Source organism: Triturus cristatus, chromosome 9 (assembly GCF_964204655.1).
Source record: "Triturus cristatus chromosome 9, aTriCri1.1, whole genome shotgun sequence".
Taxonomy (NCBI): domain Eukaryota; kingdom Metazoa; phylum Chordata; class Amphibia; order Caudata; family Salamandridae; genus Triturus; species Triturus cristatus.
The window spans coordinates 407,501,097-407,789,454 of record NC_140592.1 but is presented as its reverse complement, the minus strand read 5'-3'; the positions used below and the strand labels follow the sequence as shown (position 1 = coordinate 407,789,454).

General features: G+C 43.5%; 1 protein-coding gene across 1 annotated transcript; it reads right to left on the bottom strand.

Annotated features, from left to right (window-relative positions):
- Nucleotides 1-75,420: 75,420 nt before the first annotated feature.
- B9D2 (B9 domain containing 2) lies at nucleotides 75,421-193,188 on the bottom strand. The gene is made up of 4 exons (XM_085625279.1): nucleotides 192,919-193,188; nucleotides 174,663-174,754; nucleotides 137,222-137,347; nucleotides 75,421-84,580 (listed from the first exon to the last, which is right to left on the bottom strand). Exons 2-4 carry the CDS (start codon nucleotides 174,748-174,750, stop codon nucleotides 84,267-84,269), a joined length of 528 nt encoding a protein of 175 aa, XP_085481405.1. The 5' UTR covers nucleotides 174,751-174,754; nucleotides 192,919-193,188; the 3' UTR covers nucleotides 75,421-84,266.
- Between the last annotated feature and the right edge of the window lie 95,170 nt (nucleotides 193,189-288,358).

The following is a 288,358-nucleotide window of genomic DNA, read 5'->3' as shown; positions in this document are numbered from 1 at the left end:
AAGAAACAAGAGACACTCTAGCAAAAGAGCACGTATCTTCTGCGACCGAGGCTGGACTTCAGATTCCGGTAGTCGGCTGGCTACCCCGAGTTGGTGATCTGGTCCGTGAAAAGGTGGAGAAGAAGAAGGAGTTTGGACCCTCTTATCGTGCACCAGTGCCGGTGCTTGGAGTTGAGGGTACCCGCACAATTGTTTTGCCTCCACTTCCTGGTCACAGAGACAACAGGTACATTTCGGTTGACAATGTCAAGCTACACAGGGTGGCCGATACTCCATAGTCTGACACCTTCAGTTTCTTGCCCTTCAATGATGCGCAGTGCTGTTGTGGTGCCACCATCTGACGTAGTACCTGAGGTTGCCATTGAAATGCAAGTACTTTCTGATTCTGCTGTTTCACCTGCGGATGGTGCTTTACCTGAAGATGCTGAATATTCATATCCTACTGATGTCCCATTGCCCCTTTTGCATTCAACTGACACTGTCCAGTCTAATTCTTCCTTTGGAACTGAATCATTGACTTCCACTGCCCCTTCCAAATTTTCTAAATTTTTTGCCTGGTTCAAGAGACAATTTTTGGTTCCCCCCTGGACTTACATTTGGCTGGTGCTCATTTGCATTTTTTTGTTCATGTCCATTGGTTTTGTGGTAGTGTTTTTTAGGTTGATAAATGGACACTACCTGAATGAACGTTCTACAATTAGATTAATTAATGGAACTTTGGCCCCACATTCATCGTCGCACATCATGATGAGGGACCAGACCTTTGTAAATATCACCGCCTGGCCTGTCCGTGATGGAATAGCATGGGATGCAGTTAAATTTCAAATTCATGGGCCCACGGAAGTGATTAATGTGCCATCTGTATATCGTGTTTCTATGGGTGATGTGGTGAAGCAAGACATTCGATCTGATGATTGGGATGTTAAAACTATAGAGACACTGTTTTCTGATTTAAAATACTATGCCGCATTTGATGCTGAGGATTTGTATTTGAATAATGAGAACTATGCAGAGCAGTTTTGTTATCAACATTATGGCACACATTTTCTACATAGGGCAAACACATTTCGTAGTTTAGTCAACTTTACACAGTGGGAACATTGCCCTGCCCCGAAGATTGGTAGTTCAAAAACATTGGTCGGAAAGTTTTCATATTTTTCAGATTTTAGTGTAACTAATAATGCTTCTTTTTATTTTAAGCTTAAAAACGAACCTGTTTCAAAGGTGCGTTTGACCCACACTAAATTGTTGTTTTCTAAGTCTTTCATGGACGATTTGGCAATTGGTGGGTATGACGTTTGGAAACATGCTATTGATCTCAAATCGGTTTGGGGTACTAAATCTTGGCAAGTACAAGGTACAGAAGCTTTACATCGTGCCTGCCTAATTCCAAACCACATGTTATTTTTAAATTCTACTGTTTTTCAGACAACCTGTTTTGGATTGGCTATCTCTAAAAAATTAAATTCCCCCTCGATCCCGGACCTGAGAGCTTATCCTGGTTGGGAAAATCACACAGATCTGTCCCTTACTATGTTGCAGTCTTTTATTTCCAATTCCACCTTCAATATTAGTGCATTAGACCCTATAGGTTGGTTGATATGGCAAAAAAGTTCGGATACCGGTCAACGTAGATTTTTGGGGTTGATTCCCGGGTACATACAGGATAGAGTAGACCCACGTTTTCTGTCCTCACATACTGTCACTACCTACTCGGTAGGTAAATTATGTCAGGCATGGTTGCAACATTCCACATTAGATTCTGTAAAACTTCACTTGTCACGTTTGCATGACAACATTGATTTGAATGATTTTGTTAAGGGTCCAGCGTTAGGAAGATCCAAAAGATGGGTATATGCTGTTTACAACGAGGTATGGAAGTTGTCACAGATTGAGGCTGCTTCCAGACTCCGTGCTATTGACCAAGCCAATATGGAAAAAGTGTTGGCAGTAATAGATAATAGTATTAATACCTTATCTTCAAGAATATATACATTGGATAACATTGTTTCATCTGTTGTAGATATTGTACAGGACGATGTGTCTGTGTTGTATCATGGTCAAAATCAATTACGTTCCATTATGCAATTTGCTTGGACTTTGCAGACGTTAAAGGCGGGGAAAGTACCGTGGGATTACATGAATATTTCTTCTCTTTTCCGCCCATTTAATTTGTCAGCAAAGCAACAATTCATGTCCATGAAAGATGCTACGTATTCACTACTGCATATAGAAAAATTAGAACCTTTGCCTTTTTCTGTCGCTGAGTCGGATTATGCAGTTTGGCTCGTTCATGGAATGGTAACTCTACCAATTTCTATGTATAGGTTTAGTTCGTGCATGAAACATTATGCCTTAGGCAGATTTGAAAAACTTGGTTCCGCATTTCTGCATGAAGTTTGGTCTCTCCCTTTTACATATCGATGTGAGAGAGACGGCAAAGAAGTTTATTTGAAGGGTGAGGAGTGTACGTCTGCTCCTGATCATTCTGTAGTATGTAGACATATCCAATTACATGGATCATGTAATATGGATGCTCCTAATTTGGCTTGCGTCTTGAAGGGCATTCCTGTGCCTGTTATAACGCCATCATTTACGCTGCTTGCCAATGGTAGTTATCTGCTTTTAAATAGTGAGGCTTGCTGTGGGATGTTAGCTGGAATTCCCTATATTGTTTCAGTTTCACGAAGAGTAATTTGCTGTAATAACGTGCTATTCCCACCCCCGCAAGGTCGACTGGATATATCCATCTGGCCGACGATTCCAACCTTGAAAGCAGAGTTCAATAGGATGAGCAGAATAAGGGCTCTTTTGTCTCAAAAGGAGGTTGCGCTGACTTCGTCACGAGAAACATTTCTCCTTCAAGTTGCGAACACTCGCACGGAAGTTCAAGCGCTTTTGAATACTGATCTCCCCCTACATTTTGGCACACTAATACACACTATCTTCAATGCTTCTTCTACGACTGGTCTGGTCCATTTTTTTAAAATTATAGGCTCTGGCCTTGTGACGTCTTTCCAGTCTATCTTTGGTATAATACCAGCTATTTTTCATTCTATTTTTTCTGGGGTTTTCGGAGGGTTTCCTCTGATACTCGCATTAATTGCTGGCATACTGCTGTTGGTCTGCGCCCTACGCTATGGCTGCACGACTTGCGCTACTCGACCACGGATTCAGCATGTTCCATCTGCGTAGCCGAATGTGGGAAGCTTATGTGACTTTGCCACTGGCTACCTTGAGCGTCGCTTATGGATTATCCTTCCGATTCCCGTTTTTCACTTGTGTACAGCCTGTCTTTCATTGTCTCGAATGTCCGTTCCAATGGGCTCTGGATATGTGTCTGTCAAACTTGGTGTCACCTGACCTGGATTTTGATCGACTGATGTATCCCTTAGTGGTTCATGAGTTTGACTGTTCTGGAGTCGGGTTTATGGCCTTGGGTGCGGCGCAAGGAGTCCTTGGATTATGGGATATAGAGAAAGCAGCAGTTGACTTCCTGACACGAAGTTACATCGAGATGCCTGCTTCTTGTCCACGTGGAGGCTTGATGCTCATTTCCCTGTGGAACACGTGTGTTCTTTTTCTTTGCTGGATTGGATGTCAGCCAATTTTGCGGATGACTCAAATGATTTTCTACTGGAAGCTGCAGCCGCATATGCTGCTTATACTTTCCAAAATTAACTGCCTGATGACGAGCTCAATGGAGTGAATTTTTTACCTTCTCACAAACGATCGTAATCCTCTATGAACGATGGATTGTGTTTTTATATTTTTTCTTTCCTCTCTTCTTCGAAGTTTTTTCTTCCTCTCATTTACTGAACTCACACTTCAAGCTCTTTAGTCTGCATCGTTGATCTTGAACTCTGCGTTCTGTAAAAATATTCGCCCCTGGTTATACCGTGGTTCGATCAAAGGGGGATGTCACGTGGTTTTAGGCCACTCCCTATTTACAGTGCTAAGTTAGCTTAATCATGTTAGCTGTTGGAAAACCATCCTGTTGCTTTTGCTGACTTTGCACCCGACACTGTTGTTACATGTTATTAATTTGAGAAATGCAGACTCGCTCTTGTCTCAAGGGAATGTTATTTATACATCCTTAACAGTTGCTAGTGCCCTTGGTCTGTACATCGAGTAAAGAACTGTTCTGGGACACTAGACGGTGCCGGCTGATTGTGTTCAGGGTGATCGTACCACTGTTTAGTCACAACATGCACGCAGCTGCAAATACCAGAAAGTCTTGTGCTTTAATATCACAGCGCAGCATATTGTTAGGGCATTCGATAGAAGAGCTGTTGCAGAGAACACTGAGCTGATCCTGTGATGTGAAACACTGAGCTGATCTATACGGTATGGGGTCCCCTATGCAAGCCTATGAGACCTTCTAATAGTCTAATAATATTTTATTAGTTGCTAAAGAAAGGAGGGTGGTTATTTTCCACTGTCATTATTAATATGATCGCTCCTTTTGTATTCTATGGTATTGTAACAATGTTAATGGTAATGATCTTAACCATTTGTCTACTTATGTTAGCCAAAGTACTTTATAACAGGACTCGAGGTTTATGAATAAATTCTTTAAACTTTACTGTGTCTTAGTTATTCTGTTGTGGACTGATATATATGTGCAAACGGGTATTTCGGGTTCCCACCATTCCTGAGAATAACTAAGTCGCATGTTCTGGGTTGTCTATACATTGGGACCGCCGAGCTAAAATCTCGGATAACGAATGTGACACTAAGCTAGTCGGATAAGGGGTTCTTAGTTCTGAGGGGAGTTTCTGGTACACCACAATTCTCTAAGGTTCTGGTTTCCTGCGCATAGTTCTGTACATACGCAGAATCCCTACAACAGTATCAAGGCGTCGAAGCACACCCGGGACACACTCGGTGTCACTGGGTGGGCCCGATGATGAAGCATGCCACCAACTAGGTTGGTGGGTGAGGGCTTCATGAACAAACAAAATGGTTTGTACCCTGCCTTACAGTCTTGAGTTTATGTAAATTCACAAATAGGCTAGTCCTTTTTGATCTCACATGGAGAGGATATATCCCATGAGTTCTCTTTGAAAGATGATATTCTGTCTGGGACAGCGGTAACTAATATAGCCTTAGAGCCCGATCTAGCGGGTTCTGCTGCCCATTAAAGGCCGCTACAGCGTTAAAGGCCCGAGCCAAAGACTATTAGAACATTCCACCCCTAGAGGGCAGAATGTTCTAATATTGGACATGATGGGAGCACAGGGCCGGCTTTAGGGCGGTGTGACCGGTGCGACCACATAGGGCGCTGACTTTAGGTGGGGGCGTCGTGTTTGCAAGTTAAAAATAGTTTTAAAAGCACCTTCTGCCAGCCTTCTGGCCTCCAGCAGTTTTCCGCCGTCAATAAAAATGTCAAGATAACTCCGTGATTAATTTTCTTTCCACAGAAAGATCGAAGGTTTGTCTAGTGGAAGCTTTGAGGGTAGTGCGGTTGGTTAATATGCCTACTGCAAAGAACCTGTAACAGCAGATCACAAAAGAACCTGTACCAGCAGATCACAAAGTGCATGTAATTTTAATAGATCATTTAAATAGATCAGTAGGTCATTGCTTTTGTCTGATAGATCGTTTTATTACTTGCAGTTAACATCCTAGCATAGACAGTGAGCTATTAAACCATACTGTCTACCAGTGTGGATGACATGACTCCTACACCTTATAGTCCTCTGTCTTATGTAACATTTCCTATACACTGATTTGCACACCTATGATTGATTGTCTCTGTGTTTTGTGCGCGTGATGTAAAGTGGTCTGACACCCTACACTGGTATAAGTGGCGCTATACAACTAATGTAATGCCTCTGAGCGATGGAGTGGTTATGGAGACTTGAGGGGAACTGTTAAAGGGTGGTAGTGAGGAAATGCATGGCAGAGGTGGTCAACAACCACTGTCGCACTGGGCGCCACCAGCGCTAAAGCCGGCCCTGTGGGAGCGTTATTGCCTGGTATAATTCTTTTACATGGTAAGGTGTATATAGCACATGTTACCATACAAACATGCATTTTGTATGAAACAAAATACCACAAATAATCAACAAAATGTACATTTAAGTAAAAAAGTAAGACAGGCTGGCTGTTTCACAACCTACTCCTTTCATTCTGCGGCATTCCCAAATCAAAGAGGCGATAGCCAGTGCGTAGCCAAGATCCATGAGCTATGGGTTTATTTTCTTCCATAAACGTGCTGGGGCATTATAAATACAGCAAAAATTGCTCTAATCACAGTGATGCCAACAATCTTCTCAGTATGGTGCAGCTGAGTTTGTCACACGATCACCAGTGAAATTGCTGTAACAAAGAGCAGGGAAGTGGGTAGTAATGGCTCTGCCGATAGGGGAACCTGTCTTCCAATTCTAAGTCCTATTGCTTTGACAAAGTGACACTTATTGTGTCAAAAAGAACTTTCTCTGCGTTTTGTTCATTTCGCTTTCTTTGAAACTCATTATGACTCATGCTGCAAGTGCTTATTTCGGCCGCCAGCACTCCTTGTTTTTATTTGTTGCTCTTTAAAAAATAAGACCGCTATGTTGGGTGCGCAGTTTTAGCCGTTTACTTTATAGCTTTGGTGGCTCTTTCCTGACAGTGGATCGTAATGTCATTTGCAGAACCAAGATTGTACGAGTTTACTGATAATGAGTTCATGTATCAAGATAGCTGTAGCTTTCAGAAAAGCACTTTAAAAGCAAAAGGCCACGCACCTCGAGCAGGTTATGTTTGAATAAACGTTGTGCAGGCAGTGCGATTTTGCACTGACATTGCACCAGATGACTAGAACAAAAAAAGTTAAGGGGCAGATTTACAAGCCCCTTGCGCTGCCAGTGCATCACTTTTTGTGACGCACCGGCCACGCATTTCTCTGCCCCATATTAACGTGGACAGGAAAAGCCACCCTGCCTGGCTTTCCTGTCCTTGTAAATACGGTCCCTTTCACGCAGCACTTTGCGTGAAAGGAGCGTTCCATGGGTGTTGCAGTGGGTATTCTCACGCCACACCCATGGAAGAAGACATATTTCCAGATTCACAAGAAATTGTAAATCTGGAAATGCGTCTGAATGCTACGCCTCCCCAGGGGAGGCGCAGGGAGGCGCAACTAGGAGAAATATATTAATTTCTCCTCGTTTTATTTCCTCTTTCTATGCGTGCTGCATTCTGCAGCACACATAGAAGGAGGAAATGACCTCTAATGATTGTGTATGTACAGGAAGGTGTCCCTTCCTGTACATACACAATCTTTTAAATCAATGGCGTTTTACAAGTTCTATGTGTGCTAATGCAGCACACAGAGAAGTTGTAAAACGCCATTTCTGATTGTTTTTGTGCAGGAAGGGAATCCTTCCTGCACATAAAAAATCATTCCCGTGACGTAGGAATCCTGGCACCATAATGCAAGGGTGCCTGCGTCGGCACATGGCAGCAGTTTGACCACCAGCGCAGGGGGATGCAAAGAGCTGAGACATATTTTTGTAAATATGTCGGATCCATGTGCTTCAAACTAATGCAGCGCGGCTAAGAGAAATGACTTGCTGCACCGCGCTGCGTTAGTTTATTGTAAATCTGCCCCTATGTTTCTGCACTAGAGGGCAAGTCAAACGCATGGACGTCTATTTCATCTTGGCATCACACACCCTTCGCCAAGAAAGTGACATAATATGATGCTTGACCCTGAATGTCCCCATTAAGTGATGTCACATCTCCTTAAGCCTGAAGGCATTCCAATATTCAGATAACTGAAGTTCCATAATAGCTGCATGATTGTTATTGAACAGCACAGACAAACCCATCTTTAACCTCTTCAGTGCCCCGCCCTTTCCCCGCCCTGTGCCGGGCGTTGAATTAGCGGGTGGGGTTCATGACGAGATAGTCTCGTCATGGGCACAGCGCAACCGTGCTCCATGACGAGACTATCTCGTCATGGGCACTGAAGGGGTTAAAGCGGTGGGGCCCAATACTTTATCTGAAATGTAGCAGGCAAGTGAAGTGAGAGAGCCAAGCATCTTCTAGGTAGGTTAGGGTGAGGTGTAGGGGGGGTGTAATCCCCCCCCCCCCATTGTTTTTAAATGGAGTCAAAAAGTGAATTCGAAAGCGCAATTTTTAAATAAATATGCTGGTGTGCCAAACTAATGAAACCTGATGTTCCCGAAGGAGTTGACCCTATTGATTTTAAATGTGCTATAGGTGCCTCCACATGTCAACAAATACCTCCATTATTCCACTGCCAGCTGTTTGTCATGGGTGCCCTCTTATACCAATAATAACAATGCAGCATGGCACGGTAAGAAATGTATCATTAATATCATCCATATACAGATGGTGACTTTTGAGAAAAAATTATCTCTAGCATGTCACGCCCAGTATTTTATCATGGGTGCCCCTGTCCCATATACCATGCTTTTCCTACCTTATGCCAAGAATTACCTCCACTGAGCTAGCGCAAACATTTTGCCATGGGGCCCCATGCCAAGAATATCCTTAAGTGTTCCAGTGTAACATGTTTCCAAGGATACCCTTGATGCAAAATGTAGCTGCTGTATGCCTGTATTTTGTCACAAACGCCTGTCATGCGAATAATTGCCTCCAGTATGACAAGGCCAACAGCAGACTCGCAAACATGATACAACATACTCACTCTCACACTTACAGTCTCTCACTCATACTCCTGCTCATTCTCACTGACTCACACTTGCACTCATTGTTAACCTCACTAGCTGTTTCTTACTCCGACTCATATTTACATTTACTCGTACTCACTCTTACTATCACTCACTCTTATCCTCACATGCTCTTGCTCATTCTCACTCATTCATACAAACTCAGGGGCATATGTACAATGAACTGGCGGAGCACGGGTTCGCTCCAAAATTGCTAACGCTGCGCTCCGTTACGCAGGGATGCCCCTTATTTACAATGATAGGGCGCACACCTGCGTTTCTCCTAGCGCTGGCGATAAATTAAGCTGCCTATCGCCAACGCAGGCAGCCTTGTACCACATTGCAAGGGTGCCTGTGCTGGGGGTAATGATTGTTTATGTGAAGGAAAGTATCCCTTCCTGCACATAAAGAATCCAGAATTGCAATTTGTAACTCCTATGTGTGTTGCATTGTGTAGCACACATAGAAGTTGCAAATCGTCATTTTTTTAGGTCTCCCCTGACCCAGCGCATGCGCTGGTCTGGCGAGACTTATTGAGAGGGCTCCAAAAAGTGCTACCAGGCCAGCCTAGAGCAATAGTGCATGTTTGATCGTGATCCAATCGCGATCATTTTCACTTTCGCTGACGCTTTGCATTGCCAATAGGTCTCGCTTTTGGGACCTTATAAGTATTTAGTTATGCAACTGTTGCATGGCTAAACACTTATAAGGTCCCAAAGGCGAGACCTATTGGCTATGCCAATGCTTGTTTTAATGATTGTTTATGTGCAGGAAGGCACACCTTCCAGCACATAAACAATTATTCATGGCTATTTACTGTTTCTATGTGTGCTGCACAATGCAGTACACATAGAAACAGCAAAAACGAGGAGAAATTAATAATTTCTCCTCGTTTCGCCATGTTAAGAACAGGTTTTTATTGGTCCTAATTTTGGCGCTGCCCCATATTTACGCCAATCTTGTGAATAGGAGGCAGTGTCAAAATCAACGGGTGTTGCAGCGGAACGCCCACCGCAACACCCTTTGCCCGTTCCTTTCACGCTAAATGTAGCGTGAAAGGGAGCTTTATTTACAAGGCGGCGTTAATCCACTTTTAGTGTTTATAAGGCAATGGACTTAATGCCACTAGAACATCTTAAAAAGTGACATTATGGTGGCGTGAAGTCCTTGTACATATGCCCCTCAGTGTCTCATACTTTCTCACTTACACATGCACTCATTCCTAGTCTCTCTCACTCTGATAAACTCATTCCCACACACTGTTTCACACACTTGCACCATTACTATTACAATGATTCTCTCTAACACTCTTAAGGTCTCTCACACTCATTCCTATTAATTCGCTCACCCACTCTCACTCACTTGCAGTCACTCGGCATCACTGACCCACTCATACTCACTGACACTCAATCTCACTCGTTACCTTTCTCTGACACTCTCTCTTGCTTTCACACACACGCATGCTCTTGCTCACACCAAAGGCCCCTGGTGCCCCATTTTTTTAATTACACTGAAAGTGAGTAATAGATATTTTTCACCATTAGTATAATAAATTGTTTTGCAGAAAACAAGGAGGATGGATCCCCGATTTCTATAAAGAGAGCTGCTCCTGTATTCTTGGCTCGGATTTTGCTAACTCTAAAGCCAAGGTTCCCATGTGGCAAGCCAGGGATAGCAGCTGCGACCCCTAAATGACATCCTTGTGCAAAAGTCAATTTTGCACTAGTCCATCATTCATGTAACTTGTCCAGATTCTCACCAAAAGCTGTACACTGGCAATCACGTTACAATTGCTGGGGACACTAAAGAACCCATCATGACTCCTAAACGCCAGGTACTCTATTAGTAAGATGTATTCCTTCTAAACACTATGGAAGTCTGTCATTGGGCTTGGGGACATAAACATATAGAAATATAATGTCTCTTGTTAATAGTTATTTCAGTGAGTAGCTTATTTGAGTTTATTTTATCCCATCCCAGTGTGAAACCATTCTTCCTTTGGAGGGTTGGCGTAGGGACAAGTTTGTTTCTCGTTCGTTTTTGCTCATCCCATGGGAGGTTATATAAAATTGGGGCATGATTTCTAAAGCCCTTTATCTTAACCTGTTGTGTTTTTTGGATGTCCCTCGTGGAACTCTGATGAGATTATAAAATAAATTTCTGAACAGGATTCAGCTCGATAAAAGGTAGGCACTGGTTCTCCTGTACTTGGATCTATCTAATTTCTAATTTCTAGTAACCTGGAAACCAGTAAGTTATTTAAAGCATCACCATAACCTACATGGTTAAAATGATTGATTGGGTCCCTATTATGACCCGCAACCTCGCATCAACGTGGGTCCCCTTTGCAACATCTAGTCATGTTTAAATACCCCACCCCGTTGATTTGTGGAGGTTTTGGATAATGATAGAGCAGGCCATCTATGGGGCATATTATCAAGAAACGGCATTAAAATTATTGCCGCTAGCAATAATGGGCTTGATAATATGCCCTAGAGAATTCCCATAGCAGCCCATGTTCTGGTGTCAACGTGGACTTCTATTGGAATTCTCTGTGGCATATTATCAAGCCAATTATCACCGCTTTAGAGGTTTTCTGCCGCTAAAGCTTCAATAATTGTAACGCCGTTTCTTGATAATATGCCCCTATGTTGTTTCCGAGCTCCTGTAAATGTGTATGTACTTATATAGCGCCAAATCACCCCTAGGGGTATCTCAGCACTGTACTCATACTGCTGAAGGAACCCTTCCTGGCTTTCCGTGTGAAGTGTCCACTCCTGGGCACCCCCATGGTGAAGCCAGGCATCCCAGCGCCGTTGGGGCCGTTGTGGAGATTAAGCAAGCTATTGCCCAGAGTTGCCGCGTGGGACCCATGATGAGAATAGGCACTGAGGCGAGAATATCCGGTCCGAGGAATTTATAGCCCGAGACCCTGCCGCGGCGGGAATCAAACCCAGGTCCCGGACCAGTGCTCTGCATCGAGATCTGCCGCTCTAACCATTGAGCCACACTTCTCCACTAATGTTGAGTTCGTGAAGTTATTATTTTAATAAATTATTATTCATAGGTCACTACTTTTTTTCCCTTTTACAATTAACATATGGTAATAGGTGGAACTGTTCCAAAACGTCGCTATTTTGAGCGTAGTTGTATTTACTATTAAAGTTACCATACCGCCTCTTGCCCTGCCCCTAGAAGATGGTAGCACTGGGGTTTGAAATGTTCGATAACCATATATATCTATGGGATCTATCTCACATGTTTCTTGAAGGCAGCTAATATGTGAAATTTCCAGTTCCTTGTGCCATTCCATAATATCTTTTTTTGCTGTTATACCCAGCTATATTCCAAGTAAGGAGTACTGGGTTGTTTTCACTTCTTCTAAGCATGCTTTCCTGCATGTTAATAATGCCTATCACGCCTATTTGCGTGTCTTGCCTTTCTTTTTCTACCTCTGTCATGTTGAATACTAAGGGCTGCTTTGATATGTAGTTCCCTGTATCACTCACCCTCTCATTTGTGGGTTGAGCCACCTGCGTTGGAGCTGTGAGTCAACTATCTAGATTATCCATTGCAGCATATCTATTTCTAGTAGGTATATCTAAGGTACCCATCTGTAGGGGCCAAGTTGGACGGCCAATTTACTCCTGTAATGTTTGCTCAATTGCAGCTAAACGCTGATTAATAGGTAGTAACAACTGGGCGAAGTTGCAACATATTTTTTCAGATATTTCTGCCCAGGCCATAGTAGGGAATGGTATATCATTGGGTTGATCTTGCGATTTGGGAATGGGATGTATCAATAAGGACTTTCTCGCTCTTTTTGATGAAGTAGGTGGGAGGTCTTTAGTAGCACCCCTTTTCCGTTTGGTGATAACGCCATTTACCCCATTTATAACAGGGATAGTGATGCTCGCATTTGTCTGACTAGGAAGGAGTGGATCAGAGATACTTTATTTTAACACCCCCTCCGAAAACTTGACTATTTAAGAACCAGGGTAAGGGATCATAATATGTTCATTTTCACCGGGCCCACCCCCCAACAAGAGTCTTTTGTCACTCAGGGCAATCACTTTTGCTATAGCTGTAGTGGCTTTTACCAGGAAAGAGTCTTGCGACGTCATAGTTACCCCCTCTGTTGGTGGATTTGTCATCTTTTTTCCCATCCTTCAAACTAAAGTCTGATTGTGGCTGTTAGACCTGGTGTTGAGGGTGGGCCCAACTCAGCTTATTCCTAGCTCTGACGGGCGTGGACAGCCCCGCCTTTGCGTGCGAAGTCAGGAACAGGGGCTGGTGGGAGGTGTAGTTCCTCTCCAGCAGTGCAAGGCAGCAGTGCATGGCTCTCACCCCCGGTGTTGGCTCCCAGCGTTATAACACTCTAAGGGATAGTAATGACTCAGTCAGACCAAGATATGGGTTTGCTCTTTATCTTAGTTCTATTTCAGTTTTTTTCTTCTTTTTATAGCTATTCTTTTGTTGGTAGGGATAATACTTCTGATCCTGATTCCAGTCTTTTGGTTTCCTTATTTTCTTTTATTCTGGGGTTTACTGCGTCCACTCTTTGGTGTTTCTTTCAAACAAAGGAGAAGAGGAACAGTAAGTAATAGGCTCCCTTTTGGGGAAAAAAGACTGTGAAGTGAAGGATCAGTAAACAAAAGAAACTCATATCCCGCTCCGAGTGATTCGAAATGTTTGAGGGAGGGAGGGGGCGGTTTGCCTGAGGGTATAGTTAAGGCTTCTCACTTCCCACGAATTCCTTCCTTTTTTCCAGCCAGACCCGTCCTCAGAGCCATGCACTTACCTGTGCAAGCCACGTAGGGCGAGATGCAAAGTCATTGGCCTCTGGCGTGTCGGGAGGGCGTACGGTCTCAGCTTCTTGATGCGGCTCCTCCTCTCTGGTCTCCGTTTTTAGGTCGAGCCTAGGGCAGAGCGCATGCGCTGCACTAGGAAAACGACCTCTTGGAATCACTCTGGACTTTTCACACGTTCGTGCGTGTGTTTGTTTTCCTGCATAATTTCAATAGGTCTTTTTGTGTGTTTTTCTAAAAAGACAGCATGCAATTGGGCAAAGGCGGCTGCATGTCCCACCTTTCCCAGTAAATGTATTAGCCTACGGCTTGTGGTTACGAGCAGGGGCGCCATCTGTTCGGGGTCATGTCACCATCTGTTTTTAATTAACGTGTTCACCGCGCTACCGTGCTCACTCGTCCCCGCTTCTCTCTCGCGCCATTCTTTTTAACCAACCCTCCCTTCACATGCCACACGCACAGCCCTGCCAATGTGCTGTTTGCAATGAGAAACTTGTGCATTCGCTGTCATGCTAGGCCCATTGCTGTTGACTTGTAGAAGGAGGAAGGCAGCAGAATTGAGTTTTGACAGTGGCAGAAGAGGTAGTGAGGCCTCTGCTAACACACACGGCTCCTGATTTTCTCTACTGTGCTCGCTTTCTGATTTGGTACTGGCATTATATAATGAAATCTTTACTTTAAGGCGAGCACCCTATTAATCTTATGTTTGACCTCCCAGCCGCAAGTTCGAGCCCCAGCTCGTCTGCTCAGCTTTTCATCCTACTAGAGGCCGACGGACTAAATAACATTCATTTGGTTGGCAATAAACATCTTGTAGGAAAGTAGGATCTGCACTTATGTTACCCCCACTTTTTTTCTGATGTTAACACTGGTTTCTGGCTATAGTCTGGCTGGGTCCCTGCTAATCAGGGCCCCAGACTCTCTGTTCTCTCTAAACGACTTGGAGTGCATATTAGATGCACTAGTGATTGGTTACTGTGGTGCCTTATGAGCCCCTAGTATATGGGACCTTAGGTATCAAGGGCATAGGTACTTTACAGGCCTACCAGGGCTGAAGCATGTATTATGCCACTCCTGGGAAGCAGACTGAATCTGACACCTCAGGCCTGCTACTGCAGCCTGGGTGAGGTAGTGTTAGCACTCCTCACAGAGGTATAGGTTCCTATATCTCACCATACACACACACATATATATAAACCTATCAGTCACCCCTAAAGTAGGCCCTACCAATCCTGAGGGCGGGGTGCTTGGTTTACAATGCGAGGGGGTGCCTCTGCCTGAGCAGGACCCCTCTGCAGCTGGCAGGGTCTATTCCCTGTGGTTGGTTGTGGATGCGGTTAAACCATATACTCTTAAGTGCATTATAACCTCCAGGTAAATGCTAACTTTGGAATGACTGCATCAAAACATGTCGTGTTTGGTGTAAAACAACTTGGAATCATACCGCCACACAAGTAACTGGTGTGGGAGTATGGTCCCACCCTTCTAGAGGGGACGACATGTACCCACTGTGGAAACACAGTAGAAGTCTGAAAGAGCCCTGGCATCACAAAATGGATGCCACCAGCACAGACACTGGGATGCCCTCCAGCTGCTGACCAAAACTCGCAGTGGAGGAGGCCCAACAATAGGCATCCTGTCACAGGGAGGTGTCACCACCTTCCAGACAGGATTTAGTGTATTGGAGCTGGGTGGGTGCACTCTTAGAGTGCTTTGAAATCCTGCACTGGGGGAGCAGTAGGCTCCTCTGTGCATATGCCAGCTCAAATCGGTACAGGGGCTACCAGCCCCTGCTCTGGCACGAAACTGGACAAAGGGAAGTGGGTGTAACCACCCACCCCCTGACTGGTCATAGAGCTAGTCCCTCCCTTGCTTTCACTATAAGATAGGTACACCTTGCGATTGGAAATTAGATAACCCTGGACGACGCTTTACAAGAAGAATCCTGGTCCTTTGACGTTCCACTACCTTTGGAAGACGGAAGAATCTCCCTTGGAGTCAAGGAGTGACTCCCCTGCTTGGCAGGCACCAAAAGCTTGAATCAATGGTCGCAAACTTTCCCGCTCCCGCCAGAGTCTGAAGTCCCTGTAGCCCCAGAAGTGGATTTCCTGACTCCTCAACAGCCATTGTGATTCCCCTGCATAGCTGAAGCGAGTGGACCCCACGAGTAACGAGGAACTGCAATACCCAGGTACCGTGCACTATTGTCAAGTGCAATCCCTTCACGACGTTCTATGAACTTGTGCTTTGGATCATTTGTGACCCAAGCCTCCAGCAGGTTGTGCACCGAAAATCAGAGGCCTACCCCATCCCAAGTGACCGTGGGCTCCTGTAAAGCATTTCCTCCAAAGGCGTCTTCGCGATCCCTTGCCCGTTGGCTTGTGGGTCCCCTGAAGACTTTCTTATCAATCCAAAGGGCTCCCCTGATTGCGCCAGGCCCGCCCTCACTCACCTTCACTGGGTGAGTTCCTCAGACCTTGCTGGTTTGCACCATTGACTTTATTCACTTTTCACAAGACTTACTGTTGCCAAGGCTTGTTGGCTCCAATCCGGTTGCTGACACCTCAGTCAGCTGCAGACGTCATGGGACACTCCGAATCCAGCTGCTGGTCATCGTCAATCCCTCCTGGACCTTGTGAGCGAAGAGTCAAAACACCCTCAAGCACCTGAAATCCCCCAACATCCGTGGGCCTCCATCTTCCTGGCCCCGGGTCACTGGCAAGTGACTGTGAACACTGTCCCTTCTGCTTTCAGGTCTTCTTCATCTTGAATCCAGCCTTGGATTCCACCAGACACTTCTTCAGTCTTCGCAAGCAGCAAATCTTCTTTGACTTCCATAGAAAGCAGCGACTCGACCCGACCCCAAAAGACACCTATGCACCCGGCTTCCCTGGGTGAGGTAAGTCGTGCACTCCAGTGCCCTAGTGTGTGTTGGGCCTCAAATTACTTACCTTGTAAGTGGCTTGCTCGTAGACTTCCTCGAAGTACCCTAAAACTTTAAAAATCCACCCGCGACTTGCTCCATTGTAATCAATAGGGAACCCGCGGCTGTGTTCTCACACTGCACGCGTGTCTTTTACTTACCTGCCTTGGGTGACTTAGTGAAGCCCCAGCGATTCTACAGGCCCTAGGCCTTGTCCCCTTGCAAGTCGAGCTTCCTAAACCTCTTTTTTAGTATATGGTCTGGTACGCCCCTAGGGCCCCAGCCATTTTTGTGCTTAACTTATTGTGAAACATTGATATTTGAATGTGTCCCTGGCTTCTAATCTCATAAAGAGATTAGTAGAGTGTGTCTAGAAATAAATACATATATATTTGATATATATACCTGTGTGGTGTCCTTTCATTTGGTAATTCAAGAGATTATAAGGTAAAACCAGCTGCTTTACATTCCACTGAGATTTAGCCTGAAGGCTGCTCTCCACAGCTACCACTAGGATAGCTTTCTTTAAAAGGTTGTCTTAAACCTATCTACCATAAGAGTCGAATTGGACTGGTGCAAGGTGGCCACTATAACTAGTGACCAGCATATGCCTGGCCAACTTCTCACATATCTGTTACTCTGCACCAAGATGGAGCATACTCCAGCCCCGCCTTCACTTGCACACTGGGATAACTCACTTTTGCCTCCTTTCAACTCGGCTCCTGATTTTCTCTACTGTGCTCGCTTTCTGATTTGGTACTGGCATTATCTAATGCAATCGTAACTTTATGGCAAGCACCCTAATAATCTTATGTTTGACCTCACAACCGCAGGTTTGAACCCCAGCGCGTCTGCTCAGCCTTTCATCTTACTAGAGGTCGACGGACCAATTAACATTCATTTGATTGGCAATAAACATCTGTAACTCGGCACCAAGATGCAGCATACTCCAGCCCCGCCTTAACTTGCACACTGGGATAACTCACTTTTGCCTCCTTTCAATTTGGCTCCTGATTTTCTATACTGTGCTCGCTTTCTGATTTGGTACGGATTTGGTACTGGCATTATATAATAGGAGCCACCAGCGGCGGCGCACAGGCTGCATTCTGTGTTGGTTCATGACATTTGAAGGAATCCATCATACGGACCGCGTAGAGCCCTGTTAAGGGACGTTTTGGATCCAAGTTCTATCTTAACCACGCTGGAAAAGTTTTCCTGAACTATTCTAAGGGATACTCTATATCGGAGGTTCCTTCAATTCCTCGTGGGAAGTGTATCAGTAGCCTTAAAGATATCTGCTAGGACAACATTCTATTATTTTCTAAAAACATTGAAAACCTTGATCAAGGAAGCGCACCAACAGAATCTGGCTGCACTAAAGGCCTATTGGTAACAGACTCTGACGAGCACAATATTCAAAAGTTCACCGATGAAATATGAGCCATATGGCACAAGTTTTTATGCAAATGTAAAAGAATTCCTTAAAGAAAACGGAATCGTTAAGAATAAAATTGGGATCAAGCAATATATCCTGAGGAAGGTGTTGGCCTTACCTGTGGCCTACCGAAACGCGTCGATGCTTTAACAAAAAAAAGAAAAATCGGATAAAATCTATGAGAATATGGGTTGTGGCGTATATGCAACATAATTATATCTGTATTGGGATCACAACCGATGATTTTCTGATTTAATGATTTTCTTTGTTGAGTTGGAACAATTCTTCTTTCTCTGTTTTTCTCTTTCCCAATTTTCTTGTTCTCTGTGTTTTATGAATTATTTATCATGTACTGAGAGTGATTTCCATTGCTGGTACGTCATATTAGTGTGTACCATTCTTGATATTTTTTTATATATTTTTTTATATTTTATTTGATCAACCTTATTGATTTCAATTGTATGTTTATGGGTGAAACCATTTTTTATCTGTTTTTTAATTGATATGTACAACTGCTCGCCAGGCGGAATACCTTTGTGAATTATTTTAATAAATGAATTTTTTATAATTTGTTCGTTTCATTGATTCTGATTCTTGCCCTGCAATTTGTCTACAAGAAGTCTTTTGAGTGTGTATGATTGCTGGTTCTCTGAGATCCAAGGGAGATCTCCTTTTTTTGACTAACTGCATTCTGTGTTGGGTCAGGTTTCATTTCCAGACCTTGCCGCTTTCATTTGAAGGCGCGTCCCCTCCACCCCACCTCCACAAGAGTGCGTTATCATTTTCTCTAAAACACAAAGGAACAGAAACTAAATCAATTACGGTGACATCTTACTTTTCAGCGTAATCGTCAGTACCGTCTAATGGCTCTCAAGGCTTGTCATTGACTACGATTACTGAGAGTGGTGCAACAGTGTCTGCTTTATTGCAATATCTGTTATGGTAATGCAAACACCTAGGGCAACTCAAATATATTCAAAAGGACAATATGACTTAGCTAAATATAGAAGAGCATGGACACCATAGTATCAACAAGTACAAACTTGATGTTATTCAAGTGTTATAATAAATATAAAAAGTTCACATACATACTTTAATCATACTTGCATTAACTCAAGTTAAACAGTGAACACAAAATACAAATACATGACAATAGCAAGGACAATAAAATGATAATATCTCTGAATTTCTGATACTAATATATATTCCATCAAGAACTTTAATATGACTACATATCCGATAATATAGTCAGGTAACAATCAGTGGCTTTCATGGATTGTGGCTTTAGCCGCTCAAGAACACAAATGCTCTTTGTCTTAACTTCAAGACAGTTTGGGCGTGGTGATCATGCATCTCCTGGGAAGGCAGCTGGATCAGCTTTTACAGTGCTTAATTTGTAAAACAAATTAAGTTTCAGGGCCCAAAGTATAACTCATTGGTCCACTGCAGGTGGCACCACCCACCTCACATTTTGACTGCAGGTTTAAGTTCAAGTTGCATCTTTAAAAAAAAAAGTTATATTACATAGTTTAATGCTGCACTAATGAACGCTGCTCACACACGCAGCACCACCATGTGGTGGTTTCTCATAAATATGTAACAGTGTTTACAAATAAGTGTTGGTGCTGAGCACTAGAAAACACCAGCACAAATGAAGATCTGATCTTGTGCAAGTATACCCAGGGCTGAGGGGCCTGCTAGGCAGGAGCAAGTCCAGCTACTTGTTGGCAGGCAAGTCTTTGGTCTCTCCACAGGTAAATGCCACAAGGCAATTTAGCAGAGTTCCCCAACTTAGGACCAGTCAGTTGGGAGGTGTGGAGGCACACTGGAGTGCATGCATCATTAGTGTCAGGATGACGAAGATTAAACAAGTATTGATGAAGGGGTGCAGTACTTATGTCCCTCTGTAGGGGAACGTGGGCTACACAACTAATCATTTGATCTGCAACATTATCCCAATGTCTTTCAATCACACACATGCTACTCTCACTCACGTACTCCAACTCTCACCCTGTTATGGAGACAGAATTGACCTTTTCTGGAGTAAGGCAGTAGCAAGGTTGCCCACAGCAGTACAGCTTAAGAGGCACATGCTACTAAACCTTAATCACATTGCCACGTCTACGAATCACAGCCCACCCTGGTTGAGAAGGCTGTAGCCACCCTCACTCACAAAAGGGTGCTCTTTAGATAACCCCCTGGCAGGAAAGCACAGCTCTGTTAAAAACGTAATTGTCAAGAAACTTTCTGTAGGGGGAAAACGCACACAAGGGCTGGCCAGAAATTTTAATGGAAAGGAGTTCAGCTTTCTAAAGATGTAGAGTAGATTTCAGTTTCAAACTTCAACATTTCATTTGACGATATATCTGTAGCGTTAGCTTTTTTTTCCCTTAGTGCTACTATTTGTAAGCTATAGGAGTATTTTACGAAAAGAAAATGTTACTTATATCATTAACAATATTTCTGATGGATTCATAATAGTCTGTCAAATTCTTCAACTTATGAAATGTTCATCCAGGCTTCAGACTGGTTAGGAAAACTTTTCCCTAGCAATATCTCTCCAGTACCACCGTACTGCTTCAGCTGCGATGCCACCTCCTGAGAAGAAGACACCAGAGTATATTACGTGCCAACCAGCATGCCAATGCCAGTTTTTAAAACTTTTTCTGTTACTTGAGGTGTGTAGAGAGCAACCAAAAGAGTATCGTATCATCAACAACAACAAACAGTACCTAATAACTTTCTATCCCTGGGGTCTTAATATTCACAGTGCTAACTCACAGGGAAGGAGAGTGGGTGGGGAGGACCTTGTTACTGAGGATAGGCTATCTTTTCTTCTGATGGATACATATTCCCACAGATTCCTCAGCTTATAAATGAGTCCCAAAGGAATTCGATTCAGGAGGTGGGATTGTGTGGTGCCAATTACCCAAGGAAATCATGCAACACAACTCAGGCAAAGTACCCATCGCTGCATGCTTGAGCTGCTTAGTAAAACCATGCAAAGGTGAACAAAAGGCCGCTGGTAGATGTCAGCCTTGAGTGAGATCCATAGAAGGAGCTATAGCCGTGGTTGAATGTACATGAATACCCATCAGGGGATCTTTCTAGGCTAAGGCAAAGCAGATCTTAATACAGAGGATAACCCAAATGGTGCATTTGGTCACCAAATTGAGACTCAGAGGATCAATACAATCCACATTTAAGGACCCCCCCATTACTCAACTTGAACTGAAAAGAATCACCCGTTAGCCCAATGAGGCTAGTATTTTAGCAAGTATTGGTAGAACCTATCTAACAGCGCTTGAACCATTGGCAACCCCTAGGATTCATTCAATGGACTTTAGAGAGAGACAGAGTCAGATTAAAATAGACCATATTATCATTGGCCACCGAGATACAGAGTACCCAGATCACAGCCAGCTAGAAATAGGTTGAATCCTTCCTATCCAAGAATCCATCCTACCTCGCCAGATTCAGCAAAGTACCCAAACATTGGTCTTAGTTAGAAACTGATGGCACATACATAAATACATATCTAAGTGTTTGCCAATATTCTTTGCAAAAAAACTGAAGTCAGGCTGATGTTCCTAGGGTTAATACTTCATATAAATATTTCACTTCTTTTTCCTCCTCCATTGTTCTCAACAATTGTCTTCGAAATACACGTTGACAAACTGGTGTGGCCGGGCACTGGTCGAACATTAGTAACCGGAGTAATGATCCAAATATTCCAGGAGCTAGAAGCAAAAGCACAATGGGAATCCTCTTCCCAAGCAGTCTCAATTACTGTGACTCCCAATACACAACCACCACTGAAAGGTAAAGCCAAGGAATATCCAACACTATAACTCAACTGCTCATTTGTCTGAATAAGAAATTGGAAGCCTAGCCCGCCCACTCTAAAAGTCTTCCATTAGTTACTGATAAAGTACCAAAATGATCATCTGTGCTGCAAGAAATGTCTATTTTGTCATAACACAGAATATCTCAATAGCTCACAGGTGACAATAATATCTATCACAAAAGCAGATGAAAGCCCTTTCTTCAGCCACTAAAGCCAGTCATATTGTAAGAGGTTTATTGGAAAAGAGGGCAACCCAATAACCCCTTGTGAGCTTGAGTATGAACCAAAGTAGGAGAAATTGGCAAACAAGGGAGTCATCATTTAGAAATATAATTATTTGAATTTAAAGTGGATTATCTGTGCAGTTGGTGACAGAATAAAACATATGGCAGAAGTCTACAATGAATTATCATATGGATTAATCCAAAGGAAACAGGTGTACACAGTAATAGAGTTATCAAAAGATCTTTATTTTCTTTACATACGATAAAGGGTGCCTAACAGAAAAAAAATCCCAATGTACATTGACCATGTGCATCTGGATGCAATCAAGAGGTGACCGCTCAGCCCACCACAGGGCTTGGTCGCCCCACTCACTGCTGCCGCTCCTGCCTGCCTTTGCCGCCTCCTGCCTGCAGATTCCTTCGCTCGCTGCCCGCTGCTCCTGGGAATTTCCCGCTGCTCCTGGGAATTTCCCGCTGCCCTCTGCTTCTTGGAATTTCCCGCCGCTGCCTCCCTGCGGCCCGCCCCCCTGTAATTCCATTCGCCGCCCCGCTCCCGCCACCCAGCTGCTCCTCCCTCCCGGCTCCTTACTTATGACGCCCCAGAGCGACCGCGCAGCGGACGCGCGCAGCGGGAGCGCCGAAGGTGCGCCAAAGGTAAGCCTGTCCGCGCCTGGACCGCGCCCAGCGCCAGACCCCCTGGTCCTCTCCCTCGCCAGCACACCCTGCACATCTATGACGCCAAAACCCTCCACGCACTCAACGCCGGCCGAAACACCGCCTGCTACCGAGCCACCCCGAGACGCACCCACGGACCCTTCACCTGCCTGACCTGCCACTTCACCGGCCTCCGACCCAACACCGCACCTGCTAAACCGAGCCCCATCAACAAACACCTGATGTGCATCCTGCTCAACACCCGCTCCGTTCACAGGCATGCCGTCGAACTCAGGAACCTCCTCAACTCGACAGCACCAGACATCGCCTTCCTGATGGAAACCTGGATGAACGCCTCCTCAGCGCCCGACATCGCCATCGCCGTCCCAGAAGGCTACAAAATCACCAGGAAGGACCGCGTCAACCAGACAGGAGGAGGCATCGCCATCATCCACAAGAACACCATCCGCATCACGACTAACTCCGATGACACCTTCACCTCCCCCGAACACCTCCACTTCCAGATACACACCGACCCCAAGACCACGCTCAGAGGCACCCTCGTCTACAGACCACCGGGACCACACACACAGTTCAGCAAAGACATCACAGACTTTGTCAGCCCGCACGCCATCAATTCCACCGACTACATCCTCCTGGGGGACCTCAACTTCCACCTGGAGGACAACAAGGACCGCAACACCACTGCTCTGCTGGCCAACCTGGCCAACCTCGGACTCAAGCAACTGGTAACCACCCCCACCCACTACGTCGGCCACACGCTTGAACCAGTCTTCTCATCCAGCAAATACGTCACCTTCAGCCACTCCACCAATCTCCAGTGGACTGACCACAGCTGCGTCCACTTCAGCTTCAGTAAAACGACGACCCACCACCACCCTCAATAAGCCCCCCGCAGGAGCTGGAACAAGATCACCGGCGACCAGCTCACCACCTTCCTCAGCCAGAACCCCCCCACCAGCTCAACGGACCCCAACGAAGCCGCCAACAACCTCACACAGTGGATCACCAACTGCGCAGACGCCCTCGCACCACTGAAGAAGAACCCCCCCAGCAGACGCGGCAGCAAGAAAGCCTCCTGGTTCACCGACGAACTCATCACCTCCAAGAAGAACTGCCGCTCCCTGGAGAACACCTGGCGCACCAACCAGACCACAGACAACATGACGGCCCTCAAACACGCCACCCGCAAACATCACCAACTGATCCGCGCCACAAAGAAGACAGCCTTCAAGGAACGACTGGACAACAACACCCACAACAGCAAGGAACTCTTCAGCATCGTCAAAGAGCTCTCCAACCCCGACGCCGGAAACAATGACATCACTCCCTCGCAAGACCTCTGCGACTCCCTCACAGCCTTCTTCCACGACAAGATCGCCAACATTCACAACAGCTTCGGCCCACCAACCACGAACCACACCACCGAACCGATGCCCACCCACCGCCACCCTCCGCACCTGGACCCCAGTCAGCACCGAAGACACAACACGCACAATGAACACCATCCACTCCGGATCCCCTACGGACCCCTGCCCACACCACATCTTCAACGCGGCCGACCACATCATCGCACCCCACCTCCGCGGCATCATCAATGCCTTCTTCAACACCGCCACCTTCCCGGAGTGCTGGAAACACGCCGAGATCAGTGCCCTGCTGAAGAAACCAACTGCAGACCCCTCCGACCTCAAGAACTACCGCCCCATCTCGCTCCCCCCGTTTCCTGCCAAAGTCATCGAGAAGACCGTCAACAGACAGCTAGCCGCCTTCCTCGAGACCAACGGATCCCTCGACCACTCGCAATCCGGCTTCCGAGCCAACCACAGCACGGAGACCGCCCTCATCGCAGCCACAGACGACATCAGATCCCTAATGGACAACGGGGAAACTGCGGCCCTCATCCTCCTGGACCTCTCCGCAGCGTTCGACACTGTCTGCCACCGCACCCTGGTACAGCACCTGAACAACACCGGCATCCAGGAGAATGCCCTGGAGTGGATCACCTCATTCCTCGCCGGAAGAACCCAGAGAGTCCGCCTCCCCCCGTTCCAGTCAGCGGCCACCGAAGTCATCTGCGGCGTTCCACAAGGGTCATCGCTCAGCCCCACCCTCTTCAACGTCTACATGAGCCCCCTCGCAACCATCGCACGTCAACACAACCTCAAGATCATCACCTACGCCGACGACACCCAGCTGATCCTCTCCCTCACCAGCGACCCGGACGCCGCCAGAGCCAGCCTACACGAAGGGATGAAAGACGTAGCTGAATGGATGAAGAACAGCCGCCTGAAACTGAACTCAGACAAGACGGAGGTCCTCATCCTGGGATCATCACGCTTCGCCTGGGAAGACTCCTGGTGGCCCCCCGCCCTGGGAGCCACCCCCAAGCCAACGGACCACGCACGCAACCTAGGCTTCATCCTGGACTCCTCCCTCTCGATGACCAGACAAGTCAACGCTGTCTCGTCTTCATGCTTCAACACCCTGCGCATGCTTCGAAAGATCTTCCGGTGGATCCCCACCGAGACCAGGAAGTCGGTCACCCAGGCCCTCGTCACCAGTAGGCTGGACTACGGGAACGGATCCAGAACGCCTCAGCACGACTCATCCTGGACATCCCCCGACACAGCCACATCTCCGGACACCTGAGAGACCTGCACTGGCTCCCCGTCAACAAAAGAATCACGTTCCGACTCCTCACCCACGCACACAAAGCCCTCCATGACCTGGGCCCCAAGTTCCTCAACAGCCGCCTGACCTTCCACAAGCCCACCCGCCAGCTCCGCTCCGCCAGCCTCGCTCTCGCCACCGTCCCCCGCATCCGCAGAGCCACCGCCGGAGGAAGATCCTTCTCTTACCTGGCAGCCAAGACATGGAACTCCCTCCCCATCCACCTCCGGACAACGCAAGACCATCTCGCCTTCAGGAAGCAATTCAAGACCTGGCTGTTCGAGCAGTAGCGTCCCCCCCCCCCCCCCCCCCCCAGCGCCTTGAGACCCTCCGGGTGAGCAGTGCGCTATACAAATGCCTATGATTGATTGATATTGCAAACTAATAGGTCAATGTATGTTCACTCCACTCTTTGCTTGATTAGTATCAGTCCAGTATATAGAATAGTTGATTCATGGATAAAGAGCAGCGATTTGTATGAAAGAAGTGGATTTACGTAGATGTTTCAGTCTCCAAGGTCAGAAGCATGTGAGACCATCCTCAGGACCGTGACGGCTAAAGAAATCAAAAGATGAATCTACCAAAAAGAAAAAGAAAAAAAATCAGAATGTCAATGATAACCTTGTTTGTTTATATTGAAATATAATGGCTAAATTATTAATTAATCAGGGGTTACACCCGAGAAATCACATGTAGCTGATTTATGGGGCAAGTCTTACAAGAAGCTCCAATGATTCAATCACCAGGAAGCTACTGGCCTCTCATTGTGATTTTGCTGAAATTGGGGCAAACGGGAGTAACTGCTTTGGTCAGAATATGGAGGAAGGCCCATATAACACAATGAAGTAACAATATAATAATGAATTAATCCAGAAGACCTAAGATTGAACAGCACCATATACAGTCTCATGATGCAGTAAGTTATGGTGCAGAGGTACAGACTAGTTCTGGATCAAGCTACAACACCAACTGAACTCTTCATACACAAGCATAGAAGGGGAATGACATACACAGCTTTTTGCTTTTGACTTAAGGCAAGCCAGGAAATAGAAAAATCAATGCGTGCATTATATCCCAAAACCTGTGGGCAGTGACAGAAGTCCAGCCTTAAAACATAGAACAGTAAGCCACATGAATAGAATACTCAAAAGTAGTATACACTAAATATTCTTTCAATGAAAGAACACAACAAAATAGGATTCACTTAAGGAGTTTTTAAGGTGTGCCATTCATTAAGACCCAGTTTGTGAGGAGAGTGCCCAAATCTCTTAAAGACAATAAAGATTAAGAAAAATAAATTGGCCTGCTTGATGTCCCCTTCCAATTATCAATCAGCTTCTGAATGAATATATTATCCATGTTCAGTCCCAATCCAATTTGTTGCACTGACAATCCAGTCCATCATCTCTCATGGTGGGATAGTAAAGTGGTGGGAAGACCAGTCTACCCATCTTCCATACTAGCACTTGGGATCCTGTCTAAATGAGACGTAAAAACATAGAATCCCAAAATGAAAGTATAATCAAGGTCAGAAGAGTTTCTGAATTTAGATGTCCACGTCCAAGAGATTGCTACTTTCTGATGAATAGCTCCAATGCTAATCTAAACCTTCTTACTTCAATTAATCTAGACAGCAGAGTTGAGGAAGACAACTGAATCTGGTGAAGAAGCATAGTCAGAACTATATTTGCAACTTTTAAAATGAGGCAAGTCATGACAGTAAGGAAAAAAACATCATTGCATGGAATAATAAATATTTCTTCACAATAATGGATATTAAAAATATACATACAAATAAAAGCATAAAAGTCAATATAAAATGCAACTCATTCTTGATACGACAAGTAGTATTGATCCAGTGGCGCACCAATAACATATACTCCAATACCACATATTCACCTGGGCCCATCAATGACTCATACACTCAAATTCTCCTGGTTAACCGCTGGGTTTTGTTACTGATCACTTGATCAATAAATTCTTTCCATTTGGTCGATGAACCAAATTAGTTGGAATTAGTGGATAGTGATGATGCAGATAAACTTTCTCACAAATAATTTATCTACAATAATGATCACAGACTTGGGAAGTTTTCAAAACCTTTATCTAAAGTTTAAATTGTGAGTGAACCATTCAAATACACCATGGACATCGTCAATCAATAGGAAGGAAGAATCAGTCCATTCAAATTTTCTTGCAATTTAACTAGATTGACGTTGCTCAGAAAGGAGAGGATAGGGACATCAGTGCAACAAGACATATACAAATCTATAATTACCACAGATGGTGTGAAGACCAACCCTCTGGCCAAAGGCCTGGTAGGGGTCCCCTGGGAAAGATCAGGCAATAAAGACTTCAGGACAAGTATTAGGACAGGATAGTGGACCTCTCTAGAACAGACGACTCGTGGCACCCCTTTCTGACACTCTCTTCCTCCTCAAGATACTTCCGCGATCTTCTTCTAATTATTTGCTTTAGATAAGTAGTTCTCTATTCGAATCTTCTTCAGCATTTCACAGCACCAGCATCATCAATGACTCAACAGCATCTCCCCTCTCAGCATTCTCTCTGGATCACGAACACTCAACTAACTAAACTACCTTAGTTATACCTTTTAGGATTCATATACCACCCCCTAAAGTTGCAATAATGCAAACATTTTGACTTCTGGTTGGACAGGCGAGGGGCGTTTGGTCATCAAACCATGATGGCATAGCATTTTCTTTGTTTCCAAACCAACCCCTTTATTAATAGTCATTTTATTTTATTCCCACCCGAGTTCATTCAAATTGCAAAAATTTGTAATAATAATGTCCATATGATCCCTTTCTCAACACATCAGTCATCCGCGTTTCCCAGGATCTAGCAGTAGATGGCCTTGGATGCGGTCCAATCAGGGGATCATCCTTCCAGGGGAAGTAGAGGTTACACATGCGTGGATGGTGTTCACTCAATCACTCGGGTTGTGGTAAGAAGACCCAAAATACGAACTAATAAAAGGTCAAAATAGAAAATATTAATTCAAGAAATAAATGATTTTACTGTAAACCACCTACATCTACTCTATTCCCCTTTATTCATTAGTATTTTCCTTGCATTAGCTCTTTAGTAATAAAGCATTTTCTAAATAGCAAATCAGGTGCCATGCATGTGGGTCTTGAAGATGCCATATTAGTGCATTCTGCTCATGCGCGGAAAGTTCCCTCCAAAGCTATTACACGTCACATTACGTATCTGCAATTGACGCATGCGCAGTAACGTTTTCCCTGTTAGAGCCGTGCTTTTAGTCCGCTATCCGTATTAATGGTGAGTAAACACATAGGCAAGCTTCACTATCTTACTGTATTGTGCAAAGATTAATCACAAAACAGAATTATTAACTTGATGTTAATAAATGAATAAGTTAAACAAGTGAATGAAATCCGAGCAAGTATCGCAAAAACGAGTCCTTGCTCCATCAATCCCCTCTCTGATGGCATTTCATGCCATCATAAACTACCCAGCTGTTAGTAGCAGAAAGGACCACTCGGACAAAAACGCGGTTTTGTTTTAATGCTCTGGGGTACTTTATTGTGGTTTCAAGAAGTCAGATGGGGAATTTAGCACTTTCAATGAGGTAGTCCAAAGTCGTCTTCTTCAGGGGATTTAGCGTCTCCTCCTTGGCGCTCGCACTCCTCTGGGTTTTCCTCTCAGGACCATTAAACAAAAGAAAGGAACCAATGTTAGTGCTCGGTATGGACCAGCTATGGGAACGGGAGTGAAGGACTCGCACCAGAGTACAACGTAATGTGTGGGAAGGGGGGGGGGGGGGGAGAATCGACACCAGGAAAGGGAGGGGAGGGGAGAGAGTCAGGGTGCAGGGCCTCACAGAACAGCTCAGCCTACCCTCGCACGACTCCCAACTTCACTGGTAGAGCCAAGCTTTCCCTCCTGTTGTAGTCACGTCCCTCGAGGGCCGTGGCAGGGTGGAGCGTCCTCCGGTCATTCTGCTGTGGTTCTAGGCTCCTTGCTCCCAGCTCCTCTCGCGTCTTCGGTCGTCCGGGCTCCCTCAGCTTCCTCCTACTGTTCGATGACACACCCTTTGCTGGCCTCTTCCGTCTTATGCTGCTAGCGGCTGCAGTCGTCCGTCCTCGTGGGGGCGTGGTCTTCTTCCTCTACGGAAAAGTTAAAGGGCCAGTCCGGGGAGGTCTAATGACAAACTTGGTCTTCCAGATTGAAGTCCGCATCCGGTAACTGGAGGAGAGAGAGAGAGAGATGGTTTGTTGCAGGGGCGAGGCAGGACTCGTATCGGGGCCCGAGGTTAGTGGGTTCCGACACCACCCTAAAACAGATACCAACTTTCAGCATCTCTCAGGCTCCATTTCCACTTTTACTTTCCCTTCCATTTCATTGTTCTCAAAATATTTCATGTCCTTATAAAGCTTGCCTCTCATTTCTTCCATTTCTATCTCGTGATCTTCCCTCTTTCTTTTCTTTCCCCTTTTATTTATTTCATATTTCCTTGTTCTCCTACAACACTTGCACCAAATCATTATAGTTAATACTATTAATGTCACATCTAATAGGGGTAAAACTATTTGGCCTAAAAGACTTTTCCCAATATTAGTAAACCAAGTCCCAATTCATGTTATACCCTTTGTTAGTTTTTCCCACATGCTGTCAACCTCCAGTGGTTTCAGAATTTCATGAAATTTCGTAATATTCTTCATGTACCCTTTAATTTCTTTACTTTTGTCAGGAATGTAAGTGCAACAATGTTGAACTTTCAACATTCCACAGACTCTGCCCTCCTTTGCTAATAGGATATCAAGTGCAAAACGATTTTGCAAAACCATTGATCTGATTGCAACCATTTTTGTATTGATCATTAAGAATCCCCCAGCAGTATCAGTTGATAGACGATCAACTACTGTTGATAACTGACAAATTTTGCGTGAATTTTGTATGACTCCCACTGAAGGTATTATTGCACTAAATATATCACCTACAATTTCTGAAAAACTAGCCCTTTTTGTTCGTGTTAGTACATTAGAATTTTCATTGTTTCCAGTGATTCTTTTTATATGGTAGATTTTCGGAAATACAATCCCCAAGTAACAGCTTCCATACCATTGTGCGGGTAGCATAAAATAAGCATTATTACCACACACATAATAAATCCCAGGACATACTGTGTCAGTTCCTCCTTTTAGTGCCCAACCTCCCAAAATTAGGAAGTTATGTTCACAATCACAGGAACCAATAAATACGTTATTGTAATCAGTCTTTAATCTATGAATGCAGATTTTCTCTTTCTTTACAAAGTCTAGGGACATCGCAGCATGACCCTTGCCAGTGGTATACATTCCCTCCCTTTCAGCCCATGTTGGAACATGGGTTTTCTGTTCAACAGCTTTCTTTTGGAAGTCCTGCCTTCTTTCTTCAACTAGATTCAAGAAGACCTTTTCCTCTTCGCGTATGTGACATTTTAAAATTGTTTTCGCGTGCTTTAACAAAATCTATAGACTTCATAGTCAGAAAAAATTCACCCATGAATTGTGCATTCTGAGCACTATGTACTGGATTCATGTTCCCTCGAATAGGAAGTTCTGAAAATACTGAATCTAAGTTAGAATAATAATACTGTAATTTCCCAGTTGCAAGAAAACAGGCTTGTTTGATTAGGGCTCCCGGTTTTTTGGTGTTTATTTTTTTGCCATTTCCGTCTGTATTTATCCATATTTATTTTTTGGGCATTTTTGCTGTATTTATCCATATTTATTTTTGCCACAAGCAAAAGACGACGCTACAGCTAGTATTTTTCCACATTTGATGAGTGCAGTGCTTGAAAATGAGCAGACTGCTCTCCCAAGCGTGTGCGCCTCTCTCCTCGCCCACACGTCCCGGCCACTCACTCACTCGCTCCGCCTTCTCCGTCTTCTTTTTGATCGTGCTTCTTGTCTTTCCCTCTCTCAGTTCAGTCTTTCTTCCCCTGCTATCTTCTTACTTTCTTTTTCATGTTGAAATGTTCGTCTCTTTTTGAGTCCGCGCCCTTTTCTCTTTTTCTCGTTGTGCTCTACTTTCTCTTTAAAATTCGCCCCTCTGTTTATTTTTCTTCGTGCCTCTACTCTACTCCGGGAAGCAAAGCAAGTTCCAGGGGTCCCAACAGGCCAGCCATGGGTGTCAGAGCAGAGGTTGCTGCTGCCACCCCTCACCGATTTCGATGGTATATTGGTTTAACTGTCCCACCTTCTTTTGCCTGCGCCACCCTTCAGAACTAAATCTACAGCGGCTGGCAGACAGTTTCTTTGTGAGTTACCTCCCCACTGAAATAGAAGTCAAAATAGACCAGCGGAGACTTCTAAAGCTGAAAGAACACCCTAATTTAAATCACTTAGCCTTCAACTTCCGCTCAGGGCTTTGCCACAGCATAGGCAGATTAAGTAAGGGGAAACATCAATGAATATCGGCGTACATTATTTTAACAGTATTTGTAAAATGTAAATAAAATACAGAGCTGGTGATGAATCTTACCTGCACCGATTTCCAGACCTGATAGTCTGCGGCCATCAGCTAAAGGAAACGCTCTGAGCTCTGAATAACGTTTAAATTACACATTAAGTGCATTCTTCAAATAAAATTTTACCATGAAATGCAGACGTTCTTCGTGTCTGTCCATTATTGCTCAGGTTTCCAGAAGGAATGCCACTCGGGAGCAGGAAAAAATCCAAATGCTTAGAGCAGTGAGTCCGTTTCCCACTGCAGACGGCAAAGCTCACATCAGGTCATTAATAAGATGTCAAACACTCAAGCCATGGGCTTTATTGACAACCATTCCTGCAGCGGCCGCGTGAGAGCTAAGGATCTGTTCGGTCCATCGCCCTCCCACTACAGCCACTAAATAGAGCTAGAGGGCTTCTACCCTTGAGACTCTTGAAACTTAGGGCACTGTTTACCTTACCCCTATGCGCCTTTGTGAACTGGCATCACTCTGTATTTCTCGCCTGGCTCCCAAGACAGTTCAGTTTGTACTCGGTATACACACCATTTGATTTATTTGATAGTTAATCCTCTGGAAACTGTTCGTAGTACATATAAAGCTTTTTAAATAAACCACAATAAGGGAGGCTACGGCATGGGGTGAAAGAACAATAAAGCCTCTTTAACAAGTAAATGGTCTTCAAAAGATCTGTGAAGTACTCGGGCTGTGTGTGTGCCCGGGAAGGAATTTCCAGCAGCAGGAAGGGGGCGTGGCGAGATAACTCTGGATTCAAGCATGGCAGCGTGGCAAACATTTTCTAGTATTTTGCCGTTTTTACACATAAATACAAAGGAAAAATTGTTTTCCGTCTGTATTTATATGTAAAAATCAGTTTAAACGGAAAACCGGGAGCCCTATACATGATATACCATATGTCAAAGGTATGTGATGGTATGTGACCCCTTCTAATACTGACACTGGTAATTTCATGCAAACATAACAATCACTAACTTCCATTGTGTCAACATATTCTATTAATTATTTTCTGAAGACATTTAATGATGTGTCATTATCTGTCACTGTGTGATGGAAATCTGTCTCATCTACTGCTTGTAATTCTACCTTATCCCTTTTGTATGTAGCTGTACTCTCCTTAGTACTTGTATCCTTCTTATTGTTTATTGTTATAAGTAATGGAACCGCTACTGTAAAACCTAATCATATTAGTATCACTATTATAATACTACATATGAATACTTTACAACACCTTTGTACACAATTTTGTTTTGGTTGCTCAGTAACTCTGTTCCTTGCCATTTCAATCCGAAAAGGTAATTTCTTCTCCTACTTTAGCACTCCGAATTTTCAGAATGTAATTTAATAAAATCTCACTTTTTTTTTTCCCGTGTCGGATTCTGACTTACGATTCCTCTCTTATGTCCAGATTCTCAAATTCTTCTAATATAATATAGGTCCATTAAGGGCCTTGATATTTATTGTTCAGAGTTTTCAAACTTGGACTTCTTCGTAAAGTTTTCTCTTTCCTTTGTCTTGTCCGGGTCGGACTTGAAATTTCATTCACCTGCTCTGGTTTTTCAATTATTCTTTTTAGAACATACTTCAGTCTTTTCACTCCTTCTGACCAATTGTCACCTTTTCTGGCTCTTTTTATTTGTACTGCACTTTCTCCTTCCTGGTCCTTATTCAGTGTTCTTTTATTATTACAAATGTTTGGCACCACTTGTTCTGTTTTGGTTGATTCACTGTCTGACTGTTTCTGTTCAGGTCTTTTGTTAATTATCTCATCTGCCTGAACATGTTCTTCCTTTTCTAGCTGGTTCCGTTTAGAACTAATTTCAGCTTGTTCTTCTTCCTCCCAAACTTGTTGTTCTTTATCTAACTAGTTCTGATCAGGTCTTATTGCAATTTGCTTGGCGTCTGCCAAATCGTGTTCTTTTCTATCTGTCCCTCCTCAGGATTAGGAATAATTTCAGTTTCATTTACCTCAGTATGTTCTTCTTGCCCTAACTGTTCCTGCTCAGGTTCTGGATCTGCTGTGTTCTTTTCTTCCTTAGCATGTTCTTCTTCACCTATCTGGTCCTTACTATCGTCCTGTCTGTCTAATCGAGTTCTGCTTCTTGTTTGAACTATTATTTCAGGTATGTCCATTTCTGGTATCCATTCCTCCTGACTTGTGCTTGGTTGTTCCAAGTCTACTATTTCAGAATCCAATTCCCTTGATTCTTCGACTTCACAACCTTCAGCCACCTCAACTGTTTCAGTCAGTTGTTCGGTTTCAGGAGGAGCTGGCACCCTTTTGGTATGACTCGCATGAATCCAGTTGGGTAACCCAGGATACTTTACTGCAGTGGTAGTGACCAGTATGACTTGACGAGGATCGTCCCACCTTGGTGCTAAACTCGTTTTCCTGGCATGTTTCTTCACTACCACCTAGTCGCCAGGATTCAGATCATGTGCTTGCGTTGGCTGCCTGGCAAATGAGTCTTCTGCAACCTGGTGAGAGACAGAACGCACTAGGTCCGCCAATCCTTTGCAATAGTCCAATATAAAATCATCTTTTATACTCATTAATTTATTTCCAGGAACAAATGCTTGTCTCATTGCCCTTCCCATGATGATTTCATGGGGACTTAGTCCGGTTTTCCTATCAGGAATACTTCAGAGCCCCATCAACACAAGAGGCAATGCATCTGGCCATGACAATGATGTGGATGCACATACTTTAGCCAGTCTCGATTTGATTGTGCCATTCATTTGTTCTATCACTCTAGAAGCTTCTGGGCGGTAAGCACAGTGCAGTTTCTGATCAATTTTGAATGCTTCGCAGATTAATCGAATTACCTCATTATTAAAATGAGGTCCTCTATCTGATTCCAAAGTGACTGGGAAACTGAAATGTGGGATAAGTTCTTTCAACAGGAGCTTAGCAACTGTGAGACCATCATTTCTTCTAGTGGGATATGCTTCCACCAATTGGGAAAACAAACACACTATAACAAGGACATATTTCTATCCTCTGTAGGGAGGCAACTCGATGAAGTCTAATTGTAATCTCACAAATGGACCTTCAGCCTTTCCAATTTTTCCCCAACTGACTACTGTTTTCCTATCTGGGTTTTGCTGTTGACAAATTAAGCATCTCTGGTAGAGGCTCTCAGCGACTACCCTGAACCTTGGATTATACCAATTTTGTCTGAAAAGTCTAATCATAGCATCCCTGCCTACATGTGTGTCACCGTGATACAGTCGGGCCATCGGTAAAAGTAAGCAGTCGGACATAACTGGTCTAACATCAGGATATACCCACACTTCATCTCCTGCTCTTCGGGTGCACCCTGCCCTCAACCAGATTTCCTTTTCATTCACCTCAACCTCATCTTGTAACTGTCTTATTTCTTCCCATGTTTCTGGAGCTGAGAAAAACATAAGTTGGCATCGGTTTTCACAGGTTTCAATTTTTCCCTTATCACTCTCTGCATTTAATTTCAACTCTTGCTGTTCCGCTAATTTTACTTGTGCACACATCATCTTCTCCTTCAACTTTTTGTGTCTAGCCTCAATGTCATTGCCACAATATTTGGCATACTTCAAAATATCATCAATGCTTTTGCTCTGCCAGCAAAGCATATGCTGTTGAATCATCGGACTAATTTCTGGTTTCAGGCCATGCACAAACCGATACACAAAATGTCCCATATCCTTGTCACCAATATTTTCAAAACCACTATACTGCTTGAATACCTGTAGCAGCTTTTTGTAGTAGACATGTACAAACTCATTGAATTCTTGAGTTGTCCTGTCTATCATTACCCAGTCTGTCTCTTTTGCGGGAATTTTCCCTTTCAAGAAAGTAATCACTTGGGGATACTTTTTCATCACATCCTCTGAGGGTGCTCCTGTTTTAGCATCTCGTGGAAATTCCTCACTTGGCCAATCAATTGTAATTTTACATTCTGTCCGCAAATCTGCAGGTACCACAATGTCAAATAAACCATCCAGATCTTTTAACAAAAACTTCAACACCTTCACAAATCTCTCAACCTGTTTGTACCACTCCACTGGTTTTTCTCTCAATTCCAGAAAATCATTTGTAAATGATCCTGTCTACTCCATGTGACATGAACATATCCACCACCAGGTACTTCTCTCATGACACAATCTTTCTACTTTATCTGTGTCTTTCAATAACAAAGCAGATGTTGATGCTTCCCTTGCCTTTGCTTCCTCTTTCTTCTACGTCCACCTAATCTTCCATTTATCTAGGTCTCCCCATTTCTGCAAAATAGTCTTTAGTTCCTTTACTTGCAGTTTTCTACCACACACATTCATGTTTTCCAAGTCCTTGTCTGTGAATTCCACTCGATAAGGTTTCTGAAACGCTTTAGATTTCCCTATGTCTATTCCAATCTCCGCAACCAATTCCACCAATTTCTCATGATACACCTTTGCATTTCGCCTAATACTCCTACATACAAACAACAATTCTTACTCATTGTAATCATTCAATCTTCCTAATCCCACATTTCTAGCAATCATTTCCTCTAACTCCACTTTTAGTTTATAAATATCTAGAATCTTCAGAACTGACCTTCGTATTTCAATTCCCTGTGACCACCGTTCCAAGTCTTCTGGGGTAACTGCTGTTGTTCTTTTAGTTATTGGAGGTGCCACTGTTCCCCTCTCTTTCCCATGATCAGCTGAACTTTTTGGAGTTTCAATTACTGTCTCTCCTATAGGGAGATCCCTTAATGAAATGACTGAACTACACTCACTAGCTTGATCTTCTGTAATTATTATTTCCTTTCTGGAATTACTCATTGGGGCAGGCAGAGTTTGAGAAGGTTTTACATTCACTTTGTTCCCAAATAATGGTATAACCGGACCTATATTTAGTGGTACGGACAAAGCTTCTGCAGGCAAATTTAACTGGTTTATTTTCTGTATAAATTCTTCTCTATTATTGTTCAAAGCCTCAATTTCCTTTTCTCGGAGTACTCTATTTGTTGAGTTATCATGTAAAATTTGTGGAACTAAAGGGGTTCCTAATACTGGGGCACTTGGGGTGACTACTCTATTTAGCCCTTCTTGATATGGCGGAGGATTTTTAGTCAAAATATCTTCTAAACGTTCATCTTTCGACTCACCACACCCTGTTACAACCATGTGCTTCGTTTTCTCTCTACACTCATTTCCTGTCTGCTCTTCCGCTGTCAATACTGGATATAACCCTTCTGATACCATTGCTTTTCTCCATTGTTTCATTTGATCTTCTCAAGATCTATTCATATATATATATATATATATATATATATATATATATATATATATATATATATAGGGAAAAATCCCTTCATTCTTCCTTTTCTCATACCACTCAGTCTCCCATTCCTCTAAAGCTTCGTACTGAGGTCGAGGTTCTAAACTATTCATTCTCATCCTCAAATTTTGAAGAACCCTCCCATTAAATGTACCATATTCTGGGAAAGCCAAGACCTCATCACTTTTGGTGTAATCTACCCAATTTTCCAGCCATTCATAGGTATGATAACCTCTCTCCATCATCATGAATGAGCAGGTGTTTTTGGTGGAGGAATAAGAATTCCCTCCCGAGCTGATACAGGCTTGTCTTTCTTGAAAAAGTTTTAAATTCTTTTTATCAACAACATTTTCCTCTCTTCCCCATACATTTTGGGTAAATATCGATGTATAAGGTTGTATTCTAATCCTAAGAATCTCCTGTCAGGGTGATTACCTACAATAACCTTTTCCCAATTTCACATATCATTTTTCCTCGTCCAAGCTTAAAGAAGCTTTTATTTCCTTTAACCAATCAAATTCAGGCTCACACTAGTGGTTTGACCAATTCCAGCACGGTCTTTTGTGACGTCAGTTTTACTCCTTACTACTGACCTCTCCTTTACAATCTGCGTTTGTCGCATACGCCCGCTGTTTCCACCAATCCCAGCGCGGCACACTGACGTCAGTCAAACTCCAGCGACTGACCCTCCCTTCACAAGGTAATATGATGACTTTTCTCAATACTTTTCATTAAATTCTTCGTTAGTAACAACATAGAAACATTCCCTACTCTGCCAGTTCCACTAAATAAAGATAGATTTCTTTTCACTGCGCGTAACACATTTCGCTTACTCTTAACAAAGTAAGAACTTCTGTTTACTCTTCAGTTACTGCGAGTAAAAACCTTCCGCTCACTCTTCATTGAGTAAAGTTTTCCATTTTACTCTTCATTCAAGCTCAAAAGAACCTGCTACTCCTTTGGTCTTACCCTTTTCAGGTTATGCAAGAGCAAAGTTTCATCAGCGAACTCTTTTGCTGTCACTCTAGCTCAGAAGAACCTGCTACTCTTCCAGTGTCACCCTTTCTAGGTGATATAACGACTGGAGTTTCACCAGCAAAGTCTTTGTTTTCAATCACTCTCTCTTTTATATGAAATAGTCCCTGCTTTAACACTGCCAGCCCAACATAGCTTCTCAGTGCTTTTCCAACAGACGAGTAACCTCAAAGCAGTGTGGCTACTTCCACCACCTGCTATTGCTTCCCGGGAGTTCCAGTAATCACTATACCCGTATTCCAGACCGCATACCCACAAGGTTTAGTTTTTTGATGTTGAACACTGAGCGTTCCATGCGGCTTCAAATTTAAATACTGGAATATGAAAAAGACAAAAGCAGGCTCAAGAAAGGGGGACAAATGGTTCTGCTTGCCTTTCTAATAAGAATCTATTATATATATATGTCATCTGCTTATAATCCTATAAAATCAGAAGATTCTTTAAATTGCTGTTGGTCCTCAAAATGTTAATGATTAGTTTGTTTTGCTGTTAAGGTATGCTCAGTGAGTGATGGTAGATTGTTTTCTTTAATAACTGAATCAACCATTGTGAGACTAAATCTGTTTGGAGATTCACTGGAGTTAGATAGGTATTTGAATGACTGCCCTTTATAGGAGTTTTCCTTTGCAAGGAACAATCGCAAACCACGTTTATCAAGGTGCCCGCATGAAGAATAGATTGTGAAGGTAACGAAAGCTCAAGGCATGGTTTACTGTGAGGTGTGGATGACTGAAGTTTGACTAAGGATATAATCTCCTTAGAATAAATGGTATTTAAGGCAATGATTGCTTTATGGTTGAGGATAACAGAGGCATATAATACTGTTGGAAATAATTAGACGTTCAGATTTTTTAGAAACTGATAAATGGCTCAGCCTCCTTAGATTTTAGAAAATCTTTTTATAGAATTAACACCTACATTTGCCTGTTTTTTCTTATTTGAGATATGCTCTACCCAAGCCATTTTGTGATCCACCATTAGACCAAGGTAGTCACATTTGCTTAGTTGTTCGATGGTGTAGTCGTTGATTTTCCAAACATATGGTTACTTGGTCTTCTCGAAGGACATCATTTTGGTTTTGCCAGGGTGGCTTTCAGATCATTAATGTTGTTAATTTGTTTATGTTTTTGTAGTTGAAATTGAAGACCAGATTAGATTAATGAAAAGATGACAATGCAATCCACGTAAGCGAAGTATCAGATGGCCTTATTCCAGAGTATAGGTGACAGCCCCTCTGCATTGTCGAGGTGTAAGGACAAGTTATATATATATATATATATATATATATTCACTGAAAAAACCAGAGCTTTCAGGCACGTTAGGAATTAGCATTTAAAAAACCTTAGAAATTCACTGAAAAAACCATAGGTTTTAGGGGCGTTATAGTTAGCTGGACATTTCACTTGTACAAAGCCATAGAAATCCCTCCGTTATAGTTAGTTCAGCTAACTATAACTCGCGCGCCCGCAATGCACTGCTGATGACATCACATATTACATCACTCATGACATGGCCAGTGACATCACTGATGACATCTCAATTGACATCACTGATGACATCATCCTTGTGATAGAGTGGCAGACCTCCTCTCACCCTAATATAACCTTTGATACACGCATTCAAAAATAGAAACTAAAGGTTTAAAAAAAATGGGCATACCAATACTAATTCCTTACGATAACGTGCCTGAAACCTGTGGTTTTTTCAGGGAATTTCAAAGGTTTTTTAAATGCTAATTTCCAACTTTAACGTAACTGAAAACTATGGTTTTTTAAATGAATTTGAAAGCTTTTTTAAATGCTAGTTTCTAACTATGCCTACAGAGGTAGGATATGTGAAGAAAGAAGAAAAAACACACAGAAAGAAGAAAAAGAAATGCAGAAAGAAGCAACAGAAGTCCTCCAAGACGAAGAAAAGTGCAGGAAGAAGGAAGACGTGCAGAAAGAACAAACACAGGAACAGAAAGAGGCCTTTGTTGCTAAATCATCCTGTACACTCAACTTTTTCAAATGGGTACTGGTGGTAACTGACTCTGACTAACCAGTCCTAGAGCCAGTGCTAAGCTAAAAGACACTTAGAATACAGTTAAAATACCTACTTACACTAGGGAACACTATGCGTTGGGGTACCCCTGTTATTAGCATGACCTCTGTAAGCCCCTAGTATATAATAGGGCAGGGGGTTTAACACTACCTCTTAAAACGCGCCGCAGGGCGCGTTTGCACACTGGTGAAGGGAGGGGGGAGCTGAGCTGACGTGTGCAAACATGCCCTGTGGCCGTTTTCATTTGGAGGATAAAGTCGCCTTGAATTCTGAGTGTCCCTTGGGTACAACTAGCCCATCAGGTATCTCTAGTTAGCACCACAGAGCTGCGTTGCAGAAAAAATGGGCCTGGACCATCTCTCTGCAATGCCGCGCAGTAGCGCTTACTGGAAGCACCTGGTGGACTAGTTGGCCCCCATGGGCCCTCAGTATTGAATGGAAATTATTTCCCCAACTTAAAACGCGCCATAGGGCGTGTTTACACACGTCACCTCAGGCCCTGTCCCCTCCCTTCCCCACTGTGTAAACACGCCCTATGGCCGTTTTAAATTGGGAGATTAACTCCCCTTGAATCCTGAGGGTCCCTCGGGGCAAATTAGCCCACTAGGTACGTCCAGTAAGCACCATTGCAGAGAGGTGTAAAAAGGTACCTCCAGTAAGCGCCACAGAGCTGTGTCATCAGTGATGTCATTTGAGATGTCATCAGTGATGTCATGAGTGATGTCACTGACCATGTCATGAGTGATGTAATATGTGGCGTCATCAGCAGTGGATTGCGGGCGCGCAAGTTATAGTTAGCTGAACTAACTATAACGCGGGAATTTCATTGTTTTTTTATGAGCAAAATGTCCAGCTAACTATAACATGTGTGAAACCTATGTTTTTTTCAGTGAATTTGCAAGGTTTTTTAAATGCTAATTCCTAACTACAACGTGTATGAAACCTATGGTTTTTTAAGTGAATTTCAAAGGTTTCTTAAATGCTAATTCCTAATTATAACGTGTGTGAAACCTATGGTTTTTTCTGTTAATATGCAAGGTTTTTTAAATGCTAATTTTTGAATTTTTTTTAATTTATTTTTTTATTTGTTTTTTTAACAATATGCTAACTATGTATATAATTATAGATGTACTGTATCCTGCAATATGGAATGGCTCACCTTTTTTAAAAAAATGTTTAGATATAGTTGAACAGCATAGTCAATATCTTCTACAAACCTCTAAACATTGTTTTTTTTTTTTTTTAATGGATTTTTACCGTGCGCGCATCGTAAGCTTACGGTGCACGCACGGTACGGTACAAGTACGGTGCACGCACGTACTTTGCATGCGTACGTGCTCCATGTGCGCATGCGTATGCGATTTACGTATGCATGCGTACTTCGTGTGCAATGCGTATACACGGGCTCTGTACGGATGTGCGCATACTCCTTGCGCGGGACCGCCATACGCGCACGCGCGCATGCCCTAATGCGCATGTGCGCGTGCGTCGTATGCGCGTGCTCCTTATGCGCATGTCTTACGTTCGCATATGCGTACTTGTACCGTGCGTGCACCGTACGCTTACGGTGCGCGCACGGTAAGTCATGTGATCAAGAAACAACACTTTTCATTGGTTTAAAGTAGTTTCATTTCCAGAAACTTCCAACACCCACCCATTCCCCTAATTATTTCTTCTTATTCCCTGGGAGAAGGAGCTGAACCGTTTTTGGGATACAATGGCAGAGCAGCAATCATCTTCTGGGAGTGAGCAGGAGAGCCTTATCAGACAGAGACAGAGGAAACAGAAAGATTCTTTTGTCTGGCAATATTTTACATTTCCAGAGGGGCAGAAGAAAGTCAATGCTCCATTAGTCACCTGCAAACTTTGTGGGCGTGTCTTAACTAGAGGAGATCCTAAGAAGAAGTACTCTTTTAGTATCTTCACTATGTTCAGGCACATTAGGTCATCCTAAGACTTTTGCTCGAGCTTCTACAGCAACACCTCCAGCAGCTCAGCCGAGTACATCCGCAGAAGCTCAGCCGAGTACATCATCGGCAGCTCAGCCGAGTACTTCCTCTGCGGTGGGAGCGTCACCCTCTTCTGCTCCTCTGGACATTTACCCTCGGTTTCAGAGTGTACATATAAGGTGCAATACTTGCTATGCTCCTATTGGTTTTGGGGAGTCCAGTATTCCCCTAATAGATAATAAGATACAGCAGCACAAGTGCGGCACCTTATAATTTTGCCATTCTTTCCTTCCTCTGTCCCTGTATTAACACAACGGCTCTTTTTAGAGCCACCTTACCTCTTAAATTTTTTTTATTTTTTGAATCATTTTTATTTATTTTTTTCCCCGCCATGCGCGCACGGTGCGCGCACCCCTTGTGGTTTTTTAAAAAATAAAATGTTTTTTTCACCCTTCATGGTCCTTGAGGGACCACAAGGGGAATGAGAAAAGCAGAGTGAGGAAAAGTGAAAAAAAGGGAGCATGAAAGTAAAGGGGTGAGAAATACAGATATTTCAAACTTACCTGACCAACAAAATAAATTAACTATAAATAAATGTTTTTTTTTATTGCTAGAAAAAAGGATTAATTTTCCTAAATTTTCTTTCTCGATTTGAAAAAAAAGAAAAAAGTATTAATATATAATAATACATTTTAGAATACAGTACACATATTTTCATATTTAACAAAGTAATTTTTTCCCTTTTCAGAATATATTGAATTTCACTGCAAATTGTGAAACCAATTGCATTCATCACTTAACAGCGGGCAAAAAAATTAACAATCTGGAAGATTGTTTAAAAAAAGCCCAGAATCTCTTCTCAGTAAAACATACCTTTATAGAAATGTAACATATTTAATAAAAATATCATGCAAGAACAATAACTTTTTGCAATAAATATCGTCTGTAAATCTTGTTGCTTAAGCACATACACCAAAATAATATCTGTCAAAGAAGTCCACAAGAGAAATTTTCACCTTTCCATGAGGCCAAATGGTAATTTTTAAATTCTTTTTTGGTGAAATATCCAATGGTAATCCAATAAAATCGCAATAATGGTTTGTTCAGATGGTGCAATTTGTATCTAAAATTTTGGTTTTAGAAAAATTAAGTAACAATTTCGTAAATCATAAGGCAAACGTTGCTTGAAAATCAATTGAGAATCATTACATAGTGTCCATCCTTTTTCACATTTAAGATAAACTGTGTAATGACCAGAAGTTATAGAAGGTCCATCATGAAAAATAATTGCAACTGCAACAAAAGTTTTTCCAGATATTGATAATTGATGTCCTGTAAACTTCTTTATTAAAGTGTCCAATTTTATACCATCAGCTCTACAACGTTGCATCATTAAAATTACATACTGTCCATATGTATTTAAAAATAACGTTGAAAACATGTCTGATTTGCATTGAGAACATTCCATGTTGTGATTGGCATCTTTAACTAATTTACTAAAAGTCACTGATTTACTCTCTGGTAATGTTAAATACAAGAACCTTTTGGAATCAACATTAGAGCTGCATGTGTTCAAACAGTTTTCACAACTATGTTCCCATTTATAAGAGAGACCAAACATATTTTCTATTTCTACCCCTTCATCTTCCAGTACCATAAGCATATACATCAAGAATTCCTGTGCATCTTGCTGGACATTTTGAGTAAACTGTGTACATCCTGAACATACATCTAAAAGATTTGTAACATCAGAAGCACTTTCTAGTTTAGTTTTATCATTACTCAGCTTCTCATAAAGGAGACTCAGCAGAGAACAGAATCTTTTTTCATGATTTACTATTATCTGCTCTTGCAAAATTTGAAGATAAAATACAACATTGAGCACTACATTTGCGTAGCAGTTGACACCAGAGCTATTTTCAAAATGACAACCAACAACCTCTTCAACACTGTCCTTTTTCTTTTTGCTTGCAGTCACATCACTCTCTTTTTGTTTTCTCTTCTGTACATCCTCATTACAGATATTCTCAAATCTCCTTTTCCAACAAACATGTTTTTCAAACACAGGATACTGACCTAAATGAGGAGCATAGCTTCTTCTTCTATTATACTCCTTTACACAGTTTGCATCAGCACTTACTTTTGAGTCATCAAAGTCTATCATGAATAAACCAGATATTTTTTTCACGCGTGAGAAAGCAACATATGCCATACCTTCTTTAAACACAGTAGATCCAATGTTTACAAATGCACTATCTACAGTTAATCCTTGAGATTTGTGAATAGTTACTGCATATGCTAGAGAAAACGGGAAACTGCTTCCTACGTACATACAAGTCTTTCACAAGCAAGAAACGAACTGAACAACGACAAATGTCTTTAACCTCTTCAATCTGATCAAATTTTATTTTTAAAAATTCAATTCCAACTTTTTTCTGGTAATTAACAAAACCCACAACTTTACCCATAGCTCCGTTCACTAAACCTTTCTCTACATCCAAATTACGTCTTAAAATTACTCGACAGTTCATACATACATAAAGATTCTTTACTAAACCGGCTGTTTGAGATGTTTTTCTCTAGAGAATCCAATTTACTTGTCAATTTGTTTGTCAATATAATAGTTATTCCTTCATGTTGTATTTTATCCACAGCATCCAGTTTGACAATCTCTTCATTTTCCAATTTCAAAAGTTCTTGATTGAATATAGAGCATTCATGTAGTGTTGGCATTAAGCAGATTACAGTATTTTTTCCAGCAATTTTCTTGTATATTTTCTCTGGAACTATTTGTTGTTCCATATTTGGTAAGTTTATTAAATCTTCCTGACCTTGATTCATAGCTGTTTCGACTTCAGTCATGGCTATTGCAGCTTCATTTTCTACGATTGGTTGTCCTAGAGGATCTTGACTGAACGTCCCAGAACTTTGACTGTCTTGAGAACTGTCTCTAGCTACTTCAGCTGCAATTGTTGCTTCTTTTTTAATTTCATCATTTAACATTTGAACATAAGTTGAGAAAGTACTTCATTCTATGCTATCTTTGCAAGCATTAAAGGAATCTTCATAGCTCTGAAAATCTCCAAGCAGTTTGTCCACTGAACACCATGGTTTAAACAGCTGTAAAAGTGCCAAGTAGAAAAATTCCTTTCTGTCAGTAGTGTCACAGCTCAGCTTCCGGTGAATAATCAAACTTCCTTTTGTTTGTTTTACCAAACATCCTTCCTCACCAGTGACTTTATATTTTCCATTGTTGATGTCTTCTGTGGTATTCCGTTTATAAATGTAGTTCTGCAGCACTTCATATAGACACATGTTCTCAAGATGATGACTTCTTTGTGGGTAATATGTGTCCAACATGTTTGTTCTTAAAATGTCTGTACTTTCAGGTTTGTTCTCTGCTAAATATTCAATTTCTCGAACAGATTTCAGTACCCGATTTCTCATTCCTGCAAGGCCTAAACTTACCCAAATTATTCTTCTGGATTTTGAGTACAGACTTGCAGATGATAATCTATCTGAGCATTCGTAGGATCCAATTTCTCGATGCGATAACATCTTTAAACTGAAACTGTATAGCTTTTTACTGACAGTCTTCTCGTGAGAAATCTCTTCCCACATTTCTTTCAATTCCGTTTCCTCAGATTTAGTGATGTAATATGTGACATACCGAGCAACAGCAATAGAATGGTCAGCAACATACTGTATATCCATGTTAGAATTCCACATGGATAAAATGACTGGGTTGTAGTCATTTATATATTTTGACTCTTCTTTTCTTCTTAGGTTGTAGGTATTCTTAGGCGATTTTCTTGTAATAGTATGTCGCACAGCTGACATAAACCTGTTGACTCTTCCTTTTGAAAGAACAGGTCGTGGAAATCCAAATCGACATTTTGTGTAGAATTTATCTTTACTCTTGTACTTTCGTCGACAGTATTTTCCACACCGATGTCTTTGGAAACGTAAAACTTGCTCTTTTAAGTTTTTTTCTTCTGTGCTTTTAGGTATAGCCCATGTTGCATATTCTTCAATGAATGATAAAACTGCATCATCAGAATCTGTTCCAAATTTTGGGGCATCCTTGATCCACAACAGCATATGAATATGAGGAGCACCTCTTGCTTGGTACTCTTTTCTCCAAAAGAAATCCACAACTTCTCCAAGAGGTGGATTTTTTTTATTGCAGATGAAGGACATCATAGCCTCAAATCTATGATTGAAATATCTGCAAACATTAACCGGATCCAATGAGCACAATTCTCCTGCTGTCTTGTATTGGATGTTTTCAATATTTGAATTTGCCTCTCGAAGAAAATCCAGTAAATCATCCCAAGCGTACTCAGCAAAGCTTAGGGTAAGGAACCATGTAGGAGTTCCTAAATTTCGTAACATACATTTCAATTTCCATGGCGTCGGTACCAATATTCATTAGTTCCTCACTGACAAGACATCAAATTTATCAATTGAGATTCCAAATGATCATCTCGCTGTTGCACTTTGTTCATAAAATCCTTTGCAGACACATTATGTAGATGTACTCCAGTTTTTAAAATGTGATTTACTGCATAAGATAGTGCAGACAAGTCACTTTCAAATAAAAGATGGAACAAATAAGGAATACTTTGACAAAATCTTGGATCTTCTGCATATAATCTTGTAGTCCGATACTCAGAAGCAGGAATCTGTACTGGACGTTCATCATATCGTCCACCTTTTCCTGTAGGAAACAGCTGGGGAAAACAACGAGCTTCCAAGCTCTCCTACCATACACTCATGGGAGCTCCTTGTGCTTTTTTCATCTGAAACAGATCAATAGTGTTTCCCATAACTTCTTTAGAATGAAGAGGATGTATGCTGAAAGGTTTATAAATTTCTTCTTCTTTTGTCTTATCCACTTTTTCAATTTGCCCAGCTGGTATTCCTGAGTCTGCTAGTAAAACTTCTTCATCTTCATCCATATAAATTGTTTCATACCATTTATTATTTCTTTTCAAATATAAATTTGCTCTTTGTACTTTTCGTACATCTACCAGCTCCTGCCAAATTTTCTTATTCTTTGTTGCTACTCCATTAACCAGAATAACTAATGGTTCAGTTTCCAATCTATCTGCATCAATTGTTTCCATATTTGTTTTCAAATCCAATAGCAAATAGACAACTCTTCCTTTTAAACCGCTTTGTAAATCCGAAGGAGGTAACTTACCTGTTTTGGGCTCCATACGAACTATAGTCTGAAAAGGATGGACACATTGAATGAGTATAGACTCATATGTATTTAAATCACTAAGTTCTGCAGGAATTTCAACCAATTCTAAATTATTATGTACAGCTCTTGCTGGCATTTTATTTTCTTCTAACTTGTTATAACAGTATTTACAAATACGCTGCTCTTCACCCAAATCAAAACAATTTTCCAGAAATAAATATGTAGCAAAATCCATCCACTTAGTATTATTTTCTTTTTCACTTTTTTTTTATAGAGATCAACATACCTTGTTTGATTTTTATAATGGCTTCTCCGGCAACAAATACAAGTAATATTTGATCTTTCATTAGAGATGGTAGTAAATTTTGTCATTTGATCTTCTAATGTTTTACTAACAGTGGGTTCTACATTCTCTTCCACTTTTTCCTCAATAACTGTGTCATTTCCAGCACTTTCTTGCTCTGGACCAAAGTAACAAAACTGAATATCATCAGTAACCTTCACTACATCTGATACAGATCCACGGAACAGAGCACTATTCAACTCATTTAACTTTAGTGCTGGACTTTTAGCAAAATACAATGTACTCACAAACTTTCTCATTTCAGTATGATGAACAGCCAGCATCCTAAAATGGTGAAAACCACTTTGGCAAACTTTCCTAGATAGACAAGCAAGAGAATGTCATTGCAAACCAGTTTTCTCTCTCACTCTGCATGGGTCTAGTCTTTGAAGCACCTTAATCTTCTGTTTAACACACTTTTTACTATATTTTCTTAGGAAGTCACGTAATTTATCAATAGATTCCTGACGCACAGTACAAATACTACTACAATTCCAAGTGTACACTGGGGCTTTAGGACGTCTCCCCATAACCTCATCAGCTAACACTTCTTCCTCATTTCTTGGAACCATTTTCTCCTTTTCCATTACACAACCATCTTTAACTTCATAAGCTCGACCATTTGTGTAAACTGCAAGCAACACACTATTACTTTGAAGATAACTCTCTTCATTAAAAAATGGCTCAGTACTTGAACTATGCTTCCATTCTCCTAAGAACACTTTACAAAAGTTATTTTTTTCACTACTCTTTTCCTTTTGCTTTGTGACTTCATTGCTTTTACTAATTTTTCTAATCTACGCATCCTGTTCAAAATTGAAATGAATAGTTCATTTTATTTCCAATGCCTTAGAAACAATTTTTTCAATATATTTCTTTTTTTTATAAAATTTGGTTTTCTTCTTATATTTTTTCACATCCTTTAGCAAATTTAACATCACTCTTCTTCTGATTCAACATTGGCTTTTCGTATTTTTTGTCGACTCTGTTGTTGTTTTGTACTTGAAACACTATTTGCAGTGCATATTTTCTTAACATTTTTTCTTTGTTTGAAGATACTTTTAAAAAAATCCTTAGTCTGCTTACCAGAAGTCTTTTTCTTTTTTCCAACATGGGGTTCTTCAACTATTTTTTTTGGTCCAGTTTTCTTCAAATATAGATGTTGTTGCTGTTCTTTTCTCTTTCTTGACTTTATAGGCATCTTTAATTAATTTCACTGTTGTTCAGCAATACCTGAAAGAAACTAAAACAAAAATACCTTTATGTAATTTTAATACATTACCATTTTTTTCAGAGCTTTTCTAATCCTATCACTGCAAGTCTGACAGAACAAGAGCAACACGTATTAAATCTGTAACATCAATTCCTGAGTGCACACATACTCCTGGTGTGATTCTAGGCAAAAAACGATTTTAGTTTGGCAATTTCAAAGCACATTTACTACTGTGGAAGAGTAAGTCATAATTACTATGGCAGCCTGACACATTTTCCTTATATTTTAAAGACGCAGAAAAGAGTACACGTCCTAACAGCTACTTGAGACCATCAGCATGTGTTACAGGGTGAGTGATTAGAGTAGAGCAAAGGAAATGAGCCTTGGTGACGTTGAATGTGTTAGCATTACACACTGCTATCTAAAATACCACACAGAGCTGAGTAGTAAGCATGAGAGTGCAGGAGAAGCACCTGTCTGTGTGCTAAGGGCGTGCTTCTGGAGACCATGTATTGTCAGGTGCAACACAGATCTGCATGGACGCTTGCACAACTGCATGAAGACTGCAGAGACTTATGTAAGAGTACATGTGTGGTAAAGGTTAATTGGAGTTTTGAACATGTAGGATCTACCTCACCCATTGCGGGAATGGAAGGAAAATTTACCATGCTAATTTCAAATGTGTTAGCATTTGCCTCTCATTTGTGAGATAGTGATTTCTGCTGAATGCTAACCATCACAGTTCAAGAAAACAAGCTGCCCCTTTCCTGCGAGTGCAAGTCTAACAGAGCAAGAGCAACACGAATGAAATCTCTGTGAAAAATTCCTGTGTACAGACAGACTCATGGTGTGATTCTACGCACAAAACAGTATTTCTGGGTGATACCAGTACACCTTAACTTATGGTGAAGACATACTCCATAATATCGGACATGTTCAAGGCAGTTAAATATCTTCCTTAACATAAAATGTAAAACACAACTTTTAAAGTGGTAGGAAAATGTACCATGCTATTTTCAAATGTGTTTGCATTTGCCTCTCATTTGTGAAAAAGTGATTTCTGCTCAATGCTAACCATCACAGTTCTTGAAAACAAGCTGCCCCTTTCCTGCTAGTGCAAGTCAAACAGAGCAACAGCAACACAAATTAAATCTCTGTGAAAAATTCCTGTGTAAAGACAGACTCATGGTGTGAGTCTAGGCACAAAACAGTTTTCTTGGTTGATACCAGTACACCTTAACTTATGGTTAAGACATACTCCATAATATCGGACATGTTCAAGGCAGTTAAATATATTTCTTAACATAAAATGTAAAACACAACTTTAAAAGAAGAAACACATTTCTATTATTTATATCCAACTACACCACATACATCCCCTGTCAAATTCATAACTCACCTTTAAAAGTAGTTAGTTGAGAAAGAAATGTGCCACTCACAGCAGATTATCAGAGCCAGAATCTCTGAACTGTACACCTCTCAGCAGAACCAGTAAATGGCAATGTTTCCCTCTCTTTTTTCACACATATACATGTTAACTTCAAATCACAGTGTTTCCCACATTTTTTCAAATGGAATCACACATTCCTATTGGTTGCAAATTTCAACCCTTTTCCAAATGATCCCTTCCCCCAACATGACTTCTGCCTGCTAGCATAGCAACAGCTCATGGAACACTGGTGTGAGCAGAGAGGTCAGAAGTTCAGCACACAATGTTTCAAATCCAAAGAGCAAGAGTGCTTGACTTTTCAAACCTAACAGCAAATCCAAACTAATGTTCTGTGGGAACACATTTTTCTGAACCAATACAAAACATGTTTTTAAAAATTTAAACATACAGCCTAGTTTTTAGTGTTGTATGGTCTGAAACAGCCAATGATTTCTTTTTATTTTGAAAAAAGTATGTAAGCCTCCATTTTACAACTATCTTTCTTTTCATATTGCCATTCTACTGAAAGACACCTTCTCAGTGCATCCAGATCTCCTTGGAAGATGTTCACAGTGTGGATTATAGGTCACAGCTATGTCTTCTGGAGTGAAAAGTTTGCAGAAAAAAGAGGTATTGTAAAAGTTCTTGCTTTGCCAAATGTAGACATTAAATGGATTGGTCTGAGAGGGTTAAAGTGGCACCAATTAATGCCTTTGGTGAAAACCTTTCTACATCTCCCACAGCCTAACCTTATTATTGTGCACTGTGGTGGAAATGACCTAGGCACTTTAACTAGGTTAGGTCTGGAAATGCTTATTAAGGACACCTTTGTGCAATTGATGTCACTTTTTCCACAAGCTGCCTTTGTATATTCTAATATATGCCAAAGGCAAAAGTGGAACTGGTCCTACCAACATTGTCCGCAGATTGACAAAGCAAGAAAGCATGTCAATAAGTCTGTTTCTGCTTTCCTCAGAGACTATGGTATGGGTTCTATACACCACAACAACTTGCATTACAACATGCAAGGCATTTATAGAGGAGACGGTGTACATTTCAATGATAAAGAGAACAGAGTCTTCCTCTTGAACTTTAGACTCTGCATCGGTACTTACTTGTAGGTACCAAAAAACACTCAAACACAACGGCTCTTTTTAGAGCCAACCAACATCCAAACACCTTGCGAATTTTTTAAAAAAATTAAAAACTTTTTTTTTGCCCTTCGGGGTCCCACTGTGACCCCCTGACAAATGCTAGGGGGTCAGGAACTCCCTACCCTGCCCCCTTTTCACGTTCTCCACCTTTCCTTTTCAGTGTGACAGACAAAATGGCGGGCGACACTTCCTGATTTTGACCGATTCGAATGTTTACAGACATATAACAACCAATCAGAATTACGCTCGCGCACGTTAGGGTGCGTGCACCGTACGCTTACGGTGCGCGCTTATAGATATGTATATGCTTTTAAATGCTATTTTCTGAGGAACTAATGAACAGATTGACACCAGACCTGCAAAAGGCACTTCCCTGATCTGAGGACTACTTCTCTGCCAAATTTCAAGTAATTCTGTTCAGCCGTTCGGGCTGTACCTTCGACTAAAGGTCCTATGGGAAAATGCATGGGGAAAATGCGTTTTGGGACCCCCCTTTTTTCTCAGCCCTCGCTTGACGAATCACCCCGAGACTTTCAGGGTAGGAGCTGAGCGGAGCGCCCCATTAGTTTTGAAATTTTCGCGAGGATTCGTCAACCGGCGCCAAAGTTATTCAAAATTGAATTTTCAGATTTCCTATGGAAGCACGGTCCTAACTATAACTATCTACTGGCGACCGCCAGTAGACATATATATAAATATATATATATATATATATATATATATGTTTTTTTAAATGTTCAATATTTCGTGGGATCCGCGCACCCACCGCGTCATACACGCATGTGACGCATCGTGGAAGCACGTAAGCGTCGCGTCACGTAATCGTACGTGTCGCGTATAGGCTTGGAGTCACGTACCGGTCACATTGGAATCGCACATCAAACACATACCCAACGCATACCGTGCGCGGATGCTTTCGCGTAGGGATCGAGAACAGTGCGCATGAGGTGCGAGGATCCCAAAAAAATGGGGGAAAAAAATAAAAAATAAAGTTTTGAAAATATAGCTTGAAAAATATTTTTAAAAATATAAAAAAATATTTTTAAAAACCCCAATAAAAACAAATATTATTTTGTAATTTTTAAAAGAATTAATTGAAAAAATAAGTTTAAAAAATGGTGATAAAGTAATTTAAAAAAAGATATTTCATGAAATAGACACACTGAAATTGACAAATATAGAAATCCAATGAAAATCATTAAACGTGATATCTTTAGAGATATGTTATAGATAGGAATTAGCATTTACAAAACCTTTGAAATTCACTGAAAAAACTATAGGTTTCATGCACGTTATAGTTAGGAATTGGCATTTAAAAAACCTGTGAAATTCACTGAAAAAACCATAGGTTTCAGGGGCATTATAGTTAGGAATTGGCATTTAAAAAACCTTAGAAATTTCACTGAAAAAAACCATAGGTTTCAGGGGCGTTCTAGTTAGCTGGACATTTCCCTCGTACAAAACCCTAGAAATTCCCCCGTTATAGTTAGTTCAGCTAACTATAACTCGCGCCCCTGCAATGCACTGCTGATGACGTCACATATTACATCACTCATGACATGGTCAGTGACATCACTCATGACATCACTGATGACATCTCAAATGACATCACTGATGACGTCATCCAGTGAGTCTGTGTTTCTGTAAAGTTTTAATATGTTTAATATATATAGGGAAAGGCCTGTTGAAGAATGACTGGGTGTACAAGTGTGTGAATGGATGATTTTCTAGGTGCGTAACTGACTCTATAAGTGAGTCATTAAATGTATTTTACTGCAGACTAGTGACTAAACTGTGTGAATGTCTGTATGTGTCTGTGTGTTGGTGTATAAGTGGCTGCATGGTTTTGTGAATAGCTATATGAGTGTCTATATGGGTTATTGCTTGGTTGTCTGAGTATCTGTATGGGTGCCTGAGTGTTTGTGTGGGTAGGGTGTGTGTGACTGTGCATAGATGTGTGAGTGGGTGATTCTATGGGTGCATGGTTTTAAGAGTGCAACTGTGATGGACTGTATGGTTGGGTGAGTGTATGTATGGGTGTGTTAGTGATTGAATGTATATCTCAGTTGTACATGTGTCAGTAACTACATATGTGAAACGCAGTGTATACGTGTGTAAGAGTTTATAACTGTCTATATGTGAGAGTGTGTGATTGCGAGAGTAGCTGTATGGATGAGTGTGTGCTTGTATCAGTAATTGTATAAGAGCGTCAGAATGTGGTAGTATTTTTATGAGTAAGTGAACTTGAGTGTGTTTAACTGTATAGGTGAGTAAATTGGACTGTGATTAATAATCTGCATGACTGACTAGGTGTGTCAGTACCTCAGTGGATGATTGGCAGTGTGTGATTGTCTATATAGGTGTATAAATGCATAGGATAGTCCTGTACTGAGTGACTAAGTATGAGTGACTCTACAGGTGATTGAGTGGAGGTGTATGTAGACCTAAGAGTCAATGAGAGGGTATGTAGTTATTGGTATTGGAGTATCTATGGTTTTCAAAATGGCCGTCTGAAATGTTGAGTCGGTGTATCAAAGGTTATATTAGGGTGTGAGAAGATGCACTAATTTATCACATGGATGACGTCATCAGTGATGTCATCAGTGATGTCATTTGAGATGTCATGAGTGATGTCACTGACCATGTCATGAGTGATGTAATATGTGACGTCATCAGCAGTGCATTGCGGGGGCGCGAGTTATAGTTAGCTGAACTAACTATAACGGGGAAATTTCTAGGGTTTTGTATGAGGAAAATGTCCAGCTAACTATAACGCCCCTGAAACTTATGTTTTTTTCAGTGTATATATATATATATATATATATATATATACACACATATATATATTATCTACTGGCGGTCGCCAGTAGATAGTTATAGTTAGGACCACGTTTCCATAGGAAATCCGCAACATTCTATTTTGAATAACTTTGGCGCCGGTTGACGAATCCTCACGAATTTTTCAAAATAGGTGGGGCGCTACGCTCCGCTCCTACCCTACCCTGAAAGTCTCGGGGGGATTCGTCAAGCGGGGGCTGAGATAAAAGGGGGGTCCCAAAACGCGTTTTTCCCATGCATTTTTCCATAGGACCTTTAGACACAGCTACAGCCCGAACGGCTGAACAGAATTACTTGAAATTTGGCAGAGAGGTAGTCCTCAGGTCAAGGAAGTGCCTTTTGTAGGTTTGGTGTAAATCTGTTCAGTAGATTCTGAGAAAATAGCCTTTAAATCAATATATATATCTGAGCCAGCTTACGGTGCGCTTACGGTGCGCTTACCGTACGCATACGGTGACGTGCGCGAGCGCGATTCTGATTGGCCCTTAGATCTTAGTAAACATTCGAATCGGTCAAAACCAGGAAGCGGCGGCCGCCATTTTCTCTCTCGCACTGACAGGGAGTTGAAAAACAAAGCCCCAAAACATGTAAAGGGGCTGTTTAGACAGCTCCCAAGCACATAGCCATGTCCAGGGTGTCCCCAACGATCCCCCAAGGGAAAAAAGGCAATTATAATTTTTTCGAAAATTTCGCCGATTACGCTTACCGTACGCGTACGGTAATTATTTAAAAAAAAAAAATATCCACATTCTCTCCACCCCGTGTGCAAGAGGTGCCCGAAGGGCACCTTATAATGCATGGCTTATTAGATTTAAAACTAACACATATTTTACCTATCACAGCGATGCTCATCATATTTCCTCCATGTGCGCGAAGCGCATCGTGCGTTCATGGCCCATGTAACGTAACGTGGGCACGCGGTGCGCGAAGCGCACCGTGTGCTCACTGTGCGCGCACGGTGCGCGAAGCGCACCGTGCGCGCACGGAACGAACTGCGTTAAGTGGGCGCGCACGCCACAAATGGCGTAAAGTAACTTAGCATTTAAAAAAACGTACAAATTCACTGAAAAAACCATAGGTTTCACACACGTTATAGTTAGGAATTAGCATTTAAAAAACCTTGCAAATTCACTGAAAAAACCATAGGTTTCACACATGTTATAGTTAGCTGGACATTTTACTGATAAAAAACCAATGAAATTCCCCCGTTATAGTTACTGTAGGCAACTATAACTCACGCGACCGTAATCCTCTGCTGATGACATATGTGTCTTTATGAAAAAAAAATATTTGTAATATATGTATAGCTAAAATTTAATGGAAGAAGACATGGGCAAATAAGTGTCTAAATGCAGTATTAGCATCAGCAGAGGATTACGGTCGCGTGAGTTATAGTTGCCTACAGTAACTATAACGGGGGAATTTCATTGGTTTTTTATCAGTAAAATGTCCAGCTAACTATAACATGTGTGAAACCTATGGTTTTTTCAGTGAATATATATATACATACATACCCACAGACACACACACACACACCACATCTGTTTGTGGCATGCAGTGCTGTAGATTCACATGCTTATTATAAGTCTGCCATCTAGTGTTGGAATCTGAAGTGTCCAAGTTGTTTTTCTTTAAAGAAGTCTTTCAAGTCACAAGGTATAGTGCCTCCTCCTCTTGCTTACAGTGCGCATGGTCCTAGACTCCATTGTTCGATTGTTTTCCACTTCGTGGGTGAAAATGGAGTAAAGGATGATGTATCCTAGTGAGATGATCATAAAAGTATAGTATAGTGTATTTAAATGCAACCCTCACAGACTTACGGGCAGGAGGGTGAGTGCATGTGAATCCACAGCACTACATGCCACAAACAAAGGCTTACTGGGTAGGTAACATTTACCATTTGATGGCATGTGTGGCTGTAGATACACATGCTTATCATACACTGTAAAGCAGTGTTCCTCCCAAAGCGGTGGCTAATCGGTGAGGGGTGCATTTGCTAGAAATAATGTGCGTAAAACTACTTGGCCCACATTGGTTTGTTGATGGGCAATTACATCTACACAGTAAGGTTTACTAAATGTGTGTGGTGTAGCCCATATATCTGCTTTACATATGTCAGCAATGGATGTTAACCCCCAAAAAACATAGTAGCTCCTTTTGTGTGAGTAGAATGAGCTTTTGGAGGAATAGCGAGATTTCTTTTAGCTTTTGAATAACATGTCTGGGTGCATTTTACAATCCATCATGAGATGCCCAATTTAGAAATTGCTCTCCCTTTGTGTGGTTTGTTGAATGCTAAAAAAAGTTTTCTGAATGGCTAAGTTTTTATAATATAGTACATTAGTACCCTTTTTACATCTAGCGTGCGTACCGCTCTTTCCGTAACTGAATCTGGTTGAGGGAGGAATACTGGCAACTTAATAGATTGGTTTAGGTGAAACTGGGAAATCACCTTTGGAATGAATGTTGGGTTGGTATGCAGTACATCTTTATCCTTATGAAGCTAAAACAATGATTCTTCTAGAGTTAATGCCTGAAGCTCACTAACACGTCTTAATGAAGTGAGTGCAATGAGGAATGAAACCTTCCATGAGAGGTATTAGAGGGGGAATTTATGTACAGGTTCGAAAGGGGGACCCATTAACCCAGTTAAAACAATGTTGAGATTCCAAGCTGGAGTCAATACGACTCTAGGTGGAATAACTCTCTTGAGACCCTGGAGAAGAGCTTGGATTACAAGAATCCTGAATATAGAAGTGAGCTCTCTATTTTGTAGATAAGCAGCAACTGCTGTGAGCTGTATTCTTATGAAGTGAAAGCTAACCCTGATGTTTGTAAATGTAACAGGTAAAAAATATCTTGAGGTTGTACTGTTAATGGGTCAATATTCTTTGAATGGCAATAGTGGACAAAACATTTCCACTTTGCCGCGTAGCAGCCTCTAGTTGTAAGTCTTCTGGAGTCTTTTAGAATATCCATACATGGTTGAGGTAAGTTTAAGTATCCAAATTCTAAGACCTCAGGAGCTAGATTGCAAGATTGAGCGAACTGGGATTTGAATGTCCTACCACTCCCTAGTTTTGTGTTAGAAGGTCCTGCCAGTTGGGAAGTACCTGGTGCTGGACTATTGATTAGTAGTGTGGCTAGTGTGGTGAGCCATGGATGTCTGGCTAATGTGAGAGCAACCAGGATGAGATTTAGAGATGTCAGTCGAAGTTTGTGAACCACAAATGGAAACAGTAGAAATGGAAAATCATATGCAAATATCCCTGTCCAACTCATCCATAGTGCATTGCCCTTGGATTGAAGGTGTTCAAACCTGGAGGCAAAGTTTAAGCATTTTGTGTTTTCTGCAGTTGCAAACAGGTCTATGTGTGGATGACCCCATTGTTGGAAGAAAGGGAAAAGTACACATGGGTTGATCTCCCACTCGTTAACTTGTTGCGGTCTACTACTGATTTCTGTAACTTGGTTGCCAACTCACAGATGTGCTTTACAAAAAGGTGAATGCTGTGCCAGAGGGCTTATGTCCAAATGTTTTGGACTAGATGAGATAGTTGAAAGGATTTTATGCCCCCCTGTTTTTGCAGATAATACATGCTAGTCCCTTTTTCTGTTTTGATTAGAACCACCTTGCCAATGAGGTGAGAAGAAAAACACTTTCAGCATTAGATGAACAGATAGCAGCTCTAGATGATTGATGTGGAGAACAGTTTGATTGGGTGCCCAGTATCCATGAACAGTAAATTCCTGTGAATGTGCACCACATCCAGCAAGTGAAGTGCCATTGTTATGGTCCTCTGTGGAACTGTGTCTAGAAACGGACGTCCCTTTTATGAGATTGTGGGAATTCTACCACTGCAGAGAATGGCAAGCTTGATGGCTGATCAACACTAGATCCTCTAGCTGACCCTCCGCTTGAGACCTTATTAGCTAGACATCGTTGTAATGGTTACATATTGAGTATGGCATGTGGTAGTATTGCTATGCATGATTCCATAGTTCCTAGCAGAGCCATAACAGTTCTGATTGCCAGCTGTTTGTTTGGTTGAAATAGCACAATGAGTGTTGTGAAGGATTGAACCCTTGCTGCATTTCGGTAAGCTATTCCAATTTGTGAATTGTGGATATGAAGGAAGTGACGCGATTAGGGCCACCCGGGTCACCACTGACCACCTCTCAGCCTTCCATGCCAAATGAAGAGCCAGAGAAACAGTGGAGAATATACACCAATAATCATTTATTGTACATGCTCAGAGCGGGGCCCCGTCTGCACAGTCTTGAGAGAGGGTTACAGAGGGAACTGAGAAACTGTAAGCATAAAGATACATTATATGCATTGCATGGACAACTAATAACCCGCCCACAGTGGAATTTTCTCAACAGATGTGGCTGGACAGCGTTAAGACAAAAAAAAACTTCTACTTTCATCTCTTACACAACTCAGAACACTTTGAAGGCTGTTCCACCCTGGGCTGCGATCAAACTGCCAGACAAGTGGGAGAGGGCCTTTGCCGAGAGGGATAGCTATGCACTGGCAACAGTTCTTTGTTGCAGAAACTAAACTTAGCAAGGAACATTTCTCTGAATCAAATAGGATTAGTTTCAAACAGAAAGAGAAAATGGTGTAGCGAATGCTAACTTATAAATGGTATTAAAGAGCATCCGCGAGCATAAGCTAACAAACCCTACTTTTAGCATGAGCTAAAGATATTTTCTATTTAGAAAGGAGGTAAGACTGGCACATATGCAGGTGGTAACCGTGACATTATCATTATTTGTTACAGCATCATAAGTAGACATGTGATCAAGGTGGAGTTATGGGCACTATTTACTGTTGACATCAGATAGTGGGACAGCAAAGAGGGATGTGTCTTCAAATATCCTTTCATCTATATTCATAAGATCATCGATATCATTCTGTAACATCATAGCGGCATTCGTAACAGAGGCAGATATTTTCTGTTTGGGTGTTAAAGCAGTGGCATAATAGGAACAACAGAGCGGGGAAATAATTACCTAGGAAAGACCAACTCCAATTTCCACTTTCCATGCCTTTGATATAATCAATGATACCCTTAATGTGTTGTGGTATGTTCTTTTCAAGTTTTCTATACCCATAACACATTGGTCGCCAATTATTGCACAAACACCACCTCTCTTGGCCAACATAAAATCCACTGCATATCTAGTGTGTTCCGAATACACCCGCATACTTTCTAATTGAGTAGTAATATCTATCAAGGTTGCCACCGTAGAGTTGGATAGAATCTCTAATTTACATCCAAAATACTCTCTAGCTTCCTCACCCCTGGCCATAGCAGTGCTACCCAAGGTAAATATGGAGGCCAGGATGTATCCAAATATTATACCGTTGCTATAGCTATTCACTTACAATTCTGTTACCCCTTCACAAACTTATTTTGTCTGTGTTCTTTTCACCCATCTTGTTTTATGTCGGACATTTTTACATGGTATTCCTAAAGGCAGTACCATTCCGAAAGCCACATCATCAGTACCATTGTAGACATTTGAATAAATCGCATTAGACAGAAAGAAAACCCCTAGGTGGGCATATATCGGCCCCTTATAATTCACTGAATTATATCTGGAATTCATCCCAGAAGTACTTGATTTATTTACTAAGGAAAGGGTGTTTTTAAACAGTATTGTCCCTGAACAATTATTGTACACAAACGTATCTGTAAAATTCACCATGGGGCAACAGGCAGCATAATAAACAGCCTCCCGAGGTACTATTAATTCTTCATAATGCCAACCCACGAGAGTTACATTCTGTTCTTCCATATAAAAGTTATCACTAAATGTGTTATCATAGCCAGGGTAAATCTCACCCTTTGGCGGTACAGACATGGTCCTGGGCAACCAAATCCGAACATTTGTTTTACCTCCACAAACTGTGGTGGCAGAGTGTATGTGTAGTTAATAAGTGACAATGGGTATACAGTCCAAATGCTAGTGACAGATCGGAGAGGATAACAGAGGCTCCCCTTCCTAAAGAATCTCCAATGAGTATTCCAAAACACATTATTCGTGGCAGCCCTCCTGTTGCGCCTCATGGGGTGTTGTTCTATTATGTTGAGTGTACGTACACTATGTGTATCTTCGAGGAACCATGATACCCCACATACTATTATTACCACAGTTACCAGAACAGTGACACACACACACAATCTTACTTTGCATAGACCAAATCACACTGCGTTGTCTAGGGGCGATTGGCTGATCCGCCTCATTAATTTGCCTACCAAAAGGATGCATAATGGAACAAAAGAAAAAGCGCAAAAATAATAAGAAATGTAAGTGTTCCAAGTGTCCGTCACAGCCTCACTGGTACAGGCTCCTATCGTCCAACGGTTGGCACTCTTGAGCACCGACGGTGGAGCTTGCTCCGTCCTAAACTCTTTTCTACTCTATCCAACATCGATGAAGGTGGTATACTTTTCAAAGTATACTTTCCTAACTAATGTTCAAACAACTAGAGCAAAACAGAGGCAACTCTTTCATTTATCCAATCCCCGGTTGGTACTGCTACTCAGCACTTTCCTACCTTGTGCAGTCCATCCCTAGTCTTTCTTTTGCTTTGAATCGGTGGTCCCCAGCTGAGAATGTAAGTTGTGCCTGGCAGCTCCATGCACTGTATGATCACTGAACAGAGGCTCCGGGATAGCTCGTATTTCTGGTGGGATAGCCTCATTCAAAACATAGTCGTTCTTGTCTGTTTGGGTCCAACCCAACTTTGCATCGCTGAAAGGCACGAATCTGGGCATTTTCTCACATTCAACATCTTCTATTCCCTCCTTGACCCACTGGTCATAAGGCAACGGCTAAGGTACTCTTTTGCAGTGGGTCGCGCGGACCCCTTTCTTTCGACCAGCAATCTTTACAGCCGTCTGTGTAGCCAGAAGGACTTGCTCAGGACCTATCCGTCTGGGCTCCAAATTTTTCTTCCTCTGAAAATTTCGAATAAGAACGAAGTCCCAGGGCTGGATACTGTGGCTGTGACCCTCTGGCTTAGGAGGTAAGGAGTCTTGCACCTGTTGGTGAATAGAACACAAACTTTCCGTCAATTGCCCAAGGTAATCAAGCAATACAAGATATTCAATATCAGAGAATTTTCTCATCCTAGGGACCCCCCCCCCAGACATTTGCTGGGCGGCCGAAAACGATCTCGTAAGGAGATAAGCCTATTTTAGAAAGTGCTGTAGTCCTAGTGGACAATAGGGCCAAAGGAAGATAATCTGGCCATTGCAACCCTGTCTCCTCCTGAATTTTTGCCAATTCCATATGTGCCATTATACTTTTCAACTAGGCCCGCTGACTGCGGGTGATTGACGGCATGGAATTTTTGCTTAATATGCAAGCCTTCACATATTCGCTTAATCACTTTCCCATTAAAATGAGAGCAGTTGTCACTCCAAATAATTCCAAATCGAGGGAAAAACTCTTTAATAAGCACCTTTGCTGTTTTGATAGCCATATTATCTTTAGTAGGGTAAGCCTCCACCCATTTACTGAATGCACATGACCACTAGAACATACTTGATTGTTATAAAAGTTCTAGTTCAATGAAATCCATTTGAAGGACTTCAAAGGGGAATGTAGGTGATGCAAAGTTACCGGATGGTGTGGGGGTACCTTTCACGGGAATGTGCATCAAACAAATTATACAATTTTTCACTAAGTGTGCAGCTGTTTTAGAAATATTATCATTACACCAAACTGGGGCCAGTAGTTTACAAATACCTTTTACACTGATGAGCTGGACCATGAGCCAAAGTAACCACAGGGAGTATTTATGCATCAGGTAACATCCATTTCTGCTTTCCTGATAAATCAATCCAACATCCTTCTTCATCTTAACGTACTGTAATCTCTTGCCACACAGCTAATTCTTCTATCTTTTCCACTCTCAACTGTGTTTTCAAACATAGTGTTCTCGGGAACCCATCTAGCTGGACATGCAACGAACATTCTCTTCATCTTACTCTGATCCATCCCATCAGTGAACGCATTACTTCTGCCTACATCATCTGTCACTTTCTTGTGGGCACTACACTTCACAATAGCCCTTTTCTCAGAAGTGCTAGTGCAGATAGTATGCATGATATCAATTTTCCATGTTGTATCTTAGTACCATGCAAAGTAAGAAACCCTCGCTCTGCCCACAGTCGCCCAAAATTGTGCGCGACCCCAAATGCATACCGGCTATCCATGTAAATAAACTAATCCTTCGCTCAATTCACAAGCTCGTATAAGGGCAACAAGTTCTGCTGCCTGGGCAGATTGATAGGAGACTCATGATATCTGTACGACTGTGCGCAATGTAGTGATAGTAGAAGCTGCAGTGGTGGTGCCATCCGATAGCTTAAAACAAGAGCCATGGACATATAGTTCTCCTTGGGGATCAGGTAAGGGAACCTCAGTCGGGTCTACCCACCTTTCGTCTCCTCCTCTGTTTGGAAAATACAATCATGTTTGTCAACTGCATCATTCTCGGAAGGGAGGGATTGTTATGTTGCTGGATTCATAGTGGCACATCTTTTGATCCTAATATGTTTGGCAAACAATGTCAATTTATAGCCAGTAAGACGTGCACTGGTGAGGTGCTGTGTCCTTGTCTTATTCAAAAGTGTGTCTACAGCATGGAGTTCCATAACTGTAAGGTCAGTATTGAGTACAAGTCCAGCAGATTGTCTGATGGAAGTGGTCACGGCCACTCGCAGACAACTCGGGAGGGCCCTTGCGACAGGATCAAGCAAAGCAGAGAAATAAGCGCAAGGTCACCAAATATCGCCAAATTTTTGAGTCAAGACCGAGAGAGAACAACCAGCCATCTCATGGACATATATCACAAAATATTTGTTATAATCAGGCGTGCCTGGTAGTGGAGCAGAGCAAAGCGCAGTTTTAAGCTCCTCAAAAGATTGCTGACAATCTGGCGTCCAAGGTAAAGGCTCCTGGACGTCTTTTGTTGTTAATGTAAGAAGTGATTTGATCAGTAAGGAATAATTAGGGATCCACTGTCGACAGTCGGAAGTTATGCCTATAAAAGCACGCACGTCCTTTTGAGTTTGCGGACAGGGCATTTTATTAATAGTACTGATGCGTTCTGGCGTTAACCGTCTATCCTCCTTCGACAGAAGGTGACCTAAATAGGTGACCTCCTGTCAACAATACTGAAACTTCGAAAGAGAAACTTTGTCACCGTGGTGTGCCAAGTGCAACAATAACTTCACTGTACTATCTTTGCAACCTTGTTTAGAACCAGAAGCAATTAACAAATCGTCGACAAACTGTACCAATGCATTGCCTGGAGAAAGTGAGAGTGAATAAAACTGACCTTGCAATGCTGGACTATAAATGCTAGGACTTTCAGAATAGCCTTGAGGAGCTCTACAGATTCGGAAACCTTTGCGAGCCAGTGAAAATCAGAACAAATACCTGCTGTGTCTGGGTGTATGAGAATGCTAACGAATGCATGTTTTTTTTTTTAATCAAGGACAGCGAAAAACTTAGCGGTAGATTGAATCATTGTTAAACGTGTGGTGATATCAGGAACCACTGGGAATTGCGGGACCACTATTTTATGGACCTCTCACAAATCAATCACAAAACGATATACATCATCAGCACTGTTGGGAGAATCTAGAGGCGCCCTTTTTAGGACTGGAAGAATAGGACTAATGCATATGTTACCTGTCATATCTTCGACAACTCCCTTATTCATGAGGTCCTGAACAATATTAAGCAGAGCTTGTTCTCCTGTCTTTGGTATTTTATACTGGGGAAGGCATGGTAATGTGGCCTCGAGCTCCTTCTTAAAAACCTTAGAAGAAGCCATTCTGCCTAGAGCTTTGCATTATGCTAATTATCTACTTCTCGGGGACCTCAATATACATTTGGATTGTGCGGGGGCGGCTGATACAAGAAAACTGACTGATTCTTTAGATCTTGCCCACCTGACGCAATGGGTTAATTCCCCTTCGTATTGCGGGGGCATACTCTAGATGTGATCTGTTCCAATTTTCCCATAGTTGTTCAGGATCCTCTCCCGGTTGCCTGGTCCGACTATTTTTTTATTCAATTTTCCTGGTCCATTAAAACCTCTGACCCGCCTTTGCAGTCATCCGAAGGCAGACTTCCCCCACGCATGGAGCCTGCCCTTCTTGGCAGAGTTCTGACTGATACACGCCCTGTTGCTACTGGGGTACTATTGGATGCAGTAGGGGGTTTCAATAACTGGATTTCGAGAGCAGTGGAACAGTTTTCCATACCACTGCTCCACAAGAGAGCAAGAATTACCCCGTCTAAACCCTGGTTCTCCAATGAACTTAAAGAACATAAAAAAGCATGTACAAAGATTGAACGTAGCTGGCGGCAAGCTTATTGTCTTTCTCTTCATCATCCCTATGCTCATAATATTGGGCCATATTTAGAATCACAGAGGGAGAAGATGTGGACCAGGTGCTTTCAGATGCTTGAAGTCTAGACATTATTTCAGGAAGGACGTTAGTGACAAACCTATCAACAAATAAACTGTCTACCCCCTCTGTAGACATATCCTGCCAACTATAATCCAAGAACGCCTCTTCAAACCTGGTGAAGAAATCAGAAACAATCTCATCTTTCTTTTGCTGGTAAGCAGTCGATCCCAACTAACTTTCTTGGGAGGAATGAGTGTTTGCATGTATGTTATTATGCGACCGGATAAGGCAAACAACTCAGCACCTGGTTTGTCTCCTGGTTTTTTATGTCCGTCCCAACCCCTGATCGCATCCCACATTCCGCCCAACTCAGCAATATGGTCTTGAGTATGGACCTGTCGCCAAATATCAACTGGGACTAGTGGGTCAAGAAACATTTCAATATCAGCAAGAGTCATCACAATAGAAGAGGCAGCTCGTGTCAATTCTTTATAGTAAACAGTAGGATTTTCCCTAAGATCGGGCAATGTAGCCTTCAGGGTCAGAACATCACTTCTTTTCCATGGTGTATAAACCCATTGTTCCTGAAAGCGGGCTGCTACAGCCAGTCTGGTAATCACCCCATGTTGAACCGTCACTGCAGGTATTTCAGGGTAGTAAATGGGGTGAACTTCTCGCATTGGGAACTGAGTTACGTGAGTGGGACTCTTATCATGTAGTCTGCCTCTATAAGTAATTAGCGTGGAAATATTCCTGAACACTTAGGCCGGCCCCATGTTAATTAAATGAGCGCCTTCATTAATTTCAAATAGTATTTAGGGTGCTTCCATTTCGATGTGTGCGCACCAGAGGTCAATTAGTGTGGCGGACATATTTTTAAGGGCATGTTGCTGTATAAAAGGCTTAAAGTCTCGCATTAATTACCATATGTCCTAAGACTGTAAATTGGGTTGCGAGCCCACCGTATTGCCTGTTCCGCTATTACTTTTTTTCTCTTCATTACCCAAACCAGATTGCATTAAAGGACCTAACCGTTGCCTGAATCCAGTTAAATCTCTATCTTCCGGACCGCGCACAGGTGTGTCAGTAACTAATGTTAATGAAGGGAGTAACTGTAACAGGAGTAACGGGAATTGCTGCAGTCATAGGTTGATATAGAAGGGACGGAGTAGAGCAGGGGTCTCCAACCTTTTGTGTAGTGAGAGCTACTTCTGGTCAGTGAAAATCGTCGTGAGCTACTAAATCCCAAGCAACTCGCGCATTTTTCTGAGAGACCTCCCCCGCCCAGTTTCATTGACGTTAAGCCTATTTCTTCAGAGCCCATACTGTGGTTTGAACACAATAACACTGAAAGAAAAGATTGTGCATGTGTGCTGTTGGCAAACCGCTAGTTTACGACCTTTCAATTAATAGCTTCAAAATCAGGGCCTATCAATAGCTGTCACTGAAATAATCATTGTAATGCAGCCCAAAAACCAACTAATGAAATGTACTGATCTGTCAGACAAGCCTTTGGTAGGGCCTGGTTCACCTGTAGGCTATTCCCGCCCCACTAGCCTCTCGAGTGCAGTCCTAATATGGCGTCACTCCCACCATATACATATGTTTTTAATAATAGTCAACTCTACCGGGGACAAACCTGACAGGCCAGGCTATGAGAAAACAAAAAGCCTTTATGTTAGGGGTCTGCCGCTTAAAATTCCAGTGATAATGGTGGTGTCTCTGTTAATCAGTATTCTGGGGCGATAAAACAGTGCACTTTCCAAACTTTGTAATTAAAGTAATGTTGGCCTCAGTCATCTGGGGTTATCCCTTCCTTCTCAATAAGGTATTAAGAGAGAGATTGGCCACAACAGATACGATCTCCACTCCTGTTCTATTGTAAAATGTAGCAGTGTATCTGGTTTCAGTGCCCTATTGGAGCTCATCCTCTTAATTGTCATGAGCTTTTCATCAACCTTAATTGGCCATTCCATCTTGTGTCGCTACTCAGGATTTAATAATGAAACTGCGATCCATTGCAAGTAATAGTGCACCCCTGCTAGCTCGTATATCAGCCCCCTATCACTTATAAAATTATCAAAAGATAAAGACTCTTAGCTTCCCGACTTCATCACAAAGTACCATTTCATCTCTCATTCTTTCATCTGTGAATTCTCTCTTAGCCATGTGTGTTCTGAGTCTGTTGGGAAGTTGCTTTCATATTCCATGTGTTATGTAAAAGGTTTTTCCAATGCAAGCAAATAAATATTTGCTCCACTGTAAGCATTTTGGAAGATGGAGAGTTAAGCCTTAATTCTGTTATTCTGGTTTAAACATTTAAGCATGCTTCGTTGCTTTTGTTCAGTTAACAACGCTACGAATTCTCTTCTTAAATTGGTATCCATGACTGATCCACGGTAACACCTCCGACAGGCCTCCTATTATCAGGCTCCCATGACAACCGCTTCAAGGGGGTCCCAATTGGTGGCACCTTTGCAATGGATGTCTAAGTAGAAGAGTAGAAAATAATGGCCTGTCTAATTTTGACTTTATGGACTGGCTATCGCCGTTTACATTGGCAGTTTGCTCCATCTGAGGTCCCATAGGAGTAGGAGCCTAACTGCATGGCCCGTAAAGGGGATAATTAATACCATGTGTGCTCCACCCCTACTCCCTACAGTACTTTTGTGTGATAAAGAAACAAATAATGGAGATGCTTCAGCCAAAAAATTAAAAATAAACAATCCCTGTCCTCTTTATGTAAAGTTCTCCAAACATATTCTTGTCCCATCTCTGTTTTTTGCTCGAAGATGTTTACTCACTGGCTAGGAGTGGTGATGTATGATAACCTTTTTGGCAACCTCAGCTTGTTGTCTCGTTATAAAATACTGTAAAAGGTTCTTGGCCGCTATTGGGGCACAGGCTCACATCTGAGATTAAAAAAAACCTTTCCCTGTGTATCCATACTCGGAACTTCATACTAGGAACACTGGCCACGGCTCACAATACGAAGCATACGCACTTATACCCATTATTACCATATTGCTCGCAATACATGGCTTTTAATTGAATTGTTCACCGGACAAAGCCTTACGAAAGTCTCATGGCTCATGTTGATGGTATGCAGCACTATGCAGGGTCATTCACTCTTTACTTTTACAGGGAGCCCAGGGTGTGCTCACACGGCTTACCTGCTGCGCTGGTGAGATACAAGGTGGCAGGCTGTACTGTAGAAAAGGGCAGATGGCGTGGGTACCAGCAGTTGTGTACTGCTTGCAAGACCTGCAAACCAGCTGCTCCGCCCTGACATGCCTGCTGCAGCTCCCCACTGGCACCCGTCGCACTCGCGCAATGAACAGTGCGGTGCCAGTGAGGAAAAGGCAGGGGGCACAGAAACAGTCACGAGATCCACAAAGGAAGGAGAGGAACGTCATCCTCTTCGGCTGCCCCAGCTAAGCTCAAGCCAATCTGAGCAGCTGGTTTGGGTAAGGGCGGCAACGGAGCCTGAAAAAAGTCTGCCCGGCCTAAATCGCCCACCAAACAACACTAAAGGGCCGTTACTTCCCTACCTACACCTACTGTACTTTGTGTGATTAAAAAAAAAAAATAATGGACATGCTTAAAAAACTACACAATCTTTGTTCTCTTTATGTTAAGTTAATTTTCTTGGCTCATCGACAGCTGTTCGAAGATGTTGACTGGCTACCCTCCCGCTATATGAGTGGTAATAAATGAAACCTTTTCGCAATCCTAAGCTTGTTGTTTCCGAAAAAATACCGCAAAGGGATCTTGGCCGCTATTGGGGCACAGGCTCATCCGAGATTTAACCTTTCCTTTCCTGTATTATCCATTCTAGGAACACGGCTTACTTACACCAATAAGCAGACGCACTTTTACCCATTATGATTACCATATTGATCGCACTACATTACAAGGCATTTGACTATTGTTGGCCGGACACAGTTATGAAAGTCTCGTGGCTCATGATGATGGTATGCAGCACTATGCATGGTCATTCAATTTTTACTTTTACAGGGGATCTTGGCCACTATTGAGGCACAGGCTGAGATTTAACCTTTCCTTTCCTGTATTATCCATTCAGGAACATGGCTCACAACAATAAGCAGACGCACTTTTACCCATTACGATTACCATATCGACAGCAGTACAAGGCATTTGACTAAACAGGCTCATCTGAGAATTAACCTTTCCTTTCTTATCTATTCTAGGAACACGGCTCACAACAATAAGCAGACACACTTTTACCCATTACGATTACCATATCGATTGCAATACATGGCTTTTAACTGAATTGTTGACCAGACAAAGCCTGACGAAAGTCGGTATGCAGCACTATGCAGGGTCATTCACTCTTTACTTTTATAGGGGGCCAGGGTGTGCTCACACGGCTTACCTGCTGCGCTGGTGAGATATGAGGTGGAAAGCTGTTCTGCAGAAAAGGGCAGATGGCGCGGGTCCCTGCTTGCAAGACCTGCAAACCAGCTGCTCCGCCCTGACACGCCTGCTGCAGCTCCCCAATGGCACCTGTCGCACTCGCACAATGAACAGTGCGGTGCCAGTGAGAAAAGGGCAGGGGGCGCAGAAACAGTCACAAGATCCACAAAGAAAGGAGAGGAACGTCGTCATCCTCTTCAGCCCGCCCCAGCTAAGCTCTTCTAAGCCAATCAGAGCAGCTGCTTTGGGTGAGGGCGGCAACGGAGCATGAAAAAAGCCTAAATAGCCCAAATAACCCTAAAGGGCTACTAAATTGAGCAGCAATCGTCGCGAGCTACTGACAGGGTCTCGGCGAGCTACCGGTAGCTCGCGATCGACCGGTTGGAGACACCTGGAGTAGAGGGTACCTCAACTGTGGTGGTAGGTGTAGCCGCTTCAGAGACTGATGCACCTGGTGTGTGTTGTTGTTGCTGATGGGGAACAACAGGATATACCCATTCAGGGGCATATGGCAGCTGGGGTCAGGTATCTAACAAGGTCTCCATAAAAGTATCACTATCTTCCTTAGCCATATAGGACTTGTCACGGGGACATTGTCGACATCACTAAGTTAGCATGAGCCCTGCAGCCATGATGCAGCTTTTGCGCACGTTACTACATGGCTTTATTTTTGCAAGACACTGTTTATGCCTTTCACATGAGAACTGTCTGCTGTGTTCGTTCTTGGCCTGTTCCTGGAATTTAGTCTAAACATTGTGAGCAAGGTCGATAAACAATGCCTCTTGTTATTCTGTTCTGGTCAGGCCTAGCACCTAGACAAAACATACTCCTGCAGCTGGAGGCTCGTACTTTGACATTATGGTGATACATGTTTAGGTGACACACACTTGGAGAGGGACCTTTCCAGGGAGAAGAGCAACACACACCTACGATGTAGAAATACCATCTATAGTCCAAGGTATGGGGTCAGCTGACAAAGCCCAGAGATCTTCTATTATATAATAATCCTTCTTCTTACCAAGGGAAGGGAGATTAGACGTTATAGTCCTCGCTCCATTGTCTTTATACGATGACATCTCCCTTTATGATGTATGGACTAGCTACAATGCAAACCATATTCGTGTTATGCATTTTTCTGCCTGTTGTGGCACATATACTGCATGTTAAGCATATTAGTTAAAATAAACATTTTAAACTATATTCATGTCTCGGTCAGATCTTATTGTGGACAGGTACAAGAGTGTGAGCGAAAAAGTGTGTCTTGTTACCGCGATTCCCGAGAGATCCGGGAGTGTTGTGTTCTGGGGTGCTAATCATTTGCTTCTCCATGAGTGTGTAGGAGAGCGAGTGAGACCCTATAGCTAGTTGGTCCTGGACTCGTGGGCACTAAGGTGGTAGGAAGGCACAGTCCCTGTACACAGAGGTCCCATAATCCTGCGCATAGTTCTGTGTATGTGCAGAATCCCTGCAACAGACTTATCAATGTGCAACCAAAATCTTCAGTCTTCGCGTTCTATTCCGGTCTCCTGCTTGTTTTTATCGTGAGCTATAGCCTTTTGTGTAAGGGTCTGCATATTTCTTTTTCTGGTATCTTTCACCATTGTTAATCACCTCTGTTTGGCCTCCTTCTGCCAAGTACGAAGGGAGTCAAACAGACTGTCTACTAAGTCTTTTAAACAACTGTTCCTGAAAAAATCCTATCTTCTGTTCGTCAAACGAGCCTGTTAAAGGCCACTGTAACTCTGCATTGTCCCTCGCATATATGTGCCATAACGAGCTAAACATTATAGGGCCAAGGCCATGTTTTACATACATATCAAAATTAGGACTAGCTTCAGGAGGTGCAGGCTGGGATTCTTCCAACTATGCATCTTTAGAACAACAAAAACAGCACAAACTCCGAATCTTACTGAAACCAGGCATTGCAAAGAAAAGAGAAACAAAATTCTTATTTTACCCAACATAGTATTTGCAAACACTTTTCACCAAAACCGTCCTTGTGCTGAAACAAAACCCATTTATGGTGGTACCACAAACTGAAACAGACTCACCTGGTATCAGGCGTACCAATGGACCTATTCTCCACTCTTTGGACCAAACAGTCAAATCACAGGTTTTCCGTTCAGGACTCCAGTCGGGATGACCATTGGCGAGGCACCCTCCTGTATGGCAGAGGCTGCAGCTGCGAGAAACGTATCTCTTCGTGCAGGGATCCCTGAGCCGTCAGTCTAACCTGATGCTGCCCTCGTCCCCCCCTCAGTCAGTAGAAAATGGATGGATCATGCCCCAAAGGCATTCTTGTTCGGGCACCAACTAAAGGAGATGACCCGATTATGGCCACCCGGGTCACCACTGACCACCTCTCAGCCTTCCATGCCAAATGAAGAGCCAGTGAAACAGTGGAGAATATACACCAATAATCATTTATTGTACATGCTCAGAGCGGGGCCCCGTCTGCACAGTCTCGAGAGAGTGTTGCAGAGGGAACTGAGAAACTGTAAGCATAAAGATACATTATTTGCATTGCATGGTCAACTAATAACACGCCCACAGTGGAATTTTCCCAACAGATGTGGATGAACAGCGTAAAGACAAAAAAAAGCTTCTACTCTCATCTCTTACACAACTCAGAACACTTTCAGGGCTAATCCACCCTGGGCTGCGATCAAACTGCGAGACAAGTGGGAGAGGGCCTTTACCGAAAGGGAAAGCTATGCACTGGCACTAACAGTTGTTTGCTGCAGAAACGAAACTTAGCAAGGAGCATTTCTCGGAATCAAACAGATTCGTTTCGAGCAGTAGAGAAAATGGCGTTTAAAAGACAAAATGGCATAGCAAATGCAAACTTATACAGAGCATTAAAGAGCATCAGCGAGCAGAATCTAACAGATAGCTCCTAAGTAAGACTGTATTTGTAAGGGTGACTGAAATCTACTTTGTGAAGGTTTATTATTGTTTGAGTATGTTGAAAACATCTGTGATAGTCTTTGCTTTTTATCAGCCATTTGTCTAAATATTGGAAAACATGTATGTTTTGCCTTATTAAGTGAGCTGCTACTACTGCTAGAGATTTTGTGAATACTTTTGGAGCTGTAATTACCCTGAATGGAAGCACTTTGAATTGAAAGTGTTTACCCAGAAATGCAAGCCTGAGGTACTTGCGATGTGCTGGATGACTTGGTATGAGAAAATAGGCGCCCTTGAGGTCTAGGGCTGCCATAAAGTCACCTTGTTGAAACAGTGGGATGGCATCTTGCAGAGTGACCATATGAAAATTGTCGGACAAGATGTACCTGTTTAGGGGTTTTAAGTCCAGGATTGGCCTTAGAGACTTGTCCTTTTTGGGTATTAGGAAATATAGTGAGTAAACACCTGTGCCTTGATGTTGTAAAGGTACAGGTACCATTGCTCCCCTTTGTAAGAGACTCTATTTCCAGAAGACGTTGATGATCTGAGGCAGTTTGTGATTGCGAGGTGGAATGTTTGGAAGTGTCAGCGTGAGCTCTAGGCAATAACCATGTTGGATAATCTCCAATGCCCATTGGTCGGAAATGATGGTCTGCCAGGTGGGAAATAAATGTTGAAGTCCTCCCCGACAGGTGTTGTGGGATAGGAGGAAATGGTGTGCAGGTCATGGCTTAGTGGTGGTGGCAGGGGAGGCTTAGGGAAGCCACCTCTTCATCTAACTATGAAGTTATTCCCTCTAGAGTGTCCCCTATAAAATCCGGTAGGTGATGTTTGGGATTGTGGGCATTGAAAAGATGTAGAGGTGTCTGTGGAGGAGGGTTTTGCTGCTACATGGTATGGTGAGTGACAGAAAGTACTTCTTTGTGTTGAGGTTTGTAACACTCAGGTCTTTAACTGTTTCATTGTCTTTTTTGGTCTTTTCAAGTAGGGATTGTACTTGTGGACAAAAAAGGTACTCCTTCAAATGAGAGTGCAAGTATGTTTTGTTGCACCTCCAGCTTAAAGCCTGATACCTTAAGCTAAGCATGGTATCTGATTAGCACACTAGTGTTAATTCCCCTGGCAGCGGTGTCAGCTGCATTCAGGGTGCATCTGATTGATGTGTTGCCAATTAATTTGCCTTCTGAGGAAATTTCAAAGGCCCCCTTTTTATATCGTTTCGTGAGGTGTTGGAGGAGCCTCTACAGCACATCCCAATATGGGGCTATTGCAGGCAGAGAGGAGCCCGAAGGAGTTACCAATTCTGCACTAGTTTGCAGATTGTGCCGCTACCCTTTTCCTGCTGTGTTTATTGTCATGCTTTCTTTGTCTGGGGAGGGTGCCTACCAAGATTTTTGGGAACTTGCAATCTTTCTTGCAGTGGCAGCTACCAAGGAGTCTGGTGGTAAGTATTCTGTTATGTATGTAGAGTCTGTAGGAGAAGCTTTGTACTTCTTGTCAACCCTTGGTATTAGTACCCTTGCCTTGATTGGGTCTGTAAAAAGAAATTGGGGGTATGTCTAAGGATGCCCTCTAGCATGAGTAAGTATTGGGCTGATCTTTGTGAGGATGATAACGTTTCAAAGAAGAAGTGGTCTTCCAAAGGTTCAATATGTATTGGAAACTTGTGGAAGTTAGCGGCCCTTGTGATGCATAGTAGTATCATGAGAAGATTTTGCTGGGAATAGATCAGGGTCAGAGTCTGTAGGACGATCTGTATCATAGGAATCCCATAGATCATCTTGGGGTGGAATGGAATACTGATTCCCATCATCCCCGTTATCATCATGATCATCCACGCTACCATCATGATCATCTCCGTGCCCAGGGAAGGAATGTATGGACCCCTATGGCGAGTAGTGTGTGTGTCTGCAGGAGGTAAATGTGGTGGTGAAAATGGTTGTGGAACTACCGTAGTGGTATTGATGGAGTAGCAGGTGGTGGGCTAGTGGCCTTGTCCATCTTTTGGTGTGCGTTGGGGGCATGGTGGTTGTCTTGCCTCCTCTAAGCTTAAATGTCTTTTGACAGGCTTGTCTTTAGTTTCAGGGGGCGTTGTTAAAATGCAACCAGTGTTTGGATGGATGAGGAGTCGTTTTTGCCTCAAATCCAAATGGTCCTGTAATTGTTGTAGTACAAGTTCCACAGTTTCAGTGTTGTCTTTGTGTTTTACGATGCAATGTTTTTTTGGTTCCACAATACTTTCGATGCGGAAGGATTCAGTGTGGATATTTTCGGTGCTGAAGTGCTCGATTTGGAAACTGTATATATGTGGTGCTTTGGTGCCAGAATTTCCAACTTAAAAGTCTTGGCTCGAGGAATTGTGAACGGAAGCCTTTCTCTAGTCTTTAGACGCTGAGCTGGGCGTGTCTGCTGTAGCAGTTGGGTGCTGCCCGTGTGCCGTGGTGGCCCGTGGAAAGACTTTATTCGATCTGAAAGTTGACCTTTTTGAATGTTTATTGGAGAGTGTGGCTGAGTGCGGGTGAGGACTGGGGGTGCAGTCCTCACAGATTGTCCTGCAGGTAAGTCTTGGATCTCACGCTAGGGTCCTGAGTGGTCTTCCTGAGAGAAGGTCCCTTCATCCACTGCCAACACATGGACTTGGGCGTGCTGTTGATAGTCTTCGGCCCCAAAGATGTTGTGAATCCATCCGATGTTGCAACGGGACCTCTCTGCTTTTCATATGCGCCAATCTCCCAGCTTCTTTTTGGATCAAAATGATTGGCATGCCTCACAAGTATCTACATGATGGTCCAATGAAAGGCACAAGACAGCAGATGTTGGTCAGTGAGTGGGAACTTGGCTTGGCAGCGTAGGCAGAATCAAAATGGCGTCTGTTCCATTATCGTCTGCACATGGCATGGACGGGACGTTGAAAAGAAGACTTTTGCCCAGAAGGGGCAAAGGCCCTCAGAGCCTCGCTCTGCTGGAACAAGTCGGTGTCTATGAGCGACCAATTAAGATGTTAAAGTGAGATTGATGCACTACCAACGTTAAGGCCTACTAAGTAGAGAAAACGGTACTGAGACGGAGCAGGGGAACACACGTCCGACCCAGACGGCAGAAAAAAACAATCGAACAATGGAGTTGTGGACCATGTGCACTGTAAGCAAGAAATTGAGTCACTATACCTTGTGACTCGAAAGACTTCCGATCCCAACACTAGATTGCAGCCTTATTCTAAGAGTGTGTATCTACAGCCACACGTTATCAAACACATACATATAATCCATAGTTGCCAATTGTACTGATAAACTGTGCAAGGCTCTTCAAGTGTTTAAAAGGGAATTTTGTAGAAGGAAAGTCATACGATTTTCATTATAAAATGTATTTATTAAAATAGTAAAAAATATATACACAGAATCAATACACAAAAAATATGTACAATGGGAAACATTTGCAACCTAGTAGTATGATTATAACATAATCACAGCAGAGCTAAGAGAGAAGAGCAAAATTGCAATCACTCTAGTTTAGAATAGAAACAAGTACAATCATAACACAGCAAAGCCAATTTTCCTCTTCAGAATGCGCACTGCATACCATTCCCACTTTTAATTCTAAAACGATGAACATGGCTAACATTTAATAGAGAGACTACTAATGTTGTGGTGGAATGGAAGTCAGGGTTCCTAGGGCACAGCATTTCAAGGCAGACACTGATCCTCTCACACTATATGGTCATACAGAGCTGAGTCTTGAATGATGCCAAGTGTGCACATACAAGATATGTTCTTTTTTAGGAGGCTTACATGTGCAAAGAAGAACAGGCAAACGAGGTCTGAGGAAAGAGCAGCGCACAGCACCTTAAATATCATCCAAGGTATATAGGAGACAGGATTTCAGTCTACGCAGGTGTCATAATTCAGATGGTCACCTTTCCTCAGGTTAACAGAAAAGTTAAGTACGACAAAGTTACCTTTATGGGGCCTATGCTATTTTTAGTTCATATGATGGCTCCCATTACCAACTTTATTGGCACAGATTTACCAAATGCTGTGACTTGAACATGTGTCAAAAAATTTTAAAATAAGGGCCCGATTCACAAAGGTAACTTACATGTAGTGCAAAGTCTTCACCATTCAGGTTGCAAGGTAGTATTTATTGCCCTTTTGGTCTCTTTAGTGAATCAAACCACTGCATTGTTTTGTTTTTTACTAATCCTCACTCACTTCTTTTCCAGATAGTTCCCTTAACATTTATGTCCTGATAAGAAATGGTTATTCCTTGCCAGGTCAAAACATCGTCGAAAAATATAACAAACATACCAACGTGATACAGTGATAATGCATATGGAATATTTCTGAGAACTCTGTTATGAGAATCACAAGAATGTGTTTAATATATTATTTTCTTCTTGTATTGTTCTGTGGTCAGTAGCGACACTATGCACTTGATTTGATTTGATTTAGTGTTTGTAAAATGTTTTTATATCTTACTTCCTATGTTTGTGTACGATAGAATTATTCTAATCATTTTTTTGGGTGAGATTAGGAGCATTAATTGTGGTTGGCTATTTGCCCATCTAAATGATTTTCAATAGTTTAAGAGATACCTACGCGGACCATTGTTTCAATTTGGCATTAACACCCAGGCCTCATAGGTTTATGGGTAGCTCTTGGAGATACCCTTCTAGGAGAGCAGGTCACTTCGGGATTTCAAGAGGCAGACAAAGGGGGGTCTATTGACTGGTGACCAGAGGTCTCAAAGATGACATGGAGGACTTCCTATTGGGTGTCACCCTTCTATGAAGTGGGGATTCCGGCTTGGGTGTTAACAATCGCAGTGTGGAAAAACACCCATGGCCACAGATTCACCGCCAGTCAGTACAGATGCAGGGAGTTTAGGACTTGTTTTTCACAAGAGTAAGAGAACCATGGTGTAATCTGTGAAAGTCCTCACAACTCTGGATATCACCACCTGTAGCAACGCACAGACTCTTCATCTTTAGAATATCCCCAAATATGTGCCTGGATAAAGAGAATTTCAACAGCAGTGCTCCCGCACACCTGTGGGTGGTTTGGCTGCACATTCATTCATTACAGCCACAGAAGTGCAGCTTGTAAGCACCACACCTGTGCACAGATATTCGCGTCTTGTCTCTTTTCCTTTCTACATCATCTGACGTGGAACTAATGCTGGTAAAAGAGTGGCAGTCTCTAGCTTGGGACCTATTTAAATGTCAAAGACAGCACTCCAAAGAACTGGGAGGTTGGAGGCAGTGAACAATCTTCAGTTAGAGTAGCCATCAGAAATAAAGATACAAAAGGTAAGTAACTTGTTCTTCTGATGGCTACTTCTAACCACATATTCCTCACCATAAGAATAGATACCAAAACCGGACTTTCCAAAGGTGGATCAAAACGTCCTGCAGGTCTGAAGGAGCATACAGGCTTCTTTCCGGACCTGGCTGACAAGGTAGTACTGCTTTGTGAGCATATGTATCGACGCCAATAATTTAGCTTGGCAATGTCAAGAACAGGCACCACTCATGACATTACTGTTGTAATGCTTGCTGGGTTGGACTGACAAACCCTTGTGGTACTGTTTTTTAGCCAGTGCATAGCATATGTTGATACAAAGGACTAGTCAACTCAACAGGGTCCTCTGCCCGCCAGCATTCCTTACTTCGCATTGAAAATCATCCACTAAATGGGCCTGAGGTCCAACCAGTGGAGCCTCTCTTTCAAGGGGTGATGTGCAGCAAAGGATGCTTTTAGAGTAACTGACTGCCCATTGTGGAAGGAAGTTATAACCATAGGTAAAAAGGCTGGCAGAGCCCTCAGCACTACTTGGTCTGGGAAGAAGATGGTGGCAGCACTGAAAGGGCCTGCAGTTTGCTTGCACGAAGGCTGCCATAATTGCAAGGGGAAAAAACTGTTCTAGAGAAGCAACTATGTAAAGGTTTTAAAGAAGTACACATAAGATCAAGATCACGTTACGGTTCCACTTGGACACTGCAAACCGTTTAGGAGGCATATTTGTGTCAAACCATTAATGAACAGTATCACAACTGGTGAATACAGCAAGGAAAATTGGTCTGGCAAACATAGAAAAGCCAAGAGGGCCAACAAATAGCTTTTTACAGAGTCCACTGTAAGGCCTCTCTGTGCTAAAGACAGATCAAACAAGAGAACACCTGACAGTTTGATTTAAGGGGCCAATGTCCCAGGCACTACATCAGGTGGTGAACTTATCCTAGCACCCAGCATACACAGTTTTCGTGGAATGGTACCTGACAGCAAGGAGGACATCCACAACCTCAGACGGCAACTCAAACAGTCAACTGTTGCCACTCATCTTCCAGGTATGGACATGTAAGTTGTGGAGATCTGAATGACGGACCTTGGCCTATTGCTGAAGCAGCAGGGAAAAGCGGAGTGATAGCTTGATCGGAGACCAGAAGCTCATGCTCAGGAGTTCCAGATACCATACTCTCCAGGCCCAATCTAGGACAATTAGGATAATTATGGCACCGTCATTCCTGAACTTCTAAAGAGCTCTGGACAGGAGAAAGTGGCAAGAAGGCGTACAGGAGTCTTTTTCCATTTCCTCTGTGATGTAAACAGATGTGACTTCTGTTCATCCATGGTGAAACCTAATGATGGAGTTCTGTCGTTGTCCGGAGGTGGTCTACGACTGACTGTGGCAAGTCCGTTGCCAGCAGCCAGTCGTCAAAGTATAAGAATAAGGAAACTTCCAACCTCCACCTGAACACCTGAGGTGAGGCCAAAGAGGAACACAGCATATTTCCCTGGCCCACATTGAACCACAAGTAATGCCTGTGGAACTGCAGGACAGATATAAGAAAATACATATCCTGGAAGTCGAAGTACAGCATTAAGAGCAGACCGGATCTAAGCCAAGGTGTGCACTATGAATTTGTTCTTCTGCAGGAAGGAGTTCAGGCATTTGTTGTCCATGATGGACTTGAGGACCCCGACTTTTTCAGGACAAGGAAGCAGCATGAATAACAATCCTTGCATCTCTCAGTCTGATACCCTTTCAATGGCATCCTTGGGGGTAAGCGGTATACCTCCTGCAGCTGGACAGATATGCTCATCCGAAACTCATTCTAATGCAGGAGGAATGTGCAAGTGGAGAGGAAATGAAAGGCAGGGTGTAGCCCTTTAGGACAATCTGTAAGACCAATGTCAGACGTGGGGGATCACCAACCAGAGAAGAAAAACTGATCACTGCCACCCATTGGTTGGGTGTGAACCGCAGAGGGCAAACTAAAGTGTCCTAGTGACTGCTGTAGCAGGGGAAGAGGAGTTGGAGGACTGGGCCTCTGCTGGCCTTTGCAATGTCTGCTGGTGATGCATCTTTGAACTGGGATGTCTGTGGCATCACTGACTGGAAGGTTGCCATTGCCTCTAAGCTAACTACTAGAGTAGCTCCTAAATTTACAGAACTGATGGACAAATGGTTTTGCAGGAGTCAAATGCCTCAAGAATGCACTTTGGCTCTGTCTTTAAACCGTGCAGCCATGGAGTTGCATTCTCGCTGAAGAGTCTGCACCCTTTCAAAGGACATGTCCATCAGCAATCCCGCCACACCATCAGAAAGTCCGGTCAACTTTATTCAGGAATGCCTGCAGAGCACAATGCTAGTACCATCTGCTCTACCAATGTAATGCATGATGCCTAAGCCTGCTCGGATGACGTATTTGGCACATCCTGCCCATCATGTATCGTCTGAGCCACGTAGCCCCTAAAATCTTCTAGGACATCTGGCAAAATCTTGCTGGCCACTTCCCATAAGGCATGTGAATAGTATCCCTAACAGCTGGACAAGAACATGTTTGACCACATAGCTATCAAGGCATCCATGCAGGAGGTCAATGAATGGGAGCAAAGACTGCGATGTCGCCAGACCAGGTTGGTGAATCTCCTGAAGAGCAACTGCAATTCTAGTACTTCAGCTGTTCTTTGAACTACCCCTGCAAACAGGACACTTTCCTCCGCTTGTGGTCCAGGTGGCAAGTCAAGCTGTTTCAAGGGACGTGTCAACCCCACTGGAGTTTTTTAAGTCAAGGTAGAAGGCATCATCTGTATACTGAGAGGGACACAAAACCTCCTCCTACTGCTCCTCCTCCTCATCATCAGTAGCTTGGGGTGCTCTCTGCTCTGATATAGGATAAGAGTCAAAAAGGGAGTGGAGTGTTTGTTGATAATGATGTTGCAGTAGAGGCATCAGGTTAGAATCAGGAAGCATGATAAATAGTTGAGCTTTATTTTGTATTTTAACATCAGTTGACCTCAGACCGATGTCGATTCAAGGTCTGACATGGGTGTTGGCACCAGTTCAACTGGAACCGGTTGAGACGGCAAAGGCTTCTGGGCAGAAGGGACCAGTGTGGAAGCCAGGGCAGAGTGGAGGCGTAGGCAAGGGCCTGATGCCAGGAAATCCCAGAAGGAGGACCTACCAGCAGTAGCCTGACTGGAGTCCCCTGTGGCTCTGTAGGGCCCAAAGGGCGCAAGAAATACACTAACGATTTGCAGCATAACCTCCTTGAATGCCTCAACTTGCTGTGGGGTCTACAACAGCTTGGGAAACTAGGTTGCATCCGGACCAACTGAGGTTATCAACTCCATGGCTGGTGTCCTAATTGGACTGTGACCTAAATCTTGATGTCCTTGCACCTTCTCTTTGAAACCAGGGTGTGGGAATGGGGGCAATTTTCAATTTGCCTTTTTGTGCTTGCGTTTGTACTTGGACTTCAACTTACTCTAAGATTATGAACAGGAAGTGGAGCGGTCATGAAAACTGTCTCATTAACTGGACCTGGCCCAGACTTGGGAGCAGGATTTGTATGAAGACCACAATGTCTTTTCATGTTTTGAGATGTACATTTTTGCCTCCCAGTTTCGAATTGCCTTTGGTTGCATTGGTCATATGACTCACAATACGCCCAGAGCCCAGGCACACCTCGGGGTGATCCATGACAGAAATACGCTTCCAGTAGTCCTGGCCTGCCTTAAAGACTGTAGTTTTCAGTTAAGAAATTTTTCCATAGCACATCCAGTAAGAAAAGAACTGACATTAGTAGGCAACGGTGGCTTATATATGTTGCATGCTAACTGGCATAAATACTGCTGTAGAAATTCTCTGGATACAGTCTGATGCCTGGGGTTTCTCTAAAGGTGAAGAATCTGCAGTTGGAGGTATCCATCAGAAGCCCGTTTTACTACAAGCCTTTGGAACCAGATTTAGATCTGAGAAATAAGTAGACCACGGTCTAGCTGATGCCTTAACTGGGAGGACAGAAAGCCTTGGCCGCGGTTATACTTTTCTACTGGGAAGTTCACAGAGGTTAGCAATACCTGCACCAGGGTAGGTGAAAGCTATACCAGTGTTGGTGGGAGGTGCATTACCACAGAAGGCGAGAAGAGAATGCAATGACATTTTCATTATTCACATTCAAGAAAAATGAAGGAGTACAAGTTTAGCCTGGAGGGCAGCAAACAGGTAGGGTCTGCAGTTGAGTCTAATGGGATACTTGCGAGGGACAGATGCCATACCCTGCTGCTCCCAGTCTTAAGTGTGAAATTAGTAACTTGTCCACCATGAGATGCACCTTCCTAAGTGGTGGGAGAGTGAAAGGTGATAGGGCAGACAACTAAAGAAGAATCCTCAAAAGAGTCGGTCTGGAGGAAATTGACCACTAGTACCAGAGACCGAGAGCCCAGGTCCTATGATTGTTCCAGAGAGGCAAATTGCAAGCTATGCTTTTCCAAAACTTGGATCAGCATATACAGTACCATTATTATGTGCTATTGGGTCTGATGTACCAATAGTGTTGAGGATACGGCTCAACAAGTCTGCTGTTTTGGCTGACTGAACGGAGAGTTTCTCACAGAGCATAGTGCCTCTGCTTCTTTTTGTAACTATGTTTGGGGAGGTCAGGAGGCAAGGGGCATGCAGAGCGCAGGAGCTGGACTAAACCATATAAAAGAAGAGGAATCAGGTGATGAACCTCTTTGATTGTGTCAGAACTAAAACAATGACTGCAGAAATTTGCACCAGGGAAAGAAGTGAAACTTGGTATGCCGGCAGGCATCCAGGCAGGAATATATGCTGATATGTTGGTGCAATAAGCACAAAGTACCTCACTCTGAGAAAAAGGTTAAATCCTGTAGTACAAAAAAGCTTGGGACCTCCAAGCTCAGACCAGAAGTTGGGTTCCACCTGACCATGCAGAGGAATCTCCAGGGCATAAAAGGGTTTGGTCTTTGGAGGGCTGTTGGCTCCTGGGCCTTAACTAGATCTAGCCGAAACAGACATACTGCCACCTTAGGATAAAAGACTTTCCTCTTATTCAGTGCTTCCATCTTGGCAGTGGGAGAAGGAGAATGTCCAGGGCAGACTGACTTGCTAATCACTGGTAAGAAGGGTGAGTGAAACTATATCTAGAGGCCAAGGCACTATGATCAATCCACACATACGTTGCACAAAAGTCAAGGTATTCTGGAAGGACCTCATACTGGTTGTAGCACACACAATGCAGGCGTTGCAAAGTCTTCAAACAAGAGATGCAGCTCTTGCGACAGATTAATGGTATGCATGGCTTAAAGCTGTGGTGTTACGGAATGAAAGATCCAAAACTGTATGGGAAAGGGGCCCAATAAGGGGGGAGGAAGGGATGGCTGAAAAAAGAAAAAAAAAAACACTGAGCATAAAAGAATTCTGAACTTCAGCGGAAAAACAACCTGGCAAAAGCTGGCATATGCCCAAGAAAAGGGATGTACAGCATATGGTACATCTGTGTGTTATGGAACGAAAAATTGTTTAACAGCTTATGAAACAGTTAACAGACCCACCACTAGTTGAAGAGTACTCAAAACGTTGAGAATGAGAATGTGAAACAAGCAGGCTATAACAGTAAGACTATTTTTTCAAACTGAATTCTATAGTCTCAAAAGCATGATCAATAACCTATTTTCACATTCTTAATTCTGCGCTCATCACACCCCAGCCTCTAGAATCAGATGGATTGCCAAGAATATTCTTGATCTCGTGTGCATTTTGTTTGGTTTAGAAAAATAAATCTATCAGTTTGTAACGTCAAGTTTCACTATTTTTAGTAGTGCTTACACTGAATGTGTAGGAAGTTGTTACGCAGTAGGCAAAGTTACTTTCTGAATTTCTTTTAGAAGTGCAATCAAGTAGTGAACCATGTTGTTCGACCAATCTACAGTTTTATTATGCCAACTTAGTGGTCGAAAAATTGGAAAAAGGAGGGTGGTCACCATTGTTTCCATCCAACACCGTACTTCGTTTTCTTTGCAGATGGGTGCTGAGTCAATCAACTAAAGTATGCACTTTAGCTGCTAAATTAATTAAGACTCAGTTTTATAGATGTCTTTATGAAGCAAAGCTGTGGAAGTACGTACAGGTACACACATACACACACACACACACACTTTAATCAACTCACTATGTATATAGCTTGAAAAATGTTAAGTTCAGGGCTCCTCGATAACTTAAGCTGATTGTCAAAACCGTTCTCACTCATATTTATAAATATATAGTTGTAAAATAGGGAATTCACCAGAAATGGGACAAGCAGAACTTTTCAATAATCTTCTGTAAAAGTCGATAGACAACTTAGGAATCTGGGAGGCAGCAGAACCAGTCAGGCTGCAACTCTTTTTGTTTGAACAGCTAATGGAGAGGCTTAATTATAGCAGAAATCTAGGAGCAGGGTATATTGCAAGGCTGAATTATGGAAAAAGTCCACTGTAAAACATTCAGTCATACAGGTTAGCTTGGCAACAGATCTACAAGATCAACTTTCAGTGTCAGGGGAGGCTGAACATGTTAGATACTTGGCTTGTGAATGAGCACACACTAGAGAGAACTTGGTTGTGGTGTTTCCCCCTCCCCGTTATGGCTTTCTGAGACAGATGCCTTTTAAAGTTCACAAACATGATGTGCCCCCTTATTGAGTAAGTTGTGTGATGATAAAAACTGCAGCAGTAGCCGATATCAGAGACAACAAACCTAAAAGTATGCAGAAGCTGCACTTCCTCTCATGCCCACTGCATATGCTCCTGATTGACAGGAATTGTGTGTTAGAGAATTAATTGGCCTTTTGATAAGAGCCAAATTGGCATATTGTTGAGCCTTCACAGGCTGCGCATGATATCTTGTCTTTAGAATTCCACTCCATATCGATCAAAATTGCGCAGAATTACGCCTAGCTGGAGGTGCACCTTGCCCATAGCAGTGGTTTGCAGCCGGAAACGGTCAGCTCCACTGTAGATCAGGTCACTTGTTTTGAGTTGTGGTCCACCTCCCACAAAGAGCTGAGAGATCTGTTCCTGCCAGGAGCCCAGCGGACGCCAGGTCACACACTCCACATCATGGCAGCCGGGGCTGGAGGGCACATGGCAGAAGCCATAGCCGTACAGTTCATTTCTGCCAAAAGAATCCTGGTGCCACACCTGCAGATGGAGCTTTGGCCACCCTGGAAGATAAAAAGGACCGTTTTTTAAATAAGAACATATTCTTGAATGCAGACAACTACTAAGAATGTATTCCTTAACAAATAGTCATTTGGAGCACTGCCACCTACTGGTAACAAACAACAAAGTGCAGCTCCTTTGAATAGTTTTATAGTTTATTTTATTCAAAATATCAGACTTTATATGTCCACACCTGCAAATTACAAATCTGACAACAAGTTTTACAACTTATTCAATAAATTGGTGCTTCTTCAGGGTAAACTGGCTGCACTACAAGGGTTGGCTCAAAGTCCTAATTCCACTTCTTTTTTGTATATAGTAGAAATGCCCATCCAACTATATAGTCATATCATATTGTGGCTGACTGAAATAAGCTCGAGCACACAAAGGGTCCTAAGATATTCGTGCTTCTGGTAGACCACCATTTTGAAATTGTCCTTTTTAGATGAAGTTTTTGATTCATACAGTTAGAATTGTTAATAAAACTCCAGCTGCAGGTGGGTATGGTGGCCCAATACAAAAGAACCTGGTCAGGCAGACAGTAGACCACTGGTATTGGAGTTGGCAATGATTTGGCAGTTGTGTGTGAAAAAATATACATAATTGATTCTGCTATACTGAAGAAAAGGAAACTATAAAACTATAATTAAAAGGTGCTTTAATTAGTCCGTTGATGCATATTTTAGAAAGCCTCCTTAGCACTGAAGGCTTTCCCAACCAACAACCTAAAAAGCAAAGAATGGGCATCTAAAATATAAACTATATGGAATTATTATTATATTACTTACTTGGCTGCAGTTTGTTCACATTCCTATGAAACCACATTTCGTAGGCATGATGTCATACCTGTGAATTACTTTCCATAATTCGGAACAATGATGTAAGCCTGGTGTTAGAACTGGGGATTTCTGGTTGGCTAGGGCTTGCGCCAAAGCCAGGCAGAAACCACCACTCTAGTCAGGGCAAGGAAGTTACACGCCAAAGATAACCCCTGCTCACCCCCTTGGAAGCTTGGCCCGAGCAGTCAGGCTTATCTCTGAGGCAATGTGTAAAGCGTTTGCGCGCGCACCCAGCAACAACACCCAAGGCCCACCACAAAGGAAACTCCACACAAGGTATTCTATAAAAATAACCTTTGTATTATACACAACACATTAGATAAGAACACACACTTTACAATGTGCCAACAGGCACGGGCAGAATTTACAAGGGATTATAGATACAGGGGACAGGGCCACATGGACCACTGTCAAGAATTAGCACTTTTAGATATTTAGCACTTGGCACCAAATATAAAATTACTGTAGCACAAAAATAACATATATATCACACAACCAGTACTTACTGGTAACAAGAACATACCACCTACGCAACCCTAACCACTTTAGGAGACTATCACGCAGGGACTCAGAACCTCCCTAGTACCACCGGTACCAGGGGAACACAACCACCTAAGTATCACAATACCTGGATGGGAAAACACATATTACACATGATGCATAAAACATTCAGAGGTGCAGAACATGGTGAACACATGATGCATGAAACATTCAGCGGTGCTCTGAAAGAAAACACATGAGGCAGAAACTACATTCAGCGGTGTCATAAAAGAAAACACATGATGCATCAAAAATACATTCAGAGGTGCAGGTAGGAACATTAGCGTGAAACTCACATGAGCCACCACCTGTGGCAGTCCCTAGGCCAACTGGCCTTGTCAGGGCTAAGACACCCTGTGTTCAGTCAAGGTGGGGCAAGGTGGGAGTGGCCCGCTGCCATCTGGGGCCACTCGGACACTTAAGCAATGCCCCGGTAATGTTGGAGCCCCACTGGGCTCGCGAAACAATGTGCCAACTTTTGGAGCCTCACTGGGCTCTCTCGAAGTGCCCCCTGTCGTTGGAGCGCCTCGCGCTCTGGACACTCAAGCCCCCAGTACGTCAGAGTCCCACACGGGGGACTCTCTCACCCCGCTGCCCCACACGTACGGAGTCCCCCAGCCCTTCACCACTTACCGGGCTGCTCTCGGGGGACTCCTGCGGTCGACGGGCTCTTCTCCTTTGCTGGGGAGGTTCCGGCGTCGGGACGGCTCTCTCTCGCGGCGGGGCAGGCACCGACAATGTGCCTCGGGGCCCCGCCGCCTCAGCAGTCCTTCTCTCTCGGGCAGAGTGCCCCAGGGCGCAGGGTAGGCTCCTGCCTGCTCCGGGGGTTAAGCAGCCGCGACGCTTCAGTAGGAGGCGGGGTAGGCTCCCGCCCTCCTCTTCTCAGTTCCGGTTATCCCGGAGGCCCGCCCCCAGTCCTGTCGGACTTCCGGTTACGAACCGGGCCGCAGCGGTGATTCTCCTTCACAGCGGCAATGAGGGGTAGGCTCCCTCGTAACGAACACAACGGCGGGGTGGGCACCCGCCGACCTGGTCCAGATAATGGCAAAATCGCGGGGTGGGCACCCGCCAGCGAAATCAAAGCGCACACAGCGCTACAAGGCCACACAGCGCTACAAAGTCAGACAGCGCCCACAGCGCTATTAAGCCCATAAAAGCGCTCCCAGGCGCTTAGAAATAGCAAGTCCAGAAAAAAAGTCCTTCCAGAGCAGAGGGGCAAAGGCTGGGCCCAGAGCCAGCACACAGGGCCCTCCAGCAGGGAGGCAGTCCCTAGTGGCGGTCTCTCCTGGCGCCCAGCAGCAGCAGGCCCCCCCTCAGATGATCCTGCAAGAGAACACACAATGTAAGGGGACACAGCCCCTTTTTATACAGTACAAGTCTTTGTCTAAGGTGCAGGGAAGGGGCGAATCAGATACATCTGGTTCCTGAGCACTTTGTTTTGCTCAGCCCCTCTCCCTATTCACTGGCAGGGCAGGGTCATCAGACGCACCACAGGGGCCGGAGCCAGCAGTGTGTGGGGAAAGCCCTGTCCTATTCAGGACCCAGGTATACTCCTCCCCAGCCATCAATATGCTAACTCCCTATTCACCACTGGGTGACTCCTCCGGACCCTGGGGATTTCCCTAGTCCGTCACATGACCTCACCAGCCAATCGCCAGACAAGCCACACATTTCATACTGCACACTGAAGTGCCCACTTCTAGAAGTGGCACTTCCACACTAGGTACATGCACGCCGCACACATCAACGCGCAGAATTCACTCACACGAGTCCGCACATACCAAACACGGGCCTGCACACCCCACGCATCAGGAACTGCCAGGACACATACACTCCCCCATGCATTCCTATGGGAGGGCAGGCCAACCTCACAACACGCACGCACTTTACCCTGGGACACAGCGGTAAAGTGCGCAGAAACCCAAAAATCACCAAACCAAGTCATCAATAAAAAGCGAAAAGTCTCGGGGGTGAACCTGCCAGAAGGGCCGGGTCCAACACAACCCCCTTCCAGCCAAAACGCAGGGTAGACCAATCACCACCGTGAAGGTCTTCCCTGCTTTGGGCGACAAAACACGGACGCAGGCCCGCAACAGCAGGGACAATCTCCGGTTTTACGCCACTCTAAACCCCTGGAGTTCCTTCTAAAAGAACTCGGCGGACCAACTGGGCTACCCCACTGGTACTCCTCAGTTGTCCGCGGCCAGGACCAGGCCCTAGGCCATCTAGGCGCCACTGGTCCTTGCCTAACCACAGAGTGGGGGGTAGTAACCCCTGGCACATAGTGACCATTTTCCACTCTTCCCCTCATCAGGGCTATTCTAAACATCCACTGATCTTCCAGCCCAGGGTCTGAACCCTCAAGCTGACCAACAGTCACGGGTGAGGCTCTCCTCCCCCTACCTCTTCTTCTAGGGTTCCGTCCTCTCCTCCTCTGAGAGGCACCCTCAGAAATCAACTTTCCCACCAACTCAGGACCTCTCCCTGAGAACTGGTCTCCCAACCTAGAGTTTAACCCCTCAGGTTGTACCGGGGTCAGAGGTGGGCTCTCCCACCCTCTGCACCCCCTTCCAGAGTCCTGCTCCCCACCAACTGGGGCGGTACCTCTGGAAGAAGAACCGGTCAGGACACTGGTTACAGTCGTCCTACCCTGCAGGTCAGGCTGATCCTGAACCTGGCCTCCCAACCTCTGGTCTAGAACCTTCGGCGGAATACTTGCCTGGCACTCCAGGACTTCTGGGGACTCACACAGTATCCCCCCCAAGAGTAACATATGCCTCATATGTTGCATGACAGTCTGCCTGGCGCAGATCTCCCGCCCCCTGTCCACCTGACAGTGCGCGAAGATCCCCCAGGACAGACATGTAGTCGCCATGGTCACCTCTAGGAGACTCAGCCCTACCGGCGGATCCCTGACCCACTGGCTCCTCCACCGGGGAACACAGCCCCACGCCACTCCTCTCGCCGGACTTCTGTACCCTCCCTACCGGAGCGGTACTGCCTGACACCAGAACCACTGGAGCTCCATTTACAGAGACTCCAGGTTCTCCATACCCTAGGCGAGCTTCCTCAAGTGACCTAACAGGACAGCCTAGGCCCCCAACCTGGTGTTCCCTTAAGAAACCATCCAGGTTCTGAGACTGGGTTTCGGGCCTCTGGGGACTCAAAGTCACCCACTCACTCCTACTCCACTGAGATAGGCCGTGAGCCCCTACACCCCTCTCACTACTCTGGGACCTAGCTGGGCTATTCTGAGCCTCCACCCCCATCCAAGATGGGAAGATCCCTGAGCCACTGCTATTGGAAGTACTCTCCCATACCTCATCAGAACCTTCGGCACCCTCCCAACGGTCTGCTTCCTCTGCCAGCTCCCATGGGCAAAAAGAGCCATACCTCAACAGGTGTTGGCGCAGCCCGGGACAACAACTACCAAGCAGCTGCTCCTTGACAACCAGAGCATACAGTCCGTCAAAAGCCCGTTCCGTGTGTACCCTTAACCAATCATCCAGTGCATCCTCACATTCACCCACAAACGTGCCCCATGACTGGTGAGGCAGTTTCTTACTGCCCCTGAACTTCAACCTACATTCCTCCTCTAGGAAAACAGGTACCAGACTCTGGGAATGGGGAATGGGACTCTCTGCACTGGGCTCTCTATCGCTGCCACCACTGGACTCAACCCTCCCTGGGGAATCCAAAAAACCACAACTGCGCTCTGGAGACAATCTACCCTCCAGAGCTAACATCTCTCGGGCGAAGGCCCTCTCCGCCTCCGCCATCCTCTCCTCCACCCCCAGCTGCGCCATCTCCTTGGCATGCTCTAACCTGAGCTTCTCCATGGCCAGCTGATGCTCCCTCTCCTCCCTCCTATCTATCCACTCCTCTGGGGACAGGTAAAGGGATGGGGTGCTGCTCCTGACACTGGACCCAGCAAGGGACTCCCTATCTATGGGGTCTTCACTTCCTACTGGCGTCCCTGTCAGGTAACCTTCCTCCTCTTCTGAATCTTCAGGGCTCCCCACAGACCCACCACCCTCTCGGCGTGCGGCCCGGGCCCTATCTTCCTCGCTGCGCTCTCGCTCCCACTCAACCTTTTGCCAAGTGATCAGGTTGTCCCTCAGTTTGGACTGGGTATCTAACTCACCCACCTCTATGTCCCTCTCCTCACAGAACCTTACCAGCTCCAACCTACTGTACCTAAACAGACTACAGAAGTTAAAAGCAGGCTCCATTTTGGCGGACGTTCCTGAGAAGAGTTTAACACAAGGAACCTGAGTGTCTGAGCTAACACAGGAGTACATGATTCACAAAGGACACCTTTTGGAGAGGAAATAATGGAACTCAAAAAGAAAAACAATAATCCCTAAAATGTGATTTATCTAATGCAGAGTTTTGTAGTGCAGCCAGTCGCTGCTGCGGTACAGCGCAAACGCACGTCCAAATCCCACCGCTGCCACCAATGTTAGAACTGGGGATTTCTGGTTGGCTAGGGCTTGCGCCAAAGCCAGGCAGAAACCACCACTCTAGTCAGGGCAAGGAAATTACATGCCAAAGATAACCCCTGCTCACCCCCTTGGTAGCTTGGCCCGAGCAGTCAGGCTTATCTCTGAGGCAATGTGTAAAGCGTTTCTGCGCGCACCCAGCAACAACACCCAAGGCCCACCACAAAGGAAACTCCACACAAGGTATTCTATAAAAATAACCTTTGTATTATACACAACACATTAGATAAGAACACACACTTTACAATGTGCCAACAGGCACGGGCAGAATTTACAAGGGATTATATATACAGGGGACAGGGCCACATGGACCACTGTCAAGAATTAGCACTTTTAAATATTTAGCACTTGGCACCAAATATAAAATTACTGTAGCACAAAAATAACATATATATCACACAACCAGTACTTACTGGTAACAAAACCATACCACCTACGCAACCCTAACCACTTTAGGAGACTATCACGCAGGGACTCAGAACCTCCCTAGTACCACCGGTACCAGGGGAACACAACCACCTAAGTATCACAATACCTGGATGGGAAAACACATATTACACATGATGCATAAAACATTCAGAGGTGCAGAACATGGTGAACACATGATGCATGAAACATTCAGCGGTGCTCTGAAAGAAAACACATGATGCAGAAACTACATTCAGCGGTGTCATAAAAGAAAACACATGATGCATCAAAAATACATTCAGAGGTGCAGGTAGGAACATTAGCGTGAAACTCACATGAGCCACCACCTGTGGCAGTCCCTAGGCCAACTGGCCTTGTCAGGGCTAAGACACCCTGTGTTCAGTCAAGCTGCGCCAGCTGCGCAGAGCAAAACGTACTTATCCCCAACCTAAACGTTGCAGCTGCCCACTAAGTGCTGGGCAGCTGGGGAAAAGGTTACTGGGGCAACGTAGGAGCCATGTGGGCTCAAGTCCACAAGATATGCCCCCTAGAGCCTCTCCGGGCTCTAACTAATGTGGGGCAAGGTGGGAGTGGCCCGCTGCCATCTGGGGCCACTCGGACACTTAAGCAATGCCCCGGTAACGTTGGAGCCCCACTGGGCTCGCGAAACAATGTGCCAACTTTTGGAGCCTCACTGGGCTCTCTCGAAGTGCCCCCGGTCGTTGGAGCGCCTCGCGCTCTGGACACTCAAGCCCCCAGTACGTCAGAGTCCCACACGGGGGACTCTCTCACCCCGCTGCCCCACATGTACGGAGTCCCCCAGCCCTTCACCACAGTCGCGACGCTTCGGTAGGAGGCGGGGTAGGCTCCCGCCCTCCTCTTCTCAGTTCCGGTTGTCCCGGAGGCCCGCCCCCAGTCCTGCCTGACTTCCGGTTACGAACCGGGCCACAGCGGTGATTCTCCTTCACAGCGGCAATGAGGGGTAGGCTCCCTCGTAACGAACACAACGGCGGGGTGGGCACCCGCCGACCTGGTCCAGATAACGGCAAAATCGCGGGGTGGGCACCCGCCAGCGAAATCAAAGCGCACACAGCGCTACAAGGCCACACAGCACTACAAAGTCAGACAGCGCTCACAGCGCTATTAAGCCCATAAAAGCGCTCCCAGGCGCTTAGAAATAGCAAGTCCAGAAATAAAGTCCTTCCAGAGCAGAGGGGCAAAGGCTGGGCCCAGAGCCAGCAGACAGGGCCCTCCAGCAGGGAGGCAGTCCCTAGTGGCGGTCTCTCCTGGCGCCCAGCAGCAGCAGGCCCCCCCTCAGATGATCCTGCAAGAGAACACACAATGTAAGGGGACACAGCCCCTTTTTATACAGTACAAGTCTTTGTCTAAGGTGCAGGGAAGGGGCGAACCAGTTACATCTGGTTCCTGAGCACTTTGTTTTGCTCAGCCCCTCTCCCTATTCACTGGCAGGGCAGGGTCATCAGACGCACCACAGGGGCCGGAGCCAGCAGTGTGTGGGGAAAGCCCTGTCCTATTCAGGACCCAGGTATACTCCTCCCCAGCCATCAATATGCTAACTCCCTATTCACCACTGGGTGACTCCTCCTGACCCTGGGGATTTCCCTAGTCCGTCACATGACCTCACCAGCCAATCGCCAGACAAGCCACACATTTCATACTGCACACTGAAGTGCCCACTTCTAGAAGTGGCACTTCCACACTAGGTACATTCACGCGGCACACATCAACGCGCAGCATTCACTCACACGAGTCCGCACATACCAAACACGGGCCTGCACACCCCACGCATCAGGAACTGCCAGGACACATACACTCCCCCGTGCATTCCTATGGGAGGGCAGGCCAACCTCACAACACGCACGCACTTTACCCTGGGACACAGCGGTAAAGTGCGCAGAAACCCAAAAATCACCAAACCAAGTCATCAATAAAAAGCGAAAAGTCTCGGGGGTGAACCTGCCAGTGCTTCTGGTAGACCACCATTTTGAAATTATCCTTTTTAGATGAAGTTTTTGATTCATACAGTTAGAATTGTTAATAAAACTCCAGCTGCAGGTGGGTATGGTGGCCCAATACAAAAGAACCTGGTCAGGCAGACAGTAGACCACTGGTATTGGAGTTGGCAATGATTTGGCAGTTGTGTGTGAAAAAATATAGATAATTGATTCTGCTATACTGAAGAAAAGGAAACTATAAACTATAATTAAAGGTGCTTTAATTAGTCCGTTGATGCATATTTTAGAAAGCCTCCTTAGCACTGAAGGCTTTCCCAACCAACAACCTAAAAAGCAAAGAATGGGCATCTAAAATATAAACTATATGGAATTATTATTATATTACTTACTTGGCTGCAGTTTGTTCACATTCCTATGAAACCACATTTCGTAGGCATGATGTCATACCTGTGAATTACTTTCCATAATTCGGAACAATGATGTAAGCCTGGTCAATTACAGATTCCATTCAATAGGAGCCTTACTGTGCCACATTTTATTCTCTCCAGATATTAGGTCTCTAAACATGCATAAAACGGAGAGCCTCAAGCCGAACCGAGCTTAACTACTACCCTTTCTTTAAGCAGCACCCTCTTCATGACCGATAAACAAAATCTGAAAATCCTAATTGCAAGCAGGATTTGCTGACAGATACATCTTGAAGACAGCAGTTTAATCTTCTCAGTTACAGAGATAGAATGAGCTCATTAGCAAAGAACATGTCTGTATTAAAACTATCTTTTCACCACAAAAACAAATTCTTCTCTCTTTAATGCATACAAAGGTATTTACCAAATTGCTTTAAAAAATAGTTTCGTATTTGATAAATAAAAGCATAATTTTCAAAAAACGGCAAAACAACTACTGGACATCAAAGCATGCAAATGAAATTGGCAAAACTACATTAGAGTCTCCCTGTGATGCATCCACTAGGCTGCTGGGAAATAGAGTAAAAGAGCAAATTTGCTCTCAGGAAACTGAGCTATAACAACCTATGACTTTCTCAAGTGTGGGACTGACCCGAAACAGCGCAGCAGTCAACGGGTGTTCTAAGAACTGGTCTAATAGGTCACTGCAGTGAAGGCTTAATACCAGACGAAGAGAACTAAAAAGTGCTGTAACGATTCGGTTCAAATACAAAATACAGGCTTCAGTGCCTTACCAAGACAAGTTGCTACAGACGTAGTGGAGGTGATGGCAGTGTTGGTGGGGGAATGAGGGCAGTTGAGATAAGAGAGAAGTAGTGTTGGTTGCAAACAGCCACAATGCCTACGAAGCAGAGTTTAAAAAATGCAGTAGTGACAAACGCTTCAAAGTCCGCCATTGTGTGGGGATCAAGAGGCCAGAAACCTGAATATGAGCCACTAGATAAAGGGGGAGGGGCAGTGTATAACAAAATGAAGGAGACACTGTTGATATTGCAACACACAATTTTATTGATTTGTTGTCAAACAATGAAAGTTTTGGAAGGGATCAAAACTAAAATTAAAAACATGTATGCAGTCACAATAGCACCAAAACTATATGTGATTCCAACTCTAGATCCAGATGTTCGACTATACCGAAGTGTTTATACTTATTGAGAACATGAACAATCTAGGCTGCATAACTCACATTTAGGCTCGGCCTACAATTCATCCCCAAAGTGGTTTAAACTGTATGATTCAGAACTCCCCTAAAGAGGGTAAGAGTCTGCATGTCGACAGCTGTTCTTAAACCTTTCCAAAACACCTGCAGCCTTAGGCTTGTGGCAGGGCAGTTTTAGCAGTCTCTGCCATGCACATACAGCAAATAAACACTCTGCCAATCCATACAATGGCAGGGGTGTGGAATTTAATGAAATATCTACTTGTCCACGGGACAGGTTGCTTCATAGATCTACTCGTCCGGTAACAAAATCCACTTTTCCCTTTGGTGCCATGTAGTGCGGTGACAAATTATGGCAGAAATCTCATTCTACAAGAGCTCTGATACAGCCTCTCTGATTATGCCAGGGCTCATACCATAGTAGTGTTTGAATACTTGCAATCACCTTATGTTGCCACGTTACCGCAGATCTACATACTGGGGGCTGAAGGTAGTGGTAAGCAATAGTTCCAGGGATAGAATGCCCTTTTGAGTCTGTTGCAACCTACTAACTTGCATGTTTTAAGGGTTTTCAACAACTCTTCTCTAATCTTTCCCATACTGAGAAATGTTGGAAATTTACTCCTGACAATTACAGACGTAAACCTTCATCCAGAGTTGGTAAAAAGGTGGTTGGAAGGAAAGAGAACTTGCAAAAATTCAGATTTTCACATGAGCAAATCTACACATGCAAAGTTGCTCATGCTAAAATGCAGTTCACAAATATTTAATAGGAGTACTATTTCGTGTCCTACTTCTGTAAATTCTTGGGAATTCACGAAAGCCGTATAGCTGCACTTAATGCATGGACATATACCATGGGTGCACTTTTGAGACTTTCTTTAATAATTGGGCTGCAAATTTGGTCTGGCATTGACCATGACTTTTTGAGTTTCTTAAAACTCTGTCTCTCTCCCTCTGTATCGGCTGGCTTCACTGTGAGTGACAGCATTCTGCTCTTTCACAAGGAGCATATCGGCACACAAAGTAGTTTTGTTCAGTGCCAGTAACTACTGTGGTAGTGTGTGCTTTTTGAGACCAAAAACTATTTTTGCTTTTGCCAGTGTTTGTTAAAATGGTGAGAGCCCGCAGCTCCCACACCAATAAGGTTTAACAAAAACCCTGCCAAAACAATTCACACACTTACAAAACTAAAAAGCTGACCACCAATTTTGGACCTACTGATATTGCCAATGCTTGTCCCCCCCCCCCCCCCCCAATAATCTTATTGAAACTGGTTACATTGATTTTCCATTATGAATAGGTTAGGGAAATACTAGCACGCATCAACACATGTTACTGAAATTTTACAGTAGTTTAGCAAAATCTTTTTTTTCCTGCTTCACTTTTTTATGAACATTTTATTTTGAAAGCAAAGAATCATCAATCTTGCTTTCAAGCTTCTGCAAATATTTGCATCAAATCAGAGAGCATTCTGGGAGCATGATACTTAGCCTCATATTGTTAAACTTCGAAAACCGTGTGTACGCATTTTTATACTGGAACCACTGTCAGTAGTGCAGTCAGAGCTTACAACATTTACTAGAGCGCACACCCTAATTATAAATACTTTCAGTTAATGAGCCATAAATACAAATTTGGTACAGCATGAATATATGGACAAAAATACTACCTTAACTGCAGACAGTGCCCTTCACTGATCAATAATGTGGTACTGCAAACCGGCAGCCAAAGGGTTTTTGCTGCAGGGGGTTGGGCCTACTTGTCCGAAGGACATAATACATATGAAAACGTGTTGCCCTTGACAAACAATATGGGAATTCCACATCCCTGCAATGGCTCTTAAATGTAAGCTTCCTATCCCTCACTACTTTTTGCTTCAACTGCAATCCTAGGGGCAGAGACAAAACACATATTTCTGAGGCTTACGCACAACATCAAAACATTACCTATGTAGCCAATGACAGACACAGATTCCTCGTACAATAGTACTTCCAGAAAGCAGTACACTACCTATCCATAAATGTGCATGGGTGCCTTGTCAGAGGTGTGAAGTTATATAAATGCACCAACAGTCTACCACACAATGATTATCCACTCTCCTCCTCTCTCTCTAGATCCACCACAAAATATGAGGTAGAAACACTAACATAATATTTCTACAGCGGTCTCAACAACCTAAGACGTTACTAGCCGCTAAAGTGATAACTAAGCCTCTGAATGGAAAGCAGAGAAACAAGTATTCAATTTAGGTTACATACAATCAAGATTAGATATATTTTGTAATTCTCTTCACTGCACATTGTAGATCCTAATACTTCAAGACATCTTTCCCTGATGGAGCAAAGATTAAATAAATAGAGCCAACAGAGTTGAACACTGGGCGCTTCAACTCTCCCCCACATGAGATTTCTAAATGGATGACAGCTCCTGGGGCATCTTGACGTCATTGCCCATTTACACAAATTCAATAAAAATAATTTTAAAGTGAAACCAGACTTCTACTGGCCAAGGCAGGGAATGATAGTCTTCCGTAAGAACGTTGGACTTTCTCAGGTCAACCAATCAGTTGTTCAGTTGTCCATATTTTGTGCTTGTTGAAGATGGGCAATGCATTTCTTACATATCCCCAAACAGAGTATTATTATAGTGGAGCTGGGCACTGATAGTCTCCCGACTAGACTGGCTTTCAGGGTTTATATGGTCAGAAGAATCACTCATCTCAGGAAATCTATTTAGAAGACCAGTCTCCGTAAATAAGTCTACCTATGCACACATACAGTTTGTGCTGATCAAAACAAAACCGACATTTAGTTTTTGTCGCCAAAGTGCCATTAAAGAAAAATTACAGTTCCACAAATCGGAGAGGATTTCAGAAGGGAGGGCAGAATAATTCTGTTATTTAATAAAAATAAAGGCTGTAAGCAATATGGTCATAGTTACAGCTACTTCTGATAAACACCAACAGTAAATTTTTCGCTAAAGTGATCACCACAAGGATTCCTTTATTAGTTTATCACTCTGATATAAGCAGGATTATTAATTTATCACTCTGATATAAGTTGGATGAGGCCATCAGACATACCAATAAAGCAAGCAGTAGTAAAGTAATTCCATCCTGATCAAGTGGGTATAGCTCACAGACCTACTAGTGACACCTAAAATCGATTTTTCCCCATAAAGAACGTTAAAATACTAGGAAAGAGTACCCTCAATTATGCTTATAATTTGCATGGGCTACAAAGCCATTGGCTACAATAATAACAACATTAAACAGTACACAATCTATGATATGCCATCCCTTTATGCAGCTGAATTGTTTCTCCACATGAACAAACAGAAACTTACATTTCCCCATTGCTTAAATATTGAAAAACAATTGTAGCTTGGTGGTGGGGTATGGAAATTACATAAATCAGATAAACCAGAAGTTGAATACACAGATGACCATACAGCTTCAGTTTCAAGAGAGATCCTCATAACTACCAAGCATTTTGGATTTAACGTAAATAAAACCAAAAATGGTTAAGACAGCATAGAAAATTACAAACATCCTCAACCAATGTTAAAACACGATGCAGCAATGGATCCAACAACCAGTGTTCCAGGCACACCATAGTGCATTTATTAAAATACTTACAATATCTACAAACATGTGAATGTTGTTCTACAAATTTTCCCTTTAGACTGGCATCTAGTGTCTTCAACAAGTGCAGAGCCATTGTCTTTTGACTAGTTTGTCCAGGTACACCTGTATGAATAATACACAACACATCATCCAGGCCTAAAACATTTCGCAGTGACCACAAAATCCCAGCATGTTGTGCGTTACCTGTACACAGATGACCCTAACCTTCACATTTGCATAAAGAAATGTCAGCAAACACTAGTTGAAATGAGCAGCCAGTTGTTTCTGTGCACATATGGAGCTTCAACGTACATCCCACTGTTCTGTAGATGAGAAACTGGAATGATATGCTTAAAATGCTGACTATGCATCACTAATAACGTCCAGATAGAGCTATCTTGCCCTCTACTCCTAACCAATTGCACATAAATACAGAAAACCATAGGGGGCTTATTTCTAAAATTGAGATGTTTAACTACAGGTCATGTGAAGAGTAAGGGAGCGTTTTACCAGGGTTGTTGTTGAACTTTGCTTTGTCGCTAATATTAGATCACAGTTGTACATACCTGCTTTCAGATGTTTTTAAAGCGCAAAATCTGTGGTTATCAGAATTTACTTTTTCATTTGCTGCATACAAAATAGATGGTGTTTTTCCAACGATTATAAGGACATTTTATGTATTTTCATTTATTTCCTTCCATCGATTTTTTTTAATCTTCAATTGTTTAGTTTTTACCTTCTTTCTTCATTTGTATTGTCAATATTCCTGCCTACTTTTTTGATCCCAGTTCCTTTCTTTGTACCCTTACTTGAATTTGTTCCTTCAAATGGATGGCGATTCTTTAGATTGGATGAAAGTAGATTTTCTATATGAAGCATGAGATATATATATTGAATAGCATTGTTTGGTGCTCTGTTATTGCAAGTGTGAAAAAATGCCCCATTTGTGTGGTCACTCCTATATTCTTGCTAAATTGTTTTGCTGGATTTTAGACTTTTCACAACCGGGCAATGCTGTCCAGTTCCCAGTGTATGTGCTCTGACCGCTAACACATTTGGCTAATCCCGGACTGGCATATTTAACTTTCCTATAAGGCCACACCATATGGTGTAGAAACTGAACCAGTGGCATGGAAGGTTAAGTCACTTGTGGACTGCAGCATTTACTGTGCCTTTCACTTCAATGACAAACATGGCTTCAGGCCTAACATTGTAGTCTTACTGCGGTCATCTAAAGCTGCAATGCAACCTGTTAAAATAAACCTTTCTGACAGACAAAAACTTCCCTTTAAATATTAGTAAGTCACCCCTATCAAGGGTTGGAAGCCCACAAGGTAGGGCTCATGGTATTTAAAGGTTGGACATGTAGAAAATATATGTTAACATGTCCATGCAGTGCCAAGGTCCTAAAAGCGATAATCACTGTCTGGCCCAGCTCTTCTACGTAGAAAACCAGAGTGCAAGTTGAAATACTAATACTGCTCACTTGGAAAAGGGACAAGTTACCAAAGTAATGACACAACTATTATTAATAGTTATTAAAAATCCAATTCAATAGTGAAGTCAGATTTTAAAAACATATTACAAAAAAGTAACGTTCAGAAAGTTACACTTTACCTGCCTGTGCTTTCAGGAGTCTAATTTGCATTAGCTCTTCAGCTGCTCCGAGCCAGTGATAAGCCTTGAATGGTGTGTGAAATTCCTCCCATGAGCACACAATATGCTGACCTGAACGGACAGAGATGACTCGCCTGAGCACAACAGAATATGCAGGTTGGGGATTGTTCCCCCTCCTGTTGACAGGCCATTGTCAAATCCACCATTCCAGGTCTGTCCAAAGAGCATGCAAACGGTTTGAACTCTTCAGAGTGAGCAAGCAGCATGCTAGGACAATTCTTGTGTATCCCCTGTCTTGTTGATTAAGGACCCTGTTGTCGTCCTAAAAGACTTATGTCTCTGGATTTTTTGTGGGTACAGTGCTGGATTTAAACTGGAATTTTAGTGTTAGATGTGAAAGAACACTAGGATTACCAAAGTACACCTCCAACATCTTGAAAAGGCCAGAACAAATGGCATTTTGGGCCTGTGAGCAGTAAACCTAACAGGAACTACTGCATAAGTAGGTAGGTTAGAGTCGGAGAACATTTACTTAATTGGCCAGAAAAGGAACTTTAAGGTAACCATCCCCACAGGCCAGTGAACTCTACAAAGCTGGACCCACCCATAGACTTCTCCAGAACACTGTGGAATTGCCAAGTGCAGCAGGATCAGTCTGCCAGGTGTCCTTTTGCATCTGTGAGCTTTAAGAAGGACCCAAGGAGGTTGGACCCCTTTCCACTTGAAATCCAAGGACAGAAAAGTCTCCAAGGCTGATTCCCCTGGGTGGCTCCAGGACATAAAGCTAAAGAGGACATTACGGTGAAGAATTCCAGCTGACCAGTGGCAAATGGAACTGGACTTAACTTTTTTGTTGCCCTCTGCCTCACACCATGAGAGTCTCCAAGTGCTCCCCCGGTGGTTCCTGGGGCCTTGGAAGTGTACTCCTGTGGTTGTTTGAGCACCAAAAGAAGTTTGTGGACTTTATCAAAACTTTTTCTCCAGCGCTTAAAGGGAATCAACCCCAAAAAGTAGCCCACTCTGAGCCCAGATCCACAACGTCAAATTTAATATCAGGTTTGACCTGTATGGTGAGGCGTTTTCCCTCACAAAAAACACCAAAGTCCCTTTTCAGACTGGTGCTTCAAACCTTTTCCAAACTTCACTACTTCCAGGCCCTATTGGGGGCCAATCTACATTGGCGTATCTGACCTGCGCTCCACCTTGCTAGGTCTCAAAGGCTGCCTAAGTTTTGATCTACAGTGACCATTGACTACCACTGTAGCTTTGACCTTTTTGGCCCTATTTACTTGTAAAATCTCCAAATATAATAATTTCTCCATTTAAAAAAAATTGGTATGGATTTTCAATTTCAATTCATTCTGTTGGGTTAGATAGTCTAACTGTTTTGGTATTACTAAATGGTTTACACAATTTAAGCCTGTCTGCTTTCTTGCCATAGCTACCAGGGGTTGAGCTAAGGTTTAAATTACTGAAACCTTTGACTAGGCCTAACAAGATAGTCCACCACAAATATTAGTCACTAACCCCTACAACAACAAGTAATTCACTTTCTCATAGAAAGCCAGTATCACACTGCTCTGTTCTTTGTCTTCCGATACAGAGAAAGACCTGTGTTAATAAATATATTATTACCGTTTGATCTGGGTATTTCCTGTTCTTTCTGATCACAGTGGAGAAGCCTGCTAAGCATTTAATATGCATACCGTTAGCTACTGGGACATGTATGACAGCAAACTGTGCTGCTGTATGAAGAAGCAGTTGAGGTAGTAAAGAAAACAATATAACTACAGGATGCCTTTGGTCATTTGATGAAGTTTATTTTATATTGTTGGGCTGTGTCTATGGGATAATGTGTTTATTTGAAGCCACCACGAAGATATCTTGATTTATGGCAATCATGTGGGCCTTTGTTTATCTAGAAGAAATGTGGAATTATGTTTCTGCCGGGCATGCGTGAGAATAGCACAAAGGACTTTAACTTTTGTGCTATGTGTGTATTCTGTAGGCATCTAGGTGGACAGTGATCTTTGCTATCACAATCCTGATACAAGAGCTTTTAGAAAGCAAAATTCTATTACAGCCTCAGTGAAGGAGGATGAGGTCATGGAGCTGCTTCTTATGCCGGACAGAGACACTGCTCTGAGTTCAGCTGCAAACCTGCTAGCCATGACACAGCAACATGTAGTGTGAACAGGGAGCAGAAGCTACATGAAGTGAACCAGCCTCCGAAAATGGAAGTGAAGTATGTCAAGCGACCTCAGTCACCTGGGCAAATTAAGTGGCATACCATGGGCAGAGTGGGTCACAGCGGGAGCATCTATCAGAGAAAAGAAAGATCAGAGAACCCAGAGGATGCCAAAGACGTGCGGCAAACGCTAGTGCTTTCAGATTTCTACGGAAAATCAAATATTTGCCGCCACGTCCGGCATGTCAGGGGCTTCTCCTACTATCACGGTTTACCACTCAGCCAACTCATGTGATCATGCACTTCCAGATTCTTTTGCCATTATACTGTTGTCTGTAGGCTTATCAAAGAAGTTCATGTTTACACTCAACGCTGGTATATATTAAATTGAAGGAATTAGGAAATGTTAGCACTTTCTTGTTGTCATTTTAAAGCCAACATTTAACCCAGTCAACAAATTGCTAAACTTACTATGCTTGTGTGTCTCGCTTCCATCAAAAGGGTCTGTGGTGTTAGACAGCATGATCTCTGACAGATAATCTTCGCCAAAACGAAGGTCAAGTTTGCTTGTTTTGCAGTTTTATCCATATTTCTCAACCTGTCCCAACCACCAGAAAACAACTTGTACTCCAATACCCAAATCTCCCTCCAAGCTCCTTACATAATTCAGAAATCACCACAAAACCGCCTCTTCCCTCAACTCCATCCTGATGGTTGGGTTTTTTCATGGAGAAGGCAGACATGGATATCTCCGGGTCTGGGGTGCATACTCAAAGGTGTGCAAGGCACTCAAAGCCTGTGGTAAAGCAGACATTTTAAAGGCAGTAAACGTATTAAATGCCCATCTTTTTATTTCGAGGCAATAAGGCATTTAGTTAGCCTGGTTCTGTAGAGACGATGAATGTGCATAAAATATATATCTTATTGACATTCTATACAATAAAAATAGAGAGAAATCTAGATTTTATTAAGGAGAAGGCATCAGATATTCTATCACATGTGCCTATCCCTCCTTGTTGTTCTGAAAGGCATCTGGTTCTGCCTTTCGTTCCTTTGACTTTCATATCAATTCTTTCCATGCTGGTTCGGATTGTACTTGAACATACCTTTATTCTTTTCAGTATCTTCAAGAACTATGGCCTCTTCTTTTACCAGATTTATGTGTCTTGGTATTAAGTCGGACTGTTTTTCATTTAATCTTCTTTCCCATCTGGTCTGCCCTAGTGTCATCATGCCGAGACCCGTCCTCTCTCTACGTGCTGACATTCCTACTGACAAAGTTGAGGTTGCATCCACTTGTTTTGTGCTGGTTTCCACGTTTCAATTGCTAATGTATCTGTTGTTGATTTGATAGGCATACACCATGACATAATCCTCGTGTGTGTGTCAAATACTTTATTGTATTTCAAAACTAACTAAAAGAGGTAGAAGTCATGCATACATGGTTCTTTGCAATTTTGAGATTAGTTGGTGCAGGGAAGTAGAATTAAGAGTAAAGGGTATTTCAAACCTCAGCTCCTCATCTTTAATAGAATCTCCTAATATTGGCTCTGGAAGACTCTCTCTGTGCAGGTCTAGATATGTTTTGCTTGCTTCATGGGGAATGAAGTCTGAGTGAAACACAAGGAGGGCAGTGGCAATCTCCAGAGCTGTGACAAATACCACCTGAAAAACCCAGCTAGGATACGATAGAATTTATGGAGTGCACTAAAACCCAAAGGTGTCAAGGCGCTATTGCGGAACAAAGGAGCCAGCAAAAGCAAAGTGGAGAGAAAAGGGGGGTGCTAAGGTGCAAAATCCAGGTTTTCAGATGTTTTGTAAAGGACATAAAAGAGTCTGCACCTGAAATATAAGTAGGCAGGTCATTCCATAGTTTGGCGGCTGCTACCGAGAAGAAGCGCCCACCCCACCTACTATTCCGAAATCTGGGGATCCTAAGTAACTCTGGGCAAAGCACTACGGTAAGCTTGCGTAGTTTGGGCTACTTCGCACTACACTAATTGCACGTAGCACAGTGCAAACACGCGTAGCATAGTGCAGCGGTCATTTTTTGCTTGCTCGTGGTCCTCAACGTCAAGTTGGCGACCGCGAGCAAGCAAAATGACATCCCGGCGAGACGTTTTCCTCGTTCGCGATCAGCAACATCAAGTTTCCGATCGCGAGCGTGGAAAATAAACCTCCCGGCGAGATTCTCAACGCGGGGAGTTCAGGTCTCTCATTGCGAGTGGTCGCGTATGCTCGCGATGAGAAACTACCAGTCCGAGTTGAGAAAGCTGCAGCGCGAGTAAAAATATACTCACGCGGCAGAAAACTACAGCTCGCACTGTGCAAGATGCCGTTTTCAATGACTGCACAGTGCCGGATGCTTGATCAATCATTCAAAACGATATCTTGCACAGTGCGAACACAGTTCGCGAAGTGCTTCGCGTAGCTCGCGTAGTGCGAAGTGCACTTTGCGTAGCTACGCGTAGCGCTACTTCGCGAACTACGCCCAGGATTACTCCGAAGTCTTTTGCAAGAAGAGGATCTCTGTATCCTCCCCGGGATGTGCCATTGAAAATGCACATTCAAATGAGAGGGGCCTTATGATGTTGGGCCTTAAAAACTAGGCACAAAGCCGAAAAAGCAATGCATTTTATGACAGGAAGCCAATGAAGGGAACGGATCCCCTACCTAGTGGAATGCCGCTTGGGAGTGTTCAAAATTAGATGAGCTGCAGCATTTTGTACAACCTGAAGTTATTCAGGGACGAACTATTAATATTCAGATACAAAGTGTTGCAGTAGTCCAACCGTGAGGTAACCAGGGCAATGATGACTGACTTGTGCAATTGCGATGGGATGTAGGGGATGAACTTTTATCAGGGTCCTAATGATGTAGAAGCAAGTGCGGACGATGAGACTGACCTGAGCATCAAAGTACAGAGTCATACAGGAAGAGGAAGTTGGAATCAAAGTACAGAGTCATCAAAGATGACGCCAAGGTTTTTGGCTGCCCAGACAGGGGAGGGGAGAGGTCCGCAGACATCTGGCCACCAAGTGCTTGACCAAATGGAGTTTTGAGAACCAAACAAAAGCACATCAGTCTTGTCCGCATTAATCTTCAGGGACTTGTCCTTCTTACAGTAGATGATGCTGAACATGCACTGGTTGAACTTCCCCGCCACCAACTACAGGTCCTTAGAAATGGAGATGATGATTTGCGTGTTGTCAGCATACGACAGCACCTGAAAACCAAATGAACGCACCAGGTCAGCCAAAGGATTGAAAACAGTAGGACTCAAAGATTAACCCTGTGGTACCCCACAAGGGAGACTGAAAACCTTAACCCTGTAGCCTCCACAGCTGACAGTTTGAGCCCTGTTGAGTAAAAATGAGTGGAGAAGCTGCAAGGCTGTCCCACTGACCCCCACTTGTTGCAGACACTGAACCATCCGTGCCAGTGAGACGGTATCGAATGCTACCGAGAGGTCAAGCATTATCAGGATAGCTGCCCCACCATGATCGACGTAGGCATGGATGCTGTCGGGAGGGCAAAATGAGGGCAGTTTCTGTGCTGTGACCAGCGCAAAACCCATTTTGAGAGAAATCAAAAATCTCCTGGATATAAATAAATTTCATCAGCTCCTGACTGATAAATGTTCCCAAGAATTTAGCAGGAGCTGGTAATAAGGAAATAGGGTAGAGATTTTCCATGTTATGGAGATCAAGGTTGGCTTTTTTAAAGAGCGGCATGATATTCCTTCCAGATGCCAGGGTAAATTCCAGATTGGAGCGTACAGTTGAACACCTTGCATAGAAACTTAGCAATGGGTTACAGAGCAAGTTGAAGTATGGAATGCCTGCACGGGTCCAAGAGCTCCCGTTTTAAACTCCGCAACAGGTCCTTAGTTTGCTGAGCAGAAATCTGGGGGAAGGCAACAAGAAGATTCCCAGTAGGACAGCGATCAGGTTTATCAAACGAGATTTCCTCCACCACAGGCGGGTCAAGATCTTAATTGATATTGAGAACCTTTTCTACATTTGGTCTTCGAGGCAATCAACCCAATAATAAGTCTGAAAATGGATATTCACATTTTTCTTTCCCTATCACACTTTGGTGATGCAATAACTACCCACACAGGGTTTCTCTGACTCAGAACCAGTAGATACTGGCACCAGTATGTACTGGGACGACTATCTAGTGCAGTTCACATACAAACATCAGGCTTTGAACAGCTTATCAACGTGGCACCAATTAAATGAATATTCATGCAACTTCTCAAGTAGGATTTTGGAACGTAAAATGCATATTGTTCTGAGGGTAAAATGAATAAGGGTATTCCAAAAATGCACCTCTTCTTCACGGTTCAGTCAGGAATTTTTGGGAAGCATGATCAATTCGCCAAAGAACATGTGCCAACTAGTCTGCATATTCAAAGTTTCATAACACATGCTGAATCCCTTCCAGGCAAAGCAAAGGCCATGCCACACTGCTGCCACTAGTTTGGGGAAAAGGATGTAGGTGAATTTTGTTGTCTGCATGCATACAAGTGAATGGTAAAGATGAACTTGGGACCCTCCCCCTTAGTACAAAGTTCAATAAATCCACCACAAATGCTGTTGAATTGCATTTTAATTCTCCAAACCTCTCTACAAAGGAGACAGAAATGCAGTGTTCTCTACTGCAATTCAGATCTAGTGTCTAAAACGTAATCGTTCCTTTCCCAGGCCAACAAATAACCCCCAACCACTTTGAACCACCAACCATATTAAATCCATATATTTTTTCTTGCTGTACACAAAAGAGGAATGATCTAAATGACGAGATGCCACAGTTTGGAGGGATTAGTTAGACCATGACGATCACTGCAAGTCTCCAAGTTGGTGTCACAAAGTGATGGCTCTATACTGATCTGCTAACATTTGTGTGTGCTACAATTCAATCCTGCATAATATGTTAATGTTGCTCTTTCTACCTTTCTCTACGTGTACATATAAGCATACATGTGTGAATGCACACAGAGTATGAAATCAGGAAATAGTAACACGATAGGAATCAACTTAACATTGCTACTCTGAAGGAAATGGAATTTTGGATTTCTAGTCTGCTTAAAAGTTCAAGGTGAAATTTACAAGACACTTTGGGCAGCTATTGCTTGGTTTCAATTTTTGGGCAAGGTGGTTGGAGGAGAGATAAGAAAAATGTAATCTGGTGCAAGACCAATGTACCATTTCCAACTGCAGGTCCCACAAATGTGTTCGCTGCCACAGTCAAAACTGTAAATCCGAACTCCGTAAATATATTTTATTCCCTCATTCCTGACAACAATCTGAGCTCATGCACACATACTTTAAATTGATTACATGGGCCTACCACTATATCTATCTCTTGCAAGTGTGAATTGATGTGTTGAGCTTCCCACCCTAAAGACTGCGGTGCAGTTTTCTTTCCTGTATGAGTTTTGTTTTCACGTTTTCAGTTTGAGATGCACACGGACTCATCTTGCTTGAGCTAACACGGCGGCATGCAAGTACAAGAAAAGTACAGTTTAACATACTTGGTAAATAAATTGTGACCTTTTATTTTACAATATCTGTATTTTTTTTTATTTAATTTGGTAAATAAATTGTGACCTTTTATTTTACAATATCTGTATTTTTTTTTTTATTTAATTTTGTGATTTCAAGTATGGGAACACTTTTACACCCTCGAAAAAGCCCCAGGCCTGCGCGACTCAAGGAGGGAAAAAAATGTGTTGTCTGTCACTCTCTTGCGTAAGGAAACAATATTGAAAAAAAAATCTATATTTCTACAGTCACAAGTATTGGTGGTCACTCGTGACTCTGCAGGCTATTTTAGGGGGGGGGGGGGAGAAAAAAAAATAAAAAAAAGATTGAGCAGTTTCACCACAATGGTGGTGAAGGTTATGTGTTGATGAATATCTTTTTTTATTTCACAGGATTAAAAAAAAATTACAAAAAATGAAAAACTAAAACTTTAAAATAAAAGCTGAAATATGCCTAGTTTACCACCGGAACTGGATTCATAAGGCATCCCCAATTAAAACAAGGAAATTAATCTAGGATTTGTGGTGGGCTATAGAGGTGATGATAATGCTAAGTGGTTTATTGAAGTAGTTTATATATCGACTATAATGTCACAAATACTTTTTTCACAGTATACACCAACATACTGATACAATATATAGAACACTATATTGTTTTAATGGCGAACTGAACAATAAGACTTTAATAATGAAAAAATATACCATCTTCTTACATGGAAAGGTTATTTCTTGTTCCAAGCCCTTCTGTAATGCTTAACGCTTGTACTTGGTTCTTCATCTCATCCCTGAAAAGAACACATTTAAACATATTTCTTTCCCTCAAGCTGCAGACAAGAATTGCTTCCACTCCGTTTGATATGGTCAGTCTCTGAAACCACAAGGGCCACGCACCAGCCAAATGCCAATCATGAATCTCAACTACGCTCCTGATCAGAAGAAAAAAATTATACACATTTTCCCGCTCATCTACAAAGGCCTCCATCCACTCTCCTAACTCGCATAATGAACGTAAAGGAGCAGGAACTGGCAGACTTACCCAAGATCCTCCGCTCAGTAATTATTTAACTTATCTCCTTCAAATTCAGGCTTCTCCTTTAGAGAAGTACATATACACTATCCACAAAGGACAGAAGCTGCTACTTTAAAAGTCTTCTAACACATACAAAACAGACTCTCAAACACGCCTTTCCATAATATGCAAAACAGGCAAATAATTGGGGGAGAATGATCTATCTTCGGTCACCTCCAATTACTAGACCCTGTGGTAACGAGGTAATATTTTTGCTCGGGAACCACAAGACCAACGAAGGATGCCCTGTTAACTAGTAGCCTGAACCTCGGCACTAGGCATTTGTGTCCCTTTCTCATATAATGGGATATAAATGGGTAGCTGTGGAGTTGTTTTCCACCGGGGGAATCCACGTTACTGTGCTGACAATTGTGTGAATCTCAAATTATTTACTCTAAACTTGATGAATTTAAAGGTGACTGTGCTTACAGGTGCCCTCTGTTCAGTGACCTACAGCTATGCTTTTCAACGTAATTCAGCACCATTTGGTCAATCACACATTGGTAGTCCTTGGACTTACTACAGCAAAAATAAAGAAAACTCAGTAAACTCTTTGGTGCTTAATGGTTTAAATCTTGCCAAATGTCGCTCGGAGATAGTCTGTTAGGAACGCCTTTACTCCGGGTGACTTGGCTACATGAGAACTCATATTACAAAAAGCATTGGCATAGACCGCTTACGGCCTGCCAGGCCATTTCATGTGGCCTGCCTGAAAAGAAGCTGATCATGGTTTGAGGATAAACATAGCCAATAGGTCTCGTCTTTGGGACCTTATAAGTGTTTAGCAATGTAACAGATGCATAACTAAATACTTATAAGGTCCCAAAAGCGAGACCTATTGGCTATGCCAAGCGACCGTGCGGCCGTGAAAGTGATCGCGATCAAACATCAAAGCGGCTGTACGGCCGCAAAAGTAAAAGTAATCGCAGTAAAGCGCGGCGCGCATGCCCGCACACATGCACTGTAGCTCTAGGCTGGCCTGGTAGCACTTTTTGGAGCCCTCTCAATAAGTCTCGCCAGACCAGCGCATGCGCTGGGTCAGGCGAGAACTAAAAAGGAATAAGATTTGACATAAAATGGGGGGGGGGGGGGGGGTACGGAGGGGAGTCAGGGAGGTTGATTCTAGATTCATGGTCACATTTATCAAAATATCTTTACAAGCTCCCCAATTCATTTTTAGGCACACATGCCCCAATAAAAGCCCTGCTCTGGTTAGGCTCCATTTTGAGACAAAACTAAGCAACAGTCCCTTTTCTGAGATACAGGAACAAGATGCCCCACGGTGCAGCTGGTATTTTCCAGGATATCCTTGGGAAAGGAATATATGTATCTGCATAATTTAAATCTTATAAGTCACAAGTTCAGTTATGGGAAAAACAGACCCTAAAAGAGGTCTGTAGAATATCCCAGATTTTGGTTCTCACAGAGTGCTCAAAGTTGCAGGACTTAGAGATTAAAATGGAACCAAAGCGAGGTCAAATGGACTCCATCTACTCAATAGATCGCTGGTACTCGAAATGTACAGCCCGCAGACCGCTTACGGCCTGCCAGGCCATTTCATGTGGCCTGCCTGGAAAGCAGCTGATCACGGTTGGAGGATTAACATGCACTGCTGTTTGCCCAAGGGCCATGTTCGCATTGGAGCTACAGCGAATAGGGGAGGACCAGATGGCGATGCGTAATGTGGTTAGTGTTGTAAAAACTCCCTGCTACTGCCCACTCTCACAGTGCCTTCCCTTCAGTGAGAAGGTAGGAAACTGCCTTTAAAAGCCAGCTGCTGTACTGTGACATCTTAATTTCAACGGTGCAGCAGATCCTGAGCTCATCTTGCCCCTGCTGTGCTTCGTCCAAGGCAGCTTTAATTTCACAAATGGAATTGGAGAAGTCTGCAGGCAAGAAGGCAAGGGTGCCCAATTTCCCCTTTTGAAGGGTCCTGTATTTGTTTTACATTTTAAAACTTCTGTTTTGTATTGCTGTAACTGTTCAGTTTTTAGGTCGCAGCCTACCATACAGCGCAGCTGTGTGGTATGCGAAAGACATCTTGGGGAGTTTCAGAAAGTTGACCTGGGAATGCATTCTGCCCGTTGCTTGCCATTGTCTTTGTAACTCACATTTTCCTTCTTTCCATTTGCTGACTTAGGGTCTCCAGGTTCACTTTTTCCCTTCGGATGCCAAAATCTTATTTATCAGTATCCCTTCGAGAGCTCACTTTCTCTAAGTAGGCCTGTAAATCTTGTTCTTATCACGTCACATTTCTGTGGATTCAAAGACAGAGGTAAAGTGTCAAGCTGTGTCTTCGAGGGAGCCTGGTGGTTACTTTGCTTTCGGCTGACTACAAAGTGAGAGCGCTTATAGGAAAGAGGAATACATATTCTGTTTCCTATAAAAGAGGAATTCTATTTCAAGACAGTCACACATCGGTTTAATTGATTTTATGGGAGAACTAGTTATTTATGACTTTACCATGTATTTAGTAATTATAACAAAAATAAAAAAACAACAATATTGCTTAAAGGCATGTCTATTCGCATTGTTAAATTAACAAGAACGAATACGGTCTTATACAACATTTTAGCACTCTTGAAAGTTGCTTTGATCAAGTCTGTAGCAATGTGGAACACCGTGATCTTTCGCTGATGAGCAAAGCATATATTTTAAAAAAAATAACCTACCCTCACCCCGTAACTCATCATTTACTATCTGTGTGAAGAGAGCGGGTGAGTTCAGGTCCCTGGCAAAACAAATAAATCACATTTGTCAATCCTGATAGCAGTGTCAACAGAGGGAACAATGACTGAACTTCCCAATCTCTTCAATACTTTACACTCAATACACACCTAAACACTACAGGGGCCCAGGTTTGATTTTTTTGCAGTTGTATATAGTGCAAAATCGCCCCGAAAGTACAAGAGCCCTTTAAATAAGCACCAATTACATTACACAAAGTCACGTTATGTTTTTTTTTTGGGGCACTGAAAGATTAAGTGGTTTACTCAGAATCACAGGACATTGAGCCGGCAGCAAGACTTGCACCCGTTCCCCTGTTCCAATGTTGGCAGCTCTGGCCACAACACCAGATCCTCTTCACCACACTGCAGTTTACATACACTCGCCCAACCCGACCCTCATTCAATCACCCCTAGTTCGTTGTTCATTCAACGTACCTCTTGAGAATGTCAACTTTCTTCAACTATATTAACATTCTCAGCAGTTGCAGTTTTAAGCCAGAAATCTAATATTAATAAACATATTTAAAAAACAAGCATTGTCAAAGCCAATAGGTCTTGCCTATGCAAGATCTACTGGCTTTGTCAATTTTCTTAAGCCATATTGTACAGCAGCGCAGGCTTCAGTGCAGCATGGCTGAAAGTTAATAATGATAATAAAAATGATATGATGCAGTGAACACTGGCTGTGCCATACAGCTTTTTTGCTTTACTTTCAGCCATGTTGCAACATGGCTAAGGAATATTGGCAAACCCAATAGATCTAACATAGGCAAGACCTATTGGCTTTGCTAATGCTTGTTACTTAAGTGTCCAAGCCACATGGTTTTTCTGTGATTCTCAGCAACTTACTTATTTCCCCCACATAACCGGACAAATTGGCAGACATATTCAGCTGCTCTGTTGATGCTCAGCGTGGTCACACAGTCCACAGCTCTTCAGGTTTTAACAATTTCGCTGCTCTGACTTTCTTCGCACTAGAAATATGTGCCATGTGTTCAAAGAAATCAACAGTAGTGGAAATTGTTGTCACTGTCAGTTGTTTAGCATAATTTGGAAGCATCCCACTTTTTTCCACCAGTAAAGTGAAGTAACAAATTGAAATTGGTTCTGCTTTACAGATCAAGTTTCAGCGAACTGAATATGTGTGCCCCTAAATCATGACCTTTGAATTGTAAAGCAGCAACCTCTAGTTGTCCCATGACAGAAGAGAGTCCAGCCTTTACCTGGTGCTTTTAGTTTTGCTTTTCCTGTTGTAGATGCACAATTACAAGTACCATAATGCAATAGTTAAAGATTAGCTAGACTCACAAAACAATGCAAGGTATATCTAAAGGTGTAAAAAATGATTTTATAGTACACATAAGCAGCACGTGAACCTTCTTCAATGCATCCATTAGGTATATTTCTCTTTTCATATTGGTAGCTCTCCAAAAACATTAATATACAGAACTATTTGTTACTTGTGGTTCTAAAATAGGGTTTCCCCTTAAGTATGATGATGCTGCCAGTGACATCAAAGTATGCAGAGCGCCTAGGGTCTCAGGGGGATTGGTTGTAACATGCACACGTTTTAATCAAGCAATGATTGTGCTAGATTACGGTCAATGAATTACTGAGAGCAGATGAATAGTGATCTAGTCAAAGGCAACAATGTAGGCAAATTATGTTGCGGGGGATTTCCATTGCTGTTAGAGCAATTACCCTACTAGACATCAATGATTATACCACCTGAAAGAAATCCTGCTGTTGGTGAATGAAATTTCTCTGCTTTGATTGGTTAAAAATCTTGTGATAAACTGTCGCATACAAGACCTGGAAATGCCACACAGTTTTGTGACGCAAACACGGAAATGTCACACCTATGCAGACTAGAAGGACTACATTACCATCTTTATTAGAAAAACACTAGCCATTTGTTCATATTATATGATGGTGGGAGGGCCTTGCAATACAAGGAGACAACCTGGGAGGAAAGGTGGTAGATGACCTGGGAATCGAGAAAGCCTGTTCAGATTTTTTTCAGTCTTTATATGATGAAGACCTAGTGGCATCTAGCAATTTAGTCAATTCCTATCTGAGAAAGTCAGCGGCCCCAAGGTTAGAAGCAGAAGATAGACATTTTTAATTCAGAAATAACCATAGAGGAAGTAGCAGACGCGTTAAAAAGACTGAAGAGAGGGAAGGCAGCAGGTCCAGGCACACTACCCAACGAGCTGTACATGGTTTTAAAAGAAACGTTGGCCCCCAGATTATTGGACTTACTAAACACGGTTTTTAATAAAGGGCTGGCTCTTCCACAATTCTGGAATGATGCCACCGTTAGCTTAATCTGAAAACCAGGGAAAGACCCCTTGAAATGGGAAACATACACACCTATCTTAAACAAGGACTATAAAATGTATACGCAGATCTTAGCAACAAGATTAGGCTGCATTACAAGTCATCTAATTCATGAAGATCAAAAAGTTTTATTAAGGGGAGACAAATGCATGATCTCACTCATCAACTGATTGAAGCTATTGAGATAGCCACCCAATAAAACACCCCACTCGCAGTCCTTACATTCGACGCTGCGAAGAAATTTGATAGAGTAAATTGGATGTTCTTACGCAAAGTAATATCCCAATATGGATTAGGTGATAAGTTTTTAAAGGCAGTAAAAAAACATATACGCAGCCCAGATGGCAAAAATACTCATAAATGGTAGCCTCACTAAAGAAATCCAAATTAAAAGAGGCACGCAACAAGGTTGCCCACTCTCCCCTTACTTATTTAACCTATACATAGAGCCACTAGCCAACTCTATAAAATCACAAGGTGTCATCCCATTTAATTTTAAAGGATGGGTTAAAAAAGTGGCTTTATATGCAGACGATCTGATGGTATTTGCAAGCAATTTGAAAGCATCTCTTTCTTACATCACTAATTTGCTAAATGAGTTTGGAGAGGTTTCGGGATATCAGGTTAATCACCAAAAAACTGAGATAATGGAATGGAGCTCCCCACTATCAATAGCAATAGTAAGAAGAAGAATTAAGTACTTGGGGATCGAGATATTAATAAACACCGATGATATTGCTCAAGTAAACTTCGACATAAAAGTGAAAAAGACAAGAAAACTGCTAAGATCCTGGAGCAGCTTACCACTTTCATTCATGGGGAGATCCAACATTATAAAAATGGCCATTCTACCTAAATTCTCCTATATCTTTAATGCTATTACACTAGAATTCAAAAACCAGTGGATTAAGAAGATACAAGGTGAGATTAATGGGTTTATATGGGCCTCGAAAGGAGTAAGGATCACGTAGAAAAAACAACGCAGGAGGGAAGACCAAGGTGGTATCGCAAGCCCGGACCTTCGATATTATTATAGAGACTTCCAATTTAAGAACATCAGGATTTTTTTTCTAAATACACTCTTTTTACAGTCCTTACTTCAAAGTAGCAACAGAGGAGGACTTTTGTATATACAAATTTGGCCACCCAAAGTACTTTAAGAAAATAAAATTAAAGGTCCTAGGCTCAGCTTGCAAACTTTGGTATCAAATAAGGAAAACACTAAATATTCCATACTACAGTAACCTAGCACCCATCTGGGAATCACCAGGAACTCCTGAATGTTTGAAAGATACCCTGGCAGCCCCTTTAACCCCTTGAGTGGCCATGACGAGCTGGACTCGTCATGGGCCGCGGTTGCGCTGTGCCCATGACGAGTCCAGCTCGTCATAGACCCCGCCCGCTAATGCAACGGCCGGCACAGGGCGGGGAAAGGGGCGGGCACTCAAGGGGTTAAAGAAGGCAAGTATTATAAAGTGGGAACTCTGACAAGCTGGGATTCTCTATTAATAAGTACAGATGGGAAACTGTCCAGATTCAAATATTACCAACTCACAAGCTGGGCAAGAGGCCTAGAGAAGTTTCAAAAAGACAACATGGAGATGGAAGAAGAGCTACAAAGTGATCCAGCAAGAAAAGAAATATCCAATGGTACTGGCTCATGATCCAAGCGGGAGAAGAAGACTTTGTTCTACCACTGGATTTATGGAAGAAAGACCTGCCAGCACAAGACTTGCAACATTTATGGCAAGTATCCTTTTCTTTATTATGACTTGTAATAGTATTGGCACCTCAGGAAGAACCATCTCTTTACTCTACACAGAGCATACTGGACCCCAGAAAGATTAACTAAATGATCAAGCCAGTGGTGAGAACTTGCCCCAAATATCGCGAAGCAAAGGCGGACGACATCTACATGTTTTGTCAAAGGCCTCAACACGGTTTATTCTGGGCCAATGTGGGTAAGATTATAAATCAAGCTCTAGGACAGGACATTGAGGTAAGCACAATTATTACAATTTTTGGCACGGTGGAAAATAATGGTTGCCCTCCTTTCCTAAACAATAATCAAAAACATTTACTGTTTGTACTAATCTTGCTAGCTAGATGAGAGATATGTATAAAATGGATACTTGCCTGCCCTCCAAAATTAAAAGAGTGGCGAATTTCTGTAGACAAACTTAGAAAGCTGGATCAATCCAGAGGGAAAAGTAACCGGACAAAATTCTGGGAAGTATGGGACAGCAATATACTCCAAGACGAAGAGTAGTGGTAGGGTAGGAAGGGATGTCCGATGATTACATACAATGCAACAAAACACATTTTGGAACAGTCACCATGGCGGCAACATGAGCGACTATCTTGGTGAATTTAGAGATCTTAAGACATACTCTTACCCTAAAACGAGAAGGCACTCCCTTCTACCAGACGTGGTGAGAAAAATCCCTAGCTAGTAAGAACCCAAGAGGGATTACTGTCTTTCTATATCTCAATTTTTGCACAAATGAGGACAACATTTAAAAAAAAAAAAAATTAAAAAAAAAAAATTAAATAATAATAAAAAATAAATAAATAAGGATTGTGGGAGGGCCTGAATCCAGTAACTTCAGCACGTGTAACATCCTCTGTTCTCTAACTTGACAATTTTGATTATATTTGCTTTAAAAATTATTTAAGAGTAGCTTAGAATACTTTAAAGTATCTTCAAAGTTATTTTTCTTCTTGTACGTGATGTTTACATTTACAAAGTGAAAACAATTCTAGCTTTTACTGATATTCCCAATCTCATTTCAGTTGTGCCAGTACAATACTAGCCACGGGGTGGCGTGTCCAAGATGGCAACGGAATAGGATGCAGTGATCTGAGCTCCACCGGACGCCTATGCCACGCACTCCTATAACTGCAGAGGAGGTGATTTCTGATAGCAAACACCTCCATCCAGGGCTTTAAGTGGGCCGGGACTCACCGGTGCTGAGCAATAGCAGTTTTTTAAAGGAGGCCTCGAAATGGGTCTCTATCGGGCTCTGTTTTGTGCCCTGGCACAGGCGGTTCAATTTTTTTCAGACTGCAGTGACAGCAGGCACATGGTTGTGCCGTGCTCACACTGCTCACTTCTCACTAGTGGAGAAGTTACGGCATGACATTCTAGGGGAAGGGAAATCCTTTATAGAGAGTCATTTTCTCTCTGGATTTCCCTTCTCTTTTTGGAACTCTGGAGCAGCAACATTGTCGTGGTGTCACCAGGGCTTTAAGTCAAAGCTTTTTCAATATTATATACAAGCCATAGTTGCTGCTTATTTATCTTATGCAACTAACAACCACTGACAAAGCCAATAGTCCTGACTTCTTGTATGTATGATGTTACTTGTTGTATCATATATCTGGATGCAATGACAGAAACAGCAAAATACCAGTCGGGTGGCACACTATGCTAAGCACATATTTTTAGCTTACGTGTTTAAGCCACACCCTTAATTACATTGACCACACCCCTTTGAGACACACCCCAGTTTTTTCATCCCACTTAAAGCCCTGCCTCCATCACCGTTCAGGGGACAAGTGGCGACCAGGCTGCGGCACCCCAGTGACAGACAGAACACACACAAACTACGTTCACAGCACTGAGGTGCAGTGGCACGGAGAGACCGGCGTGGAGGAACAGACGAGAGCGAACGGAGATTGTGGACTGTCCCCTGCCCTTCGGTCTCATGCAGCGCACCTAGGAGTGGATGGTGGCCCACACTGGGGGGGCGGACGGTGAGCCACCATGCACCTGACTGTTCCCGGAGGGACTGCAGGCCGGTCTGCCTGGAGGCACCCCGCGGAGTGTTGGGCGCTGAGTCAATGTTGCGGTCACCCCTGGCCCAACATTGAAGAAGGGTGTGCAGCACTTGGAGCCCCGCTCGGTGGGCACCCTCCAGTGGATGGATAGTAATGCAGAGGGCCACGGCTGAACAACGAGGGGCCAGTGGGGCAGTTGCCATGCCCGGGTCTGCAGGGTTCTCCTCTATTCCTGGCTGGTGTGTGAGGATTCGGGACGAGGATCGGCAAATGTGATCTTCTGCAGCCCGCTCTAAATAGGCCGGCCCGTACCGGTGCCCTCCCCACCCTCTACCTTCAACACAATTTGAAGTCTCGCACCACAGTCAGTTGACCACACAGGCACAGCCGATAACAGACACCTGATTGCACCATTGCTCCAACTGGGCAGGACTCTCGGGAGGGCAATAGGACAGCCCATTTTTGGAAGACATATATTGGGGCCTTTGAGTGGTGACTGTACAAGGGCCCTGGAGGGAAGCTTGGGAGGCCAGCAGTAAGCAGGGGGGAAAAAGGCCTGGGCTTGATAGACCCCTGCTCCCATCTCCGTTTAGGGGCAACTACGAGATGAGGGCTAGCAACTGAGACCTTCTGCGGCCCACTGGTGGTGGTCCGGCACATCTTGGTGGGGTTCCCGCCCTCTTTCTTCCATCAACAAGGACCTGACGGTGGAGGCAACACCCCTGGGTGACACAGGCATAGGCCCTCTGGGTGCAGATCCCATGCAAAACGAACAGTGATAGTCTGGTGAGGAGTCCCGTTGGCCGGGGCACCCATCCGTACCCCAAAGAGGACTTGCGGGGCAGAGTGGGACCTAGAGGCTGCACGCTCTGGACGGACTGTACCTAGCCCCATTTATATATTTCAGCAACCTGGGAGTAGCACTACCAGTCTGTGCGTACAGCGCCTAGCCGCGCCGAAATACTTTATTATCACAGAGGTACATGGTGGTACGCTGTATCTGGCGCCTACAGGACCCCGGTGGACGCAGCCATGTCCTCACATCGGGCAACGAAGAAAGACCTATCTGTGAAGGACATGTTCACCAAAACCAGAACGAAGAAGGTGGACGCCCCATCAGTGGTAGGGGGACCTGAAACGCCCACGGATAACAACTGAGATGGAGACACCATCAGAGACGAATCTCCTATCACCAAGGCATTCCTGGAACATCCATTGGAGTCCCTTCGCAACGATTTTGTGGGACTTAAGCGTGACATAACCACAGACAAAGGGATCCGTCAGGATGACGGAGCGATGGACCAAAGCATGACATCTCTGCAACAGAATCAAGACGCCAAGGAGGAGCAACTGGAGGGTCACAGTCAGAAACTACTAGCACTACGTGGCCAGAACTCAGATAGAAAACCTGGAGAATAGGTCGAGACACTCAAATATTCAAATCTAAGGCGTTCCAATGCAGGCCATCACCGGCAGCCCGTAGGACTTTGTTATCCGACTCGTCAAACACGTGGCACCCTCTTTGTGCGACCAGATCATTCTCGACCGCACACATCAAGCGGGGAACCAGCCACAACACCAGACCAGCCTCAAGATATTCTTACCTGCCTACTCTATTATTAGCAGAAAGAGATTATTATGACAGTAGCACAGGAGTTGTAAGGTGTCTAATTCAAGGGCATCAGTTACGGCTATACCAGGATCTCTATGAATACGCTGCAGCACCGTAGTTTTCTCAAACCACTAACAGACTTTCTGCAAACCCTAAAGTCCGATATAAATGGGGACACTCCTTCCGTTTCCAGTTCGTGTGGCGGGAGGCGGTTCAGATGGTATGCATCCTAGAAGAAGCCCAGGAACTGCCAGACATTCCAGACCTTCAACATGCGGTGCGTTCAGGGTCGCCGACCCGAGAGCATGTGCTGCTCTTCTAGGTGAAAGAAGAAAGCATTGAGCAAACCCACCAAGGGGAACAGCCGTGAAGAAAGATAGCGCCTGCTTCAACAATTGCAACAGGAGGGCGATCAAACGGATACAACTGGTGACCACTGATGAACGAAGGAGCAGATATTGACGCTCACTGGCCATCTAGCACCTCCAGATTGACAAGATGGAGGTGGATATGGGCAGCTTGACCACACATCTCCTCAGCCCCAAGAAGGTGGCGATTCTGGCAAAGCTCCATTTAGATGGTGTTGACCTACAGTGGTACTCGCTGGTGACATGGACCCCTCTTCTTGTTTTTTGAGTTTTCCCCTGAAGGGAACGTTTTTTGATGTATTACGCTTCTTTTATACCATCACTTTTTTTCCTCCCTATTTCTTCTTTCACCTACTACTTGTTCATCCCAACTCCACCTCCCCCTCCCGGACGAATGTGTGGGCTTGTGTCGCAGCTGGTGGGACAGATGTTAACCCATATGGGTACCAATGGTAGTGTCCTTGATTAACCTCAATGTCTGAGGTCTTAACGCTCCTGCTAAGTGACTGGCAGTTCTTTCATTTCTGAAAAATTCAGTGTGATGCTTCAAGGTGACTGGCAGAGACTCCACTCCTGCTGGTTTGATCGCCAATATTTCTCCTCTGGGGCTACTAAAAAAGGTGGAGTGGTGGTTTTGTTAGCTACGCACTTAGCTGGTAAGGTGGAGCGGGTGTTTGTGGAGAACCCAGGCAGATTATTACCATTGAAGATTTCAATACAGGGAACCAGGTACACAATAGCCACAGTATATGCCCCGTATGAGAGACCGGAAGCATTTCTCAAAGACACTCTGGGATGGCTGCTAACCTCGCCAGACAATGAAATGGTAGTGGGGGGGGGGGGGGGGGGGGGGAGACTTCAACATCGCAATGGATGCGGGGAGGGACAGATCAGCCTTGAGGGCGGGACAGGATGGGGGACTCACACCAGGCACCAGACAATGGATAAGTGAGGGGGGATTGACAGACACAGAGGCATACACACCCCAGAGAGGTGGATTACACATTCTTTTCGGCTGCTCATCAGACGTACGCACGCATTGACTATTTTCTTACAACCACAAGGGTCACTCAAGATGTACTCTCAGTAGAAATTGGAGGGGGGTGGCGGCTTATTCAGACCACTCCCCCCCCCCCCCCCTTATCTTACGATGAAATCCAGGCGGGCAATCACCAGCCTCCCTCCACTGGCGACTCAATACCAAACTTCTCACATAGGATAAAGTGCGATTAGACACCCAGACGGCATTGCACATTTTCCTGGAACATAACGACACCCCTGACACTACCATCAATACATTGTGGGAGACATTAGATGTAGTCCTCAGAGGACACTTTATAGGTATAACCATGGGCTACAACAGGGAAAGGCGAGAGAAACGCAGTCTGTTGGAAACTCAGATCAAAGACTTAGACTGCCCATGCCCGGCGGGGTTCAGTAGCGACAGTTCCACGGAAGCAACTGCCAGCAATAGATATGGGAAGGGCGAAGAAAGTCAGAAGTAGTACGCGGGCGCTAACAAAGCAGGTCGCATGCTTGTGCACCGCCTTCGGGATATAGCAAACAACTTTGGAGACTTTTATAAGACCCTCTACACGGCTGAGCCGCTTCAGGACTGCGAGGTGAAGGCATATTTAGCGCAGGTGATCCCCTCCGATGTTAGTGTGACCACATTTAGGGCCCTAGATGTGGATATTAGGCCGCAGGAGGTCCTCATGGCTATACATACAGTGCAGCCCAATAAGGCACTGGGCCCAGACAGCTATGGTGCAGAATTCTATAAAGTCTTTGGCCCCCAACTAACCCCGATTCTGGCACAGTTATTTAACACACTGGGTATGGAGGGCAAGCTAAGAGAATCGTTGTGTCTCGCCACCATTACAGTGATCCCCAAACCAGGCAAGGACTACAAGAGCTGCACCTCCTACCGCCTGATCTCCCTCTTAAATGTGGATGCAAAAATATTTACACACATCCTGGCTCACAGGCTAGCCCGTTATGTCCAGGGCTTGATCGACCCTGACCAGGTCGGGTTAATTAAGGAAAGACGGTGTAGCGATAACACGAAATGACTCTGCCACCTCCTGGACAAAGTACAATGTTCATGAGTACCAGCCCTTTTGCTACTGACTGATGCCGAAAAAGCATTTGACGGGGAATAATCCCTATTTACATCGTGTGATGCAAAAGGTGGGTCTTGGACCCAGATTCCATGGCAGAGTACAATCCTGTTATATAGCTCCCCAAGCAAATATCTGGGTGAACGGAAAGAATTAGTCCGCCTTTCCCATATGGCGTGGGAGCAGGCAGAGTTGCTCCCTGTCCCCTCTACTTTTTGCACTCTATATGGAGCCTTTTGCAGAACGAATAAGGACCAATGCACACGTGACAGGCATCTCGATGGGAGGGAGGGAACACAAGATCATGCTATACGCTATGTTCTTTTGACTCTCACAGACCCAGATACCTCCCTAGCGGCCGTTACAATGGAGCTGAATATGTTTGGAGAAGCATCAGGCTTCAAAACCAACCCCCAAAGTCTTTGGTCCCGAATTAGAGTGTGCCCGGCTCCGTACTCAATTTCCTTTTCAATGTGCAGAGGGTGGAATTCCATATCTGGTGATACATATACACTCTATACTTACAGCCACTGCTGCATACAACTATGGGAACCTCCTAGCGACCACAAGGAGCGAGCGATCTTACCAAGTGGAAGTCCTACGGATATTCATAGCTGGGGCGAATAGCAGCCGTCAACGCCCCACCACGGGTACTGGACATAATACAATCACTAATATGGGACTTCATTTGGGAGGGCAGAAGAATACGGATGGCCAAAGCACGTGCGTTTCTTCCAAAGTCGGCGGGTGGCCTGGGAATTCCGAACCTACACTGCTACTACGAAGCAGTGCAGTTACGCTACATTGTGGAATGGTCCCGCGCCCTCACAGAAAAACATTGGTGCTTTATAGATCAGGCAATAGCAGCGACGCGTATCTGAAAAATACACTGGTTGCCTAAACCGCATAGGACAGCCGGAGTCTACATCTCCCCAGTTGTGAGAGCTACGATTGGAGTTTGGGATAGAGTACAATTGAGGCACGGCCTTTCAACACCTATCTCCCCACAAAGGCCGCTGATAGGTAACCCAGACTTCCCACCGGCAACCACGGTGGTTGGCATTTAAGGTATGGCAGGAAGCTAACTGTAAATGAGTGGAGGATCTATTTGCTACAGAGGGGCTTATGGACTTCCCAACACAACAGACATGTTATGACCTTCCAGGTAAAGCACATTGGCAACACCCGACAGTAGCACAGTGCGTCCCAGCCATGGATCTGTTCGCAAGTTGGTAGGGTACTGAGAGCATTTGAGAAGTGGAATCTCACATGATACACCAATAAGAAACTACTTTCTGATCTTTACACCTTTTTGATAGTACCCCTGAGCCCCCAAGCCTCGCCAGTCCAAGTTAGATGGGAAGGAGAGTGTGAGCGCACCTTCACAGACAAAGAATGGATCGACATCCTATACCGAACATGCACCTCACCCTCAACACCACTAGCAAAGATATGCTCCCGAAGATGGCACACTACTGGTATCTCACACCTGCTAGGATAGCTAACTGGGATCCCACAGGAGACCGGCAATGTTGGCGACACTGTGGACACAAGGGCACACTCACACATATCCTCTGGCACTGCCCTAAAGTTAAATCTCTCTGGGTCGGGGTATTGGATGCAGTAAACACTAGGTTTCAAAGAGATATACTCAAATTTCCGAGTTATATACTTTAGGGTCTTCCCAGCCCGCTCACCTACCCACTGCGATCGCACAGAGGTAGAGTGATTACCTTAGCATTGGAGCAGCAGAACAGATTCTCCTTGCCAGCTTGGGAACAGAAATAGTGCCCACTCACAGAGATTGGCTTCACAAAATTTAGGACATACTGGGGATGGAGAAACTAACTGCAGTTGCTACACAACAACAACCCCGCTCTGACAAGATGTGGCAACCTTGAATACATTACCTGTCTGATGAATTTCGTGAGCTAACATGAACTACGGATTCTGAGTTGGACATCCACTACGCAAGTTGCAGAGCACTAGAGCAGCGGTATCCTATCTGAATATTGGGCACCAGACACACCCCTCCCCACACATCCTCCCCACTGATCCTGAACTCTTTATACTACCTTATTCTTATTCTTCTATTTCCTCTATCATTATACGATGCATACGAACCATTTAACATTGAAACACCACCAGCCGTTGGATGTAGGTGGGCTGTTGTGTATCATGCCTCTACTAAATCAATAAAAAAAGATTTAAATCCTAAAATACTAGCAATGTGGCAACCCTAGGTAAGGTGTCTTGCTAACTTTTAGGTCCCTCCTTATATCTCATACCTAACCTTTAAGAGTGCCCAAAACCTTCTGCTATCTGCACTACCTAAGGATAGTAAAATATAATCAAACTACTTCACTGACCTACTGAAAGTATTTTGATAACGAGCAAGAACTTCCCAGTGGACATTTACAGTAGCCTCATTGTCTGGTGAGAATAAATAATAATAAATAATAATTTGTATTTGTAAAGCGCAAACGTATCACCCCTTCAAGGGTTTTACGGTGCTAGGGGCTGTTGGGGAGGTTAAGTGAGCTATTGCCCAGAGTCACATGATGCTGAGATGCAGCCAGCGATCGAACCGAAGGGCCAGCACTCCAGAGTCAGCCGCTCTGGCTGCTGGGTCACACCTTTCCTTAAGAAGATGTAGGAAGTAAAGAGATGAGGGGAGAGAAAGATGATCTTTCAAGGAGGCCTTTGTCAAGTAAGTATACAATCTTGGGATTTATTTTGCTTCCTGGTATTTACAGGTTTGCATAAAAAATGGGAAAGAATATAACTACAAGTCCAACAGTGAACTTGAACTGGATAATCTGCTGACACAGGCACACACACAGTTGCAGAAACTGAGCTACCAGCTCTGTAGAGAGATACCTCAAATGCATGCTGTCAAATGGCATCCATTACACCTGACACTAATGCAAACATTAAGTTCACCACCTTAGTTATTTGCCACACTTGCGTTCTTAAACTGCACTGTAACATTTTACAAATTAACAAAGCCTATCCACCTTGGATCCCTGGACCTTCGATCAATGTGATGGGCTATTTGTAATTCAAAATGCACTATGTTACACAAATTAATTAGAAAATGTTATCGTGGACAACCTGATCTCCCCCCACATGTAGCTGTATTTCAAGTGTATTCACATATTTCTTTTTTTTCAAAATGCCGCATTTTATAGTCCATTTCAAAAAATAATCTTGAAGGAGACATGCACTCATAACTCCTAATTTTTATACTTTGAAGCCAGTCTTCGTGTGTTTCTTGGATTATATTCCTCTCTTTTGGCAAATTGCCCTAAAGCTCCCAGCCCGACCATCAATTGGGTCCTACTCCTTCCTCATACCCCAGACTGTTCTTTGGCCCCCGAGCAAATGTTTGCGAGTTCCCATGTAATACATCCTACAGCACGTTGGAACACAGCGAGCTGATCTGCAGCTACAAGCCACAGTCCTAATTAAAGTATTCTGAAACGCAGCGGGCAAAATCAGATCACCCGAAAATTATAAATTAAATCAACAATGAGACGTTATCACAAGAAACCTATACATATGTAAATGTATGTGCAAGCTCCCGTTACAAATGTAGTAGGACTCCATAGCATGTTCTGATTCAGGGATATTCATTTCTGCCAATTTGAGCATGTTAGAGGTGTGAAGTAGACAATTATGCATATTTCGAAATTCGATTAACCGAATTACAAAAAAAACAACAACAAAAAAACACTTGGTAGTGCAAAGTTTACAAGTCCTCAAAAACGCTAATTACGCTTCCAGGTAACGGAAGACAAGAAGCCAGCACCCGCTAAAAGTACCTTTGAAAAGGCTCCCATTCATGTTGCAAAAAGGGAATGCTGGAAATCGGGTTTGAAATAGGTTAAAAAAATGTTTTTACTCTCAGCATCCACTGAGGTGTGTACACTTTTTAGGGCTAAACCAAAGTTGCTAACCGTCCACTCCATTCACTTGGTTGGGTCCTACCGAACAGAAATGTTAGAACAGATAGTGGAGCCCAAATAAATACCCTCAATCACATGGACACGCTTTTTCTTTCGCTCACTCTCTCAGGTACAGAAAAGTGCACTGATGCATAGTAGTAAGAACCTTTGGCCAGAATAGAACTCTTGTACAAAACAGAGCCATTTGGTACAAACCTCTGCAAACACAGAACTAACTACACAAAACGTTTTTCGCATACTTTCAACCCTTGATCCCCGAAAACATGTATATGGCATTGTTAAACTAGAGCAAGCAGCTGGAAATTCCACGGATCTCTTTTTGGTGCTGCTAGCACGAGGCCAGGAACCCAACCGTAGTAATTAAGGGCAAGATACTCTGACCCAGGACTCGTATCATTAAACTCAAACAAGTTTCTCACTGACCCATTTTCATTTTTGGGAATTTTATACACAACAGTTAAATTAGATTACAAATACACAGCTTCTAAGGGGTTGTTAGGGGGAGTCAAAAGTTGTATTACCATATTCTTAGACTTACAATCACATTTTATCGAATACTACACTCTTTACCCTGTTTTGCCCTAAAGATCAGGCTTTAAAATGTCTGCTCCATTTGCAGTAAGTCATTGTATTTGCATTCAGAGGGGTATGTATTGGATGACAAACTATAGTCTCAAAGGTAAGTGTGAACCGATGTGTGACTCTGGACATTTATCGCAATGTGTGAAATCTTATATGGTTAGTTACTGATATTTTCAAATAAACGAAACCAATTGGGGAGGTAACCGCATTTTTGGACCAGGCCCCAAAAAAGAGATCAGATTTGAGTTACTCTTGCATGTATTAGGCTAACCAAGCCTTGGTGCAGTTATAACTAATTGCCCTTTGACAGAACAGTTTTAGTAAATAATTGTTTGATTATAGCACAGTAGAAGTGTATCGACACCATTTTCAAATCGTATTTTGTCTGCCATGACTGTGGTTGTTCTGAGTGTGGTGAGATAGAAGCATCCTGCCAAAGGGCAAGCTCGGACCAGAATTTACACTAGGTTTTATTAGATTTCCCCACGCTAGACTAAGCACAAGATTGTTAGGCTTCCATCCCTATTCACTAATATGTGCAGTTTTTGCAGATGTACTAACTTGCAAACATTAGAACGTACAGCGAAGGGTAAGCAATAGCGAACCTTGCTGGTAATCCCCCGTTTAAGTTACTCTTTTATGTTCAAGAACATTTACCTTTCTGTGAGAATGGCATTTGTAGAAAGGAGGGTTAATGCTGCTCACAAAGGGCAACCTCATCCCGTACCTATACTTCCTGATCTTCTGTTATCTTTGCCTATCTGGGGCAATACAGATGGTTTTCTGCCAGGGAAGCTTCATGCAAGTTTAACCAAGCCCCTGCGTAGAAGCATGCTGCCGGCTTACTCCAGGCTATGGATGAGCATTAAGGCCTTGCTGAAGCTCAGCTTGCCTGCTCTTCTACCCTTGACCAATGTGGAAGCCCAAGGGGTCCCGCACCACTGGTTGCGAGTGACTTGCTGAAAAGAATGCCGAGCCCCAGCTTTAGCCGTTGTGTTGTGGTATGTGAGAGTAAGTGTCATACAAAGTATGAAGCTGTTGTTGTAGTAGACCTCGGAGATTAATTCAGGTCTCAGCAATAAAGGATGCCTTGTTCCAGATAGATCTGGAATCCAAGGAAAGAGATAAATGGTCAGGATTCAGGACAGTATTTAATCTAGGATGGACAGTGTTAAAGGTATAACCAAAGCCTTAGTGTAACTATAATTGGTGCTGCCATGTGTTTTTTGCTCAAGTAAAGTGTGCTTAACTACTTAACCGCGGCGCAAATTCCGCCGCGGTGCGGGAGTTCTTATGCGTGGGCGGGGCCGTGTCGGCCAACGGAAGTGCGCAGCACTAGCGAGGTAGTGCTCGCGACGGCCGCTGGCCGACGTGCACACGGAACAGGTTGAGGGATGTGCCAGTCTATGATGCTTCACAAATTGGCTCTCGAGACAAAGAAAAATGTTACTTACCCTGTAAATTCCTGTTCATGACATATAGCGCTGTAGATCCACATGCTGTGCATATGTCTGCCACCTAGTGTTGTGCCCGGATATTGTGGGCCAGTTTGCCTTTGAAGAAGTCTTCTTGAGTCATGAAGTAGTGTTACTCCACCTCCTCTTGATAACGCGCATGGTTATTTGCTCCAAAGTTCGATCGTTTTCAGCATGGTGGGTGAGGATTGAGCTGAAGCAAAGCAATACGGGGGAGCAGAAGAGAGAGAGAGAGAGAAAGAAAGAAATATATATAGTATAGTATAGTATAGTAGTAAGGAGGAAAGAAAACTACAACAGCCTGAGGCTTATTGGGAGGAGGGTGGACGTGCGTGAATCGACAACACTACATGCCACAAACAGATGCCTACAAGTTAAGTAATACTTTCCGTTCGAGGCATATGTGGCTGTAGACACATATGCTGTACAGAGACTGTAAAGCAATACTCCAATAAGCAGTGACTAGCCTGTGAGTATTGTAGAAGCCTAGAAAAGGGTAGGAGTACAGCCTGAACAAAATTGGCTTGTTGGCGTGCTAGTACATCCACTCAATAACGCTTCATGAAAGTTTGTGGTGTAGACCAAGTAGCTGCTTTGCAAATGTCAGCCATGGGATGTTCACTAGGAAAGCCACAGTGGCCCTTTTTTCCTAGTAGAGTGGGCTTTCAGAGGAACAGTCAAAATCTTCTCAGCTTTTGCATAACATGTTTGGATACAACTATCTACCTGGCTATGCCTGACTTTCATATAGCTTTCCCTTTATTCAGTTTGGGAAAGCAACAAAGAGTTGCAAAGTTGTTCGAAAACTTTTGCCCTTTCCACAAATACATTAGGGCTCACACAACATCTAAGGTATGAAGGGCCAGTTCTGCAACTGAGTCCAGTGGTGAAAAAAACCCAGCAGTTCTATAAAGTGATTAAGGTGGAATGAAGAGACTACCGTAGGAACAAATTTAGTGCTAGTGCGAAGGACAAGCTTCTCTTTACTAACTTGGGGGGTTCTTCTAAGGTTAAAGCTTGGAGCTCACACGTCTGAAAGAGGTGAGAGCCACAAGATACGCCACCTTCCAAGAAAGGAATTGGATGGGGCATGAATGGAGAGGTTCAAATGGAGAACCCATGAGTGCCCAATGACAATATTGAGATTCAACACTGGGGCTAGGGATCCATGTAGGAATTACCCTCTTGAGGCCCTACATAAAAGCTTTGATGACTAGAATACTGCAGTGGGAAACCTGTTGGCTATTTTGGAGATAAGCAGCCACAGCAGCTAAGTAGAGCCAGATGGAGGTGAATGTTAGTCCACAGATTTGCAGGTGGAGTAGCTAGCACACAATATCCTGGATGCTAGAAGCTAAGAGGTTAATGTGTTCTGAAAGGCAGAAACAGGCAAAGGTTTTCCATTTGGCAGCGTAGCAGGTCTGCGTGCCTCCTTCAGGATGTCTATGCATTCAGGAGGTAGGTTGAGGTAACCAAACTAAGATTTTAGGAACCAGATCGCAAGGTCGATGCCCTGGGGTCAGGTGCCCGATTTCTCCATGATTCTGCTTGAGAAGGTCCAGCCTGTTGGGGAGTCTCTCGTGTGGAACCACTGAGAGCTTGATAAGAGTGGTAAACCCGGGCTGTCTGGCCCAGATGAAAGCCACTAGGATGAGGATGAGCAAGGTTTGCCAAAGTCTCCAAACCACAAACAGAAAAGGGGGCGAGGCAGAAAAGCGTAGGCAAATATCCCTGACCAGTTCATCCATAGTGCATTGCTCATGGACTCTGAGTGTGGAAATCTGGAGGTGAAGTTTGGGCATTTTGTGTTTTCGGCATGGCCAAGAGGTCCACGTCATGAAAACTCCATCGCTGGAAGTACGGAAGGAAGACTCGCAGGTGCAGTATACCTAAGTTGACTTATTGCTGCATCCTGCTGAGCAGGTCGGCAAAATCACTGACAGGCCTGGGAAGACACTGTACCAGCAGATGGATCCTCTGGTGAATAGCCCATCAGCAGATGGTCTGGTCAAGCTGGTGGGAGCAAGTGCCCCCTCCTCGGAAGTAGCATTTGTAAAGGGTTGCTGAGCCTGCTGATGTAGGAATGAAGTGGAGACGTCTGGGCAGGTGGCCTTGGAGCCACCTTGGTAGGCTAACCTTCGAAAGGACCCACGAGGGGTACACATCTCATGAGCACCTATAGCTTTCGTGGTCCCCATGTCCTTTTTTTCATCTTTTCCAACATCTCATCAAACTGTGATGAGAATTGATGCTTCCTATAGAAGGACAGGTTGAAGAGATGCTGCTGGACTTTCGGCTTGAAGCCAGAGACACTGAACCAAGCGTGTCTTCGTAGGAGCAAGCTGGAATTGATGCGTTGAGTGACAGCGTCAGGAGCATCAACGGGCACATCTGATGCTAGTGTTAGAAATTAGCTTGTCTTCCAAGACTAGCTCAAGTTCTCTCTTGCAGTACTCCACTGGGAGATGTTGGAGGAGCTCCTGCATCATGTCCCAGTGGGCCCAGAACAGGAAAGAAGGCAGATGGAGTTGGCGATGCGCCATTGGTTGGTTGATTGCGCTGCGACACCCTTACCAGATGCATTGGTGCACTTGCTTTTCTTGTCTGGCAGTGGCATCTCACCAGTCCCTTGTGCACTGGCTCATTTGAGAGCCGTATGTACCAGCAAGGAGTCGGGAGGGAGTTGATCCTGAATGTAGAGTGGGTCTGAAAGGGCGACAGTGTATTTTTTGTCTATCCTAAGGGTGACTACACAAGTCTTAACCAGATGTCCAAGGCTGGTTTAAACATGCTTTCAGCATTGGAAGGTACTGCATGGAACATTGGGAGGACAACAGAATTTCCAGCAGAGAATCTTCCTCTGCGGCTTCCCTATGCATGTCAAACTTATGGAATGAGGTCGCCCTATAGAGGGTCTCATGGTAGGATGTAGTGTCATCTGGTGGGGAGGGACAGGCTGTGCAGAGATCACGGTCAGTGTCGCCTGGTGGGTCCACGTCCTACGAATCCCAGGAGTCATCCTGTGGGGGCATGTCATGAGTATCCTCTGTGTGTCGATCCCCAAAATCACAGTGTGGTGACACCTGTGGTGAGTAAAGAAGGTGGTCAGCAGATGGGGGAAGGTGGGGTTGGAGGCCAGGGAGGAGATAGGGATGGGACAGGAGGCTGAGGAAGAGTGCTGGTAGCCTTGCCATGCTGATTCCTTGCCTTGGGTGGTGGTGAAGATCCTACAACCTCCTCAAAGCTGAGCTGTCTCATGGGTGTCTGAGGAAGGCGCCGGTGGCTGGATGAACTTCCGTCCCATATGGGGGTGGATCATGATGTGCCGCTGGTACCCTGAGTTTGTCCTGCAGCTTCTGGATGACAGACGGGTCAGACTAGGATGTTGGCTTGGCAAGGATTGCTTTGGTGCTAGTGTATGGACTGTTGGCGCCAAGTGGGTTTTCGCTGCCGACTGCTTCAACACCGAAGGGCGTTTCAGTGCAGAGGTGTAGGTGGCTGGCACCAGTGCTTCGGCTTCATGATTATATTCGTCACCGAGCCATGGTTGGCCATGGGATTTGAAGCGTAAGTTCGGTGCCAACCATGGCCTAAAGGCATTGGCAGCATGGAAGCCTGTCACTGAGCCTTGAGCGGGGACTGCTCGGTGTGCGAGCGGTATCAAGGGGGTAGGGGAGAAGGGAATCATACTCACTAACAATTGAGCGGATGAGAGGTCTTCACTCTCCAGGTCGAAGTCAGAACTTGCTTTGGGCGAGAAGGCCTCCTTCTCAGCTTCAGATGGCTCAGGCTGATGTTCCCCCTCGATGTAGTCAGTGCAGAAGAGGTCCGGGGAGTTGTCTTCACTTCAGCATGACACTACCAAGCGACGAGCCAGACGACCCCAAAGAGTCTTCTTCACCCAGGAGGAGCCGTAGGAGGACTTGTCGAACTCGGGCAAAAGACAGAGGTTGCAGGCATGATGAAGATCGGCCTAGGGGTATTTCACTCAATACCGAGGACAGTAGAGGAAGGGTGTTTTTATCACAGACGAGGCTTGGCAATGAAGGAGCAAACAGATGGGGGAGGCTCTGAAGGAAAAGACCACCCTCCAGGGGTCAACGTCCGCCCAATCACCGTACAAACGAAGCTGCACGCGTCAAGATGAAGCGAGAAAGGGAGTTTGCGATAGCAAACAATAACAACAAAAGAGAGAGGAACCAAGGCGAGCCGAAGAGAATACCGCAACAGCGTAGATCTGGAGCTTGAGAGCACAGTGCCGAGCCCAACGGCAGAAAGTAATAACCCAACAGTGGCACTGATGACCATGTTGGTAGAGTCACACTGCCTTGTGACGCGAGAAGACTACTTTAAAAGAAAAACAACTTGCACGCATACGGGTCCAACACTAGATGGCAAAAGTATGCACTGCATGTGTATCTACAGCCACACGGGCCTCAAACAGTATTTTTTAGCTTGCTCAGCCGAAAAGGTTTACATTCTCATTACAATTTAAGTTAGTCTTTTTTCTTTCTCATGATCTCAGTATCCAGTACCTGTGCATTTCCTTTGTTTCATTAAACCACGTGATTAGGTAGAGTACAGTGAGGCTTCCTTCAAGTGTGCTCATGTGGTTTACGTGTAGGTATAGATATTGAAAATAAAAGAATCAGTCGTTTAAATGACAAAATCAATCGGGTGTTGTATCTGGGAGAAGCCAGGCCTCCATACATATGTTGAGAGAGCTTGAAGAGCCATCCAGATCAAGGGATAAAACGAAGATGTCGAATTAAGCACTTATTTCCTCTGTTTGTTAGACAGTGATCCCGAGGTGGGAGCTTTGGTGGAGTTTCTCGAGCAAGTATGTGTTAAGCATGTTTAAAAATAAGAGCGTCTGAGCAAATCCCATAAAATCAAGTTAATGGTACCAAAAAAGGGATTTTCTCCATTTGCTGAAACTAAACGTCTTGAGTGTTTTGCCTATTATGTAGATTTCCCAGCTACTCTTATTTCAGTTATATTATTAATGAAACCATCTAGGCTAGTTCGTTTTAGTAAAGGTATTTTGCCTTTCCTACAACTGCAATGTTATTTTTTTTTATTTTTAAAGCAATGGTCTTTATTGTATTTGCTCATGTGATAGCAACTCAACATTACATAATGAGAACATACCACATAAGCAAACTGGCCTGTTTGATCCATGCAGGAAAGAAATACAGGTGGGCCTGTGGAAACAGCAAAATACTATGGGTATTATTTATAGTTTGACATGAGATGCTCAACCAAAACTTGACAAATATCCCATCCGCTGTATTACAAGAGCCGTAGGCTTGTATGCATTAGTAATGCAGTGGGTGGGACATTCGCCATGTTTGTCAGAGTTTCCAGTCCTCCAAACTTTAAATAAAGCCCTAACTTTATTAACAATATCCAACCTGTAAGACCGCTAGTAAAAATGCTAGTATTAAAAATAAATTACCAAGAGAGCCTCATTAGAACACAAATTCAATGTACATTTTAAATATCTTGCATAAATGTTGGCGTACCATTTAGGTTTGCTTTCCCTTATCAAGCTTGGTCATAACACCTGTTGATCATCATTGGAGTGAAAGTCAACTTCTGCCTTTCGTACACGATCCAAACAAAACCTCAAAATAAAGTGTCTCTCCTGTTTGCTTATGAAACAATCTAAAACAATGAAAGCAGTCTGCAATCTGATGGATTACTGAATATTTAGCAAGTGAGGGAAGACACCTTCAGGCTAGTTTATGAACGAAGAATTAAAATGTACAAACGGCGTTATGAAAACATTTCATATTTAAAAGGATAGCTCACAAGTTTGTCAATGAAAAAAGGAGATGTTTTTCCAATCAGAAACTTAGCAAATCCTTCGTTGTAAAGTATTTAATCAGGAGGGTACATTTTAAATCATATATTTCATCTGCGACGGAAATCTAGAAGTGTAAAAGAGAATCTGCAATATGTACCAGATGGTGGCAGCAAAGAACGCCATTTCAAAAAGTCTATATACCATAAAAGAAATGAGAATGAAAAGATGGACACAGCAGGGCCCTTAGGTGCCACAGCAAGTGGGAAAATTGGGTCACTTAGGGCCTGCTGGTCGTGTGCCACTGGTTCCTACGAATTGTGAAATCATTAGAAGCGTTTGGTCTCCAGATGATCGGCAGTGGTATGTAAACAATATATAACGAGCAAATCATTTTGATTCAACATGTATACAGTGCACCAATACAAAGAGGTGTTAGGGTGCTTGACAAAAAGCAAGAGATCAACAGGGCTACATCAAGACTGAAACATACCCAAAGCAACATGAAAAACAAGCATGGAGAGTCTCAAGGCAACTCCAAGATTAAGTGGCACTGAATTATACACTGAATGACCATTAATCAACATTCTGGTCTAAGTGGCACTGAATCAATCCTGGCTAATCTATCAGAGGGGAAATACGGATTTCCGGTTCTTGTCCATGGAAAGGAGATCTTGTAATCCTTGACCACTGAGCAACCTATGACACCATTGACTGTAACAAAATATGGAGGACACTTAATAAATGGGTTGGGGTCAATTGATCGGACATGAAGTGAATCAGATGATTCCTCTCTGACTGCACTCAGCAAGTGCAGGAATTACCTTTGGAATGATCATTATGCCTTCAGACATGGAGTGTCACAGGGGTCCTGCCTCTCCATTCTGTTGTTCAACTTCTATGTGAGCCCTTTAGCATAGGTCTTAGAACTATACAAGAGAAACCAAAACATTAATGCAGACCAGACCTAAGGCCACATTCGCTTAGAAAACAGAAAATAAAAACAGGTCAACATCACCAAATGCCTGGATCATAGGTTTCATTGAATGAAAGAGAAAACAAACTAGCTGTGATCTTTCTCTAAAACAGCACAGAAAAATGGCAGTGCATGAATAGAGCCAAAACAGATCCGGTCGATTGGAGCAGAAAAACTTGTCCTTGACTGTCTTTCCAAGATGGGTGTGGGGTCAGACACCTTAACTGAAAGCAAGCCTTACTAGATCTGCAACTATACCACTTCTATTAAAACCTCTCTCAAAACAAACAGACAACTAGGTAGAGCTGGTAAGAATTCTGGGGATAGGATAAATTAACTGTTGTAACATTGGCACACGACATATAAGTAACTCCTCACGAGACTGCAAAGGCTCCAGATCAGATCAGAATGTGAATTGATGTACAGAAAACATGAACACATAGACGGAGCACTAAAGGTCCTCTGGTTTCTTCTCGTGGACACAGGTATGAAGTTCAAAGTTATCTGTGATACATATTAAGGGCTACTGGGGCAAAGTGCAACACCATCTAAAGAAACTAACAGCCCATTCTGGACCACAATGCAAGCTGTGCTCCACAAAAGCACATCTGACTAGTCAATGAGCATTTGAGAGAAAGGAGCAAGGCAGTATGGCCCAGGAAGTCTAGGGCTCCAACCTGTGGTATGCACTGAACCAAAATGTAAAGGCAGAGCTAAATTACTGGGTGCTTCAGAAAAAGCCTTAAACACTGAAGAGTTCTGGCTTACCCACAACTGAACTGCACAAAATGGGAGTGGCTTCTGGAGAATAGGAGATGAGGACAGTCATATACCCCTGTGGCACTGAAAATTAAATAAAATATGGAGAAAACAGATTTTGCCAAAACAGTGCTCTGAGGGTGGCCTATAGGTCTCAGACAGCTCTTTATAAAACTACCAAGGGAATATAAATAAAACTTTTACAGTGTCTTTCAGCACTACACTGCAGCAATAAAATACAGGTCTGAATTACAAAGAACACACAATACCTCGTTCATTCAGAGGATCATAGCGATATTCTGTATGTATGCCGTCGTGTGCTGCTCCCAAATGGCAAACTATGGTGAGAAGTATGAAACATGAACGACCGATGAATAAATACCACTAGAAGATATTGAATAAGATTTGGATGGAGGGCTTGAGTATAAGCAGGAGTGGCCCGGCAGGTAAGAGCGGTGAGGGGGAAGGGGGGGGGGGGGAATTAACCGGCTGCTCATGAGTATACGAGCAGGCGGGGGAAGGGAGAGAGTGGAGATTTGCCTAAAATGTGAGGCAGGTACAGCACACAGGTTACTGAGCAGAGTGTTGAAGACGAAACACCAGTAACAATCAATGTGGGGTTGGGTGGTTCAAACTTCAGCTGAATGCTTGACAGCACATTTGTGTATTTTCCAAGTCTCCTGCCTCGTATAAAAAACAACTGGTTATAAGGTCACCTCCAAAGAGAAGGCAGACTTGACAATTGGAGAGAGCAGAGGAGAGCACCATGGAAACACAACAGGTCTTCAGTGAGAGCCTGCGTAAATAGGATTTGTAGACAAGACCGTGTAAATTTAATTTGCCTAGAGTGGCACAATGCTTGTTCTGGCTCTAAACTTATCACATGGTTTAGCCATGCTAAAATTACATAAAGAGCCACGATGCACCGAAGTAGCGGAACCACAAAATAAGCAATTGTGAGTTTTGGGATGTTTTAGTATATTGCAGGGAGAATGAAAAATGGAACATGGCCACTACTTTTACCGAAATAACTGTCTCTTCAGCGCTGAGTTTTTGATGTTTTAGTATATTGCAGTGAGAATGAAAAATGGAACATGGCCACTACTTTTACCGAAAGAACTGTCTCTTCAGCGCAAATGTTCTCAATACTATGGTTCAGATTACAAGTATATCAGCAGGCAAGATAGGTAGGTAATTACCCGATTTGACAAATGCCTCCTATTCCATGTCGAATTACTGTTTTATGGACTGAATTTCAAATGTTAGTTGTATACAGCGCCTACTTCACTAACCCAATATGCAAGTGTAATAATACAAAGGCACAATCTCTATATTTCTCCAATACACTCGTAATTTCATTGAAGGGTGTTATGAAGAATGAATGGGCGCAGGCATAGGTCTTGTATAGATGATTGATGCTTTATTCTTTAGATCCAAATCATAAGTTACAGGTTAACAGGAGATGTTCTGTTCCTTCTTAATGCCCCACCAGGAGCAGCGTCCTCCCTGCTCAGCCCCTTCTCACCAACTGATCCCACTAGAATCCCAACCACCCTTAACATTCTAACATACCTCATCAAAGACTGAGCAGGCAGGCAGAGAGCCAGAGTAGGGAGAGTGTACAGATAATAAGCACATCACAACACAGGATGTTTGTAATACCCACCCGGTTGCATTTTCACGATTAGCCAGAAAACCACATCAAGTCCAAAATCCGAAGGGAAATCAAATTTCAACTACGATTTGTTTCGGCATATTTAAATCTTGATGTTGGGGCTGGAAAACAAGCCATGCAATCCCTGTGCACCCGTTCAGTACGCTAGTGTCCATTATACCGCTTTTTATTAATGGAAATAGGGAGACTAGGAAGTTGGGACACTTTTTCAAAATAAAAACCCCTCTGTGGACTATATCACATCACACAATGGCGTCAAGACGGATATAGCCAAAAACGTGCCAGAGTTTTCTCTTTTAAAATAAATCTCTTACAATCGACGGCAGAATGAGCTATTGCAACAGCGTGCAGGTCCCAAAGCACCATGCGCATAAATCTCATTCACACGCGCCGGTGTAGAGAGAAGAAATGGCTTGTTTGGTTTCGTTACGTTTGCAGAAACAAATGGCACCTTCCGCCTCCCGAGACATGTTCCTAAGCAGTGCTGACAGGCCCACTCCTTCACTTCTTACCCTGGAGGCCTTTGGTTGCGTAGTGAATATCGATGGGATGCGACCAGAACGCCATCTCCTGGTTCTGGGGGTTATCCACCTGGGTCTGCCCTTCCCCCATGCCGGATAACAGCTTCCAAGCGCCACCTGAGGAGAGAGCAGGAAACATCACCAGCGCGCCAAAGGCAAACATACATCATACATGCCAACAGACCCAATTCAACGCCACCTGAGGAAAGCGCACGAAATATCACCAGTTCGCCAGGCGCAAACATACATCATACATGCCAACAGACCCGATTTAGACAGAAGACTCACGATTTGTTAAGAAAAAAGTGGCTTTATTTTAGCGCTCTCCTACCTAAAATTGCACCCGATTCAATATGCCATGGGGAAATTACATTTCCCCCAAATTGTATTTAAAAAAGTCCTACGTTCCAGTCTTAAAATGTTGGCATGCATAATACAATGACAACAATTTAAGCCTATATTTTGTTTGGCACATACAGAGGTAAACCATCCATACATTTAGATCGCACATACGCTCAAGAGGGCATGCAGGCTCTAACCTCAACAACTCTGAAAAACAAGCCTGAAACATATCAGAACATACAGCACTTGCACACACACACCACACCCCCCCCTCCCCTCTCAAGTCCTAAAAAAGGAAGTGGGGGGGGGGGGGGACTAACCTAGTTAGGCAGTATGCAAGTGACATCATAGTGCGCAACATCACATATGGCATCACAAGCCACGACTTTACAGGAAGTAGCATCACAAGAAGTGACATCAGATCTAAAGCCCTCAAATATATGTTTAGCAAGTCTATCGTGTACGCTTGAGTGCATTGCGAGGATAATAGCACAGTGAGCTATGGAAGATGATATGTGACTTCTACACCTTGCAATCCCCCAGTTTTATGTAACAAATCCTGTACATCCATTTACAAACTTCTATAATGTAATGTACATGTAATATGCGCGTGTTTATGTAAAGCGCTATGACACCCTGCATTGGAATGAGTAGGACTATACAAGAAAAAATAGTGGTACTTAAATTATTTCAACAACTCCTCAAGGGAAGTAAGCTCTATATAAACGCAATTTGCTTTTTTTAAAAAAAATACTGGGAAAGACAAAGACATCCGATATTGTTACAGTGCATGCATTTCTCCTTAACAGGGACTGAAGAAAGTGAAAAGCTGCCTCTCATGTGTGCGGTGTTAACAAGGTGTGAGCCATTGTTTCCTCTCCGTGTCATTTGCATCAGGTGTGAGGCTCCTGACTGCTCCCAGCCAAAAGCAGGCCGGATGACCCCTCAAATTTGGCTTTTGTTATGGGCCCAGCAGGAGTCTTAACCCCTTCGATGCTGCGCAGATTCCGCCGCTGTGCTGACGGAATCTTGCGCGGGCGTGGTCATGACGGAATGGTTCCGTCATGAGCACAGCTCAACCGTGGGTCATGACGGAACCATTCCGTCATGAGCACCGAAGGGGTTAAATAAGAAAGCCCCGTCCCCGCCTGCACGTTGTTGCTTGTTGCAGAAGGAAAGCAGACAACGTGCGGACGCTGCTTGAAAGTGTCCCGTGTTTGGAAATTGCACCAAGACGAGGTCAGCACATTATTCAGTGGGGCAAAAATTCTTAGCAGGGTGGACGGTGTTCACCCTGTGACAGAAGTAGGCGGACGCCTTCCCCATGCGTGAACCCACTACTCGTGCCCTGCTCATGGGCACAGCTCAACATCCAAACTGGAATCTTTTGCAAAAATGAACAGACATTCAAATCTGCACAGAGGCAAACAGACATACATGCATTGATGGCTGGATGACAAAGGAATGAATGACCTAACAGATAGATGATGGACAAGTGGACGAATGCATACATTGTGCCGGAGATGCAAAATTAGGGCCTTTGCAGTATTGCGGATGTGAGACATAGATAGGGCACAAGTTGCCTTTTAATTCCGATGGGGGTGGTAAATGCAATTACCAACTCCAATGCAATTATGAGATCCCTGGAAACGCCACAGATCTCTGAACTTTCACGCCGAGATTTTGGCAGCTAAAAGCAGCTGAAATGTCCAGGCGAAAGTCCTGGCCAAAATGAGGAATTACCGAGGGAATCAGACCTGGTATTACCAACTTAAGAGTACATTTACATTTCTTATTGGACACTCAGAGTCAACTTGTGTTGGGTCGATTTACCTCACCCGCGTAGTTACCAGTAACCCGGTTATCGACAACTCCAGGGGTGGCAACATTTATCGAGCCACTCATAAGAAGGGCTGAAGTACAAAATATCCAGTCCGTTATATTACAGGTGCATTGATAATGGCACTCTATGGCATCACTTTTTGGAACCTGTCCTGCTCCAGCAAATTCTAAATAGGAGCCTTAATCTTTAGCACATACAGTAAATGGATTAAAAAAAAATTGAGATGGAAAGGAAAAGAATTTCATCGTACATTCAATCGTTGGCCTCATCCTAGAGAAAATACTTCTACTGGGTGCAAAAACATATATGTACTAATATACACAGCCTAAAAGATATGTAACCACATACGCATGAAGACCAACAAACCTATATGCATAAACACAGCCACATCAACAAGCTCATTTTTTCATACAGAGAAACACTGAGGAATGGTGAACAAGTGGACTGATGGAAGGAGAATATTGACAACACTTCAATAAACACCTACGTACAAAGAGAAACTAAGGGCCTAAATACGATGTCGGGTTGACTTAAGTCCTGGGACCGACTACATCTGGTCGCCGGTCCCGACCGCCTAATTAGGATGCGACCGAACACCGGTGGGTCCCATTCCTACATTTCCCTAGGAGAGCATGCATTATGGCCGTAAACCGGCCGTGATACATGCCGCCGTTGGGAAATGGGAGGTGCTGTTCATCCCTGCACCCCATGGCAGGCCCCTTAAGGTACCTGCCACGGAGAACAGGGATTAAAAGGGGGTCATCTATTGGACGCTGCACACACAAGGGGGCCCTGCTGGGGGCCCCCAAACATGCTTTCTGACTTGGTTGCCTTGTCAGATAGGTCGGCATGGTAAACCAAGCCGGAAACCGTGCATCGTAATCCCAAGGGCTCCTTGACCCTGTTGGAAGCCATCCGGTTTAGTTTCCAACCACCATCATTGTAATGCGGCAGTCAGAAAGTAAACCGAGGGGTCAATTACAATGAGGCCCGGAATGCTCTGACGGTCAGTAGAAGCCTTTCCGGACAGCATCGTAATGGGCCCTAAGAGTCACCCATTTTATGGCTCCATGAAGGCAAGATGGTCTCTGAGGAGGATCCCCTGTATGGAGCTTTTAGTCCTGGGATGGGAAATTGATGAAAATGCTGTCAAATACCTCTTCAACACCCTATGTCTACGACTGTCAAAAAAACTAAGCTTTTGCCTTAACTTTAAGAACTGGTTACAAACCAGCAGGAGGTTTGGGCACATCAATAGAACGCGTGACCTCCGACATCTATCAGGGGAATAAGATCAGTTTCTAATCCAGGTAAGAGGGAGCCAACTGCAAACCAGTGCCAACTAACGTGTATTTCGACCTCTAGCCGGTCTAACCACATGACAGAACAAGCATTGGCATAGCCAATAGGTCTTGCCTTTTGGACCTTATAAGAGATTAGGCATGCAGCACATTAGCCTGATATATGATACAAGTAAAATCATACCTACAACAAATCAGGACAATTGGCTTTGTCAATGGTTATTAGTTGCATAAAATTAATAAGCAGCAACTATGGCTTGTATATAATATTGAAAACACTTCCACTTAAAGCCCTGGTGACACCACGACAATGTTGCTGCTCCTGAGTTTGAAAAAGAGAAGGGAAATCCAGAGAGAAAATGACTCTCTTTAAAGGATTTCCCTTCCCCTACAACGCTCACCTGGCATGAAGTTATGCTGCAACTTCTCCATCATTGAGAAGTGAGCAGTGTGAGCAGGCTTGTCTGCTGTCACTCCTGCTCTACAGGATGGTTTGTGTTGTTCTACAAAGGGCAGTGCTAAGTGGTGTGTCTTATAATGAGCGAGACGTGGTAGAACGAACTGATCTGATTGAAACACAGATCAATAGAGTGGCAAAGTGGTTCACAATAGAGCCCATCAGCTTCGACCATAGGGTCTCTCGCAGCTGTACCCTCCCATGCCCCATAGTTTTTTTAATCAGCCTGTGATTGAGTGATTTTCTATTCAGATATCACTCGCCGTGGGAGCCATTGATTGCAACTGCATGTTACAAAAATATCCCTACTTAGCATAATGAAAAAAAACTGAATGAGTCAGTGAATTAATAAATTATCTATATTGCACGTCTCTTTAAACTAAACCATATCAAGGCACTTCCTGGTTAGGAGAGGCGGGTTCACAGAGACTAGAACGGTTTGAATTTTAAAGTGCTGTAAAGAATCCAAGTGGTTGCTGTGGAACTCAACAGCATGCGTTTTGTCGACCTTGAAAGGATGAGACGCCAAGCGTGTCCTGCCTGGGCTCCAAGCATTGCTTGCCTGTGGGTGGCACTCAGATTCTTGCAGTAAATGTATTGACGGATTGAGCTGTCTCGATGGCACCACCAGTGCTGCTGACACGACGCATTGTAATCACTCCAATTACTTCATTAGAGAACTTGGCGTCTTTGTCTTTTTTACGATTGATTAAAATTCAAATCACATACGTATATGTTGCATAACTAACCCTCTCCCATGGGACTGTGCAAGAGGGAGGTCACGTGAGAAAGAGGTTGGCAGGGCTTGGTGGAGGGTTCCGCCAGGCCCCTGTCTGGTGGTGCTACTCAACACATGCTACAGATTTCTCATGCAGTCACATTAAGTGTTAGCTGCCTTCACGTTCAATAGAGCATATCACAGCCCCACGCGCTTTTACTGCTTGTTATCACTCCAGAACGTCCGAGCGCCGCTAAGCCACAATAGTGGAAGTTTAGCACTACACATATATACTAGAAGCGATATAATTAAATTACAGACCAACATACAACACCGTCCGTCACCTGCCAAACATGTACGTCCGCTTGCAATCGCTCCGGGAAGTCTAAGCGCTACGATGTCACACTAGTGAAATATAAGCGCTACATACATGCTAGCAACTATAGCATTAAGTTACAGACCTATATGCTGGGGTTAAGGCATGGGCAATGCCCCTATCTGCTTCATGACACAATTACACTAAACTCGTATGATAGCTTTCTGTCACTAGATCGGCTCAAGTCAACGTCCTCTGGTTGAAACCGTCTCGCGCTCTACCAGAGGTAATTAACAATAAATCAATGCGCAGACATTCCTATATTCATGGCATGGGCGCAGTGCCAACAGTTCAGTGCAAGAAGCATGAGGCTGGAGGTGGCTCGATGCCCATAGATCAGAGGAGCTTTGCCAGCTGGGCGGGTAAGACATACCACGCTCACACAACACGCTGCCCCCCTGATCAATGAACTAGGGTCGCCATTAACATTTAGAGGGGATTTAGTAGCGTATTAGAGCGAGGCTTCCCTGCGAGCAGCTATTATTATATCAGAGAGAGTCGCTGTGCGAGCAGCCTGACCGGGCTGCTGCAGGCTGTAAGGCCAGGCTGTAAGGATGCCTTCACAGTAATAACCCGCGGCTGGCACCTTAGGACGGGAGCAAAGCGCTGCCTGCAGCATGGAACCACTGTGTTTACCCCACGAAGCCAAGTAAGCCAGTACAAAGAACAAGCAGGAAGTGGGATAAGGGAGGGGGTGGCAAATGATGAGCACTTTCGCGGCCGCTTTGATGTTCTCCGTGGCCATGCGGCTCACTGAGAACATCAAAGCGGCTGCGAAAGTAATCAGGCAGGCTGACAAATGGTGCGCGCGCCCGGCGCACATGCACTGTATTTGGAGGCCTGAAAAGCCACTAGTCTACACTTCCAAATCCCGCTTACTATAGCTATCCTAAAAGCGCTGGCTCAGGCGAGACCTAAAAATTACTGGGAACAAGGCTTCTTTCCAACCTGGTACTGGTGTTTCAGCCTGGATCTCGGTTTACTCTTTTTATAGCTCAAACCAAACGGTGGGTAACTGTTCCAGTGTGGGCACAATAGTTGTCCACAGAGAAAGAGAAATAGAAAAAGAAAAAAAGGAACAGAAATGACTAGGTCTAAACCCCACAGAATAGAGGCAAGCCCAAGTCTTGTCTCTTGTTGCCCTCACACATCCCAAGGGATGTCTAAGTGGACAACTATTGTGCCCACACTGGAACAGTTACCCACCGTTTGGCTTGAAATTACTATATGGAGCCCGGGTACTGGACCATAACTAGCTCCTAGTCCCCCCCCCCTTCTTTTTGATACACACTTTTTATAGCCGTCTTGGTCATTCCAAACAATTACTTGCGAGCTAAGAGTTCAATGAGCTGGAAACAAGTGTTGAGTGTGCCTCAGATTGAGGTTCGTTTGTCTATAATAGAATTTAGAGGAGCTATGGTGCTTCACCTGGTCCATGCTAGTCAGTTTCTTCATAAATCGGTGTAGACACCCAAACTGAACTACTCATTGCATGGAAAAGTTGACCAGAACATGCCAGAGACCTCAATACCCTGTTCATTGGCATGAAGGAAGCAAATCGTTCTATTGTGTGGAACAGCTTCCTTTATCTAAGACACAAATGCCCTAATAACCACCATAGAGGTTAAGCAGTGTTTTTCGCTCCCGATGCAAGCTTGGCATATCTCAGTAATCAGAAAACACATTGGACGATTCCCCCAGCCCACTGGTCCTTAGTATACCTCACCAAAGATCTTCCCAGATTCCTCCACAGAAGGCTGCTGAAAATTTGCATAGATCATTGCTCCTTGGAAGGCCCCCCCCCCCCCTTGTCTACCATGGAAAGATACCTTGCCTCGATTCCTGGGAAGCGCAACTGGATCTGATGTGCTGTTTTCTTCCCTGAATCTTCAAATGGAAAAAGAGTTGGTTCTCTTTTTCTCAGCAGTCCTGAACACTAGTGCCCACTGTCCCAGATCAGTGGGACAGCTAGGTCTGGAAAGCCACCTTTCTGAAAAGCTGGACCCCAAAAGGGTGAGCAGTTTCTCTCTGCTCATCAACCCCATCCCCAATCCCAGATATAAAAAGACCCTTCCATTCTGAATGGGCAACCAGCTTCTCTTTTTTCCCTGTTGTGGATGGCAAAAGTGTTTCAGCCTGGTGCAAGAGTTATTCTACAGTGATGCTTTCTATTTAACAATACCTTCTCGTCACCTGTTTTCACCTCACTGCCCTCAAAGGTCGCTTTACTTTGGTCACTCCAACATCCCAGGGTTCACATTGGAGTCTTTTTTGTTTTGGAATTCGCCTCCTTTCTGACTTTAGTGCTGCTATTTTGTTATTAGGAAGGTGCCATTTTATTTTTCCCGACTCCCAAATACTAAACAAAAAGGCCAAACTTTGATTAATACACAGAGATAGGTACATTCCTTAAAGTACTCTAGTCTACCCGATTACTGATCTATAGAACATATTTTCCCATAACTTGTTACTGTTGCGTATGCCTTGCTTCTCTTTGTTCTCGTAAACAAGAGTTTCTACTCTTTCAACATCTCTCACAATGCTTTCAACACCCATTATGTCTCCTGTGCAAAAATATCAGCTGTCTTTATCAAACAAAGAATTGCAGAGCTCCTATTAACTTAAAGCATGGATAATATCAAGAGTTCCACTCAGGTGCACTTTAAAATTTCCATCATCTCAGGTACTCCACATTCCAGAACAAGAATATGCCACAACATCCTCATTGAGATTCCCAGTATTTTGCCCACCACGGCTAAGACTGTTCATTTCTTTGGCAACTGTCTTCAGCAAAAATGCAGATCAGAGATCAAGCACTAGCTTGGAATTACAGACAAAATTCTAATCATGACATAAAGCCAGAGAATCTTGCATGTCTGACTCCTCACAACCAGCTTTGGAAAAAGCATACAACTCTTGAAGATACAATAATTTGCCTGGATCATAAGCGCACAGATGGGGGGAGGGGGGGGGGGGTGGCGATTATTTAGAGACTTTATTTAATGTGCATCCATAAATAACAAATAATTCTCCCCTTTACAAATTCTATAGTTGAAGTGAAACTAGTCATGAAATCTACCACATTCCAATTCTTATGTCACACCTGAGGTGGTTACATTTCATTCATGAAACAATTTAAAGAACTTCCAGCAGAACAATAAAATTCATACTAAAATATTGGGGCATTTCAATCTTCAGTGGGGAGACTCACATAACGGTATCACAACGGTTACTCTTTTTGCTCCTCAAGGACCACAACCAACTCTGCTTAACTCCATCCTATGTAAATGGCTCATCCTTGACCTTATAATAAGAAAGCATTGGCAGAGATTGCCTCCCCAATACAGATGACTAGTCATGTTTTTTCCTAGTATCCCTCGCCCCAAAACCATGGCCAGGGATGAAGTCAGAAAACAAACAAGGTGTGAGGCTATAAGGACATCAACATATCTACCCTCACAATGATCTCACCTACCTTATAAATCATCCATGGAGATTTATTTGATCACAAGATACAATCGAGACATGATGAAGTAAGACAGGACAGACCCTCTAAAACTTAAAAAGAGAATACTAATAACTCGGCCTACTGTGCTCAAAACTATTTAATGAAGAGAGGACATTTGTTATACCTATAGAATGCTTATGGCACCAAATTCCTGTCCATGATAAAGCTTGGAAATTATGTAAGGAAAGCAAAAAAACACAACAGAACACATTCCTTTGGCCAAGTTTAGATTCTTCAGAACTTTGATCAATGCTAAAAAAACAATTGCTGCATAAGCTTTTTGAACAGAGCAAATTCTTAGGCACCTCAACATGTCAACAGTAGCAAAGAACACAGAACAATTTCCTCATTTCTATAATTACAGGGTTGAAAAAAAACTCACACCAGTCCAGAATGGCCTAACAATCAATGCCCATTGCGGGAAAATGTCAGGTCTGTACAGTTTTTGACGAGATCAATCAAACTGATCTGATAAACACCATTGCGAATCTCAAAACTGCCACTCATTTAGCTGAGCTGGTAGCCCGGCTGTATAAAAATAGGACAAGTTGCCATTGTTAAAGTAATATGGTGATGACCAAGACGACAAAATGTCTGGCTTGTGTCTAATCTTCCTCTCTTAGCTAAAGCCCTCATGAGATACATGTAGATGCAAATTAAACAATTAATTGCTGAAAACAACTGTTTCGATGACTGCCAACCGGGCTTTAGGTCTTTCTGTACTAATGAGACTGCTGTGTCAATTATACTTTCACATATTACATGAACGAGAATATCACCATCTCGTTCTTCTGAACCCTTCCACTGCTTTTAACAAGGGTCCAGTATACCTTCATCCTAAAAGCTTACATGGAACAAATGGGGATAAAATGTAGCATTGGGAGAGGTTTCTCCTCCCACATGGAGAATCGCTTTCAACAAATAAAACACCAACATTTCTTTTCAACCTCACCACTTTTCATCAGGGAGTGCCCCAGTGCGTCTTCTACTGTCATCTTTTTTCAGTCCTTGAATGGAACGCATTGCCTCACTCTTGATATACTTGAACATCTATAATTATGAAAGTCTACCTGAAAGACATTCTCCTCAAGAGTGAGCAATTATGCTGTTCTTTGGATGGAGATGGAAATACAGATTTAGATATATATATTACCTACTGGCGGTCGCCAGTAGGTAGTTATAGTAAGGACTTTGTTTCTATTCAAAAAGCGTTTTTTCTTCTGCCAATATCTTTGGCACCGTTTGACGAATCTTCGCAGAATTTTCAAAACTAATGTCCCGCTCCAGTCAGCTCCAGTCTCGAAAGTTACAATGTGATTAGTCAAGCAGGGGCAAAGAAAAAAGGGGGGTCCCAAAACGCGTTTTCCCCAAGTTAATTTCCATAGGAAAAATTGGAACAGGCTACAGCCCAAACTGCTGAACGAAATTACACCAAATTTGGCTAAAAGTTAGGTCTTGGTTCAGAAAGCGTGTTTTTTTTAAAATGGTTTAAATCCGTTCAGTAGTTGCTGAGAAATGACAAAAATAAAAATATCGATATCTGAGCACTGAGGAGTCATGAACCCTCCAGGGCACGAGCTTCACTCTGATTGGCTGTCAATACTCCAAACCAGGAAGTGTTGGCTGCCATCTTGTGACTCGGTAAAGCCGAATCACAAAAAAAAAAAAAGGGTGAAAAAATGATAAAAAATAAAAATAAAAAAAATAAAAACAGAATTTGCGCTGGGTGTGCGAATCCTGCTAAGAAAAAATGAAGCGCAGTCTCCCGCCCCTGGTTGAGCCAGGTCCCGGGGGCAATGACCAGTTAATTAACGGGGGCCCACGGGGGGACCCGCAGCCCCAGGGAGCGCCACCTCCCCGGGGCTCGAAATAAATTAAAGTGGGAGGGGGCTCCTGGCCCTCCCCACACTGCCCTGGGGACCATCACCTCCCACAAGGGCGGGGGGCCTCGCAGGCCTCCCAAGCCCCCGGGGACCGCCACCTCCCCGGGGCTTCAATAATTACAATTTGTGTGTTGGGGGGGGGGGGGGGGGTCTCCTGCCCCTCCCCACACTGCCCCCGGGGACCACCACCTCCCCGGGGCTATCTCAATGTTGGGAGTGAGGCCGCACGGCCCCCCTCCTGGAGCCCTCAATTGCCCTGGGACCGCCACCAACCAGGGCCAGCTCCTGCAATGTCCCGGGGTGCCCACCCACAGGACATTGCCGTTTGCTATGGAAAGGCGAGAGCACGGCTCCCGCCCTGTCATAGCAAAGTTCTGCTTTGATTCTTGGAAGTGAGAGCAGGAAACCTGATCTCGCTTCCAAGAAGCAAAGCAGAATTGCTTTTGTGCAAGGGGAGCTGCATCTCAGCAGCTCCCCTTGCCCAATAGCAAATTCAGCTCCCCCAGGATGCAGGGAGCCAGCTGGGACCGTGGGGGCATTGGGCGCCCCCCCCATGGTCCCCAACGCTGAGGGCTGGCCCTGGGGGATTGGGTCCCGGGGCCAGAAGTGGCCCGGGTGGGGGGGGGGGTGTTACAATATATAAATATATATTTTCAAATGGAAGGCCGGCCACGGGGATGTGGTCCCCGGGGCCACAATTGGCCTGAGGAGGGGGGGGCCACTCGGCCGGACTTCCGTTTAAAAAAACAATATATAGTTTGATAAAAAGGGAGGGGTCCCTCCCCAAAAATGTTTTAAAAAACAATAAGGCTGCCAGGCCCTAGGGGATGGGGTCCCCGGAGCCAAAAGTGGCCCAGGGAAGGAGGGCCATGACGCCCCCTCCCAGAAAATAAAAAAAAATTGAAAAAAGAAACCTACAACTCGCCGGAGGCCCCGTCCCCTTCCTGCATGACTCTGCAAACGCGCCCCCTGGAGTGTTCTAAGTTGGGGAATTAAGGCCCCTTGAATACAGAGGGTCCCTGGGGGCCAACTAGCCCATCAGGTACCTCCAGAAAGCACCACACAGCTGTATTGCAGAGAGGTGGTCCAAGGCCATGCCCCTTTTTACACCACTCTGTAAACACACCGCTTGGCACACTGCTGGTGGGGCGATGAGGTCCTCTTGTGTCCAGAGGACCTCAGGACACACATGGACTTCATCCCCCGAGCAGCAGTGCGCTAGGAGCCATGTTTGCAGAGTGGTGTAAAAGGGGGTGTGACCTCGGACCACTCTTAGCAATCTAGGTGTGTGGCACTTACTGGAGGTACCTGGTGGGCTAGTTGGCCCCCAGGGACCCTCAGGAATGAAGGAGGCTTAATACCCTAACTTAGAATGTGCCAGGATGCGCGTTTGCCGAGAGGTGGAGAAAGGGGGCGCGGCCTGTGTCCACCTCTCAGTAATCCCACTGTGTGGGGCTTACTGGAGGTAAGAGGTAGGCTAGTTGGCCCCTAAAGACCCCCAGCAGTGCAGGGGACTTCAATCCCCATCCAAGAGCGCGTAAGTGAGCGCATTTGCAGAGCGGTGGGCAAAGGGGGCGTGGCCTGCTATGAGAATTTAGCAATCCTGCTGTGTGGGACTTACTGGAGGTAATAGGAGGGGTAGTTGGCCCAAAGGTTGCCCTTGGGGGCCAACTACCCCTCCTGTTACCTCCAGTAAGTCCCACACAGTAGGACTGCTAAGAAGTCTTTGGAGGCCACGGCCCCATTTCTCAACCACTCTGCTAATGCGTCTCCTAGCAGACTACAGGATGGGGGATGAAGTCCACTTTACTCCTGAGGGACTTTGGGGGCCAAGAAGCCCTCCTGGTACCTCCTGTAAGTCCTAGGCAGCAGAATTCCTGAGCGCTGGTCGGAGGCCCAGCACCCTTTCTCCACCACTCTGCAAACGCTTCTACTAGTTAAAGAAGTGTTTGCAATGCAAAAGGTTTCGCATTTGCGAAAATTAGAGCTATTGGCGTTGTAAATGTGAAAGTTTTTTACTAAAGGTTTTTGGAGTGGAGTGGATGTACGTTGTGTGTAGTGGAATTATGTGGTAAATTGTGCAGTGAAGGTATGTGGATAGAAAGTTTGTGGTATTTTGTGTGTAGGAATTATGTAGAGTGGGATTATGTGTTATGGAGAGTAATTATGTGGCATGGTAGTCTTTGTTGTGGAGTGGTAACCACAGGTTTAGTCTTCCTCGTTTCCATAGAAGCTCAACTATGAACTCAGGGAGACAAAAAATAAAAAAGGAATAACTGAGGAGCACTTGTGGACCTAGACAGAGGTATGAGCAGGGCCACTGGAATTATACCACTGATTGGCTGCACCGACTTTTGCACAATTGTACATTTTCCGCATTAGCCACAAAATCCATCATCTGCTCCCTAACCTGCAGATTTGAACAAAAAAATCCTTGTTTATAGCTCAAACATTACCAAAAATGCAGCGACAAGTGTTACAGCATGGTGGAAGACCCTTTGCAAACCTAGAAAGGTCACCTGTTACTTATTGCTGGATGTGGGTGTTAAATTGGCACTAATGGTGTGCAAACCACTCTTGCTTCCTTCTGCAAATCTCTTCTACTTTCTGCACCACTCTGGACTTTTTTGCACCTCTGCTGCCTCCTTCTCCACCCCACTAGCTTCATTCTGTACCCCTCTTGCCTCTTTCTGCACCCTTCTCGTCTCTCTCAGCACCTCTGTTGCTTCTTTCTACTCTTGCCTCTTTTCTTTCTGCACCTCTCTTGCCTCTTTCTGCACCTCTTGCCTCTTTCTGCACCCCTCTTGCCTTTTTCTGCACCCCTCTTGCCTCTTTCTGCACCCCTCTTGCCTCTTTCTGCACCCCTCTTGCCTCTTCCTGCACCTGTTGCTTCTTTCAGCAATTCTCTTGCCTCTTTCTGCACCTCTTGTGTCTTTCTGCACCTCAAGTGCCTCTTTCTGCACTTCTCTTGCCTCTTTCTATACCTCTTGCCTCTTTCTGTACCCCACTTGCCACTTTCTGCTCTTCTCTTGCCTTTCTGAATCTCACTCTTCTTTCTGTACCTCTTGTCTTTCTGCACCTCTCTTGCCTCGTTCTGCACCTCTCTTGCCTCGTTCTGCACCTCTCTTGCCTCGTTCTGCACCTCTCTTGCCTCGTTCTGCACCTCTCTTGCCTCTTTCTGTACCCCTCTTGGCTCTTTGTGCACCTCTCCTACCTCTTTCTGTATCCCTTGTGCCTCTTTCTGCACCCCTGTTCCCTCTTTCTGCACCTTTCCAGCCTGTTTCTGCACCTCTGTTGCCACTTTCGGTACCTCACTTGCTTGTTTCTGCACCCCTCTTGCCTCTTTTTGCACCTTTCCTGCCTGTTTCTGCACCTTTCCTGCCTGTTTCTGCAGCTCTGTTGCTCCTTTCTGCACTTCTCTTGCTTCTTTCTACATCCCTCTTGCCTCTTTCTGTACCCCTTTTGCCTCTTTGTGCACCTCCCTTGCCTTGTTCTCCAGTTCTCTTGCCTCTTTCTGCACCTCTTTTGCCTTTCTACACATTTCTTGCCTCTTTCTGTACCCCTCTTGCCTCTTTCGGCACCTCTGTTGGTTCTTTCTGCACTTTCTTCTTTTTGCACCTCTGTTGCAAATTTCTGCATTTCTCTTGCCTCTTTCTGTACTCCTCTTCCCTCTTTCTGCACCTCTCTTGCCTCGGTCTGCACACCAGTTCCCTCTTTCTGAAGCCATTTTGCCTGTTTCTGCAGTTCTCTTGCCTCCTCCTGTACCTCTGTTGCTTCTTTCTGCACTTTTATTGCCTCTTTCTGCACCTCTTGCTTCTTTCTGCACCTCACTTGCCCCATTCTTCACTTTTATTTTTTTCACACCTCTGTTGCTTTTTATGCACTTCTCTTCCTTCTTTCTGCACCCCTCCTGCCTCTTTCTGTACCCCTCTTACCTCTTTGTACACCTCTCCTACCTTTTTCTGCACACCTCTTGCTTCTTTTTGTACCTCTGTTGGTTTTTTTTGCACTGCTGTTGCTTTTTTCTGCACCTCACTTGCCTCTTTCTGCACCTCACTTGCCTCTTTCTGTACCTCTGTTGCTTCATTTTGCACCTCTGTTGCTTCATTCTGCACCTCTCTTGCGCCTTCCTGCACCTCTCTTGCGCCTTCCTGCACCTTTCTTGCGCCTTCCTGCACCTCTCTTGCGCCTTCCTGCACCTCTCTTGCACCTTCCTGCACCTCTCTGGTCTCTTTCTGCACCTCTGGTCGCTTTCTGCACCTCTCTGGTCGCTTTCTGCACCTCTCTGGTCGCTTTCTGCACCTCTCTGGTCGCTTTCTGCACCTCTAACGTAGAGATAGTTTTAATCCCTCTGCCCTATTATGTACTAGGGCCTTACAGGGGAGGTCATGGCAATCACAGGGGCACCCCAACCCATAGTGTACCCTAGTGAATGTAGGTGTTTTCACTGTATTCTAAGTGTCTTTCAGCATAGCACTGGTGCCGGGCCTGGTTAGTCAGAGTCAGTTATCACTAGTACCAGTCAGCAAAAAGTTGGGTGCACAGGATGACTTTGCAACAAGGCTTCTTTCTGCACCTCTGTTGGTTCTTTCTGCATATCTCTTGCGTCTTTTTGCACCTTTCTGTGTCTTTCTGGACTTCTGTTGCCTCTTTCTGCATTTCTCTTGCATCTTTCTACACCGTTCTTCCTCCTTCTGCACATGCCCTACCTATGTAGGCATAGTTAGAAATTAGCATTTAAAAAACCTTTGAAATGCACTGAAAAAAACCCTAGGTTTCAGGGACGTTAGAAATTAGCACTTAATAAACCATAGAAATTCACTGAAAAAAACAACAGATTTCAGGGACGTTATAGTTAGTTGACAGTTTACTCATACAAAACCATTCGGAGAAATTCAGCCTTTAGTTGAGCTAACTATAACTCGCGCCCCCACAATGCACTGCTGAGGACATCACATATTACATTATTCATAACATGGTCAGTGACATCACGGATGACATTATCCACGTGATAATCTGATGCACCTCCTTACACCCTATTATAACCTTTGATACACCCACTCTAAAATACAGACTACCATTTTCGAAACCATAGACACACCAATACCAGTTATTACATACCCACTCACTGATTCCTAGGTCTACACACACATCTACTCATTCACCCATACAGTCACTCATACATGCAGTCACTCATCAATACAGCACTATCCTATGCACTCATACACATATAAAGACACTCACACACCACCACTCATCCATAGAGTTACTCACACACCCAGTCAGTCATGCAAATAATCAATCACACTCCCATTTACTCACCGGTACAGTTATACACACACCACCTCACTTATTCATACAGATACTAACACATACTTACTCTCTTATACAATCACTGATACAGGCACACACTCATCCGTACAGCCACTCTCACAATCACTCATTCACAGATATAGTGATTATATATATATATATATTATATATATATACACACACTCCAACACTCACATATATTGCCTTTCACATATGTAGTTACTCACACATGTACCCCTGAGACATACATTCACTCACTGAGACATCCATTCACTCACCAACACTCCCACACACACTCACCCACCCATACAGCCCTTCACAGATGCACTCTTGAACCCATACACCCACTGAATCACCCCTTCACAAATTTTTGCACAGAGACACCCACCCCCCCCAGACATTCAGGCAACCATAGAGATACCCAGACAACCAATCCATAACCCATATAGACACTCATGGAGCTACTCACCAAGCCATGCAGCCGATTACACACCAACCGACAGACTGATACAGACATTTACACTGTTTACTCACTAACCTATGCATTCAGTAAGACACGTTTAATCACTCATTTATACAGTCAGTAACGCACCTACTAAATCATCTATTCAGACACTTATACACCCACTCATTCTTCAATACATCTTGGCATATCTTAATATATAAACATATTTAAACTTTACAGAAACACACCGTCACTGGATGATGTCATCCGTGAGGTCACTGACCATGTCATGAATGATGTCATATGTGGCCGCCATGGAGGAGCTCGACTGAGGAGCTCCGGGACTTGGGATTCACCTTTTGGTGGATATCCCCGTGTGTCCCTGTTGGTTGCCCTACATCCACCCCTCTTCGGAACACCCTACGGTCGGGCGGCTGGTCGCCATTGCAGCGACCCGTTTCTCACCTTTTGCTCAGCCCTCCAGTGTGATCCGTCCTGGAGGCTTGGACCCGAGGCCCCCGGCGCTGCGTGGGTCACATGGGGTAACGTGGTCTTGTCGGTGCCATCTCCACGATGGGACGGCTGCCTGGTTGTGGATTGCTGTGACCGGATGGTTGAAGCCTTTTGCTGGTTTCTCGTGGCTGTGTTGCGGTGGACCCCCGGATCGCTGGTGGCACCGATCCACTTCGGCACTGGGAGGTGTTAGTGCTTGCCTCTCGCTCTTGCCACTGCTCTGTGCTGCCTCTCACTGCGGGAGCCCCGTCATGCCCGTGTGCTGCGACGTCGTGCACAGGTGGGATGTTCCTTGTTTTCCTTGTCTCCCAATCTTCTCGAGTCCCTCCCCTCCGCCTTGCAGCCTCCCACATTGCGGGAGATGGATGGGGATCTGAGTTTGACTGCGGATGTCGCTCCACATGTATGGGGTGGGAGCCTGGAGTCTCTGAGCGCTGAAGGCGGGGCGCGCTATGTTTATTGGTTTAATTGCACTGTTGGCTCGTAGGCACTGCTTGAATTCTGCACTGGAGCAACAGTTTCCTTTTGCCCCCATGACTTCCTGACGCATTCTTTGCCACTTTGTGTTTTGAATTGGGTACTGATTGCTCTTGTTTGTCGCGACCATCTTGTTTCTGGGATGGTAGCTGGCTACCCCTCCTCCCCGGTCCCTTTGTTCAGATGATCATGGAAAAAGAAAGGAGCCGGCTCAACCGTCACCAGCTTAGTTTGGTGGCCATCTTGGAGTGGGCAGTTGAGTTGAATTAATAGCCATACATATTGACTGTGCATATTAAGTGAAAAATTAGTTCTTCACCCCCTTATGTTGGATTGCTTCCGGGAGTGGTCCTGCTGTCGTTGCCAACACACACTGCTTTTTGGTTGGTGTCTTCCCACTCTATGGTGCCAGCTTTCCTCACACTAACACCATCCTCCCCCCACCATCAATTCATATCCATGGGTCAATAGTCACCTTTCTCATAATGGTTCTGATTCCGGATCCCTCTGGTTCCAACGCTTCCATCATCAACTACCCACTCAACCTATCGAAAAATGCGGCCAAGAAATATAAGCATCACTTTCTCAGGGCCTGGCCCGAAACTTTAATCTCTGATGTCTATTTTTCCACTATCAATGGTATCAAAGTCAATGACCTTATTTTCTACACCAGGAAAAGAGCTTGCTGGCGAAAAGTCTTCTACTCTATGCTCCGAATAACAAGTTCTAAGAAAACACCTCATGGTATCAAGCTCACAACAGCCCCTTCGTCCTCACTCAACGCTAATACCACCATCACCCTCTATAACAATGGTATCATCCTAATTCAAGCGTCTAATGTCAATCTACTTAAGATAACAACATCTTCCCGTTACTCAAAAACGCGGCTTCCTCGAAACCCAATGTCACCCAGACTCACCCCAACATCTCTCTGGATCCGGCGAGTCCACTCCCTGCTTCGTTAGGAAGCCCATTTCCACATCTCCATCTAAATCACGCCTCACCACCTGTTCACCACAGAGGGGTCCCATCCCAGGTTGCTGCACCCCAACTATCGAGTCCCGACGCACATCTAGCCAGTCCGAGCCTATCTGTCCCCCGATTAGAGAGTACCCATGATATGCATCTTGCCTTGCCTCCAATTTTTCAGTCATCTTCCCCCAGCCCTCCCCCGGTGTCTCTTAAGAGGCTAGAATCCAAGCAAATACCCTCCACCGAACATGATCGGTCAACGTCAAGTAATCTGTTGAGTCCTTGTCCTAACCCTCAGCCTAACGATCACTCCCCCCTCACTAAGACACCTACCTCATTTTCAAAAGCTCCTGAATCTCAGTCAGACTCATATGACCACCTTCCACCACAGGATCTCCCGCCCACCACCTCGGACCTTGTAGGTAGCCACCGAGACCTCCCCTTACTGATAGACTCCCTTTCACACTCGCCTCCTCTCGCTCAACACACAGACTTGGCGGAGCACCTAGATGAGATTCATCTTCAGTTGCACCTTCTAACATCTGAGCTACATGGCTTGAAAGCCCTCTCAAATGACCTTTTCCCCATGCTAAGATCTTTCCTCACCACTGCCAACCTGTCTAATGCTCCATCTTGCGATAGATACTCATTGGTCAAGTCTTTATCTGCCTCCATCATGAAATCCATTCCCCTACCTAATGACACCTACCTTCCTCCATCATGAAATCCATTCCCCTACCTAATGACACCTCCCGCCCTAGAAGATATGTGACCTACCTTGCATCCTCAGAGCTACAGGACCTGCTCAACTCTTACCCTACTTGGTCCACCCAACAGAAGCCCGCCAAGACAAATACAGTCCATCCTTTCTAACCCAAACCGAGGACTGCCTATCAATCCCAGAGGCAGCAATAAGATCAACCTCACTCACGTGAATTTCACCCAGACTCCTCCCTCCTCAAAGCCACTACAAATTAAATGTGTACTTCTAAATTGCAGATCAGCCAGTAAACACGCCACTAATATCTTCGATCTAATACAACACTTGGACATAGATATTATCATCCTCACTGAAACTTGGTTAAATCCCGCTTCCACTCTAATTCTCGACATCCTAGTACCTCCCACTCATGATATTAGGTTAGACAGACGTGGGAAATTGGGCGGGGGTTTAGCCTGTATTCATAGAAACACACTTTTGATCTCTCCCGTTGAGTGCTCTGCGCCCTCCTCCTGTGAATATCTCTGTCTCAACATCTCAAGTAAGAACCTACCGGTCTGCAAACTTCACACTTTCTACCACCCCCCCAGGAGACAAACTCCCCTTCATTGAGGAAATATTTGAAATCATTTCTAGCAATGTTGACTCAGCCGTGTCCCAAATCTTCATTGGTGACTTCAATCTGCACTGGGCTAACTCCATAGACCCTGCAGTTTCAAGTCTTAAAGCATTTCTAATTAATCAGGATCTGACCCAGCATTGTGACCAACCAACCCATAATAAAGGAAAAATTCTTGACCTCATTATTTCGAACGGGCAGACCGTCACCTTGGATTCTATTACCCGATGTGACTGGTCAGACCACCACTGCATCCTTTTTAATCAACAAGGAGGTACAGTTGTGGAAGGCCCAACCAACGAAATCAAAGATATGGAAAAGGGACCTCAGACTAGTAAACCCGGTTGAGCTAGCCGCCCTCTGTAAAGCGACCCTCTCCTCTCAAGCGGACCTGACAGAGGTGCAGTTACTCACTGACTCCTACAATGTGACCATCTCCAACATCATGAATGACATTGCTCCACTCAAACATAAAAATGCCTCAACTAAAATATCCAAACCGTGGTATAATGAAAACCTAAACACGGAACGTCGCAACCTTAGGGCAGTTGAATGCTCCTGGAGATTGAATCCCTCCTCGCACCAACTCAAACTCCTAAGAGACGCAAGGGGCCTTTACTACAAACAAATCAGGAACGCCAAGTCCAACTATTTCAGACACCAATTAGATCAAGCGGCAAACCGCCCCAAGAACTTTTCGAATTGGTCAAACAGCAATCAATTGTAGGTCCAAACCTATCGGAACCTGGAAGCAGTCCACCCTCATGTGACAATCTTGCTTCTTTCTGCATTGAGAAATCTAAACTCAGATCATCTGACCTCGCTGCTAAGAACGTTGGACTCCTTTCCTCCAGGGCAGCCTCTCCACCTGTCCTCTTTGAAAAGCTCAACTCTACCCCCCTGATCCCTAAGAACAATGCGGCCTGGGACACCTTTACCCCGCTCAGTGAACAAGACATCAAAAAGATTCTCCTGAATATCAACCCTTCTAACCACTTCAGTGACCCGTTACCCCCATCCATTTTCAAGGAAATCATGAATGCACTCATCCCTACCTGGACAAGGATTGTAAATGTGTCTGTCACAAGGCACAATCCCCGATTGCTTAAAAGCAGCCCAAGTATCCCCTATACTAAAAAAAACGAACGCTGATATGTCGGAAATTATTGAGGTCTGACCTATCTCCAACATACCCACCCTTGCGAAACTCCTTGAAAAATGCGTTCAGTCCCAACTCTGTGCTCAGTTTGAGAACTACCAGCTCTTGGACCAACATCAATCCGGATTTCGGACGGGGCATAGCACTGAATCGTCCCTCATTCATGTTATGGATGACATTCTAAAGATTCTCGATCAAAACGAATCCTGCCTCCTGATCCTCCTTGACCTTTCCTCTGCTTTTGACACGGTCAATCATGACAACCTCTTAGCCATCCTGCAAAACAGGATGGGTTTTGGTGATCAGGCGCTACAGTGGTTCTCTTCCTTCCTCCATCACAGATCGCAAAGAGTCAAGGCAAATCACTCTCTCTCCATGCCTTCGCCAGTTCTCATGGGGGTCCCCCAAGGATCTGCGTTATCTCCTATCCTCTTCAACCTTTTCTTGGAACCATTAGCTAACGCACTTAACTCCATGGATATTCATTTCCACATGTATGCCGACGACACGCACCTCTACTTGAAAATCTCATCCCCGGAAAACCTCATATTACTCAACACCATCCTAATGTATATTCAAAACTGGTTAACTGAGAACCATCTCCTGCTCAACACCTCAAAAACTGAATTCTTGTTCGCCCCCCCTCAGAATCACACCCCCAATCTTGACCTCTGCCTGAGCCACCTCACTGCTTTCAACTGCACTCCGCTCATCGTAAACTCAGCCAAATCTCGAGGAGTCACCATGGACAAGAACCTGAATATGAAAAATCATATCAGCAATACATGTAAAGGAGCAAACCACTTGATAAGGACACTCAGAAGCATCAAACCTTTCCTTCCACTTAAGGATTTCAAGCAGGTGGTTCAAGCGCTTGTCCTACCGAGGCTAGATTATGGCAGTGCTACCCTCTGTGGCCTGCCCAAATACACCCTGGCTCCGCTAAGGGCTTCACTGAATGCTGCTGCTAGACTGGTTACAGGCACCAAACGCAATGAGCGCATATCGCCAGTCCTAAAAACTCTAAATTGGCTCCCCTATGAAGCACGAATCCAGCTAAAAATTGCCACGATGACGCACAAAGCTATCCACTTCAAGACGCCCAGGTATCTGGCGCTAAAACTTGAACTATCTTGTGGTGTAAGAGCCTCTAGAACCGCTACTACCTTACTCTTGAAACCACCTATCCTTAACAAAAAGAGAACCTCTAACAGAGACTTCTCCGGCGCGGCTCCAAAGATATGGAGCTCTCTTCCTCCAGAAATTGATAGAATCACCAGAACAACGGTGTTCAAACTGGAAGTCAAAAGATTCCTGATGAATAAACTCCTTCAGTAATTGGGCTAACCCCTTGGCCCGTTTACATTGTTCCTACTTCCATTGTTTCAACATTTACTACTATACTTTTTTTTTACATACTGTGTCCCTCTGTCGTTACACTGTACCTTGTTTAACTTAACTTCTATGTGAATTTTCATGCACTTTATGATTCATTTGTGTTTTTAACTTGTGGTTGTTACTTTATTAGCCTTCCAGTTCTAGTTTGATTGTAAAGCGCTCTGATATCCCTTGGGATCCTGTTCGCGCTATATAAAACTTTATAAATAAATAAATCAGCAGTGCATTGTGGGGGCGCGAGTTATAGTTATCTCAACTAGCTATAATGGCCGGATTTCTCTGGTTTTTTACGAGTGAAATGTCCAACTAACTTTAACGTCCCTGAAACCTGTGGTTATTTCAGTGAAAATTATATATATATATATATATATATATATATATATATATACACACACATACATATACACACACACGCACACACACAATTCATTGCATCATCATAACAGTTTACTTTGTGTGTGCCAAGTTGTTTGTAAAAAATAAAGACTAAAAACTATTGCACTTCTTGAATCGGATATTAATATTCACAAGGCCTCTTTATACTGTACAAGTTGCAACATATGACATCTTGGTTTGATTCACTTTTCCATTGAGCCATATATAGTGGAAAGAAGAAAAGAATGTACCTCAGTTTCCCTTTGTGAACCACATCTCAAGCAACAGTCAGGGAGCCAAGGCGGGATGGAAGCTGACCACTCACTTGTAAAACCTCTTAAAAGGTAAGATGCCATAGCTGAATCTCATATATAGATGTTTGGTCAAAAAAGGGGCAATTTTACCTTAAAAAAAGGCTCAAACTTTGGAAAGCGCTTAATGCCCAAGAAATGGTCAGTAATACTTCCTGCTCTCAATGTTTGACACCAGGACTCCTTGACATGCACAATAAAAGGGATTTTAAAAGACTGAGAACCTCTGGTGATCGAGGTGGATTGGTCTGACAATTCTTGAAGTCCCAGGGTCATCAGCCAAGATCTTAAATAATTGAGCCACGGTGTATTAGAGTGATGATCATTAGTTATAAGCTCTTGTCAACAGTCTATGTACGGGGCGATTTCCTTTTTGTGCCAAATTCTGCACCAGTATAAGAGTGCTCTGAGCTGAATTATGTCTGAAACACCTTCAAAAATCATGTCTAAATGAAGCAGTAATGTTGGGATACTATAAGGTAGGTTTAACAAAGCTTTTTTGGATTTATTATCGGCACGAGCAAGACCAAAAACATTACAGAAGCCCCATAAATCTGCACCATAGATTGCTGCCCTATGGGCTTGGTCTTATAGATCTCCAATCCTGGTGACACCAGTCTATTAGATGTTGATTTGAAATACTTTAATACAGTTGTAGTAGAATATTGGAGTGCTATCTGGCTCTTAGAAATTTGTAGTGACCATGACAGAGTTGAGATTTTCAGCCCAAAATCATCAAAACAGGGTACATTTTCTATTACAGACTTGCCTATAGTCAATAAATGGTTGTATGATGGAACGACGAATCCCTAAACCACGCAAGCGTTAACAATGCGGTCTTAACAAGGACTGCATCTTCACCACGCATGCCTTTACAACAAATTTGTGTGGTAAAGATCACACCCCAGCTCTCCTGCCCAAGCCCGAAAACTCGGCCCCCAGCCCTGCAATTTACCTGCTCCGGATCTAAAAATTACCCCGACCCTCCTACACGGAGCTTTAAAACCCGGCCCCGGCCCCAGCCCAAAAAACTATACATCCCCAACTCACGCCCTGAGCCCCAAAACTTACCCCAGCCCATTTGAAACTTCATTTACGTATGGGCCTCATATCTTAGTCTCGGAGCAGTAAAGATCCCGAGGGATGTTATCAAGGTCTAGGGCTTTACCACACTTAACCGAGCCTACTACCATCAGGTTATCTTGCAAGATGAACTCAAGCCCTTCAACTGTAGTGGTAGTCTCAAATGGATTTACTACAGGGGCTGTGTTTTAGTTTTGCTTCAAGGACTATAAATTTCCAAAGTGTTTCATCCATGGCCGAGGTTGGATGCGATAATATAAGACAGCTTGTGTTTGATTACTTCCTTTGCCAACAATATGCCAAAATGATCTATTGTCCTTAGATTTTAGGGCTTTCATAAAGTTTAACCAATTATTTTTTCCCCCGTCTCTTCTAGATTGGCCCAGTGTTCCTGTAACATATCATTGCCTCTTTTATTACCTCAATCTTGCCTTTTTTAATTGTGTCTATAAAGGACACTTCTTGCCTTTCTAAAAATATTTGAGAGCCAGGAGTTTTCTTATCAGTCAGCCCACCTTGTTTGTTTTCCTTAAAAAAAGTATACCCGTAGTGAAGCAAACAGCTTATTATCAAGGAAGATTACTTTGGACACAGAAGTCTTTGTGGCACTGTACTTGAAAATTTACCACAGTATCTGCAACCTCCCCATAAATGGTAGTTAAGGTGCCCTGGTGTGTGGCGAAGTATTTCCAGGATATGAACTTCTTATTACTTTTCACAGTTATCCTGCTAGTTGGCTAGGAGATCCCTTGATAAAATTAAGTAAACCTTTTAGAGAAAGACGTAGAGTTTAGTGTTCAATATCTTTGACTTCAATAATTTGGATATTTACCACAGCCTGCTATAAATTGGTAGAAAACAAGATGTAATCTATTCTGGACCGACAGCCAGTTCGGTTGAAAGTGGAGGCTTCCACGCTGTCAGAGCTACCCCGCCCATTACATGCCTTAGCCAATGTGTCAGTATTATTGCTAATAGTTGCAAATCGGTTGTATGTCCAAGGCCACACTTCTTGCGTTCCCCATCTGTTAAAGGGAGAGTGAGATCTTGTGGTTCGAATGACTAATTAAATTCGCCCTCTAAAATTAGAGGGCGGATTTTATTGTTTGCCTCTAAAATAATCTCCGGTTTTTGCAGGGTCTATGACGTAGAGCGTTTCGGAGTGGGGAGATTGTAGATGTTAAAAAATTTGATTTCTACCCTTCCATCAGTAAATAAAGATAAACCCAGAAAATCTCAAGTCAATGCAGAGCAAATGTAAAATTCTGGCATTTTGTCGAAGGAAATCAACACCGTACACAATATATGCAACTTAATTATATTTTTTTTAAAAGCTGTAACTAAAAAAATATTTTAAAATTAGATAATGCACCAATTTATATGAATTTTCATAAAAAATAGAATGTTACTTACCCCATAAGCATCGGTTTGTGGCAAGTAACGGTGTAGAATAACATGCTGTGCTTATTCCTGCCACCTAGTGTTGGGCTCATACGTGTGCAAGCTGTTTTTCTTTAAGGAAGTCTCTTGAGTCACGAGGTATAGTGACCACTCCTTTTATCAGTGATGCATAAGGGCATCGACTCCATTGTTAGATTGTTTTTACAACATGGCGGGTGAAGCTAAAAATAGAGCATTGACCAGCAAAAGATGATGACAATGCAAGAGAAAACAAGAAAGAGATGCATCTGTGACAAACTGTGGCTTCTGGAGAGAAGCGTGGGCGCATTTGAATCTACAGCACACCATGGTTCGAACAGATACTTACAGGGTAACATTTTCTAGCCATGGCGTGGATAGCTGTATATACACATGCTGTGCATAGACCATGATGCTGTTCTCCTATTAGCAGTGGCTAGTTGGAAGTTCTGAGGACTGGAATAGGTACATAATACAGCTTGTCCAACATTAGCTTGTTGGTGCGCTAGGACATTCACACAATAGTGCTTAGTACATGTGTGTGGAGTGGACCAAGTAGCTGCTTTACATATGTCAGCTATGGGAACGTTACCAAGGAAAACTGGAGGATCCTTTAGTTATGGGTAGAGTGGAGCAGGTGATTGCATCTTGGCTTTAGCATAACACTTTTGGATGCATTTGACTAGCTACCAGACTATGTCTGCTTTGGAAAGAATATTGCCTTTGTGAGGCTTAAATGAGACAAAAGAGCTGCTATGTTTTGAGAAAGGGTTTTGTCCCGTCAACGTAGTACATGAGGGCCCTTTTGAAGTCTAGTGTGCGACGGGCCCCTCCGGACCAGGAGTCAGGTTGCGGGAAGAACACCAGGATTTCAATGGCTTGATTAAAGGTAGAAAGAAGATCATACCGTTGATAGAAAATGTAGATTTGTCCTAAGGATGAAGCTAATATTATGTACCTAAAAGAAAGGTTCCTGGAACGTAAGAGCCTGAAGCTCACTTGTATGCCCGAGTGAAGTTATGGCGACTAAGAAAGCCATCTACCAGTAGAGAAACTACAGGAAGCACAATAAAAGTTTCAAAAGGAGGTCCCATGATTTGTGCAAGAACAATTTTAAGTTTACAAACAGGGACAGGGGGCACCCTGGGTGGCATGACTCTTTCAAGTACTTCCATCAAGCCTTGAGAACGGAATCATTGTCCAGGCCCAGTAGTACTCCTCCAGTAAAAGGACTCAGATAGAGTGTCCACCGCAAAACGCCCTGTGCTAGCGTTGACAACGTTTGTGACTGTGTGTCGCTCTGTTCCTGGAGGAAATACATGGCGGTGATGTGGTCTGTGTGGACGAGGACCAACTTGTGTAGAATGTGATAGAGAAAGGCTTTGAGAGATAACTGTATGGCCAGAAGCCCCAGGGAAATGATGGGGAACCCTAGCTGTTGGGGTGTTCACATACTCTGTATGGTCAAGAGCTATAGCTGCGCCCTCCATCCAGTGAGAGAAGCATCCACGGTGATGGTCACTTGCGGCACTGGGTGCAAAAAATGCTGGCCCTGCAACAAATTGTTGCCGTTCCACTACCACAGGGAGCAACGGGTGCTGTCCAAACTCAAAATTAGAACTTCCCAGTGACCCTCTGCTTGTGACCATTGTGTAGCTTTGCACTCTTGCAGTGGACGCATGTGTGGTCTTGCATAGGGTACTTTGGCTATACAGGTGGCCATCATGCCAAGAAGGCGCATGACCGTCATGACCATCCTATGCCGGTCTGGATGTAAAAGGGACAATAATAATTGGAGGACTTGGATTTGTGCTTGTCTGGGTATGCTTTCAAGGTGACTGGGTTGAGAATTGCTCCCTGGAAGGGAAGGACCAGTCGGGGCTGCAGATGGGACTTCAGTGTGTCGATTGTGAACCCTAGACTGTGCAAAAGGTCTATGGTGGTCGGGGTCTGTGCCAAGCACAGTCATTTGTTTGTTTATGCTCTTGATCAGCCAGCCATCCCAGTAAGGAAACACATGGATGCTGGTCCTCCTGAGATGACAGTCAACCACGGCAAGACACTTTGTGAAAAACCAGGAGGCCAAAGTGACTCAGAAGGGCAGCACTTTGAACTGAAAAGCTGGCCACTTACAACAAACCGGAGGTACTGGCGGTGTGCAGGGTGGATCAAGATTTGAAAGTAAGCATCCTTCAGGTTGTGGGAAGTCATGAAATTGTGATGCTGAAGATGAGGGGTAACATCCTAGTACATGACCATGTGGAAGTGCTGTGACAAGAAGTATTTATTGAAGAGCCGGAGGTCCAGTGTAGGTCTGAGTGTCCCATCCTTTTTAGGTAATAAGGAAGTACAGGGAGTACAACCCTTTGCAGCGCTAGTGTGGTGCTACAAGCTCTATTGCTCCTTTGCGAAGGAGTGCCTTGTCTTCTTCCTGAAGGAGCCGCTGATGTTCTTGGGGAGACAGGGAAGGTTTGCGGGGTGGGATGTTTGGTGTTGCAGTGAGTTCTAAGGAGTAACCCTGCCCAAAAATCGAGAATACCCACAGACCAGAGGTTATTTCCTTCCAACATGAGTAAAACCCCTGCAGTCTTCCCCTGACAGGTGGAGGGAGTGGGAGACCAAGTCAGTGTTTATCAGGGTTGGCTCTTTTAGTCACATCACTCTTTCCTCTGCCCATCACCCTGTAGCCTCCTCTGATTTAACCCCGGGGACTGTTGTTGCTGTGACCCAGTAGATGCCTTGGGTGAGGTGACCCTGGAATCCCCTCTAGACTGGGATATGCATCTGGGTGATGGTGTTTGAAGAGCTCCTATTGGCTTCGCAGTTTGTGTCCTTAATCTTTGAGCATCTGATCCACCTGTAGTCCGAAGAGGATGCTCCCCAGCGAAGGCAAGGCTGGTCAGATGCTGCAGTACCGCTGGCTTAAAGCAAGGCACAGTGCTAGATAAGGACGCTGGAGTTTGTACCCTGTGCTGCAGTGTCTGCAGAATCAAGGGCACACCTAATAGTGGTGTTGGAGATAATCTTCCCTTCAGATACGAACTCACGGCTGCGTTTCCTCTATTGTTACTGGCGATTTTGGTGGAGTGCCTCCATCTCATCTCAGGGGGCTCGATCGCTCTGGGAGAGCACTACAATTGAGTTGGCAATGCGCCACTGAGTCGCTGATTGGGCACCAACTTGCTTACCAGCCAAATCGACTGTCTCGCCCTCTATTTCTGGGAGAGGAGAGTCACCAGTGCTTTCTAGGAAGTCTGGTGGGAGTTGGCACCAGATGTATGGCGATTCTAAAGGGAAGGCTTTGCATTTTGTGACCACCTGGGAGGGAGCCGATATGATTAATCGGACCTTAACTGACTCCTTTATTGTGTCAGGAGCAGCTTTCAAAATACCTGTCCCCAAACCACCTGGAATGATGAATGTGGGGAACCTTTTGGCGAATGATGCAGAGGGGATTCCTGTGGATTAGGTGAAACAGAAGAGGTGGGTAGGGAAGGGGGGGGGGGAAAGGGAGAGGAGGAGGATGAGGTCTAGAAAGAAGTGGGCAGGTGCCCCTGTCCTGATGCTTCTTGGTCTTGGCCAGTGCTTCCTCAAAAATCAACTTCCTCTTGAGAGTCCTGAACCCTTGGAGGGGAGAATCTTGCATCAAGCTCCTCCTGCAGACACTGCAGGATGGGTTGCTCCTGTTTTTCATGTGCGGTAGAGGATGGAGGTTTAACGCTGAGCATTTAGGGACCAATGGGGTTTTCTGCCCTGTTTGTGCAGAGAGATTTTGGTATTGATGGAGTCTTTGGCACAGACGTGGTTTTTGTGGGTGCTTTAGATGCCAGCACTGAAGGTGTTGTGCCAACCATGGCCTTCAGCTAGTGGCAGCCCAGAAGCATAACACTGCACTTCAGGACCCGCCCCCTCGAGGGCAGTGCTCGTCTTCAGTTCGGTGACAGTTAGGTGGTGGAGGGAGGAATGGTGAACTCATGGTCGATGTCTTACATGTTTGGGACTCTTGGAGTTCCTCTGCATTGAAATCAGAGTGGCAACTTAGCTGGGGTGGCAGTGTAGAGCCTGCCAGCCCAAGCTCTGGTTCCTACTCAACATTGAGGTCGCAGAGTAGGTCTGAAGTGTAGTTTTCTGGGCTCTGTATCACGGTTCATCGAGCAAGACGCTGGTCCCGCTGGCAACACAAGGTCTTTTATGAGCGAAAGGCGAAACAGGTGAAGCACATAGTCTTCTTGTGCTAGGGAGACAGACATAGGTTGCAAACTGGATGAAGGTTAGTCCAGGGATATTTTGAATGGCACTGCAATACTACTGGAAATGGCCTCTTTCCATCACAGTTTCAGCATTCTCGGAGAAGGAAGAGGACGGAAAAAGGTCCAAAGGGGGGCACGGGCCCCGAAGAGGGGTGTCGAAGAAAACCTAGGCGCTGAGCCCAACAAGAGTAGTGACGACTACGAAAGTGCGGCAAACTAGGATTGTCTTAGCCAACGGGAATGGAAGAATGTCCTAAAAACAACAGGTGATTAAAACTACAAAGCATTAACCGGGAGCTCTATAGACACACGGCTGAACCAGACAGCAGTAAACAAGAGAATCTAATACTGGATCCAACTCCCATGGGCATTACCAATAATAGGAGGAGTCACCATACCGTGTGACTCAAGAGGCATCTTCGAGAAAAAAAAAAACTTGCACACGTCCGAGCCCAACACTTGATGGCAAGAGCATGAACAGCATGTGTATCTACTGCAGGGGTCTCCAACGAGTAGATCGGGAGCTACTGGTAGCTCGCCAGTACCTTCAAAGTAGCGCTCAGTGGTGAAGTCAAGCCCAGTATAAAATTCAGAGAGTAGGTGCCTATTAAAGAAGGCAGCACTGCTCATCTCAAGACCCTTAGAGTGACAGCCACCAAAACCTATGGCAGTAACTCATACTAACACTCAAACACACACTGTCTCTGCGTATAGGGCCTGCCACTTGACACTCTGTATCCAATCTCAATATAACTAAGCCACAAGGAGATTGACAATGTTCTAGTCCCTGCTTTAGAAATCACAACATGTGTGTGACCAGTGGACCATGAAAGAAGTAGGCAGACTGCTCTGGAATGGATCATCTCATTCCTCTCCGGCAGAACACAGAGAGTACGCCTCCCTCCGTTCCGCTCTGAGGCCACCGAAGTCATCTGCGGCGTCCCGCAAGGATCGTCGCTCAGCCCCACTCTCTTCAACATCTACATGAAACCCCTCGCTGCCATCGCACGCCAACACAACCTCAACATCATCTCCTACGCCGATGACACCCAGCTGATTCTCTCCCTCACCAGAGACCCCGACACCGCCAAAGCCGACCTACACGAAGGGATGAAAGATGTCGCCGTATGGATGAACATCAGCCGCCTGAAGTTGAACACGGACAAGACAGAAGTCCTCATCCTGGGACCGTCGCCCTCCGCATGGGACGACTCCTGGTGGCCCCCGGCCCTGGGCACCGCACCCAAGCCAACGGACCACGCACGCAACCTGGGCGTCATCCTGGACTCCTCCCTATCGATGACCAGCCAAGTCAACGCTGTCTCCTCATCTTGCTTCCACAACCTCCGCATGCTCCGCAAGATCTTCAGATGGATCCCGACCGAGACCAGGAAGACTGTCACCCAGGCCCTCGTCACCAGCAGACTAGACTACGGAAACACCCTCTACGCCGGCACAACAGCCAAGCTTCTGAAAAGACTTCAGCGTATCCAGAACGCCTCCGCCCGTCTCATCCTGGACGCCCCCCGACGCAGCCACATCTCGAGCCACCTGAGGGACCTGCACTGGCTCCCTGTCAACAAGAGGATCACGTTCAGACTCCTCACCCACGCACACAAATCCCTCCACGACCTGGGCCCAAGGTACCTCAACGACCGCCTGACTTTCTACACGCCCACCCGACAGCTACGATCCGCAAACCTCGCCGTCGCCCCTCACATCCAGAGAGCCACCGCCGGAGGAAGATCCTTCTCCTACCTAGCGGCCAAGACATGGAACTCCCTGCCCGTCCACCTGCGGCTGACCCAGGACCACTTCGCCTTCAGGAAACAGCTCAAGACCTGGCTGTTCGAGCAGTAGCAGACCCCCTCCCCCAAGCGCCTTGAGACCCTTCCGGGTGAGTAGTGCGCGATATAAATTCCAGGATTGATTGATTGATTGATGCAAAGTAATCAGTGCTGACCCACCAAAGTGTGGGACTGCAGGAGTCAGAGTGAAAATGTGACAGTTGGGTGCATGATCAGCTCAAGACCTGAGGAGAACAGGGCATGATCCAGACCAGAGCAAATGAAGAGACTCATCAGCATTTATGTGCGTTCATAATAAACACTATTGTTTCCTGAAAGCTACGCCTGGTGTCAAGCCCCAGCAAATGTGTACGCTAGCCCCCATTATAAGGGTGTTATCTCTGATATAATTGTGTCCGTTCCTGGCATAATAGTGCCTATGGCATAATACTGGTCATCCTGTACTATTTTGGGTATTTTTGGTCAAGTTGTGGTATACCGGCAGCCATCATTTATATACTAGGAGCATGACTGGCCTGCATTTACCTATTCCTGGAACATTAATGGTCATGACTGATATATGGTTTCTGGCTTTTCTTCTGGAAAATTGAGTTTGTTTGCCCAAAGTGGAAAGTGTTATTTGATAGAAAAATGTGCATTTTCAGAAACTAAACCGATGAATTATAATTCAAGTTAAGCTGGGGAGACCTACTGTTGTACTTTGTGCCGTAGGGCATGTCAAGATTTGAATGTTACTTCATAAGTCAGGTGGAGGCATTTTATATTGATGAATGTTTTCCTGGCATTTCTGATGGTAACCGCACCTGGAATACTTGGGTGATAACTACTGATAATCCTGCTTAGGGTGGTCATAGTGCTGTCACTGTTTTACAGTTATAAAATTGGCTAGTAGCTCAGGAAGACTTTCTTTGAGCAGAAGTAGCTCTCTGTAGGACCTGGGGTCTCCAGGCCCTATGGGGCGGTAACGTGGCATGAGCCGGTCGGGCAACCAGTGGACTGTGTGTTAAGCAACCATACAACACGCACTCCACACGCGACGAGGAACACACACAATAAGTGACGCCACACCGTAAAAGTTATGTAATTGCTCAAGTTTATCCCAGTAGGTCAAGTTAGATGCAATTCACGAGGCAACAGTACATTTTCATAAGTGGATACCACAACTCTTGGCAAGGTGCATGTCATACAGAGACCATCAAAGAGGGCTATTCCCTAGCTGCCACTCAAGGGTGATATCCGTACTGCCTGCAATGAACGGGGCCACCTACACTTCGGGACGGAGCATAAATAACTGGGTGATACTCGTAACCATGGGCATTTAGCACGTTAACCGTAAACATGAATAGCAGAGCGCTACTCGTAATTAATGACATTCAGTGCATCAACATGAAATATGCATAACAGTGCGCTACTCGTAATTACTGGCATTCAGTGCATCAACATGAGATATGCATAACAGTGCGCTACTCGTAATTAATGGTATTCAGTGCATCAACATGAGATATGCATAACATAGCGCTACTCGTAATTATTGGCATTCCGTGCATCAATCTGAAATATGCCGGACAGAGCGCTACTCGTAACTATTGATATTGCGCACATCCATGTACAACCTGAATCCCAGAGCGCTACTCGCAAGTAATCGTAGGGAGCACTTCAAGGCAGTCCCGGTGTACACGGAGCAGTTAGTCGGACACTCGCAGAGCGCGTCTCGCGGGCCCCGGTGCAGTTCGTAGGGCACCACGCTTCAGTGCAGTTCTGGGGGGCACCAAGAAGGGATCCCTCGGCGGGGTCTCTACGGCGCGATGACACGGGGAGCTCCCACGGAGAGGGGGACCCGGGCTGAGGGTGCGGTGTGGCTCCCAACCAGTAGGGGGCGCACCGGGACAATCCCAGCCTCCGGGCTTACCTCGATCTCGGCGTCCGATCCAGCGACGATGGGGAACTCCGCCTCGCGACTCTCCTCACACAGCTGCGACGGCAGCGACGGGGCCCCGGGCTTCTCCGCGGGCCTCGCGACTCTGCAGGGCACTTCCTCCGGCCTCCAGGCCGCGGCGGTGAGCGCGCTGGCGTCGACGTCACAGGGGGGTGCTCAAATTAAGGATGGGGGTATGTGCTCAGCAGAGCACGCTGCCGGGGGTCCCAGACCAGGTCAGGGAGCGCAGGGGTCACAGCGCTAATACCTGGTCGATCCCCGGTGGTTCGGTAATCTGCTTTGCATAGAGTTTTAAGGGTCCGTCTGGACACGCAGTCTCAGCTCTTGCAAACAAGTTTCTTGTTCTCAGATATTAGATGAAGTCTTGTTGGCGCAGATGTATCTGGCGCCCTTAAAGAGGGTTCTGTTACAGGGGGTAGGGATGGAGAGGGCGACTAGATCCTTCCTAGTCAGGCTGGGCAGAGAGTCTCTGGGTCCTCCTACTGCTGGGCAAGATCAGTGGGTTTCACAGGGTCCCTCACTCACTTAAGAGGCAGCACCTAAATCCTGTCACTCTCAGAGGCATAAGTCCCTGGCTAGGCAATACCGCTTACACTCCTGGTGGATTATTCCAGCTCTGCTTCACCCCAATGGCCAACTCACCACAAAATTTTCCCTCCCTCACTTAAGTAGCCCTAGGTCAGGTGACCTCTAGCCAAGGCGGCAAAAGAAAAACCACACCTCCCTTCTAGAAGGTTCCAGCACATTCCAGGAGCTTCCCCACTCTACCTATGGGACAAAAAGGCGGGCTGGTGTCGCAACATTGTTGTGGGGTTCCAGCCAGCTCCTGGCAGCTAGGGTGCTACTATGAAAGACCACTCTGCAGTAGCAGGGGCCTGTGGCAGCCATCTTGGGTGAAGGGAGCACCTGCACCTTAACACTACAAAAACGAAAAAATTCAGGGAAAAAGGGCCAAGTCCAACACTCTCACTACAGAAAAGGTTGGAGACCCCTGATCTACTGCTACACATGCCATGAACATATTTTTATGGGCCTCGGCACGGTTTCTCAACAATCTAGTATGCCAAGCTGCTAAGAAGTGCAGTTCACTGTGTGGTAATCTGCCCAGGAGACTGGTAATCTGCCCAGGAGACTATTGGTTAGGGACTGGGCACTAGAGAGTGAAATGCCTTGATGAAGCAGACTACAAATAAGGCCAAAACAGCAGCCAAGGAAATCCCTAGATTCTTATCTCGATCTAGAAATATAGTCCAGTAGATAAATTCTAGCTGTCAGGCCAAGTTGGTGAGAGTCATCTGTTTGGGGCTGAAATCTTATCCTAGGACACCTCAACAGGAAATCTTGTCTAACTTTAAAGTCTCTTCTTAAAGGGCAAATATAACATACAAAACTGTACAGCAATAGCCAACTTGGAAACAGGTATGGACTACCAAAAACTGGAGTCACAAATAAATCAAGCATCAGTGACCTTGCGCAGCAAAGAACAAGATCAGGTTTATCTCTAATCTAATCTCAGTGACAGACACTGGAAATAAAGGCAAAATCCAGTCGGCAACAAACCGCATTTATCAGATTTGTCCAAAACCCCATTTCCGTGAAGCATTATTGATTTCAATAATCTGGAATACCATCAGGGAAAGTGAAGATAAAAATGGCTGAAGAAAACCATAAAGACAATGACCAAGGAAGACGTGATAAGCGGCATCATAAACTTATGGCATGACCTGTCATGGTCTAGGTCTATTTGAGGTAGGCAATGAATCACTGCCCTACATCGTGGAGTTGCTGAAAACAGACAATTGCAGGTATCTTAAGATCGGCTCAGTTAGCTACCTCACAGTGAGAGGCAACAACATTTAGTATACTCAAGCTGCAAATATACCAACGCTTGAGTTAATAATGTCCAAGTTAAAAAGACATTTGCAATACTTTATGACTAGCTTGTCTTTTACATACAGTGAAAAAGGGCACATTCTGGGTAAATCTCTACAGACTGATCAGAACAAAGTCAAAGAGTCTTGGTTTTAACAAACGAAGATTCCTAAGGGAAGCCTGAAAGGAAGGGACAAAATATAGACGCCCTCACACCACAAATGGCCATGGGATTAACAATACAAATTAAAGCTCTACTCAGACAGATGGCTACTGTATGTACTGAGATTCAGACAAATTGCCACAGGCAATCCTTGCATCAAGACATCACCGAAAAAAATATAAATATAAAAACTGGAAAATCTTGCTCCCCTGCCCGTTTTTCCAGTCCTCAGGTAGCCACTGCCAAGCACCAGTCTGGATTCATTCTGTGTTGCCACTGTCAGATGCCTATATTTTACAATCCACAGATTACCAATCCACCCCCTTCTACCCCAAGTTCACTCCTCTCCATCTCCTTCCTGTTAGAAAAAACAGGGTACTCCTTATTTATTTTTATGGATCTTGTACGAAAGGAAAGCTGGCAAAAGCATTTCAAATAAAGGAAAAGAACAGCAGAGCAAATTTATATACAATGTCCTCTTTTCTTAATTAACATCTAAAATGATGCCACTGAACTATAATGATATGCCTTTTAGACTGGACAATCCATAGCAAGAAAATGTTAGTAACTTTGGCAAGATACAGGTCGGTATTCTGAGGTTTATTTGGTAGCAGTTTAAGAAACTGGGTCAACTCTTAATGTTAGAAATCGGGTGTCTAGTTGGCAGAGGTATGCACCCTGTCCAAGTAGGGACCACAAACCTAGTCAGGGTATGCTAGACAGCACACTAAAAGATTACTCTGTGCCAAGCTAACAGAGGGTTGTCAGACTTATCTGAAGAGGCAATGTGCAAAATATTTGTGCAACACATACACTCAGTAGCACAATTAAAACACCACAAACTTACTTCACATAGGCAATCTCTGTGGCACAGCAGTCTTTACTTCTAGCAGAGATCATCACAGATACAGAAGGGTAATGTCTTGGTAATGTCTTGGTAGGGTCAGAGCCCCAGTACTTATACCCAGTTTTGCCTTTGAAGCGGGGGTGACTTCAAAGCAGGCCCTTTAAGTGCACAGGCCCTCTTTCAGCACATTCATGTCTGCTAGGCTATCTGTAGGGGGTAATCAGACCTTTGTGTGGTCAACAGGACACAGCCTATTCAGGTGTGTCCGCTCCCTCTAACTGCCCAGGAAGAGCTATCAGAATGTAGAGGAGTTGTGTCACACCCACCCTTCCTGCGTTTGTGGCAGTCTAGAGAGAATGCACAAAGTGTAGCCGTCACCCATTCTAGACGGGTACTGGAGACAGGCTGCAAGGCACACAGACCATTCCAAAGATATGAAACATGATGTAGCCACTCCTTTTTAATCGGGAATTACAGCTTTAAAGTGTATTAAGGAATTCCCAATGTTAGTTACGAAGTGAGTAGGCTTCACAGTACTGAAAAATGAATGTAGCTATTTGTCACTAACAGGACATGTAAAACATACAAGTACATAACCTGCCTTTTACTTGCACGGCAAGCTGCCCTTAGTGCTACCTAGGGCCTACCTTAGGGGTGACCTGTGTGTAGTAAAAGCTAAGTTTAAGGCTTGGAAAGTGGATTTAGATGCCAAATCCAAGCAGCAGTAAACTGCACACACAGGCCTTGCAATTGCAGGCCTGAGACAGGTTTGAAAGGATAATTGTGTGGGTGGCACAACCAGTGCTGCAGACGCACTAGATTTAAAAGAGGCTGATTGTTATGGTCTCATGCCTTTTATCTTATGTTAACGTTCTACTCTGGAACTTTTGTGCTTTATGATGTATGCGGCTGCATTAAAAGTAATATGCATAATGTTAGCCTCCGTGTCTTTAATGAAATCCAGATTCTCTAGTCATGTTAATAGGAGAATCACAATTACACGCCCTGGGTATATGGTATACCACTTAACAAGGGACTGCCAATCATGTATACACCAATGTCACCATGTTTAGGGGAGAAGCAATTGCACTTTAGCACTGGTCATCAGTAGTAAAGTGCTCAGAGTCCTAAGGCCAACAAAAAGTTACAGGAAAAAAAAGAGGAGGTGAGCAGGCAAAAGGTTGGGGGGGGGGGGGGGGGAGGAGGAGACCATCCAAAGGATGACAGGTCTAACAACTTTTTCAAATAAACCAGCAAATATATTTAAAATAGAACACTCAAGATGCTTTAAATATTTGAGAAAACAAAACAAACTGGACTGACCTGTGTGAATGCCCCATTTACAGAACAAGCTGTGCTGGGGGAAACCACTGGCTCCAACTATCTGCCCAATGATGTGAACTTCTGCCATTTTTCTGAAAGAGATTTAGGAGAGAAAATGACATTACTACCGATGCTCACAGCATTAACAAACTTCCTTGCAGATGTGTTTGCTTTAACTAGTCCATGGAATTTAAATAATTTTCAGGAACAGTAAAAAGATCCAAGCAATATCTCATCAGACTGGTGCAGGTAGTCAGATTGCTAGTCTGTCCTGTTTTCAGTGTTTACTTTTATGGATTTTATGGTGTTTTTTCAGTGTTTTCTTAAAATCAATGCTTCAATGTTTATCCAGCTGCAAACTGTGTTTTTCCACTGTTTACAAAACATGTTTTTTGCAGTGAATGCTGAAAAAAAGCACCCATTTAATGGAAAGGAGTAATGCAGGGTATGTAGAGTCTTCCCACTGGACTTTTGTTAGATTATTTTAAGCATAGAAGGTATGTGTATTGCACTCTCATCATATTACCTCTCACACTCACTCTGTCCGGAGTCTGTCGGATTTACGTTACTATTATGGACTTAAAAAGAGTGCTATACTGGTTTGAAATACAAATCCCTGGACAATGTTGGGAGAGGGGGGGAAATCATTCATCTACTCATAACTCAATATTATTACTATGTACGGGTGGTCAACTTCTGCCAAAAGCATAATACCTTGTGAAACCTTTACAATTCTGAATTACACCACATTCATCTGTAGCCCTGCATTCTAAAGCACCCTAAGCTTGAAGCTTTCAGCATGCTTGCCACTGCTTTTCTGCAACACATTAAGGTGAGGCTGCTGTTGAGTGGACATTCATAGCTGCCAAGTGTCCCCATGGCAAATGTCTCCCTTTGAGTATGTCCTGACCTTTTAACAGACATCACATTATATTGTAGGACTTGAAATGTTGCTGTTAACATAGTAACTTAGTAACTATAGACTCAAAAAGCCCAGCGGTAAAGTGAATTAGGATAAAAAGCCAGGATTAGCTGAAGGTATTACACATAACAGTGAGGCCCTTGAAGCTATGAAGGATCTTGGTATATGGAACGTTTTGTGTCATGTTTTCATCGCTGGGGTACTGGTCACTATACCTTGCATTCAATGTATACATCCTGGGGTGTTTGCAAGTTGATCTAATATCAATACTGGCTTTTACAAATGGAGACTAATGTATCAAAGGGTCATACCCATTCTCTGTCTGTTGATAAACATGAGATAAGTACATACTGGCCAAGACTCTTGTGAGCCAGCCATTTCACCAACCAGTGAAGGGATTAAACACTGTCAAAAAAGAATTAGGATTTAAGTTTTCCCAGATTCTCTACAGTGTATAAAATAATTAGATGAGACCTAAAACAGGCTTCTAAACCCTGCACTTTTAATCCAAGAACACACAATTGGAGAATGTAATGGAAGAAACAACAATATTCTAGTGGCGTCCCTAAACAAAACTCAGGCACAAAATTATAACAGTCTTTTCTGCTGCTATCTTGTATAAACAACTTACATTGTATTGGGCACTTCAGGAATAAATAGAAATGGCTCATTCTTTCTCACTTTACTTTCTTTGAAGGCCATTTTAATTTGTGGTTGTTTGTGTCTTTATCAGGATTTATATTTTTAAACTGATGAGGGTCATTTGATTCCGATGTGGTTTTATCTGTTATAGCCTAGCTATGGGTGATGGAAGTCTTGAGGAGTGCTGTGTCTGAGCATACACAAGACCCACACAATCTAACGATAAAAGTAAATCAATTTCTGATAATAATCAGAGGTGCACCCTTAATGGTGTGGCTCAAACAGCAAGACCTTCCTCAGAGTAGTAAGTGTAAAATAATTACCTTCAATAAATTAAGAATTTAAAAGGCCCAAGCCAATCAACAAGAAAATAAAAAATAAAGACAGATAATAGGCACAAAGATAGAAACAAATTAATGTTTTGCTAAAAGAGATTACAACAAGTTGGATCCTTAACAAGTATTAGGCTTTCAGAGACCTTAAACTGTTTCCCTAAAAAGACACTGGTGATCATACCCTAGGTCACCAATAAAACTTCATGTCCGGACCATTATAGGCACCAGGATTATTACAAACACTAATTCCGTTGTGGGATTAGGGATCCTTGATGTTTGGGTGGTGAGTTTTTAGGAAATTAGACCTCGTGTAGCACAACTTATTTATTTTGGGAACAGGAAGTATAGGAGTTCACTCTTCAGCCTACTGAGTTTGCAAGTGTGGTACCGAAGGTTGAACCAGAACCAGACGAGAACAGAGTCCCAGCATCTGTATTCCTTTAACAAACCCAGACCCCGTGTAGGAGAGTTCAAAGTAATTCTGAAGAACCACTAATTAGCCAAAAGGCAGCCTAATAGCAGAACACGGATCCAGAGTTCAAAAATTTAGAAAATCTTGCACCCAAGCTGTATAGTAACATTTGGGGTCATCTTTGGGTCCCAATAGGTGCCAGATTCGAACATGCATTCTTTTGGCATACATCAAATGGAGCACATATTTATAGTTAAAATGGAAATAGTAAAAATGGGTTGCCAAATAACAAAGACAACAAAGAGATCTTAAAATCTGGACAGTGGCATTTTAGCTTCACTCTGCGTAGTTCGGTCAGTAAGGTAGGCACTCAGTTTTAAACATCAACGATGACGGGATGCACTCCCTTTTTTCACTGTTCATCTCTACTTTTCCAAAGCCATCACAGAGTGCGTGCATGCTGGGCTTGTGCCTTGCCCCGGTGGCACATAGACAATATCACCATGCTGTGTAGGGCAACGTTTCACCCTACCCCAGCCGCAAAAACAGGGAGTGCATCCAGTCATCGTCTGATGTTTTGAATGAATCATTGCCCTCTAGATGGCTTGCACCCAACGGAATAATAAGGACTATTTGAACAGTTTGTGAATTCCACATGCACGGTGAAAACACCGTTCCAGCGAGCAGTTACGCATAACGAGATTGAGAATCACCAAAGCATTTTTTGTGGAAGTCTCAGTAACCGTGTTGGTCCACATATGTTACCAAATCTACATGGAGTTAGTTACAGGAATCGTTTTTTTGTTGTTTGTATTCATTTAGTTATCACGTTAGAAATAGGAATTAAGTGGCTTATGGGAAAAGCAGTTTTTGGTGACTTTGATTGTAGCAAAGGAGGCAGCAGTTGAATTAGTGTGTACCAATGAGGGAGGGTTTGAGAAGTGGTTTTCGGTTTAAAAATACATGGTTAACTGGGGGAAGGAAGTCTGTTAAAGAAAAGGATGTCGAGATGGCAGTGAAGCAGCTTTAGCAGGTATGTGAAGATTTGTGACTAAGACAGTTGCAGCGTGTTAGGAATGAGTTAGTGAAGTTTTTGTGTGAGAGTAGCGTGAATAGTTGTAGCATGATGGGGCCTTGTTGAATGAGGATGCCCCGATTACTTACTGGTAATCTTCATTACTCTGAGTATACTCCGAATATAGTCTGAAGCTCACTACGTTACTCATGTGGCGAGGAAGACTTACGAGGAGGTAATGAGTGTAAGGAAGAGGAGTGAGATTTGAAAGTATGTAGCTGCAGAGAACGGGTGAATATAGCGTGAATATGTAAAGTAGGTTTGGGGTTAGGGAAACAGAGAGGGCACAAAGGGTTTTTGAAAGTTTGCAGGAAAGTGGGCGGATATCTGGGATTTTTATTTGGGGAGTTTCAACGGGGTCGAGAAGGTTGTTAATCAAATCAATTGGATATTTGGGAATGCGCTTTGTGACGGAGTCAAGATATTATTTTAATGACAATTGGCATTACAAAAGGTTTTATTTCATTGTGTATTACAGCATGAGAACTGTGGCTAACTGATGTAATATGAACAGTATGAATTGTTTGTTACGCATGTTAAATGCAGATCAATTCAGTAATGGAGACTTTAACACTTGCAGTTACCCCTGAAGAAGAGCTTGCAAATCTCAAAATGCATTGGGGGTTTTTAATAAAGGATCACTGCTATGGATGAATCGTGCGTTTCCATCGTGTTTTCGATAGAGGTCTGGATGGGCACATTGTGAGCATTTGAAGCTGGGAAAGAGCATGACACCTTACATGTGGATGTAATCATAAAAAAGATGGTAAAAGTAAATCGGAAAAAATTTGAGTAAAAAGGATTAAGCGTTGTGAATATTGAAGTAATTCTACAAAGCCGCTGTGGTAGGGTGAAACGTTGCCCTACACAGCAAGGCACTCCATTTACCCACTACAACATAAAAAAAATGAGGGCCAAAATAGGCATCTCTGATAACTTTATGTATTTTGACACAAAATAGCTTATTAGCAGTATTAGGTTGCATTATGCTGATGCGGTGTTACAAGACGTGGGAACAGGAAGTGAGGAGTCACACCTCATCACCAGATCCTTCAGTCACCACTACCTGCACCACTGCGGAAGAATCATGCTATAGTGGACACTGGTTTGGCTAAGGCAGAGTGAATCCATTAATGGGGAGGCAGGCTTCGTAGTTCTACTCCTGGTTGCTCTCAATGAATGCCCAAAAATCCAGTAACCTGCATTGGTCCATTTGTTTTTATGCATTCAACTGTGGCACAGCAGTGTGGCGCGAGAGGTGTATCAGGTGGAGACAAAATGTGGTGTGGAGAGATTAATCGCTGGAAGAAACATAATGCATGGCTATCTCACTAGAAAAATAGTTCAAGCTTTTGAAATACGGTAAGTCTCTTTTTCACCAAACTGTTTGTTTACCCCGAGATGCCATTTCCCTGTAAACAGTGAAAATGGTAACTCTCTGGATGGAAATACTAAAAGGGCTGATGCAAATTAGGGAAAGAACAAGGGCATCTTGGATCCAAAAGAAAGAAATGGGCGCGCATGAAGGGTAAGGATAAAAAAAAGTAACTATGGGCGGGCTCTTTCAGTCTTCATTGGGGCAGTAACCTACCACGTGCTTTGTGTCTCAACATGTGCAGGGTGCGAGTTTCACTAGAGTTGGAGTCACAACCAAACTAAGGCACACCTGACTGGGGCTTGTCTCCCTCTTAGGAGCGAGCATGAGTGGGGCTTGGGGTGTAAACCCCTTCATTAAAATGTGTCGTGTTTCAGTATGTGACAAGCAATTTAAGTGTGGGCCTTTAATAAATGTGTTGTTTCTGCTCCGGTTGCCAGCCCGGATTGTTCTTCCACCACTTTTCTCTCTCAAGTGTATTTTGTAAAACAGTCAGCACTTTCTCATTCTTAAATGCTGTGTGGCTACTGCTCTTATCACCATCTTCCTTTTCCACACCAACACTTACTTAATCGATTTAATTATTAAATTCATATGAGAGTATTCCTGCTTGCACATGGTGTCTTTATGTTTAATCTGCCTTCTGTGGTCACCACCATTTTTAGTGTAAACACACAGAGCAACCTGCTGCTTTTTCGACTAGGGTGGTATGATATAGCTGCCTATATGTTTTCGCCCCTTTCCCACGTCAAACTAGAGAACTTACATCCTGGTTCCGTAACAGTGCCCTAGTAGTTATTTGCTTTCGGGTGGACCATGTACAGGGTATATAACATTGTTGTTTCAAAATTGCCCCAAGGAGTTTAATCAATCAATGTAAGCTGCGAGTGCATACTCATGTCATACTCATTACCACCACTACACCATTCAGCTCTGCAACCAAGATAAGACACAGACTATTTACTCACAGAACCAAAATGTTTCCCACATATGCTCACAACAATTAACACTTTTTCTACAACACACTGCACACAGTGTTCTACTTATGTGGACAGGAGCTTTAGCGCCACACATAGATATGGCAAGAGCCAAATAAATGCTGCTATACAGTACATTAGAGTGGCTATACCTTCAATGGGTTTATTTGAAAGGTTTCCCTCCCCCACCCATCGCACTCCCCATCACAAAGGTTGAGTGTGGAGCTACAAACGTTCTCCAAATTGTAAGAAATGCTGCTTTAGAGTTGTCCTTTGCAGGTTGCCTGTCAACTATCTAAAACATTGATGTTGCATTGCTGAAAAGCCCCAATAAGTAGCCAGTGTATTCTTACTTCTTACTGCAGGAGGGCATGGCCATAGAGAGTGCGGACACAGTTCTGTAAACTACCAAGGGTTGCAAGAAATGGAAAAATAGTCATAGTGTAACTAAAACTAAATTTAAGGCTAACAAATAGGTAGGTTTGTGGCCAGTCCATATCATTTTGTGTGTATTGTTTGTTTTTACCTTATTTGGGTACAGAGACAGTTTAGTGGCCACCCGTTGATTATGTTATCCCAGGTACCACACAGAGAAATATGGTAGGATGTCACACATCATCTTCTTACCAGCCACATAAATAGCATTTTCGCATACAAGACACAGCACACCATACAGCCATGTGAGCAGCAGTAACCAGAAATAAAGGTTTCTTCAATAATAGCGCAATATGCTTTCCAAGGACATTAAAGTTTAAATATTCCCTTACAAGACAGATTTTTGTAAGCACTGCCAAATGAGGTTTGCTGCTGTCTGATTGACAGCAAAGCATGTAGTGTAAATGGTGTGTGTGGTCAGTGGTTTAATAGTCCCACGTAACGTCATGGAGATTCAGAGACATTGGGTTTTATCTCACCTTATGTGCCATCTTGTGGATACAATCAATTGAATTACTCTTAAACTGAGTGTGTCCGATATACAGTACCAATGATCAAAGTGAGAAGATGGAGCTGTGCCATTAAGTACTGCATTAAGTAGCCGCATGCAATTTATTTGTGCACCTTATGAGTAGGTCTATTGTGATATTGGCGTTTTCACCTAGAGACTGCAATCTTTTGTCGCCTTTAGTAACAGCGTTTTGTCAGTCATCACGATCCTATTGTTACCCTGCATACTGTTGAGATGGTTTTGTCATAAAACAGAGCACAGCAGATAAAGTTAGATGAAGATTGATTGAAGAGAGGAAACCTGGCATCCGACACCCTCGAGGGTCCAGCAGCAACTGTCACCAATCCAGTGTCGTCCACCTTACATTCTAAAGAATACAGGACTAGGAGAATTCCAATGTGAGGTAAGACAAGAATGTTGGAAGAACCAAAGGTAAGTAAAATACATTTTAATAAACTTTACATCATAACACATCGTTCTTTAAAAAGAAACAGAAAGAAAGGAAAACCGAGAAAAGGAAAAAAAGAAAAAAAGACAAAAAGAACAAAAGTACCTAAATTACATTTGGGTAGAGACAGTGACATGAAAGACCTAGTGATCATTCCGTAACGTAATCTTTCAAGTATGAAGGAGGTTTGCGAACTCTAGGGACAAGTCTGTCATGAGCTTCCAAACTTCCAGCATTATCACGAATAGTATTGTGTTCAACAACCGGCTCCTGAGAGACATTACGTTGTTCAACAACGACATGACCCATCTTTTCCGTTTCCGAATTAAGATGACAATCCGGCATAACCATAGCACCAGAACACCCTTCATTATCACCAGACTGCTTAGCTACAGAACTCCTCCTTTGATAGAGAGCATCTCTACGTAAATTCCATTTCTGTCCCCCTTCAATAACAACACAATGCTTGGCAACACTAAAGGGACCTGAAAAGTTGCTAAGACCACATTTTACTCTTCCACTCTTCAATTTTACCCAATCACTGACCCTATATTTGGAATCAGAAAAATCTTCAGGAGACCCTCCATCAGATGACACCCAATCCTTAAGCCATGCTGGAACTAATCTGGAACCAGGAAAGCGCCCTCTCATACTTTCAAAGGGAGACAAATGAGTAACACAATGTTCTATAGAACGATAAACCCAAAGCATTTCTTTAATTAAACGTCTTGGAGATTGTCCATATGCCAACGCTAACTGTAAAGTGCCCTTCACAAGTCTATTAGCTCTCTCCACTATACCATTTCCCATGGGATTATAGAGAGATATACAAGAATGTTTAGTACCACATTTTTTCAAGACACAGCGCATTTCACCTGAGGTCAACTGTGTGCCATTATCTGTCAATAAAATATGTGGAACACCTTCAAGAAACAATTTTTCTAACACGTCAATGGTAGATCTAGTGGTAATTTCCTTAACAAATTTGACAACTAACCACCTCGAATGAACATCAACAATGACAACCGCAAGTCGCATATCTAAAGAAAGTTCCGAAAGCGGACCAATAAAATCTAAGCAAATAGTATGCCAAGCCTTACCAGGATCAGTGATATGTCCTATGCGCTTCTGATTTCCTACTTTAAGTCTTTTTTCACTTTCTTTACACAGAACAATTATCAACCCGTTCACGAATCTGATTATCCATACCTGGCCACCAAAATTCATGTTTGATTCTTTTAATAGTCATTCCTTGGCCTAAATGACCTTCATGAGCAAGCTTGAAAATATGTAGACGAAGGCCATTTGGAGGTACAAACCTGTCACCTCTCATAATGACACGAGAACCACACACAGACAATTCGTCCAAGAGTTTCCAATAAGGTGTAATTGCAATGGGTACCATATTTTCACGCTGTGCCCCATTCTTGATCAATGACATGAGTTCTTTCAATGATGAGTCCGATTGCATTTCATGTACCCACTGTGCCTTTGGAAACGCACCCAAACTACAATCAGAAACTTCACATATTGAAGCCACTGCTTCTTCAGATTCCAATTTTTTTACAATGTCTCTATTAACAACTTCCCAATCTAATGACATCCGGGACAGGCAAGTTCCTCCATCCCTGAATAAATTCAAGATCATATGAATATTCCTGCAATCTAGCAGCAAATCTAGCTAAACGAGCAGACCCCTTACCAGCGCCTTCCGCAGACAAAATTTTGATAAGAGGTTTGTGGTCTGTCTTCAAAGTAAATCTAGAACCCCAAAGATACACTCTGAAGTGCTCAATACCCCATGCTGCAGCTAACGCCCCTTTCTCAATTACTGAATAATTTCTCTCTGCCTGTGTTAGAGTTCTAGATGCAAATGCAATTGTATTAATTACACCCCGTTGAATCTGGGAAAGCACCACACCAATTCCAGTGAGACTAGCATCTACAGTGAGAATAGATTTGCATTCAGAGACAAAAGGAGCTAAGATACCAGCATTACAAATCTGGTTCTTAATGTTCACAAACGCTTCCTCTTGTTCTTTGCTCCACACAAGCTTTGTCCCCTTACGCAAAAGACTCCTCAAGGGCTCTGAAATATCAGCAAATGCTCTGACAAATTTAGAATAGTATTCAACTAACCATAAAAAGGATCTAAGTTGGTCTTTGGGATGAGGTGCCTCTTTTATAGCCTCTGACAAGTTGTGTTTAGGAGTTAGACCTCCACTGGATATAGTGTATCCCAAATATTCAACCTGTTCAGTTAGAAACTTGCATTTGTCCCTATTGACTGTCCTACCTACATGTTCAGGTTTCCAGAGAACTTGTCTGAGCGTGGTATTGTGCTCTCCAATGGTCTTTCCAGAGACTAAAATGTCATCTTGGAAATAAACCACTCCCATCAGGCCTTGAAACAAATTGCTCATCATTCTTTGGAAGACACTCGCAGCCGACGCAAGGCCGAATGGCATGCGCGTGAACTGAAAAGTGCCCTCGATGGTAATAAAAGCTGTAAGAGGTCTAGACTCTGGGTGGAGTTTAATTTGGTGATAAGCACTCCTCAAATCGATTTTTGAGAAGTACCTACCACCACCTACAGACTGTAATAACTCATTAACATTGGGCAACGGGAACGTATCCATAACAATATCACGGTTAAGTGATCTCAAATCGATGCGAAACCTCAGACGGCCATCGGATTTAAGAGACAAAACCACTGGCGAAACCCATGGTGACGCTTCCACTGGTTCTAGAACTCCTGAGCTTAACAACTCCTGAAGAAGGTCTTTAAGTCCTTTCCTGACTGACAATGGTACTTTTCTTAACTTGTGTTGGACTGGACAAGCATTGGGTATAAGAACTATTTTATGTAGATAACCGTTCACACAACCCAATCTGTCCTCAAAACCTTTGTGAGCACCTTGCAAGATATGATCAATTTGGATATCCTCTTCAACAACCATTATCTGATTAGGAGACCTTGGATTTATTATGATGTGAAGATCATACGGATGCATCCAACCAATAATTGGTGGACCATCTTTAGCAATGTAAACTACCCCATCAGTAGATCTCGACCTAAATTTTATTGTTCCATGCATAAATCCAAGAATATCAATTGGTTCACCTTGGTAACTAACAGGATTTATATCTTTGTTCAAAAGAGGAACACCCTCCCATAGTGTGTTAAAAAGAGATTCTGGTATTATAGTAAACATCAATCCCGAATCAACCACGAGAGTGACATTCTTACCACAGACATTAAATTCAGCAGTAGGTCTCGTAATCCTCCGTATGTCTTGAATGTTATCCCCCACCATACTAGTGTCAAGAGTTTTCTCCCAAAACCAACACTCGATTGGGTGTTTGTTTGAAAACAAAATCAGGTTGAACAACATTGACTTTAGATTCAGACTTATCAATGCCCTCAGACGACCTACACATACATGCATAATGACCTTAACGGCCACATTTTCTACAAATTTGGTCTAAAGCAAAGCATTTCTTATAGTCAGCCAAGTGATACTGGCTACCACACCTCAAACATTCTCTACTCTTTATCTTGGAAACATTGCCAAAACTATTCACATTCTTACTACTTTTTTTAGTGACTGCATTTACATCAGGTTAATCTTCCTTGCCAGTTTCAATGTTTCCTACTCATTGGAAGGTTTATCTCTCTTAATTCCTTTATACACTTTTGTGACTCCTCAATTACCTTTGCTAAGTCAATAGCCTCTTCGAGTGAAGGATTCTTGGCTGCCCAGAGTCTCTCTTGTCTCGACATTGTACAATAAGTTGCTCACAAATTAATTCTTCAGACATTGTCCCAAATCGACACTTCACTGAGAATTCTCGTAACCTAGCTACAAAATCCTCGATAGTTTCATCCTCGGACTGCGGTGGAGTATAAAATTTGTACCTAGCCATAACTAATTTCACTTCTTTTGCAAACCTAGTTTCCAAATGCTTAATGGCTTCTTTGTATTCATCATCCATTGGTTGTCCGTTTGGGCCCATAGCAACAGGAAGATATTTAAACACACGTTGACCCTCACTTCCAAGAGCACTTAGTAGTAGCGCCTTCTTTCTTGCAGGAGAAAATTTGCACCATCAAGAGCAACAATATAATTCTCTAGCATTGCAAACCAATCCTCCCATATGATAGCGGGAGTACCTGGTGAAGGCAAGAACAGAGGTGGCATAATGACATTAGAATGAGGGTCACACATGGCTGAATGACTTCTATAAAGCTGAAACAAGAAATGTTATGAATTACTCTGGTAAAATAAAAATTACAATAACCAATGCTAACAAAAAAAAACGATGTAAATATTCACAACTTTGTGGACATTGTTTAGTAATAACACCAAGAATGTCTGATGAGAACAAGAAGAACAAGCTTCGCCAATTGAATGTCACGGAGTCTGAAAAGAGGTGAAGAATTTTAGGTGTGCAGGTCCCCGAAGGACACAAACAGCGACTGCACAGAACAGTACCACATTCCAATGTGAGGTAAGACAAGAATGTTGGAAGAACCAAAGATAAGTAAAATACATTTTAATAAACTTTACATCATAACACCTACAAATGAGTTCCTTTACAGATTTGTTTCCGATTTAAAAGCAATAGTAATCTCTAATAATATACGGTTTTAAATCAGTCACCATTTTGCATTATTTTGTAAACTATGCACAAAAATTTGAATAAGTAAGCTCTGTGGTGTGAACTATTTGGGATAGTGCTATCCCAGATTATGGCAGAGCAATGCCGCTACTAATAATGTAGTCAGTTTTTTGGAATACAGTCAGTAAGGGGTTAATCGCTAGTAAAAAAAAAAAACACCTTGGTAGTACGAAGTTAAAAGTAATGGCTAAATCTGGGTCTCCTGTTACTAGGTTGACTGAATGCAAACACAACAGTTGATGGACAGAATGCAGACCAAGGTCATACATTCACCCCAGTACAGAGATCTGGGCCTAAATCCATCGTTTTTTTGCTCACCATGCCATTCCAGTTCGAACCCAGCCATATGCAAATCAGTCTTGACCCTGTGCCTCATGAGAACAGTCCAGCCCGAACTGCCAAGCCAGGGTCTCCCTGGACTGGAAACAAGCATCCTAGGACCGGTTTTGGGGTTTCACTCCTCTTCAGCCAGGATAGCTTGATTCCAGTGGCATGGAAACCGGTCCCAGGATGCTTGTTTCCGGTCCAGGGAGGACCTGGCTTGGCAGTTCGGGCTGGACTGTTCCCACAAAGAACAGGGTCAAGACTGATTTGCATATGACTGCATCCAAACTGGGGTGTTGTGGTGAGCAAAAGAATGATGGATTTAACCCAGATCCTTGTGACTGGGGGTGAAGGTCTGATCGTCCAGCATTCCGTCCATCAATTGTTTATTTTGCATATGTCAAATTAAGTGGGAAGGGTATGCCCAGACGTGGGTCAAGTGCTCACTACACCACTGGAATCAAGCTAGCCTGGCTGATGAAGGGTGATGCCCTGAAACCGGTCCCAGATGTTTGTTTCCGGTCCAGGGAGGACCTGGCTTTGCAGTTCGGGCTGGACTGTTCCCACAAGGAACAGGGTCAAGACTGATTTGCATATGGCTGCGTCCAAAACCGGGGTGTTGCGGTGAGCAAAAGAATGATTGATTTAACCCAGATCCTTGTGACTGGGGGTGAATGTTTGCATAGTCCAGAATTCCATCCATCAATTGTTTCTTTTGCTTCTGGTACTGACAGCAGGAAGCACTGGCATGTGCTTAGGGTATTGAAACGTTTAAGACCTAGGTGTGGGGCAGACATTTCATTTTGTGCACATATCAAACATTTGACTTGTTAAGTGGCAAGGGAATGCCTGGGGCATCATCCAGGCTTATTTGTATTCTATCAATATTGAGAGAGTATAATTTTGAAGTGCATTATATTGCTGAATAAGCAAACTGTTGTGCAGGTTAGTTTTCTCAGCTTCCAGTAGATAGTGAAACAGACGATTCAGTGTTTTTCAATGATACGTGTGCGGAAGCTGGCATTGATGCTGTAAACAATGTCAGGGTACTGTTGATGAGGCAGAATGGTTTAAAGCATGTGAAGAGGATGTTGTTCTTAGAAAACAGTGTGAGTATACTGAGATGGGTTGGCCACATGTCACACATGTGCAGAGTGAGCCAAGAGGTTTTTTTCAGGTTGCTGATGAACTTCTGGTTGAAAACAATATTTTGCTGAGAATAGAAATTGGTTCCAGAATAATTTTGTTGGCCCCTACTGGTCATTTAGGTTCCACCTCCACTAAAAAAGTCCTTGGACGTTCATTTTGGTGGTCTGAAAAGGATGGTGAGGTAGATGCTGTGGATAGCAGGTGTGATAAGCGTCTCTGATCTAACAAGATTTGGAAGCTTCGGGACACATCATTGATACATGTGCCATTACCGCTTGCACCAAGGGACAGGTTGGATTTGGACTTTGCAGGGACTTTATCTCATTTACCATATTATCATCAGTACATAATTGTGCAAGTTGATTATTTTTCCAAATGGGTATATTACATGTTTCTCTAAATTATTACTACTCAAATAGCTGTGGATTTTTTAGCGGATGTGTTTTACTATAGAAGGTTCGCCATTACAACTGATAATCAATAATGGTGTGCAGTTGGTGTCTGACAAGATGGAGTAGTTCCTAAAAGACACAGGTATCAAACACTATACTGTTATGTTGTATAGCCCCCAATCACTTGATTGTTGAAAAAACTGTGCAGATATGATTGAGTTTGTCAGAGAAAATGTGGGTGTATTACAATACTCGACATTCTGTTATGGGAGAATCTCCTCTCATGTTAAGAGGGAGGTATCCTCGAACAAATCTTGTTGCGAGTTGGTTGGAAAACAAAAAACATGTGCATGAGTCGCATGGGAGAGGGTTGTATGGATTTTTCCTTATGTCCACTCTCGGGTGAAAACAGCTCAGGAGAACATAAAAATCTGTCATGATGATAAAAGGACGTTTTTTGCTGACCAACTGAATGTTGGTACATGGCTAATGTTGAGGAACATAGGAAGTAAAGGTTGTAAAACAGACTTTCATATTATTGGACTGTTACACAATGGCCCTCTTTGAAGGGTCACGCCAAACCTTTTGCCTTCCTCCTCCTATTTTTCTGAACTTCTTTTTGTAGACTTTAGCACTCTGAGTACTTCACCACAGCACACCAGTGGTAAAGTGCATGTGCTTCTCCCTTAAACGATAACATTGGTGTATACACAACTGACATTTAGTTCACTTGTAAGTCCCTTGTAAAGTGGTATACCATATGCCCAAGGCCTGTAGTCTAAATGCTACGAGTTGGCTTGCAACACTGATTGGACCACCCACACAAGAAGCCTTTCAAACCGGTCTCAGGCCTGCCATAACAGTGCCTGTGTGTGCAGTTTACAGTCCCTTCGACTTGGATTTTAAAACTACTTGCCAAACCTTAAACTCCCCTTTTATTACACATACGTCACCCCTAAGGTAGGCCCCAGGTAGCCCTAAGGACAGAGTGCAGTGTAAGTAAAAAGTAAGACATGTGCTGTTAAGTTTTAAATGTATTGGTAGTGAAACATCTACATTATTTTTTCATGACTGTGAGGCCTACTCCTTACATAGGCTAGCATTGGGTAATCCTTAAAACACAAGCTGTAATTCCCGATAAGAAAAGGGTGGCTGCATCATGTTTCACATCTTTGGAAACCTCTTTACTGCTCAAGTTGGATTTAACATTACGGTTTTAGAAATGTCACTTTTAGAAAGTGGACATTTCTCTGCTCTTACTGCTCTGTGTGCTTTGCAGCCCGTCTCCAATATACGTCTGGGATGGGTGACAGCTAGACTTGGTGTATTCCCTTTAGACAGCCATAAACACAGGAAGGGTGGGTGTGACAGAACTAATCTGTATTCATCTACATTCTAATAGCTCTTCCTGTGCGGGAAGAGGGAGCGGACGCTTATACACCTGGATAGGCAGGTCCTGTATCCCACACAAAGGGCTGATTACCCCCTAGAGATAGCCTAGCAGAAAGGGTTATGATGAAAATTGGACCAGTGCACTTCCAGGGTCGGGTTTGAAGTCACCCCCCCTTCAAAGGCACATTTGTGTATAAATACTGGGACTCTGACCCTACCAAGACAGTACACTACTAGACCTGTGCAGAAATCTGCCAGGAGTAAAGATTGCTGTGCCACAAGGATTGCCACTTTGCCTGACTGATGCTTTGAAGGAACTGCTTTCAGCTTTGCTGAGCTGCCCTGTTGAGCACGAGGACTAAACCCATCTCACTTGAACCCATGAACCCTGAGTGACTCCAAAGGCATGTCCCCTGTACTGAAGTCTCAGGGCCATCAAAGACAACGACAAACAGCAAGGCTCAACAGTGACACAGTGCCTGTATTGCCAAGGGGGTTCTTCATCACCTGCGAAGATCGGCACAACACATCGAGAATTCAACGCTTTGCTCCATCCAAGGTACTCTCTCAGCAGGACCTGCGTGAGTTCTGTAGCCGGCCAGGCCTCCATCGCGGTCAGCCTGCGCTTTAGATTTGCACCGGTCCAGCGCAACTTCATGTAACCCCATAGTGCTATTGACTTCTAAGCACTACTTTCTGTTTAATCTTAAAAAATTTAGTGTATCCAGCTTACCTTGACTAGGATTGTGGTCCCTACTTGGGCAGGGTGCATACCTCTGCCAACTCGAGACCCAATTTCTAACATGGACCATATAGAATTATTCAAGTTGGGAAGACTTCTGTAAAACTTGCGGATGATTTATGGTGAGCTTTGAGGAATTTGATTCCATTGGAGGAGTTTAAAGAAAAAATTAGAGAAAGAAAATTGTATGTTCCCAGAAATGTGTATTTTGATTCCACTTTCACGAAGGTAAAGGGAAACAAAATGAAGTAAAATTGAGTTTATTTCAATGACTCTCAGAGGGATCATGAGACTTCTTTGTTTGTTCAAGAGAATGATTGGCTCAAATTTTCTTGCTAATTCCAATGATTCTCATTCGAATCAGAATACCAATTATTTTCATAAGGATCAAAATGTTGCTTCAACTTCGAGTGATTCTCATGTGAATAGAATGTGGATTCTCCTGTGGAATGTGTAAAGGATTTGAAAAAATTTTGGTTGACACTGATGTGTCAACTAGAACTAGACGCAGGTCTAAGAAACCTAGGTACCTGCGGGACTTTCTTACATAAATGCTGACTTATTTGAATGGCTGTACAGGGTTGGATATATTGTAATATTACTGTTATTCTTTCTTAGCCATGTATTATGTATTATTTATTATTGGTTATGTATATATATTTTCCTTTATTCAGGTATGTCTTTTCCTTTAACTTGTTCGGTTGGTGCCTCATGAGCTCCACTTGTTGTATGTTCCAGTTCCACATTGTGGCAGTTGGCAGCTACTAATCTGGACTGGGAAGACTCTGAATGTGTGTAGATGGGCTCCACTATCTTGCTTCTCAATTCCTCAATACAACTAACAGAAAATTTGCGCTTTCATCATTTACTCCCATAATACTAATGTATTCAGGGTGGTGTAGTCTTTTTTTGCTTTTACTAAACGAATTTGACTAGCATCTGAAATCAATTATTTCTAGCTAAAAAGTTCAGGATTACAGACAGTATCAGTAATGAACTACAATGAGGAGGGCACATTATCATGAAGTGTACTGCTCCTCCTGAATTGAAATGAATGAGGATATGGACTCTGAGTATCATGTAAGAAGTCGATTGGAAGAATAACAGTAGAGTTCACCTTCTGTGGCAGCGAGAGCTTCCGTTGTGCACGGCTGAGAAGTGGCCAAATGTCGAGCTCTTACATTTCGAGGTACAACCGTGAGCAATTCATTCAGTCCTGGGCTTTTATTTGGATTTTGGGTCTTGTAGTCCTAATTTTGTATTGGAATCACAGGTCTACTAAACAAGACTGTAAAGAAAAAATGTGGACTCAGCTCGCACAGGGAACTGCGCAATCCTCTGAGCAATGTCGTGTAGAGGGCTTTAACCCCTTCGATGCTGCGCAGATTCCGCCGCTGTGCTGGCGGAATCTTGCGCGGGCGTGGTCATGACGGAATGGTTCCGTCATGAGCACAGCTCAACCGTGGGTCATGACGGAACCATTCCGTCATGAGCACCGAAGGGGTTAAGTGGGCCAGGTCTCGCCGGTGCGGAGCACCGGCAGTTTTTTTAAAGGGGACCAAGAAACAGGTCTATCGGCCTCTGTTTTGTGCCCTAGCACAGGCGGTCTGTTTTTTTCCGGACTGCAGTGACAGCAGGCCCATCGATGTGCGAGTGCTCACACTGCTCACTTCTCACTAGAGGAGAGGTTACGGCCTGAGGTCATGCCAGGCGAGCGTTGTAGGGGAAGGGAAATCCGTTAAAGAGTAATTTTCTCTCTGGATTTCCCTTCTCTTTTTGAAACTCAAGAGCAGCAACATTGTCATGGTGTCACCAGGGGATTAAGTGGAAGCTTTTTCAATATTATATACAAGCTATAGTTGCTGCTTATTTATCTTATGCAACTAACAACCATTGACAAAGCCAATAGTCCTGCCATGTAGGTATGATGTTACTTGTATCATATATCTGGATGCAATGACGAAACAGCAAAATACAAGTCGGGCGGCACACTATCATAAGCACGAATTTTTAGTTTATGGTTTTTTTAAGCCACAGCCTTAACTACATTAGCCACGCCCCTTTGAGAGACCCCCCCCCCCCCCCCCCCCCCCCCCCAGTTTTTCATACCACTTAAAGCCTGGTCGTGTATAACACCTTGAAGCAACTCCAAGCTTTATGATTAGGAAAACTTTGCACTCTGGTACTTGTAGTTTCACAAGCAACTTTCTACATCTCTTTCAAAAATTACAACAAAGTGCGGTTGGTCAAAAAGGCATGACTGATAGAAGATATATCACACGTAAACTGGTGGTCCCAACCAAGTAAGCAATCTCAATGCCACAGAACAGTAACCACAGTGCCCCTCCCATGGACCCTATTAATCACTTGAGTGTAGTGGCATCTTCCAGTGACCCCTAGATATCCCTCCCCACCACATTTCCAGCCTTTAGAAACTCTTACCAACGTATTTCCCCCAGGCCACCCGCAGTTTCTCTTCTCTTTGCTGTCTCTCATATGACTTCTCTGAGAACGTCTCCGCAGCTTTTCAAATACACCCCACCATAGATCCTCAGCCGTCCTCCTCCTTTGTTACGCTCCCGTTCTACTAAGCGATCTCCAGCCGAACAACAGTTTTGGTGAGGGTGGACACAACGCAGGCCGAAGCCTCGCACTAGTCTGACTTCTCACCCCGCTGCGAGCGACTCCAACCCGGGTCTCTGGTTCCACCCCTTTTCGAGTGGGCTAGGCTTTATGACTACAATAATCGGGTGCCCGGCAACGCGAAGCGTTCTACGTCATAGCGTTTTCTATTGGTTAAGGCGGCACACAGAGAACTAAAGATGCAAGACTAGAGTGACGTTCATTTAAGCATTATGTGGGACAGCTATGGAGCCATGTTGGTGGAAGAGGAGCCGTACAATGCGTTTTCTGCGAAATATGGGGGGATTTCATTGTTACTGCAGTGTTATTGCCATCCATGCCAATACACCCGATTTCGGCAGAACACTCACGATTGTTGATCATCCCAAAGAGGATTTAATTTGGCCGTTATCCACCTGAAATTGCCTCAGCTTCAATAGAAGTTAACGGGGGACCGGGGGAATACTTTTTTACCGATTATATTTTTTTAAAAGCTCCCACTTTCCCCTTCATAGCTGCCAAGGTTTCAGATTGTTTGTGTGACATTTTCATAATTTCAGTGTAATTATGAGTGCCATTCAATGACTATGAACGAGCAACACTTTCTCACAAGCAAGGAAGAGCAGGAAACATATAAATATCAGAAATTACACCCATTTGAGCAACTAGAAACTCTGAGAAGATCTTCAAACTTCTGCAAAGCACCAGAAATGGAAGGGCACTAGGAAGTGAGAGACATGGGCCAACATTTTAGAAGAGGCAAATGGGAGATTAAAAAAAATAATCAGGAGAATATTTTTCTTCCATTGACCTGAATCGAGTCTAATGTCATGTATGGGACTTGGAAGTGTGATGCTGTAGGATTAGATATCCGAATTGCAAATTTACAGTTTTTTTCCCCCTTAACTGTCAGGAGCACGGAGCTATAAGAAAGGCAGAGAAAGCATGACAAAATGTTGTGCACTCGCCTGTAGGAGCAGGATTCTGGCACAGTGCATACACAAGATGCATTCTGTCGGCAGAAGTCAGCTGAGGAATCAGGTTTTTTCATGTAAGAATCGGGAGGCTGGAGACTAGTGCTCCAGCGGAAAAGGGCACATTTACATATCCTCACTGCGTCACAGACCCGTCATCGCACTAACTCATTCATACCCGCATTCATTGATGGGGCCCATAACACCAACACTCATATGTCTCACTCTGAGTCTGCACACAGGAGGAAAGAAGCGCTGGACATGTGGGGGGGTACCTTATTACCTATAGGAGGAAAATACTTTACATTATATACATTAGTACCTATAGAATCCTAACTTTAACATCAAGGCACTCCACCACTTGGTCGATTGACCAATTAGTTGGACTGGTTGATGGTGATTTAGAACCAGCTAAAACACATTAAAGCTTCAGAACTTTTGATTAATCAATACCCCGTTAAAATAATCACAAACTAATTTCTATGTTAATGTTTAGTTTATCTAATAAATTTACTTTCATTGGCATAGTCAGCATTTCCATCAAATCAGAGTTTTCAATTAATATTTTGGCTCAAATTTACATAACAATTAAATTTACCTAAAATTTTATACTGGTGACCATTTCCCGAAACCCGTCAGCCCTGCATAAATCAATAATCCCTTCTGGTGCAATCGTCCAATCAAGTGCAGGCTAAGACCCAAATAGGTCCGGGAAAGGTTATTTCAATCGGCACGACACAGTCCCAAAGGTATCCAAATGACCAGGCAATCGTGCTAGGAAATCGACCCTCCTCACCAGCAGTCACCAACGGAAATTTGGAACGCACCTGCACCCACCCTCTTCTAAAGGTCCCCTTATATAGTAAATTCTAGGATAATATGCAACATTTTCTAGGAGTAGAAAAGTCCTGATTGGCTAAGCCTCTAAAAATTGAAATACTGAACTCTGTTCCCAGGTTTTCTTGGTTCCCAGGGAGTTGAACATGACATCTTTTAGTTTGTACAGTTCTCATGCGAAAAGTTCCGAAGTAACAACATGTAGACCTCTGGATACAGGTTGCCATTGTATTTTTCTGTCATTCACACTAGCTGAGTCCTGGCCATCCTCCACGTTCCTATCCTTGACAAGGAACACGTAGTCTGATTTAGAAGTCGCCTGGAGATCTTCAGAGCCATCCCAGTCTGCGCAGTAGGCATCGCGCTCACACGACGGTGGCCACTTCTGAACTCCATTTTGAATATCGCGGCCTCGTAGGCCCGAATGCCAACTTAGCGAGGGGACTGTTTAGACAGTGTATAAATCACATAGCACAGGGAAGAAAACAAGGGAGACCAAAGGAAGGTGAAAAGATTGTTATTTGCATATAGAAGCACAAAAATACAACTAAATTGCAGTAACCGTAACAATCAATTGTGCACTGGAAGGTGTTGTGGTGAATAAACGGCACAGTGACACAAGTGATTAAGAAAAACAATGTAGGGCGGTGCAAAGAAATAATAAGGTAAATTTACAGTTTTTTTCCCCCTTAACTGTCAGAAGCGTGGAGCTATATGAAAGGCAGAGAAAGCATGACAAAATGTTGTGCACTAGCCTGTAGGAGCAGGATTCTGGCACAGTGCATACACAAGATGCATTCTGTCGGCAGAAGTCAGCTGAGGAATCAGGTTTTTTTCATGTAAGAATCGGGAGCCCCATTTGCCTCTCATTGAGAGCATATACTCATTGGAATTAACCCGCTGCCACCACACCATATTCGCCGATTGTTGCCCTTCATTGCACTCGCCCGCTGTTCCTTCTTCACCGTACTTGCCAATCCCGACTTCCCCTTGCCCCAGATTGCTGCCTCACGTCATTCCGCCCCTGGCTGCCAGACGTATAAGATTCATATCCCTCCTCCCCCTCATTGAATACCTACAGAGCACCTTAAATTGAATTATGTAACCGTCGTCCTGATGATGACCTTAAGTTAGAAAGGTCGAAACGCTGTCGACTCTACAACGCCAATTGCAGCATTTCTATAGGTCTACACAAACAATGGATTTATGTTTTGTGATTTTAAACAATTTGTTTGACCTTCACTGATTACCTTATTATTTCTTTGCATCGCCCTACGTTTTTTTCTTAATCACTTGTGTCACTGCGCCGTTTATTCACCACAAAACCTTCCAGTGCACAATTGATTTTTATGGTTACTGCAATTTAGTTGTAATTCTGTGCTTCTATATGCAAATAACAATCTTTTCACCTTCCTTTGGTCTTCCTTGTTTTCTTCCCTGTGCAATGTGATTGATACACTGTCTAATCAGTCCCCTCGCTTGGTTTACCTGTTGAGACGTTGTTTCCACTGTTATAATAAATTACCTGATCTCAACTGGGTTAACGGGTTTACTCCTGTACCTTTTTGCTTACGAATGCCAACTTAAGCAAAACAAACATAAAAATAATTAACCCCTTCGCTGCTGCGGACATTCCGCTGCAGCGCTGGGGAGGGCAGGGGGGCAGCGCGGTGGGCCTGTGCTCATGACGGAGCCGCTCCGTCATGAGCCACAGTTGAGCTGTGCTCATGACGGAACGGTTCCGTCATGACTCCGCCCATTTGCGTTGTCGCCCCGCACAGGCGGGGAAACAGCGCCGCGCAGGCGGAGCGGCCGCCAACAGGATTGTCATGACGGAACCGTTCCGTCATGAGCACACGGCAACCGTAGCTCATGACGGAACGGTTCCGTCATGAGCGGGGAAGGGGTTAATATACGGAAATGAAGATTCTAATGTTTAAACCCACACTAATCCCAATATTTATAAGTATTTTCCTAGCTTATAGCAATATTTAAAGCAAGAATACTCACCATTTCGCAATACCAGGAGCACAAACCATTACAAAAGCACCATAAATCATGCAATTTTGTATTACAACACATCCTACGGTTAATATGCGTACCACAGTTAATCATTAGAATTATTAGCCATGCAATTAGCATTTTAGTCCCACGTGTAATTTGTGTTTATTAAGGTGCATATATTGATTAATAATAACACTCCAAACAGTTAATACAGGTTAATATTTAGAATAGTTACGTAATTAGTATTTTGTCATGCAAATAGAGAAGGTATACAAATGTTTGCTTTACCTGCTCCACCACTAGCTTTAAAACTGTCTCACGTCTGAATCGCGAGGGTTGGCATGTATGGGGAGAGAGGCCCCAGAGCGGAGTCTGAGGCAGCTTCACTGATGCTGAAAACAACTTTGTGCAGACTGCAGACAGTGACTGCAAAGCAGAACTCAACTCAGGCGCTGTAAGTTTACTTACATGCTGAATGATGACAGACGCGCGCACCTCTTCAAGCAAATTAAATTAGAAAGAAGAAGATGTGTGACACTCTGTGTCAGCGAGCGCCATGACGCTAGGGGACAGCGCCGTGGTCCAGGAGAGGACTTGACTCTTGTGGCATTCATGGCTGAACTGGACTGCAGTGCAAGGTAGCCAGGCTGCTGAGGCACCACCACTCCAGCATCGGCCTCGGCCCGAGTCGGTCACGGGTCCGAATCATTACGCCACCACCAGCCCCGGACCGTGCAGCACAATATGGTTCAAGCTGTAGCGGCAGGCTCCTGGCTACACTCGCTGCCAACGTTAAACTGTGCCCCGCTCACTTGTGTCGCAGGAAGCCGGGCACACCTATAGATGTGTGTATCACACAGTCAGTGTCTGTCCTGGCTGTTCCAGCAGTAGCCATTGGGAAAATCATGAAACTGACTCCTGTGATGTCCTAAGTGAATCGGAATGCAGCAGTGTCGGGAATGTTTACATTGTTACCAGCCTAGAGAGAGCTGAGCCAGCCCCTAAGTCGCGTTGCCAGCTCAGAGCTTTGCTCATCCAGTGGTGCTAATTCTACGTCAGGACCGGAGGCGAGGATTATGCTTCTCATTTCTTTGCATTTATTACAACAGCAGCCAATAAAAACACACTTTTTTATTCGTAAAACTACAAATCCCATGAGCACTAGGTGCCCCATAATCATAGAGAGTACCCTATATAAGGTCTCACAGAGGTAGTCACTTCCTCTTTCTTTGCTGCTCCGCAGCCAGTTAAGTGCCTTTTCCCTTATTACTCCTGGATGCTGTAGTTTATGGGTTAAATCTTAATTTGTGTTAATGAATTAAAGCTTAAATTGTGCTTATGACTGCCTAATGCTTGCAGGATTGTGTTGGTAGATTTACTACTCTGGTTCACATTGATTTAAATGCCGAGTGTCTCGTTAGCGCGCTTAGACGCGTGTATCCTTTGTGCATAATTTTAATTGGTAAAGGGTTTTCTTTCGATCACGAGCCCTTGCGCCTCCCCTACCGGGCGCTTGGTGCCCTCGGCAGTCAGGTTGAGGAAATATGGATTTTTATGATCAATTGTGTCCCCTATCTTAGACCCCAACGGCTCCATGTACGTGCTACAAGTACATGTATGTTCCCTCCACTTCCAGCTATGAAGACGCAAATACATGTGCGTCCAACGTTAACATGTCCTCTTTCAGATCCACCATGAATGGGTCGGATATTCCGTTCCTAAGTATGCTTGGCCACCGTCTTTATATGGTGCACCTTTCACGTTTTACAGCTCTGGCAAGTAGGCCCTGAATTCTGCCATCGAGCCTTTTCCTGCCTTCTGCCTCTGAAAGCTCCAGCCTGAGCCTGCATCTGTATCCATGACCTTTGTCTTACTCCCTGCGAGGCTAACGGTGCCTGGCTCGGCCTGTTGCCTGCGAAGACTGTATTTCGCCTTCAAGTTATCTGCTCCGCTCCTCAACCAATACAGTCCTGTCTAGTAGTTTAGGTAAACATCCTTCCAGCTGCAGAGCAAAGGGCCCGGCCTCACTGTCTCCGTGCAAGTAATTCATAGCTCCTGTTACCATGGTAGGCCCATGCCCCCTCGCATCTCATGTAGACACGTAGACGCTTATACACGCACTAGCAGTCAGTATAGAATAGACTTTAACCAAGAGACCTTTCTTTCCAGATAATACAGTTCCTTAAACACAAGATATTAGATACGATTTGGGATTAGGTTGTTCTGACATCCCAGACTTCTGTCTCCTCATGTAGGGCTAAATGTCAAGTCCCCTTCACCCTCCAGTTACACGTCAATCACACGTCATGCAGCTCCGCGCGCATCTCTGCCATATATTTCTGCTGACATTGCAGGATTCTCTTATGGATCCACCCACCTGTGACATCCTCATAATGACGTTTCTAGTACATGCCCTTATGCACGCCTATTGTAACGCCTTTTTCATTACGTATGTGTATTCTTATCTTTCCTATCAGCTGTTACGCCTCCTGCATCTGTCTTACTGTAATGCATTGACTATATATATGATAACCTGTCAATAATGTATTGCCTATCCCTTCCTGAACCTTCGTGGTGACGGAACCCGATTGCCTGGTTCGAACCAATTCCTTTGTAAGGAATAAATCCCTTTTATAACCTCAAATACCACGGATTCTGCCTCTTATTTTTACTGAGTTATTCTTATTGAATTTTACCGCATAAATTAAGTCTAGGTAATTTAAATTTACCACATAATTGGCGCCGAACAGGGACTCCTTCCCCACCTCACGCGCCGGAGGTGCGTTGCAGGCCCGGTCTCCTGCCACAGCCGGACGGACAACTACGCGTACCCGCAGGATTTCCTGTATCTCCCTCCGGCCAAACGGAGGTGACTGAGGCTGCGATCAACACCCAGACGAGGCGGTGAGGAGTGCGGAGGATCCTAGCTGAGAGAGCAAGATCCGAGGTATACAGAGGCCCACCAGGTTCCGAAGTTCCGAAGTACCTATGTCACGAGTCGAGTCCAGTCCAGTCCGATCCAGTCCAGTTGAGTTCCGAGGCCTTCCGTTCCGTGCTTCCCGGTGAGTACCGTTGCTGGGGACGCATTTAGACGTGCGCATTAGTTTGTGCCGGTCAAGACGGGTTTGGGTACACAGATCCGGTCTGCACTGTTTCAGCAGTGTATCTGTACTGTTTAGCAGTACATCCAGTATATCTCGTATTATGTCAGTAACTAATTCTATTCTAAATTATCGTTGTTCGTTTTAAATGTTTTATTATGTTTTAAAAAAAAAAAAATGTCGTGGTATGAGTGATTGTTCGATCTTCATTATTGTGTTTATTGTATTAATTGTGTTCAAGTTCGAGTAAGAATCAAGTAGCAAGGTTTAAAGATGCCGTTCTTTTCAAAATTAAGACAGATAAAAACTAGAAAAGGGATACTCGAAGAAGCCGTTCCCATTCCACCTAGGGATACTCCAGGGTACTTTATGTACCATAAACATGGCCTAGATGCCGTATTATATCTTGATTTATGGGTGGACTATACAAAGGATTTAGCAGAGAGTCAGAGATGGCCCGCTGCTGGGACATGGGATGCAGATTGCATCATGAGAGTAGAAGAAGTATTATGGAAAAAGAAAGCCAGACAGTCACAGAAAGATGCCATTGAATTATGGCGTAAAGAATCGCATAGACGCGCAGAGAAAGCGTTCAGAAAAGAAGAGAAAAGTAGGGAGAATTCGGACAAAGCCCGAGAAAACATATTAATTGGGGAAGGTAGCCGAGTAAAAACAGAACAAGTAGACAGACAACGAAACACTCTTATGAATGGTATGTATCCTCTTCTGGCCGAGGGTTTACCTAAGGCCACCCTGGAGGTACCAAAAGATCTGCCACCTCCATTACTTCCGATTAAAGTACACCCCAAGACTGCAAAGGACATTTTCCTTTCTTCCTATTTAGATGATGCAGCCCCCGAATATGTTAATGTTGCGCATCAATGCGCACCACCTGCTGACGACGCTCAACCCCAAGATCATCTGCCCCCACCTCCGCAGCAACAAACTCCTCCTCACGTTCCAAACCTTCCACCTGTTTCTACACTCCCTACCTTACACCCAACAAATCCTTTTGGACTTGGCACCTCAGGAGGTGCGACAGGAGGTTTTTCTACGCCTCCGCCAGCACCTAGATTGACTTATAGGGATTTAGCACACCAACGTACACCTCAAACAGCTAATCACAATATATTTAATGAGCCTCTTACAGATTGTAGATATGATCCAGTACCCGGTAAAAACGACAGAATGATGCTATCATCAGTACGTCTACGACGAGTTTCGAACTATCTAATGACGCTACCAGGAATGATTGGTCATCTAGACAAAATATATCATTTTATCCAAACAGGGCAAGGTCCTGAAAGTATTGGCGAGGCCATGGAATACCAGAAAGTGGACATGCAAAAACTATTGTTACGCTTCTTCATAAACTGCTTGATCAGAAACAGAGATAGGCCTGAGGTAGATCCGGATGAAATGCAAATACTTAACAGATGGGGTCAGAATATAGCGGACGGAAAACATGATAAACAGAAGAGTATAGAAGTTATGTACCGAAAGATCCGAAAAGCAGTAGAACGAATACATAAAAAAGGATTAGAGGCAGATAAAACTGAATCGGAGGAGGAGGAGGAGGAGGAACAATCAGAAATGACAACAGGACAATTACAATTACCAGCTAGAGAAATGATAGCTTATGTAGGTAAGGGAAGATCTTTTAATACTCAAATACGTCCGATACGTCCAGAAAGTAACAGAATTTTCCGAGCTGCTATATCAAATCCAAGGTCCCCTGAACACTTATTTCAGGCTACTGATAAAATACTTCGAGAACGAATGGGGTACCATGTACTCGATTCTATGGATGAACAAGAATTAGCCAGGTCAGCAGTACAATGGGCTGACAGTTCTGAAAAATATAGTGATGATGCGCTAGCACACACGTTTTTGAACCTTACACCAGACGAACAGCGTTTAGCTGGTATATACATGATACAACACCTCCTTATATTGTATAAAAGCCAACACTCCGATCCTGGTCCCCTACCTGATATACTGATAGAATTACTCATGAATAAATGGAGAGGTCTGGGTACCGATCTAATTAAAGAAATTCTAGAACATCGGCACAGATACAGTGCCTTCCTGTGCCCAGAGCATGATTCAGCTCCCTCCATGGAAAGAAAAACGTATTATATAGACAGACAGAATCCCCTACGCGAAGTGCACCCAGTTAAAAATGATGATGATACTTTTAGACGCGTGTTTGAGTACACGCCCATAACTAAAATAGAACTATTGGAAATGAAAAAATTAGTGCCCAGCCATGACAAAGATCCAGCAGGTTTTCACCGTGAAATAAAGGACATGTTGCTCATGGGTGATTATACCTATCCTGACATTATGAAAATATTAAAAGTATTATTGCCTGCCGGTATTTACGAGAAACTCAAAGAAAAAGAATGGGAGGTGGGAGACCAAAAGATTGATTGGACCGCATTAGAAAACGAAGAAAATGCCCGAACTGCAGGACGAGGGCTTGGGGATAAAACTAAAGCATTACCAGGATTGTTAGTACAAGTATTGCCACGTTTATTAACTACGAAAAAGGAAGACTGGGGTGCAATCTCAGCCTGCAAACAGAAACCCGATGAAGACACTAGTGATTTTTATTCCCGATTTGAAAAATGTTTTGGTATTAATAGCGGCCTGAAAGCAAATAGCGAGTCATATCCACATCTTTTTGTAACAAAACTAGTCGAGAATTCCCTGCCCCAAGTTAAGAACAGAGTATTGAAAGTCGAGAGCACTTGGCAAGCTAACACCCCTTCACAGATGTTACAAATGTTACAGTATCACCAGAATAGAATTAGAGAAGAACAAGAACACAAACAAAGACGTATGAAAGACACAAAAATGAAAATGCTTGTTGCTCAGTCAGTTCCAGCTGACGGTCATAAAAAGGGTGCGACACAGTCCAGTAATTCAGCGGTTCCTGTAAAAGGGACATGCAACTATTGTAAACAGCCAGGTCATTATATAAACGATTGTACAGTCCTGAAACATAATATCTCTACGGGTAAAACCAAGGAGAGACCGCGTGCACCTAGACAGGATCAGATCCAACAACAAGTACCTCAGCATGTACAGCCTATGCCAGTTCCACAACAGACCGTAGCAGTATCACAGCCACAGCCTATTGCTGCAACACAAAACACGACACAACAGATGTACCAGTATGCACAAAATGATTATCCCGATTATCAGCGATACACATGAAATAGCCTAGAGAAGGAAGTTGGCTTACCCCTTATCGAGGTTCCTGTAGATCAGGAAGGTCCTTATGTACATAGTCAAGTATTAGGGAAAGACAGAAAGTTTTTAATTGATACAGGGGCAAGCAGAACAACAATAAGTCATGACGAAGTCCCAGGGGCACCCCTCTCAGGCTCACAGAATATTTCCCTTGGTTTTTCAGGAAAGCCTATTATTAACGAAGTATCGCAACCGCTTCCACTTGCAGTTGGTCCATTGACACGGACTACAGATTTATTGCTTACAAAATCATGTCCAGAAAACTTGTTAGGTATAAAGACACTGAAAGCTCTAGGAGCTGTAATATGTTGTTCTCCGGAAGGAGTACGACTATTTTTGCGTGACTTTAAAGGTCACTATGTATTTAGAGACATGGATAACCGGTTACAGAATGTACCTGCACATTTATGGGCACAAGGCCCCACTGATGTAGGTTGTATGCACATTACACCATATCGAGTCACACTTAAAGCAGGAGTGGTATTACCACGAATGCGACAATACAAGTTACCTCCAGATGCTGTAGTGGCTTTGCTGCAAATCATTGACGAGCTCATTGCACAAGGAGTGGTTGTGGAAACCGACTCCAATGTATGTAATTCTCCGATCATTCCGATTCTTAAACGTACTGATCCAAAAGCACCTCCAGTATATCGATTAGTTATTGATCTGCGCGAATTGAATAAATGCATTGTACCACAATATCCCGTGGTCCCAGATATCTCTTCATTACTGACAGCTATTGATTCAGAAGCAACGTTCTTTACTGTAATTGACCTCAAGAACGCCTTCTTTAGCGTCCCAATCGATCCGGAAAGCCAATATTTGTTCGGATTCTGTTTAAATGGACGAAGCTTTAAATTCGCACGCGCACCTCAAGGATTCACAGAAAGCCCCAGCATCTATAGCCAAGCACTGAAAAGACAACTTGACAGTATCCACATGCCTGTTAACACTGCCCTGCTTCAGTATGTCGATGATCTACTGATCACCGCCCGAAGCGAACCTGAATGTGAAAAAGCATCACTGACGGTTTTACATTTTCTGGCCGACAAGGGACACAAGGTGTCCCCTTCGAAGCTGCAATTCTGTGTCCAGCAAGTTGTGTACCTTGGGCACTTGCTGTCCAAGGGGGGGAGACAGCTCACACCTGACCGCATCCAGTTAATTGTAAACATGCCACCACCCAAGACACAAAAGGAGGTACGGGCCTTCATAGGCCTCACTTCGTACTGTAGGCAGTGGATTCCCCAATACGCATTTCTAGCAAAACCACTCATTCAGTTGACAACCCAGGAGGCAGCGACATCGACTGTTCTCCCTTGGACTCAAGAACATACACAAGCTTTTGAAGACTTAAAGAAAGCCTTATGCCAAGCACCTGTTTTAGCGACACCATGTTACAGTAAACCTTTTACACTTTTTGTTACAGAACGTGAAGGTACTGCCTTGTCAGTACTCACTCAGGAACAAGCAGGTTCACACAAACCATGTGCTTACTTTTCTAGCACATTAGATCCAGTAGCCCAGGCTCTTCCTGCGTGCCTGAAATCAGTCGCAGCGACAGCCTTAGCGATCAGACAAAGCGATTCCATAGTATTAGGACATCAATTGACAGTACAAGTACCACACGCAGTAGAGGTTCTCTTGAACCGGACACAAACACAACACTTGACTATAGCACGACTGACAGGTTACGAATTAACATTGTTTCAGCCACACATAGAAATCAGACGTTGTAGTACATTAAATCCTGCCACACTTTTGCCATTAAGTGGAACAGACCCATTGGCACATGATTGTATTGAAGTCATTACTATTACGACGAAACCCAGACAAGACTTGACTGACGTTCCATTACCAGATCCAGACTTGACACTTTATGTAGATGGTTCATGCATGAGAACAAGTACAGGAGAGTTAGTGGCCGCTTATGCAGTCACAACAGACACTGAAGTTATTGAAACAAATTGTATTGATACCTTGTCAGCTCAAGCAGCAGAGCTCATCGCTCTGACACAAGCCTGTATTCAAGCCAAACATAAGAAAGTTAACATATACACAGATTCACGTTATGCATTCGGAGTTGTACACGACTTCGGAGTCCTTTGGCGAGAGAGAGGTTATTTAACTTCTCATGGTGCCAACATTCAACACGGTCCCCTCATTCAAGCTCTATTAGATGCAATACATCTGCCTACTGCGATATCTATCATGAAGTGCAAGGCCCATACGAAAGTCACCGACATTATTTCCCAGGGTAACGACTTAGCAGACTGAACAGCTAAGCAGACAGCTCAGAATCGGAGTCATACAACTGACTTGACAAAGACAATAGTTCCGACATCGACACACTGCATGACAGTTAGGGATCCCGCCCTTGATGTAATTGACATACAGACACATGCTACACCAGAGGAAATCAAGAAATGGACTGAACTAGGAGGGATCCAAACAGATCAGGGATGGATGACGAAGGGAAAATCTATATGGTTTCTCCCCGACTCCATGGTTCAAGTTATCATTAACACAATACATAGTCCAGCGCACCTAGGGGAGAAAGCTATGCTAGACAGTATTCAACACATTTGGTTCAACAAACACTTACGAGCAGCAGCCAAACAGAAAGTGCGTACTTGCATGATTTGTTGTCAGTTCAACCCAGGTAAAAGCATTCCTGTAGAGCAAGGTGGATTTCAACCTCACGATCACCCTTTTGAAGCCCTCCAGATGGATTATATCCAGATGGAACGTTGTCGAGGATTCAAATATGTCCTCGTAGTTGTATGTGCGCTTTCCCGTTGGACAGAAGCATATCCCGTCTCAGATTACACTGCCCCGACCACTGCCAAACAGTTAGTTCGTGAATTCTTCCCACGGTATGGTTTGCCCCGTATCGTGTACTCAGATAACGGCCAGCCGTTCTCATCCGAGCTAATGAAACACATTTCACTCCTGTTAGGCTATCAATGGAAATTCCACTGTGTCTGACATCCCGAGGCAGCAGGTCTCGTGGAACGTCATAATCAGACTCTGAAAATTAGACTTTCTAAAATCTGCAGAGAGAAAGGTGTCGACTGGATAGTAGCTTTACCAGTTGCTCTCTTTTACATGAGAATGGTAGCACATTCTCGAACAGGGCTATCCCCGTACGAGGTGGTCTTCGGTAGGCCACCAAATATGTGGGGGACACCTATACCTCGAAAGATCACTGATGTTGATTGTAATATGCTGACAGATTACCTTGCTTCCTTGATGTCTGCACTACAATCTTGCCGTTCACAGGTAGCTGCAGCTTTTCCCGACAACACCGAGGTGAAGCCCCATGAAGTGGTTCCCGGGGATTATGTTTTCATAAGAAATTTCGACAGGAGGAGCCCGCTGGAGCCTCGCTGGCAAACGCCGAAATTGGTACTTCTGACCACGAGAACAGCAGTGAAGATTGAGGGTCGCAAGGGTTGGCTACACTCGAGCCATATCAAGAAATTTCATGGACCACTTTCTGATTTGAACTCTCAGCCCTGCCTTCCCCCACAGACTGACTCAAAACTCCCCCTGGTTGAGAAAACTGCATCGCAAGAATACAAACTGAAACTAAGGTCTAGCAAGTCAGACAATTTGATTGTTTAAGTCCTCTCCTAGGTGAATCGGTTAAATTAGTCTCTGACATGTATCGTCTAGACCGAAATAGAGAGAGAAATAGACAGAAACAGCTCAAGAAACATGCATACTGTAAATCACTTCGTAGTCACTGTGTAGTGACATTATTGATTATGTTTTCTCTAAGTCTTCTGATTATTGCTGCAAGTATACTGTTGCACATATACTACCCTATTTCCAAGCGTGCTTTCAATGCTACTGCCGAACACTCTTTTAGTGAATTACCTCCGCATGAGTTGTCCTACAGATTTGCGCTGCGCAACAACACATTCATTAGTATGTTACATCACTCCCATCAGACCAGCAATGCTACAAACTGTTGGATATGTGGCCGACTCCCTCCCTACCAGAAATACAAGGGAGTTCTGCCCCTCTTTCCGTACCCGTTCACACACAATGGCTCCTGTGGAGCATGGTTTAGTTTGATTAATTCTTTAGATTCAAATGCCGTAGTTTACCAGGACAACTGGGTATGGGGAAACCTGAACTTAGTTTTGCTTAAAGTCTGCTATCCTAACAAGGAGGGACTTCCCAAAAGGACAGGAACTGATCTAGAAAATGAAGTATATGGATTAGGTAACTTTACACTTAACCTCATGATTCTGAATGTTGAATCCGAAGCTGCACCAGTCTTGCCTGCTATGTCAGTATTTCCAGTTAAAGGTGAATTATGTGTAAGAAAGAATGGTTCAGTACACATGGGTCATAGTAAATGTACCACTGTGATCGAATTCAGTGATCAAGGCAAGTCTACATTTAGAGCTTCCCGTCATTCCTACTTCATATGTGGTCATACCGCATATATACGTTTACCTCTAGATTGGGATGGTACCTGTTACATTGCATTCCTTTTGCCACCTGTTTTCCTAGCCCCTCCTGATTATCATAGAAATACCCATCTAGTACACAATAGACCCCAGAGAGATCTCCCGATTGTCGACTACACTGAAACGGCATGGGAGCAATACACAGACTTCAATAAAGGTTTCTTTCCCTACATAGGCACTGTCACTAATAGTAAACTGATACGTAGATTAACCAGAACCCTTGAAGCAGTAGTGAATGAAACTACTTCCGCCCTAGGCAACTTAACAGAGGAGCAGTCTGCGATGCGGATTGTTGTTCTTCAAAATCGTCTTGACCTTGACGTCATCCTGGCCGATAGGGGCGGAGCCTGTAGAGTCATCGGATCAAGTTGTTGTGTTTTCATTCCAGAAAACGCGCCATCAGTATATAATGCCATAACTCGTCTTCATAAAATTGTAAGCCAGATACACCAGAATCCAGGCACCTGGACTTGGTCCGGTTGGTTCTGGAGCGTGTTGTCAGCCTGGGGATGGAAGGTCCTATCCTTCCTAGGTATTGGCCTTCTCATAATATTCAGCTGTTGCCTGTGTCTACAATGTGGGCCAGCGATTTGTGGCCTGTGTGCCACATCGTGTATTCCACATCCAAGTTCTCATTCAAGATCTCGTAAGAAGAAAGAAGAGCAAATGATGTTATATGAACAGATTGATGGATTAATGAAGATCGATATTTCATGAAGGGTCCGTAGGGGACAAGGAGGGAATGAGGAAATATGGATTTTTATGATCAATTGTGTCCCCTATCTTAGACCCCAACGGCTCCATGTACGTGCTACAAGTACATGTATGTTCCCTCCACTTCCAGCTATGAAGACGCAAATACATGTGCGTCCAACGTTAACATGTCCTCTTTCAGATCCACCATGAATGGGTCGGATATTCCGTTCCTAAGTATGCTTGGCCACCGTCTTTATATGGTGCACCTTTCACGTTTTACAGCTCTGGCAAGTAGGCCCTGAATTCTGCCATCGAGCCTTTTCCTGCCTTCTGCCTCTGAAAGCTCCAGCCTGAGCCTGCATCTGTATCCATGACCTTTGTCTTACTCCCTGCGAGGCTAACGGTGCCTGGCTCGGCCTGTTGCCTGCCAAGACTGTATTTCGCCTTCAAGTTATCTGCTCCGCTCCTCAACCAATACATTCCTGTCTAGTAGTTTAGGTAAACATCCTTCCAGCTGCAGAGCAAAGGGCCCGGCCTCACTGTCTCCGTGCAAGTAATTCATAGCTCCTGTTACCATGGTAGGCCCATGCCCCCACGCATCTCATGTAGACACGTAGACGCTTATACACGCACTAGCAGTCAGTATAGAATAGACTTTAACCAAGAGACCTTTCTTTCCAGATAATACAGTTCCTTAAACACAAGATATTAGATACGATTTGGGATTAGGTTGTTCTGACATCCCAGACTTCTGTCTCCTCATGTAGGGCTAAATGTCAAGTCCCCTTCACCCTCCAGTTACACGTCAATCACACGTCATGCAGCTGCGCGCGCATCTCTGCCATATATTTCTGCTGACATTGCAGGATTCTCTTATGGATCCACCCACCTGTGACATCCTCATAATGACGTTTCTAGTACATGCCCTTATGCATGCCTATTGTAACGCGTTTTTCATTACGTATGTGTATTCTCATCTTTCCTATCAGCTGTTACGCCTCCTGCATCTGTCTTACTGTAATGCATTGACTATATATATGATAACCTGTCAATAATGTATTGCCTATCCCTTCCTGAACCTTCGTGGTGACGGAACCCGATTGCCTGGTTCGAACCAATTCCTTTGTAAGGAATAAATCCCTTTTATAACCTCAAATACCACGGATTCTGCCTCTTATTTTTACTGAGTTATTCTTATTGAATTTTACCGCATAAATTAAGTCTAGGTAATTTAAATTTACCACAAGGTGGAGTGGGAGTGTGGGGACGAGGACCGCGCGTCGCTCGATCGCACGAAGTCCTCTTTCCATTACTGACAGGCGGCCGTTACTGCACATGCGGGGCGGCCATTTTGGATTATTATCCGACCAGAGCTCCGCAAATTAGGAAACACGGGAAATCGCTCCAGATTTGGAAGTGTGCATTAGCCTGTCTACAGCCCCCGTGACGCCCGAAGCTTATAAGCGCGGAGGGCAGTATATATATATATATGCATAGGCTTTGCCTAGAGAGGTTTTTTGGCAGGCCCTCCCTCCACCACAAAATCAACATCAAGCTTTAATTGCCTGGCTTGCCTGGGGTTGTTCCTCTCCCCCTGATTTCCTCCATATTCGCATTGCACACTCAGTGGCCTACACCTGTGGATACAATGACCGAGTTCTTTTTTGAAGACGAGTATTTGGAGGAGGAGCCGTCCAGCTCCCTGGAGCAGGACCTCATAGAGGCCCTAGATGCATGGGTGCAACATACAGTGAACACAGCCTTAATTAGGGCGATTGCACCCCTCAAGCGCCACTTCAATAAATACGTGCTGCAGCAGGGATGGATCCCTGCAACCAGCGTCCGACCTTCCGCTAGTGGCTCTAAAGGTTCTAACCCTCATACAGAGGATTTTGCTTGGCTTTCTAGAGCTTTTTGCGAATGACCACCCATATACTGTGTCCAAAGAGTCTGACTCTACGCAGGACGAGAAAGGAGACTCCTCATCCGACAGGGATTCAGAGGATGAGGAAGCGCCCAGACCAAAGAAAAAAATCTAGGAAGGAGCACCACCTTGAAGTCCCCACTCAACCTAAGATCCTCACATGGCTCCCGTCGCAGGAGGTGGCGGATTACGTGCAGTCGCACCTCCGACGTCCCTTTGACAAGGACTTCAGGGCACGACTGCGGTCGGAGTGCCCAAGGCCGGATTTGGTGGCGCGAGTCGCGGAGACCCCGGAGGTGGATCCTACGATGATCACGTATTTGAAAAAATACGCAAAGGACCCCAAGAGGGGTATAGACCGCGCCTGGCGGTCATGCCAGGATAAGTTATTAGACCTTTCAGGCCCACTAACTAAAATTCTTGAAATGAGGTTTCAAGCCAAGGAGTCTGGAACTCCGAGAGACCCAGATGACCTGATCGGATGGGCACAGCGGGCAGTGTGCCAGTTGGGCAACGCCAACTGCACCATATCAAGTGAGAGAAGATCTATCCTCCTCAAGTTAGACCCTAAGTTAGTGGAGTTGTCCTCCTCGGCGGCTGGACCCATTGCCCAGGGTCTTCTTTTTGGACAGCCTTTCTTGAAGGAACTGATAAAGTTCGTCGCCACCTTCAGTGGCCTAGACAAAGCGCAAGAATCACTCAAACGTGCCTTCCGCCCGGTTTTCACCAGGGCCGGACGAATTCGAGGGCGGTCATTCGGCCGTGGGTTCAATCTAGGCGCCCCACGTGGCCAACAACAACAAAGAGGAGGCTACCAGGATCACAACACCGGCAACGCTTCCTTCTACCCCTCCCGAGGAGGGAGGAACCGATTCCGGAAGGGCAGATTTGGTGGCAATCAGGCCAACCACCAAGACACCGGAACTACAGGTGAGACTCATTCTATGTTCAGAAGTAGTTGTGGTGGGACGGATTCAATCTTTTCTACAGGTCTTGCAAATGATCTCGCAGGACACTTGGGTCTTGGAGACGGTCCAGGGGTAGAAACTGGAATTGTCCAATACTCCCTCCCAAAGTTTCCTTCCTCCCATACTTTTTTCCCATCAAGATCAGAGTTTCGTTACAGACGAAATTCAACCCCTTCTCAAGAAGGGAGCTATCGTGTTCACTCAGCCACTCCTCGAGGTTTCATCAGCACGGTTTTCTTAGTCCAGAAAAAAGGGGGCTGGTTCCAGATTGGTTCTGAATTTGAGGGACTTTAACCGCTGGATCATTTATCGACACTTCAAAATGGAGGGCATCCATTTGTTACGGGACTTCCTACAGGAAGGAGATTGGATGGTCTGTCTATACCTGAAAGATGGATATCTTTCAGTGCCCATCTACGCTCTGCACCAGCGGTTTCTTTCATTTCTCTGGCAGGGAGTCTGCTACGAGTACAAAGTCCTTCCCTTCAGACTTTCGTCAGCACCTTGGTGCTTCACGAAACTCCTGCGCCCAGTCATGGAGTCGTTGCGAGCTCGGGGAGTTTGCTTGATCGTCTATCTAGACGACATCATTATCATGGCCCGCTGCCCTCGCCTGGTACTCATGCACCTAGAGTGGGCAATCGATTTGCTTCAGAGCCTGGGTTTCATGGTGAACCCTCAGAAGTCCATTCTGTCCACCACGCAATCTATAGAATTCCTGGGTTTTCAGCTCGACTCTCGGAGCTGCCAGCTTTTCCTTCCCACGCAAAAGATCAGAGCAATCAAGAAAGAATTGAGATTGATTGTGAACAAGCGGATTCTGTACTTGAGAGCGGTGGCCCGAGTGGTGGGCCTGTTAGCCTCATCGATCCAAGCTATATTTCCGTGACTTCTGCATTATCGAGCACTCCAGCGCTTGAAGATCCAACATCTCCGGATATGCAGAACGGATTCCGCTGTCCGAGTAAGCGAGGAGGGAGATGTTATGGTGGTTAGACCACATGGAGTCGTGGAATGGCAGAGCCATATTCGGATCCAGTCCCGAGATAGTGATCGAATCGGTCGCCAGCCGCTGTGGTTGGGGAGCCCGCTGCAGTCCGATTTTGACGGGGGTCGGTGGTCCCTGGAGGAGCTTTCCCTTCACATCAATTGTCTGGAGCTGCTGGCAGGCTAGTTTGCAATTCGCAGTCTCTCCCCCCTAGACGACAAATTGGTGTAATCTTTTACGGATGGACAACGTATCGGCAGTCCGATACGTGAACAAGCTGGGCGGGACGAGGTCACAGATTCTTGCAGAAATCGCCAAGGATTTTTGGCACTATTGTCTGCAAAACAAAATATCAGTTGCGGCAAAATATCTCCCAGGGAGCAGCAACGAGTTGGCGGATTGGAACTCTCTGTACCTACGCGATTACAGCGATATGGAGGCTTCATCCTCAAATGTTTTGCTTCCTGAATCGAACATGAGGTCCTTGTCAATTAGACTTGTTCGCTTCTCGCCGGAACAAACAACTTCCGAAATCTTTCAGTTGTTGTCCGGACCCGGAGGCGATCTCCTCGGACGCGTTTCTGCAGGTCTTGCCTCCCGGCCTTTGCTATGCCTTACCGCCGTTTGTAATGATACCCAGAGTCCTGGCGCAGGCCAGGCGTCAGCAAACGGAGCTTCTTCTAGTCACTCCGTTGTGGAGAGCACAAGCTTGGTTCCCAGTTGTACTGGAAATGTCTTGTGCTGTACCAATGTTACTTCCACAGACAGGGAACCTGTTGCTGGACTCTCACAAGCGACCTCATCCCTTGGTATTAGCAGGACAGCTCCTTCTGGTGGCAAGACGAGTTTCAGGGATAGATGGGAGATCCCCGGCCTTTCGAGAGACACTACCGCCTTCATTAAACAGGCATGGTCCGATAATACCCACAAGTGGTATTTATCAGCATGGAACAAATGGTGTAGCTGGTGTGCTCAACAGGATATCGATCCCACTAGAGCAAATGTCTCCATGGTCATGAATTATCTACCCTCCCTGGCCTCATCAGGTCTCACGTACAGAACAGTTAATATCTTTCGGTCTGCGATATCGGCGGGACATGTTCAGCTGGATGGCAAACCTGTGGGGGAACATCCCTTGGTTTGCAAATTGTTAAGGGGGATTCCGATGGGCAAACCCCCGTGTCCAAAGTACTCGTTCCTATGGGACGTCGCTGTGGTTCTACGGTTTTTAGAATCCTAACCAGCTAACAAATATCTATCACGCAAGCAGATCTCCCCCAAATTGGCCATGTTGTTATGTTTGGTCTCTTGCAAAAGAATGTCTGATATCCGTGCTTTGGATTTGGCTGGTCGCCGTTTCTCCCATGAAGGGGTCACGTTTAATATCTCCAGGTGGACCAAGTGTAATACCACCTCTGTTTCAGATCTTAGTTTTCCGGATAATCCGAAATTATGTGTGGTTTAATGTCTTAAAGCATACGAGGTAAGTACAGCTGAGTTTTGTTCTAATATGCAAGGTCAACTGTTTATTGCTTTACAAAAACCGTTTCGACCGGTGACCCCAGCCACTTTAGATCGCTGGATGTGTTGGCTCAGGAGCGAGGCAGGTATTGATGTTTCTAAGTTTGGGGCTCACTCTGTTCGAGGGGCAATGGCCTCTAAGTCACATGCTCTGGGAGTAACGCGTGCCGTTATAATGATGGCAGCTAACTGGTCTACAGAGTCCACTTTTAAGTCCTTTTATTATAAACCGATTGTGGATGTGGCATTAGTAGTGGTGGCTAAGCTTTGAACAAGCATAATCGGAGCCTCCGGTCCTGACATAGAATTAAAAATTTGCGAACAAGTCGTGACAAGAATTTTCAATTCTACTAAGGACACGGAGGCGAGGATTATCACGCCTAAGATTATGTGTTATATTGAATCATATGTTATAAATTGCAGTGTTTGCTGTCAATGTTCTTTGATCGTACTATTGACTTCTTTACCACCCTGGTTAAATGATTTGATGTATACGATAAGTTCTACAGTGACCGTTATTACGGGGTTTTTCTTTTTGTTTCAGATACGAATGGCAAGTAAAGGAATTCTGCCTTCCTCTTCAATGGTCCGTTTGAGTGTTCTACCTCCTTGGAAGTGCAGCAGTCTTGCACCGATCTCAAACCGTGGAGTTTTCCTCCCAGAGACATGAAGTGTTTCTGTTCGACTTCAGAATGTTTGGTTACCGTAATGGATTGTCTGGTTAAAGACAGTGTTCGAGATTGAATGGTTATCTCAAAGACGTTGGACTTAATGGTTTCAAATAGATCACGCAAAGAAAGAGGAAGTGACTACTTCTGTGAGACCTTATATAGGGTACTCTCAATGGTTATGGGGCACCTAGTGCTCATGGGATTTGTAGTTTTACGAATAAAAGTGTTTTTCTATTGGCTGCTGTTGTAATAAATGCATAGAAATGAGAAGCATAATCCTCGCCTCCGTGTCCTTAATAGAATTGAAAATTCTTGTCATAACTTTGTTCGCAAATTTTAAATTACCAGCACTCCAACTTGACAGCTGAGGAGGCACTATAAATGCATGACAATACATTTCAGTGCGGTGATGCGGACCACTACACTGAAAAGCTTTTGTCTAAAGCCTGAGGAGTGGTACATGGCAGTGCTGCTTCTAAAATGTTGGTATGTATGTATAGCATATTTGACAATTGTTTCTTCAAAGTTAAGTTGGAAGGTGTATTTTGAGTTTTCTACTCTACCGTCAAAGTGGGGGTTTTAGATTTAGAAAACGTCAACACATTGAGATTAATGAAAAAGACAACTGTAAATGCATTCCTGCTAACCATTGTGAAAAGAAAACACGAAAGTTAAGACAAAATGGTGTAAATTAATTTCTCTATTAACATGAATTGAAGTGTAACAAATATTAAGTTGGAGAAGCTTAAAATAAATTAGGAGTCTCCAGCCTAAATCAGTGTATTGGCTTGAACTTTACCAAGGAGCATACCTGTAAACTCACCCTGTCTTTTAGGGGTCAGGTGTCACTCTCTTTTTTCCACACTCCTAACTAACAAAAGCTTCCATAGATTCTGATGAAGTTACCCACTTTTCAATTCTACGTCACCTTCGCAAGTAAAGGGTTCATTTTTCATTTACCTTAATGTGATCAACCTCTTAAACGCTTGTTGTCACTCACATTGTTAGTCAAGAAGCTGACACATAATTGGTAAGTATACATCATGCATGCCAACATTTCAAAACAGGAAAGAGGGAGATATTGACAAAAAGTTGTGGAGATTTCATTTTCCCATTGAAATACAGGCAATATGAGGTGGGTGGTGTCTAAAACAAAGCCATTTGTGGCTTTAAAATTCAGGATTTTCCCACTTGAATCTGGTCTGTTGGCATGTATAATACAAGCATAGCTGCCAAGTTTTCAGTTTGCTTATGCATGAGATTTACATGTTTTGAGTGTGCTTGTGTGTGACATGTAAGTGCATTATCTGTGGCATTTTGAGTGACACTTTATCCCAAGTAGAATAATACTGATATATGTATGTAATCTGATAAATATAAAGAATCACCACCTTTTTGGCAATGTTATGGTCCGCTGTAAAGTTCTTGAAGTGAGTATGAAAAATCACTAACCTACTTCATACATGCCAATAGAACCAATTCATGCGGGATACTCTTTCTTTTTTGGAGTGGCTTTATTTTGGCTGTCTCCCACCTGATACTGTCTCTGCTTCAATAGAAGTAAATAGGGGACGTACATTCTCCCAATTTTTTTTTTAAATCTCCCACTTTCGTCTTCTAAAATGTTGGCATGTATGCTATTTCTCCTTTCTTATGAGCCTTCTGGAAGTATTTGCGGTACTATAATTAACCATATACAAGTCATGGTGGCAGTAGTTCATACATGCCAGTAGTTTGGAATAGGAAAGTGGGAGAATGTATTTCTCCCATTAATGTCTGTTGTGGCCTTCATCGGGCCTGTTGGCACGTATGGAACTAACAAGTGTGCTGCTGCAGGAGCGGTAATCAGAAATGCAGTTTTTTTCTTACTGTCAGGAGCACAGAGAAATTGCTATTGCAGACAGTTAGAGCATGACAAAAATGCTGTGCACTCTCCATCAGGAGCACGTTACTGGCAGTGCCTAATCCAAGTCACAAAAGACCGGTTCCTGCAGTTTGAAGCCCGCCTAGGAATTGGGTTTTTCCATGCAGGAATTGTGAGGCGAGAGACTAGCCTTGAAATTGGTAATCTCCCCCCTGAATTGGGAGGGTTGGCATGTTTGGTATTCTATTACATTTGTTTGCAGCAGACAGAGGTGTCCATTGCACAACTGCATACTGAGATCTTGAGTTGCGTAGAATTGACATAGATTTGCATTTCTTTACTTGGAGAGTGAGATGAAAAAGCTGCAGCACACATGGCACAGTACATGACTTGGCTTTAGAACCATGCATGTTCTCCCAGTAATGAAAAATGTGAACACTTCCAGTGAAACAGCTCCAAACCAGCAGGTCACGAGACATGAAGCCTTTAATGCAACCAGCCGAACAGACTATTAACTACAGTTGGGAAATATGTTTCCCAGAATGCAAAGTGCTCTTGTCTAAAAGTCCAGGACTGACGAATGATTGTTGCTTACAGAGAAGATCGACACCTGACTATTATGGGGCCTATTATGATGTTGGTTGGTAAGCATCCGTCCACTTGTCGGAGGCTTACCGACAGACATAGTAGGTTTACAATCCGACTGCCGAATTACAATGTTGGCGGTCAGAAAGTAAACCAGCCAGACAATTCAACTGGCTTCTGACGGGCTCAAGGAGCTTGTCGGCCAGTCGGGAACTTCCGCAAAATGCGTTTCCACTGTTGGGATTATGATGTTGGTCTCCGACACCCTTTCCATGTCAGCCTTTCTGACATGGAATGGCTGTTTGAGAGCTACTTTGGGGGCCCCTTTCTCCGCTGGCCCTCTGGTTGTGCCCCCCCATATAACCCTGCCTCATGGTGCAGGGGTTTAAGGAAACCTCCATTTCTCTATGGGCGCTTGTGCTGCTACTGGTTTATGACCCCCGCACGAGCTCCCATAGAGAAATGGGAGTTACGGTTGCATTGTAATTGTGGTTTCGAGACCGCCGACCGGAGGTCCGTTGGTTTCATAACCACAGAGAAGTCGGTCGGAGGCAACTCCGACCAACATCATAATGAGGCCCTATATGTCCTAAACATACCAAAAATAACTTTACATTCTCACACTGATTGGGGGGTGGGCGTTGACATATGTTTGTGTTACACATAACTATTGAATGCTTTTGTTAATTCTCTTGACTTCATCAGATAAAAGCATGTGATGACGATGAGCTAAATGGGATGGATGGTCTAGTGATTCAGCAACACCAAGCATGTAGCTGAATCCTTGATCCTGGGCCAATCATGTATTCCCCCCTATTGAGAGTGCCTAGATACTATTTATTTCGGATTATGTACTATACGTTAAATTCATTATGAGTTAACAATCTGGCAGTGAAGAACAAGGTCAAGAACATGTGCAAGAATGATTAGTTAGCAATTTCGATAGTGTATTGACACTGGAGAATAACTTGTTTGCCATAAAGAGGCAGACATCAAGATGTCGAGTTTCAGGAAGAAAGCTATCATGTCATTGTTTTTGTCTATAAAACAAATGCCATGCCACTGTCTCGTGGGACTGTTGGCATGTATGGCACATGTATACTGTTAAAAGCAAAACTATTGGCCTGATTGAAAGCTGTATGCGACTGGGGTACCGATAAAATCGTCTGCGGTTTTCCCCTTACTGTCTAGTAAATCCGCACCTGTACTGTGAAATTATGAGTAAACCCCAATTAAATAGGGAATTACTGGGTTAGACCTATTTTTCCAGTTGTTGTACAATACAGAATTCCCCCTGTCCACAAAATGGGGAACGAGACTGGGCTGCTATTGCAGCTATGACCTCAATCGATTTTTCCAGCCATAATTACCGGCAGGTAATCAGGTATGGTTCCCCATCACTCGGAGAAACTGGATGTGGAAAAACCTACCCACTCAGGCAAGTGTAAATAAATAACTGCTAACAATTGCTATAGAGGAGATGGGCTGTGGACTTCCCCCTCGGCTGTCACCTACCCAGCCGGACTTTAGGCAGACTCTCCCTCGTCTCTCCATCCTATTTCCCTCCTACCCCTTTACCCTACCCCCTATCCCTTCTAAGCTCCTTTTATCTTGTCTTTACGCTCTTGAAATGTTTTTCTTGTAACTGATGTAACTGGTAACTGATGTAATTTTGTAACTTTGTGGAACCTTATGTAAAGTGCTCTGATACCTCCGGGTCTAACCAGCGCTATATAAAACTCAAATAAATAAATAAAGTTGTGAACAGAAAACATGACAGGCAAGGAATCGGTGCCTAACATTGCCACATGCAAAATGTGTACCCAGTAAACTTCTTAAATCATGCCTGCTTTTAATGTGATAAGATAAGCAAATGTTGTGGGATTCACAGTGAACTGTCTTTTGGGCAGGATAGATTGCTATTGCTATCCACCCTTTTCTACTCCCAATCACCAGAAACAAGCTCTGGCAAAGCCAATACGCTTGCTGAGCTGTAGGCTTTGCCGATATTTGTCTGTAAAATATTGTTTAAAAAAAGTAAAAGTAAAGATATATCTAAATAAGGGAGAAAAAAGCAAACATAACTTAGAGTATCTCAAAACTGTACATTAAATTCAATATTTCATTCTTAATGAATGTCATGGTTTATTTCCCAAATATTTTTTACTCAGGAAACGCTGAACAGAATTAAAAAAGAATAAGGTAGTGTCAGAATGTAAAGGGAAATACTCGCAAAGGCCTAATTTACTTTCTGCAGAATTCTGCCATTTGGTCTTCTGCAGGCGGCCAGGGAACACTTTTATTGGCCTCCAGAAAAAGTTACATATTAAGTACACTTATACCTCAGACGCTAGCTAAGTGAGTGCAGCAGATGGACCTTTCTCCAGTGCCATAAAAGTCTTTGTGTGCCAACGCTTGTGCTTTCATTCAATATGTGGAATTCCAAAGATAAAACAAAAACAGCCCTTAAAGTCTGCTGCTTAGCCCTACCTCTACAACAACAAGGTGATGGATGCAATACTTGAATTAATCTCAGCCACTGGCAATCGTTCGAGGACGCATCCCAGTCCATCCTTTGTCGCCAACCATGCCGCCTCAGATTGTACTCAGCTATATGCAAATCAGTCTTGACCCTGCTCGAATGGTAACAGTCCAGCCCGAAATGCCAAGCCAGGTCCACGCTGAACCAGAATACATGCAACCTAGGACCAGTTTCGCTCTGATCTGAAGTGATCTATCAAGCGGGTGCTGAGAAAAAGGGGGGTGTCCCAAAATGCTTTTCCCCCATCCTTTTTTCTATAGGCACTTTAAACATACCTACAGCCCAAACTAATGAACAGATTTAGACCAAAGTTGGCAGAAAGCTAGATCTAGGTCTAGAAAGAGATCTTTCTGTGATCTGGAATATATCTATTCAGTAGTTTTTAAATAATTAATGTTCTAAAACGTTGTATATTTAGGGGCGCGGAGCGTCCACGGATCCAACAGATCTCCTGCTGAGATCTGATTGCTGCCATCACATCAACCTGTTAGTGGTGGCAGCCATCTTAGGACTAGCTACTCAGTGCAGAGTCCTAAAAAGCATTAAAAAGTTGTGTGGCCTAGGGGTCCTTCTTGGCGGACATGCACTAGATGAGCTCAAGGCAGCAGCTAGCTATCCTCCACCATCCTGCCGGCATTTTCATTTCTTTTCGCCCCCTCACTGGTTCCAGGGGTGCTGGAGTGCCCGATGGTCTGCCAGTGTTGCAGGGCCGCAGAATTGCTGAAGCGGCCAGCCCGGGACAGAAGGTGCATGGCAAGGTGGGCCCTGGGGCAGCCCTTGTACACCCGGAGGGGAGATGGCGGGCAAACCAGGTCTGTGTCCGGAGCCAGCTGAGGGCAGGGAACTCGGTGGCCAGGCCGTGGTGGGGACTGAAGGTGTAATTGTGCTGCCTATTGTTCCCCTGGAGCCCCGTGGGGCTGGTGAAGCCCATGCTCAGGCTGGTTCGTGGAGGCCGCTGCTGCCTCGTGGTGGGGGGTGCCCCGATGGTTTTGGAGGCAGCCCACCAGCTTTGTTGCTGTGGCTGTGGATGCTGCACCCCTGGGTGCTGTTTGCTTGGGCCGGACATCGAGTGCCTGCAGTGGTCAGCATTTGGGCAGCCCAGGCCCCCTGGTGGTGATGGTCAGGGCACTGCGGGCCCCTCTGGACGGCCGGAGGGAATCAGCGCCCTAGACCGGATGGTGGGGTGCTGCAGTGGGTCTCGACGGCCTTGTGACACCCGGGTACTTCTTCAACTCCCCCGCCACTACACAACTTTTCACAATACCTGAGGTCGCATAGGTGCAGAGATGGAGTGACATACAATAAGAAACCACTTGTCATTCAGGCAATTGCAAGTATCTGTTATTATTACCTGTATGTGAAGCACTGGCCTGGACTGCTATATTTCACCCATCCTATACCTTTGGAGACATTATCGACCCATTTCCTTCCTTTAACTGCTTGTGCTGCCCCCGAATGAATGTGGCCTGGTGACCTGTTGGGTCGGAGGCCGGTACAATGCTAGGGGGGGCACGCGTCAGCACAGGGCACCTGAAACAGCTCTATCATGACCAAAGATACGTTACCTGACTCCACAGGCAAACAGAGCACCATAGATAAATTTAGTGAGGTCGTGGCATGAAGGCAGGGTCTGGGTGTCTTCCAGGTCTGGCCCAGACAATACCACATTCCTGGCGGCCATTACCCAGTCCAGAGATGTTGTATGCCAAGATAGGTGCAGTTGGCTCAGATGTGAATCTGCTGCACTAGGACCTGCAAAAGATGGTTAAGAGGATCACATAGGCAGAGATCAGGGTGTCCAGCGTAGAGTATGCCTTGACATATCCTCAGCAAAAAGTCACCAAACTCACAGCTGTTACCAAAGAGCTGGCGGTGTGGGTTGAAGATTCGTGGGCTTTCTGGAGGGCTGTGAAAGTGATGCAATGAACAAATATCTTGTCTAATGGATCCGTGCACTCATTCTCCCGGAGTCCCTTTCATCCTGTTTCGTAATAGAAGGGCCTACAGAGCTCTTATAAAGAAACCTACCCCAGGTAATTGGCTGCATCCGGTCATTGCCAAAATCCTCAATTTCCATGATAGAGACGCTATCCTGCAATTGGCGTGCAGCCAAGACACGCTTCTTTTTGAGTCCCACCATATTATGATATTACCAGACTATACAAAGGTGGTCCAGCAACAACACCAGTCCTTTGTTGCGGCAAAGCAACATCCGCGTGATCTCAAAATGCTATATATGCTCCTTTTTCCTGCTCGCATGTGCGTGTTTTTCAACTCTTGCATCCTGTTTTTTGACACCCTGTAGGAGATATTTATGTGGACAGGTGAGACTGTATTTGTGAAACCTCACACTCCACCGCACCTGGACTCGAACTTGTCTTCAAGTGATAGGTGTTTACAACATACTAAACTGACAGAGAGGCATCGGAACTGATTCCACTCGTCCTGGCGGACCAACAATCGTGATGATGAACACTGAAAGATTTCCCCTGATATGACCATTTAGGGCGTGCTCCCTACTGATCTGGGATGTGGTTCTCCCCCACCCATTTTGGGGGGGAGAACAGCCTCACAGATCAGACTATACATCTCCCCCTGATCGATTATGTTGCAAGCACACTATGTTCAGCTGCTCCTCTGGATTGCCAAGGATAAAGGCTCTCCAGAGCAGACTCTTAGTTGAGAGAAGGTGATGCAGATCGGGATGATAAAATTATATCCACTACCACAGATAGAGTAATCTTTACAGTTACACGCACATACATTCATCATACACTAGGGCCCATTTCACTTACATATGCTCCGATACTCTACCAGCAGCAAACCCGTGGAAAGAAAACACCTAAACACCCTACATCTGCATCTAGGCGATAGGACCAGTTTTAGTGGCTGTCCAACATAATATAAACAATCTATAAACAATAATCAATAATAATTCAATAAATGACAAGGAAAGAAACAACCAACACCATGTTCAAAGTTATATTGCTTTATCCAAAATTAGTCAGAATGAAATCAGAATAAATCATTTCTCATAGTTACCTATTCTAACTAGTGTCAGAACGGGTCAGGACCAGTCTCTTGAAAAGTCTTTTCAGGATAGAGTCCTCAGCATTGGTCATCTGCAACGCAAGTTCACGCAGCAAGGCGACGAAGGAAAGAGTGGGGAGAGCCCTCCCTAAGCTAACATTTTTATACCATAAAATACAATGAAAACCCACATATAAAATTTGTATCACCAAGTAAGACAAGAAGGATGGGATGTATCTTGACTACATCCTGAGAAACTCCGCTCAAGAAAAGTCTTAACTACAAAATCCTCGGAGAAAAAACTAATTTTGCAACAGTTCATGTTTGTTTCCTCCGACAAGCCAGCTTTCGCACAGAGTTCTCTGAGACCCATTGTCTTCCAAGGACGAGCATTACTTTTGGAGATCCTCCAAGCTTGCTGATGTCCTCCCGGAAATTTCCTTATAAGGACTGCCGACAATTTCTCTGTTAGCTGAACACCGGCAGGGGTCTCTCTTGATACACCAAAATTTCTACGCCTGAATTACATCTCAGCCAGGCTTCAAATTATTCTCGGAAGGCCTCCATAGGCCACAATAGACCATCTTTAATCAAAGAGACAAAATAAAGATTACTACATCATAATGATTAGACAGTGTTAACCCCACTAATACCCTTATGTGTATGCATTTATCTAGCTTTGCGACATACAGAGCATTAATTCAGACAGCGTTTTGTGCTCAAAATAAATAGCACACAGCAACGTTTAAACATGGAAAACTTGCACGTTATTGTAAAACAAATAAAGCACAGACACGCTAACCCATGTGTAACCTCCTTCTGTGTTAAAACAAACAGGTTGGTTAAAAAGACACACTTGCACAAGACAAATAATTAGTTATTAATTGTTAATAATTAGTATAACGCATAGACATGCCAGAGCTTCAAAAGCCCCAGAATTTTCTAACAGAAAACTCTGCTCCAGCAATCCCCCCTTTGGTGATTTTATCACCAAATAAACCCAAAAAAAAAATTAGTGAAAATTTAGTCCCATTTTAGAGGAAATCAGAAATGTCTTTTCCCCTTACACAACATTAAACACCAGTCTCTCTTTCATCATCTCTCTTAGTCTCTAAATAAACACTTTCCCTCAATTCTTCTAATTCAATCTCTTCTGGTTCTCTTTTTGACTTCTTAAAAATCTTATTTTTCTTTTTATTTTTCAAAATTTTCTCTTTCCCTCCCCTGTTTTTATAACACACACACACCAATCTCAGTATCAACACAGCAACAATTATACAAGACAAAGGAAACAGTACCCTACCTACAATAGTACTACCTATTTTAGTAATAAAATCCTTAACAGCTATCATCTTATTAGCTAGTTTAGTCCATATACTCCCAGTTTCAAGTGGTACTAGATCTTCATGCAAATCAGTAATATTTTTGATATAGACCTTCAGGTCTCTGCTTTCATCAGGAATGTAAGTGCAACAATGTTGAACTTTCAAAATTCCACAAACTCCACCCTCCTTAGCCAAAAGAATATCAAGGGCAAGTCGATTTTGCATAGACATGGCACGTACGGCACTCAACTCCGTATTTACCAAATGAAATCCTCCTGCGGTATTTGTCGATAAACGATCAACCACTGTGGACAATTTCCGAATTCCATAAGCATTTAAAGAAATTCCCACTGCTGGAATCAAAACCCCAAAAATGTCACCCACAATTTCAGACCAAGTTTCTCTCTTAAAACGTTTTAGTACATTAATATCTTGTACATCACTTATTTTATCTGTATGAAAAATCTTAGGAAAAACTAAACCTACATAACATGTACCATACCAATGGTCAGGCAATCTGTAATAAGCTTTGTTCCCACACACATAGTACACCCCTGGAAAAATAGTATCTTCTCCACCTCTGAAACCCCAACCAGTCGCAACGAAGTATGTATCATGGCACTCACTAGTTCCCACAAAGTACGTATCATATTGGGATTTCCTTCTGGTAATGCATAGTTTACCTTTCTGCGGTGCATCCAAAGCTAAAGTTGGACTAACCCCATTCCTCAACTCCTTTCCCATCTCAATGTCCCAAATTGTCTCACTCACTTCATATTTTCCCGCTTTCTCCTGCATATTCACTCTCCTTTCCTCTACCATGTCCAGGAAAGCTTTCTCCTCTTCTTTCAAACTGCAAGTCAAATTATTCTTAAAAATTTAATCTAATGTTAGTCCTTTTTCTTCAATAAAAATCTCACCAAAAGTGTTAGCTTCTTTAGCTGGATTCAGCTTTTTGTTCATTGGCAAGTGCCCAAAAATACTATCTCTGTTAGACATCTTATAATCTACTTTCCCTAACAAATAAAATACACTACTTAAAATACTACAAGAAATACCATATGTAGCTGGTAAATGGTGATAAGTAACACCTTCTGAAACAGATGCAGGTAATTGCATGCAGACATAGCAATCCCTCACTTCCATTGTCTTCACATATTCATATAACAGTTTTGAAAAAACATTACTAGAAAAATTGTTAATTGACCTATCTTTGTGTATGTAACTAGGAACTACCTTTTGTGAATTCTTTTCTATATTAGTCATGTTCTCATCCATCCCAAATTCAACCTTAAAAGTAACTAATAAAACTAAAACACCCCAAAGAAGCATTAATATTCCAGTACAACAGAAACACATCCTACACCACCTTTTCAGGAAGGCACATCTATTTGGGTTATTCTCTGTGTTAGCCATTCTGCTTTAACTTCTACTCCACTACAGTGATTACAGTGATTAGTACTTTTCAAATCTCCAACGTCTTATTCCAAACTCTTCAGCTTCTTCAAAGATCTTTCTGTTCACTCAGTCCAAGTGAATCCTTCTTTCACTCAGTTCGGATACTCATCATCTTTCACTCCAGTTTCTTCAACATCAAATTGTATCAGATCTCCAACACTCGATTCTTCAGTATCTGATTCTTCTCTGATGTCAGTCAACAATACTTTCAGAATTTCACCAGTTTCTTCCTCAACCACTTTTCTCAAGACCACTTCCGGATTATCTCGAGTCACTGTTTCTTCTTCTCCTCCTTCAGACAGTGTCACATAAGACCATTCCGGTGATCTGTACTTTTGGTTGGGTCTTTTAACTCTTTTTATTTCCACTGGTTCTTCTGTACTTTTTGATTCTCCTTCTTCAGCCTTTGAAGTTTGACTGGATACTTCATTCACTTGTTCAGCTTCCGGTGTATTTGCTCTTATTATCCTGTATCTCAGTCTTTTCACTCTGTTGTTAGGCCAACGATCTCCTCTCACAACCTTTTTAGGCTTCGCTTCTTTGACACTTTTCACTCCAATCGAAGTTCTTTTCCTCAGAACTCGACCTTCTGTTTGTTCATTTTCATCATCCGATTCTATTTCAATTGCCTTTTGCTTTCGTTTCTTAGCAGTTTTCTTTTCTTGCACAGATTCTTTCACCACTATTTGAGACTTCCCTACTTCTGTCCCTCCTCGGGTCTCCGACACGCAATCTTCTTGCTGTCTATTTGTCCCTTTACCTAGCTCCTCATGAATGCACCCTACACCTCCTCGGGGGTCTTCCGCAATCTGTCCCTCTCTATCTTCTTCTGACCCTGTTTCTTCAAGAATAATCTCAAGTAGTTCTTCAATCTCTTCCTCCTCTTCTGATTCAGGAGTAGTTTCTATGTGCTTTCTCTTTTCTTTTCTTTTTCCACCACTGCTACTCGAAACTTCAGGCTCTTTCACAGAATCAGAATCTGCTCTTCCTTCTGATACTCGCAGTGAATCTCTTGAAGCTCTCTCTGCTCCTTTTCTCACTGATTCTGTATCTTCTGATCTCCTTTCCGATACTCGCAGTGAATCTCTTGAAGCTCCCTCTGCTTCTTTTCTCACTGATTCTGTATCTTCAGGATCTTCACCATCACTGGAATCTGACTCTTCATAATATTCTTCACCAGTTCCCCATCTCGGGCTGGGAATTCTCAGAGTATGACTTGCGTGTATCCAGTGTCTCACTCCAGCACACTTTACAGCAGTCGTTGTAATCAGAATAACTTGTCTTGGCCTTCCCCACCTTGGAACCAAGCAATTTCTTCTTCTGTGCACCTTAATCCTCACCCAGTCTCCTGGACTTAGATCATGGGCCTGCTTCTTCTCAAGTGTGGTAGCTTCTTCTCCAATCTGGTGAAACACAGAATGAACTGCGTCAGCCAGGCCTTTACAGTAATCCAAAATCATGTCATCAGTTATTGCCATCAATTTATTCACAGGCACAAATGCATGGCGCATAGCACGTCCCATGATTATTTCATGTGGACTCAAACCTGTAGTTCTGTCTGGAGTAGATCTCATAGTCATCAAGACTAGAGGAAGAACGTCTGGCCATTTCATGCCAGTGGCTAAACACATCTTTCCAATTCTGTTTTTGATCGTGCCATTAATCTGCTCAACCACACCAGAAGCCTCTGGTCGGTATGCACAATGTAGCTTCTGTTGTATTTTCAATGCTTCACAAATTAAACTAATGAGTTCATTTTGAAAGTGTCTGCCTCTGTCAGATTCAACTGTGACTGGAAACCCGAACCTAGGAATCAACTCCCTCAACAGTAATTTTGCCACTGTTAATCCATCATTCCTCCTTGTCGGATAGGCCTCCACCCACCTTGAAAACAAACAGACTACCACTAGAACATACCTTAGTCTGTTCACCTGGGGCATTTCAATGAAATCAATTTGCATTCTTGTGAAAGGACCTCCTTCTCTGCCAATTGTTCCCAGACTCACCACTGTCTTTTTCCCAGTGTTAAATTGCTGACAAATTAAACATCTCTGACAGATGCTTTCCGCAATTGCTCTAAACTTTACATTATACCAGGTCTGTTTAAAGGACCTAATCATCGCGTCCCTCCCCAGATGTCCCTGGCCATGATACATCCTTGCCATTGACGACAAAATTGAGTTTGGCATCACTGGTCTGCCATCTCTGTAGACCCAAACATGGTCTGTTTCTCTTGGAGCACATCCTGCTTTAATCCAATCTTGTTTTTCCTCTTCTCCTGCCTCATCTTGTAACTGTTTCACTTCATCCCATGTTTCTAAGACATTAGTAAACATCACAGAAAGAAAAGACATTTCCTCCATCCTGTCCCTGTTAATTGATAAATTCATTTTTGCACAATACTGCGCCACATCGTTTGAGTATCTGTTGCCAACAGTGATAAAATCTTCTCCTGAAACATGTGCTGCACATTTTACAACCGCTAACTCCTTAGGCAGCTGTATCGCCTCAAGCAATTTTCCAATCAGCTCAGCATTCTTTATTGGAGTTCCACCCGATGTCAAGAAACCCCTCTGTAGCCACAATTGGCCAAAATCATGCACCACTCCAAACCCATACTGACTATCAGTCAACACAGTTATTCTCAAATCCTTCCCGATCTCACAAGCTCTTGTCAATGCCACCAATTCAGCAACTTGCGCAGATTTCACTCCTTTCAACGGTGATGCTTCCATAACTTCTGAAACCTTGCACACTGCATATGCTGCACATAACACACCATTTTCATTTCTCAGGCATGATCCATCCACAAACAGCACATGATCATTTTCAGGCAAAGGAACATCCTTAATGTCTGGTCTCGGTTTCGTACAGTATTCCAGCACGTCCAAACAATCATGATCATCTTCCATTCTTATACCCACATTTTCAATGTCTGGCAAAAGTGTCGCTGGATTCACATTTGTACATCTTTCAAGAGTCACATTCGATGCTCCCAGAATAACTTTCTCATACTTAGTCAGCCGACTATTTGACATATGCTGAGTTCTGCTTCTTGTCAATAGAATTGCCACATTGTGAGGTACGAATACCCTTACAGGATATCCCATTATGATCCCCTCACTTTGCTCCAGGCTTCTGCATGTTGCAGCCACAGATTTTAGACAACCTGGTAAACCCACAGCTACAGGGTCAAGTGTCGATGAGAAATATGCAATAGGCCTTCTCAATTGCCCATGTTTCTGGATTAACACTGAAAGTGCACATCCATTTCTCTCACTGCAGTACAGTTCAAACTCTTTTTCATAGTCTGGCATACCCAGAGCTGGAGCTTCACACATTTTTGTTTTAAGCTCTTCAAATGCTGCCAATTGTTCTGCATCCAGATCCAAGGGATCTGTCATGTCACATTTTGTCAATTTAATCAATGGCTTTGCTATCAGGGAAAAATTAATTATCCACTGACGACAATACCCCACCATACCCAGGAACATTCTCACTTCTCTCTGAGTTTTTGGAGCTTTCATTTCTCTGATTATTTTAATCCTGTCAGTAGTCACTTTTCTGAGACCTTTCTCAATATTATGTCCAAGATAATGCACCTCTTTTTTACAAAACTGCAATTTGGCTGGGGATACCTTTAACCCTCCATCTGCCAGATGATTCAGTAAAGCTATGGTATCCACTTCACAAGCTTCACGTGTCTTTGATGCCACAAGCAGATCATCAATGTATTGCACTAGCACTGAGCTTTCAGGCATGATCAAACTTTCCAACGATCTTTTCAATAACTGATTGAATATCGAAGGACTCTCTGTATACCCCTGTGGGATACGACACCATGCTAAAATACGCTGGCCAAACCTAAATGCAAAAATCGGCTGGCTATCATGATGCAATGGAATTGAAAAGAATGCATGACACAAATCAATCACTGTGTACCACTCAGCATCATGTGGAATCTGATACAGAATCACTGATGGATTTGGCACGATAGGACAACATGCCACCACAATCTGATTAACCTTTCTCAGGTCCTGTACTATCCTGAACTTACCATTAGGCTTTTTCAGTCCCATTATCGGTGAATTACACGGACTACTCAATAGTTCTCTTAGGACTCCTTGCTGAATCATTTTCTCAATTATAGGAGTTATCCCTTCGATTATTTCTGGCGTCATTTTGTACTGAGGAATGTTAGGATATGCAATTCCCTCTTTCACTGCAATTTTTACTGGATCTACATTATTCATCAATCCTACATCCTCTCCTGTAAAATCCCAAACTACTCTTTTCACTGTGTCTCTCAGCACTTGAGGTAAATCCTCCAGATTGAACACTGGAAAGGTACCAATTAATTCACTTTCTCTAGTTTCTAAAGTCATTCGATAGAAAGCATCATCATCTGGTGTCTCAAAAGCTATTCCATCTGGTGTACAGAAAATCGTGCAGTTCATTTTGCACAATAAGTCCCTACCTAACAAGTTCACTGGACTCGTGTCACAGACTATAAATCTGTGCATGTCTGAAAATTTCCCTATCTGTACTTTCACTGGTTCCGTAAGACGTGTTCTGATCTGTGTATTAGCTACACCAACTACTTGGATTGCTTCATCCGAGAGAGGAAGATTTCTAACATCTGTTGACCTGACAGTTGATCTCGTCGCACCTGTGTCTACTAAAAAAGTAACACCCTCTTCATTTATTTTCGCATCCACAAATGGTCCTGCCTGGTCTATTTCTAGAGATGCACCAAGTATGCACTCTTCTTCCTCTCCTCGGCACCGTCAGTAATCACCTTCAGACTCACTCCCTTCACTTTTTAACAAGTACTGCTGTACCTTGTTAGTACGTCTTTGTTTGTTTACCTGCTCATCATTGAAGAATCCCGAATCATGACTGTACCTTTGTACCCCTCTATTCTGCGGTAAAGGTGGTTTTGGCTCTTGACTCTGCTGCTGTTTCACAACTTTCTGCTGTTGTTGTTGTTGCTGCTGATTATTCCCTTCATTCTGCACCTGTTGATTCAATAATTTACCCTCATTTAATGGTGGATTAGGACATTCCGATCTCCAGTGTCCCAGTTGGCCACAGTTGTGACATGGGAACTTTTTCTTTGCTTCCTCAAGACTTCCCCTTCCCTTTCCTGTAAATCTCGGTCTATTCCCTGTATTATTTCCTGGATTATTTGCCTGTTCCACCAACTGTGCTTCCTGTGGTGGTTAGCCAAAATATCGACTTTTAAATTTCGACCTACAATAATATCGTGTTTTTAATATCGTAGGTACAGAATATCGAAGTCAAGAATATCGATGGACAGAATATCGATCCCAAGGTAAGTAATATCGAAGTTAATAATATCGAAGTAATCAATATCGATGTAAGTAATATTGTAAGTAAAAATTTCGATGTCAATAATATCGATATTTATTTAGTGTAATGTCATTTAATATGTATTTTATTTGTATGTTAAAGATTATTGTAATGTATTTTAATACATTTAAAAATAAATGTTTAGAGATTTATAATTATTTTACATTTAATTTAGCGTTTTAGTATCAGAGCGGGTTGTGGGTTTATAGGGGAATAGGGTGGGAAGTAATTTAATTATAATTAATGAATTAATATGTATTGTTTAATTGGTATTTATGAATAATTAATTGGTAATTAATTAATAATTGGTAATTAATTGATTAATTAATTGTTAATTAATTATTAATTGTACAATTATTTTATTAATTGGTTAATTATATACATTATAATTATTTTATTATTAATATTTATTTATTGTTAATTAATTAATTGTTAATTAGTAATTAATTGGTGATTTAATTTTATTAAGTGATTAATTGATAATTAAATTAATTATGTGATTTTTAATGTGTAGTGGGTTGTGGGTTTATAGGGGAATAGGGTGGGAAGTAATGTAATTATAATTAATGAATTAATATGTATTGTTTCATTGGTATTTATGATTAATTAATTGGTAATCAATTAATAATTGGTAATTAATTTGATTAATAGATTAATTAATTTTTAATTAATTATTAATGGTAAAATTACTTTATTATTTGGTTAATTATATAAATTATAATTAGTTTATTAATAATATTTATTGTTATAGTTAATTAATTAATTGTTAATTAGTAATTAATTGGTGATTTAATTTTATTAAGTGATTAATTCATAATTAAATTAATTATGTTAATTTTTATGTGTAGTGTGTTGTGTGTTAAAGGGGGAATAGTGTGGGATGTAATTTAAATTTATTTATTGAAATATTTATTTTACATAATTGGTATTTAATAATATTGTTTTTTTTAAAACATTGTTAACATGCAATTTTTTTATAAGAAATTATTGATTTGGTTATAATGTTAATAGAATCACTATGCTATCTAGTGCTTTCACAACTGTTTTACTATCTGGAGTGGGAATAGTAATTTTTACCCCTACGCTATCCAGCGCTTTCCCTACTGTTGCACTCTCTGGAGTTGGAATAGTAATTTTTACCCCTACGCTATCCAGCGCTTTCCCTACTGTTGCACTCTTTGGAGTTGGAATAGTAATTTTTACCCCTACGCTATCCAACCTTTTCTCTACTGTTGCACTGTCTGGAGTGGGAATAGTGAATTTTACCCTTACGCTATCCAACACTTTCCTTACTATTGCACTCTCTGGAGTTGGAATAGTAATTTTTACCCTTACGCTATCCAACACTTTCCCTACTATTGCATTCTCTGGAGTGGGAATAGTAAATTTTACCCTTACGCTATCCAACACTTTCCCTACTATTGCACTCTCTGGAGTTGGAATAGTAATTTTTACCCCTACGCTATCCAATGTTTTCCCTACTGTTGCACTCTTTGGAGTTGGAATAGTTATTTTTACCCCTACGCTATCCAACGTTTTCTATACTGTTGCACTCTCTGGAGTGGGAATAGTAATTTTTACCCCTACGCTATCCAGCGCTTTCCCTACTGTTGCACTCTCTGGAGTTGGAATAGTAATTTTTACCCCTACGCTATCCAGCGCTTTCCCTACTGTTGCACTCTTTTGAGTTTGAATAGTAATTTTTACCCCTACGCTATCCAACCTTTTCTCTACTGTTGCACTGTCTGGAGTGGGAATAGTGAATTTTACCCTTACGCTATCCAACACTTTCCCTACTATTGCACTCTCTGGAGTTGGAATAATAATTTTTACCCTTACGCTATCCAACACTTTCCCTACTATTGCATTCTCTGGAGTGGGAATAGTAAATTTTACCCTTACGCTATCCAACACTTTCCCTACTATTGCACTCTCTGGAGTTGGAATAGTAATTTTTACCCCTACGCTATCCAATGTTTTCCCTACTGTTGCACTCTTTGGAGTTGGAATAGTTATTTTTACCCCTACGCTATCCAACGTTTTCTATACTGTTGCACTCTCTGGAGTGGGAATAGTAAATGTTACCCTTACGCTATCCAACACTTTCCTTACTATTGCACTCTCTGGAGTTGGAATAGTAATTTTTACCCTTACGCTATCCAACACTTTCCCTACTATTGCATTCTCTGGAGTGGGAATAGTAAATTTTACCCTTACGCTATCCAACACTTTCCCTACTATTGCACTCTCTGGAGTTGGAATAGTAATTTTTACCCCTACGCTATCCAATGTTTTCCCTACTGTTGCACTCTTTGGAGTTGGAATAGTTATTTTTACCCCTACGCTATCCAACGTTTTCTATACTGTTGCACTCTCTGGAGTGGGAATAGTAAATGTTACCCTTACGCTATCCAACACTTTCCCTACTATTGCACTCTCTGGAGTGGGAATAGTAAATTTTACGCTTCTGCTATCCAACACTTTCCCTACTATTGCACTCTCTGGAGTTGGAATAGTAATTTTTACCATTACGCTATCCAACACTTTCCCTACTATTGCACTCTCTGGAGTGGGAATAGTAATTTTTACCATTACGCTATCCAACACTTTCCCTACTATTGCACTCTCTGGAGTTGGAATAGTAATTTTTACCCCTACGCTATCCAACGCTTTCCCTACTGTTGCACTCTTTGGAGTTGGAATAGTAATTTTTACTCCTACGCTATCCAATGTTTTCCCTACTGTTGCACTCTCGGGAGTTGGAATAGATATTTTTACCCCTTACGCTATCCAACATTTTCCTTACTGTTGTTTTTGTTGAAGTTGGACTAGTAGTTTTATTGTGTCTGATATTAAATATTTTTTGTAATATTTTAGCTATTGTAATATATAATTAATAATAAAAAGTATTCAAATTAAAATTATTGATTATTATTTGCTATATGTAATTATTTAATATTTATTAATGTTATTGTTTTATGTGTATAGATGTATTGGTAATTTAAATAAATATTTAATACTTTATATGTTACAGAAATTATTATTAAAAGTAATTATTAAGTAAGTGTATATATTATATATTATATATATGTTTAATTAAAGTTTCATTTAATTATATATATTTATTATAAATTTTACATATTATACAATATATTTAATTATGTTTGTTTGATTTATAAGTATTATTTGGTTTATTTTACATATATTTTTAAACTAAAAAAAAAACGATATTTTTGAATTACGATATTTTTGATATCGATATTAAATTATCGATATTTTTGTACTTACAATGTTGTAGATAGGATGTCGATATTCTTGACCACGATATTTTTGTTGCGATATTTTTGTAGGTCGAAATTTTGTCTTTCGAAATTATGTCATACAATCGCTTCCTGTCTCTCTGCAACTTTCACCTGTGCCCACATTGCTTTTTCCTTCAGCTTTCTTTGCTTTGCTTCAATTTCATCACTGAAATATTTTGCATGTCTCAGAATCTCATCCACTTTCTTACTCTGCCAATCCACTGTGTTTTCACGAATTCTCTCACCAATTTCAGGTCTAAGGCCATATACAAATCTGTACACAAAATGGCTCAGATCTTTGTCACCCAGGTGTTCATCTCCACTGAATTGTTTAAAAGCCAATATCAGCCTCTCATAAAAAGCATGAACTGATTCCTTTGGTTCCTGTTGTGTACGATCTATCTTAACCCAATCTGTCTCTTTTGGGGGAACTTTACTTTTCAGGTATACCATCACCTGATCATACTTCCTCATCACTTCTGGATCTGGTGACCCTGTTCTTGGATTTCTTGGATATTCCTCACTAGGCCAACTCACAACTATTTTACACTCAGTCCACAAGTCTCCTGGAACAATTATGTCAAACAAACTATTCAGGTCAACCCACAGCACTTTCGACAATTTCACAAACCTGTCTACCTGCCTGTACCACTCGACGGGCTTTTCTCTCAATCGAGGGAAATCATTCGTAAATGATAAAATATCTTGTCTGGTCCATGGAACATGTACATACCCTCCTCCAGGTATTTCTCTCATAGGAAACTGCTCCACTGGTTTCTCTGATTCTCTCACTGGAAATGCTGAATAGGTTGTTCTATCTTCAGATTCCTCTCTCTTTTTATACCACCTATCCTTCCACTTTTCTACATCACCCCATCTACGCAATAATGCCACCATTTCCTTGATCTGTCCTGTTCTACCAGAAGTATTCAAATTCTCTATATCCTTCTCTGTGAAATCCATCCTATACGTTTTCTGTAAAGCCTTTACTTTGTCAATGTCAACTCCTTGGTCATTTGCTATCGCTCTCAGTCTATCATGTGTATGTCTGGCTCTCCATGTTATGTTCTTACACATAAATAACAATTCACCATCATGGTGACTTTTCAAAATTTCTGTCGGGATTGTTCCTGTCACTAACTCTTCTAATTCTACTCGTAATTTACTCACATCAACAATTTGTGGATCTTTGTCTTTCTTCTGAAGAACTCTCATCCAGTCGTTTAGGTCATCAACTGTTATTTCTGCTGTCTTCCCCACTGGAACCCCCTTTTTCTGTGGTTCTAATATTGGCATCCCTGAACTACTGGAATCACTGATTTCCATAAATTCGCTATCTCTGTCATGCCTTGTTTGTCTCAGGTCACTTTTCTCTGTTCTTTTACCTGAATCTCCTGAAGGACCAGCTGTACCACCTGGAAAATATGGAATCACCAGTCCATTCTCACCTGACTTTTGTCTGTCAATCACAGGAATTATCGGACCTATAGTAACTGGTACTGTCACAGCTTCCATGTTCATCGTTAACTCTCTAATCTTTTCAGTCAGTTCTGTTGTCGTCTTTGCTAATTGTCTGGCATTTCTGGCATTTTCCTCTCTTATGGAATCACTATTTCTTGATTCAGGTGTCATTTTCCCTTTCTCAACTGTATCTCTTATTGGAGAAATAACTGGTGTACTGTCTTCTGATTCTGATCTATATGGAGGTGGTCTCTTGTACATCATGTCATTTAAAATTTCATCTTCATACTCTCCATACCTCCTCCTTTCTGTCTCAGAAACTCTTTCTTCTGCAGGAGCAGAAGCTTCAACTGTTCTCATTGGGTATAATCCCTCTGTCATACAAGCTTCCCGCCATCTTTTCATCCTTTCCTGATGTGACTCACTATCATGTCTCCTCCCAAACATGTACCTGTGGTACCCTCTAGACCTTTGCTTTTCTCTGTCATGAACCTCTTCTTCCCATTCCACTAAAGCCTCGAACTGCGTAGGTCTCGGCTTCGGGTCTAAGCACAGCATCTTTTCCCGTAAATTTCTCAACACAGCCATATTAAATGAACCATGTTCCGGGAATGCTAGAACACCATCTTCTTTAGTATACCTTACCCAATTCTGTAACCATACACAGGTATGTAATCCATATTTTGCAACCATGAAGGATGCAGGTGTTTTCGGTGGAGGCAGTAACTCACCCTCTCTTGTCTTAACCTCTTTATCCTTACTAAACCATTTCTTAACTTTTCCAAAGAATGTCTTTTTCTTTTTCTCCTCTTGATAATACATTTTAGCTAATTCTTATTAAAACTCTCTACTTTTAAAGATTTGCAAACTTAATTCTTGTTAACGCACTAGTCCTAGAACGTCTACGTCACTAAACAGCTCTACCAATCCTTGCGCGACTCACACTAACGCACCAATCCTAGCGCGAACCCTTCTCTGAGTCACTATCCAATCAGTGCGCGAACCTCCTGACGTCAGCAGCCGCTGCAGTCTCTGTCTCCTGTCTCTGTCACTCGTCTACCCCTCCTTTACAAAAACTCTCAGTAGACTTCGTATGTCAAAATTTTACAAAATCTGTTAGTCACTACATAAAAACATTTCCATTGTCTGCTTCGCTAACCACAGAATAGTAAAAGAGAGTCTATTTCTCAAGAGTCAACAATTTTACATACATCTCATAACTGTTTCCTCTAGGACGTATCCAAAAGAGTCTTACAATCAATAAATGTATATGCATTCACGCACAATCATACGAGTGAAAAAAATAGTACATACACACAGAATCCTGCTTCTTGAGAACAGCGCACAATCTGCCTCTGCACAGAATTATAACTCACAATAACCAAGCAGCTTACCTCTGCCCAGTTCTGCAAACAAGCTCAGAGAATACCTATTACTCCTCCCGCAATAAGCTTTAACGGCAATCCTTACGGATCCCTGGGACTTAAGACCAGAGTTTCACAGAAAACCTTCACTACGATACACACTCCTTATATACCAGAAATTTCTAATAGTAACATACAATGTCACTGATTCCGAACCCAGACAATGAATGAACGCGCAACTTCTATTGTCACACGTAATTCCTTACAATTCCGTCTTTCCCGAGAGCAGCATATACACCTTTCTCTGCTCTACTACGGAACTGCTTCCAGCTTCCAAGTTCCAGAAGCACTACATTTAACTCAACATGACGACTCCAACATTTAGTATTAGTACATATACCAAAACATCGAAATAAATCAATAATCAATAAGCTAGTTTACAAGCAATCTTATCTTATCTTATCAGATCAAGACAACCATCTAAAACCATCCTCTGCTACCAGAGAATCTGATGCAGATCGGGATGATAAAATTATATCCACTACCACAGATAGAGTAATCTTTACAGTTACACGCACATACATTCATCATACACTAGGGCCCATTTCACTTACATATGCTCCGATACTCTACCAGCAGCAAACCCGTGGAAAGAAAACACCTAAACACCCTACATCTGCATCTAGGCGATAGGACCAGTTTTAGTGGCTGTCCAACATAATATAAACAATCTATAAACAATAATCAATAATAATTCAATAAATGACAAGGAAAGAAACAACCAACACCATGTTCAAAGTTATATTGCTTTATCCAAAATTAGTCAGAATGAAATCAGAATAAATCATTTCTCATAGTTACCTATTCTAACTAGTGTCAGAACGGGTCAGGACCAGTCTCTTGAAAAGTCTTTTCAGGATAGAGTCCTCAGCATTGGTCATCTGCAACGCAAGTTCACGCAGCAAGGCGACGAAGGAAAGAGTGGGGAGAGCCCTCCCTAAGCTAACATTTTTATACCATAAAATACAATGAAAACCCACATATAAAATTTGTATCACCAAGTAAGACAAGAAGGATGGGATGTATCTTGACTACATCCTGAGAAACTCCGCTCAAGAAAAGTCTTAACTACAAAATCCTCGGAGAAAAAACTAATTTTGCAACAGTTCATGTTTGTTTCCTCCGACAAGCCAGCTTTCGCACAGAGTTCTCTGAGACCCATTGTCTTCCAAGGACGAGCATTACTTTTGGAGATCCTCCAAGCTTGCTGATGTCCTCCCGGAAATTTCCTTATAAGGACTGCCGACAATTTCTCTGTTAGCTGAACACCGGCAGGGGTCTCTCTTGATACACCAAAATTTCTACGCCTGAATTACATCTCAGCCAGGCTTCAAATTATTCTCGGAAGGCCTCCATAGGCCACAATAGACCATCTTTAATCAAAGAGACAAAATAAAGATTACTACATCATAATGATTAGACAGTGTTAACCCCACTAATACCCTTATGTGTATGCATTTATCTAGCTTTGCGACATACAGAGCATTAATTCAGACAGCGTTTTGTGCTCAAAATAAATAGCACACAGCAACGTTTAAACATGGAAAACTTGCACGTTATTGTAAAACAAATAAAGCACAGACACGCTAACCCATGTGTAACCTCCTTCTGTGTTAAAACAAACAGGTTGGTTAAAAAGACACACTTGCACAAGACAAATAATTAGTTATTAATTGTTAATAATTAGTATAACGCATAGACATGCCAGAGCTTCAAAAGCCCCAGAATTTTCTAACAGAAAACTCTGCTCCAGCAAAGGATATGGAGATCCATTGGTTGGGTCTGGTCTCTGGCCTCCATTGGGGTCACATCTGGGCCTTCTCTGAGACATATCTTTCAGTGTTCCTTGGATATAGGGGTGAAGGGTTGTTTTACTTTTTTGTGGAATGTTGATATGCACAGACCTGGTGCCTGCCTAACTGTCGCAGTTTTCCCTTTGGGCTTACCAGAACCCGGGTAGACACTCAGGGCAGGTATATAATCATAGTGAGCACAATATATAGAGAGGCTTTGGTCATTGGCAGTGTCTATGCCCCCTCCTCTTGGGCAATCATTTGTTGATGGTATCCTTGGTTTGTGGGGGGAATTGCCAGAAGGTCTGGCTGTCATTGGCGGTGATTGGAATGACGTTATGTCCCCAGAGATAGATAGCATGCAGATGGAGGTGGAGGGTGTGCCCAAGGATCCAGATTGAGGCCTCTGGTGGCTGCGCTGGGGTGGGTGGATAGATTGAGAGATTATCACCCGGAAACACTGGCTACACACACTACTCCACAGTCCATAGTTCCTTTTCTCGGCTAGACCACATGTTTGTGCCTTCTAGCCACATACATCGAGTGTCTGGGATTGATGTTCTGCCGAGAGGGCAGTATGATCACTCCCAGTGGCCCTATGGCTTCACATTGGTCCGAGGCCTCCCCCCTTTAGGTGGTGGCTCTCACCTTGGCATTTGAAAAATCTGTCTTACAGGGCGCCTTGACAATTTATTCCTCCCTTAATGTCAAGACCGCTTCCTAATATTATGGTAGGCCTTGAAGCCAACACTTAGGGGCGTTGATATTAGGTTTTGTGCAGGCAAGCGTCAGCGCAGGGCCCAAGTGTTGTTCCAACTGAGGTGCAGATATTGAACCTAGAGACATGGGGTCACGGCCAGGGCAGTGGCATGGCGCGGCCCCAACTCAAATTAACCCAACAGAAATATAAGTAGGAGCTTCTTAACGAGGCCAAGAGTGCCGTCAAGAATCTCAGAGCCACATATACCAATGGGGTGACATATTCAGTAAAATACCTCATAGACTGTGTCAGCTGTCCCAAGCGTTAGCCCCAGTGCCGGTCGTTCATGATGGGCGGGGGTATTGTTGTCGGGTCCTGAAGAGGTGGCACAGAGCCTATATACACAGAGGGAAGTCTTGACTGTGGATCAAATAGTAGACTTTATAGATGCCCTGCCCCCTAAGGCCTTGTTGATGCCCGTCAGTGCACAGTTAGATGAGCCACTCACAGAGGGGGAATTAACAATGGCCCTCACTGAACTGTAGCCTGGAAAGGCTCTTTGGCCCAATGGTTTTCCTAGCGAACGTTTTAGGGCCTATGTGCTGCAGCTGGAGACACATCTATTGAGTGCGATTCACACTGCAATCGAAGACTGGAGACATGCGGAAATTGTGGTGTTCCCAAAGCCGGGGCGCCCACCACAGGCCCACTCCTTGAATCATCCCATTTCTCTCCTCAACATCAAGGATAAACTTCTTGCCAGGGTTCTAGCCGACAGACTGATGACATATATGCCTGACTTACCCAGACCAGGCTGGTTTTATGCCCCGACGTGCCATGTGATATAATATAACCCGTGCTCATAATGCCATGGCTTTGGCAGACCAATTGGGGCAGCCTGCAGCGTTGTTACTGGCTGGCATAGATAAAGCTTTCAATACCTTGAGCTGGGAGTATCATTTTACGCTCCTTCGGCGCTTGAATCTTGGGCCTTGATTTCTTTTGAATATATACGACTGTTATATACTGATCTGACCCCATCAGTCCGCGGGGCTGGCACAGTTCCTGCTCCATTTCCTATTGGGCATGGCACTAGGCAAGGCTGCCCATTGTCCCTTTTACTGTTTTACTTGGCTATGGAGCAATTGGCTTCCTGGGTCAGGGTAGACACCCTGGTGAGAGGATTTGGGTGGTCTGCTGGGTTATCGGACAGAATTGCATTATTTTCTAATGATATCCTTTTCATCATGACCAATCTCCCGGTGTCGGGACCCGAATTTTTCAAATCATGCGGGTATTTGACGAGACCCCTGTACTTTACATGAACATTATCAAGTCTGTTCTGGTGTTGCTAAGGGGTTCGCCGAATGATATGGGGCAGGCATCGGAATTGACTTTGGCGACTGCAGGGTTTAAATATCTTGGAGTGTTTGTCTTGCCGGCTCCTGCCCTCTCCTGGGATCTTAATATGGCTCTGCTGCTTCCTCGGGTCAGAGAAGAGGTTAAGTCCTGGACCCTGGTGCCGTTATTTGGTAGAGCCTCGATCTTTAAAATGGTCTCCCTGGCTCAATTCTTTTACCAACTCCAAATTTCCCATAGACTGTTCCCCCTACATGGTTTTGCCAGATTAATGCAACATTGAGACAATTCTTGTGGGGTGGAGGTGCATCCTGTATAGCTCTCAGGACTTGCTTCCAATCCACCTTCTGCAGGGGCTTTGCCGCTGCAGATGTTCAATCATACTACATTGCCTCCCACCTTCAAATCCTGAATGACAGGTGGTATACTCCAAAGAATGACCCAGCCTATGCCATGGTGAGAGGGGCAATGGGTGATATTTCAATTCTTCATTGACTGTATGGTGGGTCAAAGATGGGTGATTTTCCTCCTGCGACCATAGTACAGGTGCAGGTGTGGAAACAGTCCCTTTACAGAATGGGCTGGTGAAGACGCCTGATGCATGAGACACGGTTGTGGCAGGGCACTCTCCTCCCGCAAGTAGCTGGGCTGCGAGGCTTTCAGAGATGGGATAACATAGGTATATCCACAATTGGTGACATGCATGGCACCATACTTAAATAGTTCTAGGAGCTCCAGTCTGACTTCATGATGCATCACACTCAATTTTACGAACACCTGCAGCTGCAACATTCTATATCCCCATAACTGCATGATCTCTCAGACCTCTCGGAATTTAGTCTGCTTGAAGACAAGTTTTCAATGGGTGACCTAGGTAGTCATAACATTTAAAAAATATATCAATCTTTGGTTACAAACAGCTCAACAATGCTGTCTACCCTCCAAGCGGCGTGGCAGTCCCACATTAATGACTTAATGATGCCAACTGGCCGAAAAACCTAGAGGCCTCCCGAGGCACGGCAATTTCCCCTTACCTTTGAATAATTAAATTGAAATATATGCATAGAGCATATTATATGAGGAGCCTATGGCAAATGGGTCTTTTTGAATCCCCTGTATTCTTACGGTGCGAAGCCGAGGAAGGCATGCTTATACATACCGTGTGGAGCTGCAATGCGTTGACATGATTCTGGAGGGGAGTAGTGTTCTGTTTGAGTGAGGTTCAGGCATTGGTTGCACTGCTTTCCCTAAAGCTGCTTCTTCTCCATAGCACTGATGGGATTTGAGGAACCATAATAAATGTAATTTACTGTTTCTTGGGCTCACTCTAGCAAAGAGAGATATAGCTAGACAGTGGAAAGCCACCACACCGCCGTCCCTGGTGGCATGGAAATGTGGGATGGATGTCTGTATGGGACTAGAGATGGCGGTGTTCCGTGCCAGGGGTTTCCCACAAAAATCTAAAAAAAATTGCCAGAGGTGGGAAGACTACGGGGCTCTGGTTCTGGAGCAGGTGCACATGATTGAGGCACATCTAGTTGCTGAAATTAGACAATATGTCCAAGATATGCAAGAGACTGCACCAAGACTGAGACAACTGTAGAGGAATTTAAATGATACATTGGGGTGGTTTGTTGGGGACACTAGTGCTCTTTGTGCATATGTTTAGGTTCTGTATGGTTGAGGGTTTACTCCAACAAAATCCTATGGCTGTATGTGACCTGTCTGGGCCGATTATTTACTTCTTTGCTGGGAAAAACCCAATAACGTTTGTTATATAAAGAATACATAGGGGCAGAGTAGAGCATCAGGGCGCCCACCTATATTTAAGGCAGGCCCTTAATCGGCTTGGGGAGGGGAGCTGTGCAGCCTCCTTTCCTTTTGAATAGGATTCGTCCACAGGGAATGGAGTCCTCAGTGCCTAATAAGGCATAGGGCGGGTGGCTCACCATGCACTGCTAATTTCTCCATATATTACATCACTCATAACATCTTCTATGAATTCATTGATAATATCACTGCAACATTTGCAATGAAATTATTGCAAAAACTATGCATGGCGGTGGTTGGGAGTAACATAGGTATAGAGCTGTGATATGCAATTTACTGGTGGGGGGGCCACATCTGGCTCTCCTGACCTTTACATGCAGCTCCCGATCAACAGCTTCACTGGGCAGGGGTTAACTCAACACTGCCCTGACATCAACCAGATATCACATTTACACTGAAGTGTGTCACTGAAGGTAACTTATAGTTAAAGGAAGGAAGTAACTAGGGTGACCTGCACCGCCTACCTTTGGATACACCTTCATTTCTGGGGCATCATGCTTAAAAAGTATGATGTTGTCTCTTCAATAATCTAGGGGAGTGTTCCTCAATATGCTCACCTGTTTCATCTTTGCACATCAGATCATGTCAGTGCGTTGTAGACTAAAACTTTGATATGTATAATTATAAACCAACATTTCGGTAACAGCCCCTCCACCCCCCAGCGCTACCGCAGGACAACAATACCCATTGTGGACTGGGAGGTCAAACATTTGTGGTGTGCACTCTTTGAGTGGCCTGTGTTCCCATTAAGTCCCATTATACATGACCAACATCATAGTCAATTTTACTCATCACTGGATAAGGTTTTGTACAGCACACATCCTGAAATAACGTATTTCAAGGTTAGCTTACATGTGATTATGATGGAAGAGGCGGCAAGTGAAATTCAGCATTTGGGTAGGATCACACAATTTGGTCAAGTGGAGAAGCTGAGAGGATCCCCCACCTTTCCTGGTTTCACGTTGTGCAGTTCAGCCACCAGATGTACATGCTTCACTTCCTCTACACCCACTTTACCAGCCCCAACCCACCTCTCCAACCGCAACCCTGCTGGCATCAGCACAGCCCTCATCCACATCAATTACCATACATTTTGGGCCCTTGGAGTTTCATAGAGATTATCCATGTCATGGACTTTTAACCCAGATCTGGCTACTCCTCTTCATAAGAGACAATATTAGCAATTAGGTATGTAGTGCACTCACTCACCATACATTTTGAGTCTTCATTTAATAAGCCAACATGTTATGAAGTGGTATAGTGTTATGAGCCATATACAAGCATATGGAGATGAGTGACACCAGTAATATTAGACACACCACATACTGCAGACACTTAATCCACTTTTTTTGGAGCATGAGCATTAGGTAAAGTCATTCTTAGGTATGTTTACCAAGGTCCCGCATTGCCCCAGTGTGTGGTGCCTGACCAGTTGTCAAACCTTTATGTGTAGCAGAGATCGCTGTGGATGAAGTTTTTCTGGACAGCGTCACAGGGCCTACAATGATTAGTGTGTTTTCAGTTTATAATCTAGTTGAAAGGTGATGCACAACATTTCCTAGTTCAGTTCACAGGTTTGGGAATGTTGATAGATTCTATGTCATATATCTATTGAGTGTCTGATCACAATGTAGGAGTTTGGACCCTCTCCAGGCCATATTTACGTACCAGTTTGTGGTGGTGGTATGGGCTGAGTGATCCATGAAATTGGCTCCCTGCAGGTGCAGCGACCTCTGCTCTAGTGGATGACTGTTTTCTGACCGTATGTGGTGATAAAAGGGAAGAGTCACCAGACTTTGCTAAGAAATGTTGAATATGTGCCACTTGTCAGCTATTTACTCAATAGCATGTACATGCCAACAGTAATGATAAGTGAATGAGGCACATTATTTATTGTCATTTACCATGTAAGATAAATACACTAGAAGCAACGGCTCACTGATTTGGACTGAGGAATTGGAAGCTGCCATGACTATCACAAAGGATTCTGAGACTTGTAATGCAATGGACAAAATGAGACACATGAGTGTCTGACTCACCATGCAATTTGCACATACTTGGACCAACATCCATAGTCACATTAGTAGTGTATCACAGACATTTATCATTTAATTTCATTGTTGTAATCATCACATTTTACCTGCCATCACATCAAGGTCTATTGTCACAGGCAGCCCATGCAGCCGTCAGGGGGGGGAGACATAGGCGGGTTTCAGTTTGGCCACCAGGAAAAGCTCAGGCCACCTCTATCCTGCTGTACTTCTCCTTCCCCGCCTCGTCTCTTCCTACCACTTCTTCTTGATGTCTGTGACAGTACTGACCACCTCCCCCAATGCAGTGACCTGAGTTGCCAAATGCTGCCAAAGGGCTGCCTTCTGTGTGGCACTGCTGCTGCGTGGTGTAGACCCTGCTGTCTTTTGTGGTGCCTCACTATGAACAAGCTTATTATGGTGGTCTCCTCATCACTATAATTCTTCTTCTTCCTCAGTGGTAGCATGGCGGAGGCAAGGCACAGAGCAGGCAGGTTAAAAGTCTGTGTGGCCAAACCATGGCCTTGAATGTGTGCTGTTTTTATGTGGTTTATAGTGCTGAGATTGCAGGTGGTGTTGATAGTTTGCAGGTGTATGTAATTACTCTTACTCTGGGATTTGTGCAGAATGTCTGGCCCCTAAGTGCAAGGCTGGGATTGGCTGTTGAGCTAAGGAATTTCACCCAGAGCTGGTTGGGGTTGGTAGGTGCTGTGACAAGTGAGTCAGGTGAAAGCAAACGTCCTCTGCCCGACTGCAAAAATTCTGCCCCGACTGGAGATTCCGGCCCGGGTGCAGAAACTCCACCCCAAGTGCAGAGATTACTGCCCCAGTGCGGTCATAAAGATACTACTCGTAAATGCCCTTTGTGAATACCGAAAGTTGTAAACTTAGACTTTTAGTCTAAGTTTACCTTTGTGAATACCGAAAGTCATAAACGTATACTTTTGATCTAAGTTTACCTTTGTGAATCAGTCATATAGTAGCATTCCAGAATTCAATATCTACGGAAATCATTACTGTTGCTTTCTTTCTTTACTCTTACTATATTTAATTTCATTCACTGTTAGTTGCACACTTTATATTCTTATCAAACTTTCAATAAAATTCCTTTTATGTTGTTTTTAATTTCTTTCACATATTGTTCGTGTTTTCTTTTCCTCTTCAAGCCTTCACATTATCCTAACGGTTTTCCTTAAAGGGTGTCTCTGGGGCATTTGAGGATACTAGAGCCTGCAGTTAGGATCTCAACGAATAGTGGAATAATCGCGGTGTGATTGGATTAGACAAAAAAAACTCTGCGTTGTACAAATCACTCACCAGGAGATGAAGACTTAATAGAATTCTAAGGGACTTACAGATGCTGATGAGATGTATGTGTGTGTGTAGGGGTGGCAGAGAGGTATCAAGTAGTCCAAAAATACCTATCGGGTTTTGTCATAATTGGTCACAGGAGTGAATCTCGCGATTTCTGATCCAGCCCAGGTTTTCACGACTGCTGAGCGCCGCATTCAGAGCGAGGGCGAGGGCGGGAGCGAGAGCGGGTGTAGAGGACGCCGCTCCGCTCCTCGCTGATTTTACGCTCTCATACCGATTCATCTTGCCGAGCCCATTAAGGCCGTGCGGCGCCCCCTGCGGCCCCCGCTGTTGCTCCTGCTCCTGTGGTTGGTATCGCAGACATCAGAACTTGCTTGGCGGAACCCGGGCTGCCGGTGTAGCCTGTGCCTGTGCGTGTAGCAGGTATACGGAGCTCTGTTGGGAGCGCGGCAGTGGTGGAGAGAGCAAGCCTGAGGAGCCGGGCCAGAGTGAGAGCAAAAGGCAGAATGGACGCGGCGACTGGCCCTTGATACCTTTACCCAGCATATTATTAGCCAAAACAAAGGCAAGTGCGAGTTATATGCCTTCAGGTCAGTTTTAATTACTAGTGCTTGCCGCATTTTGTGAAAAGTTTACTGTTGAAGGACCAAAAGGTTAGCATATACCAACGGCAGTACCCTAACATTAACTGTGAAAGTTCGGCTATATACCAGAGCCAGGGACGAGACTGACTGAGATTTAAATTAACGCCACAGCTTGTTGAAAATATAAAAAATGGGCCCAAAGCGTAAAGTAAAACAATGTAAGGAAGCCAGGGAAGACAGGGAAGATAATCTGGAGACGAGTGAGATACTAGCGGGATCAAGGTCATGGGAAGAGAGTCAGGAAAGCCAGGCCTCCCCCGAGGATACCAATAAGGGACAACTCAGGAAGAGGAAAATTAAAAGAGTGACAAAACAAGCCCCGCAAGCCAAAAAGGGGTGTACCTCAATCTCAACTACGAAAAAGAACACGGTAACTACAAACCCCATTATGGACTTTGTGGGCAAACATTACAAAGTATCAAAATTACCGGTAAACAATCTGGAAACTGAAGAGCAGCCTCGATCCAAGAATGGAAAAAATGTAGAAATGGAGGAAATAATTCAGGTGGAAAGAAGCAAGGGAGGTGCTTCAGAAGAAGAAGCGGAAGAAGAGATAGAGGATCACCTGTTAATAAATTTATCACTCCTGAGCCAAAATCCTGTAATGGCGGCACCACGGCTATCATCATACCCCAACTTATTCTCCCAGCAAATGGCAAGGAACGAAGGGCCAACAGGAAGGGAAAGCATTGAGTCCAGTCCTATTTGTGGGGGAACAGTTAACCAACCCCTACAACAGTATGGGGAGAAAAGTTACCAACAGGACATAGAAAAGACAGGGAGCCAATTAAGATATGAGAGAAACAGCCCCCAGGACTAGGATTTATCGGCTCCAGCTACGTCATCAATATTGGACTTACTACTAATGCTACAAAAAACCCTTCAGGGAATTTTAGAAGTATCAATGCTGAACAATGGTGTACTAAATTCCCAAAAGACAATCCTAAAAAAAATTGAACAAGAACTATCGGCAATAAAAGGGCAAATGCCTTGTATGATAAGCCCAGTAGTGACTTCCCAAATAACAGATCAAAGCGTAGGGTGTGTGTTGAATGAACCACAAGAGCTACCAGATAATGTGTATATATCCAAGAGACCAATGCTGGTAAAAAGGAGATGGGAACATGCAAGGGTCCGCACTCAAAATAGGCCAAGTAAAAAGAAGGTCCCGCAGATAGCGGTAAAAGGAAACAAAAAGAAAAAGGTAGCAAAGGAAAAACTAAATGTTTCGGCCCAGACCTTCGTACCATTAAGACCCCTAGTGTCAGATGCTAGAAGGAATACACCAACTATCCAAAAGCCGGATTGCGGCAGTAAGGCCCCAAAAGAGATGGCTCGAAAAATAAACCCTGTAAATCAGAAAATAACAACCTGTGTAAAGGGCCAAATACAGAATATACAGAGTTATCAGGCAAGACCAGTACAACCATATGAGCAAGTAGTAGGGACCCCAGGGAGGGAAGGGAGTAGGCAGCGAAACATAGCGTCCCCAGAGAAAGGTGGGGGGACGGGTAAAAATAAATGGATATATTTGGAACCGGTGCACACAGGCCATAGGGTTAAGAACCCAAGGAAAACTAATCCCTTAAACAGATCCCAAGTTTTGTCAATCTTCTCTAAATGTATAAGCCTGAGTGGGATTGGCTCAAAAGATCTGAGACAGGTAGGGTTTTTAGAAAGCATAAAGGGCAGGGAAATAACAAAAGTATTACTATATTCAAACTTAGTAAAAAGGGCAATTGTGGAAGCAGCCAGAGAGATATACCAAGGGGGAGTAAGGGTGATTCCAGAAAAGGACCTGAGTGAAGAAATACAATCGGGAAGGAACTTCTTAAAATACCATGCAGGCCTAGGGAGACGTCAGGTGTGGCTGCATAAGGGCAACGAAGAAGAGAGTAGCTGCCTGAATGTAATGATAAACAATACAGTAAAGGAGGACCCGTGGGGGAATTGGAGTCAAATAAGCCCCCTAGATGACTCCTCGGAGAGGTTCCTGGAAGGAGCGGGCGAGGCTGGAGGCTTAAGTGAGATAGAATAGGAAGTGGGGTTGCCGCAATGCCTAAGTCTCTTATCTTGGAATATAAATGGGCTAGGCAATGAGCTAAAACAAGAACAGATAAAGTTGTATGTAAACAATGTAGCAATTGCCTGCTTACAAGAGACTTGGGCATGTGGCGAATCCCCTAGCTTTGAGGGTAACCATCAATGAAATCGCCTGGCCAAAAGACAAAGATATGGCCACCCCTCGGGGGGAATTATGACGTTAATCTCCACAAAAATTTTAGGTAACGTTGAAACATTAAAAATAAATTGTAAATGGCTATTGGTTTGTAGGTTAAATGTTTTGACCTTGGATAAAAAGTGTGAAAGGATAATTGTGATGAATGTCTATATGCAGTGGGACAATATGGGAGAATATGTAACTGAGATGAAGAATTTTAAAGAGGACATAGACTCCCTATTAGAAAGGTATCCCTCTGATGTTTTGTTAATTGCGGGGGACTTTAATCACAAGTTATATTCAACGAAGGCGGATTGTTGGCATGCAGAACTATTGGATGTCTATGGAATTAAGTACGCCAGTTTCCCAGTATGTGACCCCTCGAAACAGGACCTAGATCTAGTTAATTACCTAGGGGAAAAGGGCCTATTTTGCTTAAACGGCAGATTTAAAACAGACAGCCCGGCAAAGAAGACCTTTAAAAAAGGGGCACAAAATTGCCCAATCGATTATATTTTTACACTAGCCTGGAACATGCCTTTGGTGCAAGAGTTTAAGTTACACCAAAATGAGGTTAGTGATCACAATGCGCTGCAATTAGCGATACAAGGGGGAAGGATGGAACCCAGAGAAAAAGTGATTCCCCAAGAAGTAGAATATCCTAGACGGGCAACAACAAGACTAACAGATGAGTACCAGGAAAAGTTAAAGGCCTTCCAATTAAAGATTGACTTGGAAAATTCTGGGCGAGTAAACTTGGAATGGTATGAGGAGAAGATAGCTCAAGTAGTCCAGTGCCTTAGAGTAAATTTAAAAAAGAATAATAGGAAAGGCACTTTAAACCGGGCAAGTCGAGTAAAATGGTTTTCAATGGACTGTCAAATTAAGAAAAGAGAGATAAGGGCAGAAGCCAGAAGGCAAAGGAAAGAGTTTAATCAAGAGAGGCAAATTCACCTCACTAAATTAAAACTTGAATTTAAAAGGATGGTCTCCGATGCAAAAAGGGCACATAAAGAGAAATGCTGGGGGGATCTACTGGAGGCCATAGAGACTAAAAATTTGAGACAATTCTGGAAATTGGTAAAACTAGCATCGGCCCCACAAGTTGAGGAAATGAAGTGTGCCGTAAGTGAGGCAGCCTGGGATAAATACATAAGGGAGCTGTATGGACTACGTACGCCAATTGGGGACACAGAGCCCCAAGGGTGGCACGAACCTGCAGAAAATTTTAAAGCAGACTTTTCGGAAGAGCAGGTAGAAGCTACAATTAAAAAATTGAATTTAACTCGGGCCGCAGGACCGGATAATCTCCCAGCGATAATATTAAAATCACATACAAAATGGTGGGCAAGGTTCCTATCCCAGCTATTCCAAGTAGTATTGATAGAAGGTAAAATGCCATCAAACTGGAAGGACGCAATAATAAGGCCTATTCATAAAAAAGGCAGTATAGGTGAACCCCAAAATTATAGACTGATAAACCTCCTGGATATTGGAGAAAAGGTATTTGCGAAAATTGTCTTAAATCGACTAAATACCTGGGTCAACGAGTGCGCAATAATACCCGTAGAACAGGGAGGGTTCAGAGAAGGACACTCTACAATTGACCATTGCTTCTCCCTATGGGCATTGGCAAGGAAGTCAACGGAACAGAACGGAAAGCTCTGTTGCTGTTTCGTTGACTTCCGCGCCGCCTTTGATTCAGTGGACCGGGAATGTCTCTGGGAACTATTAATTAACAAAAATATCCCAAAGGATCTGCTGATCATATTAAAAGAACTACATAGAGGCACCTGGGCCCAAGTAATTAGGGATACGGAGGGGTCACTAACACCAAAAATACCTATTGAAAACGGCCTAAGACAGGGCTGTGTACTGGCCCCCCAGCTATTCTCCATATTTCTATCTGACCTACCTGAGGGCTTAGAAGTGGAGGGCAGTGCCAGCCCCAGGATGAATGGTAAAAAGGTACCGTGTCTCTTATATGCGGATGACTTGGTAATAGTAGACCAGACGGAAATAGGCCTTCAAAGGAAGTTGAAATTTTTTAAGGAATATTGTGAAAAGAAATTTTTAACGGTAAATCTAGATAAGACGAAAATTTTATGCTTCGGGAAAAAAGCGAGCAAGTTTAATTGGTTTCTAGGTGATCTTAAATTAGAATCTGTAAATGAATACCGTTACCTAGGTGTGTGGTTTGATAAAACGTTAAACTGGCACACACACCTAGAAGCCCAAAAAGCGAAGGCACTAACAACAATCGCCGGGCTAAAAATGTTTAACCGTGACTATGGGGATATGTCCCATCGTCCTCTATTAAAGGCTTTTAATGCAATGATACCATCACAAGTACTCTATGGTGCAGAGATCATTTATTTGAGCGGTAAAGATATCTGGGACCTGGAGGAAGGAAAATGCTTGAAAAACCTTTTATCACTGCCCCCATCAGCAATGATCCAAGCTCTAAGATTAGAAATAGGAACAATAGCGTGGGGAGTACAAGTACAAGTAGCAGCGATTAGATTTTGGAAACGCCTGGAGAATGATAATGGACAAAAAATTGCATATTGGTGCCGTAACGAGATCCAACAAAGTAATTTAAGTTGGGCAAAAAGGTGTAGTAAGAAAGTGGTACAGGCCGCTGAGAATACAAAAGTGGTCCTATGCCGAGAGTTACTCAAGATAGAATGCACAAAAAAAGAGCTAAAGTATAATGGTCAAGAAGTATCTAAAAGGGCAGACAAGGAATACCTTAGTAAGAAAAAATCAGTAAAGTTTATGATGAACTCCTGGGTAAAGGAAAATTGGTTCCCTTATTTGGATATTTTACCAAATCCATGGTATAGACAGGAGATCCTAAGGCTCCGCATTGGGATTAACCCATGGATAATAAATAAAGGAATTAAAAATAAAATGCTCGATCCCAAAGGTTGCTGTAAATGCAATCTGGGAACAAAAGTAGACTCGGTGCATATTCTGTTGGATTGTTTAACTATCCTAGAGCAACGCAAACTTTGGCTACGTCCAATATTTGTAAAATATGGCATAAGAAACCGGGCACAAGCGATCGATGTTATTACAGAAATGCCCAACATAGAAATTGCAATCGCCTTGGGGAAGTTCATAAAGGCAGTACAGAGTTTTATACTAAATTAGAACTGATATTTTAGAATTTTAAAATGAAATTTTTATATCTTATCTAGAACCGGTTTTATAATTCTGTAGGGAATAGACCCAACAATATAGAAGTGAGTCTTATTATTAACTGGCATGTATATAGGTCGAGAGGAGTTTAATCTGGTTTTATTTTGATCTGAAAATCTAATTGGAAAAACTGTTTGAGATTGATGTGAATTGATTTTAAATTATACTAACTGTTTTGTATTGTTTAAAGATTATGATCTAATAAACATATATTTGATTGATTGATTGAATCTATTTGAAATTTTCCGAGTAGAAAAAAGGTCCATCATGGCTAAGGAAATAGGAAAGGAAGTGTGGGGGTCCGGATTAGTGGGGAAGGTAGTCCAGCAAACACACAGTCAAGGCAAAAGTAAATTTGGTGTGAGGTGTGGGGCCAAGTTTGAGAAAATAAAAGTTGGTGATGCAGTCAATGTTCTCTTGCTTTGATTCCCATAGCAAGCTATGCATTTGGTCAAGTAAAGCATGTGATTCAAGTTTAAGGGTACAATCTATTTACTGACAATAGTGAAAGTTGGAACAGGATGGAGGCAGCAAACTGTCCTGAAATGTTACGGTTGGAGATGGAATAGAAGAGTGTGATTGGATAGATGATCTGAGCAGAGTGTGAAGCATGTGCCTGTTGAAAACATGATGATCTGTGGAGGTGGTGATTGCACAAGAAGTGTTACTGCAAGAGTGACAAAATACTCGTAGCTGCCGAGTGCCCTGGAAAGCTGGAGGGATTTCGCGCCAAATGAAAATTATATTTCATGCCTACCAAGTTGTATTCTTGTTACTTGTATGAGTGTGTGTGCATGTAGTATTGGCTTTACTTGATTCTTGGGCAGTCCATTCCTCCCAATGGACAGCAGCTCATGGTCGACTGTTCAACATGTGTGGCAGAAAGAGTCTAATACAATTGATCTCAGAACTCTTGGTGTGGCACATACAGTTGTATCTTATCAAACAGGTATCAAAGAGACCGTTCATATCAATGTCTTGGAGTAGACAGATGTATTGAAAATAATTTTGTATTCCACGAGTAATGGTTGCAAGTTTCTCCGGGCAGCTCACACATGATCTTATGAGGTTGTGAGCAAAGCAAATTCCTGTATTTTGTGCCCTCTGGAGCTGCAATAAGCTATACTTTGGTAGCTCCAATGAGAAGGCAGTACTGAGTCAAAAGCCTTGATCAACCTTGCCCTGAAGGCGAAAACACAGGAAGTTTCTGAATACATGAATAATGAAACGTGATACTACTTACAACATGGTCAGTCTGTCCATAGAAAGAGCATAATCATGGTAAACATGCAGGTTATTTACCCACATTTTTATTGTAGTGATGCCAAATATAGTTGTGGGATAAATAATAGCAAATTCCCACTAATGGCCATCATGGTAGTAAAGAGGATGACCTTTGTTATCTATCCACAGGGTTGCTGTCCAACAATTATTTTTTTCCAGACAACAAGAGAGAATGTGTGAAATGTGACTAGTGATCACTACCTCATCTGAGTATCATTGGCAATCAACTGGTGTTGCGAACAACAGGTTTTAATAAAGGCTAATAATGGTTGCATATAAATGTTGGAAATTCAAGAGAATAGAAGAGACCCCTGTGGAACACTGCACATGACAAGAGTAGGCAGAGAAAAGTAGGGTTCCATATTTATTGGTGACCGATCTGTCAAAGAAATGCTGAAAACATTTGAACCATCATTGATATCTTCCGTTCAACTGCAGTGAACTTATCAATTAATGTTAGACCTGTCATCCTTGGTGTGGTCGTCCCCCAAAGTGTTTGCCTTCTCCTTTCATATTTGATGAAATTTGTTTATGTAAGGTTTAGGACTTTGTGCACTTTACCACTGCTAACCAGTGCTAAAGTGTTTGTGATCTGTCCTTTCAATATGGTAAATTGGCTTACACTCAATTGGCACAGTTAATGTACTTATAAGCCCCTAGTAAAGTGGTAGTGCATGTATTCAGGGCATGTTAATTAAATGCTACTAGTGGGCCTGTAGTACGCATTCTGCCACCCACTTAAGTAGCCCTTTAAAGCATGTCTCTGGTCTACCAGTGCAGCCTGTGCAACCGGTGCAGCCTGTGTGCAGTTTCAAACTTCAAATTTGAGCTGGCAAAATAACCCTTTATCCCAGCCTAAACCTTCCTTTTTAATACAAACAAGTCACACCTAAGTTAGGCCCTAAACAGTCACAGGATAGCGTGTATTGTATTTAAAAATTGGGATATGTGGTTTGAAGTTTTACATCTCCTGGCAGTGAAAAACAGCTAAAATAATGTTTCACTACTGTAAGGTTTACCTGTCCCATAGGATAACATTGGGTTACCTTATTATATTTAATCAGTGCTAGAGTTCGATTCGAAACAGATAGAAATGTCAAGTTTGGTCTCAAATGAAATGCAATTTAAAAACCTCTTGAATTTTAAAGTTGGAATTTAAGTCACAATTCTGAAAATGCTACTTTTAGAAAGTTGGCATTTTTTTCTCCTAAGCATCTGGTGAGTGCAGCCTGTATCCTGGGTCACCTGACTGTGAATAGTTGGCACTTGGCCTTTATGTACTCCTCGCAGACAGTGAAACAAAGGGGACAAGATGTTGCCAGTATGGGTCATCCTGTCAGGATGGGTAGGGTGGAGCTGCTCCCTGCCCCACTTACATTTCAAAGGGCTGCCTCCAGCACACTTACAAAGGAACTTGACACCAGCCTATTGTCACCTTAGACCACTTGGAGCTTGGGAGGGGGAAGAAAGGACATTTCCAGAGCCAGATGTAGGGAGTAGCAGGGGCAGCTGATGACATTTGAAAGTGGTGAGGCGTAATTACTGCACTGTGGCGAGCGAGCGTAGCGAGCGTGCCCGAACCACCTACAGTGGTGATAAGTTTGAAAAAAGAGTTGGCAAATGGTGCATTCTCAAGCAAATTTGAGAAACAGGTGGCTTGGCAAACACATCTCTGGGAGTAGCCAGACAAGTCTCTTTGCACTTGCACAGATACATCACTCTCCCTGCATTCACATAGGCACACTACTCACCTTGCACTCATAGACCCATTGCTCACCCTTCCCTGACACAACACTAAGCCTGCATTCACCCATCCACATCACTCACCCTGGACTCACACAGGCACACTGCTCAACCTGCACTCACACAGACATCACTCACCCTTCGCTGCACTGCCCTCAATAGGTTTAATTTATTACAGCCTGTCTAGACCTGACATTGCCTGGTAACAGACTACAGTAGAACCCCCATGCTTCAGTAATCTCCAGGAAAGCCCATGGAACATAACACCATACAACACGACTTAAAATCATAACAAGTCCCCACTAAACAAACATCATGTAAAAATAATATAGAATCTCTTCAAAATTAAATGTTTTTTTAATATTGGGAAGTAGCACACACAGTGGGCCTCCACTATTTACAGCAGCCCCTACTTCCAACTAAACTCTGTTGATTATCTATGAACTGCTGGGAGTTTCACGCACCTCTCACCACACCCTGCAGAGGCCCCCCATCATGTTGTCTCCCACCGCTGAGGATTTCATCGCAGCACACCAGTTTATAGCTCTGCATTGAGAGGCATCTGTTAACAGGGATAGTGTAAACTGAACTTAGAAGCATCCATGTGTCGCCACAGACACAATGCCAACTCAGAGACAAGTCATTGCCTCGTGTAGTCTATAAGGGTTTACATTTATATTAAACGTCATAGCCTAATATCCTAAACACAAGAGGTCTTTGAACAACACACATGCTGAACTCACTATTTCAAGGTGCTCAATTATGCAATAATAAACAACACGTAGGGAGGTTAAATACTCACTGGGCATTTGAGGATGATGTCTGCACATAGTGCTGTGTGTCTGATCAGGTGCAGTGTGACATGTAGCGCTCTGGTGCGGCAGAGTACTGGGCCCGACCCGTTCTGCTCTAGTGCCCCCTGGCATGTCCCTAATGGCGGTGTGGTACCCATGCCCCCGTGCTTCGGGTATGCTGTGATGAATGACGTGTACATGACAGCTTGCTCCTCCCCACACTGGTGGTTTCTCAAACCCTGTAAGGCCCCGTTCCGAGGGGTCATGCCCAGTGGTGCCTTAGTGCTACTGAGACCCATGCCCTCTCGAGTTTGTTGTGCCCAGCGGTAAGGGCATGCCATCTCTCCAATTCACTACTCCGGTCATGTGTGTACTCCCTTCCTGAGTATCTAAAGCCCAGCGGGGTGGCCGTGCCCATCCAGGTGTCACTCCCGCTTTCAACACCTAATCCCTCACCTTCTGCTTGTCACTGCCCCTCCCACCACCCGGTATATTAGAGCGCGCCGCTGGGGAGGGCTGCTAGTGCACAGGTGACAGGCGCTGCTACCGCAACTCGGAGCCACTCACCTGCCACGTGAGCCCCTTGCCTGTCGCCTGCACTCAGCTCCGCGCCTTCAACCTGCAAACCCCTCGACTTGAGGCTTTTCAGCTGCGTTTGAGCCTGCACTCCCTTCATCCGCTCTGCCTACCTGCTCACCTCCTGCTCTGGACTTCTCCTCATAGCGCTGTACGTAAGCAGGTGGGATTGGAAGCACAGCAGAGCGCGGCAAGTCCAGCCAGCGGGATACAAGACACGAGTGACTGCGCACAATCAATGTTTGAGCTTCCCGCTGCCTGCCTGCAGCCTCTCTACCCCACCCCTTCATAACTCATCATAGGGCAGGAACCGCCCCCCTGTGATGAATTGGGAAAGGGATTGGATAGAGTGCAGAGATGCCCCCCGCCGATTAAGAGACGGGGGCCGGGGCTGCTGCAATGAAGCAAGCAACCCTCAGTCCCTCGCTCTCCTAAGGGGAAGGCAGCGGCTAGTAGTAGTGCGCAGGTTCGGGCTGGTCATAAAAATGACCATGCCCAAAACCGAACATGCACACTATTACTGCGCTCACAGACAACAACTGCTTCTTGTTATCTGACTAGTGTCAGTCACTACCAAGTGGGCGTGCCCCGGGGTCAGGTGCCGGCCCGGAACAGCCACGCGATTCGAGTTTCACTTTCTTTAAACACAACAATCAGATTAGATTAAACGATCGAGATTGAACTTCAATCTCGTTCGTCACATTGAACGAATGATGAATGGGCCCTGGGTCCATGGGGGCATCGTGGCAGGTGGGGCAATGCCCAAGTGACCAAATGGATGCACCGCCCCTGGGGAGTAGCCTAGAATTTTCCCACACTTCAAAGGAACGATGGTAACAGGTATAAATATTGGACCTCCTGTGCCACTCTTCAGTACACTCCTAGACCTGCAAAGGAACCCCAGATGGACTGCCTTTGAATTTCAGAGGACTGCCCTGCTGCTTGAGGTCTGCTTTTTACCTCGGGAGGACTACCCTGCTGCTACCAGAGGACTAACCTCTGCTTGAAGCCTGCCTTTACCCTCAGACGACTACCCTGCTGTTTGAGGCCTACCTTGCTGCTGATTCCAGGACTATCAGAGTGACTCCAAGGGCTATTTGGCTGGCCTCTTGTACAAGTTGCAGTGACATAACAAGTTCCAGAGACCTTGAACCTGCACCTGGTCTCTGTCTGGAGTGAGTCCTGGCCACCCAAGTGCTGCCCACCCAGTCCTGGACCTTTACATGTTTGCTAAAGGTGCTTCTCCAGCCAAAACTTGAAACTAGGGACTTAAAACATTTTCACCAAAAAGTGGCCTGAGAACTGACAGGAGACCGGGACTTACCTACTCGCCGATCCGCCCAAGATGCATCGGAGAGCGGCCTGAGTTCGCAGTAGCTCCTGCTATGTTCTTCCCCGCAGCAGTAAACCCTGTTCAGCATGACCTCTCAGAAAGGGTATCTGGCATTGTAGAGCCCTTGTCAGCCACAGCCTGTAGCTTTGACCCTCTATAGGTGTTTGACTTGCAAAACAATTACAGCATCTAAACGTAGAAATCTTCACTGAAACTCCGTCCAGTAGTTCCCAGATGATGGTACCTCCTCGGACACCGCCGGCTGCCTTGCCCTGCTGAAATTTACCATCTCAGGAACTTTTCCTCTAAATTTATTCTAAGTCTGAAGGGTAGCCAATACTGGGCTCAATCCACCTTGTATATCTAAACCTTGCTTTATCATTGTCGAACATAATGTTTGACTTTGCCCTGGTCTCGCAACTACATACCTGCAGTTAATACTTTGATCTTTTATGTGCTATTTTGCACTTAAAACTTAAAAACTTGATAACTCCGGTGCTACTCATTGGATTTAATGTACTTTGGGTCATTTTATTTGTTAAATTTTACTCTATTTTCTAAGTTAGTGTGGGGATTTTCTTGTTTGGTTTTCACTTTACTACTGTTTGTGTGCTGCATAAGTATTTAACAGAGTGCCTCTAAGTTAAGCCTAATTGCTTTTGTACCATGCTACCAGAGGGTTAAGCACGTTAATTTAGTGACTTTTGTGGTTCACCCTGACCAGGATTGTGGTTGTTGCATGAGAAGGATTTACACCGCCTCCAACCAATAACCCAATTTCTTACAATTAACATGTCATGGTCCACCAGATCGAAAGCGACAAATAGGCCCAAAAGAACAAAAAGTTCCATTCCACCTCTGTCAGTGGATACCAACAGAAACTCCTTTACATACATCAGTGCAATCTCAATCCTGTATCCTGGGTAAATCCCAGGCTGTTGAATGTCTGAAAGCTGGAAAAGGTCAAGATTAAATTTCATTTAGTTAGCAACATCTCTTTTTAGCAATTTGCTAATACGTACAAAGCTGACAACTGGTCTACAGTTACAAAAACAGAAGAATCTATCAAAGGTTTCATAAGTGGGGGGGAGTTATAGAGAATTTAAGGTTGAATGGAATCCTCAGTCAGCAATTGTCTTATGATAGCTTTGAAATGGGGTACAAAGAATGTGGAGGTAGTGAAACAACCACTAGGAGGTAGATCATAGCTCAAACCTTTCTCGTTGATCTTTGCCATAGCATGTGATGATGCCTTCTGAATTTGTGGCGATTCTAAAATCAATCAATTGCCCTGCTACTAATTCCACACCACTTCCGACTATCTTGGACTCCCCATTGCGGCTACAAGACGTAGACTAGCATGACTCGGACAGCCATTGTAGCTGCCGTTTGACTATCGGACATAGACGCGCCTCATCACAGACGCGCACGCTGGTTTTACATTTTAAATCACGCGCCCCGAAGATTACGGACAGCATAAACAGCTGCCGGTTGAATTTCGGACACAGACACGCCTCGTCACTCTCCTCTGAAACAGACGCGTACCGCGTACTTGATTTCAATCACGCGCCTCAAAGACTACGCACAGCATTAGTGGCTCAAGACCCAGACGCGCTCCTTATTCTTCGATTCCATAGCGTTTTCCTATTTGCACGAATTCATAACGCGGCTGACTTCACAAGCGGCACCGTCCGTGACCCAGAAGGATCCCATCCTCTTGAAGACACAATAACCCCATCTATTCCACAGAAACCCCTCCCCTAGGCGTTAATATTCTACCAGGCATTACTTTGTTGACAAATCCCTTAGTCCTGATGATGATCCCTGTATACTAGGAGCTAGGGATCGAAACGTTACGTCGACTTGATAATAGTTCCACATTATGGCAATTGTTTAAATGTACCGTGGATACTATTGGCTAGAGCTTACTTGAAGTCACTGATTGTATTGTAAGCCCCCACGATCGCTCCAAAAATTTGTTTGCCTGTTACCAATTTGTAATTGCCTCTCATTTCCTGGCTTTTCTTTTTCCTCTCTCTGTTGAAAACTCGGTACAGGACTGTGCCCCTGTTTCATCAGCCTTCTCATTTCTCACTTACATTGCTTTGACCATTTAAGATTAAATGCTCCTCTGTCCGGCTGGACACAGGAGGAACTTACATAGGTCTCATTGAAGTCTATGTCAAAATCACTGCTTCCTAACTATAAATTAAGCTAGGACCTTTTGTTAACAAAATAAGTTTGTACCCGTGGTCCTTAGCTACCCCTACCGGGTTCCCTTGTTATTTATACTACTAATTCCACAAGGGGCAAAGAACGTTAGACAGGGACAAAAGCAATCAAACATAATCCCAGGTTTATCCGTCACCTGGATATATCATGATTTTATTTTGATAAAACTCACCTCTAGCTTTACATAGATCTTGCTGTGCAAGTGAAGGGGAGACAGAGCCATACGGAATAAGGAGAGTTTTTCCTCGGTGAAACACACTTTTGTGGACCCTTTTGCCAATGTCCTAATGCCAAAATCCTTATTCCTGAAAAAGTAATATCAGATTATATATTTTTAAGTTACTTATGTATTAGTCAAAGTCAATAGGTTAGTATTTCTGGCATTTCCTCCCTAAACTTACAATATTTCTGGTACAGGATTTTTAGCTCTGGGAGTAAACCACTTTCCAGAAAGAGTACAGGCCTGTTATTTTTTTCAGTGCATGTTTGTCCAGTTCTCCCACACACGTAGCAAAGAAATTATAAAGGCTGGATGGATAGTTTTGATCATCAGAGACTACTGTCTTCATGTATTCTGTGCACGTCAGTGAGCAAGAAGGAATTGTCAGAGGATGGAAGTGGAATGTGTAAGGCATTGTTTTGAAGTTGTTTTGACATCTGAATAAGAAGTGTTGAAGCAGACCCTAAAGGTAAAGGATGTGCTCTGTTTCTCTGTCTGCCACTCCATCATTAAAACCTCTCTGGGCACTACACTTCCTGGAATCTGCCTTTGTTCCAGAAACGTTACTCACATAGAATATATATTACATGAATAAGCAGCAAGGTATTTATTAAATATATATGGTTAGCTTTGTTTTAAAAAAAACTCTAAAACGAGGTATATTGTGTATCTATTACTGTATGAATGATTTGTTTGCATTTGAATAAACCAAATTATTTGAGTGAGCTTAAGAATTGCAAGAGAGTACAGCAAAAGTTGTGAGTTCACCTAGTGACAGAGACCCACACTTTTGATTAAGACTAACAACTGAAGACCTAATCACAAGTAGGCAAAAACTCCTGCATTGCAAAACCCACACTCCATTTTTCCTCCCTAGATATTTCAGTATCACAAAGCTGCCAACATGTACGATTAAGAAACAGCTGAAAAAAGATGAATGATTAAATACCACATTAATAGGTCGCACAAACAACCACATTTTCAAGGGGCACTTGGGATGCAAATCGAAATAAGGAATACTGCATCACTATTCCCAAGTCACCCGTCTTGAGGGTATGAGTCTATAAAATGTAAGTAATTGAAGCCAGTGAGCCCAAACAGGCAATCAATTGCACCAAAATTCTGAGAGTGTGTAATTAATTTCAGGAACAGGCCAAACATAAGAATCCACAGATTGCAGGTGAGTTAGGACAAAAAAAAGAAACTTTCTGATGTTATAACCCACAGAAGCTCTGCCTCTTCAATGAGTAATAATCTAAGGACAGGATGCCTTTATCCAGCTTTTTATTGATAGTTTAAAAGTTTTTTTTTGGGCCTCAATTTTTTCTGCTCAAGTTACCGCAGTAGTTTCAACCAATTTTAGGTCAGTGGAATGAAAAAAAAAACCGGAATCCTGCATGAAGTAATAACATTTCTGCGTCATTCACTGCTGTGGTCCATGCAGGTAACAGCGGTGGGGCGGTGGGGATTTCGAGGGACGATGTTGAGGGAAAATTAATTATGTATTTTATTTTCCCTCGCATCGTCCCTCAAAAACCCCCTTACCCAGCCCCACCGCTCACCGCTGTTATCTGCACAGACTGCGGATGGTCATACATCAACATATTATGCCCCAATCCTTCCAAATAATGTCTACTTCTTTGTGCTATGAGTGACTTTGCGCAGATTACATCTTTGTTGATGTTCCGAAAACTGAAAGAGGACACAGGCAAATGATTGAATGGTACCCTCAGCCATTGTGTGTTCATGACTACAGGGAAACAGTTTCACGGGTCTTTATCCCTGCATTCATTGCACGCCTCCCCTCTATTCTATTTTAAATATTAGTCTAAGGGCTTGATTACGAGTCTGCCGGTCTTTGACCGCCAGACTCATGGTGGCAGTGCTGCTGCTGTCATATTTTGAGGTGGCCATTCGGACTGCCACCACTGCACAGGCTGCACCAGGGAACGGCGGTTCCCTGGCGGTGGCGCAGCGGACAGGGGTATACAATATGCAAGGTGGAACCACCACGGTCCGTCGAGTATATTACGAGTTTCCACAGCCTTTTCATGGCAGTGAGCCAGCCATGAAAAAGCTGGTGGGGGTAAACAATAGGGCCCCATACCCCCTCTGCCATGGGAATGTATTTAGGGCTGTACAACATGTGCCCCCCTTTTTGCATGCACCCCAAGTTCCTGCATGGCAAGGACTTCACAGTCCGTTCAGTGCTGGAACTGCTTTTGCTTTAACATTGTGGTGCCCATTTGTCAGGGCACCGCCGTGGGAATGGCAAAAGAAAAGCCGCCAGACATGAGTTGAACTCGTAATCTGGGGGCGGACCATGAACGGCATTGCTAGTGCTGTGCCAGCGCGCAGTTGGCGCAGCACCACCAAAGTTGTAATCAGGCCCTAAGTCAGCCTTGTGGATTGGTTTTAAGGATCCATACAGCTTAACTCTTGGGACCTTATTTAGAATTTGGTAGACAGGATACTGCATCACAAATGTTATTGATAGCTCATTTGTCGTATTACAAGTGCAATAGACTTGCTCTAAGGCACTTGTAATACAGTAGACGTGATATCTACCATGTTTGAGATGGAGTATCTCATCCACCAGACTCTAAATATGTCCCTTAGGGCCTCATCCATTCTCATGATTTGATCAGCTAATCAAACTCTTTCATAGAATCTCAACCATTAATGATATAAAAGTTCAAGCAAAACTGAAGTCGAAAAAAAACCAGACCTTCCAGACTTTGGCATTTCTCAACCCACCCAAAATCAATAGATAAAGGAAATTTGTAAAGCAACAAACCTAAAAGTGAGGCTGTTAATACTCTTGAATAACAGCAAAAATCTGCAAACCACTTATTTTATTTACAAAGTACATTAATCAAATTGCTCAAATGCTGACATGGCCAATCGTTCTCTATTTGGAGGGTTATACACTATTCTAATTTTCATCTGCTTACATACTTTTCACATCTGCCCATTTGCAACTCTCCAAATTATTTTTACAAATATATGAACAATTAAAAAGCATCTTTCATTGGGATATATAAACAAAATAAAAATAATGATTAAAAAATGATAGGGCTAAAATATTTGAGGAATATCCTCATGAACATATATCTTTCTTACTACTCAGGCACCACTATTCCTGCTAAATGGCTGAAAGTGTGTGCTACCATAGTCAGTGACAGCACCTAAACTAATGCCGTTAAGCGCCATTACGTTTCCTAAAAAAGTCAAAGGTTGTGCCAATTGAGCTCCAAGATTAGAGCTCTAATAATTTTCTCCACAACTCTCGATCAGGATTCAGAAAGAAGTGTAGTACAGACATAGCCACTGCTTATATGGAAGATGACACGCTTCCTATTTTTTGATTTGTTGTTCAAATGTTTGTAGTGCATTTTAACATGTGTCACACAGCAATCACAACCAATGCAAACTACAAAGTAAATGAGCAGAAAAATACAAAATTAACAGTGAACTATTAAAATAAAAAGCCTAACTGACACGCATGCTACCTATTATATGCAGAACATGATCTAAAGAAATACCCAAAAATTCATAATTCAATTGATTTGTGCCTATTCTTAATGGATAAAGGTGACACATACCATTGATATTACTTAATTGTAAGCTGTTGCATACTCTTTCAGCCTGCATGGCGTCGTACATTCAACTCTTGAACAATAATGCTTCACAGACAGCTCTCAGCTTGTAGAATCTTCAAGGTCCATCAACGTTCCTCTGTCTTACAGAGTTCCTGAATATTTTATCTTATCGCCTTCAAAGTTCAATCTATACTTAGGGCATAAGGAGCCACTGATTCAAGGAGACAATGCAATCATGCTTCTTCAACATTTAACTATGCCCAACTATTTGAATTACAGCATTTCTCCTAAATTCTAACCAACCAAGCAAGATGACATTTCTGCTTTAACATTCAAAAAATATAATGGAATTTTTCAAAAGTAAGAGCAAACTTTTAATCGTTTTGGATACGCAGCAAAATTGGTAAATTCTGAAAAATTCCTAGGTCCAGTATTGGAAGAACCTGATCTTGTGGGCCTACATGAAAGAAGATATCCACTACATGTTATTTACTAAGTAAACTAGTCGCCTTTATGTGTTGTAGGGATAGAAGTTCTGTATGGCTCTGTAAATCTATTCTGCCTGTCCTTGCTCTACTTTGAAAAGCTGTGCCTCCCTGTTCTGTTCACTATGTGATAACCAGCTGAGCTCTCCTTTCAGCCTCAGGTCTCGGCATTGGTGGGAACATGTTTTGGGCTTCTCGGCACATTAAATACATTCCTGCATTTTCTTCCCTTACCTGCTAGGAAAACGGTGGTTCAGGCCTTAATCACTTCTAGGTTGGATTGTGCCAATGCTCTCTACCTAGGCCTGCCAAATTACTTGATTTAAAGGCTTCTGGTGCTACAAAAAATGGTTGCATCGCTTCTTCTAAAACATCCTTACAAAACTGCTGTTTCGCCTTATCTAAATTCTCTATACTGGCTTCCAGTCAAGTAATACATTTTGTTAAAGGAATTCATCCTGAGTTCTGACCCACAGAGTCTTATATAATTTAGGTCCTCAATATCTACAAGCCAGAGCACATTTCTACTCTTCTACGAGGGAGCTTCACTCCTCTCCGATGGCCTTGACGGTGGTGCCAAGAGTTAAGCGCTCGAGGAATGACGATTGTTCTTTCTTTTTCCTGTCTCCCATTGCTTGGAACAAACTACCTCTTGAGCTTCGTCTTGAAGAGTATGAACTGGTATTCAAGAAAACTCTTGGCTTTTTGTCGAGGATAAATTCCTTGCCCTCTAGTCTCAGAGCCAGGACACTCTTCGAAACATCTTTTGTGATTTATAAATTCTTGTTTGTTCATTCATTCATATTTGTTGTCTGTTGAATCAGAAGGCTGTGAACCCACTGTAGATGTTACATGTATCTGCTCTTATATTCAGTCCCACACAAAGTCCTTACATGTGTCCATGGTGTGAGCTGTGTTTGTTTGGTGTATAAGCTCCAATGGGATGGTGTCTATCTATGGCAGAGTTTATGGGTCTTCACAAAATCCCCTGCAGGTTACATCAAACCCTTTCTAGACATGATAACCCAAAGGTCCTTTGTCCTAGGTCCTTTTCAAGAAATCCCAGGGCTGTGTAATATATGACGGAAATAGAAATCTATTTGCCTGCTAATCAAGTTTGCCTTCCAGTGTACTTGAAACTCCCCTTCTCTTCCTTGTGTTTTTCTGCGAGTTACTTTGCAATCCTGGGGCCCTGACTGAGGATGTTTGGGGACACATTACAAAACAAGACTTTTTGTAAAAGTCTGGAAAACACCCTCCATTCAGATTAGTAAAGTGTTTTTAACTTTTAAATAATGTTGCCCTTCCAATTGGCCCTGACTTGCCTTATATGGCCCCAAGTTTGGATGCATGCTGGCTATACAACCCTCTTGGGATCAATATTTCTATTAGAGTTTACTTTAAGAAGGAGACTCTGGACATTGTTTTGATTTTAGAGTGAATGGGGAAACTTTAAGTAAAGAGTAGAATCTACCAGCTGAATATCCTCCACAATTTAATCCATATGGTGCTGGAAATTAAGCAGAATTATTCTACATATTCTGAGTTTCCACCATAAACCCCAAAGAAGTCCCTATGTCTGTACCAGTACAGATAATGAATTAGATAATGATTTACTATGGAAAATGCTTTGTTTGCTCTGTGCTTCTCGAGCACAGGGAATAATAAAAAAGAACTGGAACCATCCCTTCACCTGTGACCTAGAAGATGGTGGAGTTAATCTTCCTAGCGAGAGGAACTGGCCTTTCATCATCAAAGCCACTACAATGCCTAGCTTACTAAAGACCCATGGAAGATGCCTCTAGGAGCTGAGTTACCCAGTAGGTCTCATCAACCATGCAATTGAATTCTACTCTCCTCGCCCATTGATACCCACATGTACCTTGTTCCTCCTGGTGGTGAATTAATTGTGCTCATCTCATCCCCACTTGATCCTCGCTTGGAAAAGGTTCCACCAAGGGGTGATTTGTGCTCACTTCGCCCCACATGATTAACACAAATTGTTTCTTTTCAGCAAGGTTGAACTTCCTGACCTCACAAAATGTCCAACTGACAAAATGATATTCTGCACACCAGTTAGATTCCGTCTCCATTCATGATTTTTGAAGTATGCAGAATTTAAATTGAAAAGCAGTTGAAACTACTGAAAGGAAGTAGAGCTGTTCTGTAGAAACGTGTCCCTTTGTGCATACCTAATTTGGTGTCATTCGGTCAGCATTTTTTATGTAGTGGCTAACAAAACATTGGTTACAGAAAGCAAACAATTAAGTAGTATTTCAGCCTCTGCAATTAATGTTAAAATTTGGTTTATACAGAAAAAGTCCTTTATGGATGCCTAATAACTTTGCCACCTGAACAAATACAGACCAACCTTTAAAAAACGTGCATGTCATTTTTTACAAAGAGAAAATGTGCTTTTTCATCATAAGGTCAATTGACTTAAAATGATATGCCCAATTAATACACACATCTTTTAATGTCCCTTTTACTTTTCAATAAGAAAGTACAAAACGGTCTGTGTGTCTCATCTCAACTAAGAAGAAAGAAAGGTCTACCTTGGGAGTTAAATGCCCATGTTCCTCTGCTGCCCTTTGGGGTCGCCTTTAACAATTTATTGACCATAGAGCACTTCACCCCATCCTATCCTTTCTAGTCCTACTGAATAGGGACCAAAGACAAACATAGGTCCCCAACACACCACCTTTAACCTCACCAAGAATAGGGATGTTTATAGTAATGCTCTCTGACTTTGCCTGAAGGTCAGTGAGCAGTGTGTGGACCCGTTTCTCCTCTCTTGCTTTCCTTGCCTAAGGACCCAGGAACAAAAACATTGGTGGATGGATCTCAGATCTTGGCTAATGGCGGGGAGCAGAAATCTTCTGGCAGAAGTCCAGCGCAACCCTTCAACCAGTGTTTTGTATCAGCCATACAATTTTCTCATCACTACATACATGGTTCGCTGCTTTTGAACAGTGCTCCTGTGTACTGAGACTACGATGTATTGGGATAGTTCAATTAATCTTCTCAGTTTTTTTTTGTTTTTTTTTATTCAGCAGAACAAGAGGTACAAGGAAAAAAGAAAAAAAAAAAAAGGAAAAAACATTGCAAAGTACAATTAACATTCATATCATAGATAATATGGCTTTGAAATGTAATAGTACAAAGAAAAAGAAGTACTAGGAGAAAGTGCAATGTGCCTAGTGCAAAACAGCAAAAGTACATATACGCAATAACCATTAAAGTGCAAGTGCCAAACGTGAATAGTTGCAATAGTATTACAATAAAGAACATTCGTTGGCATATAAAAAACGATACAAAGACATACATTAAAACAATTCACCACTTCAATAGTATAAAATCTATAAAGTGCAGAATAGATTCTTAATGAAAGCCAATCAAGACATAGATACACTTCCAATCGAAAGTGCAATGTGCTATGTACAAACAGCAAAAATACAATCATCCAATCCACTAAAGTGCAAGTGCGAAACATAGCTATTTACGGAAATATTACGATCAAAGGAATTCAATAGCATAAAAACTTCAATTGAAACCGAGTTTCAAAACGATTCACCACTTCCAGTATTTAGAATATAATTGCTAAAAAGTGCTAATACATTCTTGGCAGGCAATAGGAAAGGGAGATTCGCTTTCATATAGAGAGGGATATGGAAAGGACTACTGTGTAAATCATCTCCAAAATTGCATTTGCCTATTAAGTCTTCTCCAAAATTTCAAAAAACCTCCAATTTCGCACGTATTTTTTAAGGCTCCTACCCTCATAGCATAGGCCTCCTCAAATTTTTTGACCCTTTTCATTTTATTAATCCATTTCTGATGAGAGGGGGCTTCATTAGATCTCCAATTTTGCAAGATTAGGGAGCGTGCTACCGCACAAGCAATAAAAATGAAAACTCTTTCTGGGTTAGACAGTTGTAGGCCTCCCTTGCAATAGCCAAATAGTACAATCTCTGCTGCTATCGGCGTTTTATTTCCGATTGCGCGCTCGATGTCTAGAAAAACGGCTTCCCAAAAAGACCTGAAACTTGGGCATACATAAAAAATATGGCGCCAACCACCTTCCCCAGATTTGGAACACCGAAAACACATATCTTCTACATCTGGGAACCTTTTACTAAGAGTAGAAGGTGTTAAATAGGCCAGCCACCTTGAGAGAAAGGCCATCCTCTTAAAATTGGCAGCACGCAATGCTCTGCCACCTGAGTGGCTGATCCACTCCCACTCCCTTTCGGAAAAACTGCAGTCGGTCTCCCGATTTATTTTTTCCAAGTGGTTCAGGATCAAAGAAAGATGTTTCATTTTATGTAACAACTTGTACCAATTGCCTATTCCTCGTAATTTGGCACCAAAAAGGGCAGCTGTCAAATGATTGGGAGATTCGGTTATATCTCCGTTACTTCTCAACCATGAGACTAGCCGCAGATATTCAAAAAAGGCCGGTTTCCGGTAAGTCCCTGACATGGCCAATATTTCCTGCCAGGAGATCAGTCTATTCTGGACTATGAAATGTCTCAGTTCGGTTAATCCCGAATGCTTTTGGTAACCGACCAGACCCTTTCTAAAACAGTACAATTCCAACATTGATGCTGCCACTCTTCTCCCCCCCAAGGTTCCACCGAAGTTATGCTGAGGGCCACACTCAACCCTGAGTTGAAGACTTTATTCTCTAGTTTTAAACCATTTCCCATCCTTGTGTCTTACATTTTTTTCACTAATTCCCTCATATTTTATTGATACACCAGAATCATGCAGGCCTAAATGTGTTTCGTCAATTTGACTTGACCCAGCCATGAGTATACTACACCTTCTAAATCTCCTTATCAGATTTGATGGTGATCAAATTTCGTCATCTGATACCATAATTGGCTGCCTTGATGATAATGACGCTAAATATTTTCAAAACACATTACACAACACATTTACTGATTTTATACACAGAAACCTGAATGTGGACATTGCACGTTTTAAATAAGGTACCACAGCAGTTGAGACAAGTGAAGTAACAGCACCATAAAAGCATTCTTGAAAGTATTAGAAATTCATTGCCATAGTTAACGTTAATCAATTTTTTATAATAATACATTGGTGAAACATCACTATTTTACTCTCATTATGAAATGATGATTTAATGCATTGTATTCCATTATAATTGTGTCATTCGTTTAAAGCTGACATATGCATTTTAAGCCCTTTTAAACTGTTCTTTCTTAAACTGAATTTTTACCCTTGGCTAAGTACAATGGTCCCTTGGCAGTTCTGCAAATCTTGCCTTTTTTGTTTTGTACATGTATCTTGTTATTTTTAAAGGACATTCTTTTAGGGTTCACTGTAAAATAGTCTTGAGGGAAAGAGAACCATAATCTGATGTCATGGATTGATTCAATGTAAACTTCTTACAGTCGACAAAATTGTGAGGCTCTGAAAGGCAGTTCTTTCTCATGATCAGCATGGGAAAGCATGCAGTAATAACTAAATTGTATTTGGTGATTTCATGTGTACACTAATCCTGCAATTGACTGACAAGTGGACTGATACTATGGGCCATATGTAGGAAGCCAAATACCGGTCGGTAACGGCCGATTTTCGGTAAGTATCCCGTTACCGACCGATATTTAGGCATTTGCTATGTAGGGGGCATATTTCATGATTCGGTAATTTACCGAATCGGTAAAATTACCGAATCGGTAATATTACCGATCCGGTAAATACCGAATCCTGAACTGAGATGTAGGAAACACTCTAATAAGTGTTGTGTAGGAATGAGAATTCGGTATTTACCACCAAATATAGGTTGGTGATAAATACCGAATACATTGCAAAAAGCAATATTTTGCTGAAATAAGAGTGCCATGTGGCAGACATACATGCCCTTAGGGCATGTATGTCCGCCACATGTGCACACATGCAGGAATCAGGGGTGCAACAGGGTGTCAATGTGACACCCTGCCACCCTTGAATGTGCTCCCCCCATTACCGAATCGGTATTTACCGATTCGGTAATGAGGCATATCTACCCATTGATTCCTATGGGCCTCCAGGCCCATAGGAATCAATGGGAAGGTATGCCTCACTACCGAATCGGTAAATACCGATTCGGTAATTACCGAATTTCTCCGAATCGGTAACATTTACCGAATTATTACCTACATACAATTTACCGATTCTTAAATACCGAATCGGTAAAATTCGGTATTTAAGAATCAGTAAATTGTATGCCACCTACATATGGCCCTATGTCACTAAAGCGTCATAAAGACTTTAAAAGAAGAAACCCCAAAAGAGGGGCAAAACCATGCTGTTTCTTTTTTTTTTTTTTTTTGCAAGAGCTACGGACAATATGTTTTTCTTATGCGAGAGGACTGAACGCTTTTCCTATGATTTTATAAACCATACTTGAGCTCTTATTTTGGACTACTTTCACTGATACTGCTGCCTTAAGCAGTTGAGCTGGAATCCTTCTTTGCAGAACTACTGAATGTTGTCCATGCTTATGGACTCACCGTTAATTGACTTTGATTTGATTCCTTTTACCCCTTTTTGGTTTAGAATCTTTGGATGCTGTTAGAGAAATTAACCATCCTTCTGCGTTTAACGGTGAGAGGAATCTGTAACCTTGTATCTGATGACTATTTTAAACCATCCTCTTAGGATTTTTATTGCAGACTAAATGTGTTGTCTTGTACTACATGATGTGATATTCCTGACTGAAATGCTTAAGAGATTGCTTATCTGTAATGTTTTGGATCATTAATACAATAACCAAATTGAGACTATTATTAGGTCCTGGAGTTGTTTCATTGAACTGTGCTTTTTTGCATTTAATTTTTTTCATTTCAAAAGAATTTTATTATTTTAAAAGCGCAAATATGACACATAAGATATAAACCAAAGTGATACAATTGATATCAGACAATAAGATAATAAATACATTAATATAAAATTAATTGGTAGAAGAACAATTTTAAATGCATTGTAGGGAGAATCAGCAAATCTTTTCAAAGTATCAAGTTCTGCTTCTTTTATTCTGTGTTGTTGTAGCAGAGCTCCTAGTGTGCATAATGTTAGTTGACCTTAACGTCTTTATAAGGTTGGGTTATCCCATTGCAATACTATATCTCTATAGCATGGCCCTGAGAGTGGTGTATTTGAACCTGATTTCGAACTTGCGAGTTAGTCACAAATTAATGGTCCTCACTTGGTCACTAACATTGTGTTTTGTACTCCCTAATTCCTACTTCTCCGATCGGTAGAGAAAGATCCTTTGGAGAAGCATTTATTTCTTTGGTAAGGGTAATTCTGTGATCCTTCTAAATGTATACAGGCCAGTTCGGTTAGAGGGATAAATGAGTAAGTAGCAGAAGTAAGAGATAAAATTAAAACTAATATAATGCTTCCGCTGGATCAATGGTAATAACATACTAGTCTCACTAGGGTTTCCAGCTTCAAAAAGAAACAATACCAGTCATTTATGGTTGTTTTAAGAGTCTGAAAAGGCCCAGACATGATACTAAATAGGACTTTTTAAAGAAAATCACATGAATTCATTTGTAAAATAACTTTTCTGTCTTTGTTTACTTTATTTAATTAGACTTCGGTGATAAACGCATTCTAGAACACATTTAAAAGTGCTTTCTACTTATAGATGCGGTTTGAAGTATGTACAGATAAAGGCAAAAAATGCTGGCTTTAGGGATTTTTACTTATTTTTGTTCCGGGGGGATATCAAAATACCAGTGGTGCCAATAGAGAACCAGTCAGGTGGTAACCCTAGCTTCAGCCCAGTTCTAAGTATACAGGTGTCATGCACACCAGTGAGCAATATTTGGGAAAACTGCATTGCTTTCAATGCCTCAAAATTGATGTGGCTTCTATATTGCCTCTCATGAGCAGTAATATCCTGATAAACGTCAGACTGTGCATCAGTGTATGGTGATTAAGACACTTCATGTCTTTGGACATCATGATTAAAACTTTCTCCCAAACATTAATGCCTTCTGGTTGTTGTAGTCTGAATTGACATAAGTTGAACAAAGTAGCCTAAATACAGAAACTAGGTGAATGTATTCTGAAGACATGGAGCCAAGTAACTGCCATACCTGAATATGATTCAGCCCATGATGTGCATTCTACAAAACAATCTTGAGAAGATTACAGAAATGTTTATGCTATTTGGCTGCTTTGAACATAGTGGAGACCAGGGGCACTATTCCCAAAGATTTTTTATAAGGGCAAGTGTGGCTGATGCACGTAAAAATCTGCAACATTGTTGAAAAATAGGTCATGATTATGCATGAGCTATTGGCTTTGGCAATGTGTTCTAGCCATGTTGTACACTATTGCGGGAGCTGTTCAGCATGGCTAAAAGTTAGTGGAGCAGAGTGGGATAGGCTGGGATGGGTTAGATTTGAAATGGAGTAGATTGAGGTCAGATTCGAGTGACGTAGATAGGAGTGGGGAGTTTGGGGAAGACTGGAGTAGGGTAGAATGGGGTGGACTGAAGTGGGGTAGATTGAGGTAGAGAGGAGTGGAGTAGATTGGAGTAGAGTGGAGTGGGGTAGAGTGGGATAGATTGGGTTATATTGGGGCATATTGGGGTAGAATAAAGTGGTCTGGAGTGGTGTAGATTGGGGTTCATGCTAGTTGAGTGGAGTGGGGTACATTGGAGTTAAGTGGGATTGAGAGGGGTACATTGGAGTTTATTAGAGTGGAGTGAAGTGGGGTGGAGTGGAGTCGACTGGAGTGGGGTGGATTAGAATGGTTTAGATTGGAGTGGGCTAGATTGGAGTGCGGTCGATTGGAGTGGGGTAGATTGAGGTGGAGTGGGGTAGATTGTGGTAGATTGGAGAGGTCTGAGATAGATTGGGGTGGAGTGGGGTAGATTGGAGTGGGGTGGGGTAGATTGGAGTTTAGTAGATTGGATTGGAGTGGATGGGGTAGATTTGGGGTAGATTGGAGTAGATTGTGGTAGATTAAGGTGGTGTGGGGTATACTCGGGTGGAGTGGGGTAGATTGGAGTGGAGTGGGGTAGGTTGGAGAAGAGTGGGGTGGATTGGAGTGGGGTAGATTGGGGTGGAGTGGAGTGGAGTGGAATAGATTGGGGTAGATTCGAGTAGGTTAGAGTGTGGTAGTTTGGAGTGGCATGGAGTGGAGTAGATTGTAGTGGAATGGGTTGGAGTGGAGTATATTGAGTGGAGAAGGGTAGAATGGAGGGGAAAGGAGATTGGAGTGGAGTGGAATGGAATGGGGAACATTGAAGTGGAGTGGGGTAGATTGGAGTGGAGTGGGATGGATTGGAGTGAAGAGTGGAATATAGGTGTGGAGTAGGGCAGCCGCGGCCCGTGGAGGGAGTTCCGTGGGGCGTTAAGGCGGGGCAGGGAAGGGGGGTTCTAAAAACCGAAATATGGATAATTGCAGGTAAGTAAAAAATTAAATAAATAAAACGAATTTCGTAGCGCGCGCTGCATCGCATTTTGCGATGCAGCGCGCGCTACGAAATTCGTTTTATTTATTTAATTGTTTACTTACCTGCAATTATCCATATTCCGGTTTTTAGAACCCCCCACCCTGCCCCTCCCCTCCCCCGCCCCGCCTAACCGCCCCACGGAACTCCCTCCACGGGCCGCGGCTGGAGTAGGGTGGGGTAGATTGGAGTGTGGTAGATGGGAGCTGGGTAGATTGAAGTAGGATATATTGGGGTAGATTGGGGTGGACTGGAGTAGAGTGGAGTGGAGTAGGGTAGTTTATGGTAGATTACAGTGGAATTGTGTAGAATAGAGTGGAGTAGTGTGGGGTAGATTGGAGTAGAGTGGGGTAGACTGAAGTAGAGTGGGGTAGATTAGAGTGGTTTAGGGTAGATTGGGGTTGGTTGGAGTGGAGTGGAATAGAGTGGAGTGGAGCCTGGAAGATTGGGGTAGATTTGAGTGGAGTGAGGTAGATTGGGACTGGTTGGAGTGGAGTGGGGTAGCTTGGAGTTGTTTAGAGTGGAGTGGAGTCTGGCAGATTGGGATAGATTGGACTGGAGTGGGGTAGATAGCAGTGCAGTGGGGTAAGTTGGAGTGGAGTGAGATAGATTGGAGTGGAGTGGAGTGGTTTGAGCTGTGGCAGTTAGGTACATCTGTTTCACATGAGTGCATATGACTGTAGGGCACCTGAAAGCGCAATTGGTGGAATACATATGAGAATGAGGACTTAGGCACAGGTTTTAAGGAGAACTTGAGTAGTTGCTACACTGCACAAAATTGAAGCACTTTAAATAGACACATACTTTGTATGCTCAGTGAAGAGTGGCAATACATATGAGACAGAGGACACAGGTTTTAAGGTGAAGTGGATTAACTGCAGCGTTGCCCAAAATTGAGGCACTGTAAAAAGACACATACATTGTGTTTGAAAAGGCACAGATGTGTCCAAAATGTTTATGTTGCCTAGTGGCAATCTGGCCTAAAGCATGCAACTGGACTACTTGTCTGGAAACACTATGGGCGTCCGGTTTCAGACTTGTGTACGCTTAAATAGACACATACTTTGTGCAGAGAAGTGGTGCAGCCTACAAACACATGCAGTCTCACAGACTGCTTTAATATTCAGTGACATTTGTTTGGAGCTATAAAAGGAAGCACCGAACTGTAAAACGTCGTCACAAACTGATTAAATAGTCCCTGCCATTTGTTTGGTGCTGTAAAAGGAAGCGGTGATTGTCAAAACAATTTAAGTCCACACCAAACAAACCTGAAGCCTGGAAGTTAAAAGCAACCCCAATAGTGTAGCATGGAAGTAGAAATGATGGGCAGAATATTGGAAAAAATAGTACCCTCAATCACAGCACGAGCTGCGGAAAGACAGCGGAAGGGCACACTAATCAAAATTAAATCAATTAGTACCTGGTTCATGCTCTGGAGAAATAAAAAGAAGAGATGTGATGCATATGGTGGCCAATTAGGAGGCAGCTAAAAAGATTGACCATTCAGCCAGCAAACTGTAAGTAATCAGCAGGCTCCAAGCCCTTTGCTGTATTCAATGCCCCTCGCAGCAACAGAGAATGGGAACTGTTAGGTGAGACATAAAAATGCAGAATTCGTCTAAGATATGCATGCAGAGAAACCATCTACAAGCTATAGGTGTGGAACATATGCAAAGCATGTATAACCTATATTTTTGTATGTAACATTTGAATGAGTAGATGTGGTTTTCAATCATGCTCCCATGAGAGGGATGGTAAAGAAAATGTATTAAAATAATGTGCATATGTGCACAGTTGTGTGCCTTTAATGAAGCCAGCGATCTTCACCAAGGGGTTGCTCCTGTGCTGGAACATGTCCTTGGATGATTTACAAGTCTTCTGCAGCATTTAAAGTCAGCACTACCTCAGCCTCAGTGATATTGAAAAACACATGATGCCAGGATATTGCCTAAGTGAAAATTGACCTGCACTAGCATTTTAATCAGTAGTTTAGTGCTAAATAAATATTGAAAATGAATTCTTTCACAGGGCTACATGTCCCAAAGTGTTATGGGCCCCACTGAAGACACCCTTACTGAAGGCACACAGCTCTTGCAAGTTCTGTACTGCTTTGTGTGAGTGCCTGCACAATCTGTGTTTATGACTTGTAAATTTACCTCTTAATCTGGCACATGCATCAAGCTAGGATTTTGCGAGTCCTTAATTGCGGATATGAAGGATTCGCAATTAAGGACTCGCAAACTCCTATGCATGTAGGAATCGCTATAATAATAGTGATTCCTACACATTCCTTATTTGCGACCCGCAAATTGCGAGTCGCAAATAAGGAATATCTTCCCATTCATTCCTATGGGCCTACAGGCCCATAGCAATGAATAGGAAATTGCAAGCGCAATTTGCGAGTACCAATAGGTACTCACAAATTGCGCATGCAATTTCAGGGTGCAAGGGTGTCAAAAGGACACCCTAATGCACCCCTGGAATTGACCTGTGCACATATGTGCACATACACATGCCCTAAGGGCATGTGTGTTCGCAACATGAAACTTTGAAAAATGCACAAAAGTGCATTTTTCAAAGGTTTTGCAAATTACCATGAAGTTCAACTTCATGGTAATTTGCACCCCCTATTAGCGAAATCGCAAATTTTATTACTTTAGTGCATTGCATTTAAGGTATCTCAATTTGCAATTCCTTAAATGCAATCGCAATTTAAGTAATTGCAATTTAGAGATTACTTAAATTGCGATTTTTGTATTTGGGATGATGCATCCCAAATGCAAAAATACCCGTCGCAAAGGGGCAGATTTTGAGAATCTGCCCGTTTGCGACAGGTTTTTCTTTTGATGCATGTGCCTGATTGTCTATTCAAAACTTTCTAATCTGTTTCCTGCTCCCATGTGCACTTCTATACTTGCATCTGAAGGTCACAGTGTGAGTGAGCGGTGGAGAAGATGCATCCACATTTTCCATTTCCGCAGTAGATGTAACTAGAAAAGGTTTCTTCTAAAAAATATTTTTCACGCAAATAAAAATAAAAATATATTTATTGCGTTTTGAGAATTTTATACCCAAAAGAATGCAGAATCCACACAATACATAGATTCCGCACACAAAAATGGTTAGAATTTCAGGTTACGCCACCTATGTATTTGAATCAAAGAAGCTTACATGTAAAATGTTTGAAAGAGATGAAATGATGTATTGAAGTTGCAGGCTGTGAAATAGAGACCTGGTTTGAGATCCTGTCTTGGCACTTGATCAAAAACCATTTTGGACTTCATTTATAATTTGGTGGCGCACTTCCATTAACTGCAGTGCCCCCGCCCCTGCTAAACTCAAGGTTTCTCCGCTCTAGTAGGGCTCTTGTAATGAGTATTGTGGTAATCTTTCCCCCCTTCGGTCCCCCTGGAGGATACAGGTGGGAACATGAGGGTCCATCTGTAAATTAAGAATTACCAGGGAAATCAGTGATTCTGCTTCTGATTCCCCACTAATTCCTCATTTATCCCTGCAGTGCTTAATTTGTAAAAGAATAAGTGTCAGGCCCAAAGTTTTCCTCAGAAGCCGGCACCCAGCGCTATTCATTGTTAGCATGCCGCATAACAATGCAGCCTAGTCTTGATTTTGCCTTATGCATTTTGTAATCCACCACGAGACACGCCCTGCTTCTTCATATCACTCTTTTAGGGTCTTTTTAACCCTGCTTTCTCCCTACGCCATGTTTTCCATTTCTTTCTTCCTCCTTCTTTTTCCCTTGTGTGTTGTTCTCTCTCTTGTTCTGGGTCAAACTCTGATGAGGAAAGATAAGTGCCGGTCCCCAAAAATAAATACAGATAGGCCTCACCTTCATCCTCCGGATAAGCATAAGAATTGTCCCCATGTGAAAATAAACAGAACTACAGTGTTCCTGTGAATCTCATAACTCCACCAACAGAATTAAAATGCCACAAGTAAGTTGCAATGTACAAAGGACAAATTGTGAATTGAATTGGAATGTATTAATGTTTTTTTTAGTGTAATTACAGTCACAAACCAATGATCTGATATCGACTCCCGAAGAGGGACGGCGCACCATTCTCAAAGTGGAAGCTGTCCCCATGCAGCAACTTCCACATTGTGAATATGTGCTTCTGGTATTGGGGTACCGCTTGGCACTCTCGCTCCCTTATGCCAATCACGGAATTGAAATTAAAAGACAAGAGGCGTTTGACAAAACAGAAATACGTTGGTTTAATTAAACACAGCGGTCGGGAGAGACTCGATAGAATGCAGCGGGGGGAAAATCTCTCAGTGTTTTGGCTGGTATTATATACATCTTGTGAGGTACAAATAAGTAATTATAAAGTCGTTTCTGCATTCCTGAAAAGCATCTCAGTCATAAATTAACAAGCTCAGGCATCATATAAGGACACAGACGGCTCTCAACCTCAAGGAATGCTAGTGTGGGCCAGTGTGTACGTTTCCAGATGTCTGGCAAGAAGAACGCATGAGCACTATGTGTGGTGTGCATGTTGTGTCCTAATTGGCTGAGTGATTCTATCTACATGTGGTATCTAGCTTTGTGGTATTTTTTGGGAACGCGAGCCTTTGGTTAAACATATTTTATTGGGGCCAATTGCCAAGGACCTGTTTGTGTTGCAAACTATCTATCTGTGGGATCGATCAGGGTTTTCCCTCGGCGCGCATTTGTCTTTGGTTTAAGAGAGACCCAACCTCTGATCTGTTATTTGATAGGCGGGTGTGGCCGTGGGTCACTGTGCCTGCCTGACCGCGTATTTCTGATTCAGAGTTGATGGGGACGTCACCTTGGGTAAATCCAACAGCAATGATGCGAGTTCACTGACTAAAAATAAAATAATATGGGAGTCACTGGTATCATTTTTATCGACATTCTCATCATTGTTTGTATAGTTGTCATAGCATACATCGATATTGTCTTTACTGATATTGACTTAGTTATGCATTCCTAAATCATGATGTACATCTACAGTGCTTTTAGTGGTAACAACATTGTCATTCATGCATATATTATGGCATACACTGACATTGCTACTGACAGTATCATTACTGTTGTGCAGGTATAGATTATGGCACTCATTGACATTTCATTTATGGGCATTGACATTGTTATACGGGCACAGGTTGTGGCATACGTTAACATCACAATTTTTAGGATTGCCGTTGTCGGACCTGCACATATCACGGTATTTATCAACATCGTATTTACCCATTTTAACAGAAGTTTTATTTTATAAAGCAGCCTCTGTTCCTACAATTTACAGCAGGACTATGGCCTCATCAATTTTAATGAGGCAGTATTTTTTGCGCCTTCCCGCTGAAGGCCATTTTGCAATGGGGCTGAGTAGTTTATCAGTCGCAATGCTAAGTGACGGTGGAGTCAAAACACTGTTTTGCAGCACACCTTTGCGCATCAGGAACAAAAATACCTACAGTAAAACAATGTTCAGTCATAGGGTGACAGGGTCGCTTGAATCCGCTTTGAAGTTCATTCTGTGAAACAGTACACAGGTCATAAATCTCTACACTGCGTGGGAGTGTACCAAGTCCAGGAGATATATGGCTTTCTCTTCCAGTTTGTCCTACAGTTTTAATGCTGCAGCCTGGATTCTGCGGAGGTCTCCGTATAAACACAGGCTCTGCAGCCCTCTTGCACAGACTTGAAATGGGACTTTTCAGCGTGTGGCTAATCCCGCCGAAACCAGCACTACTTGATTGCCCCATCGGTGACTCGAGAACAGCCAGCAGAACCCCCGCCCCCTCCCCCGCCACCGTGCCGGGTCCATCACTCAAACTAATTGGGACAGATAGAACCGAGCATGTGGGTAAAAAACAGGCAGGCAGGAAAAACTGAAGAACTATCAAGATTTGGCCTACTTTTCGACTAAAAGTATCTCTGCTAAGTGGGTCACCTGTCAGGAGGATTTTGTTGCTGTTTTTATATCCAGATCTCAACCATCGAGAATCCCAGTAGAGTTTGGTATGGTGGCGGCAGGCACAGCAGTCGCTTTTTTATTACAGGTGTGTGTGTTCTTATTAAAAGGGAAGGGTTTTTACCTTTATTTCGATTAGCACAATTTCACCATAATGATATAGTTGCAAACATGCACAGCAAAGCAACACTTTCAAAAAGTTTGAAAACAAAAACATCAATGTGTGCACGCAAAGCATAGCTTAGGCTATACATTGTTCAAAAGCTATACAGTTCTGATACAGGATGCAATTCGAGGATTAAGACCTCGATTAAGAGTGCCCTGGCTCGGTGCAATGATTTTCAGAATTTATTAGACGCTATATTTATTACCTATTTAGGGCTTTTTTCTGGAAAATTGTGTAAAACCTGGATTTTTGTAGTTACTGCGCCGAAATCCTCATGTTTTGGCAATAACCAGACCTAACACAATGTTCCCCGGACATTGTGGGGGCTCAGTGTTTGCCGCAGAATTCTTCCTTTCTTTTTTTTTCTCTCTTTTTTCGGTACATGAATGCGAACCACAAAAGCACATATTCATAAAAAGATGAGCAAATTTTGTTAAAACAACAAAATATTGTAAATACAAATAACAGACACAGAAGAACATTGGGCATCAAACAAATACAAGGCCCATGAACCGATAACACAGGGCAAAGAGCAAAGAGCAAACAAGATAATAAAAACTATACCTCTCATTAGCAAAAACAACCTAACTAGCAGCAAATTTGCATGCAACACTTCACAGAGGGCAGCAAAAGACCAACATGCTATAAAAGTTACAATACAAATCAGAACAGCTTCAGAAAAGAAACCACCCCTGTATCCCTAGTCATACTTCCAGAGAAGGGAGCTTCTGTAGGAATACAAGGGCCGCAATGTGTCTAGTAACGGTGGCTCTTTAAAGAAGGGGGATTGAAAAACTTTTGGTAAAACAACGATAGAGTCAGCACAAAAATACACAATTTGCCAAAGTTTGCAGGGAGTGCTCATCGCAAGGGCAGACCAAAATAAAATATAGATCATATTGGCCCAAAAGAAAAGAGAGCAGGCTCCTAATCAGACCCAACCTAAATCTTGTCAGTAACACCCTATCACAAGTTTTTGGCACCAGCTCCAAATATGGTTGCAACCCTACAGTGGTTGGGACCAATAGGTACTCCCTATCGGCTGATATTTTCAGCTCCAACAAGTCTCTTTCCTCCCTTCTTAGATTCCTAAACCTGGATTTGACCCAATTTGTATCCCTGATGGAAATGTTAGCTGGCTGAGGAAGGATATCGGGCCTGCTTAACTTGTTGCAAATATCAGTAATGTACGTTAATGTAAGTTTCATGCAGAGCTGCTATGCCCTTTTTGGGCTACAGAAAACAAACTGGGCATTTGAGTGAGCGATAAGGCCATCTGTTAACCCCTTCGCTGCTGCGGACATTCCGCTGCAGCGCTGGGGGGGGCAGGGGGGCAGCGCGGTGGGCCTGTGCTCATGACGGAGCCACTCCGTCATGAGCCACAGTTGAGCTGTGCTCATGACGGAACGGTTCCGTCATGGCTCCGCCCATTTGCATTGTCCCCCCGCACAGGCGGGGAAACAGCGCCGCGCAGGCGGAGCGGCCGCCAACGGGCGTGTCATGACGGAACCGTTCCGTCATGAGCACAGCTCAACCGCGGCTCATGACGGAACGGTTCCATCATGAGCGGGGAAGGGGTTAATGTACCAGAAGATTGAATGTGAGGAATGGAACTGTTCTCTGCAGGACTGCACTGTAGCTCCCGCTATGTTTGCGGGCGATCTATTCAAGCCCAGGACCCAGAATGCTAACCTCCTCTGGCTGGTGAAGGGCTGTACTCATTGTCGGGTGGCAGTTGGAGGCATGTGCTGCAGCAGCATCTTGCACTGTTCTGGAGCTGGGCATAGTTGCAACTGCTCAATGCCTATTACTTGAGCTTCAGGGCATAGCCGAACACTAAAGCCTGGGCTCAAGCTCTCACACAAGTGACTGACTGCCGGGCAGAGCATGTCAGCTATAGTACCACAATCTGCATCTCCCTTGCAAGGGCAGCATCTGTTATGATAGATTATTTGAAGGGCTAAAAAAATGTCAGACCATTTTTGAAAGTCAGACAATAGAGAATTGGGACTACTGCCCACTGGACCATTTTACATGAGTGCCCATCCCCACAAATAAGTGCTGGTGCCATACACTGACAACCCCCGGCTCAAATTGAGTATTGGCCCAGACTCTGTATTTAATCCACAGGGGTCTAATGACAAGAGATGATAATTCTATTTTGACTCCCCATGTCTTAATATTTTCTCCCCATAAAATGTAACACACTGCAAATTTCCTCCATGCATTTTGACAACATGTTCTGATATTGCATGTTTTAAATTTTTCTTGTTGCTGCCAGTCTTCATATGCTTTACAATCTGTGTTTTCAAATTTCTTATAGTGCTCACATATATATTTTCAACAGAGATATTCTGTTTCTTTACCCCCCATGAAATGTTTCCTTAAGCGGGAAGCAAAATCACATACTTTACAAAGTACACAGTTGTAGAAAACCTCTGAGGGTGGCAACTTGTCTTTTCCTCAGTTTTTGGGGTGGTAAAAGTTGCCAATGCAAGAAAGTCAATGAGAAATGTAGGGGTTCCGATTGGGTTGGAAAGGCTCCGAATGGCATTTGGGTTTTCCTAACCTGTCTCGGAACCCATGTTTCTGACCGGCTCAAAAACATTTCCGACCAAACGATTACGATAGAAGGAAACCATTTGGTCATTCCGACTTGGTTCCGACCAGCATTGGGAAACTCAGAGTTGGTCGGAGCCAATTCGTATAGCTCAGTGGACAGCGTTTCCGACCGACCGATTACGATGTCGGATTCCGACAGCCTTTCCGACTCAGTCTGTCCGACACGAAAAGTCTGTCGGAAACCGACTTTAGGGGCCCCTAGCAGGCCCCCTCTTCATCCTGAGGCCTCCGGTTGGGGGCCATTGGGTCCCCCCTGTAGAACCATGCACAGTGTGACAGGCACCATGGGGTGCCCGCCACAGGGTGCAAGGTTTTCTGCAACCACCCCTTTTTTCAATGGAAGACTGTGTTGTAGGTTGGAACACTGGCTCCTATTGAAGTCAACAGGAGACTTTCTGAATGGTGTTCGGAAGCATCATAATCGGTCGGTCGGAACCTCTGACCGCGAGTCCTTCAGAACCGAATTCAACAAGGAGTCGGGAGGTTTAGTTTCCGACCGGCATCGTAATCAGGCCCTTAGGGGCAGATTTACAATAACTGCTGCATCCCTGCATATCGGCAGGGATGCTCCAGTTATTGTGCATCTCCGCCACCATGGATGTGCCGCATTTACAATGCGGCACACCATGGGGCAAAAATGGACAGATGCGTGACGCATCTGCTGCCGTAAAGGCGGCACATTGCTGGAGTTGCGTCGCAAGCGCGACACAGCTCCAGCAAGGCTCGGGGGTGCACTATCTTTAAAATGCTGCGGCAATCCTTACGCCTGCTTCAAGCTTTTGACGCAGCATGGCCTTAAAAGTGGATGACTGAAATCTTGTAGATTTCATTCAGCCACTTTTAGGAGGCGTTCCTGCGCCGGAACGCCACCCCCTGTGCCCGAACGCCTACATGTGGCGCAGGGCTTTACAACGTGATGCATCTCCCAGATGCGTCACGTTGTAAGTACTCCGCACCATGGCGCTGGCTTTGCGCCGCCGCTGCATCACAAAAGTGACGCAACGGCGGCATAAATGTGTCGCAAGAGGCTTGTAAATTGCCCCCTTAGTGTTTAAGTCAATAGCTGCTTACGTTTTGAGTTAATTTCTCACCACCCTTCCATCTTAAACCTTGATATTTTGAGTACACTCTTGATGTTCCAATGATCTACTGTGCTTCTAAGGGATCAAGCCAATATCTCATTCACATATTACCTGAGAGCTAAGCAGCTAGCATGATGGGGAATATTGTGAAAGCATGTATATCTTTGTACAGGGCTTGAGGATGTTAGTTGCTAGTAATAAGCTTTTTTTCCTGCTTCATCACTACTTGTAGCATGATATCTGAGACACGCTGCATTCTAAACAATAGCCACTAGCAGACTTACAGTGTATGAATACAGTTCACTCAAACTTTAGATGTGAACATGCAAATCCTTGTGTCCTCTGCACACGGCATCTGTAATGCAATGGTTGAGTGGACACAACAGCATGAACCTACTGGGGAACAATGCACTCAAGTGTGACATAGATAACAGTAGGAATCCCAATGCTTCTTCTTGGAGCACAAGTATTTTTTCTTCAGATTATGACTCTGCAGCCTTATCTCGAACATGAGGGGCAGAGTTGGTTACAGAATAGTGTGGATGGTGGGTCCTGTCATTTATCAGCTGTGCACCAGGCCTCCCTGTACTATTACAGTCCAGATGTTGAACTAGTTTACTCCTTTTGCACACTTGAATTGAAAGGTAGTGAGTGGAGTAAAAAGGCTTATTCCAAGCAGTATGGGGATGTTTGGCTCCATGATACTGCATACCACAATTATAGTCTTTGAATTGAGTGTTCAGAAACAGCTAGATTTTTGTGGAATAATAAGATATTCGTAGCATGTGTTGGCTTCAGATGCACATGCTATGCACAGTCCTGTTATCTAATGTTGGGCCCTGGACTCTGAAATTCGTTTTTCTTGAGGAAGACTTTTATGGCCACATCATGCGTATTCTCTCCTCCTCCTTAAAGGATTGCGCATGATCAGTGGTTCATTTGTTAGATTTTTTTCTTTCCACCATCAGGCTCGGAAGGACTGCGTTGGAGCTCTGTAGTTTTCAGTGGCCATACAGCCTATGTAAAATTGATAGATCCAGCAGACCAGAGATCGACTACGTAGACACATGGCTCCTGCAAATCTTGGAAACGTATAAACATTAAGTGAATGCAATCAACTTCCACATTGTTGCCTTCCGCACCCGTTAAGAATGTTTGTCTCTGGGTAATGGAGGCTAAAATAGACAGTTTATTCAGGACATGCCATTGGTGCGTGACGCAATACGCTTATTCAGACACCCACATAGTCTGTAATCTGTGTCTGTTGCCGGAGCACAAGGAGCAGAATGGCGCTACTTGGAACCTGTTTAAAAATAAGAAGACGCTGAGAAGCAGACACGATCAAAGTTTAGCCCATAATATGGAAATGGCAGGGGCGGCCGAGTTCTCCGAAGAACAAGAGCACAGTAAGGCTGATCTAGATACAGAGGTGAAGGGAGAAGAGTCCAATGTAAAATTCAAAGCCACAACGCATCAGTCTCTGGAACCAGGATCTGGGCTCAGGATGAAGACCAGTCCAAGTGCGGTGAGTACAATTAAACGACCACATTCCAAAAAGATTACACATAAACCTCCCCTTCCACGCCACAGCCCTAAGGCTCTGGTCGACACCACGAGCATACTCGAAGCCGAGACAGGACGAGAACTTTCTCGATCCCGATTGGGCACCAAGGCCTAAAGGGAGGGAAGGAACCGATACCAGGTCAACATCGAAGCCAAAACAGCCATCGACATCGAGCCACACAGCGGCATCGACCAAACACCCCCACCAGGCTTCGACAAAGAGTCAGATTAAAAAAATGCTTACCATTAAGCCATTCGGACTCGAAAAGCGCATCGACCCCTGACAAAGCCTAAATGGCACAGCCACTCTCAGATGCCAAAGAAGGCTTGGTGCCAACAACCCTAAAGATAAAATCACCTTCCTCAGCAACACCACCATTGCCAGGGAAACAGGCAAAGGCACATCACAAGCCTGTAATGCAAGAGGAAGGAGGCAGTGTATTTGAAGGCTTTCATGAACTGATGAAAAAGAAAAATCATAAGGAGGCACCCAAACGGCAAGCAACAGATTTTAATTTGCCACCACAGCTACCAAAGAAGGTAGCTACTGAGCACAGGGCCACAATCCCATGACATTAAGTCAACCATCATCACCACACATGAGGTCACCCTCACCTACGCAGTAATTGGAGAGAGGAGACAGCCCAGAACAGGAGGCTGATTACGAAGACTCACAGGGAGACACAGCACACAGCCTTGACCCATGAGATGAATATGATGTGGTCCTCCTAGACACTGACATCGAGCTACCTGTCCCAAGTAAGGCATCTCCACCTGATGATACCTCTTCGTATCATAGTGTGATTCAAAAGGCATCCTAATATCACAAACTACCATTGCACACCACAGAAGAAGAAACAGACTTTCTAGTGGAAACACGTTCTAGGACAGAGAGAACGGCCCAATACCTACCAATGATAGGATCCAAGTCTTGAAAGAAATTTGTAAAGACCTAGTAAAATCACAAGTGCTTTATGCCAAGGATTAAGGGAACATACAGGCCTTCACCTTCAGACCTTCTATAGATGTTATGTTGTTATGTTATGTTAAGTTAAAGGAAATTAATAGAGCGCACATACACCAACAGGTCTCTTGCCACTGAGTTAGTTGACCTACCTTCATCTGAACACATATCTAGTTGTAGGCTTGAGTAAATAGCTAAGTTTTCAACCTCTTTATAAAGCACATGTAGTTTGCTGTTTGTCTGATTGCAATGTGCAAAGAGTTCCAGAGTTGAGGCCTAACGTGGAGAAATGTTTCTCTCCCATCCTTTTGCGTTTAAATCTCGGGACCACCAGTAAATTCATTTGAACAGATCTGAGATTATGTTTTGTGGAATATATTTGGATCCTTGCATATAAGTAAATGGGACCATTGCTGTGCATTGCTTTGAAAATAATGCATCCTGTTTTAAACATGGAGCTCTGTGCTACTGGGAGCCAATGAAGTTCCTTCATCAGAGGCTTCGTGTGGCAGTATCTTGGTTGTTGGAAGATGATTGTTGCCGCTTTATTTTGTACCAGCTGAAGTCTATGATTTTGTAAAGAGAGATACCCAAGTAGAAGGCATTGACGTAATCAATTCTGGAAAAAATCAAAGCAATAATAATTAAAATGGTGGCCTCTCTAGTGAAGGATTTTCTTATTTTTCTGAACTTCCTAAGTTGAAGAAAGCAAGAGGACGTTACCATGCTTATCTGGGGTTTCATGGCTAAGTCCACATCAATTTTGACACCATTACTTTTTACCGTGCTCTTGGGATGAGGTGGGGGCCTACTGTTGGCCAGTAAGCAGGAGTCCAATGGTTTAATTTATTGTTGAAGATGACAATCTCTGTTTTGTCTGAGTTGAGTTTAGCTGGTTGCTATTCATCCAATCTCTGATGAATAGCATAATATTCTGGAAGAATTCTGTAGTAGAGTCCGGTGTCTCATCAATTGTAAAAATTAGCTGCATGTCATCCGCATAGTTATAAATGTTTACCTTTTTCTGTTGTAAGGTGTGTATCAAAGGGCAAATATAAAGGTTGATGATATGGGGGGACAGGGAGGAGCCCTGTGGTACCCCGCATTTTGCACAGACATTGGCAGAGCTGTAAGGTGAAAGGCGGACTGACTGGGTTTGGTCTTTTAAAAAGGATTTCATCCAATTTAAAATAGTTCCTCTGAGGCCTGCCGCAGCAATTCGATTCGTTAAAATCCCATGTTCAAACGAACGGTATTGAATGCTGCTGTAAAGTCTAATAAGACCAGCGCCTGGGTGGATCCTTCATCTGCCCTGCTTTTTAAATCATCCACCACAGATAAGATGATTGATTCTGTGGAGTGAGAGGGCCGATATCCTGCCTGATGAGGGTCAAGAAAGTTAGTCTCTTCTAGGAAAGAGCAAATATGTTTTTCTACAGGCACCTCTAGGATTTTTGCAGGGAAAGGGAAAAGAGTGATGGGCCTGTAGTTGTCTAGCCATTGAGGGTTCCCGCCAGGTTTTTTTGGAAGCAAAATAACCACTGCTTCTTTGAAAGCTAGAGAGACATATCCTTGCATAAGGGATAGGTTCAATAGGGGAAGAGTGCTTTCTGGGAAGGAAGTGAGTACTACATTTTGTATATGGGGAGGACATACATCTTTAGGGGAGCCTGATTTTACTTTATTTAATAATTCTGCGAGTCGTTCTTTGTTAATGCAAGGTAAGGTAGAGATAATAGTGGGATTTTGGTTTTCTTGTATGATTTGCATATCTTGTGAGCTGGGAACAATGGATTCTTGCATTTTCTTTATTTTGTCTGGAAAATGGAGTTAAGATCATCGTATAGTTTCTGTGAGGGAGTGATTGGAAGTGCTACTCGGTCGGGGTTGGATAACTCCCTCACTATATTAAAGATTTCTTTGACTTTGTTGTTGGAGTTTATGACTTTGTTAGTGAAAAAAGATTTTTTTGCCTCTAGGATGGCTTTTTTATAGGCTGTTATGTTTTGAATAAATAGCTCCTTGTTTTCTGGCGAGTACGTTCTATGCCATTATCGTTCAGCCTGGCACGTTCTTAATTTAGCTATTTTCAACTCAGCTGAAAACCATTCGGATTCCTCGTGCTGTCGAGCATGACTAGTTTGATTTTGAAGAGGGGCATGAATGTTGCTGGTTGTCAATTGCCATTTTGAGATTTCTTCCTCAAATTTGTCCACATTGTCTGTCATGACAGGTAGTTTGAATGCCAGAGTATTGCAGAAGGAGTTCAAG

Bases quoted from the DNA above. Each gene is read 5' to 3' on its own strand.
- B9D2 (XM_085625279.1), bottom strand. From the start codon at position 174,750: ATGGCAGAAGTTCACATCATTGGGCAGATAGTTGGAGCCAGTGGTTTC. The intron at 137,348-174,662 runs GTCAGTCCAGTT...CTCTCTCCTCAG, and splicing joins TAAATGGGGCATTCACACAG to GTGGCGCTTGGAAGCTGTTA. The intron at 84,581-137,221 runs GTAAGAAGTGAA...TTTATCTTCCAG, and splicing joins CGCAACCAAAGGCCTCCAGG to GGTGGCCAAAGCTCCATCTG.